Source organism: Patella vulgata, chromosome 5 (genome assembly GCF_932274485.2).
Source record: "Patella vulgata chromosome 5, xgPatVulg1.2, whole genome shotgun sequence".
NCBI classification, from domain to species: Eukaryota; Metazoa; Mollusca; class Gastropoda; family Patellidae; genus Patella; species Patella vulgata.
The window spans coordinates 52808452-53040973 of NC_065883.2; the positions used below are offsets into that span (position 1 = coordinate 52808452).

The 232522-nt window shown below is 35.3% G+C and overlaps 10 protein-coding genes and 1 long non-coding RNA gene across 22 annotated transcripts; 6 read left to right on the forward strand and 5 right to left on the reverse strand.

The window, feature by feature from the left end:
• Window positions 1-3990: 3990 nt before the first annotated feature.
• On the reverse strand, window positions 3991-23953 carry LOC126820864 (HSPB1-associated protein 1). 7 transcript variants are annotated; one of them, XM_050548996.2, is made up of 9 exons: window positions 23677-23805; window positions 21496-21580; window positions 20838-21168; window positions 18061-18242; window positions 16808-16944; window positions 15560-15692; window positions 13312-13431; window positions 12233-12346; window positions 3991-5565 (listed from the first exon to the last, which is right to left on the reverse strand). In XM_050548996.2, the coding sequence occupies exons 3-9, from the start codon at window positions 20989-20991 to the stop codon at window positions 5107-5109; spliced, it is 1299 nt and encodes a 432-aa protein (XP_050404953.1). In that variant the 5' UTR covers window positions 20992-21168; window positions 21496-21580; window positions 23677-23805; the 3' UTR covers window positions 3991-5106. The 7 variants fall into 7 exon arrangements, with proteins under 7 accessions (XP_050404953.1, XP_050404956.1, XP_050404952.1 ...); XM_050548999.2 differs by lacking the exons at window positions 21496-21580; window positions 23677-23805 and adding an exon at window positions 23833-23953 and having other exon boundaries at window positions 20838-21014; XM_050548995.2 differs by lacking the exons at window positions 21496-21580; window positions 23677-23805 and adding an exon at window positions 23833-23953 and having other exon boundaries at window positions 20838-21171.
• Window positions 23954-24118: 165 nt separating this feature from the next.
• LOC126820865 (cyclin-dependent kinase 2) lies at window positions 24119-38317 on the forward strand. The gene is made up of 8 exons (XM_050549000.1): window positions 24119-24487; window positions 25091-25168; window positions 26282-26402; window positions 27445-27615; window positions 29036-29137; window positions 31372-31441; window positions 32764-32897; window positions 35678-38317. Exons 1-8 carry the CDS (start codon window positions 24372-24374, stop codon window positions 35780-35782), a joined length of 897 nt encoding a protein of 298 aa, XP_050404957.1. The 5' UTR covers window positions 24119-24371; the 3' UTR covers window positions 35783-38317.
• A 3742-nt stretch (window positions 38318-42059) lies between these two features.
• On the reverse strand, window positions 42060-47616 carry LOC126820412 (uncharacterized). 2 transcript variants are annotated; one of them, XR_007679950.2, is made up of 5 exons: window positions 47362-47616; window positions 44026-44272; window positions 43709-43830; window positions 42674-42762; window positions 42060-42227 (listed from the first exon to the last, which is right to left on the reverse strand). It is a non-coding gene; the product is annotated as an uncharacterized LOC126820412 (long non-coding RNA). The 2 variants fall into 2 exon arrangements; XR_007679949.2 differs by having other exon boundaries at window positions 47318-47615.
• A 7480-nt stretch (window positions 47617-55096) lies between these two features.
• On the forward strand, window positions 55097-57818 carry LOC126820411 (uncharacterized). The gene is made up of 3 exons (XM_056100922.1): window positions 55097-55274; window positions 55738-55842; window positions 56794-57818. Exons 1-3 carry the CDS (start codon window positions 55242-55244, stop codon window positions 57025-57027), a joined length of 372 nt encoding a protein of 123 aa, XP_055956897.1. The 5' UTR covers window positions 55097-55241; the 3' UTR covers window positions 57028-57818.
• A 2446-nt stretch (window positions 57819-60264) lies between these two features.
• On the forward strand, window positions 60265-70224 carry LOC126820409 (fatty acyl-CoA hydrolase precursor, medium chain). Its single transcript, XM_050548321.2, has 4 exons — window positions 60265-62687; window positions 62959-63212; window positions 65707-65741; window positions 68080-70224. Exons 1-4 carry the CDS (start codon window positions 61273-61275, stop codon window positions 68329-68331), a joined length of 1956 nt encoding a protein of 651 aa, XP_050404278.1. The 5' UTR covers window positions 60265-61272; the 3' UTR covers window positions 68332-70224.
• A 4340-nt stretch (window positions 70225-74564) lies between these two features.
• LOC126820410 (poly(A) RNA polymerase, mitochondrial) lies at window positions 74565-84904 on the reverse strand. 2 transcript variants are annotated; one of them, XM_050548322.2, is made up of 9 exons: window positions 84780-84904; window positions 83942-84111; window positions 82651-82789; window positions 82195-82292; window positions 78384-78593; window positions 77766-77950; window positions 77347-77567; window positions 76363-76455; window positions 74565-75690 (listed from the first exon to the last, which is right to left on the reverse strand). In XM_050548322.2, exons 1-9 carry the CDS (start codon window positions 84889-84891, stop codon window positions 75212-75214), a joined length of 1707 nt encoding a protein of 568 aa, XP_050404279.1. In that variant the 5' UTR covers window positions 84892-84904; the 3' UTR covers window positions 74565-75211. The 2 variants fall into 2 exon arrangements, with proteins under 2 accessions (XP_050404279.1, XP_050404280.1); XM_050548323.2 differs by lacking the exons at window positions 82195-82292; window positions 82651-82789; window positions 83942-84111; window positions 84780-84904 and adding an exon at window positions 82108-82126.
• A 3175-nt stretch (window positions 84905-88079) lies between these two features.
• Window positions 88080-101463, forward strand: LOC126821545 (speckle targeted PIP5K1A-regulated poly(A) polymerase). Of its 2 annotated transcripts, none has more exons than XM_050549992.2 (11): window positions 88080-88272; window positions 91227-91308; window positions 91932-92122; window positions 92616-92891; window positions 93441-93555; window positions 93850-93962; window positions 94480-94724; window positions 95816-96045; window positions 96572-96658; window positions 97738-97880; window positions 98497-101463. In XM_050549992.2, the coding sequence occupies exons 2-11, from the start codon at window positions 91266-91268 to the stop codon at window positions 99754-99756; spliced, it is 2703 nt and encodes a 900-aa protein (XP_050405949.1). In that variant the 5' UTR covers window positions 88080-88272; window positions 91227-91265; the 3' UTR covers window positions 99757-101463. The 2 variants fall into 2 exon arrangements, with proteins under 2 accessions (XP_050405949.1, XP_050405950.1); XM_050549993.2 differs by having other exon boundaries at window positions 88080-88256.
• Window positions 101464-102407: 944 nt separating this feature from the next.
• Window positions 102408-122018, reverse strand: LOC126820361 (annexin A6). 2 transcript variants are annotated; one of them, XM_050548261.2, is made up of 26 exons: window positions 121933-122018; window positions 121136-121255; window positions 118844-118997; window positions 117912-118104; window positions 117421-117529; window positions 116909-117087; window positions 114879-115044; window positions 114368-114471; window positions 114185-114260; window positions 113459-113616; window positions 112951-113032; window positions 112623-112717; window positions 112278-112391; window positions 111939-112029; window positions 111088-111414; window positions 110169-110350; window positions 109533-109611; window positions 108332-108417; window positions 107421-107502; window positions 107200-107294; window positions 106503-106616; window positions 106097-106187; window positions 105264-105590; window positions 104829-105010; window positions 104129-104202; window positions 102408-103686 (listed from the first exon to the last, which is right to left on the reverse strand). In XM_050548261.2, coding segments are annotated over exons 2-26 (3273 nt in total). In that variant the 5' UTR covers window positions 121248-121255; window positions 121933-122018; the 3' UTR covers window positions 102408-103685. The 2 variants fall into 2 exon arrangements, with proteins under 2 accessions (XP_050404218.1, XP_050404217.1); XM_050548260.2 differs by lacking the exon at window positions 121933-122018 and adding an exon at window positions 119763-119931 and having other exon boundaries at window positions 121136-121257.
• LOC126820362 (nascent polypeptide-associated complex subunit alpha) lies at window positions 122007-132451 on the forward strand. The gene is made up of 7 exons (XM_050548262.2): window positions 122007-122093; window positions 125369-125513; window positions 125751-125844; window positions 126967-127097; window positions 127589-127717; window positions 128109-128231; window positions 132320-132451. Exons 2-7 carry the CDS (start codon window positions 125370-125372, stop codon window positions 132332-132334), a joined length of 636 nt encoding a protein of 211 aa, XP_050404219.1. The 5' UTR covers window positions 122007-122093; window position 125369; the 3' UTR covers window positions 132335-132451.
• Window positions 132452-140783: 8332 nt separating this feature from the next.
• Window positions 140784-203530, reverse strand: LOC126820731 (uncharacterized). Its single transcript, XM_050548823.2, has 57 exons — window positions 203187-203530; window positions 199795-199928; window positions 196822-197020; window positions 195356-195492; window positions 192897-193119; window positions 191413-191532; window positions 189392-189662; window positions 183940-188393; window positions 181948-182031; window positions 181446-181599; window positions 180609-180781; window positions 179361-179491; window positions 176430-176565; window positions 175282-175405; window positions 174895-174998; window positions 173865-173986; window positions 173385-173503; window positions 172873-172976; window positions 171864-172013; window positions 171455-171579; window positions 170821-170955; window positions 170241-170456; window positions 169780-169869; window positions 169404-169484; window positions 169119-169242; window positions 165961-166064; window positions 164778-164883; window positions 164362-164479; window positions 163408-163553; window positions 162842-162962; window positions 162455-162594; window positions 161930-162102; window positions 161339-161514; window positions 160865-160954; window positions 160334-160496; window positions 159999-160097; window positions 159529-159700; window positions 159062-159116; window positions 158621-158769; window positions 158034-158173; window positions 157107-157252; window positions 156555-156747; window positions 156024-156176; window positions 155046-155196; window positions 154680-154801; window positions 153676-153845; window positions 153105-153189; window positions 152411-152525; window positions 151949-152095; window positions 149284-149412; window positions 148562-148690; window positions 147961-148089; window positions 146474-146602; window positions 146074-146210; window positions 145091-145181; window positions 144631-144785; window positions 140784-140965 (listed from the first exon to the last, which is right to left on the reverse strand). The coding sequence occupies exons 8-57, from the start codon at window positions 184109-184111 to the stop codon at window positions 140813-140815; spliced, it is 6630 nt and encodes a 2209-aa protein (XP_050404780.1). The 5' UTR covers window positions 184112-188393; window positions 189392-189662; window positions 191413-191532; window positions 192897-193119; window positions 195356-195492; window positions 196822-197020; window positions 199795-199928; window positions 203187-203530; the 3' UTR covers window positions 140784-140812.
• An 11591-nt stretch (window positions 203531-215121) lies between these two features.
• LOC126821518 (uncharacterized) lies at window positions 215122-226340 on the forward strand. Of its 2 annotated transcripts, none has more exons than XM_050549964.2 (5): window positions 215122-215330; window positions 218375-218396; window positions 219301-219594; window positions 220297-220644; window positions 223674-226340. In XM_050549964.2, the coding sequence occupies exons 1-5, from the start codon at window positions 215241-215243 to the stop codon at window positions 224480-224482; spliced, it is 1563 nt and encodes a 520-aa protein (XP_050405921.1). In that variant the 5' UTR covers window positions 215122-215240; the 3' UTR covers window positions 224483-226340. The 2 variants fall into 2 exon arrangements, with proteins under 2 accessions (XP_050405921.1, XP_050405922.1); XM_050549965.2 differs by having other exon boundaries at window positions 219301-219438.
• The last annotated feature ends 6182 nt before the right edge of the window (window positions 226341-232522 follow it).

The following is a 232522-nucleotide window of genomic DNA, read 5'->3' on the forward strand; positions in this document are numbered from 1 at the left end:
AGTCGTTGAACGCTGAAAATCGATAGGGTTCGTCCTCTCATGACCACAATGTTTCACACCAATTCCGTCAAAAACTCTTAGCCTCTAAAACGTTCACAAGCCAATTGTTGACGGGCGGACCGATGGGCCGACGTCCAGAGGGCGTCCACCATATACATGTACGTCCAAATGAACATGTGGGCCTATAAAAATTGTTATTTAGATAAAGTTGCATGTAATTAAAAGATCACTGGGTAAAAGCCTTTTTTTATGCACCCATATTTAAGTGTGGGCATATTATGTCGTCACCCTGTCCGTCGGTCCGTCAACAATTGATTTGTTAACTCGAAAGAAGATAGAGTTCTTGACGGATTCTTTACAAATGAGGTGTGAATTACCATGATTATGAAAGAACGAACGCGATAGAGGCAATATCATTTTGACGGATTCTTTTCAAATTTTGTGTGAATTACTGTGGTCAGGCTAGGACGAATTCTAGCAATTTCTGTTCCAGAATACAGACACGCACGCACGCACGCACACACGCACACGTACACACAAACACGCCTTTGCCGAAAAACCTCATTGACAAAATAGAGGTTGTACGGATTTTTTTCAAATTTGGTGTGAAGTATTGTCGTCATAAGAGGATGAACCCAATCCATAGTATCGTTCTACGACTTACCATTCCGGAGTTATCCCCCTTTTGCCGAAAACCTGGTGAACGATAGAGGCTGTAGTTTTCGACAGATTCCTTTCCAATTTGGTGTTAAGTATTGGTCATTAGACGACGAACCATGTCGATATTAAAGCGAGAATTTCAAATTTTCTAAGAAAGTCAAAACATAATTATTTCTATGTCTTTTGCTCAATAGGTTATCAACTCACTATTATACGATCATGGGCATTCTTTCCCACCCTTAAAAATGTATGACACAGGAAATAACAACACAATTACCTCCCCTGTTTTGCTATTGACAACATGGGGCAGCCATTTTCCAACGTTGGAATTTGAAGTTAAAAATGATATTTTTGCCAATTTCTCAGCTGGCAATAGCGAATTATAGGATTAATAGGATTATTCTTTAACAAGGTAGGACTGTTTATGGATACCATCTATTTTAAGGCTTTATTTTAATACATTTTAAAAATATAACTTGAAAATTTGCAATTGCAACTTTAAGTGTTCTATGACTTTCCTTTCTAGAGTTACACACGCCCCCCCCCCCCCTTTGCCCATATACCTGAAGCAATGGCCCGAGAAATCCCTCTCTGCCCATTGCTGGATTGGCTTCTGATACTTGAGCTTTTGAGGGAGTGTGTCTATTCTTCCCGTTCATTAAAATCTATCATAAGTACAGCAACATGACAGCCCTTCGTTTAATCTGGGGTCTACCCTAAAACTTTGTAGAGTGATTTAAGGTATTAACAACGGTGAAAGTCTTGTTCGTCTCCATACAGTATTGTTTATATTGTATCAATGTTGATAGCCTTGTTTGTCACGCAATTAGTTTTTTCTGCAATATTCTGCTATGCACTGGTTAATTGTGCATAATAAAATCGTGAGTCATGACGTGGCGTTATGTAAACATATTTGGTCCAATGTGGAGCTATGTTTAAAGGGTAATCAAAATATGGTTACGCAGTTAGCTATTGGTTGTTAATCGGACTATTGACCAGTCATAAGTTGAAACAGAAATTTGTTTGCAGTGTTTAGTGAGATTAGCTCTAATCAAACGAAACACTACGGGGAGTATGCCCTTTGCCAAAACCTTGTGAACTTGATAGGGTTTTTTTTCCCCATATTACTGTAGACGTGAGGAACGGTGGCGTTGGCAAGGGCCGGGGGGGGGGGGGGGCATAAATCTAGTCTGCCCTCTGTTTGCCCCCCCCCCCACCAATAATTTTAGAAAATAAAACGAAGTATTTGTGATACGTTTCGGTAATCAATACCTTCTACGGTGATTAAATCCCACATCCCCACTCAGTCATAGACTTGCATGCAGGGGCGGATTGGGGCCAGGAACCAGCCCGGGCTCCCGTGTCGGAGCGGCCCCTTTTACTGACCGCGGAGCCCCGACGGGGTTTCCAGGGGTTCTCCCCCCGGGAAATGAACCCCAAATATGCGATTTGGTGGCATATCTGATTATAATCTCGGACAAATTCGGCCATCAGACCAGACCGTATTTGTTATACGTTTTGGTAATCAATACCTTCCATGGTGATTAAATCCCACATCTCCACTCAGTCATAGACTTGCATGCAGGGGCGGATTGGGCCGGGAACCGGCCCGGGCTCCCGTGTCGGAGCGGACCCTTTTCCTGACCGCGGAGCCCCGACGGGGTTTCCAGGGGTTCTCCACCGTGAAATGAACCCCAAATATGCGATTTGGTGACATATCTGATTATAATCTCTGTCAAATTCGGCCAGCAGACCAGCTATCATCAAATTTTGCCGAGGCCTTAAAATTGAATTTTTTGGGAGTTACGAGCCATCGGCAGACGTTTCTGGCGTATCCCAACAAACAGGGTGCAGGTGACTTAATAATTAGTAAATTTGCGGGCGACAGTGTCGAGTGAATCCGATGAAATTTTCGGATGAAATTCGGAATCCTCATTGCAGGATTCCGAATTCCGGCCCACACTCAGCCCAGAAAGTCTATTATACCAGCCCATTCCAGACTCCAGTGATGGCGTGGCGGCCCGTTAAAGCCACCGGCCACATACTGTACATGATCATCATCGCTCCAATACCCCCCCTCTCCTATAATGTTCAGCAGAAAAGGGTTTTTTAGACGATCGCCCGATCACCCAATCCGCCCCTGTTTGCATGTTATGGAGCCTGAGTGGTTTCTTACCAAGCCCATTCTGCAGTTAACCTACTATAAACATAATAACACGTGAACCACTTGAGAAGTTCTTTTTACGACCCTCAAAGGTTTTGAGTTTTGATTCAAAGCGGCGAGAATATGTATTCACTTGATACACTCACTTCGTTCGTTTGACACCTCCCTTTCTGTTCGGATTAGCTGGTGATTTGGCGATGAACAGTAGCTGCTTAGCTCTATTTATCTCGACGACAACCAGTGTCTGAAATACTGCCAGGCTGCATTTCCGGCAGTCTATTTCTTTCTCAAAATATCATGGCGAAAATATTCATTCACTTTGATTCACTCACTCCGTTCGTTTGACACTTTCCTCTCTGGGGTCGGATAAACTAGTGATCGGACGACAGACGGTATCTGATCAGCTCTATTTATCTCGACAATCAGTGCCTGAATACTGTCAGACAGCATTTCCGGCAGTCTATTTTTCAAAATTTTCTTGGGGAGGTCCCAACTACCCCCCGTAAGGACTCACTACTTTGGCGCCCATGAGGGAAGTCTGTTCGTTTGACACTTTGTTCTCTGGTCGGATAAACTAGTGATCAGGCGACGGATGGTATCTGGTCAGCTCTATTTACCTCCACGATCGGTGCCTGAATGAATACTGTCAGACAGCATTTCCGGCAGTCTATTTTTCAAAATTTTCTGGAGGAGGTCCCCCATACACTCCTACTTTTGCGCTCGTGAATGGCCTTCGTCGAGGTTCGCAAGTCCGTTCGTTTGACACTTTATCTCAATAATTAGTGCCTGAAATACTACCAGGCTGTATTTCCGGCAGCCTGTTTTTCAAAAATTTCTGGGGGAGGGCCCCTACCCCTAGTTGAAGCTTGTGCCTTTGCCCCCTTAATCTTGGACTTTGCCCCAGCTCTGCCCCTTCAACCACTGGCGGCAGTGAGGAATCGTGGTCATGAGAGGACAAACCCTTGACGTTGATGTTGCTGACTAACAGTGAAATTATGGGCTCTTGAACATTTTGAAACCATATTACTGATGACATTGGATTAAACAGGCGCAAAGACTGCCATTCAAATTGGACTGCTCACGTATTTACCAAACACAGCTGATCAGAAAATACAATAAATGTTTTTAAAAACTGGATGTAAATAAATAAATAAAAAATATGCACATTAAAAAAATAAACTACTTTTTACTTTGTTTGATAAATCATTAGCTATCTGTCTGCTCATTCTCAAGGGTTTCAGATATATAAATAAGTATATATCAACTATACATTTTTATACATACATATAATAATATATTAACATGAAAATGGATTATAAATAATATCAGGTAAAATAGAACAAAAGATTTTATGAATATATAATACATAATATGACATTAATTTACTGTCTTCCCGGTATAATCTGACAATAATACAAAACAGAAGTAATGAAATGAAATGAATGTCCATAGATCAATCATGTAATCTGGCTAACTATTGTTGGGTTTATAATACATAGATAGGGTATTGTAATCTATAACTATCAATCTTATTACCTAACTAGCAGGATACCCGGCTTCGCTCGGGGGTCATAACCCCGAAACCGGAAGTGGTAGACTAACGCCACCTGGCCTATGTTACTCCCCGGTCCGAGCTACCCCTATACCCCAAATTTCAGACTCGGGGCAGACCTAGTGTAACCGCGAACAGACAGACAAACAGACAAACGACAGTCACAAATATTAGTATAGATAGATAAACTGATAATAATAATATAAAGTAGAGGGTTTAAAATCGCTTTACAGTATCGAAATCGAAGTAAATGATATAAAGTATAATTTAACTTTAATTAAATCTAAGATGATTTTTAATACAGATTCATCCAATACACACCTCACTGCAAGGGACATATATCTGATTAAAATACAGAAGTAACGTCATCCTTTGATGTTGGCGTACATGTGGCAATGTGGCAAGCGTACATTATTTATACTAGTTGAAATATTGGACCCGTGTGACATATTTCATTGCAATGCACGTGCTGGATAGTGTCTGTATTTAAGTTGTTTAATGGTCTCGTGCAAGACATTGCATAATATATAGATATAGCACTCATGCTGGACGCACTCCTGCAATATCAATATATTACTTAATATCTCGCACTCGACCATTAAACTACACTTAATCATCATTATTAATTATAAATCATTTGGGATTATTAGATTTAGAAAATCAGCATATAAATGATTTGATGCCAGATTTTCCCTATTTGATCAAAATCAAATAAAAAAATTAACATTTTTTATTTAAAATCTAAAAATGATTTTGTCAAAATATTAATCACTTCAGGTTTCAAGATACTTTTCACCAAATGCTTAGTCAAGTCTGTTTCACTCTTTAAACAAAGATCAGCCTTTATTTCTTGTTGCTCATTCCCTGGGAGTTTCACTTGAGAATAACCTATAAATTCTAAATATTCCTTAAAACTATATGACTGAACCTGTTTAATATTCACAGAATTATTTGTTGTTTCAGAAGAATCAGTATTTTTTAAATACTCGGAGGACATCTTTGGTCTTTTTCTGTTTAAATCCAAAGACTCTGACATGTTATCTGATGATGGAGTGACCTGAAGAGATTTGAATTTATCACAGAAAAGTTTGAAATTATCCATTTCTTGATTACCATGTGTTGTGGATAGTTTGAGATCTGTTACAGCTTTATGTAAATAACCAATATTTACAGGACAATTTTTCACCTCCTACAAAAAGGAATTACTGAATGATATTACAACAAATTTTATTGTGCACAACAGAGATAGCAGGTGGCTTTAAAAGGGCATGTGATGTATTAACCAGTAGTTGTCAGGCAAGATATGCCCACATTTTACAAGCAGGGGCGTGCTGGCCCCAAAGGGGCCCGGGAGGATGGGCCCCTTTGGTGCCCGTCGGACGCCGAAGTCGACCCCCCCGCCGAAGGTGTGCCGCTGGTAGGGGGGCCTGGGAGGGTTCTCCCCCCAGAAAATTTTTGAAATTTGACAACGGGAAACACGTTTTGCAAGCACTTCTGGGAGAAATCTAGGTATCATATTTTCCAAATTTATGCTGCTATTTTGACTACAAGACATACTACTGTACTACACAAGACACTCATGACAGGTCTGCTTAATATAATGCTAATACAATGTATTTCTATCCAAATAATAAATTGCATCTTATACATATCGAGGCATGAATACATGTATCAAAGACCATTTCACCTTAAGATGACAGACATTTGCACGTCAGCATAATATATTTTACTAATCATTGTGTATGTATGATTTTTCGCGTGCGCACTCTCAATTTTTTGAGGGGATTCCGCGTGAAAATTAGAGCTCTCAGGGGGGCCCACTTATACGGGTGGACTTGTTGTTTAATGGGGGCCTGGGAGGACACCGTCCTCCTAAACTCCGTCATAGTCCAGATTTTTTTCCGTATGCAAATGACATACGTCGTACATCCCATATAAGGTATATGTTCTACTATGCAAGGTTCTATTATGCATTTGTCTATTATGCAAAATGCAGAGTGCAGAAGTGTAATGTGCAAAATAACTATTCTACTGTATTATTGAAAAGTGTATTCTGTATTTTAACACCGTGACATTGGTATTGTTGACCAATGGAAATTGTAAATTGTAAAACTAAAATACGTATTTTGAACTACTGACATTTTGCAGTTTGCACCGTGAACAATGAAATAATATTGGCAACGTTATCCTTCCATACACAACCTTGGTATGACATACTTTTACACTATTTGCATATAAGGAGCCAGCATTTTGTCAGGCAGTTTTGGTCTGTTTTTCACGAAATTTGAACTCAACCATCATTAGGGTGTAACAGTGATAAATTTCAAAGTTTTTTAAAATTGGATAAGAATTGTGACTTCTAGAGAGTCCACAAGCTAAAAATGTGACTTTTTCTACAAACAGGGACAAAATCCTGGAAGTTACGGTCCGATATGTGCAAGTATCAAAAGGAACCACGATCTTTGGATTATAAACATACATTTCAAGTTTCATCAAAATCGGGTATATATTGTGACTCCTAGAGTGTCCACAACCTTGATATACCATACTTTTACACTATTTGCATACAAGGAGCGGCCATTTTGTCTTGCAGTTTCGGTCAGAATTTTACAAAATTCGAACTCAACCTTCATTGATGTGTAACGGTGTTATATTTAAACGGTTTTTAAAATTGAATACAAATTGTGACTTCTAGCTGGTCCACAAGCTAAAACTGTGATTTTTCGAAAATCAGGGGCCATAATTCAGGAAATTACGTTCGGATATGGGCGATTATTGAAAGGAACAATGATTTTTGTGATATAAATATAAATGTAAAATTTCGTCAATATCGGATAAAAATTGTGGCCTGTAGAGGGTCCACCCACAACCTTGATATCCCATATTTTTACACTATTTGCGTATGAGTTGCGGCCATTTAGTCAGGCAGTTTTGGTCCGATTTTTCACGAAATTCAAACTCAACTGACATTACGGTGTAATGGTGATATATTCAAACGTTTTTTTAAATCGGATAAAAATGTGATTTTTCTTACAATCAGGGGCCATAATTCAGGAAGTTACGATATGATATGTGTGGCGTGCAAATATCGAAAGGAACCAAGATCTTTGGGTTCTAAACACAAATTTCAAGTTTCAACAAAATCGGATGAAAATTGTGACCTCTAGAGTGTCCACAAGCTAAAAACATGATTTTTGGTACAATCAGGGGCCATAATCCATAAAGTTATGGTCCGATACATGCCAATATCAAAAGGAACTGAGAACTTTGGATTATAGACCTTTATTTCAAGTTTCGTCAAAATGAGATAAAAATTGTGACCTGTAGAGTGTCCACTAACAAATTGTGGATGGATGGACAGGGGCAACGGCATAATAAGTCCACATGAAAATGTGGACGTATAAAAATAAAATTGTCCATTTTATTGGATATCTAAATTAGTTTGTTTGATAACAATCTAACTCCACTGAAAATTTTAAATCTACAGATAAAGCCAATTTTAATATATAACCAAATTTGTGTTCCCATATGGAAATGGCAAGCACAATTTAAATTAAATTAGTAAACAAGCTGACTTCCACTCAATCTATTGCCGCCTGACACAACATCAGATCAATCCCATTCTGTACTTTATTTATCACCCAAATCAGTTTAGCTCCCTTAAATTACATTTATTTCATATATACAATAGCACTTTTCTTTTTTTCAAATAAATCAGTTCTTGACTGACTGTAGTGACTGAGTATATTGTTGAAATAAGATATTTCAGCCTACAACCCATTTTACTTGAATTAAGTTTAAACTCATTTTCAACAAACCAACAGTGAGTCTGATGTCCCCCGCCAAAATCCCAAAATAAATATATGACACATATTGATTAATTGCACAGTTATCTTTTTCAAACGTATTGAGCAATCAAACTGATTATCTATACCAATGAAACTGCTGCTTAGCTCTGCTTGGCTTTAGTGGGAAATGTTAATCATTGAACTCAGTCACCTAATGAAAATCTACATCAAGTTTAAACATTCTACCTCAATTAAAAGCAGAGTTGTTATGTTCCAAAGTTTTGACCAATAAAATTGCTTATTGCTGCTTACCCTCAGCAGAAAATGCTCATTTTCGAACTAAGTCAAGGTACTGATGTAATGAAACTATACACCAAGTTTCATAACTCTCCATTAATTAGAACTATAGTTATTGTGTCCAAAAGCATCAACCAATCAAATTGCTTATCTTTGCTTACCCTAAGCAAAAAATTATCTTCTTCGAACTCCATCAAGGCATTCACCTAATAAATGCCTACACCAAGTTTGAACATTCTACCTCAATTAGGAGAGTTTTTGTGTTGCAAGGTCGCAACCAATCAAATTGCTTATTGCTCTGCTTACCCTGAGCAGAAAATGCTCATTATCGAACTCAGTCAAGGTATTAATGTAATGAAACTATAGAGCAAGTTTCATCACTCTCACTGAGGCTCACTTAATTAGAACTAAAGTTATCATGTCCCAAAGCATCAACCAAACAAATTGCTTATCTCTGCTTATACCCTAAGCAGAAAATGATCATCTTTGAACTCCATCAAGGCATTCACCTAATGAATGCCTACACCAGGTTTGAACATTCTACCTCAATTAGAAGGAGAGTTAGTGTGTTCCAAAGTCTCAACCAATCAAATTGCTTATCGCTCTGCTTACCCTAAACAGAAAATGCTCATTATTGAACTTAGTCAAGGTATTGATGTCATGACACTATACACCAAGTTTCATCACTCTCACTTAATTAGAACTAAAGTTATTGTGTCCCAAAGCATCAACCAATCAAATTGCTTATCTTTGCTTACCCTAAGCAGAAAATGCTCTTCTTTATACTCCATCAAGGCATTCACCTAATAAACACCTACACCAAGTTTGAACATTCTAGCTCAATTAGAAGGAGAGTTATTATGTCCCAAACAGATAGACGCACACACCCATTTTAATAATCTCCTGCTTTCTTGGAGGTTCTCAAGTATCAAAATGTAATTTCAATGTACTGGTAGTGGTAGTTAAATATATGCTTGTACGAGGTAAGTATGGAATGGCCTAAAGAGTAATAGTCTTATGCTATGGGCATAAAACATACATTTAGTGCACCAGATGGATAGACAACAGACAGCTACGACATAAGCCCTGACAGTTTCTGAGTACCAAAATTCAATCTTAATGTCAAGATAAATTCAAAGCTGTCTACAACACAATGTAACCAGCGGCTGCCAGGCAGGATACGCCCACATTTTCGAGAGATGGATAGAGAACAAGCTAACAAGAAAGTGATATCGAAAGGAACCGAGATCTCTGGGTTATAAACTTACATTTCAAGTTTCAACAAAATCGGATAAAAATTGTGACCTCTATAGGGTCCACAACCCACAACTCATTAGTCCTTAGGGTCTAACGGTGATATAATAATACAATTTTTTTTAAATCGGATAAAATTTATGACCTCTATGGGCTCCACAAGCTAAAATCGTGATTTTTCGTACAATCAGGGGCCATTATTCAGGAAGTTACGTTCCGATATGCGCGAATATCAAAAGACACCGAGATCTTTGGGTTATAAACTTACATTTCAAGTTTCAACAAAATCGGATAAAAATTGTGACCTCTATAGGGTCCACAACCTTGATATACCATATTTTTACGCTATTTGAGAACGAAAGGCGGCCATTTTGTCTCTCAGTTTTAGGCCGATTTTCACGAAATTCGAACTCAGTTGTCCTTAGGGTCTAACGGTGATATTATAATACGTTTTTCTAAATCGGATAAAAATTATGACCTTTATAGGCTCCACAAGCTAAAATCGCGATTTTTCGTACAATCAGGGGCCATAATTCAGGAAGTTACGTACCGATATGTGCGAATATTGAAAGGAACCGAGATCTTTGGGTTATAAACTTACATTTCAAGTTTCATCAAAATAGGATTAAAATTGTGACCTCTATAGGGTCCACAAGCTTGATATACCATATTTTTAAGCTATTTGAGAGCGGATGGCGGCCATTTTGTCTGTCAGTTTTGGGCCGATTTTCACAAAATTTGAACTCAGTTGTCCTTAGGGTTTAACGGTAATATAATAATATGTCTTTTTAAATCGGATAAAAATTCTGACCTCTATGGGCTCCACAATCTAAAATCGTGATTTTTCGTACAATCAGGGGCCATAATTCTGGAAGTTACGGTCCGATATGCACGAATATCGAAAGGAACCGAGATCTTTGGGTTTTAAACTTACATTTCAAGTTTCAACAAAATCGGATAAAAATTGTGACCTCTATAGGGTCCACAACCTTGATATACCATATTTTTACTCTATTTGAGAACGAACGGCGGCCATTTTGTCTGTCAATTTTGGGCCGATTTTTATGAAATTTGAACTCATTCATCCTTAGGGTGTAACGGTGATATAATAATACGGTTTTTTAAATCGGATAAAAATTATTACCTCTATAGGGTCCACAAGCTAAAAACATGATTTTTCGTACAATCAGGGGCCATAATTCAGGAAGTTACGGTCCAATATTCGCGAATATCGAAAGGAACTGAGATCTTTGGGTTATAAACTTACATTTCAAGTTTCAACAAAATCGGATAAAAATTGTGACCTCTATAGGGTCCACAACCTTGATATACCACATTTTTACCCTATTTGAGAACGAACGGCGGCCATTTTGTCTGTCAATTTTGGGCCGTTTTCACGAAATTCGAACTCGGCCATCCTTAGGGTGTAACGGTGATATAATAATACGGTTTTTTAAATTGTATAAAAATTATGACCTCTATAGGGTCCACAAGCTAAAAACGTGATTTTTTGTACAATCAGGGGCCATAATTCAGGAAGTTACAGTCCGATATGCGCGAATATCGAAAGGAACCGAGATCTTTGGGTTATCAACTTATATTTCAAGTTTCAACAAAATCGGATAAAAATTGTGACCTCTATAGTGTCCACAAGCTAAAAACGTGATTTTTCGTACAAACAGGGGGCCATAATCCATGAAGTTTCGATCCGATACATGCCAATATCGAAAGCAGCCGATATATTTTTGAGATAAACCTATATTTCAAGTTTCGTCAAAATCGGATAAGAATTGTGACCTGTAGAGTGTCCACAAACAATTGTGGACGGACGTCCAGACGTCCAGACGTCCGGACAGACAGGGGCGACGGCATAATACGTCCACATGAAAATGTGGGCGTATAAAAATTGTGACCCCTATAGGGTCCACAACCTTGATATACCATATTCTTACGATATTTGGGAACGAACGGCGGCCATTTTGTCTGTCAATTTTGGGCCAATTTTCACAAAATTCAACCTCAGTCATCCTTAGGGTGTAACGGTGATATAATAGTACGTTTTTTTAAATCAGATAAAAATTATGACTTCTATAGGGTCCACAAGCTAAAAACGTCATTTTTCGTACAATCAGGGGCCATAATTCAGGAAGTTACTTTCCGATATGCGCAAATATCGAAAGGAACTAAGATCTTTGGGTTATAAACTTATATTTCAAGTTTCAACAAAATCGGATAAAAATTGTGACCTCTATAGGGTCCACAAGCTAAAAACGTGATTTTTCGTACAAACAGGGGCCATAATCCATGAAGTTTCGATCCGATACATGCCAATATCGAAAGCAGCCGAGATCTTTTGGGGATAAACCTATATTTCAAGTTTCGTTGAAATCGGATAAGAATTGTGACCTGTAGAGAGTCCACAAACAATTGTGGACGGACGGACGGACAGGGGCGACGGCATAATACGGCCACATGAAAATGTGGGCGTATAAAAATATGTAATTAAGTAAATGGTACCTCATTGGGATTGATCCAGTGTTGTGTATCAAAACATTCCTGGAAGTCTGAAACTAAACTTGATATTAACACTCTTGTAATGGCTTCTTTTACTCTTGTTTCATTATCATCTTTCTGTAAATAAACATATTATAAACAAGCCAACAGTAAGACTGATGTACCCCGTAGCAATCCCAAAATATTAATTAATTGCACATTTATCTTTTGAAAAGTATCTAGCAATCATACTGATTATCTATACTTAATCTAAGCAAAAAATATTCATGATCGAACTCAGTCAAGGTTTTGAAGTACCTGGTAGTGAAACTATACACTAAGTTTCATCACTCTCCATCAGTTAGAATCAAAGTTATCTTGACCAAAAGCATTGATCAATGAAATTGCTGCTTAGCTCTGCTTATTTTTAGAGGAAAATGTACACCAAGTTTGAACATTCTTCCTCAATTAAAAGCAGAATTGTTACGTTTCAGATCTTGACCGATCAAATTGCTTATCACCACTTCGCCTAAGCAGAAAATTATCATCATCAAACTTAGTCAATGTATTGATATTACATAAGAAATGGAATGGCCCGAGAAATCCCTGTCTGGCCATTGCTGGATTAGCTTCTGATACTTGTGCTTTTGAGGGAGTGTGTCTATTCTTCCCGTTCAATCAAATCTATCCAAAAGCACCGCAACATGACAGCCCTTCGTTTAATCAGGGGTCTTCCCTAAAACTTTGGACAGTGATTTAAGGTATTAAAAACAATATTGTTTACATTATATCCACAGAGTAAAAATCATGTTGACAGTTGATAGCCTTGTTTGTCACACAATTAGTTTTTCTGCAATATTCTGCTATGCACTGGTTAATTGGGCATAATAAAATCGTGAGTCCTGACGTAACGTTATGTAAACATATTTGGTCCAATTTGGAGCTCTGTTTGGTATTGTTACGCAATTAACTATTGGTTGTTAATCGGACTATTGACCAGTCATAATTTAGAACAAGAATTTGCTTTGTTTACAGCAGTGAGTAGAGGGATTAGCTCTAATCAAAGAAACACTGCGAGGAGTATGTAAGAAATGATAACTTACCATTTCTACCCATGTATTAATACTAACTGTTGTATTTAAACATTCAACATAATGCCACCAATGTTTCGGAACATACAAAACTTGACCTGGCTCTAAAGTAACAATATATGGTTGACTTTTCTGAAATAAACCACAAATATTCCTGTCCTTGTCAAAATCATATAGAAGGGGCAGTCCCAGGACACCGTAAATAAAAGTGATTGAATCAAATGTCAAAATGAGACATTTCAAATCCAAGTATTGAGCCATATGAGTGGCTTGACAATAGCAACCATCACTTACCACTATACCTTTAGCATGTATATAGGTGCTTATCCAGCAATTATATAATCCCTTAAAGTGCTATACAATTACTACCCTGATGTTTAGGATACAGGTACAGTATGTTTAACTCCCTTTATCTCAAATCTTATTTAAAACTTAGGAAAAAAAAAGAACATATTCTGCCCAAAAGAGCACACAGCAGTTTTTTTGTGTAATTGCGTATAACACCTAAAGGTGCCCATTTAAAATTACAGCTACATGTAGGTAGATTGGAATGAAGTGTTTTATTCATTGACCTTATACAGCAAGAAATTTGTGCCCATCCCCAAATTTTTCTTCCGAAAAGAAACTTAAGAGGTTCATATAGTTGCATAGAACTAGGACCAAGATTTGCAAAAGTCTTGTATCCCAAACTAAATAGTATTATTTACTAATCAGCGGTTGCCAGGCAAAATATGCCTACATTTTACAAGAGATGGATTGAGAACAAGCTAAAAAAATAAGTGATTTTTCGTAAAGTCAGGGGATAATCCAGGAAGTTATGGTCTGAAATGCACGAATATCTAGAGTGACTGTGATATTTGGGATATAAAGATATATTTTAAGTTTTCATCAAAATCGGATATAAATTGTGACTTCTAGAGAGTCCACAACCTTGGTATTACATACTTTTACACTATTTGCGTATAAGGAGCAGCCATTTCGTCAGGCAGTTTGGGTCAGATTTTTACGAAATTCGAACTCAACTTTTATTGATGTGTAATTGTGTTATATTGAAATGTTTTTTTTAAAATTAAATACAAATTGTAACTTCTTGGGTCCACAAGTTAAAAATGAGATTTTTCGAACGGGCCATAATCCAGGAAGTTACAATCAGATATGTGTGAATTTCAAAAGGAACCAAGATCTTTGTGATATAAACATATATTTCAAGTTTCATCAAAATTGGATCAAAATTGTGGCCTCAACCTTAATATACCATATATTTGCATCATCTGCGTACGAGCGGCAGCCATTTTGTCTGGCAGTTTAGGTCCGATTTTCAAGAAATTTGCTCTCTAAAGATTGTTGCCATTTTGAGTGGTTCAAAACAAAAAAAAGTTTTTGAAAATTGGAATCAAAATGGCAGCTGAATATTTTTTGTTAAATCCAATATGGCAGCCAAATGGTTGAAAATGTTATCGAAAAAGATCTCTGAAAATGGAATATAATATCTGGGGCTACCACCACCATATGTCATTTTTGGTCTATTTTTAAAATGGAGAGAACTATTCATGTTCGGGAAAAATCGGAAGGCCTTGATAATTTCCAGAAGTTTCTGGAAGCAGTCACGAAATTTTTGAATATGCCATTTTTAAAAAATCGATGTGTTCCTTATTTCTATCAAGTTTCAACTTGATACCTCAAATAGTGACAGAGATACGCCATCTTGAATGTCGAGAAAATGATGAAGAAAACTTTTGCAAATCTTTCCCGAATTTCGAAAAAAACGTTAGACAGAGCCCATATGGGATTCGTCCCAAGAATCCAAAAATGAAAAGCTGAAGAAGATCCGTTGAGAAATAACCGAGATATAGGCAATCTGAGATTATTTTTTGTCCCATCCGTAAAACAGTTTCTGTTTGTCAAAAATAACCCAATTTATATTTAATAAATTTAATAAAGGAAAATAACAAGGTTTGAACTCGTAACAATAATAATTCAACAAGTGCTCATGCAAAACACCTTGGTCTAATTATAATTAATGTGGTCAGTGTTTGGTGTATTTCAAAATTATTTACATTTATTTTGCTGCTTAAAGTGATAAATGCTCTTTAAAAGTTCTCTGAAGAAGACAGATTTGAAATACTGGTTTTCCATATAAATCTTATCTGTAACTTTTTTTGCCAAATCAAGACATCAAACTTCATACCCATAAATAAATAGAAGAAAAGAGAACTACCAGTATTTATATTTTGTATAGAGTAACAAATAAAAAGTTTACCTGAAACTCTGTATAATATAGTATATCAGGTTGTTTAATATTAATTTCACTAAATACACTTGATTCTTCATATGGTATTCTAGTTGCATACATATATTTTGTGGCTGATGGTGGAAATAAATACCAGCGTTTGCTGAAAACATGAATTTTCCTCAACAAAATATATTAACATAAATAAATGCTTAAACACAATTTACATACATTTATCGTAGATCTTTGGAACATATACTATGTCTATTTGTCTATAGTTTTCATACAGCTATTTTATGGCATTTACCATGTTGAAAGTTATTGCATAATTTTTGTCACACTTTAATTGCTGGCCTTATCTTCAAAAACATCTAACAAGACCAACTCTAAAGCTGCATGATACGTCAACATTCCTACTTTGATTGATATGGTACTTGTTAAAATGAAGAGTATTAAGATACATCTAACTTTGTAACCAGGGATCATCTTTAGTACAATGATTAAATTAAATGTGGGTGTGGCATTGCCCCCTGGGGGATGGGAATGCATGATAATCAATTTGTGCAACTTTAGTGTACAGTAATCTACATGGCAAGTTTCAAGAATATATGTGAGGAACTGCAGCCCTTACAGTGTTTAAAATCAAAAATTTATCCCAAGGGTGGGCGTGGCACACACCCCTAGAAGGTGCAATTCCTTAGGATAGAGGCAATAAGTGTGACCATTTTCAAGACGATCGGTTAAGAGTTATGGACACAAAATATTAACAAAAAAGTGGGTGTGCCACTGCCCCTGGAGGTTGGATATATTATAGACCAATATAAATAAGCGCAATCCTGTTATTGAAATGACTGATCATGCCAAATTTGAACAAAATCTGTTTCAAGACGATCCGTTAAGAATTGCGGCCTGCAGGCAAAACAGGCCTACACACAACAATACGGATCATCCTTAGGGTATAGGGAACAAGTATGCAAAGTTTCAAGACAATCTGTTAAGAACTGCAGCCTGTAGGTGAAACACAGATACACAGGGCGAGGACATAATACATCCACATTAAGAATGTGGATGTATAAAAATTATTGCTTTAATTTAATCAAATCATAACACCATACTTTTCATTGTCTACAAGCTAAAATAAAACTTTAGCTATATTGGAATAGTCAAAATCAAACATGAATTTGAGAAAGCAATTGTGACGTATTTCTTAATATATTCATCTCCAAAATCTTTGCAAACCGGTTAGAATCCTGCAGCAGAGAAATATATAGAACACACCTGCCATATATCTGTGCTACCAAGTTAAAACCATATGTATCATAGTGACACGGTGTAAACGCTCCTTCTGAACCAATCCAAATGGTACAGTCTTTACCATTACGAGTACATAAACCAAAACTATCCCAGCTTACTGACTTTACATATAAAACAAAATATACAATTATAAATTGTTCAACCAGCGGTTGCCACGTATGAAGCGTGCACATTTTGCAAGAGATGGATAGAAAACAAGCTAAAGAAAAATGTGACTTTTTGTACAATCAGGGGCCATAATCCAGGAAGTTAGGGTCCAATATGCAAGAATATCGAAAGGAACCAAGATCTTTTGGATATAAACATAAATTTTATTTTCATCAAGATCAGATAAAAATTATGACTTCTAGATGGTCCATGACCTTGGTATTACATACTTTTACAATATATGCCATTTTTTCGAGCAGTTTCAGTCCGATTTTCACGAAATTCGAAATAAATCATCATTAAGGTGTAACGGTGATATATTCAAATGTTTTTTTAAATCAGATAGAAATTGTGTCCTCTAGTGGGACCAGAAGCTAAAAACACGATTTTTCGTACAATCAGGGGCCATAATCCAGGAAGTTACGATCTGATATGCACGCATATCGAAAGGAGCCAAGATCTTCGGGTTATAAACATACATTTGCAGTTTCATCAAAATCGGATGAAAACTGACCTCTAGAGTGTCCACAAGCTAAAAATGTGATTTTTCGTACAATCAGGGGCCATAATCCATGAAGTTACAGTACGATACATATTAATTCTGAAAGAAACCAAGATCTTTGGGAGATAGACTTATATTTTAAGTTTTGTCAAAATCAGATAAAAATTATGACCTGTAGAGTGTTCACAAACAGTTCACAAACAAATTGTCGACGGACGGACTGACAGGTACATCCAGACGGACTGGGACAACGACAGTATACGTCCACATGAAAATGTGGGTGTATAAAAATGCATGATTTACATCAATGATATTCTTAACTGCCCAGGTGTCAAAATAGGGAAAACATGCCTTATTTATTTCGATTATTCATTACTGAACTGTATAAATTTTTTTTACAAAATTATGGATTACAATTTGGACAAAAATGCTCTTACTAATCACAGACAGTGTATTTTTGTTAATTTCACTCATCCATAATTTTGTCGATTTTTCATGAAATCATTTAAATTTTGGATATGAAATGCTTTGATCATCATTAATTATAAATTAATATGATGTAAAATACCTCCAATAAATCAGGACTGTCTTCAAATAAATCAGGCATATATTTATAATCTACATAACAAAAGAACTTTTCCTTGTCAATTTCTGCTAAAGAGTTAGATTCTTTTACGTTTCCTTCACACCAGTCAATAAAATCTCTTAATGTTACATTTAAATATAAACAATCAGTTTCAAACACTGTATCTGTAAAATTCATAACAAATAAGATACACTAATTCCATATATGAAAAGGAAAACAACAGGTAGTTAATATGTAAAACAATTTCAGAATCTGTCCACCACTTTTTTCTCTACTATATTGCTTATCTGAACTCTTATATTTGTTCACTTCGCACACACATTAAACACACATTATGCAAGAGCTAAATTTGTCTATTACAGGTCTTTCTTTAGGCCTGAAATGTTATCTAAATTATTAATTAGACATTAATTAACTTATCCAGAACATAATCAACTGCGATCTTTAGTGGATTATGAGCCGATTTAATGTCTAATTAATAATTTAGATAACATTTCAGGCCTAAAGAAAGACCTGCAATAGACAGATTTAGCTCTTGCATAATGTATGTTTAATACAGGTGGTGGAGGTATTTATAATAAAAACTAACATTTATGAGGAATATTTTGAGAGAGCCAGAAATGATGGTCTAATGTCCACCAACAAAAAATGGTCATTTCAGGACTAACATATGGTACAATATTTTTTCAATAATTTGCTTGCATGTTGGGCTCTTTAGCAGTGGGAGGCAGCTGGGGGACACTGAGAAAACCAAGAAGGTTGGTCAGACGACCCTACTCCTTGTCACATACAAGCTTGGGCTCAAAATCATTACTTGATTCAGTGAAAGACCTTGTGATCTACAGTGCACGAGTTAGATCACTGACTGACCCCCAAAACCCCCAAAGAGGAACATTTTACTTTACCAATGAGAACCTCCAGAAAAGACCAATACCACACCAGAAGTTACAGTTCATTGCTTGGGGAAATCTATACTTTATTTAGAAGTTATAATATACACCCGCTCAAAAATTAAGCACCACCAACTTCAATAATAAATTTTGAAGCGAAAATTCAACATAGAAGAAAACGGTCAATGATGTTTAAAACTAGGTTACGTTATAGAGCGGTAACATGCAAAAACAACTTTGCATGACATGCACGTGCCCGATGAAAGTCACTGTAGCAAGGTGACCATACAACTGTAAAAATCGAAGTTTAGTCCTGTCATTGCTAAAAGGTTTCAGAGGCGTAAAGCGATTGAAAAACGCATTGGACCTATGCCTCGACGGCGTATTAATAACAATGAGAGGTGGCAAATCATCGGAATGCGAAATGCTGGCATGTCATGTAGGGAAATTGGACGGCAACATAACATAAACCACAGCGTCATCAGTCGTCCTGTAAGGAAGCACAGAGCTACGGGGGAAGTCAAAGATCGTCAACGAAGTGGAAGACCACGAAAAAACACACCTCGTGATGACCGACTCCTTGTAAGACATGCCAGACAGGACCCGAGATCGACAAGTCGGAGTCTCAGAGACAGGTGGCTAATCAACACCCGATTGTCTCTTAGTACGGTGAAACCACGACTAAAAGCAGGTGGACTGGCAGCACATAGACTTATCAGACGTCCTCTCCTTACTCAGAGACATATCCAAGAACGATTACAGTGGTGCAACGCAAGGAGTGGTTGGAACATCCGGTCTTGGAGATGTGTCCATTGGTCGGAGGAAAGTCGGTTTCTGTTACATGTAACTGACGGGGGATTCCGGATTTGGCGTCCACGAGGCACTGCTTACCAACAGCATAACATCCAGCCACAGATTCCATTCGGTGGTGGTTCTGTTATGGTCTGGGGATGCTGTTCATATGACTGCAAACTGGAGCTGATTCAAGTTCAAGGCAACCTCAATGGCGACAGATATCAAAATCAAATCCTCCAAAGGGAAATTGTGCCCCATTTCGACAACCACGCGTTGGCGAGTCGACCAATCTTTATGGACCATAATGCCCGGCCCCACCGAGCCAATGTGGTGAGGGAATATCTTCGACGTAACGCCATTGACACTCTCCCTTGGCCAGCAAGAAGCCCTGACCTCAATCCGTTTGAACATTTATGGGACATTTTGGATCGCAGGGTGCGAGCACGGGTCCCTGGTGTACAAAATCTTTCTGAACTTACACAGGCTCTTCGAGAGGAATGGAATAATATTCCACAAAATCAAATCAGACGACTCATTTCCAGCATGAGGAGGCGTGTGGAAAATTGCATCGGTGTCAGAGGAGGTTACACCCGATATTAACTGCAATTTGGGTGAAGTAAGAGAGACAATTAACAAGTTATTTCAAGACCTTTCGGATGAAAAACAGTTGACCGGTTTCTGTGGACAGGGATACTTTATTGGCTATCAAATTTGCTGAAATATTCATGTATTGAAATATTGTTCATTAAACATTTCTTTCTCAATTTATGTAGTCATTTATCATGTGTAATACAAGTTTGCTGTCATACAAACACAGAGATGGCATATTCAAGGAAAGTTTTGCAGCAGTTATTGATACACAGTGGGGGTTAGTTCAATCATATCAAAAAAATCTGGTGGTGCTTAATTTTTGAGCGGGTGTATATAAACCGGAGTATGTTGCTGCTCTGGCAACATTTTCAAATGGAAAAAGTAATATCAATATTGATGATTCATTGATTTCATGAACCAACTAACTGGTGGGGATATTATGACATACATGTATAAACTTCAAGTCGGGCATTTCATTTTTACCTTCAGGATTTTTTGGACCAATTTTACATTTCATCATCTTGTTGTTGAGAAGATCTGTTAACACTTGTGGAGTCCATTCAATAGCTGGGCAATTCAAGTTGTTGTTAAATATCAGAGGTCCATTACATTGTGAAATAAAATCTTTAAAATCCATGGTCCTCGTCAAATAGTTGTTTGCTTTAGACAAATTTAAAACATCCGTCTTCTAATTAAGATTTCAAGTAGCTAAGTCTCTAATTCAATATCATCCAAAATCTTCGACATTGAGCACACGATTTATTTGTCGCTTTAAATCAACATTGATGTTGTGATCTTACCAGGAAAAAATGGCCTTCTGATATCCAATATTTAAAACAAAATAAACATTTTACAATTGGTACACGAATCGTGTACCATAATGCGTTTCAGCGCTATTTGTAATAAGGGACTCGAAAAACGAGGCTAGGCATATTCCACAAGTCATGTCAAACGGTGACGCTATACTCTTATCTGGAGAGCATGCCCAATAAATACTATCGGCATAGACTGGAAAAACCAGATGCCAGAGATTGAAATTCGATTGAGAATACTGGCGTATTTCGCCGAACCTAACTGATTAGAAATTACAGTAAAAACATAAACGATTGAATGTAAATCAATTTATATACATTCATATTACATTATTGTATGCGTTGCGACCCATTTGTGTCAATTTCTAGGTCCCAAATATTAGCGACTTAGCTCCTTTAACAGTTTCACATTTACTGCAAACAAAAATTATATAAATCATTACTATTGACCATATTTACTTAAAATGTATATTTTACTTGAAAAAGGTATGATTATTGGGTCATTTCAAGTAAAATATACATTTTAAGTATGATTATTAAGTTTGTAAGAGAGACAATCAGATAATTTCAGTACTAACAGGTATATTTTTACTTCAATAATTCACTTATGCAGGGTTTATTTTGATAGTGGTACCTGGAGAAATTACATGTAGCCTAACTATATAGAAGTAGGCCTATAGGCCAGCGGCATGGTCTGGACAAAATTTCCCTCACAGCACAACAGTGTATACCGTCTTTATATTATACTCTTCAAAAAAAGTAGGGGATATTCAGAAACAATACAAAACTGCGGTAATGCACTGCTATTTTTATTAGAGGTAACCAGTGTATGTTAATAATAGGCCAACTGCCTACACATGAACATAAACAGTTCATATGGGCGACTTAACTGACGGCCCCATTTCACTCGCAAAGAGATACAGTGTCAAAAGTAAAAATGACGTTTTTGATTTCTGTCTTAATAATGAGTAATTGCTCCCACAATCCTCAGATATTCAGCAATTCGTTGTGGCATGCTCCTAATCAACCGTCCAATAACGATTTGGGGCAATCTGACCCACTCCTCTTGCAGTGCCACGGCCAATTCTTGCAGTGTTGTCGGTTGACGTTGACGTCGACGAACACGTCTCCCGATCATGTCAGGACTCATGGCTGGCCAAGGCATATGGACAATATGGTGACGCTGGAGGTAGTCATTCACGACACAAGTGCGGTGGGCACGAGCATTATCATCTTGAAAGATGAAACGTCAACCTGCACGTTGAGCAAAGGGCAGAACTATCGGTGCCAGGATGTGGTCACGGTAGTACACACAAGTGACCCTTCCTTGAACAATATGCAAGTCCGTTCTGCCAGTCATGGTGATTCCTCCCCACACCATAACAGACCAATGCCCGAATCTCTCATGCTGTCTGACAATAACGTTAGCAGGACGCTAACTTACACACCTCTAAACGTGAGCACGCCTATTGGGGAAATCCAGAGTAAATCTTGACTCATCTGAGAACATTACACGCACTCATCGACGATTATCCCAATTTCTACACTGCCTACACCATTGACGCCTGTTTTCCATGTGTTGGCGAGTAAATGGAGGCACAACACGCGGTCGTCGCGCATGCATATGGGCTGCATGTAGCCGATTTCTAATCGTTTGGGGTGTAACTCGAATTTCTGTAACTTGGTACAAGTTTACAGAAAGCTGATTGGCCGTTAGTTCTCGATTTCGCAGGACCTGTGTACGAAGGTATCGATCCAGGGCTTGTGTAAATGCTATAGGATGACCTGAACGAGGTCTATCATCGGCATTGTGTGTTTGTTGGTACCGGTTCCACAGTCTGCTGATCACAGACTGTGACACATTAAGCATGTTGGCTACTGCTCGCTGTGTAGAACCCATTTGAAGCATGCCAATTATAGCACGTAGACGTTCATCATGTTGAAGACGTCTCATTGCAAATTAAACGTAACATACTAAAGCAAAGATACGCTAGTGTAATGCAAGAACCGATAGGAAAGCAAACATGGATAGGATAAACCAACACACGGAAGTTTTCATCAACCCTTCCTTGAAGTGTCAAATTTGATAATGAACCCCTCCCACGTGTATGGCGCTGTTGCGTGTCGCATGTGCAGCTCAGTGGTTCTATTCCACAGGGGCGATAAGTTCTTCATCTGTGATTTGTGAACATTGGCCCTACTCTTAAAGCATATGACCATATGTCAAGTGTCCATGACTAGGCTATTTATCATATCACAACCTGCATAGGTATTTGCATTTCAATATCCCATACTTTTTTGGAAGAGTATATGATCATTTCAACTGATTTGACTATTCATGAGTCAGGAGATCATATTTGATCCCTTGTCTGTCAGGTGAGGTAAGGTTTATCATTTATATTATGCTTCATTTTAGTTGGGTGTTGCAGAATACTTTTAAAAGTAGGGACCAAAAATATGACACATTTTGCTGTGATGCTCAAGACGGCGTGTCTCGCGAAGAGGTGTACCTTTTCTGGGTAAAAGGTCAATTAAACATAGCCTAGTCTTGGACCTGCTGCCTCTTTTCTACTTTTTGTGGATTCGAGACGAAACTCATGAGACATTAAAATAAATAGAGTAGTCTCCCTTTAACCATTCCAACAGAGGTCTGCTAAGAGTTGTACCTGCAGATTTTGTCAGTCTCGAGATGTAAACAGGCAGCTAACCCTAATCCTAACCCTGGACCAAGCCTAACCCTAGCGCACAATCCACATTATATATGACGTCACATGCGCAGGACCGTCTCCGATCTAGCGTTCTCCGCTAAAATCGTCTGCTGTAATTTGTAAATTCTTATACTTCAAGACACGTTTCAAAATCGACGTAGAATATTACATTTCTTATTTAGCAACTAAAAAATCTTCAAAACTAGATTATATAACAAGAAGTTGTTCAAATAAATGCATCAAAGTTTGCCGGAAAGAAAGATGCGATACGGACGTAAACAAAAACATTGATTAGCCCCGCCCCTTGAACCTAAATTGACCCACGCTTTACCAAATGTGTCCAATGGAATGAATGAAAATATTCCCGCACAATAGGTAGCGCGGGAAACACCCAGGCGTGAAGAAAGGAGGGTTGTTATCGTCTGGAAATATCGGGACATCACTGATCATCAGGATCAAAATACTGAGATATATGGGGTAGGATTGTTCCACTAATCATGGAGAATTTCCAGAAGATAGAAAAGATCGGCGAAGGAACTTATGGAGTCGTCTATAAAGCCAGAGACAAGATCACCGGCCACTTAGTTGCACTCAAGAAAATACGCCTTGATTCGTAAGCAAATAAAATAAATAATTTGGTTTTAAACATGAAAACAAAAACTTTCATTTCTCTTGATGAGTAGGGTTGTGTTCATTTTAAATGTCAACTACTGAACCAAACATAGAAAGGCAGCAGGAATACAAACCCCTTCAGGAAAAGTCCTACCATTGTGATTATTAATATCATTTAGGCCTACTGGTAGGCTACATAGGGTAGGCTAGTGCTGTCAAAATTAAAACAGGAGACGATAGAGAAGGCTAACAATAGTAGATCTAGTCATCTACACCAGGCCTGTTGATTCTTACCCTACACAATGCAAGTGGTGGACAGGTTGTTAATTCTTGTTCAGGATTTGCCTGCAATGAAATAAGGTTACTAATACTGTAGTATGTACAGTATGGAGTATTTAATTTACCAGGTGAGGTGGTCAACACAATATGCGTAAGAAAATTTGGTACCGGTAATGACAGTGTTAGTGTAGGCGTACATACATGGAGATTTCAGATTTGATGGACTATCTGTAATGTAAATAAAAAGATAAATAACTGCATACTGCCTATAATAACAAACTAAATCTTAAGCTTCCAAGTATCTAAGCACCACTTTTTTTTTCAGTGAGTCTGAAGGTGTACCAAGCACAGCCATAAGAGAAATATCCCTTCTGAAAGAATTAGAACATCCTAATGTTGTCAGGTAATGATGTCTTTTGCACCTATAATCTGTGCATTGTTCTGACTTAATCATTACTATAATAATAGTCGTGACCACCATAGTAGAACAAACTGGTAAATAATCAGAGGCGGATTTAAGGGGGGGGGGGCGAGGGGCGCCCCCCCCCCCTAATTTTTGACAGTGCCCTTTTTTACTGCTGAAAGTGCACTTTCTCAGACCCAAATATGTCCGTTCCCAACCTGTTGCAGGGATCCCAAATGACTTAAACCATCGATTCAAACACACCAGTCTGGTCTAATTAATGCTTCCACTTTCAAACGAATTCTTGTTGTTTAGCTGACGGTGCCCTAATCCTATAGAGTGACTATAGACAGACATCTTGTGGAATCGGCGGCGTATACACTCATGCCCATCACCGACGCGCATGAGTGCAACTTGATGTAGCATTGTTTCATGTGTGGACAGTACAAAGTACAAGTTACAAGGCTTAAATAGTGAGGGGCTAGGGAATAGATTTGTCTTTTTTTTCCATCATAATGCCTCGCTCGCCTTGACAATTTTCGAGTCGCATGTTCAACTGACTTTTTTGCTCGATTTTAAGGCTCTTTTTCAACAATTTCTGAACGTTTACTAAGACGAAAACATCAGCCAAATAGCTCTTGGAATGGCTACAGATGCAAGGAAATGACAGATAATTTTCTTGGGGGACTCCCCCCCACCCCAAATGCCCTCATTTTGTGGCGCCCCCCCTTTTCAAAATTCCTAGATCTACCCCTGATAATATTCGATACACTGGTTCAATACTAATGTTCATTGCCATAATGTATATTCAATACTGTCAAGAAAGCATCTGGGCTAGTTGTTTTGGGTGGAACTAAAAACCAAGATCCCATGTACATGTTGGCATGGACATAAAAGAACCCTTAAAAGTTTGAATTTCCCTCATAGCCCACTGCATGGTGTGTTCATATTATAGCTTGGTTAGTTAACCGTTAAACCCCATTTCATGTCTGACCATCTTTGGGAATTAGTAGCAGCCAATGACGTCTAAAAATAAAAGTTGAGCTGTTTGTTGCTTGTTTCTGTTTTTTCTTACTAATTGTGATACATGTACATTATATTTATGTTTTTCAGATTACTGGATGTGATTCACAGTGAAATGAAATTGTATTTGGTGTTTGAATATTTAAATCAAGATTTGAAGAAATATATGGATATGGCACCACCTTCTGGTCTAGCATCACAGCTTGTGAAGGTATTACATGAACTGAAACATTTACTCTTTAGAATATACCTACGTACAATCATACCTATTTTTAAATGGCCTGTATGCATTTTCTAAGGCTTAGCTGATATAACAAAGATGGTGTGTAACTTCCATTAGATATTTAAGTTACCGCAACTGAAATAATTTATCACAGTCAGCAAGCAATACTGATTGCTTTAATAGATATTGAAATCAGTGTTGATATACAATCCTCATTTACATTTATAAGAAATGAAATATTGTTTAAAGATACATTATGGGAGATTCGGTAACGAGTTGAAAGTTCTTACTATAATAGTTAAAAACTAGATAATGTAAAGGCAATTTGGTGAAAATTTCATTCAAATTGATCCACTATGAACCGAGAACTGAGCGACTGAAATTCCCATAAGCCTCGGTCATCATTACTAAAGTCAGTACGATAAACAGCATAGTCTCGATTACCCATTTAATCGTTTAATAGAGAAGGGAAGTTATGCAGTAAATCGGCCTACAATCCACTAAAGATCGCAGGCTAGTGCTGCCATCTAGAGTTGATTATGGCCTGGATAGGTTAATTAATGTCTAATTAATAATTTAGATAACATTTCGGGCCTAAAGAAAGACCTGAAATAGGCAGATTTAGCTCTTGCATAATGTATGTTTAATGTCCTACTTTTATGCACCAGCCAGGCTAATGAAGGCAGGGATAGGGCATGTCAGGTAAAATGTTTCTGCATACTCTTCATCAAACCCCAAATTTCAGGCATTTTTTTAGCACTCTTTTTGTACTATTCCCACATCTAGATACTTTTCTTTGCCAGGCGATCGGTACCTTATTTTCAAAAATTTGAGATCCTAATATAATATATCAGCAGAAATACAATAGAGCCTGAGGGTACACTACGAAAGATTTACAATAGCCAAATAGTGACTTAACGTTCAAAAGATTACATTTGCAAATTCTTTTGTCCTCCATGATCTCATCTGATCCTAAGATTACCATATCCTAGGTTTATTTTTGTTATACCTTAGATTTATCTGTTTCCAGAGTTATATGTTTCAACTGTTACAAGGTATTGCTTTCTGTCATGCCCACAGAGTTTTACACCGAGACTTGAAACCACAAAATTTGTTAATCGATATGCAAGGCAATATAAAACTGGCAGATTTTGGTTTAGCAAGGGCATTTGGTGTTCCTGTAAGGACATATACTCATGAGGTAAGAAAATGATTCATAATAAAAGTCTGATGTAATATGTTTCAAAAGTAAGTTCTAATTGAAGTGTTTCACAATTAATAACAATTCTTGACCCTGTTTATACCTAACTATAGGTCTAGAGATTGTTTTAACAAAGCATTGTGAAAAGTATTTAAGGCAACACAAATAAAATAAGTTGTTTCTCGGGCACCGCCCGCACGCAAAATTGGTTGCGCGTGCGGCCTATTTATTAGTCTTGATGAAAAATAAAAAATATGTAACGCCCGCCCGAACATCGATAAGCAAGTCATAAAAAAAATATGCCGCATGTATCTACATGCCCCATACGTGAATATCCATTCAAATGTATTAAACTGATTCAGATGTAAACGCTCATTTACGGGTCTTTTTTTATTGATATCGAAAGAACCTCCATTTTTGTATCACGTGATTTTAATTACCTCCCCTTGTGAACTAGAATTTGATTCATGTTAAACATCGAAAGTCATTGACAACAATGCAATGTATTTCAATCATTCGATCTTAATCGGCTCATTATTGCTGGCTTCAGTCGGTCCATGTTTGAAAAAATCCTACTTATAAAACAATGAATCGTAGAACAGGTTAATTATTATAACTTGTGGCTACGAATACGATACGATGATAGTCACCATACCTTAGTCAGAATCTGGGTCATTAGCACATTTAACGATAGTTTTGATAATCCGGAAAATAATAATTGGATTACACATTTGATGGTTTTACTGACGAGTTGTTAGTTAAATTTAAATACTCATTCGATATAAACCCCAGATAGAACACCGAATATCCTGAGAAACACACCGAATAACCTGAGAAACAGTCATATACCGATGACACGTGACATTGGTTGGAATTAGGTCAATCATTATAAACCAGCGGTACTAGATTTAGATCGCAGTGTGGTTTACCGTGATGATTATTTTTGATACACATGCTGACAGAGGTTTACTCTTTAAAATATTGTCGTTACTATGGACGGCTATTAATAGTCGTACGGAATTTTATTTTAAACCAATTTCAATTATGGTTGTCACCATTACCATTAGTAAGCTACATTACGTGAATTAAATATGGAAAATTATTTTCCTTTCAGTCAGTGTTCAGTGTTTGAGTAGACTTGATTTTTGGGTTTATGTTCTAAGTATGTATAATATATAATTGAAAGCAAAACCGTAGACAAGTAATGACTTTCTCATTAAAAAAAAAAAAAAAATACAAGGCCGCCCTCCCGCCCAAACAATTTTCAACAATAGGCAAATTTTATTTTGCACCATCCTCTAGCCATAAATGAGATAAAAAAAAAAAATAAACCGCCCTCCCCCCCTACAGTTTCAGCTGTCAGTTGCCCGAGAAACAAGACATTTATTTTGTGTAGCCTAATGATGTTATTTTTTTTAAGGTTGTGACATTATGGTACAGAGCTCCAGAAATTCTTCTTGGTAGTCGATTTTATTCAACACCTGTAGATGTATGGAGCTTGGGATGTATCTTTGCCGAAATGGTTAGTTTCTATTACATTTAACAGAAAAGTCATTATCTGATATAGTGTCAAAAATGCAGAACCTGAAGTACAAATCGTTTGATTAACCAGTTAAACATACATTATACAGGAGCTAAATCTGCCTATTGCAGGTCTTTCTTTAGGCCTGAAATGTTACCTAAAATATTAATTAGACATTAATTAATTCATCCAGACCATAATCCACCTCAATGTAATCGCTAGCCTGCGATATTTACTGAATTAGGGTCGGATTTTCTGCTCAACTCTCATTCATGATTAAATCATGAAATGGATAATCGAGACTATGTTTTTTTTATCGTACCGACTTTAGTACAGTAATGATGATCGAGGCTAGCCCGAAAATTCAATCGCTAAATTCTCAGTTCAGAGTGGATCAATTTGACTGAAATTTTCAGCAAATACCCTTTACATTATCTAGTTTTTAACTATATATAGTGTGAGAACTGACAGCTCTTTATCTAATCTCCCATAATGTATCTTTAAGATGCTTGCTGTTTTGTTATCAGGGCAACCCTCGAAAGGCTTTTAAAATAATTAAATATGCCCATAACTTGTTTACAGTGAGTGAAAGCTGCAGCCGATATACATGTATTAACCTGTTTATAAAAAACGAAATAAATTTGTACTTGGGGCTGTGCACAGTTAAAACTATTTAGCTGGATTACTTTAAATGAGAAGTGGCTTGGGTTGTTATTTTGATCCCAGACTTGAATGTGACCAAGGAGTAGAGACACTACACTACCATTATGTATCCAGTTTCCTCCCACTATATACAAGAGAATTATTGTCTAGTTTGTGTTAAGTGGAAGCTGATCCCATATAAAGAACTGCATTGCAAGTAGATGTCTAGTGGTTTCTTACTGTTTGTATTAAACTTAACAGTGTCTCTCATCAGCCACGTGAACATTTAGTGTCTAGCAGGCAAACGTTTACAAAGTAAAATAAACTGACCAGTTGATTATCCCTTTAAGTCACACCAGGAACTGGCCTGCGGTTTGAAATCCATTTAAAGTATTGATTTAAAGTATATATATATATATATTAAAGTAAATGTACTTCTTTGTTTACGGTAGATAAATTCATAAATAAATTTTAAAAAAAACATCCAGGTAAAAAATTCTCCACTTTACTTCATTCTGACATACATTAAATCATATAAGCTAGCTGTCTGCCTTCTATGGGTGTCTTCAGATATTTTATATGACGTATATAACACGGTACAGTAATATGATTTTAATTTGTAGGTAATTGGTTTCAGGTACACCAGATATATATATATATATATATATATATATATATACACAGTGGACTCTGTCACATTCGATCTCTGATCACTCCGGATGTGACATCTGACACGATTTTCATGTCCCGATTTATTTCCTTATTACTTCAGCCAAAAAATCGCTGGTAATTCCGAATTCTGTATGTTCCAGATTCCGACATCAATCAGCCGTCCCGTCACATAATTTCCATTGAAACGACACCGTATAATCCGTACTTCAAACGGTGGGTGTGAAGCATCCAATTATCGGTGAGATTAAAACTCAATGGGTGTGGAGCCAGAAAAGATTAACAAGCAATCACCAATCAATTATCGGTGAGATTAAAACTCGCAAGCGCCGGTCTGTGTTGATTACTTTGATAATGTTATAAATTCTTTGTTGAATACTTTACCGCGACATTATATAAAAATTGCCGTGATTGAAGAATCATTATACATTATTGTATTCAAAATGTCTGAACGTCCTGCAAAGCGTGCCCGAACAGATTTGACATTAGATGTAAAGCGGCAACTTATAGCAGATTTCGAGAAAGTTCCATGACCTGCGCAGAAGGATTTAGCCGTTAATCTTAAGCAAACTACTTTAAACGATTACATGCATTGATATTTATAAATATATTGTAAGCATGCATTGATATTACATGTAAATGATTTTATGAATTATTGTACGCATGCATTGTTATTGTTAATTATTTAATGTAATAAAATTTTGAAAGTACAGAAAAGTTTATCATTTATAAAGGGAATAGCATTCTGGTGATTCGAAGCTACAATATAAAAATACTTCCGGTTTTCGAAGTTACAGTATTTCCGGTTTTGGAGAAAGCTCGGTATTCCGAAACGCTGTGTGATCCGAATTATTGTAACCGATCCCGTACGATGTCGGATGTGACAGAGTCCACTGTATATATATTCTTCGTAATTCTTTCAGATTACAAGAAGACCACTTTTCCCTGGAGATTCAGAAATTGACCAACTTTTCCGAATTTTTCGAACTTTGGGTAAGTATAGGATGGCTAAATAGTTAGGAATATTTCAATTTGCATGGAGTCAGATCATATTATCAGAGTTTCCGATAACCGGTATTTTTCAGTTTTATACTGGTAAATTTTAACGGGTACTGGTAAATTATCTTCCCGACGATCCATGGGACCGGTAAACAGTGATAATGGAAAATCGTAAACGTCAACAAAATTGACTACAACTTTATCTTTCCATTCATAACTTGTGTCAAAAATCTTGTGCTTTAAAATAAAATTTTGTTAACTATGTCATAGCCTTCAATAATAACGACAACATTTATAAAATAGAGCTTCTGTCAGCATGTGTATAAAGTATAAAATAAAAATCATGACGTTAAACAGTATTTAAAACTAAAGCTAACATCTCTGATTCATTGACCTAATTCCAGCAGTTTTATCGGTATTCGGCATTGGAGATTTTGTTGGGAAAATATATTATTAATGACTGTTTCTCGGAGCATTCGGTGTTCTATCAGTGGATCATATTCAATGAAGATTTAAATTTAACTAACAACTGGTCTGTGAAACCATCAAATGTATGATCCAATTATTATTTTAATATCTACCTGGAATTCATATGGAGCGTCAAGGACGTGCGATTCTCGCGATTCACAATACAATCCATGATGAGATTCAGCTGGCTTATTTTCACAATATGTTTCAGTGAAGTGTTTATTTATTTTAATACAGGGGGGTTGGATGGCTGAATGGTTAGCGCGTGCGCGCTGTATCATAAAGTCTGTCATTGAGTCGACTGGCGTGGTTTCGAATCCCCGGTTGTACGTGACAAGGAGTAGGTTCGCCTGTCCAACCTTGTGGGTTTTCTCCGGGTCCTCCGGTTTCCTCCCACTGCTAAAGACCCCTACGCGCAAGCGAATTATTGAAATAAAATTAAACCATATGTTAGTCCCGAAATGACCTAGTTTGTGTCGAGTGGACGTTAAACCCCATTTCTCTTTCTCCCTCTATTTGAATACATTTACAAGATTAATAAGTGGTAAAATTTGGTTTTCATCAGACTGGTAAAATTACGAGTGTACCAGTATTTTTAACCTTTACAGGTATGGTGTATCGGTAAATTTTGAAGGCTAGCGGAAACACTGATTATAGACTTGATTCACTGTTTTTGGGACTTATTATTCAAAATTTCTAATTAATGTTAAAAGATTAAGAATCCGTCTTCCAGTAGCTTTATAGGCTAATTCTCAAACTCTGGTTGCCCCGGGCCTAGTTCAAATTGGCAATGGACAAAATAACACCATACAGTAATATGATTTTAATTTGTATGTAATTGGATTCAGGTACACCAGATGAAACAACATGGCCTGGCATATCACAGTTACCTGATTTTAAAACAACATTTCCAAGATGGCCGTCACAACCAATAGCTAATGTAGTCACTGTCTTAGCTGAAGAAGGCAAAGATTTAATAACAGTGAGTGCATGTGTTCATTTTCTGAAATAAACAAAACTTTTCCTAAAAGAACTAAATGACAGAAAAAATGAATGCAATTGACATTATCATTGTTTCCATTAGGCTGCGGTTAATTAATTGTCTGTTTCTCATGACCCGCCCGCATGTCTGTTTTCATCCGTAATAATCAAGCACTTCTTTAATGATTCGGTCAAATTTAGTAAGGAGAAAATTCATTGATAATATTTGTAAAGCCACATTTTTTTTTTGCCTCAGCGATAATCTGTTTATTGTATCCATAAATATGTAACTGAATATAAAGCATATTATACTGTTCTATTAAACTGTTCTATTTATAACTCCACGGGTCTATGGCGTATAATTAAATCGGCAAAAATACGAAGTCTTTCCGTAAAACCGAAAGTTCTAATATGAAGCCATCACGATTACCCAGACACATTTTAGTCAGTGATTTTAACAAGACTGTCGTCTTGGAAGAAATTTTAATACATGGTGTCGTATATTATCGAATAAATTCCATAAACTCGGTTGTTAAACATTTTATACGCCCACATTTTCATGTCGCCCCTATCCGTCCGCACAATTTGGTTGTGGACACTCTACAGGTCACAATTCTTATCCGATTTTGACGAAACTTGAAATATAGGTTTATCTCCATAAGATCTTGGTTCCTTTTGATATTGGCATGTATCGGATCGAAACTTCATGGATTATGGCCCCTGTTTGTATGGAAAATCACGTTTTTAGCTTGTGGACACTATAGAGGTCACAATTATTATCCGATTTTGTTGAAACTTGAAATGTAAGTTTATAACCCAAAGATCTTGGTTCCTTTCGATATTCGCGCATATCGGACTGTAACTTCCTGAATTATGGCCCCTGATTGTACGAAAAATAGCGTTTTTTAGCTTGTGGACCCTATAGAAGTCATAATTTTTATCCGATTTAAAAAAAAGTATTATTATATCACCGTTACACCCTAAGGATGGCTGAGTTTGAATTTCATGAAAATCGGCCCAAAATTGACAGACAAAATGGCCGCCGTTCGTTCTCAAATAGCGTAAAAAAATATGGTATATCAAGGTTGTGGACCCTATAGAGGTTACAATTTTTATCCGATTTTGTTTAAACTTGAAATGTAAGTTTATAACCCAAAGATCTCAGTTCCTTTTGATATTCGCGCATATCGGACCGTAACTTCCTGAATTATGGCCCCTGACTGTACGAAAAATCACGTTTTTAGCTTGTGGACCCTATAGAGGTCATAATATTTATCCGATTTAAAAAAACGTATTATATCACCGTTACACCCTAAGGATGGCTGAGTTCGAATTTCATGTAAATCGGCCCAAAATTGACAGACAAAATGGCCGCTGTTCGTTCTCAAATAACGTAAAAATATGGTATATCAAGGTTGTGGACCCCATAGAGGTCACAATTTTTATCCGATTTTGTTGTTACTTGAAATGTAAGTTTATAACACAAAGATCTTGTTTCCTTTCGATATTTGCGCATATTGAATTGTAATTTCCTGAATTATGGCCCTTGATTGTAGGAAAAATCACTTTCTTTTTTAGCTTGTTCTCTATCCATCTCTCGAAAAAGTAGGCGTATCATGCCTGGCAGCCGCTGTTTGCATTAAGGATTTATGTTAATTTCTAATTATCGCTGAGACATATTTAAAAAGGAATGACAACAGTAATACAATGTAGATCCATGGAAGTATTAACCAGTCACGTTTTTCCTTTGATAAATTTTGTCTGCTTTGCACAACAAAATGGTTGTTTGCACATGTACTGTTGTCCTAACGAAAAATTCACTTATACTGTTAAAACCAACAGCAAAGATTTTCCCAGAGAAAGAGTCGATTACACAACCGTATGTGCCTCATTCATAGAGAAATTCGAGACATTGACTCGCACATGTTGATAGTGAAACTGAAAGTAGAAACAACGGTACGAGTGTCAATTTTTTAGACTTAGTGCTGACTCAAAATTCGTTCGAAGTTGACGAAGTTTTGGTCAGAAATGGAAACGACTGGATCGCTATTGACCAGACATCTTTGATATTATTACTCTAAAGTTGTTGGAAACTTTAAAATACCCTATAGATATTAATTGTGTTCAAAAATTTAAAAAATATATCTACTCAGAAATTAATGTGTTTGAGAGAGAAAAATGCCTTAATTCAAAGAACTTTCTTAGGAGTTGCTAAAGACTTTATCTTTAATCAAATAAATTTTTATATTTTAGAAACAGATCGCATACTCCTAAGAAATCTTATGAAATATACTAGCCCTGAGCCCAGAGTTTTCTTTAAAAAGATCTCTTCCTGTGTACTTATCAATGGACTGAAGAGCTTTATATTATAAACCACAGCATGCCCATACCTATAAGAGTTTATGTTGCTTTAGTTTTTTCGTCAAGTTTTGGATTTCATCTCAATAATTAATAATTACCTCATATAGCATGTTGTTTTCAAAATCTCAGGTCATGAGAAACATACAATTAATTAACTGCGGCCTTACATGGACTAGTATAAATAGTCATTGAATTTTTTAAATGAGGTGGTGCACCTCGGATACCATTCAGTAAGTTATACAGATCAGCCACAGAATCATACAAAACTTTAAAGTTGATATTGTGCTATTTCTCATCCCAAGTTAGAAAGATTGCTTGAGAATGCTTCGAAAATCCTACTGTATGTTTCTGAATGACTTGTTTGAAATCATCTGTGAGTTTATCTCGAGAAACTGTTAAAACCTATTCTTTCCATTTCAGAAAATGTTATATTACGAACCAAGCCGAAGAGTATCTGCAAAAGCTGCCTTATTACATCCTTATTTTAGTGATGTCAACATTCACCGACCTAATATGTCTATGTGAGAACTGGAATATATGTAGTGAAGTCACATATTTACTGATTATATGTTATATAACATGATTTAATCTAGTAATATTACTAATATTACATTTAGCGAGCTTATATTTAGAAAGACAATAGTATGCTATATATTGCATTGTTATTTAATCAGTAAATTTTATGTTCATGCCAATTTTTGAATTAGTGCACTTTTTTGTATATATGCTTTGGTTTAACCTGATTATGATTTCTTCGGAATTTTGGATTGACAGAACTACAATGAGTGACACGAGTCGTGTTTTGTCATTCCTAATAATTGGTATGGTGGAAGTACAATAGTGACTAATTGACTACAGTAATCAAAACCAAAGCAGACGGATTGTTTCAACTGTTGTGATTGGTGGAGATATTGACTTATTTTTAATGGTCACATGGTTTGTTGCTCGTTATAGTTTTATCCATGTTACTTCTCTTTCTTGGATCCTAAATCAATCAAGTTGCTTATTGGTTTGTTGTTAGGTAACTGAAAGTTGTAGCTACATGTATGTCAACTTTGTATTTGAGGCATATGGTTATAAATTTGAGTGCAGTTGTAACAAAAACAGTTCTTATTGCCATCGGTCCATCCGTCTGTTGTCCACAATTTCTTGTGAATGTTCTTAACGCCAAAAGTTATCACCCGATTGTTTTAAAATTTATATATGTTGTTTACATTAGTGCATTGAAGAAGCTTATTTAATTACTTCTAGAGTTATGTTCCTTGTTTCACTTTGTTAAACCTTGTGAAGCTTCTAACACCAAAAGTTATCATCCAAACTTTTTAAAATTTTATACGCATTATTTAAATTAGTGAAACAAAGAAGTCTATTTAATTTCAGCAATTTCGGTCAATTACTTCTAGATTTATGGTTCTTGTTTTACTTTGTAAATGTTCGAATGCCAAAAGTTATCATCCTATCTGTATGAAATTCATATGCATTATTTAAATTAGTAAGACGAAAAAGCCTGTCAAATTTCAACAATTTCTGTAAATTACTTCCAGAGTTAAAGCCCTTGTTGCAGTTTGTAGAACCTTGTGAACCCTCAAACGATAGAAATTATAATCTTATCCGTATAAAATTGTATTGTAAATGCCCCGAATTACCTACAAAAGAATAAATATGCGACCCTTGTTGACCGCTCGGACAATTTAGCTGCTGTGGGCATATGTTTCGTTGCCAGGGAACCTATCATTTTTTTCTCTGGCTCAAAATAAACTCAAGACATTTCCCAAAATGAGATTAATCTCCTAGTCAGTGTTAGTTTTTTTTATGTAACACAGTATCAGAATTTACTCTACACAACTTATTAATGTTTGCATTATGAGTAATTGGATCATTATAAGCCCTGTAATTATTAAAAAATAGTCAACAGTTTATGAGGAGGCCAACTTCTTCATGAAAGAACCATTAGTAATATGTGTATCCTTTATTTCATGGTTTGGTTGCAGGGGTAAGTGAAAATTTAGATTCTGTTTTATTTATGCTTGCTAGAGTAAAATATTTATATAAACTCAGCACTAGGTTTTGAAAGGGTAGATCCCCTGCTTAAATCATAAAGAGACTATTGTTTAAAAATATAATTGAATGGCATGAAGTGAAATGAATGATGCCCATTAGTAGCTGTATATATTTTAGATATATACATATATTTTGTTATTATGATACTTATTTAGTGCTAGATGATAGAATGGTGTCAGTAGTCGTAGAAATCCAATGTCTGCTGGCGATATTAGATTAAACTGTTCTAAATCCCTGGAGGAATCTAATATAGAGCATTCCTGATATTGATGCCATTATGATTTTAATGAAAATATACATGTATTTTGAACTTATTAGTGTATAATGTGTATAATTTTTAATGCCCTGTCAGATATTCCTTGTTGTAAATTTATTGCGTACTTGTTTATGATGTCGGATCAAAAATCTACTAACAGTCAGTTTGGCAGGGGCAAATACAAGAAATGGCTATTATAGACTTAATACATTCATCAACATGTCTAAAACATACCTGTTTTGAATGTGTTCCCTCGGGATAATAGGTATTAGGTTGGTATATATATATAATGCCCCCACCCCCCAATAGAAAAAAAGAATTGTAGACTTAAATAAACCATCAATGATATAAACAAGTTAATTATTACTAAGTGTGCATTGTTAACTTAATTTTACCTGGTATCACACTGTACAGTACATGTACCTACTTTGTTCATGATCAATCTTCAGTAAGTGAAAAGGTCTCAATAGAGAATAGTTTTAGGGATAAACTTTTCAAATTGTCCTTTGGCATGTCATTATATTAAATGTTTTATGATTTAAGAAAAAACCCTGGTTATAGTTAATGAACTGTTATTTTAACATAGTAGAAAACCAAGGAAAGGTTTTCTGATATTTGCCTGTTATATTTTTATGCTAGCTTTTTAATTTGTTAGCCTTACGATTCATCATTATTATGTTTATAAAATAGGTCACTTAAATTATGTAACCTACTGTGATTATTAATAAAATATCTTCCAGTTATTGCCTATTTCTTATGCTGTATAGGGTAATGGGGTAGAATTCTTGACAAATTTCAAATTTGCGGAGATTGAAAATAAAAGCTTGTCAAAATTTATACTTGTTGGAATGAATGAGAGGAACAAGCCTATGTAATTTTGCTTTTGACTTGACAGCCCACTCATCTAACTACATGTACAATCATTCAGAGCAGTGTGATCCCAATTGAGTATTCACTAGTGTCTGCTGAAAGTTCATAGCTGTGTTTTTCTGTCTACGGTTGTATTCCGTATTTCAAGGTGTGCCGTCGGCAAAATAAGGTTGAGAACCACTGAGGCACTGATTCAGAGGCTTGTCTCCTCCATGCGGCCACGTTGCATGAGGGGCGTCGTTGAGGTGGGTGGACACACGTTACTGACCATACAAAACTGATGCTGTCTACAATTAGCTCCACTTGAGAATATGTAGCACCATGGGCTTTTTGTCAGACGTGGAGAGCGGATGTTGATCAAACCGGTCGCCACATCCTACGCACGACCCATGCATCTTTTCTTACTACATAATTTAGTAGCCTTGTGATCGTCTAGAATTTGACTCCGGTTGTCTTTGCTCGCCCTTCACGTTTTCTTAAGACGTTTGTCTTCTCAGTAGTTATAACAATGCAACAGTTCGTTTTTATACGCCCACATTGAAATGTGGTCGTATATTGTCGTAGCCCCCGGCGATCCGGCGTCCACAGTTGATTGTGGGCGCTCTAGAGGCTAAAGTTAATATCCCATTGACTTTAAATTTATACACAGTGTTTAAGGTCATGAGACGAAGAAGCCTATTGATTTTCAGCGATTTCCGATAATTACTTCCAGAGTTATGGCCCTTGATCACTTCAAAAAATGTGGACGCCCTAGAGGTCAAAGTTAACATCCGATTGACTTTAAATTTATACAGTGTTGAAGGTCATGAGACGAAAAAAGTAAAAATATGTGACAACTCTTGTTGACTGCCCGGACGATTTAGTTGCTGTGGTCGTATGTTTCGTTGCCTGGCAACCTATCTTTACATTTTATATATATATATATATCATAGCCGGATACAAGCATAGTATAGATTACAATACTAAAGTCATTCTCAAACACTAGCCAGACAGACTCGATGGGCGAGTCTGCTGATAGAAATTGCTAGATCTTTTCCCTTCTGGAATCAAGCTGCTGTCTCACGATTGAATGTTTACCACATTAGGACTCTTTTATGCTAAATCAATGATTTTAGTCGAAAACACTAAGTATACTTCAAGAATTTTGAGAAGTATTTATTCCACTTATTTAAAGGGGAAGACCAACGATTTTCATCAAGGTTTGCATAAATCTTAAATATATATTGGTAAATAATCCCCTCTGTAACACAAGCAAAAAAGTTTTTGTATGCGAGAAATTAATTTTTATTAAACCGGAAGGGACACTATATGTGGTTCGACACGCTCACTGGGCTCTATAGTAAGCATACAGATTTGGCATTTTACTGCTGTATTGTGTACACGCGTCGTCCTTTGGCCAAAAATCTGATCAAATGGGTTGTTTATTAGGATATTATAAACACGAATTTATACATTGATTTTCAGTGATTTCCGATTACTGCCAGGGTTATGACCCTTGATCACTTTGAAAAATTTTGTGGGCGCTCTAGAGGCTAAAGTTAATATCCGATTGACTTTAAACTTATACACAGTGTTTAAGGTCATGAGACGAAGAAGCCTATTCATTTTCAACAATATCTGATAATTACTGCCAGAGTTATGGTCCTTGATCACTTTGAAAAAAACTTGTAGACGCTCTCGAGGCTAAAGTTAATATCCGATTGACTTTAAATTTATACACAGTGTTAAAAGGTCATGCGACGAAAAATCCTATTGTTTTTCAACGGTTTCCGATTATTACTGTGAAATATCTTGTGGACGCTCTAGGCACAGTGTTTAAGGTCATAAGATGAAGAAGCCTGTCAAATTTCAACGATTTCCGATGATTATGGAAATTTATATTAAATGTTTTGTATGCTAAATATTAGAATAGGGAAGAAATAGAAGCCAAATGGGTTGTTACTTGTAATCAGATTTTCGTGTGTTGTAATAAGCGACAACCCTTATTGACTCCCAGACGACTTAGTTGCTGTGGTCGTTTGTTTCGTTGCCTGGCAGCCTATCTTTCAATATGCCGTACATGAACGACCAATTAGTTCAGAGCAGGGGAGACCGGGCTCTAATCTAACCCATTCCAAGATGACGTTCTTAGACATTTGGGATCATAAAGACAGGCGTGGTCCAATCGAGTTTCGGAAGGGAGAGATAAACTAAATAAATATATGCCTTCAACCATGGACCGTGTATCGAACGTAATCCTCATTTCCAGAGACAACACCTTGACTGAAAGGGGAATATTCCAATTTTAATATTCTGCACCGACTGTGCTGGTGACGATGGGCATACGCCATATAGTGTACCATATTTTTTTCCCCCGGCCAGCGGCACTACGGTCATACTCATATTTCAAATTCCAACTGTCCAGTGTTTTGGGGTTTTTTTTTTTTTACACGAACGCCAGTTTGTACACGGGCTAATGAAGATGGGCATACGCCATGCAGTGTGCAATGAGGAAATTTTTCCGGACATCGGCGCCACTACCTACTCTTATTAAATCCAACTGTCAAGGGCTCTTTTACGGGACCTCTGTGTTTCGTTCCATGCAAACGATTAGACGCTGCTCCTTGCACGACGAAGGGAAACCACTCCAGTAAAAGTTTAGGAACGTTCTAGACCAACACCTGGATGGGACAGGGTCTAAAATCACGTGCCTTGGAGCACGAACGTGCTTCGAAATGAAAAACCCGTGCTTCGAAAATAAAAAAACGCGACTCTGAAAAAAAATGGTGTAAGGTAGCGATGCCTCCTGAGCCCATATGAGTGTTTCCTCTTGTCGTGGTCAGTTTCCCAGATCAGGTCAGCTGGCGCTCGATCAACTCCCTTGGATGAGGCGAGTAAGCGCTAGTCGCATCAGCTCACTAGTCAGGTTTTTCAATAGGCTTTATGTCCTATCCGCGGCGTCCTTGACCGTCATTTCACTTTCACTTTGAAAAAGTTTTCTTTTGACATAATTTTCATGAATTTTCGGTATCATCAGCGATTTTAAGTATTTAAATATGGATGGCAATCCGGAGCTTGATCCACCGCCGCCTAAACAATGTCGGCAAGCGACATTGGGGATTTTCCTGAAAGGGTAAAAGACCAAAGTGAAAGTGAAGAAGAGAAAGAAGACAATAATCCGATTTTTTTTGATTTTTTTTTGTTTTGTTTGTTTGTTTGTTTGTTTGTACCCTTGTTACTTCTAGAATTTGAGTGTTGATGTGATGATAGAATTTGAACTATAATTCAAAAATTATCGTAACAAAAGTGGTGTATTATCTTCCTAGTGCTGAGTTTTCATGCGAAAAAAGGCTGCGCATAGCCAAAAAAACTCCTATGTAAACTGCGCCAGAATAGTCCACAGGTGTCGTTTTTCAGCTCTGAACATCGCACCTAGGACCGGCGCACGCGGGCGGACACAGAATCCGTGCTACGAGAAAGTAACGTTATTTTAGGCCCTGAGATATGAGGGGACCTCCAGGTTAGCTATCCAGCGACTTATCCACTGAGCAACTACGGCTCCCTTATTCATTCAGTATCATTCCCAAAAAATACGAACAAAGAATGCGTGATTGAAAATATTTTAGTTATAGCTGTTTTATTTAAAAGTATAGGTCTGTATTAGGCCTATAGAGTTGTATCCAGATTGTTATTATCACCACCTGACATATCACGTACAATCTGTTTTACTTGCTTCTTGTCGTTAGATCGTCTACCTTTATGGGGTGTTGTGTTTTTCTTTTCTTTTAATTCAGTTCTGTTTATCTGCAAAATAAATTCAAAACGTTCAATTAAATGAGCTTTAATTCCAGTTAAAGATGAAGCTTGGACAAGAATAGTATAATATATAGTGAGAGTCTTATTGTCATTGCTACGATAATAAACGAGGTTTCGATTTACCATTTTAACGTTAACCGATTAAATGGAGTGGGTGGTCTAATTCGATGACTGGTTGTGGGCTTGCCATGTAAATAAATGTCTAAACAATAATATATACAATGGGCAGATTTAGCTCTTTATATAGGCCTACATAATGCATCTTAAATAAAATGAATAGAATCCGGTCGACATAACATAATTATCGCCGCTATAGAATGCGTATTGTTGTTAATAAATTGGTTTGATTTTTTATAGGAATTAGTATTAGTTGTGAGTGAAACTTCCACTTTTACTGGGATGACACCGCAAACAGTATTAGATATGTTGCTTACCCTCTGTTTTATATTTTCATAAGCACGAGAGAGTTTGTCAAACTCAGAATAAGATATAGACAAGTTCATTTCTAATCGATTAACACAATCTGTAAAAATAAAGGCATAAGATTTAGTACAAAATAAAAGTAAGAAATATGGTACTTTTCTGTAAAGATGGTTTTTTTTCTTATTATGAGCCGCGGAGGCTCAGTGAGTAAGACATAGTATTTTCCGATATGATTTCCCCTGGTCAGTGGCGTAGGACGAAGGGCTTGACCATGAACCGTGTCTAGTCGTTCGAAAGGTATGGAAAACCGAGGTCCCATGTACTAATTCATTGGGGGATGGGGGTTAACGTCCACTCGACACAAACTAGGTCATTTCGGGACTACTGGGTTAATGAAGACGGGCATACGCCGAACAGTGTGCTATGAGGAAAATTTTGCTCGGACAGCGGCGCTACGGCCTAATCTTATATCGAATTCCAACTGCCAAGGGATCTTTTACATGCACGCCAATGTGTAGGTCTACACGGGACCTCGGTTTTCCGTCCCATCCGAACGAGACAGCTGTCCTTGTCAGGACAACACCGGGATCAAACCAGCGACCACTAGGATAGCGAGCCAGCGTCTTACTCACTTAGCCACCGTGACTTCCCGCGCGCAAATTCATTTTCCATGTCGGTGCAAAAAAGTAGGTTGCTAAACCTCATTTTATTAGTTATTCTTATTTGATAAATAGGGTTTACATCTCTATATATAAATTAATAAACAAACCGACTTCTATTTTTGTCAAGGAAGCCGCGGTCGCTAACTTGGAGGTTCCTGGTTGCGCCGCTGCCCGGGCATTCCCCTCACGGCACTTGCATGATATGCCCGTCGTCAATAGTCCGGTTGGAGCAGAAAAAGTAGGACGTAAAAACCCATTTCAGAGCTTGTCCCAACACTAATTGATGTAACACATCAGATCAACAAAGTCCAATACTTTATCTTTAAAATCTAAATCAAAGAGATTGAGCTCCTTTAATTAAGTTAAGTACAGGGCCTTATTTACCTTTCCAGTAAATAGATTCTCTCATAGATTCCAGCTGTAATTCTTCTTGTCGTCTATACTGTAGATCATAGTAATCTTGTATCTGTTTCAATTTACTGTCAATCTCAGATTCTATCATCTTTCTAAAATAATGTAAAATGAGAAGAAGATGGCAAGAAACGGCGTTTAGTAATGGGACGAAAATTCAACGTCCCTCGTACACTAGCCTAAAGGCACCTAAAAAAACAACTTTACATTTGGAATTTGAAATGAGAGTAGGCCGTGGCAACGATGTGCTGGCAAGATTTCCATCAAATAGCACATAAGAATTGACTTACTTGTAAACTTCAAGTGGTACATGAACATAACTTTTTCCTTCCAATTGTTGTGTCGTTCCTTTCGGCATATCGTCAGATGTCCCTTTTACTCTCTCTGTTTTACCCCGTTTATTTTTCCTTGGTTCTTTTTTGCGATTGGGGTTTGATCTTTGTTGACTTTTATCGTATCGCTCTTGTGCTTTCTCTCCGTTCACTCGTGGCTTTCTCTTAAAATCGAATGGACCCAAATTCCCGTCATCGCAGTTAACTGAAATCATAGTTTGGAATAAATATTAGATCTACTTATTCTAAGTTCAAAAAAATATCATGGGACCGCATATTTTAGCTCGCTGTTTCTTCTTCCCACCGTCCTAGGAACAACTTTGTTCTTTTCTTTTATATTATTTGTATAGGTCTAGTATATACATACAGGGGCGGATTGGGCGATCGGGCCAGCCGGACAAAAAACTGAAAAAAATAATTTTGTCCAATTCGTCTAAAAAAAACTTTTTCTGCTGAACATTATATGGGGGGGGGGGGGGGTATTGGACCGGCCATGGAGCGATGATCATGTATGTGGCCGGTGGCTTTAACGGACCGCCACGCCATCACTAGACTTTCTGGGCCGGGTGTGCTGGGTGTGGGTCGGAATTCGGAATCCTGCATAATATGACGATATGATGATTTCACAGATTGATGGTTGTAAATTACTTGCACGTCGGGGTTTGGCCTAAATTAATCGATTTATGAGATATACTATTTGACAGAGATTATAATCAGATAGGGCCTATGCCACAAAATCGCATATTTGGGTTACATTTTTTAAAATTTTCCCGGCGGAAAGCCCCCGGACCCCCCGTCCGGGCTCCGCGGTCAGTAAAAGGGGCCGCTCCGACACGGTAGCCCGGGCCGGTTTCCGGCCCCAATCCGCCCCTGCATACATACCGATTCCGAATATATCTTCATCTTTATCATTCATGGAAGCTGACAGAATGATCCTGTGAATAAATTTATCCAATGCTTCGTCGCAAACATCGTTATCATCCTGTTCACAATCAAAGTGTGGAACTGGATAATAACCCCAAACAGAATTATCATTATTAACATCGGTATATGTAGATTTTTGCATCGAATACACTATGCTGCAAGATGGGACATCCATTTGGCTGGCTTTGTTCCTCCGAATCCAGCCGTGAACTGACGTAATTTGGTGATTGCAGTGCAACTATTATTTTTGTTATTATTATCAATGACGTCATAATTCTCTTGACGTCAAAGGATTGAGATAGATAAGATAAGATTTTATTGTATCAAAACATTGAGGACAACATACCATAAATGTGCATGATTGTCATAAATAACAAATGTGATATTTGGAAAAAAAAAACAAAAAAAACCGCAGGTGCATTTTCAAGAATGAAACATAAGTACGATGATGAATTAATGATGAAAAAGTTGATTGTTTGGAGATTTGATCAGACGATCAAACCACGGCAGTACGTAGTATGAAGAAGAGGAATAATTTTGTTGCAGCGGAACGTCCTTTGAATTCGACATACAATATACAAGTATTAAATACAAGTACAGAAATTTGGACGGGAACAAAAATATGGACGGGCATAAATTATACGAATCAATAATTATATATATCGAGGTTACAGAGTTTTGCTAGGAGAGACTGACTTTTCCTCTTAGCTTTGGATGGGCTGTAAAAACGAACAAATGAATATCTTTATTCTGCAAATTATACAGATTAAAACATCGGTTGACCCGTGTTCGACTGTATTATCTCGAGCGCTAGACTTAGTATCTCGAGCGCTCGACTTAGTATCTTGAGTCGAGTTAATTATCTCGAGCGCTCGACTTATATAATAATATTATATTTTTTTTTTTGCGTGTCCTAAATCAGCCACCGTAAAATACAAAACGTGCGCATGTAAAAGATAATAAAATATCATGCATATTTAACAGTTCATTTGTCTCTCCGCAAAAAAGAGAAGTAGACAAAGGCTGCGACACTTGTGGCTATAATTCTCGGTGGGTCGAATAGATCTTCAAATAAAAAGGTTAGACCAGTATTGTCAAGGGTTGGCTATATATATTATTTTCTTAAATCTTCATATTTTTAGCATTCCATACGAAAATGTTGGTCAGATTCAATTTGGTTTGCATTGCATTTTTTTTACAGAGACGATCCTGCGGTGGTATTTTAAAATATCTACCCCTTTCAATGGCAAGCTGGCGAGTACTTAATCGTAGGATAGACATCGCAATTTTAAACTTCTTATTATTAACAACCTCTAGATATTTTGGAGTGTTATTGGATTTCATTTTGAATAATCCGAAGGTTCTCAGTTTATGGTTAGGTCCATTAGAATGCATGTAAAAGATCCCTTGGCAGTTGGAATTCGATATAAGAGTATGCCCGTCTTCATTAGCCCAGTATAGGAGCAGAACAGTAGAACGTTAAACCCTATTTCATTTCATTTCTTTTATGGTTAGGTCCGCAAGATTCAGCAAGGAGATCGTTAAATTTACTTTCTATTGAACTTAACATTCTGTCTCGAAATTTTTGTTAGAGAGATGCCATATTTTTCAAAGATATGAGGTGAATTTTCCAATTTCCCCATTCTGTGAAGATCCCTGGGATTTTCATTTCGAACCCCTTCCTTTCTGAAACAATAAATCTAAAATATTCTAGGCGTAATTTGAATATAACATTCCGTGTGTCATTTACGCAATATCCGTGGGCTGAAAACTCAAATAGATCAAGCCTCTGACATGACCGAGATTAGCTAAGTATCGAAGTCGGTCAATTTGGACGCACACAAAATATAAATATTCTTTGTTGCACATAACATAATTAATCAAGAACACTTGTGACGCGTAAAATGTGTTCTGTTTTTATAACACTATACGTTTAACTTTTTCCCCTGGATCTGAAAACACATCGGACACTTAAAACGTGTTCTTTTTAGAATACGATAAGGTGTTTAACTGCATGAAAAAGATAATGAACACTAAAATGTGTTCGATGATCATATTTTGAACACCGTTCATTCTGACTTTCACACACACACACACAGGCAATCAAGCGTTAAATCTAAGCAGACACCGGACGTTCTCTTGTGATAGACATACTCCAATGATTTAATCATATCGCATAAAAAAAAGCATGACACAATTTAAAAACAAGTTAAACACTTTTTTTTATAAATTTATTGTAATTCCATAATTTTATAATACAACACGGGCAGCGATGCCGATAATGTGACCGACATTGTTTATTGCCCAAATAAAAAGATTCACATACCGGTATAATTATGTCATTGGCAAGTAAAATGTTATCTGTCTTACGGTACACTTGCACTGTCTTCTGCGTTTACTTTTCCTTCTTCTCTTTTCAGCTGCACAGCATCTTGTCGTTAGGATGGGCGAGCAACCGAAGACTCGTGTACACATTGGCGCGTACCTAACCATTGGCAAGAAGATAAGCGGAAAAAACACCGTCTGGATAAAATTTCCCCCATTACACACGTGATGATCGTGTTTCTTCATAAGCCTAGGATTATCAACTCCATTTCATTTCCCCTTGCAATAGAAATATTAGCATCATTTAAAACCCAGGAAACCGGTATAATAAGTTATATATTGCCCATTTAAAGTGCGAAAGTGTAAAATATATGTTAAGAAATTTGATATAATACCTAAGCATAAACTTAGCGTTTGAACGAATCTGCTTCAAAATTCTTTTGTAGAAGTATATTTTATGTTTTCTTCATTGTCTGTTACCATGCACTATTAGGGAAAGAAAGATGGCTAATTATCAAAATGGAGGGTTTTAACGTCCTACTGTTCTGCTCCGACTGGGCTAATGAAGACGATTAAAGGAGCTAAATCGCTAATATTTGGGACCTAGAAATTGACCCAAATGGGTCGCAACGCATATAATAATGTAATCTGATTGTATATAAACTGATTTACATTCAAGTGTTTCCGTTTTGACTCTAATTTCAAATCAGTTATGTCCAGCGAAATACGGCATATGTCTCTATCCTATAGCAATTTCTAGCGTCTTGTTATTCCAGTCTATTGAGCTGTGTCTCCAATTGATAATGTCTAGCCTCGTTCTTTCTGGTCACTTGTTGCAAATGACGCTAAAACGCGCTATGGTACACGATTCGTGTACCAATGGTAAAAAATGTTTTTTTGTCTTAAATATTGGATATCAGAAGTCTGCCTTTTCCTGGTAAGATCACAACATCAATGTTGATTTGAACTGACAAATAATTCGTATTTTCAACGTGTAAGATTTTAGATGATATTGAGTTAGAGACTTAGCTACTTTAAAATAGACCATTCTACTAGATATAAATATTCTACCGAAAAATGGCTGAAAACAGTAATACTTTTAGATCTATAGACATCAATATATTGAGAATCATAGATGTGGATAATCCATTGGGTCTTCTATACCTTATTTATCTGTTCCGTCTTGAATGGCCCGGGTTGCTGATGACGTTAAACCCATGCCAGATGATTATTCATTTTGCATACGATATTCTGTATATAACAGAATGTGTTCTGTAACAAAAGGAATAAGAAAATAATTTGTCAAATTCTATTGAACCAAAATCTCTAATACATGCGCTTTTTGACATAAGGGAATAATTTATTAACACAAATATGCATGACGAGAGTTAAATAGTTGATTTGGGCACCAAATTCGAATGAAATAAACCCAGGTCTAGGCCTAAGCATATAGGCTATTATACTATTAATCTAACCTCGTTTCCAGTCTACTTCCAAATTCACATATTTAATTTTCCCTGTTACTTTTGAAACAACTTGTCTACCTTATTTGAAAATTAAAACCAGCAGCTGTCAGGCAAGATACGCCCACATTTTGCAAGAAAGAGATGGATAGAGAACAAGCTAAAATCAAGGGCGATTTTCTTAAAATCAGGGTCCATAATCCAGAAAGTTATGGTCTGAAAGTTATGAGACTGAGATCATTGGGATATAAAGATATATTTTAAGTTTCATCAAAATCGGATAAAAATTGTGACCTCTAGAGGGTCCATAACCTTCGTATTACATACTTTTACACACTTTGCGTACAAAAAGCGGCCATTTTCTCGCGCAGTTAGTTTCGATTTTCCCCTTCATTAAGGTGGAATAGTGATATATTTAAACGGTTTTAAAATCGGATAAAAAAAATGTGACCTCCAGAGAATCCACAAACTAAAAACGCGATTTTTCGTACAATCAAGGGCCATAATTCAAGAAGTTACGCTCCGATATGCGCGAATATCGAAAGGAACCAGGATCTTTCAAGTTTCATCAAAATCAGATGACAATTGTGACCTCTTGAGTGTCCACAAGCTAAAAACGTGATTTTTCGTACGATCAGGAGCCATAACCCATGAAGTTATGGTCCGATAGCCAATATAGAAAGGAACAGAGATCTTTGGGGGATAGACCTATATTTTAAGTTTCGTCAAAATCGGATAAAATTTGTGACCTGTAGAGTGTCCACAAACAAATTATGGACGGACAGACAGACAGACGGACAGGTGTGACGACAATAATATACGTCCACATGAAAATGTTGGCGTATAAAAACCAATTCTTAATAAACAACAGTCAGCGCTTCACGTCAAACGAGCACAGTATTTTTACTCTGTGAAACCAGCGTCCTGCAAATGACGATTTTAAAAAATAACCTGCATCACGTGATACGCCGTGCGTATGTCCGATGTCAAATGACTACATGGTGTCCAAATTGATTTTGCGGTGTAAACCCTAAACACAACACTTATTGACGCCAAGCGTTCCTTACTGGTCTTTGAACACATGGCGTCCGGTCTGTTCTAAGTGTGACCTTTGAAAGCAAATGCACACAAGATGTCCAGATTTGAAAGGATTTTAAGGATATGCGTACATTTTAAAACTAGGGTGTTCATACCATCCTCGGTATCCCCAGTGGTTTCATTCCGTTCTACTCCACAAACCCCTGGGTTAATCTATGGGCGGACACGTTTTCAAGTTATCCGCCCTTGATGATTGACCAATTCCATAAATCGTTAATTGAAAAGGAAGTCGACAAAGGGAGTTACTTTCATCGGACAAGGTTAGGAGAGCCTAAATGAGAGAAGTCTAAATTATTCTAAATGCGTATTTGTTAACAACAAATTATATCGAGGGCTCAGAACCAGAAGTGAATATCTCCAAATTTTGCGATTTTAAGGTTTTGTTTATTTTTGACTAAATTTTGTGGTATCTTTATGTGACAGAAGTGTCTAAGGCCTGTGGCCAATCAAAATACATAAAATACACTGTCTGTTTTTGATTAGAGTCCACCAGAATAAAACTGTTTCAGCTAGAAGTGGATATCTGGGATATGGTCACTTCTGGCACAAAAATGCTTTGGTCAGAAATGGTTATGTGGCACATATTCAATTCTGGTTGAACTGTTTTGTGCTATTAAGAGGAGCTTCCCTTTAGCAAATTGGAGAACAATGACATGCCTAACAAAAACAAATTGCTGAAGAAGAAAAAGCGTCAAAAAGGTGAGATTTCTTTGAGAGTTTTCAGTCATTATCCCATTTTTAGTTCAAACTTATCATGCCTTTGTAATTAGTACCTCAATTATTGTTGTATGTCTATGGTTTTGATGTCAAACAAAACAGTGGTTTGTAATATATTTTTGGCGGCAAATTGTCAGAATACGCTGTTGGCATGCCCTAAAAACAATCATTCATTCCTAACAAGTAATGTTATTCCTCTCCCCTTCAACTGCTAAAGACCCCTACCCATTAATCATTGAAATAAAATTATAACATTTAGTGCCTAATTGGCTTGGTTTTCGTTAAGTGGACGTCCTCCAAACCCCACACACCTCCCATTCACGATCTCATTTTTCGCAATTATTGTCTCTATATTTTTTTCTAAATTCTGAAATAGTCAGTTGTTGTAGATATTGAGCTGTTTGTCTTTTCAGAATTGACTGCAACAGATGTCCTTAACATGTTAATGGAGACTGAGAGTGAATGTAGCAACAGTGATGAATGTCACGAAGAAGACGATATTGTGGGAGATCCAGATTTTCACCATTCTTCAGAATCTGAACTGTCTGACGATGTAGATAAACGCCAAATTGAAACACTCCGCGAAATATTGCCTGAAAATCCTTCTCTAGAGAATTTAGTGGCGCTCAATGATACCAATGTTTTGATCACAGATAAAGCTGTTATAGTTGGTGATAATGTTTTTGAAATCATTGAACCCGAAGTAGGCCCAATTGAAGATGAAGCCAATGCAGAAAATGGATTGGCGATCGATTGTAGTAGTAGTAGTGAACTTGTTGATGGTGATGAAGTTGCCACCAATAAAAAAAACACATACGCGGATGAGAAAGAGTGACCCAAGTAACTGGAAGAAGTCTGTCAGAAAGAAATTAAATTCTCTCGGTAAGGCACACATTGACAGTACGGGAAAACAGAAATCGGCCAGAGCACCTAGACAGAATAATTGTTTAAATTGTCGGTTCCAATGTGATACGAAATTTTCTGTAGAAGAAAGAAATGATATTTGTACAGTTTACTGGAACCTTGAAGATTATGCCAGGAAAAACGATTTTATTCTTTCTAGTATTAGAGTTTTGGGGACAGAGAGATGTCGGTTGAAAGGACGAGGAAGAAAGAGAAGTCAAAATCTATTCAGTATTATTTCAAAACAGGCAACACTGACATACGAGTATGTAAGAAGTTTTTTCAAAATACACTTGATATTAGCCATGGTCCTATTGATAAAGCTGTTAAACGGATGAGTACAGAAAGTGGTACACAAGTATTTATTGATGAAGATAAAAGAGGCTGCCACGTTCCTGTCAATAAAACCCCCCAGAATGCTCTAGACCAAGTTCGAAATCATATAAAGAGTTTCCCGTTTGTCGAGTCACATTACACTCGGAAAGATACCCACAGAAAATACCTAAACCAAACTTTGACGATTTCAAAAATGTATCAGCTTTATGTTGATCAGTGTAAGTTAGCTTATCCACAGTAATGCATCTTTAATGTATTACAGTAGGAAAATTTGTCTTTATAATCTTTGCATTTGGGAGGCTCGTAAACCAAATGATGCCTACTGTTACTGTTGGAATGAAGTTGAGGGAAACAGGGGCAGTAATGAGATTAGTACTTGTCTGTTCAGATGGCTTCGCAATTTACCTGGTACAACTAAAACTGTTTCTCTATACTCAGACACCTGTTCTGGTCAAAATCGGAATCAAAATGTAGCTGCTATGTTTATGTATGCTGTTAATAAACTAGAAATTGACACAATTAACCAAAACTTTCTAGAGAGCGGCCATTCGGAAATGGAAGTTGACTCTATGCATTCAGCAATAGAACATGAGAAGAAGTATGTGGATACTTTCACTATGATTGATTGGATAAACATCTTTAGAAAATCCAGGCGAAGGAACCCGTATATGGTGGTACAATTGCACCATGAAGAGTTTATCAACTTTCAAAATTTAGCAAAAAATATTATACATAATCGACGCAAAGACACAGATGGAAACATCATTAACTGGCTTCACGTCAAGTCCTTCAAATTCAGAAAGTCTTGCCCCGGAGTTCTGTTCTATCGATATAACTACAATGAAGAGTTCAAGGAAATTAAAGTTAATCGCCGTGGTCGACCTTTCATTATCCCAGATTCAATTTCATCATTATATTTTCATCAGCTCCCTATAAGTGAGGCCAAAAAAACAGATTTAGTAAAACTGCGTGATCAATTGATCATACCACAAGAAGTACAAGCCTGGTATAGAGCTCTCCCAACGTCCAACAGGATTACAGATACAGTACCTGAACCAGCTGTTGAGGACTCTGACGACGAAGCTGAAGTTGATACTTGAAGTTGATGTTTATCATAAAAAAAATTTGTGTAATTTTGTTATGTGAATAAAATTCAAGCTTTGTTACGCTTAGAACCCCATTTAATTGTTTCACAAATCACTATTATCCAATGTTCCAATTGAATATCAACCACGAAAAGTCAATAATTGTCTTGCCAGAAGTGAATATATACATTAAATATGGATATTTTATACTTTTGAGGACAAAATAGCTTAATTTTGTTACAATATTAAAGTATGAGCCCAAAACTGACAAATAGAAAAAAATCTAAATAGATATATCCGTATCTGTATTTAATATAAGCTTTGAAATATTCAAAGGCCATTATCTCAAAATCATCTTTTTGGAGATATTCACTTCTGGTTCTGAGCCCTCGATATAATATTATATTAATGAAGGCCGGACGTTTATGTAGGTTCAAGAGTTTTATTGAGAATCGTTATTTCGTTCGTTCGCGGAGTTTCACGTCCACGTGATATAGTAGACAACTCATTATGAATGTTTGTTAGTTAGTTGTAGGCCTATTTTACGTCCACTTCCACCGAGGTGATATCGCAAACAATATTGTGATATTGGGAATCAAATTGCCAAGTATAAGTTCAATAATAATAAACATAACAGAATGAAACCTTTCAGACAAAGAACGAATAGTAATAATAATAACAAAAGTCAAACATATAGATGTTATACATAATTTGAAATCAGCGAAACATACAACAGATGTTGATAATACATAAATGAATTAGAAATATATACATTATTTACATAAATCATTAAGTAAATGGACATGAATATGGTCATTTACCCTTATAAAAACGAAAGCGAAACGACAGGTTTGTAAACTGTTTTTTGATTGGTTCGTAGACTATAGCTACAATCAAGGCCAGGGCAGATAATTTGAAATCGTGGAAACCCTATGGATTAACCCAGGGTATAGTGGAGTAGGACGGAATGGGTACACTGGGGATACCGAGGATGTGTTCATACGTGAACAATCACGTGTTCACATTTCAACGCAAAATGTTCTAATAAGAACACATTGAGACGCGTCAGTTTACAGTACCGTATGCATGACGCAATGACCCGATAAATTTCTTGAGTGGGGAATCGGGAGGAGAGTAGGCAGACCAAAGTTAGAGGACTTTAAGGGGGGCACCGGGTAATTTTTGGTCCCGTTGCACATGCTAGAATCGATTTTACTTATATCTGAGCCATGACAAACCATACATTGACACTTGGTTTAGGGATTATGATTAAGTCCTGAAGATCTGAACACGAACATAGTTAGCAACAATCAAGAACTATACGACCTACGAGTAAAGAAAAGGGGACTGGTATTCCTTACAATCTACCTGTCAAGTATCATTCGATTTTGCATGACTCCACGAGGGAGGAGTAGGCATCCATCCATCATATCAAAAGAAATAACAGTGGCATATATATTTTACATTTTGTGTATTGCATTAGTTTATATTAGATAGGTGACGTGACATTACACGTAATTACGTAGCTTTTTTCTAGATCTCTCGAGTTTTGCGAATTTTGCAATGATGCCTCCAAAGTCTGTGCATCTGGTGAAGTCTGACTCAATTGTCAACAAAACTTCTCTTGTCCGACAATTGAACGAAACTGGTTCTTCACACAAATAGTGTTACATAAGTGCAACTACCTGTTATTGTTATTAGCACTGTACATGTACTGTAAATTCTACTTAAAAAAGGGAAACTATAAAACTTTCACTTAATTTACCAATAAAACCCATAAAATAAGTAATTTAGACTTTGCTCTGATATAAGCAAAATCGGATGATATAAGCATTTTCAAGTTGCTTATATCAGGGCTCTACACCAGCAGATTATTGAGGGGATTTATTGAACCATACTCAAAGAATGATTACGCGGGGCCCCTGGTTGGCCTGTACCTTAATCCAGCATTGATCTTACTCTTGTACGTCACAAGGCATGGAGTCTGGTGCTATTTTTACTGGAACTTATGGTATCATCCCCCATATTATACCAAATGACCTGGTTGGTGTAACAGTACTCTAGATTTAGAGAATACACATTTGCTGAAACAATTTGTCCAGTCAATTTTCATATTAATCTTAAAAAGAGTTGTCTCCCTGTTATTGATTTTTATTGACAGTCAAGTGCGCTTGACAACTATTGTAACTAACGACGCGGAACTGATAGTCGACATGAGACAGTTATAATTTAAAGGTTATAATGATATTAGCCAATAACAATGGGATAATCCACAATTACCTTATATCCGTTTATTTATTTGGATAATCATCGTGCCTTAATCATGTGTCGGTGGGGGTGCCCTGGAATCGACACCGTAAGTATAATAACTTTACTAATGAATACAACCATTATCAGTATATAACGTCTATATGGTGAGTGCTAGAGGGAGTAACTAAATCTAGAGTTATCTAGAGTTAAGCACGTAAGTCTATATGTCTAAGATATTAAGATCACTGTGTCACGAGTAGCCGACGCTAAAATGTGAAATAAAACCCTTTAAAAAATACTTCACCACAACACTTAAGCTTGGAAATAATTATGTCCCGGGCCATGACCACTTCCGGTAGTGGAGCTGAGCGGTTTTATGGGGGTGGGGCGACGGGTAGGCCTTGGAGGATAAATGTTAGAAACGTGATATTAAGGAATGTTAGCCATCGTAACGATATTATCGGGGGTGACAATTTACCAGGGCATCGGTATTGATTTTCTACGGTTTCATGAACTTTAAGTATATTTTTAAAACTGGAACCCTTTAATTTTGTCAATTTAATTTTTAGACGTTTATGTGTAAATGGTGTGGTACTAGATATTGTAGAGAATGTATGAAAGGTGATTATACAGGTCATATGTTTGAAGAGAGTAGGTGTAGAAAATGTAACCAGGTTTGTTACGAATTGTCTCATATTTAACATTATTATACAGTTCACTATAATAATTAAACGATCATTGTAATCTAATTGACACACGTTATAAATTAACTCAAAAATACAGAATTTTTAAAAGATATAGATGAACTCCAAAATAACCAGAAGTGGTGTGGGCTGCTCTAGACGTCGCACACGTCACTAGGTATGTTTAAATGGGATAAATTTGATTTGGGGTGAAAATATTGTTTTATGAAATATAACTTTTCAGCCCTTGAATATGCGTAGCGGAGCGAGTGCTAAATCTCACAGGAAAAGAGCATTGACCTGTTGACAGGTTATTAGTTTAGGGGGTGGAGTATTATTGGGTGAGGGGGGGGGGCTGCCTGATTTCCTGTCCTCACTCAGTATCCTTAATGGCTTTCTTTCTCGTTTACATAATATTGATTAATACGAACCAGATAAAAATTGATGAGATGTTAAACATACATTATGCAAGAGCTAAATCTGCCTATTTCAGGTCTTTCTTTAGACCTGAAATGTTATCTAAATTATTAATTAGACATTAATTAACCTATCCAGGCCATAATCAACTCTAGATGGCAGCGCTAGCCTGCGATCTTTAGTGGATTGTAAACCGATTTACTGCATAACTTTCCTTCTCGATTAAACGATTAAATGGATAATCGAGACTATTCTGTTTATCGTACTGACTTTAGTAATGATGACCGAGGCTTATGGGAAGATCAGTCGCTTAGCTCTCGGTTCATAGTGGATCAATTTGAATGAAATTTTCACCAAATTGCCTTTACATTATCTAGTTTTTAACTATTATAGTGAGAACTGCCAACTCGTTACCGAATCTCCCATAATGTATCTTTAAATGAGTTGAAAAATATATCAACTGTTCAGATTCCACATTTACCTCTGTTAGATAAAAAATAATTACTAAAAATAATTTTATTATAGAAAAACTGCCAAGGTCAGAAGGTTGAATTTGTCATAATTCAGATTGATCCAGACGACGCAAAAGCTAAAAAAGGAGGTAAAAAGGGTACCCTTAACCGTAGTCGCAGTCGCAGTCCAGGAAAAGGGGGCAGCAAGGGTGCAAAAAGTACCAAGACATCCAAGGGCAGCAAGAAATCTGGAAAGAAGTCCTCTGGTAAAAAGAAAGGTGGAAAAAAGAAGAAAAAGAAGAAATAAATTGTATTTTTAATCGCCTAGATATATTACTATATATGCAGTTTTTAAGTTAAGAGAAACATTATTTTAGATCCATTCTTGCGTAGAGCTCAGGTATGATTGTTAATACAGAATATATTTATAGTCTGATATGTCTGTCTCTTTGCCTCGGCTTTTTTTTAATAGCGATTTGGGGACCTACGACAAGGGGAGGAATTTTGTCAGTTTTCCCAACCTTCGAAGGTCATGGGGTTTTTTTGGGGTTTTTTTTGGGAGGGGGGGGGGGTGCGAATTTCCACACTGATCTCCTAAAGACATTCATCACAAGCTTAATTAATTACCTCTCGAAATATACATCGTATGTCTTTCATTGGCCTTTTTATCCTAAATAATACAGTATAGTGATGTATTAAGAAAGGTGAGGGGTCTATTGTTGTGGACAACTTTGACTATAGGCAAAGATATAGTACAGTAACTGACTGCTTAAAAACAGTTGGAAATCGTCCAAATGTGGATACATGTATAAAAATTGGAATAATACTCATTGAGGACTACTCTTTTGATAAAGCCCATAGCTATTCTAAAATCAAACATGGTGGCCAATTTTCAAGATGGTGGACTTTTAGGCAACGAAATATCATTGTTTGTGGTCGAGTCAAACCTAACTGCCTTACTTGATTGATTTTTTACAAATATATTTTAAGTTTCATCTAAATCGTACAAAAATTGAGGGCTCTAGATTATCTACAGACAATGTGAACGGACGTCCGGACGTCGAGGCGAGCGTTAGACGTTTCGGCGGACGGACATAGGCAACAACGTGATACGTCCACATAAAAATGTGGATGTTTAAAAATCCGCACAATCGGTCCAGTGTGTATATTTCTGTGAAAGAAAAGCCGAAATTTGCAGCCATCTTGGAGCATGGCTGTCTAAATATCTAGCGTTAGACCATGAGGAATAGATACTGATACTGCATATTTATTTCTATGGTTAGACCATTAGGCCACCCAGCCCCTCAAAAGTCCATAGCTGTCTGTTATTTGAAATACAATTGTTAGTAAAGTTTAAAATACAGTTAAACATTGGTTAAGATACGTTGTATGGTTCAAACTTCTTTGGTCAAAAAAGTATAACCTTTGAAACATCATACAAAGGCCTTTCTTGAGTGAAACAATGCAGGTGCGGCGATGACAATTGAAAGCAGATTTAATTTGATTAAAGCTTTGTTTATAACCACATAAATACATACAAATATAAGCTTTATCATGAAATCGGGCGCCTTTTTATACAAGAAAAACATTTTTTTTTTGTTATTCAATTAATTGTGTTAAAAATGTTCTTTTTCTGAGATATGTATATTATTATTTATTTACCATTTTATCCGCTCTGCACTTATGTACATATTTAGCCTGTCTGTTTTAGTTCATGTAACATTTATTTCTACATGTATATTATGTATTGATAATTGGTATGTACATTTGTTTATGCTCATTTCCTTCTAATAACATGTATAATATTTGTAAAATAAATGGCAAATAAAAAAACCCCAGCTGTTTAACTGTTAAATCTCTGCGTCAATTTCCGTATGTCCGCCTTTCCCAGATTTTATAAAATGAAATGAAATGAAATGGGGTTAACGTCCTTCTTTTCTGCACCGATACGGCCTACTCTTCGAATTCCAATTTTGTGAAGGGCGGGGTGTTAGGTAAAGTACAGTATCTTATCGTTCCGGTGGGATGGAAATGGGACAGAATCTCGAGGACTGCATGTTAATTCCGTCTATGTTTTGTGAGAGTTTATAGAACATTTGTACAGTCTGTCGCCACACGACCCACTCACTAGTGATATACTAAGTGGGCGATTCACTATAACCGTGAATATGATAGTGATATAAGACCACAGATCAAGAGTGGAAGAATGGTGATATAATGGAATGGAGCACCGCAGGCGCGAAAGATTTCAGATAGCTACGTATAATATTTATGTAACCGAGCTTTTAGTGCTACTATAGGCGCAAAAAAAAATCCAGGTAATAAGTAATTTGGGACTGGGTCTGAGGGGACTTGTGTCTCACGAGGGCGCTTACTTGGTCTTAAAAACAGTAGACTTTGTCGCGTTCACAAGTCGATTACTGAAGGACGGACCAAAATTATTATCTATTTTGATTAAACGGGGTATAATAATATGCAGATTATAATAAATGGTTACTTTAAAAGCCTTGCGGTTCAACGTCCTACTTAAAGAGCGTTATTTGGAAGTGTTTCTGGATAACAGGGCAGCGACAATCTTGTTAGTACACTAAATGAATTTAAAATCACTTTGTTTATCCCCATAACTAGCTTTGGTGATGTTTTCGAGAATAATACTTTTCGCTGTCAAAATGTCACATAATCTGGGGAAATGCAGGCGGTTGAAATCTTGAAAGTCTATGCAACCGTAAAACAGAGCCACACACTTCAATGCAATGGTACAACAATCTAACATTTGTTGTATCTTGAATTAACTGTTAATTTTCATTTGGAAAAAAAATGTTTTTCGATTTTGTTTTAAATTCATTTTCAAAGGGCATTTACATTTAGTTAATATGGTTTCTTATTTAAATATGCTAAAAAAAAAATCAAATATCACTAATTCTAAATACATTTTGTTATAAATAAGTCAAATATCTTAAATGGAAACCGTAATTTAAACAGGTTATGTTTAGAACCACACATTCCTCAAACAGTTTTGACTGACCAACTATGTTCGTTAATGAGAGACAGTCAATATTTAAAACAGGTTTCAAAATCTCTTTTACTATTTAAACTATACTCCTAAAACAAACACCTAACATTACAAATATTACCAATCGTGTATAAGACAGACCATATTAGCGTGCACATTGCACATTCAGCACAATGCGTATACATATTGTGGTGCACGTAAAAAAAACACTTGACAGTTTGAATTCGAAATAAGTTACATGCATGGAAGTCAACATAAACAATAGCTTGCGCAATTATTAATTTAAGAGATAGAATTTCGCTCCATAGATCACCGGCACCTTTAAAGTTATAAATTGGGCAGACATGTGTCGTTATCGTGTCATTTAAACAATGCGCACTAATAAAAAAAACAATTACAAGCACGTGGCTACAATACAAATACACATAGACCGTATACTTGTTTGATGACACTATGGCACACATTGCATGAATCTCGTCTATTAGTTCTAATTCAATAAGAATTTTTTATCGGACTGGAGCTTCCACAAGTGGGCTAATACCATATCCTGCGACGGACGGGGAGAGCATGGTAATCGTTTTGTAAATTTAAATTATCAAATTTTTCGTTCTTTTCACAGTATGCGCAGTGGAGGAATTTCGCTTATTATTATATTAGTTTCTAATACGGATTTGTTTATGTGGATATTTCCGACCTGAACTTATCTTGTTTTAGTTTGATTCATTCTACGCATTTGGTATGCTCCTGTTTAAACAACTGTTGCAACCGGTGTCTAAAAGCAGACAGTCTCCTTAGTAATACAGGGCTTACCTAATGATTTTCCGACTGTCAATAAGGTACGATACGCAAAAATAAATTACAAAACCAAAACTACGGACACACTTCTTATCAACCTATAGAATTTTTATTATGTCCGCTGGAGTTTTTATAGATTAACCCTACCTATAAAATCAGTACACAATCACGTCTAACTTGTTGCCATATCCGCAGTAAATTTATAAAGCCTATCACTATCTATGTCTCTAATTTGGGTAAAAAGAAATTATCCCTACAATCACTAATTACCCTAACACAAACTAACCTTAACCCACCCGCAGTGCATACTCTTCTTAAGACGTTGATTTGAAAAAGTCATGGTAGTTTTTCCGGGTTGACCCCATCAATTGATAGACCCACGTGTCACAGTAACTCGTTCATTAAGTTTGCAACCCGACATCATTTATTCTATGTGCACATTGTTTAGGATGTATAGCCGTGAATGAGAAACTAGGTCTCCATATTTTAACATTTTGTTTTCGGTGGACAGCTAAATAGGGCAAAGATATCATACGTATATGTAAGGCGATAATGATACACGTATTTGTATTGTCACCGTTATCCTATTTCGGCCTAACAGTTTGACATTTGGAGTGGTAGAGCCGAATGAATTGTAAAATGTTGCAAACCATGAATTTAAAACCAAGGAAGGGATAACAGCACTCGTTCAGAACGTTGAAGTTATGCAAAGACTCTGCTTATTTTTTTTAAAAAAAACTGACCATGGATAATCTACGGCTACTATTTGTTTTAGTTTTATATTTTGTGAACTCGTACCGGTGCGACAGTTTAACAGTAAGAACAAGCAATGGAAATATCACTGGATATGTGGAAAAGATTGGATCAAATAGTGTTACCGTTTTCTTGGGAATTCCATATGCTCAACCTCCAATCGGACAATTAAGATTCAACCCACCCCAGTCACTCAACCTGAAACCAAGTAAAAATATTCATGCTAAAAAATTTAAACCTTCATGTCTGCAAGATATATCTAAAATTATTATACCGAATGCGGCTTTCTTAGAAAGCAATGCCATTTCTGAAGACTGTCTATATTTGAATATCTATGTTCCCTTGACGAACAATCAGAATGGTTTCAGACGCAAGGTAATGGTCTGGATACACGGTGGACAGTTTCAGTACGGTTCTGGAAATACGTTTGATGCGTTGCATTTAGCCCAGCAGGGAGATGTAATAGTGGTGACGATCAATTATCGCCTGGGTGTATTTGGTTTCATGGGCACGGATTCAGGGACTTCCGGTAACTGGGGTCTTTTGGATCAGCGAATGGCTTTATTGTGGGTGAATCAGAATATTGGATATTTTGGTGGAGATGTTTACGATGTTACAATATTTGGTGAAGAAGCTGGTGGATCATCTGTTGGGCTACATGTTATCAGCCCAATATCTCAAACCTTGTTCACCAAAGCTGTTTCACATGGAGGACTAAATTTCAACGATGTTGTGACGAAAATCCCTCGAAAGTATACGCATATTTTAATGGCTGTCACTTCTTGTATTGAAAGTGGTCCAACTATGCTAGTTCGAATAAACTGTCTTAGAAATATTGATGCCGAAATATTGCTGAGAATATCTTTGAATAAAGATATGTTTGGACCATTCCTTCCAACTATTGATGGTTTGTTCTTACCTTCCCCTCCTTATAAACTATATTCTTCCCAAATTCATAACAGAGTACCATATCTTGTGGGAATCAATACTGGTACGAGGTCTATTACTACGACTACAGCAAGTGCGTTTTTGGGAGACATCATACGAACTTTGCCCCCAAGACAAACACTTTCAGATAAGCAATATCAACTTTTTAGGGACACCATTCTAGCGCTAGTTCTTTTTCACTATCAATCAGACCAAACAATATCAGACGGAAATGCCAACATTTTTCACAAGGCAAAAGAGGATTTTGAATTAAGTGAAATTTTAAATATTTTAAAGAAACACGCCATGTCATCTTCAACGTTTCTTTATTCTTTTAATACGGGAGCGACTACTTGGAGTAACTCTACTGCCGGGCATTTACCTTTAATGTTGGATAATGATATCAACTATCGGCCTTCAAGACACTCAGTAGTCCATCAACTTATAATGAGCGCCTGGATTTCGTTTTCAAAAACAGGGTAATTGTATTTCCATATATTTAAGTTATTGTTTACAGATTTGGTAACATTTGTTTTACTGACAAATTGACATGTGACTAAACATGTCATTTCTAAAATAAAATAAACAATGTTTTCGATGTTAGAACAAAGCAAAATATTCAGTTAATTTATAGTCTTATGCCATGGCAGCACCAAGTATTTTATCCTTAGATCCCAGGTTTCCCCACAAGGGACTATAGAAGATACTACGTGGAGAACTAAATTCAATTCCATGTTATTATTTTTTTAGATATCCTATGTATGATAATGGAAACATCACATGGCAACCGTTTAACAAATCACAGACTTACCTGGTAATTTCACCAAATTCATCGCTGAAGGTTCAGAGTATAAAAAACCTACTACCAAACAGGGAAGCTATTTTATGGGCTAAAGTTGTTCCAGGAGTATTAAGTTTAGTTGGGACAAATACTGTGTCCGAAGACATAGCCTTGGTGGATGAGCATGACTCTATTGATAATAGGATAATTCAACCCCAGAATGGTAAGATTTGTTTTATTCATTATATAAAACGGAAGATAGTGCTGTTAGTGTAAAAGGGCAGTCTGTCCTGCGATTTGACGACCATATCCGAACCGTGGACTTTATTGGCCGACAGTTGTGACACATGGTAATCCTTGGGGGCTTGCAGAGGCGTTTTATCTGGACGCCTGGACCCACATGGCGAGTAACCATAGTCGCGCAGCGACCCATTTCAAATTCCGGGCACTACTAGAAAAATAGAATTACGCGGATCAATCGGGTATGGGATGCATATTTCTGTCCACGATTTTTGTAATAGAATTCGAGTTACTCCGCTGCGCACTGATGATGTCATTCGACGTTTTACACGATCGAGCCACCCCTACGCATGATACATGAAAATTTGATTGTATTTGTTGAAGTGAACATCGAAGTTTGTTCTAGTTATCTTACTTATAGGCCAGAAGCTTGGCCATATTTTTATGACATTTTCTTCTACCCATCGGTCTTGTGGCTAAAATTATTTTTTAAAATTCAATAAAGTATCCAAGTCGCCGAAACGAGCTCATACGCGCAAAAAACCTGCAAAACAGATATCCAAAATTATATTTTTAATTTAAGATTTTATTTTGTCACGGATTCAGCGATGACAATTGGCAAATAACCGCTGACCGACTTTTCCGCCATGGAAATTGCTGCAATTTTCTGTGATCTTTGAAGCTGAACAAAACGTCGCAAAGTTACCTAACATACTGGATTTGTCTATTTAATTGTACACGTCAGCCACAACGTTTTTATGTAGGACACACTATAAATATTCGAAACCGATTAACTCGCATAATCGAGGCGATGGATCTGTAGATACGCGAGACCCCTTCTTGCGCCCGTGGGCAGTATAGTATACGCCCTGATCACCGACTTTCCTGGCAACGGTTATGACCATTGACCAGGATAATAAAGATGCACGACGCCAAACGGAAAGACAGTGACATCTCAGGAATACCATTCGCCCTATTCCGCCAGATACGCGTCAGATGTATGATATTGGCAGGACAGTATATTACAATTCGCTCAGACAATATCGTTATCTAATATGGCATTAATTTTTATCGATTGCACTGGAACATTAGCACCTTTTGAATTCTTCTTTGAAAAGTGGTATGTTTTTGACATTATATAATGATTGTCAGAATAAAGTAATCATTATGGTTTATAAGAATTAGTTTGTATGAAACCGAAAAGTCTTAAATGTGGCCATCCTTGTCCTTTGAGTTATGTTATTAGCAAGTGGCATACTATTTGGGAAATTGCAGGTAAAGGTAAAGTTTCACTAAACGACATCATTGATTATAATTAGGACTTTTGACTAGGAACGTCTGACTGTGCCATCGCCTGATTGGTCCATGTGCGGATGCATTTGCGCGTGGATCAAGCAAACGATGGCTCAATTCGTCGCCCCACTAATAACATATTGACAAAGCAAAACGGTTAGTGCTATATGATAAGGCCAGCTCAATTTTTCATCATAGGTCACGAGACGTAAACAGGTCTAGTGCTAATCCCAACCCTAACCTTATTTACATCTCAGTGACCTTGACAAAAAATTGAACTGGCCTTAACAAATAAATTTAGCCATGCAAAACAATAGTACGCCATTTTTTCTGGATAGCAAGAACGATCTTATGGGGGATCATGATAACATGTGGTCATCCACTGTGTAAGATTATACATGTTACTTGGTAAATAGTAATGAATAATAATATTATTATAGCCAATGTGAACAACGTCAGTAAAACAAATATTCAAAATTGATGCTACATGTTATTTTGACATATATCTGTCGAGAAAAATAAATAGCTGATGATTATTTTGAATAATGAAGATGAGGATACGCCGTGCAGTGTGCTTTAAATATGGGAAATTTGCCCTGATAGCGGCGTTTCAGTCTAACCTTCAACGAATTCAAACTACCAATGGTTCTTCTACGTGCACACGAACGTGTACACCACGGGACCTCGGTTTTTGGTCCCACCCGAACGACTAGACGTTGTTGCTTACCAAGCCTCCCATTCTGCTCTACTAACAAGGGAATCCAAACCGGAAAATCCCAAGGAACGGCAACATCAGCCTATATTTCCTGAAAGGGATCCCTTTCTTTTCTAAATGGCCAGCGTTGAAATGTCAAACTATAAACAACCCCCATCATTTGTATTTAGTCCAGTTTTCGTTTGTTTATCTACTAAAATAGCCGGTCAGTCCAAGGGCCGATTCTTCTATAAAATGGACCAGAAAAAAGTAGAAAAGCTAAAAAATAAATAGGAATTCCATTGCAACACCTAATATTTTGTCTTTCAAAGGCTTTGTTTTACAACTAGACCGTTACTTTGTAACAACATACATTAGGTGACATTAAATAACCAATAACCATTTCATTTTATACCAAGGTTTTTAAGGTCAATCTTGACTGATCCACCAGGCTAAAATTTGTTAATTTATTCTGTGGTTGTCATTTCAGATTTTGAAAAGACATGGGGAATGACCCAAGGTCAGGTTAGTTTTATAATTTATAATGCAATGTATGGAGTCGAATCGTTGTCATATTAAGAGGAAATATCATGTAAATATTACATAACACAAACTCACTATATACATTAGTATCAAAACAAAAGTTGCTCGACAAAATTTAACAATGTAAAAATGTTTTTCACTTTCTACGGTGACTTTTTCATCTTTGCATTTTCATCTATAAGAATATACCACTGTATTTTCAACCACCAAAATTTCTCCAATCGAAAGGATAGAGGGCGTGGTTCCAGGTTCAGCCGAAGTTGATGTCATAGGACGTCAATATTAAAATTTAACGTTTCGGCTAAAATCAATGTTCCATTGGGTTATTCATGACTCTTAAGATTGTCCGATTTTACTGATTATTGTTTTAGAAAAACTCAAATACATTGGTTGTCATGTCAGACAACTTTTTGTTTAATGGGTTATATCATCGAATTTGGTTCATTGTCTTAAAAAGACCGGACGAATCTTTGACAGAACATCGGCATGAATATGAGTGGATTGCTGGCATTATATCTGAAATAAGTGCAGGCTAACTACTGAAGAGATGTCTGGCTGCCTTAATCAATTAAAAGAATTAGACGATGAAATAAATTTACGTTGAATGCCCCCCCCCCCCCTCAACTTTTAAAAATTAAATAAAATATCTCTGAAAAGAGGTGTGCATTATTGTTCTCCTGGGTCGGCATACCAGAATATTTTAATTTACCTTTGCAATCGATGATGATAATGTACTCCGAATGCATTAGCGTTGATTTACGATGTCGCGTGTCCGTGCTAAAGGGGCCTTTAATGATTTACGATATTGTATTAAGTGAATAGGTTAGGATGAAATGAAATGAGGTTTAACGTCCTATACTGGGCATTTGAAGGCGGGCATACGCCATACAGTGTGCTATGAGGTAAATTTTGCCCTGGTAGCGGCACTATGGCCTACTCTTATATTGAATTCCAACTGCCAAGGGATTTTTTACGTGCATGCCAATGTATACACGGGACCTCGGTTTTTCGTCTCATTTGAAGGACTAAACAACTGTCTTTGTCAGGCACTCCGTCCTGCACCAATGACAAGGGGAAACCACGTCTGAAAATCCCGATGAATTTTCTCGGCCATTGCAGAGATCAAACACACCGACCTCCAGGCTAGCGAGCTGGCGTTTTACCCACTTAGCCACCGTGGCTCCAGGTTAGGACAAACAAGTTTTATATTAAAAATACATGTATGCGTTAATCTAAGAACTTCTACAATAATAATGTTTGAATATCTCACAAAATTTGAATACATTTGTAAAACCAGAATATTGTATTTGAAATACTCCCTTACTATTTAGAATAATCGTCCCTTTGAGGGAGCATTAATTTTAGTCCAGACGACAAAAACCGATCAGTTATGACGTCAACTGCGGCCGAACTCCGAAATACGCCCCTTCCCTCGTATAGTGAGTTAAGTTGGAGATATTGTAATAGATGAAAACGCAATGGAGAAAATCTGATAGTTGAAAATGCAAAGATGAAAAAGTCACAGTGAATCTGCAAATGCCACATCGGAGCTTATTGGGAGTCAATGGGGGAGGGGGGGGGGGTCCAATAGAAAGTCCCTGATGCAGAAAATAGCTCCCTTTTACTGGCTAGAATGGTGTGGTAAAGGTGGTAGGTAAAACTTGCGTTGTTCGGGGCCGTCAGATAATTAAGCCGTCCATATGAACTGTTTATGTTCATGTGTAGGCAACTGGCCTGTTATTAACATACACTGGTTACCTCTAATAAAAACAGCAGTGCATTTCCGCAGTTTTGTGTTGTTTCTGAATATTCCCTACTTTTTTTGAAGAGTATATATTGATACTTCCCGAGGCGTTAACTGAGTGTTGTTTCAATATATTACGCAATGTCTTTAGCTCAAGACCATTAAACAACTTAAAATGCAGACACTATCCTGCACGTGCTTTTCAATGAAATACATCACGCGAGTCCAATATTTCATCTAGTATAGATAATGTACGATTGGCAAGTTGCTTGTACATCATTGGAAATAATGGTGCGCCAACATCAAAGGATGACGTCATATCTGTATTTTAAGGACCCGGAGAAAACCCATGAGGTTCGACAGGCGACTCTACTCCTTGTCACGTACAACCGATTTCCAAAGCAAGATAAGAACATCATCAATAATAGCTGAAATAGACCAATATTGAATTCTAATTCGTGTTTTTAATTTCGAATACCGTATTTTAGAAAATATTGAGTTTAATAAATAGGTGAGATAGTATTGATAAAAATACATTCTTCTTTAATTTGTGGTATATTTTATTTATTGATTTAGCTGGAAGCTCTGTTAATAAGTGTGGTATTAGCTCTACTGTTCTTATCTGTAATATGTATCGGATTGGTGAGGATGATAATACAGCCACCTATATTCAAGTCAAGTACAACAGGTCACCACCAATTTGGCCATTCTAACAGACAACAAAATTACGACAATGAAGTGTTTAACCTACATCATAATTCTAATGGACAATCAGTGACATCTATAGAACTTAGTGAAAATAAGAGAAACTATTTTACTTCTATGTAGATTTATGAATAATTGCCAGAATTTCTGTAAAAATAATATGTAAATCTATGAAAGGTGTAAGTAAATTCCATGTAACTTTCCATTCCACCGAAAAATGCATAAGAAATCTGAAAACCCCTCAATACCGTAAAACCACTTAATAACGAATAAACAACACTTATTGCCGAAAAAAATGAAAAATTAGGGACCTAGAGCAGGAGCCGAGGGCGGGGGGGGGGGTCAGCCTATCTGGAAAGTTTACCAATTTTCACCTATATGGTATCATTGCATGTATATCTGGTATCATCAGAAGAATGTAAGTCTGCCGGGTATCTGGTGGTGGGTGTGGCTGTGAAGGCTGTGATTCTGGTTATGAATTCTTAAGCTAGATTAGCTCAAACGTGTATCACATGAAAATGGTACAGCAGTGTACCTTACTTTTTTAGTGGTGGGAAACCCCTGACAGAGCTCTGTAATTGCTAGGCTAGACTAGAAGTTGTTCAGCACCACCACAGGGATCATGAATTACCACTGCCGCCCCCGCAACTAGGCTAGATTAGCAGAAGCCTGTACCACCTGAAACTGCTTGGGACAGTGAACGACTACTACAAGACAGTTTGTGCGGTGGTGTACCTATGACAGACACGCCCAAAATGCCACGCCCCGCAACTAGGCTAGATTAACTGAAGTGTGAACCACCTTAGACATCTTGGAAATTGTTTACAGCACCAAGAGATAACACTACCCATTGCTAGGGAGTGTGTGTGGTGGGGTTCACCCAACAGACACAACACCCAAGCCCCCCCCCCCCTGCAAAATTAGAATTGGATTTATCAACTGGTTCAGACGTATTACATATTTTCAAGAATATGTAATATCTATTAAAGATTAAGTAATCGTATGAAGAAGAATAAGTAGTGGTTCAACTCAGTGACCACAGACATACGGCTCATCGGTGTTTATTATATGCAGCAACATCGATTAGGAGAATGCCCGGTTGCCAAACCCTATTTTAAGCTTTGACATGGAAATATAGTCCAGATTCTGAATCTACACATAGTGAAGTTATATAATCCATCAAAAAACATTAGGTAGACTATATTCTTGATTCCTGTGATGGTGCTGAACACCTTCCAAGCAGTTTTAGCTGGTACCGACTGCAGCTAATCTAGATTGGTTGCGGGGCGTGGAATTTTGGACTGTCTATCAAGGGTGCCCCAACGCACAAACTGTCTGGCAGTGGTAATTCATGATCCATGTGGTGTTGCAGAACAACGTCCAAGCAATTGTCAGGTGTAACCCACCACACAAACTCTGTCTGGCAGTGGTTATTCTTGATTTACGTGGTGGTGCTGAACAACTTCCAAGCAGTTTTAGGTGCAATCTGATTAAAATACAGATATATTTTTCGTTTCGTTTTGTTTTTTTATATATTAGGAAGATCTGATCAGTTGTAGAGGTCATACGAGCGACTTTTGACCTTATGACGTTAGGCATTTGATTAACCAATCAGCGTTCATGTTTCTAGTGGGTTACCCACAGTTCCATGCAACACACGCCAAAAAACTCGCCGTAACAGGCCGTTTCATTGGCTTATCCCTCACATCAATAGGAACGCGGGTTATAGAACAACTCTTCCAGGCCCTAATGTAGTAACGACAAGGAAAACGAAATTTTGAACTATAAAAACGAAACGAAATATGATCTGTGTTTTAATCAGATTGTTTTAGGTGATACAGATTTCAGCTAATCTAATCCAGTTGGGCACGTGATATTTTGGGCGTGTCTGTCAAGGGTAACCCACCACACAATGTCTGGCAGTGGTCATACTTGATTCATGTCATGTCGTGATGCTGAACAGCTTCCAAACAGTTTTAAGTGGTACAGATTTCAGCTAATCTAGCCTAGTTGGGGGGGGGGGGGAGTGTGGTATTTTGGGGTGTGTCTGTCGGGGACAACCCACCACACAAACTGTCTGGCAGTGATCATTCATGTGGTGGTGCTGAACAACTTCCAAGCAGTTTTAGGGTAGTACAGATTTCAGCCAATCTAGCCTAGCTTTGATCTGGCAATTAAATAACTCTGTCAGGGGCACCCCACCACTAAAAATGTCTGTCGGGGTGTTTTTGTAATACTTGAGGATGTAAGGTACACTGCTGTGCGATTTTCATGTGGTACACTGTTGAGCTAAATCTAGCTCAAGAATTCATGTCCAGAATCTCAGCCCTCACAACCACACCCACCACCATATACCCTGCAGACTTACATTCTGATGATACAAGATATGTATTTTTGATACCATATACATTTCCCGGGGCCCGATCCGAGTCCTCATATTGTGCTCATGGGCTGCCTGGGCTCGTAATACGGATGGTCACTCACGTGGATCCCAGGGTGAGCCCAATGACAAACTGAACACCTGTCGGGACCCATTAACTCCACTGGGATCCGGGGAAGTGGTTCTGGGACAGTTACCCCCGCAATATTACCCCCTGACAATTACACTCCGCCCCATCCTTACCCCCGCGTCCACGCGTGAGAGTTCTGGGCACTCTAGGGTCACGCATAAGAAATTGTAGGGGGCTCTAGGTGGGTCATGGGTCACGCATAAAAATGGTGGTTACTCTAGGTGGCTAATGGGTCACGCTAGGCCACGCATAAATATAGTGGGACATTCCAGGTTGGTCATGCATCACGCTAGGTCACGCATAGGGCTTGTGCGGCACTGTAGGTCAGTCATCGATCACGCATAAAAATTGTCAGACACTCTAGGTGGGTCATGGATAAGACTAGGACACGCATAAATATTGTGGGACACTCAATGTGTCATGGGTAAGGCTATGTCACGCATAAAAAGTGTTAGGTGGGTCATGGGTCAGGCTAGGCCACGCATAAAAATAGTGGGTAACTAGGTCACGCATAAAAATGGTGGCCACTCTAGGTGGGTAATAGGTCACGCTGGGCCACGCATAAATATAGTGAGACACTCTAGGTTGCCCATGGCCTAGTCTGAACCATGACCCACTTAACAATTTGTATGTGTAACCTAGGTTGGTTTTTTTTTTTCGGTAATCAGTGTTGTTTTTCTTGGTATTTAGTGATCTTTCGGTATTTAGGATTTTTTATGTAAATAATATTTAAAAAAAAATAGGTGTTTCGGGATTTTTCTGATTTTTTCGGTATACAATGCAGTCGATTTTCAGCGTTCCGGGATTAACCCCATTTTTTAAAAGTTTTTAACAGATTGTTTACTATTTGATGTGAAGCATTAGCGTGATGAAAGAACGAACCATAACATTGTGAACGTGAAAAAGACTACAGTTTTTAATGGATTTTTTTTTTTTCGAATTTTGTGGGAAGCATTAGGACTCAGTAGATGAGAAGTGCTGTATTTTTAGCCGGGGGATGAAACATATTTATTTTCAAATTTGATGTGAAGTATCTGGATCAAAGATTATGAACCCTGGAGTTTTTCAGGATTCTCGAACTTTTTGTTTCAGGGGTATATTACGTATTTGGAGAAGCCTGTGAGGACGACAGAGATCAAACTTCTTGAAGGCATCCTTATCAAATTTGACCAACCTCCGAAATATACTTTTGTATAAGCTGCTGTTTATTATCTCCTTTCTTTTTTTTTAGACATAGCTGCTGTGTAGGCGTTATTATTACGTTATGCATGGCTATTCTTTTGTTAGTAGGTATGGGCAAAAACCTTTGTTTTATTTGTATGTAATTTATTTGTATATTTATATAACCCACCATATAAAATATTATGTCAATACTGCGAACTAATAGTAGGCTAATAGTTATTTGCCGATAACTGAAGATGTGTTTAGTCTTTCAGATGGGGAAAAAACATAGATCTGGTATATATATTGGCAAAGGAAGCTAAACCTGTGTGAATGTCATTTATTATGGGTAGCCTGACCCGCCCCATCTTTAGTCCTGTTACCAACAGAAATAATATGTAATTTGTTATATTTTCATGGGTTAGTTCCGTATCCGATTTGGTTCGGTACATTCTTTTATAATAAATAGAAGAGGTTGTTGAGTTAACAGTTACCCAGTCGAACCGCAACAAGGTTCCTTAGGGTTTTTTTTGTCCCATCCAAAGGACAAGTACATTTCTCTTCAGCTCTGACACACATCGAGATCCAAGAGAAACTAGGTTATTTTGAGAGATTTGGTACATTTAGTATTTCAATAATTGGTTGCGTTTCACAGAGAATTACGAGTCTCGTATAATATCTCTGTCATAGATGACTGCCTTAACACGTGCTGTCACAGCACGCGGTGTGAATCATTGGCTGAATGGCGCGTGCATTGTTTACATAAGACATAACTGCTTCGGAGAGAATGCTGCATTTTAGTCATTTTAATACCCATTTACACTGAATCGGAAATAATTTTTACCTACAAATACGTCAAACGCCTTTATTTATTTTTCCAATATATACAAAAAATGTTTTAAAATTTAATTTGTCGCAGGAAAAAAGTTAATATTTCTAGCTCATTAAGCCGCATCAATGTCATCCTTATCAGTGATTGTCGCGGCCAAGCAAATATTCACTGCGGATCAGTGTGATAAAAGGGGTCTTTAGAAGCGGAAGGTAGTTCAGGCGAACCTGCGCCTTGTCACATACAAGCTTGGGTCTTGACTCATTGACAGAACTTACAATCTAAAGCACATGCATTAGAACTGGTTTAGACCACTCTGCCACCCAATCCCCTGCCTATCAAAACGCAGAAAATTCAAGTAGCCTAACCACATGACTTCCATGCCCTCTCGAATCTAAAGTAGAAAACTCGTGAAACGCGTGAAATTACTAGAGATGGAAACGGGATAATTTTTTACGATATGGAATAATGTAAGTAGTTAATTGTTTTACACGATTCAGCAGATGATGTCACTTGCTCTGTATTGTGAAGCGACGGTTACTGCCAAAAATAATTTCGGGATGTCAATGTTTTTTTTTTTTACGTGAAATGGGGTTTAACGTCCTACTGTTCTGCTCTGAACTAGGCTAATGAAGACAGGCATACGCCATAAAGTGTGCTATGAGGGAAATTTTGCCCTGACAGCAGCACTATGGCCTACTCTTATGGCGAATTCCAACTGTCAAGGGATCTTTTACATGCATGCCAATGCCATCCGTATATAAGTCAAAACGGACTATAAGACGAATGCCAGACTTCTACTGAAACCAGCGGCTGCCAGGCAGGATACGCCCACATTTTGCAGAGATGGATGAGAATAAACTAAAAACAAAAACGATTTTTTGTACAATCAGGGGCCACAATCCAACTGTCAGGGGACAAAATGGCTCGCGCACACACAGATAGTGTAAAAGTATATAATACCAAGGTAGTGGACCCTCTAGAAATCACATGGCAATTTTCAATGAAACTTGAAATGTAAGTTTATAACCCAAAGATCTTGGTTCCTTTCGATATTCACACATATCAGACGGTAACTTCATGGATTATGGCCCCTGATTGTACGAAAATTTGTGATTTTTAGCTTGTGGATTCTCTAAAGGTCACAATTTTTATCCTGATTTTTTAAAAACTGTTGAAATATATCACCATTCCACCAAAATGAAGGTTGAATTCGAATTTCGGGAAAATCGAAACGAAACTGTCATTATAATACGAAGGTTGTGGACCATCTTGAGGTCACAATTTTTATCCGATTTTGATAAAACTTAAAATATATCTTTATATCCCAAATATCTCAGTCCCTTTCGATATTTGAGTATTTCAGACCATAACTTTTTGGATTATGGCCCCTGATCGTACAAAAAATTGATTTTGTTTCAGCTTGTTCTCTATCCATCTCTTGCGAAATGTGGGCGTATATTGCCTGGCAACAACTGGTTGGAATAAATATAGAAAGAACGGAAAGCATAATGTTTCTTTAAATGTTATTCAAAAACTTTTGTGTTCACTGTGACATTCTGAAAATTATATAACAACCAAAAAATAACTTGAAAAAAAAAATATTATTTTTATTTTAACAAATTCCCTAAGATTATTTCTCCAAAAGGGGTGTGGTCTTTGGTCAAATCCTTCCCAGGAATGAATTCAGCACTTATATGTAGGTGTCAATCAATAGGATGTTTTCCCCTACTCACATTATGTATTTCAATTGACGACTGCTGCCTTGCCTAAATAATTAAGTACATGTAATAATCAAGTCGATAGACACTAAAAGGTTGAAAAATGTAACCATTTCACATGAATAACAAATAAAATAGTTGTCCAGTATTTCCATTTTCTTTAATCAAACAAATTCAAATTCATATGGCACTAAAAAATGTTTTTGAAATACTTCTTGTGCTATTTCAAATATGTCCTGCAGCTTACATGTGTTTTGTGAAATTGGAACCTGATTTGTATAATAATGGGGATATATTGTGAAATAAAGCATGTAGAGTATAAAATATAATAGTAATTGGCATTATTGTACAGATCCGAGTTCTCTGACTATAGATGAAATAAAGCATGTAGAGTATAAAATATAATATTTATTGGCATTATTTTATTGTTCATTGACTATATGTAACTGGTTATTGGAAAATGAGACATGGGTCGAGAAATCAAGAGTACAGATATGCAATACTTCTGTATCCAAAGACCTTTAAATTTGTATGTGACATATCTTAAAACATGGTTTAATTTTAATTCAATAATTCACCTTAAGGCGTAGGGTTCTTTAGATGTGGGCGGAAACTGGAGGACCTGGAGACCCTATTCCTTGTAATGTACAAGTGGAAAATTGAAACCACGCCACTAGACTCAATGATAGACCTTTTGGTCTAACAAACACACCTTAAATCATTCGGCCTCCCTACCCTCTGATTAGTTAAAAACTTTACAATTTTGTATATAATAAGTCACCCTACACACTATTCCTTTCAAGCAGCTTGTCTTTTGTAAGATTAGATTCAGTTGTTGATGTATTAATATCACTTGCATTTGTATCAAAGTTTGTCACTTTATCTGTACACATTTCATCTGTTAAGTTACTAGAATCACTATTCTCACTTTCTGTTTCGGATACTGTTGTATATAAGGATGCCACATTCAACACATTTTCCTTTACCCTATTTTTAACATTCATTTCACCACACACAAGTGGAATGATTCCCATATCTAAACTTTCCAAATCTTTCAACGAAGATTCCATTCTGTCCTTCATTATCATTAAATTCCTTAATTTCACATTTGTGGCTATGTTATGACCAATTACAAAAGGATTTTCAATATACATAGCTGAATTGTTCACATTATCAACCTGTTCCCCTGTTATCAGAGAAAATCCTTTTAATTTAAAGTCAAATTTTAAATAAAACTGAAAAAATTCAACAAGAAGTTCCTCTGAAAAAAATAAAACAAGGTTTAATAGCAAACAATATTTATTTTCATATGCTTTGATTGACCTACTTGATATTGTCTGTGTGTTTCTATATTCTGACAATGAATATGACCACAACTAGAATTTACTATTAAAAACTTTCTAGACCTGTTCATTTAAACATATCACTAAATTAAAGATTGCATTTATAAATTGCAACATATTTGAATTTAAACTCAGGCATCATGCCAGCGGAAGGGTTTACCCAGAAGTGGGAGAGGTATTTCCCATTAAGATGGCATATCAGTTTTGGGGGTAGAAAACTAACAAGTGGTTGCCACATTTTACAAGAGATGAACGGAGAACAAGCTAAAAAAGCATACAATCATGGGGCCATAATCCAGGAATTTACAATTCGATATGTGCCAATATCAAAAGGAACCGAGATCTTTAGGTCATAAAACTGCGATTTTTCATACAATCAGGAGCTATAATCCATGAATTTAACATACGATATATGCCAATATCAAAAGGATCTGAGATCTTTGGGATAAAAACCCATATTTCAAGTTTTGTCAAAATCAGATAAAAATTGTGACCTGTATAGTCCACAAACAAAATGTGAACGGACGGTCAGGGCCGACGACAATATACGTCCACGTGAAAATGTGGGAGTATAAAAATGATTTCCTTACCTAAAGTTTGATGTCTGTTATCATTAGAAACAAATCTTTCTATGTTAGTCAAAGAAAATGACAGATCAACTGGGGATACATTGTTCTTCTTGCCTGAAATATAATCAAATTATTTAGTGAGTAACAGTCAGTGAAATTTTTCTAGTTCGCCTGCTCTTTTAACATACATAATGGCTAAATAGAAAATAATGTAAGTCCGCCAGAGCCTCCATTACATCGGGTGGGAATGAAAAAGCTCATTTATAAAGATCAGCAGACCTCTTCGATTTGGGTCAAAATAAAACAATCAATTTCATTGGATTTGATATGTTGATTTGTTTTGTTGGATGATAATTTTTAAAATTTTACTTAGATAAAGAAAATATCAGTGTTGATATATAACTGAGTTTGTGGTTTTCTGTCCACATTGTAAGCCGAAATATGCATTCAAATTTTAATTTTTTTAATTTAAAATTTAATAGAACAGCTTATCCTATCATTAATCAAAACATCAGATCAACATAATTCAATACTTTATTTTGACCCAAATCAAAGAGGTTTAGTTCCTTTAAGCAGGCCAGTGTCAGCTTTTCTATAAGATATATTTCCTGATTACCAGTTAAAGAAAACTGTTTTCACATTTGCTGCCTTTCAAAACTCTATTTTTTAAACCATAAATTCTTTGGCCAGTGGTAATATATTGTTAGTTTATGTTCACTTGCGACTTGTCACATAAAGAAACAAAATAATTTATCAAAGTTAGAAAGTTTGTGTTTCAGCATCTACAATTGGCATAAATTTTGTTTCCACAGGACAGCTTTTAAATACTGACAAATGCTCATTAAATTTTTGTCACTTTTCCATATACTATACACAATTAACCCAATAGGAACCAAATTGCCGAGACTAAGGTAATCTGACAAAGTTTACAGTTTTTGAGTCATACCATAATGGTAAACAAAAGTTTCTTGTTTCAAATGCTGTATAATAACAATCTGGACATACCTAATGCTGAAGCCATAGTAGATATTGATGGTAAGGTTGATTTACTCTGTAGAAAGAATATGACCATCATAAGTAGCATAAAATTACTTGGCCATGATCCAGGTCCAGACTTTGTGACACCCTGATGACTGGCCCATACTTTAATTATAGATGCTAAAGGTGGGGCTCTTGGGTCGAGTTGACTGTATAGATATAATAATTCAGACATCTTGGACCCTGACCTATAATAAGAGGTAAAAAAATTGCCAACATTTCTAATCAAAATAGCATTGCCAGAGTTTCAAGTTTTCAACAATTGATGAGCTAGTCTGAATTTATTTTATCACATTCAGTAGAGAATAAACAGGATGTTTCTTCAATATAGCCTAATTTACATTTTGAGAGTAAACTAATCATTCAATATCCAGAAAAGTACTCACAAATTAGAATCACTGAGGTCACAGGTTACATCCAGTAATCCCAGATTACATTTTATAATAGGAACTCGAGCATGACGAACATAATATAAATTAGATAGAAACGGTAAAAATTCCCTCAACAATTTGTGAATTCTACCTAAATTATATTCATTGCTATGCATAAATTCTACATTGAATCCTGATTTCTGAAATATACAAAGTTTAAATTTGTACGTGTTAGTTTTATTAACTTAGCATAGAACATTTATTAAAGGGTCAAAATCTGTGCTTAGTCCATAGACTGAGACCACATTTAGTGACTGCTTGTAAATATACCAGTTTTTAGCTTGTCTTACAGTAAGGTTTAGATATGTTACACAAGAATTAATAGTTATATAAATGAATTCCTGTCTAATTAACAGCATGAATAAACAGATGAGAAAAATGTAGAACCTTGTGAGAAGTCTTTAGCCACATAATCTAATTGATAAAATTAAAACTTCCTCCCACATTAGATTTTTTTTGAAGGATTAGGACTGTCTGACAATTAAAATATTTTAGGTATAATAGTACAATCTTCAGTAAGACTCTTTGTACAAAACCAACACAAGAAAATTATAATATTTGTCGCATATTTACCTTCTTTCTAGAAACAGTATTTATACCTAAATCTAAATCTGATGTTTGTGAACCAAATCCATTTACACAAGAACCAAATGGTTCAATTTTACACCTATAGAATGTTGGTGATAAAAACTCCTCTATTACAGAACTGGCAAAAAATCTGTACCTCAAGCCAAATTCTGACAATTTTTGTGTTGAATGCAGAAATTCCACCTGTTCAGAAACCTAAAAATATATATATATATGATGAAAGTCAAGGATGCATACTGAAAACATTACAAGCCGGTACCAGCAGGAAATTTCTGATAAGGGAGTTACGAGAAATTTTTTTGCACTTGTATAATATAAATATGTGAATTCAGAGTATGTATTTGATTTCTTGACTCCTTTTGTAAATTCTGGATAAATTGTGTTATATAGTAAATTTTTCATCTTATAGTTCAGGGTTATACATTTATTGATATATGGTGCAGCTTTAGAGATGGATTTAATATTTGACCAAAAGTAAATAAACAGTAGATTCCGATTCATTTCTATCCCATCTGCTAAAACAATATGTTGCCAGGCAACGAAACATACACCCACAGCAGCTAAGTCGTCCAGGCATTCAACAAGGGTTGTCGCATATTTTTTCTTTTGTCAGTAATGAAAACATTTACAACACAAATCTGTTTACGAGTAATAACCCATTAAGTAGTTATCAGAAATCATTAGAATTTGTTTTGATATACATATTATTATTTACTTTTATAATAATTATGATTTATCACTTATTCCCATTTAAATAAAAATTGGTGACCTGGTGCAGCTGTACACCTTAAGGACCATGGCCACAAGTACCTGGGACCAACTCTACACTTTCTGGAATGTCAATAAAAGCTTTAGAATGATTTCAATTTCAAAAAATAAACAATAAGTAAATCTATTTTTATTTATATGCTACATGTATTTGTTACAGAAAATATATATTTTTATTAGTCCAATCCAAATTTAAAAATAAGCAATATTTTTTTCTGGAAAGAAATGTCGAAATTTAGTGTATCTTATAAGATACAATGGGTCTGAGCAATAGTTTATTGATATATAGAATTTAATGCAGTGTTCTTATTATGTGTTAAAAGAGTGCCAGAAATGCCCTGAAATTCAGTCATTTGTTTATTTTGTATAATATCAATTATATATGTGTATTACAGAGCACTGATTCGTGTACACCCCCACACCCTTCCCTGGTATCAATACTATGGACATATTAATTCTGCTGCCAACCCGCCCACGTGAACATGACTAAATTATGAAACATTGTCTTATTGTTTGTATGTTACGACAAACTGAGGTCAGCGTGGCTCATTTGTGCAGGACAGAAGGCCTTGCAAGGAAGAATGTCTAGTCATTTGGATGGTACAAAAAACCGAGGTTCCCTCGTCCGTGGCATGGAACGTTGTCTTGTGCAGAATCCAAAGTCTGGCAAAGATCAGTGTCTAGTTGTTTGGATGGGACATAAAACCGAGGTCCCTGTTGTCTCCCCTCGTCCATGGTTTTGGACCAAAGGCCTGGCAATTAACATTGTGCAGTCATTTGGGAGGACTAAAAACCGAAATCCTGCAGACATATTGCCATGCATGTAGAATAACCCTTTGCATTTGGAATTCGAAAAAGAGTAATGTCATTAACTTTATTTCTGTTTTATGCACCCACTCCATCCTCTAACCACACTAAAGCGTAACATTATGTTTTCACTACCTTCATTATAAAATTTGTTTGATTTCAGATGACTAAGCCCTGGTTTTTCACAGTGAAAGATTTTCTTGAACAATTAAATGCAGACAACAGTGATGTTAGTGACCAATCAGATGAAACCGAAGATGAATAATTCCAAATACATGACTGCCATGCTCAATCGAATGAGGTTGATCATACTTCAGACAGGCGAACCAGATGAAGAACTTGTAGCATTTACAATAAATGTTGATATGGAGTTTAACATCCACTCGACACAAACTAGGTCATTTCGGGACTAACATATGGTTCAATTTTATTTCAATAATTCGCTTGCACGTAAGGGTCTTTAGTAGTGGGAGGAAACCGGAGGACTCTAAGAAAACCCATGAGGGTGGACAGGCGACCCCACTCCTTGTCACGTACAACCAGGGAATCAAAACCACGCCAGTTGACTCAATGACCTTATGATACAGCGCCCTCACGATAACCATTCGGCCATCCAACCCCCCGATAGCATGTTAGACTCTTTGACCTTTGAAACTAACTTATATAGTACACAAACAAATTACGTTTCTGTTAACACGTCTAAAACCAAAATAGAGCAATTTCTGGGGGTTTACCTATACATGGGCTTAGTTCAAATGGACAACATTCGTTGCTATTGGCAACAAAATTTTGCTATGCTCCTATTGCAGATGTTATGTCCCATTCTAGATTTTAAACCCTCATGACAAAGTTACATTTTGTAGATAGAATTAAAACGTCATAGACAACACAATCCACTTCCTTGCAAAGACACAAGAAGGGATGGTTAAGATCATTAGCCAGTATGAGAGTTATCACGTCTCAGATGTGTTTTATGCAAGGGTTCGTCCATGTTCTCCTATATAAGATGCCCTAAATGTAAAATTACCCTTTGTCTAAAGAAAGACCGAAACTATTTCAGACAGTTTCATTGTTAAACCTCCTTTAGACCACAACCAATGAAATTAATTTTTTGTCAAAATTTGACTTTTTGGGGTGTTTTTTTTGTTCTTGCAATTTTTCTTTTTATCCTATGCATTTGTTTTAAAATGATCAAATACTGAAATGAAATAAAATACAATTTGATAAATTCAAGGTTAATTTAAATAAACATTGTTTTAATATGATTTTGCATATTAGTTTAGAATATTTTTTGTTACACATTGAAAATTAAGGTCAAGGTCATCCAATCCTAAATTTTACACTGGAATATTTTTTACTGCATGCAAGCCTTCACCAATCCAAACTATAATAATTTTCCAAAACTTGGTTCATGGTGTGGGCATTACAATTTATATCAACTTTAGCCTCTAGAGTGTCCACAAGATATTTCAAATTCATCAAGGGCCATAACTCTGACAGTAGTTAGTGGAAATTGCTGAAAATGACTAGAATCCTTAAACACTGTGTATAAATTTAAAGTCAATCAGATATTAACTTTGCCCTCCTGAGCATCCACAAGATTTTTCAAAGTTTTTATTGGAAATCGATGAAAATGCCTTGGGTCCATCGTTTCGTGACCTTAAACACTGGGTGTAAATTTAAAGTCAATCGGATATCAACTTTGCCCTCCAGAGCGTCCACAAGTTATTTCAAAGTGATCAAGGGCCATACTCTGGCAGTAATTATCGGAAAGCGTTGAAAATCAATAGGCGCCTTCATCTCATGACCTTAAACACTGTGTATAATTTAAAGTCAATCGGATATTAATTTTAGCCTCTAGAGCAATAAGAGCATCCACAGTGATCAAGGGCCATAACTCTGGCAGTTATTATTGGAAATCGCTGAAAATGCCTAGATTCTTCATCTCAAGACCTTAAACATTGTGTGTAAATTTAAAGTCAATCAGATATCAACTTTGCCCACCAGAGTATCCACGAGTTATTTCAAAGTGATCAAAGGCCATAACTCTGTGGGCGCCGGACGGATGGATGGGGGGCTAAGACAATATACGACCACATTTAAAAAATATGTGAATTGGTTAACCATTAGGTACCTCCATTTATTAATTAGTTTTAAATTTGATCATGTACTTATTCATTACTTGGTACTTCTCAAACCAAAATTCAAATATTTTGCTCACTGATTTCAACTCATTCAGTTTCTGTGCATCCAATTTTTGATGGTTAGGTTCATTCTGTATATTCACTCCTTTCTTCATGTAAAGTTTACTGTTAGAATCTACAAATAAAGTGATACTATACAATGTAAAAATAAAACTCTACATTTGTGTGGAAACATTATGAGTCAAAACAGAGTTACTTCCTCTTAACTCCACTAGTAAAACCCTCTTTTTCAAAACCTGACTCCTGTAGGTGAAATCATATTGTTGAGTTCATTTATATGCAGGACCCATAAATCCTTGGGGCCTAAATAACTTTATGTATGTGATAAATATTTTATAACCTTTTAAGAGGATATCTAACAAACAAGTGAGCATCAGACATTTAAGAAGCAAAAGAGATAAATAAGGAAGATTATAAAAATGTCATTGTTACTACTAAATGCAACTTAATTAGTATACAGTCATTATATTTACCTTGATCAGCAGACATTAATAGTCGTGATTCTAAAGGTAAAGTAGTTAGGTTAGGCCTACTTGGTGGTGGGGCTATACCTAGGTTAGATAAAACCTTTTTCACACTATCCTGCTTTTCAAATTCTACTAACAATATATTCTGAAATTAAATATAATGCATTAATCAAAACTAAATTGATGATTACATTTGTTCAAAGATGAATTTTCTTTGGCACACATAGCTCTTTTTTGCTACAATTCATAAAGAGGTCCCAGGTTTGATTCTGGGGTAGGCAAACTTCCTTGGGATTTTCCAGCCTTGTTTCCAACTGTTAGTAGTGCAGAATAGATTGCATGGAAAATGCCTCATTTGGATGGGACAAAATACCATTGACAGCATGTTAAAGATCCCCTGACAAAAATCGAAATAAGAGTAGGTTGCAGTTATATCACAAGAAGGAAATAATGTTGAATCATTTACTAGATAAGTAATAACATCATTTTAGCCATGTTATCGGTGTGATACATATTGTAGGAAATGCGCACAAAAAACCATTGTACTGTATATTTAAAATACCTGGTGGATATTTTCAGGCACTTTCATATAATATGCCCACCAGCAGCAAAATTGTATTGTCTAGTAAACAAGCTTTAAAGTCAAAATATGACTGATTACAGAACTTCCAAAAACATATTTGAAATTTTGAAAATCAATACGGTTCTGATCTGTATCATGTTTACTAGATTTCATACAATTATTTTATTAAAAGTAGTACGGTGAAAATGAATAGAATCAGATGGTTTGGCTGGAGAATTGGGTCTACTTGTACTTACGTAAAACTTGTACAAATTTAATAGAAAGTTTCTGAAGAAAACCCAACAGAGTTGTCGGGCAACTGTACAATCATAGCTTAATACTACCAATCAGATTCGAAACAAACATAACATAGGATTAGATTGACAGTTGCCACAGGATTGGTTGAGAATCAGCTAATTACATAATTTATGCATGTGGAAAACAGGGGCGGCACTTATGAATTTTGTTGAAAGCTTTTAGTGTTATCACTATGTATAACAGCTTACACGTATATACCATAGTTTCTTTTGTCATGGTTAATAATAAAAAGCCTCTAAATTACAAGCCTGGAAATAAACCACCCATCACTGAAAATGTCAAGCACAACTTCTGACTTTCCACAATTCCTCTATAAAAACTAAAATCTTTCTTTATCAAGACTGAATATAGATAAGTTGGCTACAGACATTTTGGTCTAACTTATAAAACCAAGCATAAGTATATCAATGTACAAACCTTATAAAGGAGAGCATTAGAAACAGCTCCCACATCTTTAAGCTGTCTACATACTGTTTCAACATTATGTTTGTTGTTTATCTTAACTAAAACAGATCTGGATGCTTCATTCTGCCTTTTATTCATGAACATTCTATATGATATGACTTTTGTGGGCCATTTGTTATGATCTATATAAAAAAAAAAGAGTAACAGATTAATTAGTGAAGTAGCAACAAGGATATGTAGATCTATTTCGAAATTCTGACTCCTTTCCTGAATTTTGTTATGGCTCTTTTAGTGGTTGACAACCAGTAGAGTAATGATGATATTTTGATATTCATCTTTGTACGAGTAACTATATATTGAACAACATGTATATTATACATGTAGGCCTATTTTTATGATATATATATATCAAAAACTAATTCACATACTGTATTCGCACCTCTACCAGTTCCCATGATCATAGAGACTTGAAATTTTCATGGGGTATTCATGGGGCCTAGCCATGACCGATTCGGCTGAAATTTGGTGTGAGGTCATTGCTAGCCCACCTGAAAATCCCCTGAAAATTTCAAGTCTCTACGACCCCGGGAACTGGTAGAGGTGCGATACTGAAATAGAGCCGACATTCCATTACCACAACCTCCTGTTAGAACCTGAACCAATCATTACAGTTGTTTCTAAGAACAAAGTCAACAACAGCACATCAATCCATAGAACTATCATGTCTTAGTCTCATGGTCAATCTGACATTGAATGATTGGTGAGGTAGGTCGCCCAACTTGTACGTTACACTAATCTATAAAGATATACTGAATGCAACGGGAAATCACGTTTGTAGGGAGAAAATCACCTAGTTTACTGTCCCAAATATGTTCAGCACTTGAAACATATCTACTGTGGTTATTTATTGCACTTGTATTGATAATTCTTCTCCTCAACACTTTCACCATGGGCGCTGCCATTTTTCAAATACTCTCTAAGAAAAGGACTAAATTCTAAAAATTGCTTTTCTCTTAAAGCTTTCATAAATGAGAGATAGGTCTCAAATATTGATCATCAATTATCAATATTTGTCAACGCTTTTGTTATATTTATTGATATAATCATTTAAAAGCGATTGTTTAAGCCTGTTGCAATCATAGATGTTTGTCTTTGAGGGTTAGGTCCCGATCAATACATGGTATACATTTTACGCCAAAAATCACTTTCGTTCAGATAATACCCTGCGTAAAAAGCATCAGACGGTCTGCGGCAGTCAGGATATTTTTTTATCGCCCCGTCTCTGTGCGTGGGTATATGTGTCTATATATCGCCTACATGCCGCAATTCTTAACGGATCGTCTTGACACTTGGCATAATTATTATTCCTTATTACCCAAGGATGATACCTGTGTTTTCGGTGCATATCCGACACCCAGGGGGAATTTAAGAGCCACGCCAAATTTACAGGCCACAATTCTGAATGGATCATCTTCGAATTTGGTATACGAATTATTCCTTATACGTACCCTAGTTATAGCACCTATTGATTTTGGTGCATGCCGCGACCCCCAAAAGCGGTAACGTGCCACGCCCAACTTAATGTAGGCCTATCACATAGAGGCCGCGATTCTGAATGGATCATCTTTTCCCTTGACATACTTTGTCCTTAGACAGAACGAAAATTGTTGATTTTGGTGCATGCCCGACCTCCAGGGGCAGTGTCGCGCCCACATTTTCGTTAATACTAATTTTGTCTGTAACTATATTATACAGGTGGCAATTATTGACATACTTGGTTCAAAATGGATGAGCATGATCAATCATCTCAATAACCGGATTGTACCTATAATTATTAATAGATTTTGTTCACATTTGGCATGGTCATTACAACGAGGGGATCGCGCCTATAAGTAATAATAATAATAATAATAATAATCATTTTGTATAGCGCTGAGTGCTCCAGCTAACAGCTGCTCCGCGGCGCTTTTCACAATTAAAATATTACATATAATATAAAACAAATAGTTCTAAAACATTAAAATGTCGACATGTTCATAGTTTAAAAGCACGTTTAAAAAGTTCGGTTTTAAGATTTTTTTTAAAAACAGCAACGTTAGTAGAGTCTTTTACATGTCTAGGTAATTCATTCTACACGTTAGCAGAGGCGTAAACAAAAGCCCGTTTACCAGTTTTAGTTTTTACTGTAGGAACATGAAGTAAGTTTTTATCAGCAGAGCGTAGGTTCCTGCTTGGTTTATACGGGGTTAAAAGTTCATTAAGATATTGTGGGGAACAGTTATTATTTAGACAATTAAAAGTTAAAAGACCGATCTTAAAATTAATTCGTTGATAAACTGGTAGCCAATGAAGATTTTGGAGTACTGGAGTAATGTGTTCAGATTGTTTAGTTAGAGAAACGATACGTGCAGCTTTGTTCTGAATTTTCTGGAGTCTGTTTATATCTGATGCTGGTAATTGGTATAGAAGCGAATTGCAGTAATCTAGTTTGGAGAGAACGAAAGCGTTAGTTAACATTTTAGCGATATTTGACGTTATAAATGGTCGAAGTTTACCAATGTTGTAAAGATGAAGATTTAATGATTTGCAGGTAGTAGAGATGTGACTTTTCATTTTAAGATCGTGATCAAAGTAAACTCCAAGATTTTTAACTGATTGAGAGGATGTTATTGTTGAATCACCGATTTTAACGGATTGAGAAAGAGATTTTCTGCCGATTAAGATGACCTCTGTCTTATCATCATTTAATTTTAGGAAATTAAGATTCATCCAATTTTTTATGTCATCTATACAAGCCTCAAGTCAATTGGTGTTGTGTAGGCAGTGAATAAAAGGGGACCAAGAACCGACCCCTTCGGAACTCCAAAGCGTAGGGTTTTGGGAGACGATGTTGCTTTCTCAATGACTACATACTGTGACCTGTCAGTTAGATAAGAGCGTATCCATTTTAGACATAGTTCATCGACGCCAAAACGTGTTTGTAACCGGTTTAATGGTCTTTTACATTTTAACATAAACAAAGTCTAAAGGAGATAACTAGTCCTAAAACCAAGGTGTCGATGCCAATGAAATTAATTTAAACATACCATTTCAAAAAATCCATTTGATTGCATTGCCAGTTCAATTTCAATATCCAACACTCTTAAATTTTTTTATTGTAAAATTTCTCTCTCCATGGGCCATATCTCTATGTTTTTAAATTAATCCTAATTCGTCGTCACGATTCATGTTTGTTTATAAATTTAATGTAAGAATTTTTAGTCTCTATCATCCCAAAAAATATTCTACGAATATTCGTAATTGAAGACTTGGAGGTTCTGCGTGACCGAGACTACTAGTTACTAAGTTTGTAGTTGACGTTTGTCGCCCGTTCGCCACGTGGTTATGATTGACATTCAATTTCAAGGTAATGGTTAATCAAGATATATATATATATACGATTAAAATTTTTAAAGATTTTTACCTCGAAGTAACCCAAAACATTATCGCCAAAATCAAATTTTAATCACCACTTCTATTTTTTTTTTTTTTTTTTTTTTCATCGCAAATCGCCACTTTGGCGATCGACGCGTACAGCCTATATATCTGAGCCCCGCTTGCCATGTTATTAAAATCGAATAGCCGATGACATTACCGGCTTTCACAGAATGGGTAGTGTTACTATTTTAACGCAAAGAAACCTTTCCCAGACGTATAGAACAAACTTTATTGGAATGGATAAATTAGATAGAGAGATTTTTAGCCAGATTTTTATAGATATTATATTCTGGCTATGATTTCTAGAGTGTACACAAGCTAAATCCGTGATTTTTCGTACAATCAGGGGCCATAATCCACGAAGTTACGGTCCGATACCTGCCTAGTAATTTCGAAAGGAACCGAGATCTTTGGGAGTTAGACCTATATTTCAAGTTTCGTCAAAATTGGATAAAAAATTGTGACCTGTAGAGCAGGGGCGACGACAATATTGTGACCTGTAGAGCGTCCCGGACAGGGGCGACGACAATACGTGCACATGAAAATGTGGGGGTATAAAAATGGGAATAGAAAATATTTGGTTAAACTGTCGCTCCATAATGCTAAACAACAACTATTAGACTGGTTGATCAAAACTAGAACCAATTGACTAGAGTTACCTTTTCGTGGAAAATGGAAAGTTGGGACTATTATTATTGACGAAACTGTTACGAACTATATACTATTATCTTAACCATAACTTATAATTTAAAATTCTGTCTAAAAAAAGCCAACCGTTGAATTTTAAACTAGTAGAAGCAGATGTCACACGTCACAGTAATCACACGCCTTCGTAGTTGGGATGAAAAGTGTAAGACAATGTTTATGTAAGAACCGAGACATTATTCTTAAAATTTCATGTACTGTAGGCCTGATATAGAACCATTTGGATTTAGTTCCGGAGAAACAAAAAAAAAAAAAAAAAAAAGTCTGGAACTCAGACCACCTAATAACCATTTTTATGAAATATTGTACCAAAATTTTAGTTTGGTATTTCACGGTAGCTAGAACAAAAATAAAATGATAAGGAGGAAGTTCAATGCAATTTTTTTTTTCGATATAATTATACTGAAGTTATTTAAATTAAGTTGATATTTTATTTGTTATCACCAAAATACCTGGCACCAAAGTTGTTGGTCATTTTTAAAAAATAGTTATGATTTAGCAGCCTAAATTTAATTCGCTCAGTTGTAATAAAATAGGGGTAGAAAATGATGATGGTGGCATATTTGTATCATATAAACTTGTAATAAACTGTGCAGTGTATATAATTCCTTTGATGGTAAGTTAAAGTATCTTTCAAGCTCAAAATCTTGACAATAGATTAGTGTCTCGTCTGTCACAGAATACACTAAAAAGTTTCTGTATTAACAGAACTAGGTAATATTTAAAAGTTTAACTATACCGGTAATACTAATAATAGCTATCTCCCTCTTTATATGGCTGATTCAGAACATATAATTAATTAGATCCAACATGAATCAACAAAGTGAAAATTGTATTTGAAATGTGTCCCATCTTGTCACTATTGTCCTGTCTGTCACAAGAGTCATAATGCTGTTTTCCTGGTTTAATCTGCTTTTTTTAACCTTCAAATAGTTTCAAGAAGCTTGTAATAACATTGTTGAATTTTAATAGATCATTTGTCATTGATCTCTTTTTATTATTTGATAGTTCAGCTGTAATTATCAACAAACTACAGTAATACTTCCACAAAAGTTGGCTAACTTAATGAATTTCTGGGTAACCCCAGTCAAAGTTGCTCCCATTTGAAATTTTTGAAATGTTGATTTAGGATTGCAGATTAGGTATCTGAAGCCCCCATATCCAAATATACCAAATTAAAAATATTTATATTCGTTCAGGACATATGACAAATTACTTCAAGATTATCCATCTATAAATGTTATTATAAATGTATTCTGCTATTTTTTTAAAGTAAATGTACCAGATTTTTTTTTTATCATGTGAAATAAACAGCAATCTTCATTCTATTATGAATTGTCTAATCAGTGTTATATTTGTCATGCATGTAGTTTGTTTTAAAAAATAAATGAATTGACATGTAAACAAATTCTGAATGATACGAAATGGTTCCAAAAATTGAGAGATAACAGTTAAACATCTCCATTAGAATCATAGAATGGATTTCAAACATCAGAAGACAAGTTTTCATCGCTCATCATTAACTCCCAATTACTTAATCATTTCAAATAAGTTCTCTTATCCAAAATTGTCCCATTTGTCACACATACAAACTCACCCCTAAAAGTATATTTTTAACATGATTGCTCTCATCTTTGCCACAGATATGATGCTTAATTTATGGGAAACTTGACATCACTATAACAATGTACTTTAATTTTGATTTGCGAAAGAAATTTTGTTTTGAATAAATCTTTTGAAAAATGGATGCAAATTAATGTCCCGTCTGTCACAGTCATGGTTTAGGTGATGACATCTAGAGATTGTTTTACTGAGTTAAGTTTCATATTTTATATGATACTTTTGACCCTATGATGTCAGACATTTTATTAACCAATTAGCGTTGATGTTTCTAGTGGGTTACCCACAGAACGTGTGTTATATAACAAGTCTTCCAGATCCTAGTGTAGTAAAGACCAGTAAAACAAAATTTTGAACTATAAAAAACAAAACGAAATTGGATCATCAGCTTGATTGAACTTCAAGCGGCTAAAGCCGACACAAAAACAGCTAATTAAGATCCCTGTATATACATGTAGGCTAGTCCACTACTAAAATTTCTTTTGTGTTCTCAAACTATATAAAGAGATACATGTTTTGTACTTCTTCGAAAAGTCAAACTAAAAATCAAGCAAATCTGGCATTAGATGCCAAAATCACAAGAGGGTGGAAGTGAATATGGATATAAACTTTTGGTTACTCTCTCCAGTGTCCTCCAACGACCAACATTTTTTAAACAAGATACCTTACCTGAGTATGAGTAGGTTTAATACTGACTTCCAATTTTTCAAAGAATAATTTCACAAATACACCTCTCTTCATTGTGACTTTGCTTCATTTTATTTAAAGGAACTTTTAATCAGTTACTGACATTCCCATCAGTTAAGATCATCTGATAAAAAGCATAAAGAAATTTAAGGGCCTGATATTTTTTATTTTTCTAAGTGTTTGCTTTTCCAAGAAACACATCAATCAAATTGATCAAAAGCTTTAATATTTTATTTTATAATGACTATTGTTTATATTGAAAATTCTGTCCAAAACAATAATACCAGTACATAAAATCAAATATCACCTGTGGCAGTGAGAACTGCCAACTCGTTATCTAATCTCCCATAATGTATCTTTAAGGAAGTTATTTGTATATACATAATCAATCAAATATTAACAGTTGTGTAATTAATTAATTAACTAATATTTTCTTGTAGATTTGAAAGAAATCTATCATACCAAATAGAGTAGCATACTAATTAGCATACAAAGATATGTTCCACCTGAAAATGCTAAACTGGAAATCATGTTTTAAAATAAGTTTGATTCGATTATGAATAGGAAGAAACGCTGGTGTCTGTGCAAAACTCTCCTCCCTAAAATTGTGTATGTGACTGAAGAGAAAATAACTGTCTGTTAGTCTCAAAATAGTTCCCGCTGTTTATCCTTTGTTTCAAATCAAGTTATGAATGAAATTCAATTTTGAATATCAACACACACACACTTTAAATCAGTAATTTCAATCAATCATATTTTAAAAGATGTATACAGATCTATTACCTTTAATTATCTTTTTTCTCCTCAGGCTATATTGATATATAAGTAATAGATTTATATAGTAGAGATGGTTGTTTACTGTGAAATATGCCAAACATCTGTACCATCAGGTAAATGCTTGTAGTTTCTTACATTAAAGAAATTGATTTAACCAGTATGTATGTATGATAGTTTAGATTTGCAAGAAAAACATCAGTCTTTTAATAGTTAAAGTCTCTTTGGTTAATAGATAATGTAAATGTACATTTGTTCTTGAAGCTAGATACTAAGAACAAGAGTTGCAAAAGGATTTTCACAAGTGAATATTTATTTCAGAGCATCCTCTCATTTGTGTCATGATTTTCAGCATCTTGCATCCTTTCATTGGGAGTTACGTCATCTTTTCCAAAAAATGTGTGAATTTGATGGAGTCACTATTTTTAACAGATTGGTATCAAATTTGGTGGGGAAACGATTGATTCATGAAAGTATGAATCCTATCAATAAGCATTCTACAACCATCCATTCTGGAATTTCTGTTCCATATATATATTACAAGTCTTGAAAACTATGCTTCCAGAAAAATTTGTGAACACGATGGATATCAGATTTTTTCAAGGCATAACAGATCCTTATCAACAGCCAAGCTGTCTATGGCTATCTTTATTTCCGAGACATAGCTGATGTATGGGCATATTTCCATTTGCCTATTTTATAATTTATGGAATAACAGGTTCTAAATATCATTTTGCAGATGCTGCAATGCTACAACATCTAAAGGGAAAGAAACATATTAAAAATGCTAAAACTGTAGATTTAAGAGATCGCCAAATCCGGTGCAGTGTTTTTGTCCGAGGGTTTCCTCCTTGTGCTCGTGAATTTGATATACAAAATTACTTCTCAGAGTATGGAAAAATCTTGAGCTTCTATTTTGATAGTAACAGGGTGAGTATTCTGTTAGTTTTTGTTGTCCCAGGATGTATAAATTTACAGATTTCATGAAAGGATTAATATGAAAATTGTTATAATTATCACATTTCAGGGGGATTACTAGTAGGAAGTATGCATTAATTTTTTTTATTTTAGACATCCTTTATTTACATTCAAAATGTTTCATGTAAGATCTCAAAATAGTTCCAACAGGTCTAAGAGTGTTGTTATTTTTCATCTATCTATAGTGCAGCCTCGTGGTTTGGATTTCAAATTTGACAGCCTAACAAAAGTTTTGCAATTCTTTGCCCACTTGCTGGAAATTCATAGCAGCAAGATTTGGGGATTGGAAAATCATTATGAATATTTATTAGTAAACAAAATATTATGTTTTTATTATTGTTGATCACCATAAGAATATATTTTCTATCACAGAAAGACAAAACTATCGCATTTATGCCCATGTCCTCACTTCAATTATTGAATTCATTCATGTGTGTACTTTCAGAAACATTTTGCAATAATTGAATATGAACATGTGGAAAGTGCACAACAGGTTATCAAAGGCAGACACCATAGTTTAAATGGTTATACAATGGTTGCTAAGGAACGTGAAAATAAACCAGTACATAATAAACCAATGGCATCCACATCACAAATCAGATCTAAACCAAACACCAAACCCAACAAGAAGAAAAAATTATTAGCAAAATGTACAAGAGAAGAGGAAACTGTAGAAAAGGGGGACAGTGCTATTATACATATGTTTAAAAATGCTAAAAGTGTAAGTATGATTTGAATCACTTTTTTTTTTCAAAGCATTTGATTGATCTAAGTAGTATCTCATTGTTCATGGCTTGATCAACACTTACATGTACCAGTACTCAAATTAAACATTTGATTTAGAAAACAAAAGCAAACAGTAGATTATCTCCTAGCTTAGATTCAGTCAGATAAAAAGTGACTCATCCATCAAAAGATTTTACCTTATAGGTGGCACTGACTTAATTATATCTTCTGCAGAGGAATTGAACCATTTTTGGACCGTTATTACATTTTAGAGATTTCAATTTTCACAATATTGTAGTTTGCTAGGAATTCAAAATCCTTCAAATGATGATCAGGATCTTTTAGAGTTTCATCTATAAAATATAATAATATGCTGATCTTAAGAAAGAAAGCTTAGTTGATCCTCCGGGGGATGTTTAACCGTCAATGTACAATGCATGTATGTAGAATCTGGTTGCACTGTAGTAGAAAGATTCTGTTTTAGTCAATCCTAATGTGTTTATGGTAAGAATAATTGTGATTTGAATCTTTTTATAATTTACAGATTAATGAACAAATGGCTATGTTAAAAGATTCTATGGCTCTAACAGAAGAGGATTTTAAACAACGAAATAGTATTTGTAAAATGTTGCTAGAGGTATTGAAGCCATATTTTCCTGGTAAGTATTAAGAAAGCCCTAGTTTTTGTGGCCTTTTACAACACCCGTAACTAGGCTCGAAATAAAATCAAACTGTGTGAAGGCACTTAGAAGAACCCTTTATTCTTGTCCTGTAGAACTATCCAGTTGCTGTACTTTCCAGTGGGTAATGAAATTTTACAGGTTATTGCCGCGTTTACAAACAGGTTCGAGGAGTTGCATTTATCAGGTCAACCAATGCAAAATTGGAGGCAAATGCTCTGAAAGAGTTACCCCAATAAACTGTTTACACAATTGCTTTTCTAATGATTTCAGAAAGTACATTACATCAGTTTGGATCATCAGTGAATGGTTTTGGTGTAAAGGGATGTGATTTAGATTTATTTCTAGATTTTAATGATGATAAACAGGAATCAAAACAAAAACAGGTTTGTGTTTATAATGTACAAATCGCTTCTAGAATATGATTTAAATTATTGACTTGATTGGCAATCACGAAGACTGTAATTTTATTTTAAACTTGTTTGAAATCAAGCTTGGACTAATTTGACTGAAAGAAATACACTCTAATAATACATTTATAAACAAAACTTTTGTACATAGGTTTTACCCAATTAACATAACAATTTAGTCTCCAAATTGTTTGCACCAATTTTGGTCCCAAAAATGCCAAAGATTTGAAAAATGATGTGTTGATAAAAAAATGGATAAATAATCACAACAGTATCGTAAGAAGTTTGTTATTTGTGCCAACTGCTATGGCAATCCATTATTCTGTACTGCATTGTGTCACATTGTTGTGATTTTTAAGGATGAAACTGGTATTATTTCTATAGAAATAGTTGAATATATCTGCATGTATTTTATCTTTTGCTAAGCTTTCTTTCAAGCTTATCCTGAGTTTTTAGCACAATATAATATTGAAAAATATTTTGACAATTCCAGCACACCCCTGTACAATTGCCATATGTTCGTGATATTACAACGTTAAAGAAGAGTTGTGGACCTTTATATTCCCACGATCTCCAACAGATGTCTCTGTATGATAAAGTAAAACTAGTATCACGGATATTGTGTGAGAAAGGACCAGGATGTAATGATATATTTTGCATACCAAGTACAAGATGTCCTGTTGTAAGATTTGTTCATGAACCGTCTGGTCTCAAGTGTGATCTATCTGTTAATAACAGGTATAGTTATTATTTTATTTTTATTCAAGAAGCTGTCAAATTTGAAACAATATATGAAGCGACAGTAAACGGAATTTAGCTATCAATAAAATTCTCTTCGAAAAGAAAATTATTGGCTATTTTGTTTATTCGATTTAAGGCCTATAAATTATTTTCTAACAGACAAGACGAGATATCAAATAATCACTGCTTTGATTAATTATTCAGAATATATAATGAGTTGTCGACGGCCTTATCATTGTTAATTATCAATCAACTAATCATTAATCCATGAGAAGTGATTACAGATTAATATTACTCAATCACACGAACAGCTTGTTTATTAATTTACAAAGTTTTGATTAACACTCAATGGCTATCTATATATGATCAGAATTAAGTTTTTTTTCTGCCACTTCCCAGAATGAGTCGCATGTAGATACCCTATAACATTATTGCCAAAATCAAATTTCTATCGTCCGTTTGAGCCTCGATGCGGCCACATAACCACAATGCTTTGCATGCAGTGTCTGGGCCAATCAGCAAACGAGTCGTGTTGGCAGCATAGCAACAAGCAGAGTTTGTTTACATTTTTAGGGATTTTAAAACTCATTTGTATTCCTTCAAAATGAATTCATTGGCAATACTTTGGTCATATTTATAAACTAGAGATTCTCCGCTTTACAGCGATGCCAAGTATTATGCAAGAGGATTGACCGCTGCGAACGGAGAAAATTATCTATTTTCGTTAAGAATATTCAGAAAAAGACAGATTTAAGAATATGGTACTCTTACAAAACGTCCAAATAAAGGTGTTTTAAAATGTTTTATTGCTATTTTGATCTTTTGGGTCGAGAGATAGTATATTTATAGACTCATTCTTGTGAAAATTTCAATTTCGATCAAAATCAATATTTTCACTTATTTTGTCATTATCTCATAATTAGATTGTGCGCATTCCGACTCATTTTGCTGTAATGGGTCACAAATTGTCCAATCATTGTCATTTGTTAATATATTATTCACTATCTAAATATTAAAATGTTTTCAAAATTAGAATTGTGTCAACTTGCTTAAAATGCTTCTATGTTCTCATGCAATTTCTTTTGTAGATTAGCTTTGAGGAATACCCAACTTTTAGCCTTGTATAGTAGTCTAGATGAGAGAGTTAAACTATTAGTGTTTACAATACGTTACTGGGCAAAATTACGCAAGATAGCCGGAAATGAAAATGCTGGACCAAGGCTGACCAACTATGCTTTGACTTTACTTGTAGTGTACTATCTTCAAAATACTTCACCACCTGTATTACCGTCTGTTAAAACTCTAGCAGAATTATCAGGTACGTATGTTACTTTAGTTTGCAAATCAGTGTTCCATTATGCCCAACCAACCATCTTTTTTTTTTCTCCATGATCTTTACTACAAAGAATGACTTCAGAGGTCACTATTGTGTTAAAAACCTCCATCCATATTTCAATATTTCATGCTAGAAAAGCAGTAAGACACAATGAAACAATTTATTATAGGTAGATTCAACAGTTTGCTGTCCTAATCCAGACTTTTTGAATGTATCCATATTTCTCTTATTCGTCAAGCATATTAAGACACATTTAGGTGGATAAGGCTCTCCATCCTTTTATTACAAACCTAAATAACAAATCTACTCACCTTGAACGAATCTTCAAAAATTTATATCACAGCAAAAGATTGGCTGATTTTATACAGACAGGTGAAATCTGTGGACCGCTAATGTTTTTGAAAAGAGTTTACAGAAACATGTTACACAGATGTACTGTATGGAGTTGACCATACAGGAGTTTGAACCTATCTACATTTATATTTTATATTACTTCTGTTTGTTACAGATAGTACAACTATGATAGATGGCTGGGATTGTTCATTTGTTAAAGATATTAATCTTATACCAGAAACACAAAATACAACTTCAGAAGGTAAGAAAATTAATACTTGACTTTAATTTCAAATGTAAAATAAACACTGTGTGTGTAGATACTTGAGTGTCAATTTTGAACAATCTAAATTGATGGAATTACAATCAAGATTTGGTGTATATATTAAGTTGGCACATGTCTGAAATTCTGATGTTTTGGATCAATACCTTTCCGGATTAGGAGAATTCAATTTCGGAACATTCAATCAAGTATTGTCTATAAAACAGGAAATTAATGAGTTAAATTTAACCCATTATTAGTCACATTATTATCAGTATATGCATTTCTTTTCCATAACACAAACAATTATGGAGCAGTTACCCCATTATTAATCATCAAACTTAACTCCCCTAATAATAACCAAATATACAAAAATGATAGGCAGGTTATAGCTAATCAATCAATCAGTATTCCTCAATAAAATCTGGTAATTTCCAGCGTATTTTAATTTATACTCAGACATCATGCTGGTGGAAGGTTTGTGTTTCACCATGATAGCATGAGAGGTTGTTATTTCCCTCTAAGATTTAAGACTGGAAAATTGTTGCGTCATGAGACCCTAACTAGTGCAAATCATGTTATGAGGAGGAAATGTTTGAAGAAATATTATTATTTTCTAAACTATTTAATTAAGTTAGATATAAAGCATTGATTGAAGTAAAAAAGGGCTATATGTATTCACTGATCAGAGGTTTATCTATAGGACGATTAATTTTTATAGTCAGATAATCAATGTTGTAGTTATTAAACCTCATTTTATTTTGTCAGAAAAGGTCAGCAGACGATTTGAATTATTTATCTATATGTTTTATGGCTTGTAATAAAAGATTACATAACTAAGCTTTGGTTCCCGATGACAGAATGCTTATAAGGTCACATTTACTTCTGCTGAACATAGGATAATCCTTTACTCAGTTAAAGTTACAAGAAGTCTCTTACCGGTAGCTGTTATTATAGAAAAGAGTAAGATATGGCATGTCACAGCACGTATTTCATGATTCATTAAGTTCAAAATGTCTTTTTTTTTTACACAGTAGCCAGTAACAACATGGTCAAATTGAATATATTATATATTTCAGCGCAATTATTAGAGAAGTTTTTTCAGTTTTACAGTCAAACAGAATTTAGTGCTGCTGTATTACAATGTCAGTATGGTAAACCTAAATTGTTGACAGCTTTTGCTGAAGAAATGAGTCAATCATCTCAACTTATTAATTTTAAGGTAATTTTTATAGAAATATAATTTATTTGCGGTTTCATGTTGGTGACATCTCGCAGGATGCCAATTTATTTGCGGTTTCATGGTTTTAAGAGAATTAGACTATTAATTTGTGCCAACTGTTTGTTATATTCTTCATAATTAATCTTTTCTAGTCTGCTTGAATAGGAATGTTTAGTAGGTTTAGATTAAGATCATACAGTAGTACAACAAAAATTGTTAATTCAAGTTTGTGAACTTCTTAAAGAATAAGGAAGTGTTATTCAGTGTTGTAGAAAAGGTGGAAGCCACAGTGACTTGATGAGTATGGCACCGGCTCACTAACTAGGAGGTCTCTGATTCCGCTGGATTTTCCACTCTGGTTTGCCCTTTTCAGTGGTGCAGGAAAGGTGGCCTGGAAACGACAAGTATTTATTCATTTCGATGAGACGAAAAACCAAGTTTCTTTGTATGACACTAAAGAACACTAAAGATTCCCTGACAGTTTGAAATGAAAATTTCCATCTACCGTAGATAACGGTCAGCAGATGACTTGAATTATTTATCTATATTTTTTAGTTTATTGCACAACAAGTAAACATGTACAAATAATTGTAAATATAAGGCTTTTTCTTTCCAGTTTGGTCCAATCAGTGTTCAAGATCCTTTTGTTTTGGAGCACAACATAACATTGAATGTCAATGAAAAAACAAAACATAAAATAGTTGATCAATTTCGTATATCATCACTTATGTCTTGTAATTGGTCTTCTGACGACCAATCAAAATTAGTACAAGACGACCAATGGGGTTTGATGATGTTATTATCGGAAGAATTACCACATGAATTTACAGAATCCCATCAATCTGAACACGAAGATATAAGATGTGATGACGTATACAGTTTTCCAATTGTTTTTAAAATGTCCATGTTATCAGAAATCGCTTTTAAACAACTCCAAACGAAAGGAGATTACCGCTATCATTGGTGTTTACATGTGTGTTCGTTTCTACAGAAACTCTTGTCGCACATTTTGTTAATTAACGTACAATTAGAATATACTAGTCTAAAATCTACAGATGAATTTGCGAAACCCATATCGGATTCAATTGACGAGAAATCTCAGAACGAGATGCCACCCTCTTCCACAGACTGTGACATATCAGATTCAGTATCAGAGAATTATTGTAACGAAAAAACATTAGACGACACAGAAGAGTTGAATTGTGAGGCGTCTGCTAAATATGTAGCAGGACTGATAATCGACGTCAACAGAAGTAAACGATTGTCGTCTGATTCTCTAAACAACGAAAGTGAGTCAAAAAGATGTAGAACTTGTTTAGATGCAGACATTAATGATGTGCCTGCTGAAGATGAAAATTCTTCTTTGCTTGAAATTAAAGATCTGGAACATTCCCCAGATTCATGCAAAGGAGAAAATGGTTCCACAGACTCTAGTGCAAATGGTAATCATCAGGAAAATATGGAATCGTCTGTAGCAGTAGATGCAATAATGGATTCAGAAACAAGTAGTAGATCTAATTTAACAGATCATGTTGTGGAAGCAACAAACAATGATTTTGGAACGTTAATTTGGATGTGTACATCTGAATGTGCCACTTTTAATGGAAGGAAAACTGTTCGGAAGGAAACATTATTAGAAGGGTTCCCAGAGAATCTAGACTTGGAAAGGGAGGTCTCGAAGCGTATCCTTGAGAAAAGTGAAAAAATCAAATTTAAATTAGGTTTCCGATGTGTCTTAAAACCGCTTGTAGAATCTGGAAGTACGGCAGTTCTACTTCATTTTGAACCTGTGGAAAATAAAAAACAGTTTTCTTGTTTCTACCAATTTTTAAAAACATTTGTAATTAAAATGGTGGATCGTTATTTGTTCAGTTAATGATATTTGTTTTTATGTTTTGTAGGGATTGGCAGGGCTGTGTTTGATTGTGTCAACAACAAATAATTTTTAAACATATTGGTTGAGATATTTTCTGTATGGTATAAAAAAAATATTATGAAATCTGTGATTATGTCAAATATATCTCAACCATGTCAGTAAAGTATCATTGCCATAAAAATTCATGTAAAATCACACACATTTTGCCCTGGGTAGTCCTTCCGAACTAGGTGGGGGTGTTATTCAAGGGAAAATGTTTTTAAACTTGTGCATAAAAGACCGATGTCTTTGTTGCAACACGTTCCGTATAGTGGATTGCATGTCACTAGCTATTTGACATTAATACAACTCATTTACAGATTATAAATATGACAGATGTCTCATTACAGGTACCAAAATCCACAAAAATATTACTCCAACTTTATTTTGCACATGAGGGAGAAAATGGATAACAATTGTACATGTGCTCTGGTGTCAGTTGTTAGACAATTTCAGAGGCTTAAATCAAACTGTCATTATCTAGTGCAACTAATTACAAAAGAAATTTAACCACGAACAAATCAACAAGAGACCGTGGATTAACAGACTTATGGAATGTGCCTTATATATCTTTAAGTTATGTAAGGTGGACAATTGAAATTATATCATTTCTACAGGCCAATGTTCTGTCCAGTAAATTTTACCTGTGTGTTGTACTCATATCAGTTTTTGTTGGATTTGTGAATCAAAATAGAAGTGCATGTTATACATGGCAGAGTATTATACATGTGTTTTTAGTCCTACCACTCCTACCCATAACTTAACATAAATAAACAACATGTGTTTTTAATCCTACCACTTCTACCCATAGCTAAACACAAATAAACAATATGTGTTTTTACAGTACTGCCCATAACTAAACACAAATAAACATGTTTTTTTATGGGGTTTTTTACTCAAAGGCATGATTTGATGTAAAGGACTGATCTTATACTTTTGTCCAGTTTCATTTTATAGTACATTTGGTTCAATACAGTTTATATCTTGGATCTACTTGTCATTTCTGGTTGGATACAAATTAGTCTTAAATAGATTGGTGTCATTATTTATTTCATATGAATTAAAAATAGAAAGTGAGTGATTTTCTTCTGGAATTATAAGAAAATGGTTATTATGTTACAAGATAAGTTTCCAAAATATTCTGTTTTCCTTTAAAGATCCAAACAATTTAAAAGCTCATCCATTTAACTATTTTCTTGTTCACAGTTAAATTATTTACTAGTATATTTACATAATCTGTGATATATGTTTAATTTTTACAAGCCCACATTTTGATGTGGTTGTATATTGACATCACCCCTGTATGTCCCTTATCCGTCTGTCTGTCATTTTTATATTTCTTGTTAGCACAACATATCTTTTTGAAACTTTGTTAGAACTTTATATGCTGTAATTATTAACCTAATCTTGTTAGCATTTTAGAGGCTTCAATTTTGAGTTTAGCTCATTATTGCTCTGATGACTGCTCTGCTGGTGGGTATATGTTTTGCTGCCTGGAAACTTATGTTTTAATCATGATCCGGTTAATTTATTGATTTTAACAGATATTTTATATTTTTGGTCAGCTTTTTTGACTGTTGTTTGCTAGAATTGTTATTAGCAATTACGCCTACTTATTCTGGCTTATTTACTTTTCAAACACTTGAATAAAGTACTGAAAACATGGACTATAAATAATTTTTCTTTTTAATACTCAGTGTATACTTCAGTGAGAGCAGGATTTAATGATAGCCATCATATCTGAGTTAAACAAATGTGCCAAGTCCCAGCAGTCAGTCTGTAGTACTGCAACAACTTGTGCAGCTTAGTACAGTGGCTTCTCATTAATATACTAATTGCTTGCTCATATTGCTCAGCAGTGAAGTTTTCATTTTAATACTTTTGGTTCATAGATTTGTACTGATTATATCCATGCAAAGGAAGAAGGCAATATCTACACTTTTGGCCAAATTACTTCTGATCAGCAGTATCAGCACTTGTAAAAATTGAATTCCTGTATCTCAATTAGGTAAAGAGGTATACAGTGTCGATTTGGGCAGTAAATGTAAATCGCCCTGGTATAATTAAGGAGAAAAGCAGTAAGTGTAGATGAGCAGAACAGTAGGACGTTGAACCCCATTTCATTTCATTTCATTTCATTTCAGTAAGTGTAGATACTGTCGTTCTCCTTGGTACATGTATGACAATCTAAGTCGAGGTGTTTGCAGTAAATGTATGTAATTATGGCAGTAATTATATCAATGGATTCAACTGAATGTGGAAATGTCTAGCACAATATTTATGCTTAAATATGCAGTTTGTAAACAGTTCGTTCATCACAGAAACAATTAGAAAGTATATATTATATTTAGATACTGCTTTTCACTTTGGACCATTTCAAGTGCCTATTGTAAAACCAGAGTCATAAAATGGGCATTATCTCAGTCCCACAGAGAAATAAATCGACAAGTTATATCGAAAGACAACCAAAATATTTCCTTACGTTCAACAAATTGCATTATTTTATTGAAAACTATGAATGCAGGAAAGTGACAACTTTAATGTCGATTTTCTCAAAATGACTATTTTGAAGATAGTGCCTTTCTCTTTTGTAGAGCAGCATAGATGTCATGTGGCACCTTATCAATTACTAACACTCACATTTTAATGTGGTCATTTATCATCCTGTCAATCCACAATTACTTATTCTTGTTAGATTTTTAGGGGGTCATAAGGAAGAACTCAATCTTAATTGACAGTTGGAATTCGAAATAAGACAAAGTAGTAGAACATCAGTCTGGGGAAATTCCCCTCGTAGCACACGACATGCCCATCTTCATTAGCCCAGTCAGTGCAGAAAAGTAGGATGTTGAACCTCCATTTCAAAACTGACAAGGACACTAATACGGTATTTTCCGGTGTATTAGGCACACTTATTTTTACCAAATATTTTATTGAAGTTGAACATTTTATTTCTAAGATATATAGGATCTTATATAACAATACCATATAAACTTTATATAGAAGTACATATAGTTTCTAACAAAATTATAATTGACAGTATAAACTAATAATCATGTCATGGATTAAGGGTAAAATCTAGATATACAATATGTAGATTATAGATTTAATATAAGTAATATATTTTCTAAAAATTTTGGATGGAATTATTGAAATAAATTACAAAGTTAATATAAATCAAATACAAATATTAAAATATTTATCACAGACAAAATTATACATATAAATGTAAATGATACATGTATAAAACATAACACTAGGGGTTAAGGCTGTTTTGTGTGCTTTTTTCATAGCGAGACCATTGTTATACCAGAAATAACGGTTTTGTTCACAGAGTATAGGAAGGATGTAAAATGTTTTCCTAAATTTTATAAATAATTACCGAAAATAGTACAGTACCTTAGCAAGAAATATCTATGATTATCCTCTGAAAATAACCTAATTTTGCCTTAAAATGCTTTTTATTCGCTGGGACCACTATGGTATTTCGCCAGTCTCTTCAATCTTTTTAAGTCATGATTATGGTAGAATAAAGTTTGAATGAGAACAGAAACAAAAAAAAAAAAATAATATCTATAGGTTATCAACTAACACTTTTGCTGTTTCATGATAATAAATGGAAGTAAAGTGAGACATCCAGTAAATATACATTAATATTTGCAACAACAAAAATATCAATAGCATTCTAGACCATTAGACAAATACAAGGCACAAGAAGAGTCTGATTACATAAACGTTGTGATCTATTTAATAATTATAAATAAGAAGAAATGTGATAAAATTTAGACCATTTAATAATATAGTTCATATATGCAATATATATACTAGCTTGCTGCTACATGGTAAAATTACAAAATATTTCTTTTAAATATCAAATAATTACATCTCATTCTGAAATAAAAAATATATAGTATGAGTATAACCCCTCAAATTTGATGAATGAGCATTTAGTTAACAATTCTTCCATAGTAACCCTGCAAATTTGATGAATGGGCTTTTAGTTATCAATTCTTTCTTATTAAACACCCAAATTTGAAGAATTAGCATTTAATTATCAATTGTTCTTCCAAATTTGAAAATTGTCTATAAATGCCTAAGGACCTCAGAGAAGAATTTAAGATGTGAGCAATAGGTCAGCAAATTTATAATGGACAACTGAGCCTTTCCGGATATATTTTGATGACTTAAACTAAATTCTGTGTGGAATCCTTTAAGAAACCTTTATGTAAGTCCTATGCAATTATCTGAATCTAGATGGACTTTCACCTATAAATGGTTGACAAATAATTTGCAAATTCCCTGCTACCCCAATATTCATCATGAAGATACTTACTATTTCTTTTTGATCATTTTTTCTTCACCAATAAGAATTAGCAACGCTTTTCTATAATCTCCTGATGTATCATCCTATCAAAAAACATATGATTTTAATACATGTCTAACATTGTTACACAATATATCCTTTTAACACCACAAGGCAGGGTATGGTCATACTTTGTACTTCTTGATACCAGTTCTCTAATTACAATTTGTTTTAATGTACCGGCCAGTAGCTATTTATTAAATCTTTTTATGCTGCTCATTTTAAAATATATTTAATTATTGTACCTAAATTAAAATATCAAACTTTAAAAGAAATAAATAATAAAATGAAAAGGGTTTAACATAGTGCTTTACTGCACCGCATGGGTTAATGAAAATGGGCATATGCCATACAGTGTACAATCAGGAAAATTGTGCCTGGACAGCGGCACTACGACCTACTCTTATTTCGAATCCCAACTGTCAAGGGTTACGTGCATGCCAATGTGTACATGGGACCTCGTTTTTTTGTCCCATCCAAATGACTAGACACTGTTCCATGCCTTATCAGGCCCTCCATTCTGCACCACTGACAAGGGGAAACCACGCTGAAAAATCCTGAGAAACTTTCATGGCCAACATCGGGAACCAACCCAGTCTCAAAATTAGCGAGCCAGCTTCTTACTCACTGGGCCACCACGGCTCCCTTAAAGGAAATAGGGGGTACTTACTTGTATAAACATTCCTAACGTTTGTTTATAGTTCTTTTGAAATTCTTCTTTAATTTGTACCATGTCTACTTCACATCGTGACACCACAATTCTAACCAATGTATCATCATCAGTACCTAGACCTTTCATAGATCGATATAACTCACTCGCAAAATATGCTGCTTTATTACGTATACATCTTACTGAAATTGAATAGTGAATATAATTATGGATAACCATTTCATATTCTGATATTCTTACATCACATACCACAATATAAGTAATATAAACAAAGACTCTAAGGGCAATTCTTTGTATTGATACATTTTTAAGATCAGGTTTTCAAACTTGTCTTGGCTTGCTTTTAATCCAATTTTTTTTTATCTTAGAACTATGTTGACAGGATTCAATATTTCTATCATCATGTGTCCATAACATAACCCCTATTAAACTTACCAATAGCTAACATGCTTTCTTTTAGATCACCAGACATTTCACTCTTGATGACATCATCAATATCATTATTGGCTAGCTTAGCGTATTCTTGGAATGTTGCTCGTAATTGTGCATAACTTCGAGATGCTATTATAACATTAAACCGTGATTCATCAGTTCCCCATTTCTTCTCTCCTGCATCATGAAGGGCTTGAGCATCTTGTTTAGCCTTGTTTCTATCAAAGGTGGTACTTTCATCTCTATTAGCTTGTAATATTGACACTAATATACGTTTAAAATTACCGGAAGTATCACCTACTACATCCTTTTCTAAGTCTTTCGAAAACACTAAGATTAGAAAATAAAAATGAAACACTGTGATTAAGTTTGTGTTAGTTTATATATGAATAACAAACTACAAGTTGAAATGTAATGTAATCTTTAAAGAAAACCAGGATGTTTCCAATATCAAAGAAAAGATCTTGACTCCAATTACAAAAGTAGTGGATAACCTAGAGGAATACCAGTATAAAATTGTACTTATTATTCTATTTCTATGAAAGTGTAAATTTTTTTTTTTTTTTTTTTTTTTGATTAAGGTAATCACTACTGACTGCCCAATTTTTCAAAATTTTCTTGGGGGAGGAAACCCAAGCCAGATCCTTTCCATATTCCAAATATCCAGCATCCACATTTCATTGTATTACACAAAACTACATCCAGGCAAGATGGAAGGGTTCCCCAGTGAGTGATCTTATCTATTTACTGTATTTGACATACGCTTCCTGGACAAAATGGAAAGGCACAACACAAGCCTAATTTCCTTCAAAATTCTGGAGATTATTATATCTTACATGTTTTATAACTGTCTTTAATAGCTTTAAGTTGTTCGTTAGTTCTGGTACATATAATCTCTACTAAAACCTTCTCATCTGTTCCTAGACCCTGAAAATATCAATAGTATTCAACATGGACAAAACAAAAATTGAAGTATACAATATAAACATTTTGAAACAAAAAATTCTTGTTTTCTATAATTATTAATATAATGCATGAACAGTAATTGCTTAATTCTTATGGTCTTTGTGAAAGTAGCACCCAACTTTCTCGACACATCCAAATATCTAAGGAATTGTTATTATAATCATTAGCATACACAAAGCAATAAAACATTTTACAATACACTGTTATTGTATGCTTCTACTGACAATAACCAAATATATAACAGAAATATAATTAGAAATATAAACAGACTATTACCTTAATAGCTTTATTAAGTTGTTTAGCATCAAAGTCTGCACTACCATATAATAAACCTGTACAAATAGTTTTAAAATTTCCACTTAATTCACTCTTTAACTCAGCTTCTAAATCCTGAAAAACAAAAAATATCCTGTCTAGTAAAATCTTAATGCCTGGCTTTGGATTCAATCACGTTAACAAGTTAAGCGTGACGTTTTTAAAACGTTAACTACCCCCTATTGTGTAATTAATTTGACGAAGTGACGAAGAACTATGTACTATGTTCTAAGAATAGGTTGGGGAAAATACCTCCAAGGCGTTATATTACGCCCTACACACAGTGAGTGGCAGTTGTCCAGGATGTTATATAACGATCTACGCACTTAACAGGTTAAAAAGAGTACCATCAAAAGACTTTACCTAACTCTTATAAGTGGTGCTGGGCTATCTATATTGTCTACAGCAGGATGCCAAATGTTACCAAAATTTAAATTCATCATATCTTTGTAAATTTCGAACAGAATTTAATATTCTGGCCTTGGGATATAATGTATTTGTGTTGGTGCTAGATGTGACAGATGTTATGTACCAGACATAGTATTCATACTGTTGAAGAAAAAACACCTGATACCACGTTTAACTCAATGATCAGTTCATAACAATGGCTTTAATTTATAAAATGTAAGAGTTTAACTAATACAATGTAATTAGCTACCTTGCCAAACATAGTTTTAAATGTTTTGGCTATTTCTGCTCTTTGTTCAAATGATCTTTTAGGTAAAACATCTAAAATAGCCTTTTCATCAGTTCCTGAAATGTACACAAAAATATGATTATTATACGTTTTCTATCCCATCTATCAATAAATGCACACAATCTTTAATAAATTTAATTTGGATACACATTAATCTGAAAAATAAGACTATAATAACTTACCAAATCCTTTCATTGCTTTCCTTAAAACTTCACAATCAGTTTCAGCATTAAAACCATCAAAAGGTTTAAGAGTTGGATCTTCCTAAAATATGCAAAAAAATCATAAAAATAGTACCACTGTTGCAGTGTAGATAGCCATTTATTTGACCTTTACATTTTCCATATAACAATGAAGATCGGTATTTCTAATTGCCAGATATCCAGAAACTCTGACTTTTGGACAACAATTACTGCCTCGGAAATTGAACCGATTCTATGAAAATTATCTCATAGACCAGACCGTTTACTAAGGAACCCAAAGGACCAAACTGACATATTCAAGGTCAGATATAATAAAATATCAATTCTATCCAACTAAATATTGATTGTATCCAAGTCAGATTTTAACTAAGTATTCTACCCAAGTCAGATTTAACGAATTAATATACATGTAAGCTTCAGACTGTATATATTTTTTTCTATTTGTAAACAATATTTTATTCAGATTTGTATCTGGATAGGGATTGGGAAACAGGTATAGCCTATATACAATATTTTATTTCGTGTACGACATAAGTATACTATATACTAATGTCGTACATGAAATAAAATATTTTCTAAACAAGATTTAACTAAATATTAATTCTATCCATGTCAGATTTAACTAAATATTAATTCTATCCAAGTCAGATATCACTAAACATTGTTTCTATCCAAGTCAGATTTAACTAAATATTGATTTTATCGAAGTCAGATTTTAACTAAATATTATTTCTATCGAAATCTATTACGTTTCACAACTAACTTTTCAAGATTAATTTTTCGGAAACATTGGTTTTGAACCTACTCAGCATGTGAAAATTGGAAATTGGACACTATTACGTGTATTTAAATTGATTTAAATATAATTCAAAATTCTATTAATATTTTACCTGTTTAGGTTCTGTCTCCAGTCGAACTTCTTCATCTAATTGTTCATCTGTTTTATTTTTTACAGCTTCAACAAAACCTTTACCCGCTAAAATATAACATGACCTTTCTTTAATTTTCGGTTTTCATCTGTTAAATTTCATTGATTTTGATGATGAACATAAAATTAAAAAACTAAAACTAATTGAGTAAAATGTTTATTAAATTGTATTAGTATTAACAAAGAAAGACATTAGAGAACTGTTAGTGTTAGTATAGTATTAAGAATACATACATAGCATAAAACACAATGAATAATACTGATGAAAAATAAAAGCCACATGATATGAAAGAAAAAATAAAATGAGTTTTAACATCCTTCTTTTCTGTTCAAACCAGGCTTATGAAGATGGGCATACACAATACATGTGCTATGAGGGAAATTGGCCAGACAGCAATTGAATTCCAATTGTCATGGTTTTTTTTACATGCACGCTGCAGTGTCCCATACAACTAGACGCTATTCTTTTCCAGCCCCTTACAGAGCCAACGCGACTACCAAGGAACATTCAACAAAAACATAATGCATACAATTATTAATAACAGAACAAAGAATTATAGTAAGAAGAGAGACCTACATAAGTTTAACAATTAACTACAAAAATGAAGAAGTCCACTTCTCCTGTTAAAAAGGCATATCAAAATACTATTATTATCAAAGCATTTTCACAAAATTAAAAATACAAAAGGAACAAAACACACACAAAAAACAAGAAATTAATGTACATTTTAAATTTCAACTATTTCCATATCTGGAATTTACAAAATTCACTTTTTGTGAATTTTTATCTAGTTGCAGTATTTCTGAATAAAAAAATATAATATTGAGAGTGAAAATTTTGTAGATTCTTGAAAAAATGTTTTCATGAAATTGAAAGTAGCCATTATTGTTTTTGGCAAGTAGTGTCTTTTGAAATTATTGTTGGTCCTCTTATTGTAAGATATCTAAGCATGATAATCAATTTGAGCACATTTTAGTGTGGATTAAGCAGTAAAAAGTTAGATATTGTCTGAAAAATGCAAATAGTGATCATCAGTTTAAGTCCCTTTAACACATATAATACAATAAGAAGTACATTACATTATTAGACATTACACATAATTTTAAGGAAATGCTGTACAAGAGATATATACAATAATTATGGTTTATATATTATATCTTACATTTACTAGCAGTATCAGGTGGATCTCCTCCAGTAACTAAAGATAATATGGCCTTCTGATAATCTCCTGATATATCATCCTACAAAAACAAAATAACAATATATCTGTATCGAGTCTGATAATAACAATATATCTGTATCAAGTTTGATAATAACAATATATATGTATATGTATCAAGTCTGAAATGACCCTGAGAAGGGGGCATTTATTTTAAGGATTGAAGTTAAAACATATACCATAGTTTAAAGGCAAAACGTTTACATACATCTCCTAGTTCAAAATACTGGTATGTAAAGGCTCTTGTTATTATATAATGGAGCACCTCTGAGTAATGAAAAACTTTCATTCAAAAAATGTGATAGCTTGTCTCGTACAAAAAAGATCAGAATTATCATTACGTGTATAATTGTTTAAGACAGCGATGTAAAAATAATGTAAACCTATAAATGGCAATATATTAACTTAGAATTGCTCTAATTGAATAATGTTTGAATGAAATTTATTTGATTTAAATTCTATTCTAGCATGTTTGGGCTTTAACTGTTGTTCTTTAGAAAATTAATTCTGAATATATAAATCACAAAACTAACTGACCAATTTAGCTAGGGTAATTCTGAGTTACTAGATTCTACCTACTGTAATATACTGTTCTAAAGTCTGTCCTGTCAATTTTTCAAATTCTTCTTTAATTTGAACCATATCTGTCTCACATCTAGATACCACAACACGAACTAATGTTTCATCATCAGTACCTAGACCTTTCATTGTCTTCTGTATTTGACGAGCAAAATGACTCGTTCTATTCTTTATACATCTAACTATATAAAAAAAAAAGGAAATAGTTCTACTCAATTATAAATTTGTCTATTTCTAGTTAGACTATACTGATTCTTTATGTTCTGATATCCAAGTCAATATAATGTTCAGAATAGGACAATTAGTGAGATATTGTAAGAGGTGGGGTGGCTCCTCAAGATACGCTAATCAAATGACAATATTATGACAGCTTTTAAATAGACTCTCTGTATAAGCTATCAATCAAGATGACAACCTTGCAATTAACAATTAAACCTTTTGATCCATGCATAGAAAACATGTAATGTTTGTAAAATTATTCATAAATCCTTAGTTGTTTGAAACAGCAGTATTATTGCTATAATTATTACTGAATACATCTTAATATTCCTGTGACTTGAAATCAGTCTTAGTTCCAATGTACAATGGATTATTTAGTTAGTGTGAGCATAGAACTGTACTATCATAATACGATCTATGGTATGAGGAATGACACTGAAGGGAGGTAACTGTGTATATATTTCCTTACACTCATATTATCTCCCCTTAGACCACACTTTACATTTTAAACCAAAAATAGTTGAAGATGAGGATGAACATTTAGCCGAAAATATTTTCAGTGAATCATTATTATTATAGTATTCTTAGACTTCGTCAAAATAATTCAACTATGTATTGATTAAAAAATGAAAAGATCTAATTATAAAAGATATTCAAGCTGCTATTTAAAGATAAATTAATTTAATCTTCATTTATTTACCTATTGTCAGCAACCCTTTTAAAATATCTCCTGACATCTCACTCTTTAATACTTGTTCAATATCTTTCTTAGAGATCTTTTTATATTCCTCAAAGGTAGCTCGTAATTGTGGAAAGCTACGAGATCCTAGAATGACATTGAATCTAGATTCGTCTGTTCCCCATTTCTTCTCTCCAGCTTGATATAAAGCCTGGGCATCTTGATGAGCTTTATTTCTATCAACTTCCTTACTATCACTACGATTAGCCTGTACTAATGTTACTAGCAGACGTTTAAAATGTCCAGATGTGTCTCCTATTATATCTTTTTCTAGATCTTTATTGTACTCTGCAAAAAATACATAAACATAATCTTCTTAAGTATTAATTTCCTGATGAAAGTGTAAAGGGACCAGTCTGATTATCCACCTTTTTTTGTTTTAATGCACTAGGAAAATATCTTCACATGCTGATCATCAGCTACAACACCTGACCTACTGATCCATTTTTATAATATTTTATTTATTACCTATGGGCTAATCATCTTATTCAGTACATAATTATGTCCAAAAAATATGTCAAAATTAAGTTTTGAGGAGGTAATACAAAGCTTATTACAAGAAATAGTCATGTATATTCAAAAACAATGGGCCTTCAGTGAGTTACTAGGCTTGATTATTCAGCCTCAGAAGTGCATGTAATTGATGAAAATCACAAACCATGCAGAGTTATCTTGTCTATCACACGATTTCAAATCCTACATAATGAAATGCTGTGTTATTGAAATATAACAGTCATATTCAAGAAGGGTGGAGACCCAGGGGCAAAACACTGTCTAAGCACTGGTTTTTACATCAGATATTTCATACTTACTTTCCTTGTATGTTTTTTTGATGATTTGAATTTGAGCATTGGATCTCGTACATAATATCTCAATCAAAACATCTTCATCTGTACCCAAACCCTAAATAACACCAAAAAAAAATAGAAAATATTAATCAAAGTTTATTGCTTAAAAATTCACTGCAACAGAAAGCCGACGACCATTTAAAATCTTACAAAAATAAGGCTTACAATCCTGACCTCGATGTTCAAGAATAAAATAGAAATACAGATGGCTAAAAGTTTATAGTTGTAGTTTATTCTTGAATACTGGGCCTTTAATATATCAGAATAAATCAAAGAAGAGTAATACACTAAGATAGTATTTACCTTAATAGCTTTACGTAATTGATATGCATCAAATTCATCTGGAGCCATACATAAACATTTTATTGTATCTGAAAAGTTTCCACTTAATTCACTCTTCAACTCATCTATTAAATCCTACAAATATAACAAAAAATTTAAAAGTACAACAAGTCTGGTCAAAAGACGTTGTTTTAGTTTTAAAGAAAAGCATTGATTTCCAAGTTTACTGTCAAGATTTACCTGCAATGTTTTAATAAATAAGTGTTTAGATAAAACACAGCTTACTATCCAGAATTTAATTGCCATGTGCAAAGTAGTAGGCTAAATGAATTCCCCAAACTTTATCTAAAAGGTATCATAAATTACCTTTCCAAACATAGTTTTAAATGTTTTAACTATTTCTTGTCTTTGTGGAATAGATCTGTAGCATAATACATTAATAATGGCATCTTCATCAGTACCTAATATAAATAAAATACAGATATTAAGACTGACAGCATGTGCAACACCACAATAATGGAAGAAAAAAGCATTAAAGGGACATAACTGTCCATAGTTCCCTAAGTCCATATTATCTCCCCTTAGACCACAACCCTCAATGGAAGAAATAACCAAAAGGGCAATTGCTGTAAATACATACAAATACTATTTCCAAACAGTTGATAGCAAATGGACTTTTAAAAGTTTGATTTACCTAATCCCTTCATGGCTTTTCTCAATACTTCAGCATCTTGTTCCGCATTAAAGTTGGCATACTCTTTAACTGTACCTTCAGTCTGTAGAAACAATGGATAACATAAAAATAAGTTTTTACATCTAACTCCATGTTTCTGATACTTGCTACGGTGATACATAACTTAACTTTAGGACTAATTAGTTATAAGATCTGACAGGAATTGCATATAAAGTCAGGTATGTTGATAGTTGTGCCGAATTAACAATACTTTCCATGCTTGAAAGCTAACAATTTTGTCACTATACTGCCTTCAACTTTTATGAACAACTGGGTGTTTAAGTTAAATTTCAAAGCCTTTCAAAGTAATGATTGGCCAATGTATGACAGTTACCCATTTTCATGCAAGGCTGTGGGAAAATGTCACATTTAAGGCTAATTTCAAAAGGTACATTTTGTACATTTACAAAACTAATTCACATCAAAAGGCAATAAGCAAAAACAGATACTGTGATAAAAAATAAATTACATTTAAATTTTCCGTCTCCATATCAAAATATGGATTTGATTTCTTTTTAACGGGAGCTGGAGGTGGTTTGACCGGCTGTGTTTTAGTTTTTGTTGAAGAATCAGACGAGCTTCCTGTTGTTTTCTTCTTATTAACAACAGGTTTCTTTGCTGAACCGGCTAAAAGCAAAATTACATCAATAAATAAATAACATAAGTTCAAACTTAAGAAATACAATAATTTCAAATAGGTAACCAAATTGGGAGAAGCGCATACAATCAAACCTCATTCTTTGTCTCATGTAATAAAGGGATTGAATTCATTCCTAAATTCAGCCACAATAGCCTGCTGAGTGTGGGGACTGGCTAAATAATCAAGAATTCCAAATTTTGCATTGGATTTTCCAGCCCAGCTTCCGCTTGTCAGTTGTGCCAGACAAAGCATCTGGCCAAGAAAATCATCTGGTCATTTGAATGGTGTAAAAGACTGAGGTCTTGTGTATAATATAAACAACAGCAGAAAATTGAAATAAGAGACCATAGGATAAAATTTACTTCATTGTACACTGTATGGAAATAACTAAGATGAACAGTAACTCATCAAGGTCATTTGACACCACAAGAAATGGTTAATATTTCAATACGGTACTGATTTCAATCTTTCAGAAATAATTACCCTACTCATTCTGTCTTAATTGACATATCTGATTAATATTGTAAATGAGATATCTAATAAATAACTACTAACGCTTTACACCAGGTTTAGTTAAAACAACCATTAACTTGAAACTATCTCCTTCATCTTTAAATTCTGCATCGTGTACCTAAAATAAATCACAGAATCATGAAATATATTCACAGAAATACAATAGTATCTGTTGTTATACGAGTAACAAGATTAAATAATTATTGTTAGATGCTTTTAATTTACCTTCCCAATTTTTGGTTCTGCTATAGCTAATCTGAAGTCAGAATTTTTCTTAGCTCTCTCCAGTAAATGAGCATAGATGTGTAATATATTATCTTTAAAATCCCCTGAAATATAAAGTGATATCTTTTAAATGAAATTTACTGGGACTTAAAACATTGTGCAGTTATTGACCTAACTGTTCCAAAAATATGGAAGAAATCAACTGCTTTGATTCCATATCCAAAAGACAAATATTTCCTATTTACACTTCCACATATCTTTTAGTTTCGAGCCATCTACGATACATACTACAGAACATATACACAATTACCTTTCACGTAATTACTATTAGTGATCATATTACCAAAATCTACTGTGCACTGATGCATTACCAATGCATGATGAATGAGAACAGCACAAATTGCTATCCGAAGCAGTTACCACGGATGACAGCAAGGAGAGGTTTTCTTTAAAGGCTTGACTATGACTTATACTTAAAAGTTCAATGTTGTTGTTAGAATATGAAACTAACCATTTCCTGGACTAACAGCATTAAGTGGAGGATCTTTATAAATAGGCTGATATTCTATGGCAGGTTTAGCTGGTGGAGGGGCAACTGTAACTTGTTTTGAATTCTGCTCACTGAGAAGTTTCCTTAAATCTCCAACTGTAACACTAGGATCATGTGGTTTCATATTCTGAGAAACAAAAAAAAATTCAACTTAAAATCATATTTCTAAAGAATAAAAAAGAGACATTGTCAGCTATATATAAATGTATACTATTCAAAAAAAGTAGGGGATATTTGATTTTGGGGGCATAATACTAAAATATGCAAATGACTACGAAAAAAGTCACTATAGAACCTAACAGAAGAAACATTTCCAGTTACATGTGACGCCCAAACGCACCAATAGCTACCGCATGGAATGCAGGTGATGCTTGGGATCATCATGGGGGTCCAACCCAAGATTTGCACGACTCTGACTTTGAATGTTACAGTCATTGTGGCATTGAATTCCAGGGTGGAAACATCAGTTTAATTGTTTTAGTGACCAGAAAACAAATTTTGATATGCGTCGGCTTACCCAAAATGAAAGGTTACGTGCCCTTGGCATGCTACAGATCGGCACAACACAGGCGGTTGTGGCATGGACGATGAATGTTTCTCAGTCTGTCATAAGCAGGCTATGGTCCAGATACCGTGATACACAATCTGTACAGGACAGACCACGCTCAGGTCGACCAAGGGCGACAATTCAAGCCCAGGATCGATTTATCCGTAACTGGGCCTTGAGAAATCGTGTCATCACAGCAAATCAGATCAGCGCTCGTCTTCAAACAGACACTGGTGTGAGAGTGAGTGGCCAGACGATTCGGAATCGACTGCATAGGGGTCACCTTCGCGCCCGACGTCCTCGCGTGATCCCTTGTTTGAGAGATCATCACATTCAGGCAAGACGTCGTTGGTGTAGGGATCGTCAACACTGGGATAATCGACACTGGAGCAATGTGATGTTTTCAGATGAGTCAAGGTTCACTGTTGATTTTTTGGACAGACGTAGGAGGGTGTGGCGTCGTCGAAACGAGCGCTTCCAAGACGTTAACGTCATCAGACATGATCGATTTGGGGGTGGTTCTGTTATGGTGTGGGGAGGCATCACTGTTGCTGGAAGAACGGCTTTACATGTTGTTGCAGGGCGTGTTACAGGCCAGTACTACCGGGACAACATCTTGGCAGTCCATGTTGTGCCGTTCGCACGACGTCATGGCCGCCGTTTCATCTTCCAGGATGACAACGCAAGATGTCACAGGGCCAGGATAGTTACAGGTTACCTCCAACAACAGAACATCACCACATTACCTTGGCCAGCACTGAGTCCCGACCTCTCCCCCATCGAGCATGTCTGGGACAGAGGTTACGTCAACGTCAACAACGTCCTGCCAATGTCCAAGAACTTGCTGCTGCGTTGCAACAGGAATGGGACAATCTGGACCAAAATGACCTTAGACGTCTCATTAGGAGTATGCCACGTCGGATCAATGCTTGTTTGGCAAACAGAGGAGGATTTACCCGTTACTGACTTGGTTGTGATGCTGTGGTAACTTTGCTGTTTGACCCCGGGTATCATTTTACCCTTATAATGGTCAGTCTGTGCCTTACTTAGTCTAACGATCATTTGGAGTAAATCGATGAATGTGAACTTCATTTCATTTTGTCATTTGTTTCTTCGTCAGTTTCATTAGGTGACTTTAATAACACTTAAAAATCAAATATCCCCTACTTTTTTTGAATAGTATATAAGAATATAACAATCAGAAATACTTCTCTCTCTCTCTTTCTAAGGGTCCATGCCTTGATGTCAGCCACTAAAGATCTACTTCACTGACATTTGAAATCTTCAATACTATATCTTTGATTTCAAAATACAGGAAAACACTAATGATATTTAGGGCATCAAAAAATATTCCTATTAAATGGGGAAAACATAATCATGGTGTTTGAATGAAATTAATGAGCATTACATCTGAAGTTTTGGTACTTATATTAAGAAAATATACCTGTATCATCTGTTCTGTGAGGTAGCCATATTGAACCGGATACGGCTGTTTTGGTTGATTTGCTAGATTTACTAAACCGTTAGTACCATCTAAACCTTGTAATGAGCCAGGATGGGCACCCCATACATTTATCTGTGTACCAGCATAGTTTGTAGGATTGAAGGGTCCATCTGGTATAGCTTTAAAGAAATAAAATTTACATTAAATTAACTTTTTTTTTAAAAAAAAGCATTAATTAGGACATTCTTTGTCATTAGTTTAAAAAATAGTAGATATTCTTTTATCACTGTTCCCACTCTCAAAATTTTTAATCAAAATTTTAGCAATTTTGTCTAAATATGCCTGAGATTTGTTGCTTACTTTTATAATTAGCACCCCTCATACCAATCGCGCCAATCTCTTTCTACGACATTTCATACCACTTTAATATTATTTGAGATATTTACATAGCTAACAATTTTTGTAGTATTTTTGGTTTACAAACTCTCTTGATGAATCAATAAAATACTTACACACTTCATTATAATCATTAAATGCACCAGATTCTCTTTCAGAATCACCATTACTCGCCCATGCTTCTTTAGGTCCATTCTTAGACTTCCTTAATGAACTGGATCTTGACTATTAAAAATCATATGCATATATATGCCATTCAATTTATGCATTTTCTCTCAGATAACGTCAATAGAAAGATTCTATATCGATGAAATTTTCTAGACTTTATGATTATATATTTTGAATGGGAGTTATGACTTTAAAAAAAAATTTAACAAGCATTTGGAATAGTATAAATAATTTTATACAATGGGGAAAGGCTAATAAACGTGGTTTGATTTTGCTATGCAAGTATTTAAGTTGAGCGACAGTTTCGGTAAAATATACTTTCTGGATGTCAAATTTTTTATTTTAATACATATAAAAGTCGATAAGGGGTATATTTGTCAAGTGTAGCCGGGTATCTACAGTAAAATATATCTAATTAATCAAATGTTGAAATATTTACCAGAGGTTTCCCTCTTTTAGATTTACTGCGACTACGAGATCTGGTTGGTGTATTATCTGTGTCAGATGTATCGAAGAAACTACTGGTACTATGACTAGTGTAACCATAGCCATCACTTTCTGTAGCTGTTGTAGAATTAATGTCTTCTACATTAAATGTCCTAGTAACAACAACACTCTCTTGCAGCCCATCTCTAGTAAATAAAAATATGATATATTTAAGTACATATCCTTATTTGAGAATAATGACAAAGATTTGATTCATCAAATTTCCCATTTAAAATCAATTGATGAATTTTCAACTCCTTCAGTATACTGACTTCTAGGTACAATAAACCATTAAATATTTATTCCCCAATCGAAGATTTGTTATGCTCAAGGGAGATGGAAGTAAGATTCATAATAAACCAGTAGCCCCAGAGTGTATAATGACAATTAAACTGGACTGCAGTGGAATTTCAATTGGTCGTTGCCAACACTAGCAGGGTCAAATTGATCAGCTCAAAATATAAACCTATGTCAGCAATTTCTTTACATCTTTAGAGTTTATTCTCTAGGATTTGTGCCTCCTACACCACTGACAAAGGGAAATCCTGAGGAACTTCCTCGGCCAACACTGAAAATGAACCCACTCACTTAGTCACACTACAGGCAAAAAGTGACCTATCAAATAAGGGGCAATCTCCACTGCCTTTTTCAACGGTGTTACATTGAAGGTATCATTAATATTCTCTTCAGAGAAATTTGGATGACAATGTGTAATTGTAAGCTCTTTGTATGTGGAATGAGTACTCACTGAACATAAGTCTGCAGGACCTTTTAGTATCACACTTAATCAATATGAGACATCATAAACTGTATTTTCAGAGACTTACAGTAACAAGGTAATACAAGCAAAATACAATTAAAGAAATTTGTTGACTTTATATATACCTGCTAACACAAACTGCTTTTAATACCCTCTTTCCTGGTTTTAAAGTAAATGGAGCAATATATTTGAATGTTAATTCTTTGCCTGATATTTTACGTTGAAATGGACATGGTTTACTTCCATCAGTTGTGAAAAATATTTTACAACTTGGTGAATCTAAAAAGATGAATAAATTACTTAAAATGAAGATTTTATAAATTTTAATCGTAATGAGTAGAAAGTCTAGTTTTAAAGATTATATGGTTTACAAGATCAGTAATTTATTCTCAAACGTTTTACTTGTTCACTTATACAACGTCTGACAAAAACATATTAATGGGTTTAATAATATATACCTTCAAGGTGTAAAATGAAACCTTATTGTTAAATAAAAGTTTATTTCTTATTACCAAGACAACCAATATTATAGACTGAAAGTGATTAGTTAAAGCTCACATTAAATAAAGTAAGAAATAAATCTTTCTTTTCGATAACCCCATCTTTTACAAACTGATTAAAATCAGATATCAATTATTTTTTATTTTTATTTCTTGTTGTACTACATTGATATCTGAATTTTTTTTAAGACAGAGATTTTAAATTTTCTATATTGATAAGTATATATATTATATAGGATTTTGTGTTGTGGTGAATTATGATAATTTTAGAAAACCTATGTTCAAATAAGTGTGATTCTGGTGGACTTGAGGTTATAGTATGACTGGTGATCTATCACATAGAACAGAGTTTTAATTAGATTTGAAATGAGCAATATGAGTCCTGTACATTTTAGCAATGACTATGCTGTGAAAAACTAGACATTGTCCAAACAATACAAATCACGATCAGAGGTTTTAAGTAAACAGAAGAAATAGATATTTAAATAACAGGTTTTTTAGTATTTAATTAATAAAAGATCTAAATAATTGACATTGCACTTGCCTATGCTCAATTCTATATAAGTATAATTATCAACATAAGAACTTGGTCTGTCTGGGGTTGGTGGTTTTAAAGGGGTAATGGTTGGGGGATCGAGTCCTCCTCTAACTGTAGGCATGTTAATCTTTTAACTTTTTATCACCATAAAAAAAAACTTAAACAACAACACAATCTGAAAGATCAGAAAGAAAAAGGTCAGCTAGATTAAACAATCACTACTGTCTTACAAAATTAATTTCAAATCGCACATTTATTTACAGCTGAATAACAAATTAGTCAATCTTCAGAAAGATGCATACATAGTAAGCTTAACCCGTGAAATTTAATAAAATACACTAAAAGATTCATGTAGTGTCATTGATTATCGGGTCCCCCTCTAGGGTCATGGTGATGAGCCGTTTTCTGTATCATTTGGCTCTTTTTACACCTGTCCTAGCCGAGTGCTCATTATTGGACATCATTTTCAACTAGTTTTGTACATATCGTCGGTGAAGTTTCAAAAGGGTGTATCTCTGGAAATTAGTCAAATACACTTTTTTGCATTTTTAAAATCTCCCAATTAATATGCACATTTCTGTCTAAGCTGTGTATCTCTACGCTAATTAGAACTGTTCTGGGTATCATGTGTCCAAATGTTGTATCTTGATTTGTTGAAATTTTGAAATGCAAAAGGTTCTATTTTCTTAATCTTTAGAAATTCTTAGATACACCCTTTTGACACTTCACCGAAGATATGCAGTGGTTGTTGTTTGTATTTTAGAGGAGAGCCGAAAAAAGCTCTCCTTAACCAACAAATTGAAAAAATCACTCCCACAAAAAAGCTATCCCAGTTTCAATAAGAAGAGTGATTTAGGAATTAAGGAGTGTGATCTTATATAAAGGTGAATGATTAGTTGTGTGTATGGGAAATGGTTCTGAACTGAAGATCAATAACTGCATGTTTGGGAGGAATCATTCCTGGTTTCATACCTGATAATAAACCCCTGATGACTTTTTAAAAAAGAGCGATTATCAATTTTAAGGGGAGGTGAAAAAACCTTCTCTCGGTCGACATTCAGGTGAGCGGCAGGCGCTCGAGGGCGATTGCTCGCCTTAAAAAACAATGACTGCATATGATCCATTTTCTTGTAAACATCTGTCTGCGATATCACCCTATAGAGGTGTCAGCGGACGTAAATACCTAGTAAGTTAGTAGTAGAGTTCATCAGGTGTAATAAGATACACGAAATAATTAAACAGAAAAAAAGAAACATTAAATTAAAAAAATTATGTAGGCCTATGTTAGAGGAGGTTACCAAATCACAAGTCATAATAAATGTCAGACTTCTTAATGTAAAACAAATATTTTTAAAATTTAAAAGAAATAAGCATCCCACCTGTAGAACAAGCTATGTGAGTAGACGAATTAATATGACTAGCTGGAAGTTGAATTGATGGATCACGTAATGGAGTTATTACTGGTGCACAAAGGGCACCGGCACTGGGCATCTTCTAATCTGTTAAGATATAATACAACAGTAATGACAAACAGGGTTGTGTTAAAAATATCAATAACAGTATCATGTCAATGAACACCAAAGGTGCAATAGCTATCATATGGATATGACTTTTCATCATTGAGATTCTGGAGTTTCTACTAGGAGTAATTTCAATACCATGGGCATGGCTGGTTCACAAATTGAAATTTTGTTAGTGCTCTTAAACTATAACATTTTTGGTCAAAAAAAAACAAGCAAGGAAGAAAAACATGACTTTCACTTTGTCTGGCAGCAAGCAGACCACTACCAGTGTATAAATAATACCAAGGTTTGTTTTTCTAAATTATTTTCAATTTCTTTGTTTTAAGCTAATTAAAAGTTAAAAGGCTTCACACGTACGACGGTAGAGCATTCTTCACTTAGAAAATCTAAAAATACATAGCACAAAGACAGGTAAGAGTAAGGCAAACAATAAACAGCTGAAAAAAATATAGGATGCTACAGTACATAATTATTTAGTTTTTAGTTACATGCAGTAACTTGCTATTTTCTCGTCAGCACGAACTGTTGTTACATAACTATTCCTAATGCTTCTTCCATTTTCCAAATCAGTTATTCAAAAATGTATCTAATATTTTACTTATAACAGATTAAATAAATCGTTTAGACCTAGTAACGTGGTTTTAAAATCATACCTTATTAAATGTAAAGTCTGTTTTTGTGAAATGTTTATTTGTTGTTAGGCCGCCATGACAGTAAACTGAAACCGGTTAGCAAGCGCACTTGCCGGAAATTACGTCAAATATCTACCCTTTTCCGCCATACCTTATTCCGGCGAGACAAGTTTATCATCCATGTGAGTTTTAATCTAGCGAAATCCACGATCTATGAGGTCGATCTTTGCGAATTATGCGTTGAATTGATGTTGTTAGGCTAAGTCCCTACAATTAAATTTGTAATTTGAGGAGAAATTAATTGTAAAATGGTAATAAATAAGCGTGATAAATAATATACGTAGGCTACTGTCCATATTTTGTTATGTTGATGTTTATCAATCTGCATGTTTGATCAGCTTGTTATTGACTATAGTCAAATAGCTAGCCGATACAAAAATCTACCGCGCTCTTGTCTTTGGCATTTGATTTATTGAAAAAATGAAAAATGTCTGTTTCAGCGCGGAGCCACGGTGGCTAAGTGGGTAAGAGGCTGGCTCGCTAGTCTGGAGGTGGCGTATACGAACCATGGATTGGCTGAGAAAGTTCATCAGGATTTTCCGACATGGTTTCCCCTTGTCAGTGGTGCAGGACGGAGGGCCTGACAAGGACAACTGTCTAGGCATTCAGATGAGACGGAAAACTGAGGTCCTGGTATACATTGGGCTATTGGCGTGCACGTAAAAGATCCCTTGGCTATTGGAATTCAATATGAGTAAGCCATAGTGCCACTGCCCAGGCAAAATTTCCCTCGTAGCACACTGTATGTCGTATTAGGCCAGTCTGAGATGCTCACAGGGAAATACCACTCGACTCTGACGTCAGACGGGCAGGGATTTTCCATCAGAATTTTTACGGCTCACTTCATTGGTGAATCTGCACCTTAGTTTCACGGGGATTGTAATATAGAACCAATAAAACAATGGATAACATTTTTGTGATTATTATGGTGTGTAATACCCCGAGCTACGACAATTACAATCGTAGAAAACAGGATTTATCTTTTCTTTGCGGTATCATCCAGATTTTAAATATTTGACATTATCATTCAAATTATTACGATTTTAATAAATCTTAGCTGACTATAATGGTCGGATTTCACTTTTGAAATTCATACTAGCGATTCTGAAGGGAAAATACTGCTTGTGACGTCACTCGGATATTTTGGTGCCATGCCACGCATTGACTGGTATAGAGCATTTTGACTACACTATTGACGTCGATCTTAGATTTTAAAATTCCATAACTTAGGATCTAATTAGAATATTTTGATGAAAAAAAATTTATGTATATTCACATTTTAAAAAAAAAAAAAAAAAAATGTTATTTAAAACTTTGACCTGAAACCCCTACTCAATGTCATCTTATGTGTCAGATTTTCATTGGATTTGAATCTGATCTGGTTGCTCACCGCTCATTGATGATTAAATCCAAAAATGGATAATCAAGACTGTTTTTATGGTACCAACTTTAGTACAGTAATGATCGAGGCTAGGCTTAAAGTTCAAAAGCTAATATCTCGGCAATTTGAAATTTTCAACATATTCTATTTATGTTCTCTATTTTTTGTCCCCCGCCTTTCAAAGAAAGCAGGGGACCTATTTAAATTGGGTCGTCCGTCTGTCCGTCACACTTTTTGGGACACAATAACTCTTTCTATTTGAGCTAGAATGTTCAAACTTGGTATAGGTGTTGATCAGGTCAATGCCTTGATGGAATTCGAAGATGAGCATTTTCTGCTTCGGGTAAGCAGAGATAAACAATTTGATTGGTTGATGCTTTTGGGCACGATAACTTGGTGTATAGTTTCATTACATCAATACCTTGACTTAAGTTCAATAATGAGCGTTTTCTGCTCAGGGTAAGCAGAGCGATAAGCAATTTGATTGTCCGAGACTTAGGAACACAATAACTCTCCTAATTGAGCTAGAATGTTGAAACTTGGTGTAGGCGTTCATTAGGTGAATGCATTGATGGAGTTCTTTGATGAACATTGTCTGCTTACAGTAAGCAGAGATAAGCAATATGATTGGTTGATGCTTTGGGGCACGATAATTTTAGTTTTAATTAAGTGAGATTGATGAAACGCAGAGTATAGACTCATTATATCATGACCTTGACTAAGTTTGATGAGAATTTTCTGCGTGGACTAGGAGCGATAAGCAATTTGATTGGTAAAAACTTTGGAACATAACTCTGCTTTTAATTGAGGTAGAATGTTTAAACTTGATGTAGATGTTCATTAGGTGAATATCTTGACCGAGTTCAACGATTAACATTTGAGGTAAAGCTAAGCAGAGCTAAGAAATTTCATTGGTCGATGCTTTGGGACAACATAACTTTGATTATATAATCCGATATTGATGAAACATAGTGTATAGTTGATAATCAGTTTGATTGCTTGATACTTTTGAAAAAAAATAAATGTGCTATTAATTAATGTGTCATCTATTTATTTTGGGATTTCGGCGGGGGACATCAGCCTCACTGTTGGCTTGTTTAACTATTATAGCGAGAACAGTCAACTCTTATCTAATGTTCCATACAGAGGTCGCACATTTTTTTTCAAAATAAAGGCAGAAAATTTCCCTGGCGTGAGAATAATTAGATTATTCTATTTCGTAGTTTGTACACTACATCATCAATTTCTGTGCATCACGCGGCATTTACACACCGCTACTGTAAGTAGTCTCCGTAGGTTTTTATATTTCCTCTTATTTCATTCTATTTTAAGTTCATGGCAGTAATCCTTCTATGTGTAGCTATTCTGAGACCCCCTATTTTGCCGCACTGGAAGCATTAAAGCACATTTCATAGAAGGCTTTGGATTGGCTAGAACACGATTAAATGTTTACATTCAGCCCAATCAAATTTTGGCTTTCATGGCAATAGTTAGCGCTTTACTTCCTGTCAACGTCCAGTCATTAGAGTAAATACAGTATCAATGAAATAACGACGCTTAAAATAGGTTTTACTTGCTTCTCTTGAGTATTTTGAGAGGCTCTAAATCAGAGATGTAGAGAGCAAACACACAAAATTTTTACGCAACTCGAAATTGATCGGCTGCAACCTATCGTCCCATAATGCTTCTTTAATAGTTACAAAAGAGATAATGGAAACAGGATATGCTGAAAATTTCAGTCAGCTCGTTTCCTCTGAACCAAGATATTAGCGATTTAATTTTAGGCTAGCCTCGAAGACCTGCAATAAGCAGATTTAGCTTCTGCATAATGCATGTTTAAATTTATAATTTGCTATGATGACAACTTTCCCCAACATATAGATTTATGAAGAAATCTTTGCTGCATATCATGCCAAACTCGTCTGAGCAAATTTTTGTTAATCCTATTCTATTTATTACCAGTATCCAACTGTTAATTATCTGATAGGCAATACATCATTGACTTTGTGTTTTCAGCATGCCTATCGAAGCAGTGGAGAAGCCTTTAGATGAGGAGACAAAGGCTGAAGAACTTTCTGGTTCTGATGATTCAGATGGTGACGATGATTCTCCACCAGAATTAGAAGAACAAGATGCCGCTGCTATGGCCAGACAGAGTCAGGTAAATAATATTAAATTGTCATTTTGTCCCTTGATCATATCAGAATAGTTTTGACACTGTCATAAACTTGCAGATGATGAATACTTTCCCCAACTAAACGATATATGGTGATAAAGTGCTGCTTTTATTAGCCAAACATATCTGATGCAAGAAAACCATTACTTAAAAACTACTATTTATGTTTTCACAAATTTCGTTAATTGAATGTTGTATTATTTTTTTTTTTATTTTTTATAGATGGCCCAGGCTGCTGGTCTCCCAGAAGAATTAGTTAGCCGACAGAAACAAAGTCGAAGTGAAAAAAAAGCCAGAAAGGCAATGGCTAAATTAGGCGAGTGAAAATTAACATGTGCTTTACCCAATTAAGTATTTTTTATTTGCATAATATCCAAAAAGTCCACCTCAAAGAAATTAACTTGCAGATGATGAATACTTTCCCCAACTTAACGATGTATGGTGATAAAGTGCTGCTTTTATTAGCCAAACATATCTGATGCAAGTAATAAAAACTTTTTTATATACTCTTCAAAGAAACGCATAGTGGCATTTCGTCATCAGTAAACCCTCGCCTCGGTGGAACAGGAACCGCGACTAGTTGCTAAAACAAACTGTTCTGCAGCGTGCTGTGGCTCTGAACCCACTAAAGTCGGATAATATGATGTTGGTGTGTTTCAAAACAACAACTCTAATGTCTGGCCCATAATCCGGTTTTACGTAGGCGTTTATGGACTGTCTGGTCTGAGATCCTACACCGTCCAGGAATTGCTGCTGCAGTAAAATTCGTTGTTGTGAACTGTTTCCGCAAATGACGTAACCAGATATGACGATCCAGGGCAGGTAAGGTCACACTTATTTGGCCTGAGCTTGGACGGTCATGTGTTGAACTTCGCTGTCGGTACCTATCCCAAAGGCGAGAAATGGTACTGTGGAAAACTCTCAGCAGCCTGGCTACATCTGTCTGGGATTCACCTGCTTGTAACCGACCGTTTGTGTTGTTGCATTAGTCTTTGTTTAGATGTGGCATGTTGAGTGTTTACATGTGCAACTGATTTTGAAACCGAGAACCCCAGAATTTTAAAGGCCTTAGATTTGGGTTTTATGCGAGAAGCTTGCAAAGTTGTTAAAGTATGACCAGTCACAATTAGTCAGTGACCGTACATTTAAAACCAATAATGAATTTCTTTTAGCCTTACGTAATAACATTAAAAACAAGTAAGTTTTATGGAAACAACGACCCCGTTCGAATAAAAAAAAAAAATGATAAAAAATGGGCTGTGTGTTTCTTTTTTTTGAAGAGTATATATAATCACATTTCATATGGGAATTTGTCACTCCTACTGGGTGCATCCACAGTTGTTGTAAATTTCTGGGGTGGTTCTATGTTCAGTCTTGCCGATCAATTTTCAGCATAGTGGCAAGTGGTTGTTACTTATATTTTATTTTCTATTTTTAGGTCTAAAGCCTGTTTCTGGAGTTACACGAGTCACGATAAGAAAATCTAAAAATATATTATTTGTTATAAATAGACCCGATGTTTTTAAAAGTCCTGCTTCAGATACATACATAGTATTTGGTGAAGCAAAGGTAAGTGTATGAAAAACTACACTTCACACATTTAATAATGTGGACATATATTGATGTCTTGTCCCGGTCATCATTAAGTCTACAAATTTTGTGATGGATTGCCAGTTAGAATTCTTAACAGATTGTTTTCAGGTTTTCAATGATTGTTCATAATTCATGGTATTGTTGCCCTGTAAGTGCATGTATGTATTTTATTCCTTCATTTAAATTATCCAGTGTTGTAGTTCTACAAATTAAAGAAAACTTTTATGCTAAAGTGTTCTGGCCAAATCTACAAAACCCTAACTTGTTTCTTGAAATGTACAGGTCCTAAATGTAGATTTTACTTTGCTGTGATGACAACTTTCCCCAACATATCGATGTATGAAGAAATCATCGCTGCATTTAATGCCAAACTTGTCTGAGCAAAGAATTTTTTTTCTACACACTCTTGCCTTTTTGAATTTAATGATCCTACCAATTTTCTAGAATATTTTTTTTTCTTTTGTTAGATTGAAGATTTGAATCAAGCAGCCCAAATATCTGCAGCTGAAAAATTCAAATCAACAGACAGTGCAGGTGGATTAGACACTGGAACTGTTTCACAACCTATACAAGAAGAATCTGAAGATGACGAAGAGGTAATTAATAATTTAATTAATGAAACAAACTTGTGTAATAATTGTGTAAAAGAGTAATTTACTCCCTAAATTTTCCAGTTGGCTCATTAAATCCTTCCCAGACATGATTTTAAAATTTATCTAGTTATACACAAATTTGTTACAAGATTACTGTTGTTTATTAGTCAATAGCCTTTATTAAAACTGTTAAAGCCAAATATATTGGCACCCCATTCAATTTATTGCAACTTGCAGATGATGAATACTTTCCCCAACTAAACGATGTATGGTGATAAAGTGCTGCTTTTATTAGCCAAACATATCTGATGCAAGTTGCTTCTATTATGAAAATGTATGTTTTAACATTAGATGTATTCTAGATTTACAAGATGTACCTTGCATGTATTTTCAGGTTGATGACACTGGTGTTGAAGCAAAAGATATTGAACTCGTTATGTCTCAAGCCAATGTTTCTAGATCAAAAGCTATTAAAGCCCTTAAAAATAATAGCAATGATATTGTTAATGCCATTATGGTAAGTATATTAAGATTTGACAGTTGTCAAATAAAATATAAATATAATACACAGAGATATTGACCAATAAAATTTGATCTTGTGAATGATGAATACTTTCCCCAACTAAACGATGTATGGTGATAAAGTGCTGCTTTTATTAGCCAAACATATCTGACACAAGATTATTTGATCACTGCTCTTTAAGTTTAATAAGCTTGATTTTAAAAAAAAATACAAGACCAAGTGTCTTGTATTTTATTTGATTGACTGCAAGGTTAGGCCACACAAAAAAAATTATCCTTTTAAAAGTAATTGATGTGGGTTGGGGGGGATTCAAAATAAAGTTCGGTTTTCATTTTTAAGAAACGCACAAAATTAGTATAAATTTAATATTTTAACTCTTAAGAAAAAAAAGAGTAAAGAACTTGAAATAACATCCGAATAATTCTGTGACTTCATCTATCTACATTGACTCTTTGGAAAATGTTTTCAAATCTGGCGGTTTTTATTTTGGCAACAATTAGGTATGTGTTATCGATACCGTACTCATTGTTAAAGCTTGGATTTCACTGGCAATTTCAAATTGTAGTCTGGGTCTTCGATCTACCCATGTAGAATATTTTTTGTTCATGTCATATTTCTCGGGAAATGTATTGATAGTAAAAATGACAGATGACTGTAAAATTGTCGCCATCTTTGCAAATGATAATTAACATTCGATACCTTGTTTCTTCTCGCCCGCGCACTTAGGAATTGGGAGACGAAAATCGCCCGCACAGCTTCTCAACACAAAATAAAAATATTTAAAAAATGCGAATTTTTAACCAAATAAGCGATCTCCGAATGTTTACAATTTCATAGTATGCCGGTTCAGGTCTATAGCCATCGATTATACATAGTTAAGGCTTCAGTATACCGTAGATAATGTACCATTGCCTTTCATTAGCCAGAGACGTGTGTTTTCGATTAATATCGTCCAATGAAAATATGGATCTTAAATCAATGCTGGCGTGCTAACGTCTAAATTTAAGTAAGAATACTTTTTATTGGATGAAAATGACAGGAAACGTCTAATCTTATCGATATTAACCAATGAAAAAGCGACTCGGGCTAGTCCTGGCTTATGAAAATCAGCATGGCAGGCACTCGGCAAACCTCGGCAGATTCCATTACTCTACATCTAGGTGTATGTAAATCTGCTGAGGTTTGCCGAGGGCAGGGTCTGGCAGAGGGTACGGACTGATAGTTTCGCTCAAAATCTGTCAGAAAGCAACAATATTTCTTGACTGGACAGTCTTTGGTGTGCCGTATAATTTTACTTTTGACATTGGCGAGTCGGCGTACAGTGTGAATGGTATAGTACCCCAAAACCTGTTTAAAAGGGATTTGCCAGCAGCTCATTATTGCCATAAATTTTTCATAGGAAAAACAAAGGAAAACATCACTCAAACTGCGTCAAATTTAAATGTTGGCCAGGTCACCGACACATTTGATAAATATATTCAAATTGAGGTAGTAAACGACGACGCTGAATCCCGAGTCATTACTATAAATGAACAGTCTGTGGATGCAAGTCAAATTAAGATATAAATCCAGATGTGTTTGGTATTTCTGCGAGGGATATCGGTCTCATTATTGGCTTGTTTTTTTAAATAAAATGGTGGCCATTTTTGATGACGATTCGGTATCTGAGAACCAGTATTTTATTTTTGGTTGGCCTTATAGATGTATAACCATGCTATTATTGTTCAGAAGCAAAATATTTATTTGCAGGGTTATTTGTTGATGATACACTAAGTTTATCATAAATTCCCCAACCACCATCAGTATCAATATATTACTTAATGTCTCACTAGACTATAAAGGTATAGTCTTGATATAGATTAAATTGTAAGGAAAAAAGCGACTATCCGAAAAAGAAAATACTTTCACATTGTAAATTAAAATAACCTATTTTGATATTAAAATACCCAACATAAAACATCAGCAATACGTTAAAACAAATTCTGTAATGTGTACTTTTGGAAATGAAATCTTGTGAATGATGAATACTTTCCCCAACTAAACGAAGTATGGTGATAAAGTGCTGCTTTTATTAGCCAAACATATGACACAAGATTAGTTAATCTAAAATAAGTACAGTATACAATTTCTTTGCCTTTATTTGTAGAAGTCTTCCAGTGTCTAAAATATATTTTAAATCTTTCTAGGATATCAACAAACGGTGGGGAATCACAATATATTTAAATAGACAAACTTAACCCAGATATTAATTAAATTTTATCTGAGATTGTTTAAATTTACTGAATGTTTGTGACACTGCATAGGCATGGTGTATCCCCGTTTTCATTAGCATGATTGGTATAAGGTTGCCACGATACCCTGGGGATGGCGATATATCGGATAATTAGGTCGGGCGATAAAATTGTCTGAAATCTCAAATATTGCTTTATCATGATGTATCGCGGTAATTCAAAAAAATATCGATATTTTCATTTTTAATCAGAATTCACATTAAATCCTTTCAAAATACTCCAAAAATGAAGAAGAAATCAAATTGTAACAATTGCCAATACTAGATCTATTCCAAATTCCACAACAGAGACAGTCGTTTTTAGGACCAACTGACCAACATTATTCTTGTGTATCAAGTACATTTCACTGAATAATATTAATCGTTATCATACACGTGTTGGCTACGCTTTGATATAGTCTGGTCCTATACCCCCACGAAGAAAGCATCCACAATATTTATTACGATTGATATACGGTAAGGATACCCCTACTTGGAATGATATAGTTAACTGCACGCAACAATATACGTCGCCATAGTAAAGGAAGAGGTGGTTTATCGTTGGATTACCCAGTCCGTTGAAAATTACACTGATATTTTACGTTGAAAAATCGTCTGGATAATATTTCTTTTATTCTTTGAATAAAATGGCTTCCGAGCTTGAAACTGTCAATACCAATCAGAATATTTTTGACGACATTCCGTTGAAAATTACATTGATATTTTACGTTGATATAGTCAACGCTTTGATATAGTCTGGTCCCATACCCCCACGAAGAAAGCATCCACAATATTTATTACGATTGATATAACGGTAAGGATACCCCTACTTGGAATGATACAGTTAACTGCACGCAACAATATACGTCGCCATAGTAAAGGAAGAGGTGGTTTATCGTTGGATTACCCAGTCCGTTGAAAATTACACTGATATTTTACGTTGAAAAATCGTCTGGATAATATTTCTTTTATTCTTTGAATAAAATGGTTTCGGAGCTTGAAACTGTCAATGCCAATCGGAATATTTTTGATGACGGTTCGACAGACTGCGTAAACACACTGCTGCTGACAGGAAAAAGGGCATTTCTTCTGTCAATCATATGGGGATATTTTAGTTTAAATAGAACACCCAACAAGTCTGTTAACCAGATATTGAGTTAATGAATATTCGGTATTCCGGGCATTCCAGCTGATCAGAATAAAATGATCTGAGGTGACACGATACCTACAGGAATAATCTTACCCCAGCATATATATACGTCTCACTTCATCAGTACATCTCACATACATTGCTAAATACCAAATACACTGCACTAGATACATTAATCAATTTATACACTTCAATTTTATATCAGTAATTATCACGATATTGAATTTTTGAAGCACATTGAATTTTTGAAGCACGCTAATTGCGCGATAATTTACTCCAGACGATAATCCATGATATCGGGATAATTTATTTTACCAATATTGCGAGATATCACGATATTTTTTTTCTGTATGTTGCATAGGTGTAGTAAAGTTGAAGTTAAATCAAGTTTCATAATGTAAGATAATGAATATATTGAAAATTTCAGTTAAATTACTTTATTCTTTGCGAAGTTATGCGTGTTTTTGACAATGTAGAGTAGATTACCATAAACTTGCATATGATGAATACTTTCCCCAACTAAACGATGTATGGTGATAAAGTGCTGCTTTTATTAGCCAAACATATCTGATGCAAGTTTAAATATATAAAGTTATTATATGCCTATATAGATTTTTGAATTGAATGAATTATATAACTATTTTTTTTTTTTTTCATTTTCAGGAATTAACAATGTAACATTGGTTTGTGAAATTTCTACTGCCTGTTCTGTCCTGTTTGTTTTATGTAAATTATTAGCCTGTGTATATTAACCCTCATCTTGTGGGTGAATTAAAAAAAACTTTTGATATAAAATTTGTTTTTTTAAATTTAAATTGAGGATCTATTTCCCTTTGTGTAGGATTGATTGTCCTTTCAAGGAAAGCAGGGTGGTATTAAAATGGGGTTTGTCGTTCTGTCGCACCTTTTGCCAGAGATATTAATTAATACAATATAATGCTATCCTTAATTTAAAGAGCAAAAGTCTTACATTCGTCCCTTTTAGATTTTTTACTCGGTATTAGGTAAAAGATCCCTTGAATCATTTACAATAATCATACTAACATCTGTAGAATTATGAGTATTCATACGTGTAGCAGAAATCTCGGAAATCAATATATACTCTTCAAAAAAAGTAGGGGATATTGAAATGCAAATACCTATGCCGGTTGTGATATGATAAATAGTCATGGACATGCTTTGAGAGTATGTTCACAGATGAAGAACTTGTCGCCCCAACAGAACCACTGAGCTGCACGTGTGACACGCAATATCACCATACACGTCGGAGGGGTTCATTGTCAAATTTGAAACTTCAAGGACCGGTTGATGAAAACTGCCGTGTGCTTTTTTTATCCTATCCATGGTTGCTTTCCTATCGGTTCTTGCATAAGATTTACTGTTTAGCGTATCTTTGCTTTAGTGTATTACGTTTAATTTGCAATGAGACGTCTTAGACATGATGAACCTCTACTTGCTATTGGGATGCTTAAAATGGGTTCTACACAGTGAGCAGTAGACAACATGCTTAATGTCACAGTTTGTGATCAGCAACAAACACAATGTTGATGATAGACCTCGTTCAGGTCGTCCTAGAGCCACTACACAAGCCCAGGATCGATACATTCGTACAGAGGTCCTGCGAAATCTAGGACAAACGACCAATCAGCTTTCTGTAAACTTGTACCAAGTTAAAGGAATTCGAGTTACACCCCAAACAATTAGAAATCGGCTACATGCAGCCCATTTGCATGCGCAACGACCGTGTGTTGTGCCTCCGTTAACTCGCCAGCACATGGCAAACAGGCATCAATGGTGTAGGCAGCGTAGAAATTGGGGTAATCATCGATGGGCGCGTGTAATGTTCTCAGATGAGTCCAGATTTACTCTGGATTTCACCGATAGGCGTGCGCGCATATTGGAGGCGTGTAAATGAGCGTCATGCTAACGTCAGACAGCATGACAGATTCGGGTGTGGGGAGGAATCACATTGACTGGCAGAACGGACTTGCATATTGTTCAAGGAAGGGTCACTGGTGTGTACTACCGTGACCACATCCTGACACCGATAGTTCTGCCCTTTGCTCAACGTGATAATGCCCGTGCCCACCGCGCACGTGTCGTGGATGACTACCCCCAGCGTCACCATATTGTCCATATGCCTTGGCCAGCCAGGAGTCCCGACCTTTCCCCTATAGAGCATTAAGACATGATCGGTAGACGTGTTCGTCAACCGGCAAGAATTGACCGTGGAAGAGGAGTGGGTCAGATTGCCTCAAATCGTGATTGGACGGTTAACTGGTGGAACAATTACTCATTAACACAAAAATCAAAAACGTCCATTTTTACTTTTGACAGTGTATTTCTTTGCGAGTGAAATGGGGCCGTCAGATAAGCCACCCATATGAACTGTTTATGTTCATGTATAGGCAATTGGCCTGTTATTAAAGTTGCAATTTCATATTTTTAAGTTATATTTTTAAAATTTATTAAAATAAAGCCGTAAAATAGATGGTATCTATAAACAGTCCTACCTTGTTAAAGAATAATCCTATAATTCACTATTGCCAGTTGAGAAATTGGCAAAAATATCATTTTCAAATTCAAACGTTTGAAGATAAGTACTCCATGGTGGAGAATAGAAAACAAGGGAGGTAATTGTGTTATTATTTCCGGTGTAAATGAGTTTTAAGTGTGGGAATGACACCTATGATCGTATAATAGTGAGTTGACATCCTATTGAGCAAAAGACATAGAAATAATTATGTTTTGACTTTCTTAGAAAATATGAAATTGTAACTTTAATATACACTGGTTTCCGCAGTTTTGTATTGTTTCTGAATACCCCCTACTTTTTTTTGAAGAGTATATACCACCTCCCCTACTTGTAAGATTTATGCGAAATGAACAAGTAGGAGACTCTTAAAAACCTCCATGTGCTATGCTTAACCCTGTAATTATTCATGCAACATGCACATATTATATGATTAACATACAAATTACATATGATCACAATCTGTTCTAAAATATAAGTATCAATGAAAACACAAATAAAAATCAAAAGTCGCACGTAAAAGCTCTCTAATAGTTCATCAATGTACTTCAAAGTCCTATGAAAATTCACTAAGCCTAAACACAGAAAACACAATTTGTCTTTCTTTAAATCTTCATGTGTCCTAATTTCAAAACACTATAACACCCAGCTACAATATGTAGCTTTAAAGGAGCTAACATTTGGGACCTAGAAATTGACAAAAGTGGGTGGCAACGCATATAATACTGTAATATGAATGTATATAAACTGATTTACATTCAATGGTTTCCGTTTTTACTCTAATTTCAAATCAGTTATGTTCGGCGAAATAAGCCAGCAGTCTCAAGCGAGTGCAAATTTCTAGCGTCTGGTTATTCCAGTCTACACACCCGTTTGATTTGGTGCAATGTGTCTAGCCTCGTGCCTCGAGTCTCTTGATACAACTGGGGCTGAAGCGCATTATGGTACACGATTCGTGTACCAATGGTAAAATGTTTATTTTGTCTTCCATATGGATATCAAAAGCCCATCTTTTTCCGGTAAGATCACAATATGAATGTTGATTTAATTTGACAAATAAATCGTGTTTTCAATGTTGAAGATTTTGGATGATATTGAGTTAGAGACTTAGCTACTTTAAGCTGGAGTAAGGCGGAAGACATCAGTAGTGGTACCATTTCTATATAACACCGCACTTCTAATTTATAAAGTTCAGGTTTAACCTCAAATTCTGTCTCAGGAAATCTCAATTTGGTAAACTGGTAAACCATTTCTCCTTCTTGGATTTCCATTGGTCTGTTTCAGCTACCATAGTCTCAAGTTGTAAACTTTTTTTTTCGCCTAAGATCATTGGTTTGAGACCAAATACAAATTTTCTCCGTCAATCAAACATGTCATTGCCATCAGACCAAGAACTAACTATTCCTAAATCTTATTATCAACTCTTACTTTTAATTAAAATTAAACTTCATTTAATTATTAATAAACTTGATGTGTCTCTTTAATTATAAATCTTCAAACTAACTTTGACCTCTTTGACCGTATCTCACTCAGCTAAAACAATTTCATTATTATTTTATATTTCCCCATCAGTTATGTGACCTTTTTGACCTAATCATTTACAATTTTAACTTCTATTTTTTAAATGACAACCATACATTGTTATCGTCAGGCCCGTAGCCAGAGGGGGGCACCCCTCCGAAAAAAAAATTGCCGACCACAGTTGTAAAATACCTACTGTAGACTGTGCCGGGTGTGCCCCCCTAAAAACTTCACTGGCCCTCCGAAGCTAGCAAGCTGGCTATGGACCTGGTTATCGTACACCGCTGAATGTCTAAAAAAGCAGGATTCTTAGCCTATTCCAACATTAGTGTAATATAACATTGGCCCAGCTTGATTTATCCATACCGGCGCATACCGGCTGACCACAGTTCGGCAGTTTCCCCGGCGAGGTCACTTGATTTAACCGGACGTCGACAAAAATTCGGCCGCGGCGTACGCCGAATGCGTCGCTTTGAACGAGATAAAATTCACGTTAGTTAGGAATGTCATTAAACACGAATATTAAAGCGTTAAAATTAAACCAAATGCTTTAAAGTTGAATTAAGGCTTCGTAAAACCAGATGTTCATATCGTCGGTGGGGAGTTAAAAGGTCGTATCTGGATTTTGCGAAATTGTCCGGGAGAGCCAAAAAACACACAGAGGTTAAGAATCAAAATGTCTAATAAAACCGTCACGTCAAAATGTCGTATGTAAAATGTCGTATTTCTGAAGCTTTTCTTAAATATTTCTGTACAAAGTGTATGTGTAGCCATTAAAACAATATGTAACTATCCATACGTATCAAGCTCAACATTTAGTGCAGAAATAAAGAGTGAAAGCTAGTTATTTGCAATTTTATACAGCAAAGACGTATGTCAGGAAAATATTCACCTTTACCTGCTTCAATTTCATAGAATTCACACAGTAGACGCTCAACAATAATTTCTATAATACATATTTAACTATAAAAACAATACTGGCTACATTTCGTTTGATTATAATACTTTGGTTAGACACAAAGTTGATTTTTTAAAAAAAAATACATTTTCACTCTTAATATTTTTTTTTTTTTGGAACACCCCATATACGACATTTTGAAACAATATCTATAAAACCTCTTTTTATTGGCCTAGAAATACCACAACTAGATGAAAAGATGCGCAAGAAAATCCTCATTCTAAAGAAGCAAAAAAGTGAATTTCGCAAAATATGCCAGATACGACCTTTTGACTCCCCACCGACGATATGTCATTTATTTATTTATTTTTTTCGGTAATACTACAAATCATTTTCTGTATTATTTTGCGGTCACTTACTTACAGTAATGCTTTCATGAATACTGTTTTTACACGCCCACATTGAAATGTGGTCGTATATTGTCGTCGCCCCCGTCCGTCCGTCCATCCATCGGTCCGACTTCTACAATTGCTTGTGGACGCTCTAGAGGCCAAAGCTAACATCCGATTGACTTTAAATTTATATACAGTGTTTAAGGTCATGAGACGAAGAAGCCTATTGATTTTCAGCGATAATTACCGCCAGCGTTATGGCCAAATTTATCATCCGATTGACTTCAGATTGATACACAGAGTTTAAGGTCTTGAGACGAACAAGTATATTTTTCAATGAATTTTGATAACTGAACAGCTAAATCCATGATATTAAATGTTTCGTATTCTAAACGTTAGCATGTGACAGAACATGATAATTACTTAATGAGTTGTTACTTTTAATCAGATTTTATTGTATTATAAATGTTTCACGACCGAAAAAAGTAAAAATATGCGACATCTCTTGTTGACTGCACGGATGCTTTAGCTGCTGTGGGCGTATGTTTCGTTGCCTGGCAACCTATCGTTATTAACACATGTCATGTTACCGGTTTAATATTATAATATTATCCGACGCCAAATTTATTATCAGCCGAGTCTCTTGATTTGCTCTGATACGGTAACCTGACCGGCGTACGCCTTGTACAAATCAAGCAGGCCCATTATTACATAGAATAATATCCCAAGCAAACGACTGTAGTTCATTCACCGGGAACACAGTCTATATTTATATCAACATGACATGCCTAGCTTTTCATTACCACATAATTTCATTCAACGCGCCACTGAAATCACGTGACTTCACACACATCAAATTTAACACAGTGTGAAAACTATTGTTTATAATAACCAGACGAAATGAAATGAAATGAAATGGGTTTTAACGTCCCACTGTTCTGCTCCTATGCTGGGCTAATGAAGACGGGCATACGCCATACAGTGTGCTATGAGGGAAATTTTGCCCGGGCAGCGGCACTATCGCCTACTCTTATATCGAATTCCAACTGCCAAGGGATCTTTTACGTGCATTCTAATGTATACACGGGACCTCGGATTTTCGTCTCATCCGAAGGACTAGACAGCTGTCCTTGTCAGGCCCTCCGATAACCAGACGAAACAGTACAATGTGACATGTCAAATTACACATTCTTAATCACCTCGCGTGAACAATTTAAAGCAAAATTTAATTAATGATACAAAATAGCATTTAGCAAATATATATTTAACGTTTATATTACGTTTCTAAAGCAAAATTTAATTACAGAAAATTATATATATACGGATAAAATTTACCGTATAATCTCCCACTATTCTAAAAAGTGTCTTATTCTTACCTTAACCTCGTATTAATGACTGCGATAATCTCACAATTTAACGAGCCGTTAATTTTAGTTTGTTTTTTTTTCTCCAGGAAAAACTATACCTACACCCCTAGATTTACATAACTGGGATTTTAACACAACCCACCTTTTTATTCAAAAGTTAAATTACCATAATTTTAAAACTTAGTTCTACTTAACTAACCACATATGGACGACACAAAACACAAATAATAGCAATCCAACCTTTAATCAAAAGCTAAATTACCCAATTTAGTCTTTAATGGACTAAAACCATAAATTTGAAACTTGAACTAAGAGTCTCAAAATTATACTAGCTGTACTTATCTAGACACTACACGAACCAACACAAAACACGTATTTTTAGCATCTAAACTTTTATTCAAAAGTTAAACTACCGATACCTAATTTAGTCTAACTCGACTAAAACCATTATTTTGAAACTTGGACTAGAGCCTCAAAATTATATTAGCTTTACTTAGCTGAACATATCGAAACAACGGATTCAGTACAAAAAAAACCCAGTCACAACAGATTATGAGTTAAGCACGCATACTTCTATTTTGATCTATGCCATTCCACTGAACCTGGAGACAACATTAATTCCTTATTTTATTCCCTATTCCGTTCCTTATTATTATTCCTTAGTTATAACAAATTTTTTTAACCTACCCCTTATAACCTCTTTAATTTCAATTTATTACTGCAGGTCATGTTAACCTGATAATACGCATACCTAACTAATGATATTATATTGTTTATAAATTATGACTATATTTTATTCTCTATACAGTTGCATTTCCCGAAAAAAATGTATTTACCCAATTCTGGGAATATTTCCACAAAAAAAAAATGTTCTTCCACCAATATTTTTTTCCACCAGATTTTTTCCTGTTGCTGGTTTGTACGGGTTTTCTACTTCCAAATTTGCTGCTTACCCTAAAAGTCGAAACTGAGGTACGGCACTGGTACGGCACCAATTTTAAATAGAATATGTATTCTTCTTCCAAATTTCTTCCATGGTACTCGATCTTTTAGTCACGTGCACCAAATAGAATAAAGTCAGTCTAACAAACCTCATCCAGTCAGACTCGTTTGGCGAGTCTGCTGATAGAAATTGCTACCTCTTTTCCCTTCTGGAATCAAGCTGCTGTCTAGCGAATTCTCACAAGTATGATAGTTTTGTATCATAGCTGCTTACATATGGTACAATGCATAATAGAATAAGGTCATTCTCTCAAACCTCATCCAGCCAGAAAGCGAGTCTGCTAATAGAAATTGCTTTTTCCCTTCTGGAATCAAGTAGCTTTGGGTTTTGGAACTTCAATTATCTAATTGGTCAATTATGATGTAAATAGGTATAGAGATTGGTTAAACAAGCTGAATGATGCAATCGTAAATTTCCTATCACGTGTAATACATGATATTTTTATTCCCACAAAACCAGCAAATGTTTACCAAATTATAACTCTTTTTTATGTAACCATCTGTCACTCATTCGCTAACTTGATTTAAGTACAAATATACTAACTTGCCAGAGATATTAATTAATACAATATAATGCTATCCTTAATTTAAAGAGCAAAAATTCTAGCAAAAGTCTAACAGCGGGACAATTGTGTTATGACTACTTTTGACCAGTGATAAAGTTATAACATTCAGTAAGGTTGTTTTGATTTAACTGAAGTAGGTTGTCCATCTTTATTGGCTAGTGGTATTGCTAAGGAAATATACAGGAAGCAGAATTTGATTTCTACTGAAAGACAAATCGTGAAGAGTGATCAACAAGTATGATCCGTCAGAGGGCACCTATATTTGACTGAAGAGAAACAAGCAGTTTTGGGGTTGAAACAGTAGAGTGCATCCTTGTTTCATTCCTTGCATGGGCTTAAATTCTTTGGAAAACACAAGGTCTGGTGTCTAAAATCTTTAAATAGTGCACCATTAGTTCTTGGTATGGGTTTTATGCTCTTGTGTTCCAATTCATCATAACCCATGAAGTTGATACACCAAACTCATCAGAATATATATTTTATATGGCCAGTATTAAGGCAAAGGTGCCGTTATGCAAAGGCCCATTATATTTGATAAAGGCTGTGGCTACACATAGTTCTTGCTTTTGGAAGATATTGATCCCAAAGCAAGTTGGAAAAAAACTGATGTAAAATGTCTGTCACAGGAATTTAGTGCAGTGTTTGAATGGAGGTCTAGAGATTTGATTATTATGATACTGGTCATCCAGTACCTACCTATAAGTGGATGATACCTGTCAGTACCTATCTATAAGTGGATGATACCTGTCAGTACCTATCTATAGGTAGACATCTTTAATTTTCTATTACGACAACCAAAATTATGATAAATTTATTAAATAACTATACATAAATTATTATAATGGTAATATATAGGTAAATATTATAAAGACATGTATTATGAATCACTGGAGTTAAATACTGGTTTGCTTGCTAGTTCAGTGTAACTAGCAACTTCGTCATCCACAGTTAAAGGGTTAACAAAACCCCTGCCACTCCTATAATCTTCACTATTTCTTGATTGTACAGGTAAACCAGAATCTATCTCCACCTAAGATAATGCAATTGAAAAAGAGTTTAGTTATCTAGCATGGATCAAAATTATTCTTGGCAAAGTCAACATAGTTGCTAATGCCGTGGTGGTAACATGATAAATAAACATCTAAAACAGTTCTGTTAGTGCAAAACAGCCTGGAATTTCTTTTCCGTTAAAGGAAATGAAATGAAATGAAATGGGGTTTAACATCCTACTGTTTTGCTCCGAACTGGGCTAATGAAGACGGGCATACGCTATGAGGGAAATTTTGCCCGGACAGCGGCACTACGGCCTACTCTTATATCGAATTCCAACTGTCAAGGGATCTTTTACGTGTACGCCAATTTGTACACGTGACCTCGGTTTTTCGTCTCATCCGAATGACTAGACAGCTGCCCTTGTCAGTCCCTCCGTTCCGTTAAAGGAGGGGGGGGGGTGATCAGCAGTTAATTTACGCTAGGCCGCTACAATCACTGATAAGGATGACATCGATGCGACTTAATGAGCCAGAAATATTAACTTTTTTCCTGTGACAAATTAAATTCTAAAACATGTTTTTTAAGTATTTGTTGGTAAAAATTATTTCCTATTTAATTAGTGTAAATGGGTATTAAAATGACTAAAAGGCAGCATTCTGTCCGAAGCAGTAACGTCTTATGTAAACAATGCACACGCAATTCAGCCAATGACTGACGCCGCGTGCTGTGACGGCACGTGTTAAGGCAGTCATCTTTGACAGAGATATTACTAGACCCGTAATTCTCTGTGAAACAGATTGCCAAGTCATAATGAACTTGATGTGATGACACCGGTAGTAGGAGTGGTTAAAACAAAGTCATGGGTATCACAAAACCATCTTTTAGTTGTTTTCTGAGGAAGTATGTTTTTACACTTATGAAACTTAATAGATGCCATAAAAGATGGTTTTGTGATACTATGACTTTGTTTTGCCGTCACCCCTGTCCATCGTCCACAATTTCTTGTTAACACTCTACAGGCTACATTTATCATCTGGTTGTTTTGAAATTGATATAAATTATATTGTTTACATTAGTGAGGTAAAGAAGTGTGTCAAAATTAGTTTCATTTTGTTAGTATTGTTTTATGTATAGCTTGTAGACGCCTAAATAATCGAGACTAATAAAAGCTATATTTAGATTTAGGTCACTAGTTATATAGTGAGGTACTGGATATTTGGTAACTGTATAAAGAGTATGTTCTTGACAGACTCATTCTAAAGAGGTTTCTTCGAAAGGCGGGGGACAAATATGCGACAACCCAAGTCAATTGCCCTGGCAATTTAACTGCTGTGGGCGTATGTTTTGTTGCCTGGCAACCTATCTTTTTATATCAATTTTATTATTATCATTATTACATTCTTCTGTGAATCGACAAATATACATATCCAAATAACCGTGGAGGGACCTAGCCAAGAAAATTTGAGAGCTGTGCTATTACGGCCCATCAGTGAATATAGCAACTTCAAAGTGGTCTAATAGTAATATGGCCTACTAAGGTGGCTGATTTAACCCATCGGAATGAAACAATGTCAAACAACCGACATACCAAATAATTGTTCCAGTCCAATCCGATACCATGCAAAACAGAGAGAGAGAGAAATGGGGTTTAACGTCCACTCGACACAAACTAGGTCATTTCGGGGCTAACATATGGTTCAATTTTATTTAACAATTTGCTTGCGCTTCTTTAGCAGGGGGAGGAAACTGGAGTAAACCCACCATTTTGGACAGGCGACCCTACTCCTTGTCACGTACAACCGGGGAATCGAAACCACGTACGCCAGTTGACTCAATGACAGACCTTATTATACAGCGAGCACATGGCTAACCATTCAGTTTTCCATCCCCCGCCCCCAATGCAAATCAAAATATAAAAAATAACTGACACCATGCAAAACAACCCCCATACCAAATAACCTATACCATGCGAATTAACCGGTAATATACAAAACAAGCCAACAGTGACAAATATTGATGAATTGTACATTTATCTTTTCCAAAAGTATTGAGCAATCAAAATGATTATCCATACTTAGTCACAGGCACTTGAAGGGATTAAAATAAAACTTCTTGCTACTGCTTATAGTCAAGCGGTGGTAAGAAGTTTTATTTTAATCCCTTCAAGTGCCTGTGTACTTAGTCTTAGCATAAAATATTCACAATCAAACTCAGTTAGGCTTTTGAAGTACCTGGTATTGAAACTATACACTCTCATCACTCTCCATCAAAGTTATCTTGTCCCAAAGCATCGACCAATGAAATTGTTTAGTAATGCCCATAACTAGGCGTGGGGTGGACGGGCTTCTTTGCAAAAATTTTCGCCCCCCCCGTGAAAAGATTTTCAGCCATAAAAAAAATAGATATACATTGTCCGTCAATATTACAGCACCCCTGAGAAAACTTCCCGCCCCCCTTGTTGCTCTGTCTGAGCTAGTTACAGCCCTGTGTTTAGCTCTGCTTAGCTTTAGAGGGAAATGTTAATCATTGAACTCTGTCAAGACATACACCTATACTAATGAACATCTACTTCAAGTTTCAACATTCTACCTCAATTAGAAGGAGAGTTATTGCTTTGCAAAGTCTTAGCCAATCAAATTGTTTATATCTCTGGCCCAGTGTCTGCCCTCTGTTTGCCCCCCCCCCCCCAATAATTTTAGAAAAAAAAAAAAAGTATTTGGGATACGTTTCGGTAATCAATACCTTCTACGGTGAATAAATCCCACATCCCCACTCAGTCATAAACTTGCATGTTGTAGAGCATTTCGGACAGTCTATTTTTCACAATTTTCTTGGCGAGGTCCCCAATGGACTCGCTACTTTGGCGCTCACAAGGGGAATTCGTTGAGGTTCGCAAGTCCGTTCGTTTGACATTTTGTTCTCTAGTCGGATAAACTAGTAATCAGGCGACGGACGGTATCTGGTCAGATCTATTTCTCTCGACGATCGGTGCCTGACAGAATACTGTAAGACAGCATTTCCGGCAGTCTATTTTTCAAAATTTTCTGGGGAAGGACTCCCTACTTTGACGCTCTTGAGTGGGCTTCGTCGGGATTCGCAAGTCTGTTCGTTTGACACTTTACCTCATCGAGCAATGCCTGAAATACTGCCAGACTGCATTTCCGGCAACCTGTTTTTCAAAACTTTCTGGGGGAGGCCCCCTACCCCTAGTTAAAGCTCATGTCTTTGCCCCCTTAACCTTGGACTTTGCCCCAGCTTTGCCCCTCCAATCACCGACGGCTGGCGCCGCCACTGATCTCTGCTAACCCTGAGCAGAAAATGCTCATAATCAAACTTATAGTCAAGGTACTGATTGAAACTATACACCAAGTTTCATCACTCTCACTGAATTAGAACTAAAGTTATCATGTCCCAAAGTATCAACCAATCAAATTGCTAATCTCTGCTTACACTAAGCAGAAATGCCAATCTTCGAACTCCATCAAGTTTGAACATTCTAGCTCAATTAGGAGGAGAGTTAAAATTATTGTGTCCCAAAAAGAATGACAGACGGACAGACCCATTTTAATAATCTCATGCTTTCTTCGAATAAGCAATAACATGGGAAATAATCAATACCATACCAAAAAGATTATTTTTTTGCAAACATCAGAACATATAAATATAAAATATTAAGGAGAAGCCAATAAAAAAAAGATGTACCTGATGTGTTCCGTCATATTTCACTTGCTGTCCAGCACCAGCTGTGGCCATGAATTTCCTTTTCATTATAAAAGCTGTCAAAACCACTACTAATACAATAGCCACAACAATACCAATAGATATACCTGCTATCGCACCACCACTCAAAGAAAAGCCTACAAATAAACATTAGCCATATATGTATTAATATCCCCTTAGCCTGTTCAATTTAGTGAGTTTTGGTAAATACAGTTGTACAATGTTTCTATGGAGATGGACTAAAAAAACTTTGACTTGTACGTTAGCAAAAATTGATACAGGAAGTAATAGAAACAACCAGGCCCACTGACCTGATCTGGTTTTCAAAAGGTTAGAAAGCAATATTTATTGAACAGGGCTAATTAAGATAATATAAAATAATTATCGTGAACTGAATTATTTATGAGTTGATACTTATTCTAAATTTAAAACATGTACTTACTAAAATCATTTGATGTACTTTGTATATCTCTACCACTAACGGGTGTAGAACAATACATATCTTTAAATCTATCTACACACTGACATCGTCCCTACGAATACAATCAACCATAAAAAATATTTGAAATCTAGAAGAAGCGAATAAATATATCCCTCAAGTACAATGGTTCATTATATCCATCAACTATTACAATACAAGAAACAGACTTTACAGTTGCCACACTATTTTGGAAGTTTGTGCTTTCAACCACTGATTCTGTTCCGTCTAATATGCTGCATATGTCTGCCTGGATTTGTAAATGAATTGAAATGTGGTTTAACGTCCTACTTTTCTGCACTAAAGTCTGGCTTCAAATATGCCGAATCAGTCAATCAGATATGGTGAATCAACCTAGAAATTCCAAATACATTTATCTTGAGTTTTCCAGAGAACTGTACCCATAGTTGTACTGACCCTAGCTGTTAAAGGTCACATTCTATACCCCAAGCCTGCACCATAAAATCATTATTTAAAACAATCTCATTCTATCCAATTCATTTCTTGTGTTTTGAGATAATTAATCTGTGGTGCTTTAACATAATCATGACAACATCATTCTCACATTATAGTCAACATCAGATGTTTTTACATTTAAAATTGAAAGATTTAAGTGCATCTCTCATTTACATTCATTTGCGTGGAAATATATATAAGTTACATAGTTGAAACAGAAGAATGTGGAATAATAAATTGTTACACCGTCAGCAAAGCAATGATCACAGCAAAAATGTTAAGTGACAAAGTTTATTTGTCCCATTATGTAGAAAAACTGTTTGAAATTTCTTTGTATCATTAATTAGATTTGAAGGGGAGGGTTAGCTATAGTTTATTAATTATTACAACTTTTTACTTTTTTTGCAATTATGCGCCCCCTACGAACTTTCCGTCACAACAAGCACACCGGAGTCTCCCCCCACGCCATGCCACTGGTTTGCTTAACTTACATCTTGACCACAAGTACCACCATTTAAACATGACCAGACCTGACATTTACAATCACCAGTATCAGATAAACAACCAACTGGGCATGATGATGAACATCTGCTTGCACAATTCTCACCCCATCGCCCATTACTACAACCTATAGAAATATAAAAGAAATGATATAATCATTCCATGTATGTCTAGAGTAAGAAATATTCCATGGGAAACAGAGAAAAATAGTGTCAAATAACACTTCCATTCAAACAACTATATCCACTCACTTGAAGTAAAGTTATTGGGTTTAGTAGGCTAATTAAATATGCACAGATTATTGTTATTTGAATTTAGGCAAGAATCTTGATAATGAAGGTCAAATAATGATACCATGATAATGCAAAGTGAAACTACATTATTACTTACTTATATTACAAAAGGTGCCCATAAAACCAGCAGTACATGAACATGCTCCGGTCGCCTGATTACAAGCTGCTCCATTTGCACAACTACAGGTTAATTTACAGCCTTCACCATACCTACCAGTAGGACATGCTACACCCATCAATAAAAAAACTTGTATTATTTTGGTGGTTGGTCATATTAAACATACATTATGCAAGAGCTAAATCTGCCTATTGCAGGTCTTTCTTAATTAGGCCTGAAATGTTATCTAAATTATTAGACGTTAATTAACTTATCCAGACCATAATCAACTCTCGATGTCATCGCTAGCCTACGATATTTACTGGATTACAATCCTATCTGCAGCCCAACGCTCATTCAATGGCTAAATTCTCGATTCAATGTGGATCAATTTGACTGTAAATTTCAGCAAATTCCCATTACATTATCTAGCTTTTAACTATTATAGTGAGAACTACCAGCTCTTTATCTAATCTTCCATAATGTATCTTTAGTAAAATAGATTAACATATTTATTTGACAGTCTGATTTTATATTTGGCATTTGTGTGCACTTGCTGCTTTTTTCTTTCACCCCGTCCCCCCTTTTTTATCAAATTTGTTTTCATGGTAACAAACATTATTCAACCAAAAAATGTATAATTAGCAAAAAGCAATACTGCTATAATAGGTTGATGTGTATATAGTGTCAACTGTAATAAAGACCTCTTGAACAAGTTTCGAATCTTGTCCTGGAACAATAATACACCAAAATATATGCCCACTAGCTGCATTTTGAGGAGTGGCTTACATGTTTTCAGGGTCAGTGACTGCGGGATTAAGACTTCTAGAGGCCCTGAGCATGGAAAGGATCATGGTCTGCCATATATTTCAAATTAAAGATAGTCATGCAAAGCGTGGAAATACGCCCACACAGTGCAGCTATGTCTCAACACCATTTCACTCAAAAGTAATACTTCAAGAAATCTAATTTCTAGTATTCGCAAGCTTTTCCAGATACATAATATATTTCTGGAACAGAAAATCCCAAAAATGCTAACAGTCAACAAAGTTTCACACAAGATTTGAAAACCAATAGTGGTATTCTCACAGTCCTAATGCTTAAAAATTTTTTAAAAAGATTGTCCAAATCTGTTATTTTGGCAAAGGGAGGTAATGAAAAGTTGTAGAATGTTGAAGAACACTGGAGTTTGATATGGTTTGTCCTCTCATGACAATAATCACACCAAATTTGAAAAGAATCTTCTAAAAACTCTTGCTTCTAAGGGGACATAATTCCGGCACCGAAGGTCATGGAGTCTGACTATTGATAGGTTTTGTTATCTCATGAACACATTGCTTCAAACCAAATTTGAAAAGAATCTGTAAACACTATCACCTCTAAAAGATTTTTGGAAAAAGAGATACAGGGACTGTAAATAGTCTACATATTTGTAAGAATGAACCTATATATTCATCCATCTGAAAATGTGTTGGTTATGAACTTACCTTGATCACAAATTTTGCCAGTAACTCCATTAGGACATTCACATTCACCAGATTTAGCATCACATTTAGCACCATTCTTACACTGACATACTTGTGAACACTGGAAACCAAAATAATTAGATTCACAATCTGAAATAAAAAATTGAATAAATTATATTAGTGACATTGTTTAAAGAGGCATTTTCCACTAAGAAAATGTCCAGAAAGTACTCACAAAAATGTACATGGCCTACTGGTTGGATTGACAAATATATAAATATGAATGCAAATGAATAGGGCATTATCAATAGGGAAATTATAATTGTCCTATTTATAAGTCGATTTCATTAAGTTTACCTTTATACAACTATACAGTAGAACAACATCTAGGTCTGTGTTTAACTGACTTCAGATGACCTCTCATTTAGCCAATCAAGAGACACAGAGTCTTGGACAAATATGTTTTAAACCAATCATACTGGCTTTAGCTAGACTTCAAAGATAACACAGAGTCGTTAAAGTGTGGAGTGTGGACCACACATAATTGAATCATACTGAAATAAAGGTCTAATTATTTTAATAAGATTGCTAGTTTATTATAAAATTTCACACTATTACTGACCTTGTTCACAATGATTTCCTTTCTTTCCTGCTGGACATTCACAGAGACCATTTCTATGATCACAATGGTGACCATTACAATTACATGGGTTGAGACAATTCTTACCCCACAAAACATCCTGATCACATTCTAATATACCAAAAAATTAAAACAATTGTAAGAAAATATACAAAAATCAGTAACTATGTGAAATCTTTGTATGAGAGGTGGTATCAGCTGTTTTAGAATGATAAGAATATCCTGCCTCATGCATGATATCTATAACTACTGGACTATAATTTGGAATTGGATTCCAGAAGCTGAAACTACTGGGATCAATGGTCACCAGCAGAGTCACCATGGGTGTATCAAATGAGCTGGATTATAGTGCAAGTTAAAAATATAGATCATTTTTATATCTTGTATTTATTTTTACAGAATATGCTCAGTACATCTCTTATAGCTTCTATATCTGTCCATCTATTTCTCCAATTTGTATCACATGTTGTGTTAGTATAAACCGGTAAACTATGTAAAACTTAGGTGTATCACATTTTGTATTAGTATAACCTGGTAAACTATGTAAAACTTAGGTGTATCACATGCTGTATTAGCATAACTTGGTAAACTATGTAAACCTTAGGTGTATCACATGTTGTATTAGTATAATCTGATAAACTATGTAAAACTTAGGTGTATCACATGTTGTATTAGTATAATCTGGTAAACTATGTAATACTTACGTGTATCACATGTTGTATTTGTATAACCTGGTAGACAATCACATCTACCAGTCACATGATCACAGATACCTTTATTATTACATGAACATGTCTGTGTACAGTCTTTACCCCAGCTTCCTACAGGACATGCTGAAAAACACATTATCAGATAGTTGATCATTATAATTCTCTAATGTGATTTTCTGTGAATGTCTGATGCTGATAGTAATCATGCTTATTTCTTCAAATAATTTCTGAAACTCCTAATTGAAAGAAGATGTGGTATACATTGTCATAGTGTTAAGAAATTCAAAATTGTGACTTGGTTTTGAACCTCGGTCTCACCCCTGCAACTCGATTGGTATTTAAAAGAAATCTGAAAACAAAAATAGGTTATTCACTCTGTCTAATATAAATTAATGTCAACTGTTTTATTACTGATATTGTAATACAGGGTAAGTAGCCTTAATTGACTATTGTTCTGCTGGATTACGCTATCAATATATACTCAACCAAATTAAAAACTTGACACTGATGAATTTCAACAAAATTTTTTTTTCTGGTAAGTCAAATAAATTTTAAAGTGTTTCTAACGATAGTAAGTAGTAAGAAGCCTTTAATTTCATAAAATTGTAAAGTCACGTGGATCACGTGACTTTTGAGCATATAAAGATGAAAAACCTGAAAAACACGTGCAAACACAAACTCGTGAGGTCAATCGATGCAAGTTTGCTTAAACTGAACATGCACACGTAACTTGAACTGGAAAAACAAATTAAAATTGTTATTTTCATCTTTGTTAGAAAATGCTGCACCTTTCAAATGTAGAACGTCTACGTGCTATAGGTAGGCTCTATGCAGGTCAGTCTGTGGTCACTGTTGCAAGAGCCTTTAATTGTTCACACCAGACAATAATTAATCTTAGAATGAGAGTGCTTCAAACTGGAACTATTGCCGACCGCCCAAAGGCGGGAGCGCCACGTGTGACGTCACTCCAGGTAGATCAAGCAATATGATTACGTCATCTTAGAAACAGATTTGTCACTGCAACCTCCACAAGTAGAGAGATGTTTGGTGGAAGGGTAACTGCACAAACTGTTCGAAATGGACCAATATTGACACGTCTTCATCGCCGTAACCGACTTGTGTGGGCCACAAGACACATAAGATTTACTCAAAACCAGTGGAATTCGGTTGTCTTTAGTGACGAATCTCGATTCACTTTGAGATTTGCCGATGGCAGGGTCCGAGTGTACCGCAGACGAGGTGAACGTTACGCTCAAGTATGCGTCAGAGAAGTTGACCGATTTGGAGGCGGCAGCATCATGGTTTGGGGTTCTTTTTGTGCACATGCACGTTCTCCTCTTGTTGTTGTCCAAGGGAACTTAAATGCTGTCCAGTACAGGGATCAGATTTTGCAACCTTTTTTTTCTTCCGTTTATGCAGAGACATGGGCCTGGACTAACGTTTCAACAAGACAATGCTTGACCCCATACAGCAATTGCTACCCAGAATTTTTAAAGAAATGCCGGTGTCCAAGTCCTGGATTGGCCGTCGCTTAGCCCCGACCTTAATCCTATTGAACACATCTGGGACGAACTGGGTCGACCTGTTCGTCAGCAAGTGAATCCACCACTGACGTTGCAGGACCTTCAACATGCTCTTGCTGAGCAGTGGCGACGTCTTCCTCGGGTAGTGTTTACTAATGTTCTGAGATCCATGAGGAGACGTTGTGTGGCAGTACGAGACGCTAGAGGAGGCCACAACCGTTACTAAACACTTTATTCCCATTGTTCTCCAAGTCTGTGAATTTCATTTTGGGGGTACTGTGACATCACGAACGTTATCAATGTCAAGGACCTTCGGCGAGACGTATTCTTGCTTTCTGTTGATGTCAAGGTCGTCTGTGCACAACATAACACTAAAATAGTTGCCTTAAACCAAATATTAAAAATCTAGTCCCAAAAATCCTGAGTGTCAAGTTTTTAATTCGGCTGAGTATATTAATAATATGACAGTCTAAATTTTCCAAATCTTGAGTACCGTCCAAGCAGCATACCTACCAAATTTGATTACAATCCTTTGTTGTGATTGACAGTTTCATTGATTGAAAGTGGATAAAACATGGAATAGTTTGATAGAAAGATGGTAAAACATGGAATAGTTTGATAGAAAGATGGTAAAACATGGAATAGTTTTATAGAAAGATGGTAAAACATGGAATAGTTTGATAGAAAGATGGTAAAACATGGAATAGTTTGATAGAAAGATGGTAAAACATGGAATAGTTTGATTGGAAGATGGTAAAACATGGAATAGTTTGATAGAAAGATGGTAAAACATGGAATAGTTTGATAGAAAGATGGTAAAACATGGAATAGTTTGATTGGAAGATGGTAAAACATGGAATAGTTTGATAGAAAGATGGTAAAACATGGAATAATTTGATTGGAAGATGGTAAAACATGGAATAGTTTGATAGAAAGTTGGTAAAACATGGAATAGTTTGATAGAAAGGTGGTAAAACATAGAATTGGTTTATTGAAAGTTTGTAGAACATGAAATTGATTGTGGCCTTGTATTCAAGAGTTTTGTGTTATTACTTAAAGTTTTGTTATTGTTGAGTTGTTAAAAACTAACACCTTTTCATCAAAGAATGAACAATAAGAACTGTTTAATAACCTACGTTGATCACATGTAGGTCCTACATATCCAGGTGAACATTGACAAGCACCATCTAATGGACTACATAGACTAGTTGTACCATTACATTTACATGTATTACTACAATCTGTACCCCATAAACCTTGGACACAACTCTGACGACATTTTACTGAAAAATAAAAACATGGGCTTATTGATGCTATTGGGGTTGTGAATTCAGTAGAAACTAATGAAATATAAACTTAAAGGATGAAGTCATTTAACTTAAAATTGGTCAATTTGAATAATTTTTGGAGTAATTTATTAAATTTAGTAATAATAATGCATATTTATAGTGTACTCCAATCTATCTATTTAGTGCTAAAAGCACTACATTTAATGAGTCTATCTACAATTAAAACACTTTCAAAACAGTCAGTTTCTAATTTGATGTAGATAAAAAATAAAATGATGTTTATGATTTTGAAAATGTATTGATATTTACCTCCAGTAAAACCTGGGTTACAGACACATAATCCTGTAGATTTATCACATGTAATAGAATGAGTAGGACAATCACATTGATTTATACAACCAGGTCCCCAATTACCATCAGCACACTTTTAACAGAAATTTAAAAAATATTTGATTATACTTATTTTTATTTTTACAAAGAAATGAAATGAAATGAACGACTGTGATGCTGTAAGTTTAATATTGGCAAGGTTCAATGGCTTATATCATCAAATGATTATTGTGGGAACAATAATCAAAATATATCACCAGCGAGATAGTAGTCTAGAAGGTTATGATTGTCATTACTTTCTTTACTTTCCACATACAAAACACCCACAGTGCAATCACTGAAATGGTTGATGACTTGATGGTCAACTCAACACACAAACATTATGGTCATTGACTCATTGACATGGTAAGCTTCAATGGACAACACACCCATATAGTTTAAGAATTGTTATGGTGAGGTTTCCGAACACACACACACAGACACACAGTATGACAAACCATGTAAAATTAATGCATTCAGTTCAGGACCAACAACAATTTGATGCACAAAGGGGTTTATAAAATTGGGATGAATCCATGCTGCTTAAGCAAGCAAACCCTATTCCCATTCAATCAGTACCAGTTCAATTTGATCTACAGCACACACACATTAAACTACTATAGCTACTACTTACAGTAGTATTACATTGTGGTCCACTAAAACCGGGTTTACAATAACATGTACCATTTACACTATTACAATATCCATTAGTTGAACACCTGTAATATATAATCTTCATACAGTAAAATGTTCTAAAAACTTTTTATATCACACATCCGCTTCAATAAAGTCACCAAAGAAAATGTCCTACGTTTTTTAACCAACTGGGATAATGAAAATGGGCATATGTCATACAGGGTGCTATGAGGCAAATCTTGCCCAGACAGCAATTGAATTCAAACTGTAAAGGGATCTTTTACTTGCACGCCAAGGTGTACAGGGACCTCAGGACATCAAAACAAATCCTAATTGAATGGGTCTTATGAAGAAATTACAATGTCATATAACCAACAAAATTCATATACTGTTGCATAAAAATATTACGCATTTTGTTATTTGTTTCTGATGGACCAGATAATTCATACATGAATTTATCTATTGATGTGGCATTTAGAGGTTTTCTTGTACCAAAAGTGTCAACTCTATGTATATAATTGTTGATATCTGCATTGTGGGAAAACCAAAACTTGAAAAGCGTATCTTACTTGCATTTTTGTTTACATCCATCACCATAGAAACCAGGCTGACATGGCTCATCACATTGTTTGCCTAGGTAACCAGCTGAACAGATACATGTTCCATTCACAGGACTACAACCTGTGGCATGAACACAAGCGGGACATGGTGTTTGACAGTCTACACCATATGTTGAACCCTGAAAATAAATACTTACTATTAACAATGGGAATGGTAAGTAGTATAATTATTATAAGTTGTTTTAAAATATCAAGCATACCCTACCCTCTAAAGGACACTCATAAATACACCGAAAGGCAATAATCACTATCCATATTTAAAATTAAGGGCTGAATACTGTTTATTAGCTAGTAATTTTGACGATTAAATGAAACACCTACATAACATACTATTGTGAGCATTTTGTACATGGTATAGATGAATTACCTGTAAACTTTTATTGTGTATTGTCTAATATCTATAGCTATTTTTAGTTTGGAGTATGACTTGGTAGTCAAATCAATTTTCCGATTTAGAAAACCTCAATGGTTAATCTGAACCTACTTCATATGAATACACTGCCAGGACCAATATCTATCCTCTAAACAATGTACAGATAGATCATATATACTTTAATATAAACTGATATATTTACCCAATTTGATTAAAATACAGATCTATATTTCGTTTCGTTTTTTTATACTTTTGATGGCCTACACTACATGAAGATCTGACCGGTTATAGTGATAGGTTGCATCAGAGGTCATACGAGCAGTTTTTTACCCTATGACGTCAGACATTTCATTAACCAATCAGCATTGATGTTACTAGTGGATTACAGTTATGTGCAAAACATGCCTAAAGCTCGCCGTAACAGACCGTTTTATTGGTTAATCCCTCACACCATTCAGAAGAACACGTCAATGATAACAACTCTTCCAGATCATAGTGTAGTAAAGGCAAGTAAAACGAAATTTTGAACTATAAAAACGAAATGAACTAGGATCTGTGTTTTAATTGGATTGATATTTACCCCACATGTTATGGTGCACTGATCTCCAGTAAATCCTGAATTACACATACACGATCCATCAACAAAATCACATTTACCAGTATTACACTTACACTGTCCTGAACAATCCTTACCATATTTATCTGTAGAAATAATTGTATTCATTAAGTAAATATTCACACAGTGTAAGCCAAGAAGAGCAGAAAGATGCGTAGTTGTTTGTAGAAGAGAGAAACTTAAGGTTTATCAATGTGCATGTAAAAAACATTGACAGTTGGTAAGGAGAATGTACACTGACAATTAATACACATTAAAAGTAAAACAAAACATCCCAATCCTTGTTATAGTTTCATATTTAAAGCGGAAAATAAAATACTCTTCTCTTACTTGCTTGACATTTCTGATCACAAACCGTTCCAATCCATCCAGGTAAACAGTTACATTGTCCACTGACCTGATCACAGCTACCATGGAGACATTTGCACACATTTTTACAATTCGGACCATAAAAACCTGGCGGACATTGACAATTTCCACCCTGAAAATAAAAGGTGTATAGAAGTTTATGGGACAGCAGCCAGAACAGAAAACAAATATACAAGATTATACACTTCCAAAAATACCCCCTTACAAAAATTTAATCGAATCGACGCACTCATCCAAACTGCATTTACATTTGATAATACTAATAATTTCATGGCAACATCGCCATGTTTCAGTAACCTCCATTTATTACTTGAATCGTGGTAGTAGTTGACCTCTTTGTTTTTTCTCTAAATTGCCTAGTTAAAGGACAATATTGGTGTCAGTCATTATAAAATATGTGATAGAGCTCGTTAAATACATCCCAAATATAATTTTAACACAGAGATCATTGCTACGGGAGATTTCTAACAAGCACGTGAAGAAACGGGAAGTGACGTCAAACATGACAGCCAATTCTATTTTTGAATTGTGAGATACCCTCTCATCGTCCCATATAATAACTTTTCAACTTCAACGGAATTATCAGTGAAATGACATTCGATCGTTTGTCTGTTACCGCTCGTTACTTCAGTCTGTTATATAGAAAGACAACTCGTGTTTGTCATGTTTGGCGTCACTTCCCGTTTCTTCACGTGCTTGTTACAAGTCTCCCGTAGCAATGATCTATGTGTTAAAATTATATTTGGAATGTATTTAACCAGTTCTATCACATATGTAATAATGACTGACACCAATATTGTCCTTTAAGTTTACACCTTATTCCAATTGACCTCATCCTAATTCAGAATTCTTCTGTTGTAAACATACACTTAAAAATATCTTTAATAACAGATTTAACAATAAACATTGTCTGTGATGGTAAGTATAATGTAGACATACCTTACAAATACAAGTTCCATCTCTCTTACTACAGACTGTGCCATCTTGACAGTTACAGTTCTTAGTACAGCTGACGCCATATTTTCCGTCGGGACACGGCTGTTCACATTTAGATCCTAAAAACCCAGGTAAACATTTACATTTACCGCTTACCTGAAATAATAATGTTGATAACCAGACATCTCTTCCAGTTAAAAATAATAAAAGGTGTGGCATTATTAGTTAAAGACCCGAACTGCCAGAATAATGGTTCCAAAAATAGTTTAAGTCATACACAATCAAAAGCATATTATACAAAAGAATTTTGGTATCAAAAATATTTAAATCGATGAATTCTAACATAATTTATGTTCAATTATACTTTACATTGGTTTTTATTTTGATTACACAATGCCATATGTTTATGTGTTTTAGACAATAATTATTAATTGAATTATTGTTTAATAAATGCCTGAAGAGCCGCCGCTATCGCGGTGAAAGCGTTAGCATATGAATGTAGTTTTGTTTGTGATCAATTCAAAATAAACTTACGGGATCACATGGTGATTTGTTCAAACAGGAACATATTAGACCACAATTGGGTCCATATAATCCAACAGAACATGGCTTCTCACAATGGTTACCTTGGAAACCTGCTTTACATAAACATGTTCCCAATACATTATCACACCCAGTTGACTGATTGGCCACACAAGGGCATTGCTGGATACAATCCTGACCATAACTGATGGGAAACAAACATGAATATTTTGAAAAATATCTTTGACCACGGTATGTTGAAATTCAGAAGCTGAGAAAATGGGAGACATGCTCCTATCCTGCATTCTGGCATGCCTTTGATACATTGACTATTTTTATTTAGATTGGCAAGGCATGACATCCCCACAAAATAATTTTAAAGTATATTGGTTTTGTGGGCAACAAAGATAGAAGCAATTGTCATAGAGATATATATTGTGTGATTTCATGTGCTGTAAATTGAAGGAACTAACTTCATTTTCCCCCTGTCACTGTTCTGTCTGAGAAATATGGCTACCCTACTACCAGGACAATAAATATGGTCATAAATACTGCATATCTCACCTTCCAGTAGAACACTTTGAATCACAAGCCTCACCAACATACCCTGGTGGACAGGAACATTCACCTGTGACCCCATCACAACCAGCATCATTATCACATTTACAGGTCTTACTACATCCATCACCCCATGTACCATGAGGACAGTTCTTAAAAATAAAAATACAAACTAATTGATATATTACACACATCACCACACATTTTAACAGCTCTATAAAATATAAATTTTACCTCTCATCATTTCAGGTTCCCTTTGGGCAGCTGTAAAAATTATACACAATACCGTACTTAAAATCAATGATTGTCATTTGCATTTTTTAGGACAATATCTAATTTTTCACAGCCTAACCGCAGACTAGATCGCACTCAAATGGATTATTTCACATTTAATCAAGAAAACAGTATATGTAATCTCCCTGCTTGGATTCTTTCAGATTGAAAGATTTAAGTTGACACTGCTTTTGACCATATCCTGTTTATATTCTATGACGATGGTGCCGAACTTCGACAAAGTTTCAGTTCATCTTTTTACATACTGATATGATCGGAAGTGAACCATGCAACTTTTACAAAATTATAGTTTGCGTGGGATTAAAGATCCCTCAACTTACGATTAGACACTTAAAGTAGATTGTCCACCTACTTCTATTTTCTAATAATAGATAAATAAAAGCCGCTAGAAACAACTTTCTACATAAATGAGTGATTGGGATAATGAAGGCACACTCCAAAGTTTTATCAACCCAATTATATGGACACTCTTCTGCTTCTGATTGCATTTAGATGATTTAAAAAACCTGCTTGTTCAGAAAAAGCCAGATATTAACAGGAAATATTACAATGAGGGCATAAATTTCTTACTCTGAATTAGACTTCACTCCCCCATAACAGGAATGGTTTTACTTCAAACTGTGTTTATATTTTTCTTACCTGTTCACATCTACTGCCAGTTAATCCCGCTCCACAATTACATACACCAGTTAATCTGTTACATCCTTGGTTAGAACAATCACAATCAGACATACAGTTAGGACCATAATTATACGGATCACACATCTCGGCACAAAACGCTGAAAAATATATTTTCTCTGGTAGTGATTTACGTTAATCCATTTGGTACATAGAACATATTAAAATGATTAACAAATTTATAATCCTGATGTTCAAATTGATTAACAAATTTACAATCCTGATATTTGAAATGATTACCAAATTTACAATCCTGATTTTCAAAATGATTAACAAATTTACTATCCTGATGTTCAAAAAGATTAACAAATTTATAATTCTGGTGTTCAAAACGATTAACAAATTTACGATCCAAATGTTCCAAATGATTAACAAATTTATGTTTTAAAATGTGTGTACTAAATTATTAAAATATCGTTGATATGACCATTTTAAAACTATACCAGCTCTACACAGCTCTGGTCAATTTAGTAAGAAGAACAAAATGAAATCTTTTTCTCAAAACAGTTGTACAAATTAAGAAATCGTCACAAATGTTAAAATCTTACGTAGTTTATATCCTGGAAAACAATCACATGTTCCATCTTCTGGTGAACACGACCCCTGATTGCAATTACACTTTTGACTACAGTTCCTTCCAAAAAACGTTGGAGGACATGGTATTTTACATGCTGTGCCAGTCCAACCATCTTTACACCTGAAACAGACAGTCTCTTTACTTGAATGATGATAATAATAATTGGGATCTGCGTTGTGCAGGAGAATGTATTGTCAGCAATATTAAAACCTTATTTTGGTTGCCTACAAATTAAGAATTAGAGTTTTTAAATGTAATATTTGAGAAAAAGAGAGAGAGAGAGAGAAATGGGTTTTAACGTCCACTCGACACAAACTATTATTTTTAAACTACCAACATATGTAGCAAGTAAGTTATATATAAGCTCCTTTTATCAATAATTCAACATAAATACTTATATCTTATATCTTACCTACAGGTACCACTAACTGGATCACATTCTTCTGTTTCTTTACAATTACATTGAGCTGATGTAAAACCAAAGACAGTCATATAAGTAAGCAAACTTAGTTTTAATAACAAAACACAAATATTGACCTCTTCTTTTGATTTATCTAAAATACTGAAAATCTATACTACTTATTAATTATTTAAAAGAAAATAATAATATGTCACTTTATGAAGTGTTAAATCCCTGCACATGGCGCACATATACTCAAACTCATTACACAAGATGTGACAGGACTTTTCTTGTCACCTTACAAAACATTTTGAAAGTTTAAAAAATATGTTAATTTTACAGCATGTAAATTGTCTGATTGGTCCCAAGACATTTTTGTCAAATTTTAACACAAGCTGTCATGACCGACATATATAGCCAAGTAGAAAAATGGAACCAAGGTGTATATCACCAGCACTTTTGATAACAAAATTACTTACTTTTGCAGTTTTGTCCAAAGAATCCTGGTTGACATGTATTTTGACATGTATCACCAGTAAATCCTGGTTTACAATGACAGGAACCATCAATAGCATTACACTCGGCTGTAGTAGTCATATTACAACTACATCTATTTCTACAACTTAAACCCCATGTTGAATTCTGACAAAACTGAAATTGGAAATAAAAAGAAAGGATAATAAAACAAATAGCCATTTTGAAACTGAAAAATGAAGTTTATCTATTCATATTTATTTTAGTCACGAATAGCCAAATACCGGTATAGCCTGATCAACACTGTTGCAATCATGTAAATGTTGACAAAGTTTTCTACATCATTTTAAAGACATTTTGAAAATTGATTTGAACATCTGGCTTATACATATTATAAAACCAAATGGAGGAAACTGTGAATAAATTATTTTACTGATTGAAATTTGCCAAGAAGAAAAATTATATAAGGATTTACCTGATTACATGCTGGACCCATCTTTCCTGCTGGACATTGACAATGTATTTTATATGATGATGTCTTCTGACTAGTCAAATCACATTGGCCCCATTTAGGCTGAAATAATATGTAAACACCTTCTATATTTCGGTTTATTCCACATCAAGGAGATATCTATATGTAAGTTTTTAACCCTCTGGTTGCATGAAAAGCATAATTATATGTACCTATTCAGTTAGTTGGAATTGCACAAAGGTTCATATGTCATGGTGATAAAATCTTTATTTTTACGAGTGTGCTACTATTTCTAAGAGGCAACTAAGATTCTAAACTATGATTTTAATATATCTTACGTCTGAGGTATCGGCATCTGCTGTTACACACCATGGCTGACATTTCTGTACAACTCCATTATGTCCTGGAGTTTGTGTTTGAGGATGAGGTCCATATATAGCCATCCTAATTGCTGCCCCACAATACTGAAGTTTATCTCCAGTACATGGCATATTACAGTCACTTTAAAAGAAAAACACTAAGTATTGAATGTAATACTGTAATAAATATGGTACTCATTTACATCCTGTCTAAAAAAAGAGCTTTATATAATATTTTCGCCAATAATTGATTACTACATAAAAGATTATAATCCAGTGTCTTTTCTTCTTTATTTCTTTTTAATCTGCCAGAACCAAATTTTAAAATTGGTTCATGACTCACCAAGAAAACTAAGTGCAATTTTCAAAATTACTCTAAACAATAATACAATAACATAATGTTTCTATGTGTGTTTAATAAATATTTATTAGCACAAAGAAAAAAATTATTAGTGTGATCTATTTAATAATTACTGGAAAGATAATGGACTTCATTATTGGCTTACTTACGCATCTGGTTTCTTTAACGACCAATCAAATCCATTATCACAAAAACATTCTCTTCCATATTCAACAGCAGCAAATTTAAAATTAGCATTTCTGTAATTAGATACGGTATTTGATAATTTAATGAAGTGTTAAATGGTCAGGTAATGGCGAATGCTGAATCATCAAAAACCACTTCAATTAATTTATAATAATTCCTGTGTAAATCAAATACTAAACAAGTACTATAGACCTGGAACTGAGCATGGTGTCATCACTGCCATCTTTGAATTGTGACCTCATATCGAAAATCGAAGTTTATAAATTGATGCACAAGTTTTGTCTCCATCACACTTGAATTGGCCGTACCTTACTCTGTAGGCTTTTTTCGAAGAGTAACGCCCCCAAGAAAAAGAAGAAGAAGAATAACAAGATGAGTAGGGTTTGGGCCAGTTCCTTGTCCAAAAACTTAAGAAATGAAGGATTGCATAAACTTACCTGCAAAGCTTTATGCAACTCTGGGGTGTCATTTTTTTAGCATCAGCAGCAGCTGTACCGACTTGCTTATAAAAATGTCGGTTTTTGGAATCATCCTGAAAACAGCCTCTATAGACCTCGTTGCCCCAAAGAGCTGTTTGTGGATATATTAATTTTTGACCCGGTATTGATAAATCCTAATAAATATATGGTTAAAGAAATTATAATATCTTAACGAATCACAAGATGAAAGGGTATTCATCGCCAAAAGCTTTCTAAGGAATGGACAATCATAAAAAAGATAAATTTTCCACTGTTGTGTTGAAATTTTAAGAATCTGCTATATCACTATATAACCAACATTTACAGATAAACATCTACTCTATTCTCTAGAAAATCTATTTAACCCACACAAAACAGTTATAAAATCAGTTTGTGCATTTATATTTCCTACTATGAAAGGAGAGGGGATATGCTTTTTTAGTAATTCATGAGTGATTATTATCAAAGATCTTGACAAATAATAATGTGTTTTCTTTTCACTTGCAGCAAACCAACAAAAATCAATATTTCTTTACTACTGATCATGAAAAAAAATTTGAAAACACTCACTGTATAATGTGACTGAGTTAGAGTAGTGTGTAAGAAACCATTTAGATTTTGGGCGATGTATCCCTTAAATGTTTGAGCATCAACATGTATGCGACCTATAGAACCATCTCCACCACAACCAGCAGCTCCACCATAACCACCTTTACCACCAACAGCCCATACACGATTATGACCTGCTCAAACATGGATAAATTATAGTATTCCAACACATGACAGTTTAAAAATGACTAAAGTATCAATATTGCATTTATCAGGCCTCAATACAAACAATTTTGCATATATTGTTATAATAGGACCCAATTAATTTATCCAAGTTGCCTTGGGTATTTGCCGGACCCAGTCAGCACCCTTAATCCACTCAAGTTTCCTAAGGAACCTCAAAGGACCCATTAATCTCCTCACTTTTTATATGAAAAACTAACCTATACCAATCTCTCTAAGATGCAGAGAGAACTTTTTAAATTTCTATAAAATCTGAATCTATTCAGCAGATTGACCAATTAGCAGACTGAACGAATATCTTACCAATATCTACAAGTTGACCTGCGATATAAATACTACCACCACTACCACCTCCTCCTGCTCCAGACAGATCCCAGCATGCTTTATTGTTACTTGCTGTACAATGAGTTTGATCTTGACAAATTAGAGGACATCTTTGACAACTACAACATAAATATGTTAAAAATTAGATCTTTAATCATTAAATATCTAATCACAAGAGTAAGAATATAATTGAATGCTTTTGAATACAATACATTCAAGTGGCAATTAGTTTTCGTTTCCTGAAAAGAAATGTTATTTAGGTAAAACTCTTGTTATCAGTAATTCCACATAGTTAATGTTTGTTTGCTTTCTTAAGTTATGAGTGTTTAAAGAAGGGGAATGCAAACTGACATGCATGGTTCTTACCCTGGGCTGGACACAATGTCACCATGACCATCTTCTCCATTTACAGAAACAATTCCTGTTATTTTAACATTACGACTAGCATACAGTCCAATAATACCTCCACCATTCCCTCCTCTACCACCTAAGATAGGCAATACAAACAACAAATTATCAATTTACTTTTCCAATCGATATCAAAAAATAGCTTTGACATTATACATGCCTGATGGTATCAGCACCGTTTTGACATTAGTTTACATGACTGATGGTATTAACATCAACTTACACGTCTGATGGTATAAATACTAGATTTGACATTAGCTTACACGTAATATGATGTTATTAATACTAGATTTGACATAAGCTTACACATCTGATGGTATTAATACTAAATTTGACATTAAGACATATGTCTGAAGGTACAAGTACTAGTTGTTTAAAATTACCTTAATAAGATGCCTGATGGTATTAATACTGGAATGGACCTAACTTTTATGCCTGATAGTATTAGTACTATAGCTAGCTTTGACATTATATATTTTGACTGATGGTATTAATACTTGCTTTGACATTAGCAATTAGCATACCTGGGGGTGTTGCCGTTAAAACTTTTGCATTTCCACCACTTCCTCCTCCAGAGCCCAAATACAAAATAGCTAGTGCATTATTACCATATGGGGCCCCTGGAGATGGCCACCCAGACCCTCCCTTAGCTCTTGGTACTGGCTTCTGCCTGAAATAAAATCAAAGTTAGGTTGTGTTACACAACTGTGTTAGGCCATTGTCTTTCATGGACCATAACTGACACACTTAAAGTAGCTAAGTCTCTAATTCAATATCATCAAAAATCTTCGACATTGAAAACACAAATTATTTGTCAATTCAAATCAACATTGGTCTTGTGATCTTACAAGAAAAAGATGGGCTTCTGATATCCAATATTCAAGACAAAATAAACATTTTACCATTGGTACACGAATCGTGTACCATAATGTGTTTCAGCGCCATTTGGAACAAGGGACTCAAAGAACAGGGCTAGACATATTCCACAAGTCATGTCAAATGGTGACGCTATATTCTTATCTGGAGAGCATGTGCAATAAATACCAACGGTGTAGACTGGAAAAACCAGAGGCTAAAGATTGCCATTCACATGAGACTTCTGGCGTATTTCGTCGAACATAACTGATTAGAAATTACAGTAAAAACAGAAACGATTGAATATAAATTAGTTAATATACATTCATATTACATTATTATATGCGTTGCGACCCATTTTTGTCAATTTCTAGGCCCCAAATATTAGCGATTTAGCTCCTTTAATCCTTGGTCTGCTGTTCCAATTTATTTTCTTCAACACATGACGACAAGATTTTAAATGGAGTTTCTTCAGTTTTTTTAAAAACTGACTAACAATCCCTAAAAAGCAATAAGGAGTCAGATTGTTGGGTTTCAAACTAAAGATCTGCCGACTGTGTTATATTATCAATATTAAGTTTACAAAAAACACAAGTTAATACTAAAATAAAAGAAATGAGTACCCTGTTACAGCATAACCACCTCCAGCACCTGGTCTAGCCATACCCTTGGTATTTGTGTGGCCTCCTGTACCGCCACCACCACCACCTCTATTTGCAGTTGTTAAAGGACTTCCCAGTCCTAAAGAATAATGTAATGTATTAACATATACAATATCAAATTAAAATTTTGGTACATTCTTAAAACATTCTGTGGAGTTAAGTTATAAATGAAATAATACAAATTAGTATCTTACGGACTACACTGAAACCTTGATTTAATGTATGCGGCAATTTCTGCATTACCAATTTTCAGATCATCAAATCTTTTATCATAAAATTGCAAAACTGAATAGGTTTTATAACGAATATGCAAAATTGGTAAAACAGGTATAAATGGATTGGGTTCTTTTAAATGACGGAAGCATTACTTTCCTTACCACTGTAAGATTCCCCCTGTATTCCATCTTGACCAGATGTTTTTGGTGATGCTCCACCTTTATAACCTGCAGCATTAGCATCTAATGCACCATCTATCTGAATATCCTATAAGATTAATAATCAGTTCTCATTTTAAATATTGTTATTTAACCAACTTGTAACCTGTACATAAGAGGAAATTCAACAAGCTACAATACTCCACTTTAGAGAACATCTCATAAATAAAACCCAAGCCGATAGCTATAATCTGTATTATTCCATTTAGATTAATTAGTCAATGAAATATGCGACAAAGTGCTCAATAACTTTTATAAAATTGTCTATCATATAAAATAAGAACTATTATTTAAATGCAGTGAACTTATTGATACTAGCTGGTTTTGATAATATATGATATTGGCTTTTCACTATACATTTTGTTCTAAACAGCTATGCACTAATTAAAGACTATCAATTCCATATATATTTATAACAGCCAGCTAATGAAGATAACGTGTAAACGGCATATATAGTAATGATCTCATGCGTGTAGATCCAGTTGAAAGGTATATAATCATCAGTTTGCTGACAGTTAGAAGGATGCAGATGAGAGACGAGGGGAGACGGCGGGACCAGAGGAATGGAGGAGCAGAGCAGGGCCTAAAATGATGTGCCTTGGAGCACGAATGTGCGTTGAAATGAAAATTTTGTGCTTCGAAAATAAGAAAAACCTTGTGCTGAAAAAAATGGTGTACCCTTGTTACTGAAAGAATTTGAGTTCTGATGTTGATCATTGATGTGATGTTAGAATTTGAACTATAATTCAAACATTATCGTAACAAAAGTGGTGTATTATCTTCCTAGTGCGGAGTTTTCATGCAAAAAAGGCTGCGCATAGCCAAATAAACTCCTATGTAAATTGCGCCAGAATAGTCCACATATTCCGTTTTTAGCTCTGAATTTTTAAATTTAATAGAGGAGGCCCCAATATAATTCCCAACTAAAGCCTCTAGGTTGCGACCTTTTAAAATTACCTAAAACAGGATGCAGCTTCTCTTTATATCTTAGATACGTTAAATTCTTTTGATTACTTTGTCTTGAGAGACAGGTCCCAAACAGTTGGTGGCCCTTTAAAATAACTGTAATTGTATAAATTATACTCCCCATTGTAACTTATATCCACAACAACAAAGAAGAACCTACCAAAGCATAAACCTCAAAGCTTCCTTTGGTTGATCCATCATACGGTTTTACATAGGCTGTCACTCCTTGAGGTACGTAGAATCTCGTCACATTGCAGTGGATACCTTTTCACAATAAAGAAAACAGAACAAGCCAACAGTGAGGCTGATGTCCCCCGCCGAAATAGGAAAATAATTAGAGGACACATATAAATTTATCACAAATTATCTTTTACAAAGTATTGAACAATCAAACAGTATATCTTTACTTATAGTCTAAGCATACAATGTTTTTGATGGAATAATTATAGCATATTAAGGGGAAAACATGCTCTATGCCTACAGATCTAGAGTTTGGTTGTATCAACGGGTCTATTTTCCATCTTGCTGCAAGTTGTGCAAAGTTCACTGTTTTCTTTCTGTCATTAAATGTCAATTCATTATTGCATACTACATATTTAATTAATTTATAATAGTTTCTTTTTCAATTTGTTTTTTCCATTTATTTGTTTATTTACCTTGCCTATATTCATTGTATTGGATTGTATTGGAATTGCTCAATTGATGCTTTTATCAATACCTGGTTATAATATTATGACTTGTAATGTGGCAAGTTGAGTCGGTGTCGGGACATGTAGGCTATAATGTAACCTAAATGTATACATAAGTGGATTTCGTTTCATTTTTTTCGAAAATATTGTACAGATAAAAGAGGAGGAATTACAGGGGTAATACATTGGAAAGCTTCTTCAAGAACTAAAGCATAAACTATATAAACGAGCTTATAAAAAGGAAAAGTTTGTATAAAGACGTTTCGTTTGCACAACTGGGTGATGATAAATCACGTTTTGTCTTTCTAGCAGACGACACCGTTTTACGGCGAAAGCACGCGCTCTATTTGTGACGCTTAATTTATTTTATTATTCACTCGACGTCATCACTTAGTAGACTTACTATTTTTAATATGTTGTCTTCGGTATAAAGCTGTTTATGCACAAAACCAAATACTATGACATAGAATATTTTGTTTCATGGTTTATCGGCATTCTATTTGTCACTCATTCTATCGCTATTTATAGAATAGGCTACCTTGGTTACACAACTACGGTACCAAATGTATCTATTAATAAACTGCTCCCACTCCCAGGCTACAATTTGTACATGCTGTGTCTGCTAACAGGTATTTCCTAGATATCAACGGTCAAATTTCCCCGAATATTATTTTACATTTCTGTGATATGTGAAAAGGTTTGTTAAAATTAAATATTGAATACGATTTTATTGGAATGTACGATTTATGGGGAAGAAAAGATTTTACAACAGTGAACCGATATCGTAACCGAACAAAGCACGTGGTTTATTTAATGAGCCATTGATTGGCATTGTAATTGAATAGCGGTAAACGTGCGATATAAGCAAACTGACATGAACTCGCGATTTGTATTTTTCACAGATTATAATTTTTAAGAAGTAAACGAGAAAATATTTGTTACATTAAAGGTCTGTTGTAATATGCGAAGTCCGTGATTTTTCACAATCACAAACAATTACCCCTCCGATAATAATTGAAATTGTCGTGTCTAGACGAGTAGTTCAGTATTATTCAAAAATAAAGAAAACGAAATTCTTGGTGTAAATCATGTTGACCAAGTGTTGAAAAACTGATGCATATTTCTTTTTTTATTCAGGTAAAAAAAAAGTATGGCAAGCAACACGGACGAACCTATTTTAATAGTTCCCTGCTTTCTTCGAAAGGCGGGGGACAATAAGCATGAACATTTACTCAATTCGAAGATCAACCAATCAAATTGTTTATCTCTGCTTACCATAAGCGGAACGGACAGACAGACAAACAGACAGACGGACGAACCCATTTTAATAGTTCCCTGCTTTCTTCGAAAGGCGGGGGACAATCAAAGTAGGAGAGTTATTGTTTTCCAAAGTCTCGACCAATCAAATTGCGTATCGCTCTGCTTACCCTGAGCAGAAAATGCTCATTATCAAACTTAGTCAAGGTATTACTGTAATGAAACTATACACCAAGTTTCATCAATCTCACTTAATTAGAACTAAAGTTATCGTGTCCCAAAGCATCAACCAATCAAATTGCTTATCTCTGCTTACCCTAAGCGGAAAATGCTCAACTTCGAACTCCATCAAGGCATTGACCTAATCAACACATACACCAAGTTTGAACATTCTAGCTCAATTAGGAAGAGAGTTATCGTGCCCCAAAGTATCAACCAATCAAATTGCTTATCTCTGCTTACCCTAAGCGGAAAATGCTCATCTTCGAACTCCATCAAGGCATTGACCTAATAAACACATACACCAAGTTTGAACATTCTAGCTCAATTAAAAGTTATCGTGTCCCAAAGCATCAACCAATCAAATTGCTTATCTCTGCTTACCCTAAGCGGAAAATGCTCATCTTCGAACTCCATCAAGGCATTGACCTAATCAACACATACACCAAGTTTGAACATTCTAGCCCAATTAGGAAGAGAGTTATCGTGTCCCAAAGCATCAACCAATCAAATTGCTTATCTCTGCTTACCCTAAGCGAAAAATGCTCATCTTCGAACTCCATCAAGGCATTGACCTAATAAACACATACACCAAGTTTGAACATTCTAGCTCAATTAGGAAGAGAGTTATTGTGTCCCAAAAAGTGTGACGGACAGACAGACGGACGGACAGACAGACAGACGGACGAACCCATTTTAATAGTCCCCTGCTTTCTTCGAAAGGCGGGGGACAATTAGAAAAAATTTTATTCTTGTTTGTGAGAAAGGACCAAAATGAACTTTCACATTCATGCAACACAATAATATACTAGCCACTAGGGCTGCACCAGTAGAGCTGCCAGATAATCTATCAGAAGCTGAGATTGAAACCACATCCTGAGCATATCGCTTTAAACGTCACCAAATCCTTCATTCTTGTTGGACTTTTAATCCAAATTAAGTTGGTAGATTATTTAATTGATGATTATTCCCCTAGGGTCACCTTATAAAATATAAGTCCAAACGATCTTCCATGTAGCAATCAGTTGTAACAGAATGATTGACAAGGAAGAGTATGATCACTCTTTATAGAACACCCCATTTCACATTTTATTTAACTTGTACTTTTCTATAATAAATATAAGACAAGAATATACAAAAATAGCATCATTACCAGATAATTCTTGAGAGTTTTTAATCTTCCAGTCATCACCACCATGATCTATACCATGACATGGTAGATTGACATCATGACCTAGTTCATAATGTGCTACTAATCCACCATACAATGCTTCCAACTGATAAGAAAATAATATACAAAAAACAAAATAAGAATAATACAATTAATAGAAATAGTAAATATATAAGACTGAAATATATCAATTGCATGCGTCTGATTATAAATAACACAGGAAATACTCACCTATGAAGAAATGTATTGAGTATTGAACGGACTTACCGTTGAATTAACAGCATTTAGAGGACTCATACTATATGTCATTTCCATCATATATAAAGGTCTATTCCATATCTTAACAGCCTGAAAGACAAATGTCATATTCTCACTGCACTCTACTTCCAAGTACCAAGTATTTTTCCTGGAGGTGAAATAAGTCACATATTTGACCCTAAAACTACATACATGATGTTTTTAAACACCAGGAAAAATAAAATCATATAACTAGGATGTTTATTATAAAGCGGGTATTAATTGAAATAACACTTATATATTCTTCTGCTGTATTCTTCATTGTCAGATATCCGGACATGGACTTTTAGCAGAAACAGATATCTTAAAAAGCTTTTCAAATATCTCTTATAGCTGCATTTCTTACCTTTATGTAGCCTTGAAAAGTTTCTTTAGGGCAGCAAACTGAATTTCCAATTCTAAAACCAGTAGAGGAAGTAACTCGATAATGTTGAACCTATTAAAAAAAAGACAGAGAATGTGTTTCTCTAAAAATAGATTGTGTTGTGACCCTTTTACATAATTTCCCCATTTGAACTTAGAACTGTATAAGACAGACAATAGGGTTATTATATATATTGATATATTACATGTCATCATCTGGTCACTTTAAATTGAAATTATATGCATTTCTCTTTTTAAAAAGAAAAGAAAATGTTGTGAACAGTTGTACATCAGTTGTATAAATGGTCAAGTAGGCAGAAAAAGTAAAGAAAGGTGAAAAGCTTATTTTTTCCAAGGTCATACATTTCTCAAATTAATTTAGCTTATATTCTTATATATCTTTAATCTGTTGGAATATGGCTTAACAATTGTTCAAATACTTACATGGTCAGTATTGACGAGTTTCCCATTGACAAATACTGATATATCAGTACCATTATTACTGACACCAACCAGGTACCATTGTCCAATAGAATAAGCTCCACCACTTAAAGCTTGACTGCAGGTAGTGTTATAAGCCGAATTATAGAACGCCATAAATTTACCATTTTGAATATAAATACCAAAATCACGACAACTTTTAACACCTCCAACTATAGTCTAGATTATATATCAGAAATAAAAACATGGAGACATTATTGATTTTTAAAACAACAAATGTAACTGGAGCCAGTTTTAAACAAAGTTTATAATAAATTCTCTGACAAACATAAATCAAAATTCAAGCCAGGGCTGTATTCTCAAAGAAATCTGCTTGTTACAGACAGAACAAAAACAGAACAAAAACCATATAAAAATGGTTGATAAACTTTGTCTTAATAATTAATTAAATGAGAGCATCTATCTGTATATCAAATTAACATTGATATGAATTGATGTCTAAAAGACATTATATTACAAACAAATACAACTTTCCTCAGCTACAAGCATCATACATAAATATTAAACAAAATTACTAACTGACCCGTCTTGTTGAATCTTTAACATCAGGTTTAACCCATGCAGCTATAGAATAAGCTGACCCTGGACTCCAGTATCCTAAATCTATATAATCATCTTTACCATCAAAATAACTAGAACATGCAAATGGTGGACCCACCTTGTAAAACAGAAATAGTACAAGAATAAGAAAGTAAACAGTGGTCTAAGACCGGGGGGGGGGGGGGTGACTGGCTGAGCAATGGTACATTGTCTAGTCATTCGAACGGTATGAATAGCCAAGATCCTGTGTACTTGTCGGCGTGTACCTAAAATAACCCTTGGCAGAGCAGCACAGTGTATACTCATCTTCAGAAAAGTATGACATTTAACCATATTATTTCCTTTAATCTCCTTATAACCAAATAAAGAATTCCTGCAAACTCTTATAAATTGTGGACGTACCACGTACAGTGGCTGGTAGTGACGACAATAAACCATAGTTCTCTATCATATCATTTTCAAATAATATCTAAACATGCACATTAATAAATCAATCAACTTCAAAATAAAAAGAAATGTGATAACTATATGGTGTTTATTTATACTAGCTTTATCATCTTCAACACATTTACTAAACATAATATCATTATTAATAACAGATTTATAGAATTACTTACTTCATTATCTTCAACACATTTACTAAACATTACATCATTGTAAGTAAAGGGGAATATACAATGATCTCCAGCAGTATCTCCACCAAAAGCTTTAATATCACTAGATGGTACTGCCTGACAATCACCTTATAAAATACAATACAATACAATGCATTTGACCACTGATTAGGATCAGTTGTTTTATTTCCTCCTTATCATTTTAAACAGCAAAAAATATTTTATAAATCATGGTATCGTCCTTTGGTTACTTGTGAGTGTTATTTTAGTACAAAATTTGTAATAAACAGCAAAAACTCCCATTTGTACGCCCCAACACAATGCATTTCAACAAGAGCAATTTTTGGATGCTTGTAGAGGAAGTAGAATAAATTAGCGTTCACAAGCTAATAGTCAATAATAATAACCTTACCAGCTCGACAAGCAGTTTTGTTGTATTTATCTTCATAAAAACTACAATAGTCAAATATATCACATGTTCCACCATCATAACCATCTGGACATGCACATCTTCCTGTTATTTTACTACATAAACCATTATTCTCACAACCACAATCATATCCTTTAATATACAATCATATCCTTTAATATACAATCATATCCTTTAATATACAATCATAGAACTTAATTTATAGTTTTCTATAAATATAATAATGATTCATGTATCACATTGCTGAAGATGACAACAATAATAATAATAATTATTTTAGATGAGAACTAATCGTCAACTACAATAACTTCAGTTGACAACCTCTAGACTACCAGTATTCACAGAGAACAATAACTCCAACTGATAACATCTAGACTACCAGTATTCACAGAAAACAATAACTCCAGCTGATAATGTCTAGACTACCAGTATTCACAGAGAACAATAACTCCAGCTGATATTGTCTAGACTACCAGCATTCACAGAGAACAATAACTCCAGCTGATAACTCTAGACTACCAGTATTCACAGAGAACAATAACTGCAGCTGATAACGTCTAGACTACCAGTATTCACAGAGAACAATAACTCCAGCTGATAACGTCTAGACTACCAGTATTCACAGAGAACAATAACTCCAGCTGATAACGTCTAGACTACCAGTATTCACAGAGAACAATAACTCCAGCTGATAATGTCTAGACTACCAGTATTCACAGAGAACAATAACTCCAGCTGATAATGTCTAGACTACCAGCATTCACAGAGAACAATAACTTCAGCTGAAAACCTCTAGACTAACGGTATTAACAGAGAACAATAACTTCAGTTGATAACCTCTAGACTACCGGTATTTAAAGCTATAAAATAACTAACGTTAAAGCTATAATCTAACCAACTTTAAAGCTATAAAATAACTAGCTTTAAAGCTATCAAATAACTAACTATAAAGCTATTAAATAACTAACTATAAAGCTATTAAATAACTAACTTTTACATCTAGCTGTAACTGTACAAGTTGTACAAGATTTTATAGAACAATGTCTGCTGTCAGTATCCATAACACCCATACCATTTCCTTTCTTCTTATTTTTACTATAAAAGAATAATGATAACCAAGCCTACCACGCTCATCAAGAAAATAAATATAATCATTTTTATATAACATCATATTCTAAACAAACCTACACGCACTTATTTTTTCACCTGTTTTAGAGCGAATAATTTCTGAACACCCCAAAAAGTAAGTATTAGTCAAATCCTAACAAATTAAAAATTATTTCTAAACCAACCTGCGAAGACATCCAAGTAGATGATGTCTCAAACAAGCAGACAAACAAAGTAAAAACAAAATAAATACCTCCCTCCCGATCCCACCCAAAAAAAATAAGAAATACATAATTTTCGAACATTAAAGTCCAAAATGCAGATTAATTACGTGGATTGCTCTTTTTCGGCCTTTATTTTGAGAACAATAAATAGAAAAGAAGTGATGTGACATACCTGTCCCAGTAACTACAGCCTACTATTTCTGTTTCTGGTGGACAATAAGCGTCTGTTTTACCAAGTATATTAAACAGCGTTACATGTCCTGGATCATCATATCGACATGTTGTTTTTGGCTAAAATATAATTTATGTACTAATGCATTTATAGGTCAATTAAAATCCAAAGTTCAGACAACTCCAAGGGGTTTTTTCACTTTAGCTCACCAAATTATCGGAAATCCCAGCATTGGTTTACCAAGCATGAGATATTTTGCAGGAGCATTCAATTAATTCCTTAAAAACCACTATAAATAATGTACAACCCTATTTACAAAGCTATGATAAACTGAAAATTTGTCAACATTTGGCATGTAGTATTGTAGTGCGGAGGAGGCTTCTAAAGATAAAAAAAGATGAAAAAAGTTGAGACACTGGAAAGATTTTTTAAAATGTTGCTAATGATTTGAAAATAATCTGAAGATGATGCTGTGTGTACCTTTCCTGTTGAAACAACACATAGATCTCCATCAAACCTAGCACCAGTACATTGACCATTACAAGAACATTGTTCAGCTTGTAAACCAGTAGGACAGTCAGACCCACTTGTAGTTACAACAGCTGATAAGAAAACAAATTCATTAATATACAATATAAATATCAAAATCATTAATATACAATAGAAAATATTAAAATCATTAATATAAATCATTAATATAAATCATTAATATAAATCATATAAATATTAAAATCTTTGATCTATAAAACTGATTTATCAAAATCATATTCCCAGTTCCAATTAAAGTTATAGCTATGGTATCTTAAGACCCAGGGCCTATGAGAGGGAAGGACAGCAGGGACACTTGTCCAGGGTCCTGGAGTCTAGAGGGGCACAGACGTATGCTGAGTAATGTTTTAAAAAATTTTGGTAAAAAGTAGATGAAAACCAGTTACTTTTCTGAATGTGGGTACCTTGTGATGTGGATAGGATTCGAATCAGATTTTGAGGCTCTAGTCTCCGTAAGGGTATGCGAGGAGGGTATCGGTTCTTGATGATCGTATTGAAGCGTATCTGAACATATCTGCAAGTACCAGATCAATGACTCAATAGTGACAATCATATCGGAACTTATCTGTTCATGTCTGAACAAGAGACCAGATGGTGACAGATCGTGTCACCTGAAATTGACCACGTGTGACTATATCCCATCCAAGTGACCTCCAGTTACCCCAGATATACGCCCATATGATGCTAGAGACCATGTAGCTTTGAAAAATATTCGAGACCATGGTGTTTCCTCACCGAGTTGCTTATTCCAGGGCCAAACCGAAAGGTGTGTACCAAAACAACTGTGTCATACAATGACTGAATTTGTGCCTGGGATTGTCAGTATCTGATAGCTTTATTAGGATAGGATTCTGTAGAACTTGTGCTTGATACAGTTGAATTATGGATGCTAATTAATAACCTTAATATCTGATTTCTTGCAGCTTATCTTTAAAAACATTAAGATATCTTGCTTACTTACTCTGTAACTGATCACATAATGGACCAACATAACCAGACTGACAGGCACATTTATATTTATCTTCTGTTAAAGCAATACATATTGCTTCATTCTTACAAACATTACTATAATAAAAAATACAACTAATCTTTAATGAGAATGTCTTCTGTCTTACTTAAAACATTTAGCCGCCAATATCATGCCTAATTGATGAAAATAGCTCTGAGATTTAACTATACATCAACATTAACATACTCAGCACAAGATAATAGATTTAAAGAACACTAAATTCATACCAAAGAATCTTTAAATAGAATTGAAATAAATTAAAGATATCAGCAAATCAAATAGTAATTAATAGCTGTTTTAAATCAAAAGAAAAAAAATTAAGAGTTTCTGATAACTTACGTTAAACATGGTTGAGAATTAGAAATAGTTAATTGGAAAGTCTTTTGTTGGGATTTGGATTTAAAAGCAGGAAAACAATAGCCTGGGTATCCACCACACGTTCCTTCCACAACCTGATCGGTTCCTGAAATATTCATATAAACAATATAAATGGCATCTAATTTGATAGTAGCCAACAGTCATACTAAGTATTATATAGTAGCTCACAGTTGTTTTTTTTTTTGTTCCGTTTAATTATATGGGCACTCCTTTTAATATCTAATGACATGTTTAAGTCAAATGTGTTTTGTACAAATGAAATGAAATGGGGGTTTAATGTCCTACTGTTCTGCACCAACTGGGCTAATGAAGATAGCCATACACCATACAGTGTGCTATGAGAGAAATTTTAGATGGACAGTTTCACTACATCCTACTCTTTTTTATCAAATTCTAACTGTCAAGGTTTTTTTAAGTGCACGCCAATGTATACACAGGACCTCGGTTTTTGTCCAATCCGAATAACTATATGCTGTTCTTTGCCAGAATCTCCATCCTGCCAAGTGTGTTTTGTGTCTTTGACCATGACTAGACAGACAGTCAATCAAATGGTGTTATGACAAAATGTCCAATGAAAAAGTTCCAATAACCACTAGGTCCTAAAACAAATGGTTCAGGCAGATATTGTCCATTCCAAATGGTGTAAAGCCAAAATGCCCAACATGCAAAATACAGTCCAATATAGAAGATGTCCATTCAAAATAAGTCAATATCCAAAAGGTTCATATAGATGGACATAAGGCAAGGCCCCCAACATGTCCAATCACAATTCATTATTTTGGTGTATGGTTTGTTCTATGACACACATCATTGTTTCTCATCAAAATTTGGAATGTCTTTCAATGTAATATAAGATATTTTTACAACATCCATAGACAAAATAATCAAGTAAAAACAATCAAAATTTAGATTTGTATTGTAAGTGTATGTGTCAGTGATAATTAATAAATTAAACACAATGCCAAAACAATTCCTTCTCTTGTGACTGGCAAGCACACACTGACGCTTGCTGACATGATGCAATCTCCTAATGTTAATATTGGATGATGAAAAAGAAGGCTTTCGGGAGAATCACATGGTATCATCTAGCTAGACATTATGAATCTTACTAGTAGAATAAACTGAGATTTTCCAATTTCCACCACATCTATGACCAGGATCTTTCGAACATTTCATATTACAAGCAGCTTCTTTAGTTATAGGATATTTATTATGACTGTTACCACACATACATTCAGATCCATACTATTGAAGAAATAGAAAAATAGAAAATTACTAGTAGTTCAGATACTATATAAGATAATGCTCTGAGATATATCATAAGAACATGGGAACACATAGTTAAAGGAGCTAATTAAAATCGCTAATATTTGGCACCTAGAAATTGACACAAATGGGTCGCAACGCATATAATATGAATGTATATAAACTGATTTACATTCAAACATTTCTGTTTTTACTCTAATTTCAAATCAGTTATGTTCGGCGAAATACAGCAGAAGTCTCAATCGAATGGCACTCTCGGGCATCTGGTTATTCCAGTCTACATCGATAGTATTTATTGCGCGTGCTCTCAAGATAAGAATATGGCGTCACCGTTTGACATGAAATGTTGAATATGTCTAGCCTTGTTCTTCGAGTCCCTGTTACAAATGGCGCTGAAACGCATTATGGTACACAATTCGTGTACCAATGGTAAAATGTTTATTTTGTCTTAAATAGTGGATATCAGAAGCCCATATTTTCCCGGTAAGATCAAAACATCAGTGTTGATTTAAATTGACAAATAATTTGTGTTTTTTAATGTCGAAGACTTTGGATGATAATGAGTTAGAGACTTATAATAGCTACTTTTTAAGTCTGCATCACACACTATGATTTTTCCAGCGATATAAAAATCTGTCCATCTTAGCTATTTGTTGCATATTATCTGTGCTGGCTGCATTAACACACAATTGCACTTTATTTTAGGAGATAAGAATCTTTCCTGTTATGTCAAAATGGTCATAATAGTGTTCTTACTTAAGGCTTAACATCTGCTTCCACCTTGGGTGCTATCACAAACAAGCGTGATAGTTCTTCTATTAGTGTGATATCGCAGACAAGTTGTCTTATTTTCTTATACTTAGCGCACACGCAGGGGTCTTTCCCGTGGGAGGAAACCAGAGTACCCGGAGTAACCCCACAAGGTTGAGAAGACCTCCCTATAAGAGGCCACATATGCTCACACCTGGGATCGAAACCACAACCACAAGCCAGAGATGACCCGCCAGCTAGAGTTTGAAGTGCGACACTCGCGACCAATAGGCCATCCCAACCGCCAAAGCATGATAGTGGTGTGGTGTATCAATTTATACCTCCCCCAGAAGGAAGCCACATTCCGCAATTAGTCATAATCAGCTATAAAACAATTTGAAATTTTTGAGCATGTTCAAATGTCTAGAATATGCTACAATGGATAATGAAATTCTTAAATATTGCATCATTGCAAAAATCTATGGTACCGGTTCATCATATGAATTAGAATTGGATACATTTACAATTGATTACATTAAAGTACATTTCATATATAAAAAAGTAAATGGGTTGTAAAAAATGTAACATCTTTTTGCTTTACAAAGACAGCTAATGTCGAGATACAGCTGATTTTATGCTTCAATGTTGAACGTTCAAAAGAGTTTCATCAAAATTGGATAACCAGTGGTTGCCAGGCAAGATAAGCCCACATTTTGCAAGAGATGGAAAGAGAACAAGCTACAAAAAAAAGCGATTTTTTGTACAATCAGGAGCCATAATCCAGGAAGTTATTGTCTGATAAGTGTGAATATTGAAAGTAACCAATATCTTTGGGTTATAAACATACCTTTCAAGTTTCATCAAAATGAGATCAAAATTGTGACCTTTAGAGGGTCTAAAACCTTGGTATTACATACTTTTACACTATTTGCGTACGAGGGGCATTATGGTGTAACGGTGATATATTTGAACATTTTTTTAATCAGATAAAAATTGTGACCTCTAGATAGGGACCATAAGCTAAAAAAGGGGCCATAATTCAGGAAGCTAAGAACTGATATGCCTAAATATCAAAAGTAACCAAGATCTGTGGGTTATAAACATGCATTTCAAGTTTCATCAAAATTGAATGAAAATTGTGACCTCCAAAGTGCTCACAAGCTAAAAATGAGATTTTTCGTACAATCAGGGTCCATAATCCATGAAGTTACAGTTTGATACATGCCAATTTCGAAAGGAACCAAGATCTTTGGGAGATAGACCTATAATCGCGATTTTTGATATAATTTGGCACTCGGCTGCATATCGTCGGTGAAGTGTCAAAAAGGGTGTATCACGGGAAATTAGTCAAATACACTTTTTTGCATTTTCAAACACAGCTGTAAAGGAAGCAAATTTCTGTTTCAAACGATGACTGGTCAATAGTTTGATTAACAACCAACTGCGTAACAATATCATTACGCTTTAAAAAGAGCTCAAAATTGGACCAAATATGTTTACATAACGTTACATCATGGCTCACGATTTTATTATGCCTAATTAACCCGTGCATAGCAGAATATTGCAGAAAAACTAACTGCGTGACACACGAGGCTATCAACACGGATACAATGTAAACAATACTGTTTGGAGACGAACAATAATTTCACTGTTTTTGATACCTTAAATCACTGTCAAAAGTTTTAGGGAAGACCCCAGATAAAACGAAGGGCTTTCATGTTGCTGTACTTGGGATAGATTTGATTGAACGGGAAGAATAGATACACTCCCTCAAAAGCTCAATTATCAGAAGCCAATCCAGCAATGGCCAGAGAGGGATTTCTCAGGTCATTGCTTCAGGAATATGGATAAAAATTGGATACAAATGAAACTAAAATGAATAAATAAGACTTCAGCTTAACCCTAAAACCCAAAGATCTCATCGCAGTAACTCATCATATCAAACCTTTATCATTTTGAGACTAACAAGAAAGACAGACCAAAGTGGAATTCATCACATAGTTGCATTTGAAGGAAGAACATACCTCAACTCCAGCGTATCCAAAGCCATTAGTTGCACAATGTTGTATACACTTATTAACAGTCATACCACTATCCCTAAAATATTTAACTGGTAATAATCTATCAGCATGGTCTTGAAAACATCCAATATATGCTACAATAAATATAAATTACACTGTTGTATCAAAACATCCAATATTTGCTGTAGTAGATATAAACAATCCATGTAACAGCGAGGCTGATGTTCCCACTAAAATCTTCAAAAGGTGGGGGACAAATTACACTTTATACCAGTGATTCTCAACCATGTGCCGTGGCACACCTGTGCAAGAGATCTTCCTAAGTGTGCTGCAAAATTTTGAACGGCACACTAAGAAGATTTCTACAATAAAGTAAGTTCATAGCTGTTTTTCTTTATTTAGTTTGAGTCATTCTATGTCTCTATGACTAGTCTGTGTACTTGTTATGTTTTATTTTGCAAAATTCAAAACATCCAATATGTAATAGATACATTATAAATTACTCTATTATATCAAAACATCCAATACATGCTGCTGTAATAATCTAAATTACACTGTTATATCAAAACATTCAATACATATGCTGCATTAAATACATGTTACGCCTAATACAAAAACATCCAATATATCCTGCTGCAATAAATATAAATTACAATGTCGTATCAAAACATCCAATATGGAATAAATACAAATATTACAATATTTTATACTTTAACATTTATATTATTCAGCTAAGGGATTAGGGAACCATTTCAGATTTCAAAAATGGGGTTAAGTGAATAGATGATGATAATTTACGACTATAACCTTGGTCGTTCTATTTCAACTAATTTTTTGTACAAATCATAAACATTATTCAGAACACCATATGTTACATAACATTAGAAATATTTCTAGTTGATGTCCATTAAAGTGAATGGAAGCTTATTGACCTTATTTCCTGAAGCCTACAACCACTTCTGGTGACCTAATTCTGGACTCTAGCTGTTAACCCCAACTAAAATGTACAAAATTTTGAAATAGCATCCCTGATTTCAAATATACCCTAAACTAGTAAAGCAAATACTGGTAATCGACATTTCATCGAAATATTCCACACACATGGAAACATAAACTTTAAAGTATCGCAGAGCCTCAGATATTTGCACAGGACAAAGACAAAAGTTTCAAAGAGTCTTTCAAACATAATTAACCAGTTTTATTTACTCAGATATATTTCAGATTGCTTCCTTAAGAACTAAATAATCTTACATGTATTTTGTATATTTGGTTGACCATTTGACGATCCATCAGCAAATGTTCCACCCCATGTCCACTGTATGGACTCGCTTACAGCAAATGGTGTTCCACCGAAACTCATTTTAAACCTTCCCTTTGGTGGACATTTTGGCATGGCAGAGAACTTATCACCTGCACATCCAAAACTGTTAATAAATAGACAGCATTACTATATAATGGAAAGACAGTACTCAAAGTAAGTTTTTGTATTTTTTACATCGTCTTTGATAATTCCTGCTCACAGACTAATATTTTATTAGCATACCGTAAGCTTATGTATTTTACCCGCTGGAAACTAATACCTACATTTCATTTCAAGACTGTTAAATTGACCAAAGTGTGTGTCATTTTAGCCCCAATCTAATTGTCTACAGCATTACTGGGTGGCTGGGTTGCCGAATGGTCAAATGCATGCACTTTAGATCATAAGGTCTGTCAGTGACTGAAGTGGTGTGGGGTCACCTGCCTACCTCTTGGGTTTTCTCTGAGTCCCACAGCTAAAGACCCTATGTAGTTCCAAAATGACCTAGTTTGTATTAAGTGGATGTTACAACCCCACCCCTCTCTCTCTCTCTCTCTCTCTCTCTCTCTCTGTCTCTCTCTAAATTACTTGCTGACATTTGAAGCCTATTTCAGCTTTTTACTGTGCAATTGGATCACTATAATTTATACACTATTGAAACAGATAATGTGTGATAACCTATCATGATTTGGGGACTAGTGTACCTCTATTGTATTTATTATAACAGTTTGTTAACCCTGTGTTAAAAAGCAGGAATCTATAAAGTACAAGTGAGTTTAAATACTGACCATACTCTATTTGGACCAAATTGACGAGTAAATCTGTAGTCTGTTAAATCTACAGTGAATGTGGTTGGGTCAATTCGAAGCCTAATAAACTCTGTCCTACCCCAAGCTGTGTAATTCTGCTTAGGTAGGGAATCTCCACAATCTTTTGCATTACCTACAAAATATAACATTTTTATCATTATATCATTTGTGCATTTGATTAACCGATAATGACTGTTTGGTATATAATAAACAATACAATTCATTTTGAAGTCCATAACTAGAAACAGAGGAAAGCTAAATTAAATAGATGCCACTCTCTGAGTTAGAATCAAAGTTATATCATGATCCAAAGCATCAACCAATCAAATTATCTGTCTCTCTAACCACAAATATTGGTTTTAGTTAATGAATGAAATGGTTCATTATAGAGAGGATTAAATTTACTCTGTAGGATGCACATTCTGATGTTACAATTTATGTTTCCTGAAGCAATGAAAGACAAATCAGATAACATACTCACCTACATACTGGTAATACATTGCATAATTATTCAGTCTTCCAGCTTTTAATGTGACATAGGTTTGAGGTCTCCCTGTTTTAATACCTGTATGGGAAAACAAAACACAATTGAAATATTTATTTTGTTGGCAAAACAAAGCACAAACATAATCTTCCAATTTTACATTAGAATGGTTTTTCACATTGAGTCTAGATTGAGCCCATACACATTCAGTCTAGATTGAGCCCATACACATTCAGTCTAGATTGAGCCCATACACATTCAGTCTAGATTGAGCCCATACGCAGTCAAAAACATGTTTAAACACAGAATAAATGTTTTTGCATTTTTTATTTTTATTTTCCATGCTTAAAAGTGGGTGTGGTTTCTTTTTGTTTTCAGAACACAATAATATAGATCCATCAGGCAATCAAAATCCACAAAATAACAAATAGGGGGAACAGTGTGTGCTAGTGGTTCCCAAAACACAATATCCACCATCACTGTGGAACATACTGTGTCAGAGAAATTGGGAAAATTAAAATCATCAATGGTATTTGTTTGTCATATCTTTATTAACTCATCAGGATAAACAATATTTATTAATTCACTAAATAGAGAGAATTATTTATTGATAGGACATATAGTCTATATCTACCGGTATATCTATATGGGGTATAACAGCAGAAACATTATCATTCCCACTATCAGATATACAAAAACACACAGATGTAGTGGATGGGGGATGTTATCTTTGTCGAGCAAGGTTATCTAACTTGTATGTAGAACATTCTGTCCATAAAAAATTTAAAGGAAAATAAATTGAATTTAATTAATTCTACAAAAGTACACATCCAACACAGAGAGAGAGAGAGAGAGAGAGAGAGAGAGAGAGAGAGAGAGAGACACACACACACACACACACAAACTAGGTCATTTCGGGACTAACATATGGTTTAATTTTATTTCAATAATTTGCTTGCACGTAGGGGTCTTTAGCAGTAGGAGGAAACCAGAGCACCCGGAGAAAACCCACGAGGTTGGACAGTGACCCTACTCCTTGTCAGGTACAACTGGGGATTCGAAACCACGCCAGTTGACTCAATGACAGGCTTTATGATACAACGCGCACGTGCTGACCATTCGGCCATCCACCCCCCCCCCCACCCAACAGAATAGGCTAAATGAATGAGAGTATGGATGGAAACTTTTAATACATTTCTTTTTTGTTCAATAAAGTATTAAAGGAACAACAAGCCATATCTTGTATGATTTTATTATGGTTTCTTATTTAGAACATCCAAGTATAAAAAACCTTGATGAAGAATATAGACCCGAAGCTAATGAGACCCTATTTATTATTACTATTAACATGTAAACTTTAAACAGCCATAAGTCAAATATAATCAATTTGAATAACTTTACTTAGTAGTATGCTCTTAAAATCTACTATTTAACCTTTATTATGTAGGAATCAGTATGCTCTTATCAAAATCTATTATCTAACCTTTATTATGTAGGATCAGTATTCTCTTACTAAAATCTATTATTTAACGTGTATTATGCAAGAATATCACATTCTATATTAACTTGTTCAATAGAGAAAATGAGAGAAAAAGTTGTGTTGAAATTCACATTAACATGTCTTCAAAGCGAAGTGTCAATAGCATTTACAATTACGACTGCTATTTGGATGACTCTTATAACCTCTCAAATATTTTGCGATGGTTCATTGAGATTAATCAACTTCTATCTATGCAGATCCCTAATGATTGACAAATTCAAAGTTTTTGTTGGGTTTATTCTGCAATTGCATGAAAGATTAGACAATATATTTTAACTATACTTTGCTCAACCCAAAATGCTTTGAATGCTTGTTTTGCCAGTCAGATTGTGACTGACGAGAACTTGGGATGTCAGTGGCAAATATATCTTTGGTGTCAATATGCCTTTAAAGTAATTAGCGGCATTTGATTTGAGACATTTGTAAAATATCTAAACTAATATTCTTACCGTAACAGTAGAAACTAACAGCTTTACCAATACCCACAGATATAACATACTCCCCATCAGGTGTTGTGGCACCCTCTGTGTTGTATACATCATTACAAGAACTATATAACTGGGCTGTACACAAAGTTAACAAATAGATAAAACCCAGGCAGATAATCCAAGAATAGGTCATTTTGACAAAAATATTATCCAAATTCACATATTAATCGCAACAAATTACGTTTCAGATGTGAAAATTAAAAATGTTCCAGTTGTATGGTTGGTGGATAATATTCTTTATTGCAAAATATTTAAATCATGAAGATAAATTAATTGATAAAGCCAATTGGCGATTTCCCCGTCTATCACTTGACTTTGTCCGCAGCAGAATGCTAAAGTTAATACAGATAAAAAAAACTCTGGTATATCATATTGATAACATTTTATTGTTATCAGTTCATATAAAGATATCATAAATGAGCCACAACTGATTCATGTTTAAAACTGTTTTAATTTTGAGCAATTAATGAATTTTGAGTAATTAATGAATTTTGAGCAATTAATGTTGTTCCCAAAAAATATCTGAATGTAATAAATAACCTGAACAATACATGAGAATAATAATTCATTTTTGGTGAACAGATTCACATTTTTTTGTGTGTGTGCGTGTGCGTGTGTGTGTGTGTGGGGGGGGGCTGTATAAGGGAAATTTTCAAAATTTCTAGTGAATACGTAAGTTTGAGTATGTCCTGGATACTCCATAAAGATGAAGATAATATGGATTGTCCCAGTATCATATTGAAGGGATGCTACCAGATACTACCAATACTGTTGTTTAAGGAACTATGCTTAATGATGAAATTTACCATGGAGATATAAACTAGGTTATTTCGGGACTAACATATGGTGAAAACCCAAGAAGTAGGACAGGCAACCCTATTCCTTGGCAGGTACAAGACTGGGATCCAAATATAGCAAACTGAACATCGTATTTGTAGATTATTCATCTTTATTCCTACCATAGCTTATTTCTAAGAGAGATTGGTAGCTGTACATTATGCCCATGCAGTGTTTGTTTAATCAAGTTAAATTTAAGTTAATAACTGCACCTTGATATGCAAAAATATAACCCAGGTAATAATGCATTTTTCAAACTTTGTAGGGTAATTGTGAATTAGTGTTAAAATCAATAATTAAATCTTTTGACAGGGACATAGGAAATATTTTGAAACCAAATTTACAGTGCAAGTAAGTGTACATATTATTTTCACACAAGACTCTAAAATTTATAGTAAAATATTTTTAGCATATGCCCCAATTTGACTTCATAAGAGATTATAATTTGCAAAATATGATAACATTAAAAGGAAGCGATTTGCCCATTTATATATTTAAAAGAGAAAGTCCATATGTAAATTCTAATGAAAGATAAATACTCTAGGTGCCCTGTTTCAAGAATCTGTTAGTGAAATCATCAACACTACCAGATCTTTCAATATGGGTTCTTGATTTTTTCAAATGAGTTTTTTTTAGTTAATTGGTTTGTTTTACATTAGTCATTTTATTCACTTCCAATTGACAAAAGTGGATGGAAGCTGTCATCTTTAATCTATCTATTGTTAAAATAACTAAATAGTGGATTAACTCCATGCTTTCCCCTGGGATATACTTTATAACTGAATATGCAATGCCTGATTGTGGTTACCATTTCACATAGACAAAGACAATAGATCACATTAAAACATATATTTATTTGATGATTTTGATCATCAAGTAACATTAAGTATTTTCAAAGATAAAAATATATAAAAAGCATGTATATTAAAAAAACCCAATAATGCACAGAGTATAAGCAACAGTTGATTATTATATATATATAAAAAAATAAATGTACAGTATCAGCAGAATCATTGACTGAATTAGAACGTAGTTAAACACTTGAACAAAGCATAAAGATCAGACATGGTTGTGTACATGGCAATGCATAGGCATTCATCTGATACTAACTAAATAAGGTAATTCATTAACTTTTATTCAATAATAAACTAGTTTGAGATAACTTTCCTCACCGATGCTAAAATTGGTCTCACCATTAAAATTATGTTATAATTTCATTTATTTTTCTATGTTTTTGTTATCCTACATTAACATAGTTTCTATCACAGCCAATTAGGCACTGTTATATATTACCAGCTGGTTTTAAAACTCTTACAGTCGCCACCAGAAAACTACGCATACAATTTAAATGATCCATAAATTCATGTGAATTTAAATGGTCCATAAATTCATGTGAATTTAAATGGTCCATAAATTCATGTAAATATGAATGGTTCAAAAATTTGTGTAAATATAAATTATCCATGTGTGTTCTGCACACCAGCTTCAAAGAAACTATGCCAGATGTCAATACAATAGTACAACATCAAAAATAAAATGAAAAGTAATTGCCATGTGAGTTTAATCAGATTCAGTCCCAGATATTTTGGAAAGGTCAGATATTTCAAACTAATAAATTAAAAGTTAAAACATCCATGCAACTGTACATTTTTAATATTTATGCACTTTCCATTTCTAACTGCCTTATAGATGAAGACTATATCAAAGAAAAAATTTACTGTAATTCCATCAAGGTACAAGAAAAATATAAATGTGATAACATGTTTCACAAAAAAAAAATAATACTTAACATAACTTAGAAAAAAAAATATAAATTAAATTAACTGGCAGTCAATAAAATGAATTATTAAAAATGGACAGGAAATCTTTGATTATTGTAAAACTAAAATGCTTATTTAAACATGCATTATGCAAGAGCTAAATCTGCCTATTGCAGGTCTTTCTTTATACCTTAAATGTTATCTAAATTATTAATTAGACATTAATTAAATTATCAAGATCATAATCAACTCTCTATGCCATCGTTAGCATGTGGATTTGAATACGTTTTGTGATGGATAATTTAACATAAAAAGGGATAATGAAGACTTTGTTTATTATGGTACGAATGGCAGTGATGATGATCGAGGTTAGCCGAAAATTGAATAGCTAATATCTTGGTTCAGAGAGGGGCAATTTGACTGACATTTTCCACATATTCTGTTTTCATTATTTATTTTTAACTATCATAGCAAGAATTTCCCGCTTTTTGCCTCATCTTAAGTAATGCCCCTTTAAACGCAACTTAACAGTGAGATCTCCATTTTCCATTCAAAAACATTATTTGGAATCGGTCTTTTTTAGTACCGGTAAGTTTTACTAGTTTAAACAGGAAACAGTGTTGAAGCTGTCTTCATCAATTGGCCCCCCTCCCCCTGATTTTTCATGATATTTGTTCTGTATTATGGTTACATCTGGGTTGTTCAAATTAGATTGAATTAAAAATTTTAGATTGTCAAACCATATACAGCCATTTTAACTCAATTTACGCATAGAAACATACATGTATATATATATTTTTTTTCAGGAAATAGGTCAGTCCTTGGATTTTTCAATAACGTTTTTTTGAATTATTTAAGCATTTCTAAAAAGTAAATTGGATCTTCATTGTAGAGAAGTGAGCTGTGTTGCTATCTTTTACCATGGACCGTTTTATACTAAACGTAAAAGAGACCCTGTTCTTATAAATTCAGCGAGAACAACATAATGTTTGAAAATATTCAACATTCATATATGAAGATGTATGATTGGCATAAGTAAAATAATGCTTAGCTATATTTATTTTCAATGATTAAATATAAAAAATGAAATGACAAAAAGTCCTAATGCAAATCATAAAATTTAAAATACCTCTTAAATACAAAAAATCAAATGACTGTAATTAATGGATTTAATTACCTAGTAAAAAAGGTATATACATTCATTACATATTATCACATTTGAGAAGTGGTATTGGTTGCTACAGAATATGTATGCATTTACAGCACCTTGATAATCTCAGAGTAACCTCTTCACCGATTTTTAATCATTAGCAGGACACTTTAAGGGGGGGGGGGGGATTCAAGTGTACAGTCTCCCATATCCACAATGAACTGAGCCAATCTGTGATACCCTGCCAAATCAAATAATAATAAGCGAAGCTGTATCAACCACCAGAATACCAGATATAAAATTTCATAAATAATAAATGAAATTTAACGAAGACTATGTACAATTAAAGCATATATATCACTCATTTGTAACAAATATAAAACTTGTTAAATAACAACAAAAATCTTTCTTTTTATCACAAAATTATTTTCAAGTCTCAGTAGAGCCACAGATGTCCAAAAATAAACAAAATACAGTACTATTCTAAACTCTGATTACTTGTTTTCTGAAATATGTCAGGAATTCACTCTCTCCAATGATTTTGTTTTCAAAATGCCTAGGATCATTTGAATTATATCATTAGTCCTTCTCAAATGAATTTTATCTTACTTTCTAGAAATATTACCTTGATGATTCACAGCTGGAAGATTTGGCCTTTTCAACAGTTTCTAAATCAAATATATAATAGTAGAATGTAAACATAAACATTGGAGATTATTCAAATTATTTGGATTATCAATCATCAGCCAAACAGTTACAATAATTTGAAGACTTATATGTGTTGATACTGAGACATGACTATTAATATCTACTAACAAATTAAAAAAGGTTCACCATTATATACAGATCTATCTTTATAAATACATAAATATTTGATCAGACACTGTGATAAATTAAATAATATCATTTATAGCATTGTCAGAAAACAAATACACGCATCAGCAGCATTTTCGAGGAAGGCTTTCAAATTTATAAGGGCAATAACTACGCCCAAACTTTATGGGCAAGTCTGAATTTCAGTGAAAAGGGTTGTCATTGCACTTTTTTAAATTTTGAGAGGGTTCCTCCTTCGGACTAGCTGAACAATTGCAGCAAGATTTCCAAACAAGTACAAAAGTCTTTGATCAGTAGAATGCTTACAAGGTTTCGGCAAAAAAGGATTCCTCGATAGACCTAGCAAGTTTGGAAAAATTCTCAAATTTTTTTGACATGTAGAGTGTTAATAAGAATTATGGATGTATAAAAATATAGATGCATAAAAATTAACTTTTTGATCACATAATATATTTACAATATTGTATAGCTTCGGATCACCAATTTTGTGTTCTTTACACTTTGTCATTTAATTTTTTTACAAACTCTATTTCTTTGGAGAATTCATAGTAACACCATTTTAATTACTACCCTAATGGCCAGATGAATTTATGTAATTGAATTGGTCTAAATGAAGCTAAAACATGCTGAAGCATCCCAATTTTATACTTAAAAAAATTTGGAAAACAAGATTCTATAATCTATGAAATCATTGATGTAAGTGACAATGTGTACATCAATCGGTGACCCTCTACATAAGTACAATTGAATGCCGAACTACTAGAGTATATTAGGTGTTATTATGACAAATAAGCAAAATCTAAAATCCTATGTATGCAGGAGGCTTCCTTACCACTCCATGTTATAAGATTTACTTTCATCCTTGCCATCGTTCCCAACTGTACCATTTTTAGTACTAGAAGCATTCCCATTATCTGGAACTAATGGTGACGCTGAATCTAATGGTGTCTCTTTTGACTTTACTTTACTTTCATCCATGCCATCGCTCCCAAATGTACCATTTTTAGTACTAGAAGCATTCCCATTCTCTGGAACTAATGGTAACGCTGAATCTATTGGTGTCTCTTTTGACTTTAGTGCTACTGCAATACCATGAATTAAACCTTCAATACAAAAAGTAATACCACTTGATTACCCAACCTCTCAAACCACCCTTAAATCACAACAAAAGCTTCTGAACTGATAAGATTGACCGATGTTCGTAACATGATCGACTTTTGACTAAAGGTATTTCATTTAGCCTTTTAATAGCGACAGATTAGCTGGGATTCGTACCTTTATGTTTTAAATTTATGTTCTAATACCCAAAAAATATTCAATAGCTCTACTTTATTTAACTTGAGTTACACACCCTGATTATACCTCAGAATGCACTAAATCAAATCTTTCTGGACTTGTTCCGGGGCCCCCACAAGGTTATAATTCGAACCTGAGCATGATCTTCACTAGGATAGGATCCTTATAGTTCTGACCAAGGTAATTTCTTGACTGATTGACACAAAGTAACTGCAGGTTCAGAACACATAGTGGTGGATGCAGAATATTTGGTTTAGGGAGGCACTCAGAGAAATTTTGAAAAACTTTCAATTTCATCAGCTAAATCAGCCCAACCAACAAAAAACCCCACATTTCATAGAAACGTAATAAAAAGAGAATTTTTTAATAGTGTTTACTTTATCACCCAAAATAGTTCACTATCATTAACTACAATTCACAACTTAATGCAAAAATATTGAGTCTCAATTTCACAACATTATATAACCGGCTTGGAATGATATTCCACTTTTGGGGGATGATATTTTCAAAACCCCACAAATTAAAATCGGCAGCTTTAAAATTGTCGACACGCAGAAGAGTGTACTAGCGTGTTGTTCATAGCAGTAATTCCATCTGAACAAGCCAAAATAAATAGGTAAATAGGTGACACATATTGATTAATTTCACATTTATCATTTTCAAAAGTATTGAGCAATCAAACTGATTATCTATACTCAATCAAGGTTTTGAGGTACCTGGTAGTGAAACTATACACTAAGTTTCATCACTCTCCATCAGTCAGAATCAAAGTTATCGTGTCCCAAAGCATCCAACAATGAAACTGCTGCTTAACTCTGCTTAGCTTTTAGTGGGAAACTCAGTCACCTAATAAACATCTACATCAAGTTTAAACATTCTACCTCAATTAAAAGGTGAGTTTCATCATTCTCCATCAGATAGAATCAAAGTTATCTTGTCCCAAAGCTTTAGTGGAAAATGTTAATAAGTTAATCAGTCAAGACAATCACCTAATGAACATCTACATCAAGTTTAAACATTCTACCTCAAAGTCTTGATCAATCAATTTGCTTATCGCTACTTAGCCTAAGCAGAAAATGCTCATTATCGAACTTAGTCAAGGTATTGATGTAATGAAACTATAGACCAAGTTTTATCACTCTCACTTAATTATCTCTGCTTACCCTATGCAGAAAATGCTCATCATCGAACTCCATCAATGCATTCTAGCTCAATTAGAAGGAGTGTTTGTATGTCCCAAAAAGACGTACAGATGGACGGCGGACAGACAGACAGAGACAGATTTTAAGAGTCCGCTTGCTTTCTTCGAAAGGCGGGGGACAATAATGAATTTCCAATTATGAAGGATAGTTCAGATGACAAGCATCATTTTACATTGCACAACTCTCTTGCACATGGTCTTTTGATCGTCACTCCATATATGTATGGAACAAACATCATTTGTCGAGCAGAAGATGATATAGAAGATATAGATAATGCCTCCTATCATCTCCAACCTAACACACATATACATTCCTCATACATATTGTTATTTTATAATCTTTTAGTATAACTTACGTCTTCGTAATATACATAAGAAAATGATTATCATAATTAGAGCCAGTAGGAGTAGAACAACAAAAATTATCAACACATTTCTTACTGTCATCGAACACTCAGGCACAGCCTCACATTTTTCTACAATAAAAAACATTAATTTCGTTTCTATAGCAATCTGATTAAAATTAGATGTTTTTCCATTAGTTCTTCCTTTTCTTTAAGTTTTTATTCCATTTCCTTTGTTGTACCAGATACAATTGGATTAGCAACAACATCTGCCAAATTTGCTTTAAAGCTGTCAAGTATTTCAGAAGTAGAAGTCCAAAAAGTAAAGATAGTTTGGTAGTGTATTCAAAAGATGCTATACCTTTTTTTCCATACAGCCTTTACAAGCTTCTTCAAAGTGAGCAAGAGCCATCACTTTAGAAGTATATAAATGTTATGTGTTGAAATGTGATAGGATTCTTTGTTTCCCTAATATAAACAATCCACATAAATTTCTAAGATTATTGAAATTCGATGGCCATCTTTGTTTCACAAATCTCTCAACAGGACATATAAATTGCAAGCAGAGGGATGACAACTTTTGTCTGTAGGGTGTACACAAAATTCTACAAGGGCCATATCATAGGAAGTTATTATCAGAAATAACTAGGCTTCTTCAACGCACTAATGTAACCGACATATAAATAGGTTGCCAGGCAACAAAACATACACTCACAGCAGCTAAGTCATCCGAGCAGTCAACAAGTGTTGTCACATATTTTGTATATTGTCAGTAATGAAACATTTATAATACACTTAAATCTGCTAAAGAGTAACACCGCATTAAGTAATTATCCGAAAATCATTAGAAATTGTTTGGCTTTTAGTTCTGACACATGCTAACGTTTAGTATATGAAACATTTAATATCATTGATTTTGCTGTTCAAGTTATCAAAATTCAATGAAAATCAATATACTTGTTCGTCTCAAGACCTTAAACTCTGTTTATCAATCTAAAAGCAATCGGATGATAACTTTGGTCTCTAGAGTATCCACAAGATTTTTCAAAATGATCAAGGGCCATCTTAAACACTGTGTATATATCTAAAGTCAATCGGATATTAACTTTAGCCTGAAAGGTATTTCAAAATGATTAAGGGCAATAGCTATACCAGTAATTAACCGAAATCGTTGAAAATCAATAGATGTCTTCATCTCATGACCTTAACCACTTTGTATAAATCTGAAGTCAATCGGATATTAACTTTAGCCTCTAGAGCATCCACAAGATTTTTCAAAGTGATCAAGGGCCATAACTCTAGAGTGTCCACAAGCAATTGTGGATGCCGGACCGTCGGACGGACGGACGGATGGGGGGGGGGGGGGCGACGACAATATAAGACCACATTTCAATGTGGGCGTATAAAAAGATCGGATGACATGTGTAGTCTCTAGAGTGTCTTATTTCAATTTCAGCGTGGATGACAAAGTTTCTGGTGGGTGTATGTTACCTTACCAGGTATTAATTCTATTGGTTCAGAATATTTCTGACACTTTCCAAATTCCAATAATAGTTGATATTGGTAAGAAAGATCATCTCTGGTTACATCTTTCAATACCATTGATGTTCTCTTATTGCCAGTAGCAGTTGTTGTAAAATTGGCCACTTCTAATCTACTTCTCAGTTGATCATTAACTTGAACAAGAAAACTGTTTTCCCAACGTGCCAACGGTTCTGCCTGAAGAATAAGAATACAACATGCAATTGAAAAAGAGAGAGAGAGAGAGATAAATGGGACACAAACTAGGCCATGTCAGGAATTACATATGGGTCTTTTGGATGAAACTGGAGCACCCGGAGAAAACCCACGAGGTTGAACAGGTGACCCTATTCGTTGTCACGTACAAGCAGGGAATCAAAACCTTGCCACTTGACTAAATGACAGACCTTCTAATGAACTGATCCAACGCACATGTTAACCATTCGCCCCCAACCCCCAATTGAAAAAGACAATAGTGAGAGGGACTGCACATCAGTAGTGCTAGGTAAATTCAATATTACAGAGATATGGCCTCCTGATATTACATGTATATGTCTTTGTAGCTTAGGAGGGACTTATGTGAGATTAGTTTTTTTTTGCAAACTAAATAAGTTGCCTCATTAAATAAATTTTTTATTTTTATTATTATTATTATACCTGCCCCTTCTCCCAGAAATATGACTCCACCTGTTTAGGAAGATGGTTAAGGGCGTGAAATGAAATGAAATGGGGTTTAACATCCTATTGTTCTGCTCCTATACTGGGCTAATGAAGTTGGGCATACACCATACAGTGGGCTATGAGGGAAATTTTGCCCGGGCAGCGGCACAATAGCCTACTCATATTGAATTCCAACTGCCAAGCGATCTTTTACGTGCATGCCAATGTATACACAGGCCTCAATTTTTCGTACCATCTGAACGATTAGACAGCTGTCCTTGTCAAGCCCTCCGTACTGCACCACTGACAAGGGGTAAACCATGTCGGAAAACCCTGGTGATATTTGAGGGCATTGAGCAGTCTAAAATGCATTTTAAAACTAGCACTGTAATTTTTGCTCATAAGATATGACATTTTTTGTTATATGGGGTGATAAACTACATATTTTAATCACCAAAAATATACCAATTTTATTTACTTATTATGTTTTAAGCTTGACCCAAAAGCAGGATAATAAAGAGTAGGGCCTACGGATGGCAACAAAAGTCAAATTTTCTCAGTTATGCCTGGATGAACAATAATGCTAATTGCAATTCCAAAAAAGCCACAGAATAACTTTTGGCTATAGGCTGTGGTTTGTCTGGTATCCATGTTCTATCAGTACATGCTAAAAAGGAGAAATCGATAATCCCTTCAGTGCACTACTCCACCGCTCTCAAATCATTTTATACATTCAAAAATAGTAGTCTTCGACCATCAAAAAATGAAATTCCAGTTGCGATAGATAGTAGACCTAGATAATAATAATCAATTTGTATAGCGCTGAGTGCTCCAGCTAACAAGCTGCTCCAGAGGGAATTCTTTCTGATGTCATATATAGATAGACGTCAATGATCCGGTATGAAACTACAGCTTGGGGCGTCCATGATAGTTTATTGTGAATGACGTGTACGGTGTTTACGACGTCATAATTCATTCAAGAAGTGATCTGGGTTGGGGAAACCTTCTTGTTTGCTATAAATAGTTTTTTCTTTACGTTAGTATCTCCATTATTACACAACAAATGGTCGGACTGTTATGTGTCCTCTCGGTTATTTTACACATAGAACAAGTGGGCAAAGTCTTAATAAGATTGGTGTTGAAACATTAGTGTGCATCTAAGACTACTCAACGCCCTTAAAGCGATAATTTCATATTTTCTAAGAAAGTCAAAACATAATTATTTCTATGTCTTTTGCTCAATAGGTTGTCAACTCACTATTATACGATTATAGGTATTATTCTCCCTCTTAAAAATCCTTTGACCCCGGAAATAATAACACAATTACCTCCCTTGTTTTTCTTTTCCCTCCCATGGAATAACTATCTTCAAACGTTTGAATTTAAAGTTGAAAATGATATTTTTGCCAATTTCTCAACTGGCAATAGTGAATTATAGGATTAATGGGATTATTCTTTAACAAGGTAGGACTGTTTATAGATACCATCTATTTTAAGGCTTTATTTTAATAAATTTTAAAAATATAACTTAAAAATATGAAATTGCAGCTCTAAAGGAGATAGTTCACTCACATTTTTCTATAAGTTGACTCCAATAGAATTCTTGCTCACAGACTAAATTACGGCACTGCATCTCAGAAAATATACATCTCTGTACGTTGGTACATGGTGTTACAAAAGATTTGAGGGACCTATGAGGCTACCATGCTTAATGTTAAAGCTGAGACTAGTAAAATACAGTCCACGAGTCTGTATGTAAAAGATATTAAATTACCCAATCTGAATTTCCTGGCATTCTTCTTACTGCAGTAACCATACCAGTACCTGAGGAATCTATATACTCCCAACTCATCGGAACTGGTGTCCAGGGGTTTACAGCTTTTATTTCTTTTCCTGTTTTCCACTTCAATTCTGAAATAACAATAAAAGTTGATATGCCAATCAAAATGCAGGATATTATCAGAAACTGGTGAAATCTAGATAGCTTCTTCGTTTTACTAATGTAAGCAATGCCTTTTAATCATTAGCAGTGGCCTTTAGACAGCTCCGTCAATTATTTAATTGGACAAATATTATGAAATTAATTATGATGATATGATGATTGGTTACTAAACCACCCTTATATGGGCAGTGGAAACTTTCCACCAGGAGTGTCAGATGTGATATTTTGTTTATAACCCAGAATTAAATATTTAGCAAATTAAAGATGATTTTATGGATGAATTTATCAATCATTTCAGTTTGTCTAAGTGAGATATGCCTTGTCTATGAATATGAAACCAATAATTAGTCAAGGCCATAGTTAAACTAAAATTCTCATATTAGCCTCACATTATATATATATTTCATGTATAGCACAAATTTTCACCATCAATATTACTACATTGTACATCACAGATAGGGCACATTGTATTACAAGCAGATTTAAATGTAGGCTTGTACCAATTTACATACCAAAAATACTGTGTGACCTTTTGAATTTGTTGAATGGCAATGTATGTGACAAGCTCTGGCTAGATGAGACATAAGTTCTTGGCCTGCTACATATCTTGGCCATTTTCTATGTAAAATGCATATATGTCACATATCAATTTAAAGGTCTATGAATACAGAAATTAAATTGCTGCATAGTGTGTTGACCGTGTATTATTTAGAAAGAGCTAGTCACATAGTATTTACACACATACTGACATGTGTGAGAATGATGTTTTCGTCCTAGTTCAAGCTCAAAGGCACCATAGATCAAAATTCTCAAACACAAACACATTCGATCAAAAGGGACAATGATTTATTTAAAAGCATTTGTTCAAAGGGGACAATGTTTTGTTTCAAAGCATTCACTCATAGGCAATCTGATTATAATACAGATCTATATTTCGTTTCGTTTTTTTTATACTTTCAATGGCCTACACTACATGAAGATATGACCGGTTGTAGCAATAGGTCGCGTCAGAGGTCATACGAGCGGCTTTTGACCTATGACGTCAGACATTTGATTAACCAATCACCATTGACGCTACTAGTGGATTACCCACAGTTCCATACAAAACACACAGACCGTTTCATTGGCTAATCCCTCACACCATTCAGAATACGTCAATGATAACAGCTCTTTCAGATCCTAGTGTAGTAAAGACAAGTAAAACGAAATTGTGTAACTATAAAAACGGAACGATATGGGATCTGTGTTTTAATAAGATGGACTCATAGGGGACAATAATATACACCAAAAAGACTGACCTGTTACTTTGAGTGTAACATTTTTAGCTTGGTTAGATGGTAAAAGTTTACATGTATAAATTCCGTTATCATTGGTTTCAACATTGTTTATAGTTAGAGTAATTAATTCTCCATTTCTGCGTTTTAGCTGATTAATCCTTAATCTCTCATTTCCAATACGCTTGTGTGACACACCAGATTCAAAGGACAATATGTGCTCCTGTAATAAATTGATATTTTTAAGAAAATCATAAAAGTTATGGTAGAACAAAGAGGTATCTATGCAGATTTTAAAGATACATTCCTGTGCACAAACTGTGTGATTTGATGATATATTTGGACTAAAAACATATTCAAACTAATTAATTTATCATAATTTTGCTTCAAATCCTTCTCAAAACATTGTAATTCCCAAGGAATACCCAGCTATAAAAATCGATCAAAAGAGGTCATGTTTGTGTCATGTAGGGTGACCATCTTTGCTTGATCATATTGCGGGACATCATCTTTTTTTAAAAAAAAAACTGAGGCAGTATGCATAACAATGTTGATATAGTCACTTCACTTTTCGTCATAGCAACAATAGAAAATCAAACTATGAAATATTCACACAAGCCTGGTTTGTATTCGTGTGTCATATGATATTTACCACAAATCTTTTAGGATAATAATAGATAGCAACAATATAAATTCAAGTCATATAATATTCATATCTTTCATTTCAAACAAAATATATAAATTATTAATTTGTGCGACAGAACCGTTTGAAAGGGTGCGTTGGCGTTGAATTAAATTTTTAAGTTACAATCAAATGACTGCCGAATTGTCATCCATGTACATTAATCGTTTATCGCTAAAATTAAATCATGCCGAAGGCAGTGAAACGTTTTGAGATTTTATCGCTTAAGTTTAATTATGCTAAATGTTGTGAAACTGATTGAGATTTTATAATAACTTAGTATAAAGGATGTTATGCTGGTTAAAGATGCATGGTTTAAGAGCTGGGGGGCTGGATGGCTGAATGGTTAGCACGTGCGAGCTGTATCATAAGGTCTGTCAGTGAGTCAACTGGCGTGGTTTCGATTCCCCGGTTGTACGTGACAAGGAGTGTCGCGGTCGTCTGTCCAACCTCGTGGGTTTTCTCTGGGTCTTCTGGTTTCCTCCCACTGCTAAAGACCCGTACGCGCAAGCGAATGATTGAAATAAAATTAAATCATGTGTTAGTCCCAAAATGACCTAGTTTGTGTCGAGTGGACTTAAAACCCATCTCTCCTTCTCTCTGGTATATTCGAGACTAAGCCTCGCTTTCCCATTTTTAAATTAAATTTTTAAATGGCGAACCGTTCTAATCTAGTTCAAGCTCGAGTATCCTATGCCATCGAGAGTTGATTATGGTCTTGTTTTGTTAATAATGTCTAATGGTTTATATAACATTTCAAGCCTAAAGGAAGACCTGCAAAAGGCAGATTTAGCTCTTGCATAATGTATGTTTAAACTATTATTGCAAGAACTGTCAGCTCTTTATCTAAATCTTACGTAATTCATCTTTTACTGTCCCTGGTTGATCATCACATACAAGATACCTTTACACAATCATTAGTTATGCATCAATGGACATATTTGAATTTTACTAATTCAGAGACTACAAAGCGAAAGCGAATGTAATTGATACTCCATTAAACCAAGTATACATATCAAAATAAAGGAACAAACAATTCGATACATCCGTTGTCTTCCAGTTTTTTTGTTTGTTTTATATATATATATATATATATATATATAAAATAGAAATACATAGCCTTCGGTCACGGCAAATGCCCCAGTAGTCAGCTAATGTTTTTTTGTTTATGTGATTCATAATGTAACAACTACATTATATTCATTTAATTTAATTTAATTTAATTTTCTTTGAGTATGGTGATGGTCGTGGTGTTGTCGGTTGCGCTGCTGATAGGGGTTGTAGTTGTAGTGTGAGGTGTCAATGTTATATAAATTGAATTTTGTCAATATTTTTCATTTCTTAAGTTTATTACATTAAAATATCGAAATTGAAATGGGATTTAACACCCGACTGGGCTAATGAAGACGGGCATACGCCATATTGTGTCCTATGATCGAAATTGTGCCCGGGACCGGTGCTACGGCCTTTACTCTTATATCGAATTCCAACTGCCAAGGATGTTTTTGCGTCTCATCCGAATGAGTATACGTTGACCAAGGCCCTCTGTCCTGCACCAGTGACAGGGGGGGGGGGGGCACACCGGTGGATTTCGGTGAATTTTCAGAATGATGTACAGGGAAAGGTGATCTACATGTTGGTACAAAAGAGCTTCTAAAGGAATTTGTGGTGGGTCTTTCGTCTTTCAGTATTTTGACTAGACTAATACTCAAATAGACTATAGCGAGACTAGATTCAGGCATATTACTGTATAGAAATCTTCCATGTGAGCAATTGCTGGACAGTTTGGTTGGTTTTCGGGACGCGGGACTTGGAAACATTTTGCGGGACTGTCCCGCTAAATGCGGGACAGGTGGTCACCCTAGTGTCATGTGACTTACCTCTCATGGTACCTATAGCAACGGGGGCAAAGTCGGAGAATTCATTGTATACACAAAACGATGTTGTCTTTAATCGCTGACTATTTATTACAAATATTGAATCCTATTAAATTCTCAGATTATCCACTGCCCACATCTTTTTTCCGTGATTTTTATCTCAGAAAGTGTTTGTACGTCTAACTCTTCATAAAGTTTATCAAAATGTACACCAAGCGCTCAATCTTCGCATGCTGTCGATTAGGGGAACCCTTACATTTTTGTTCTGTATACGATCCATGAGTGTTTTTCAGGGAATCCAGTATTTTTCTAGTAAGATTGGATATCTCTACTTTCCATATACACCAAAATTGCCATATACTTTTATTGGAAATAACCACCCGATAAATATTTTTCTGGGAACCTATCTTTAAATCATAATTTAGAGAAATCACTTACCTGGTTTTTATAAATTGCGAATTCATCAACAGGACCTGCATTAACCCATTCCATTTCTACCTTGCAACCAACAACTGTTGATATCTCTGTACTTGTTGTAGTGGACCATTTGCCATTGTCTTGTCCATTTGTTACTGTAGAGAAATATTTATTTTATATATTCAAAAGAGACAATAAGGTGAAATCTTCCAGTCCTAAAGTATGATATGGTTCTCATTTATCAGACCATTTTCATGTAGGAAAGATAGATCTATATGCAAAGTGGGAATAATGCCCACATAGCAGCTATGCCTCAAAAAAATATAGCTTAGACAGCAGCATATCTGAAAGAAAACGTGGATGTTGACCAAATTTGATAAGGATGCCTTCAAGAAAACTAACCTCTATAGTGCTCACAAGCTTTTCCAGACATAATAGATTAATGGAACAGAAATGGTAACAATCAATAATCGGTCCCAATGTTTCACACCAAATTTTAAAAATAAAAGGGTTATTAATCCTCTCGTAGTGCTAATCCAGGCAGATTTTAACCAATCAGACTGTTGCAGCTGCATTCACCAGACAGCATCTTAAAACTGGAGCCAAAATCGATTTTTTCTTTTTATATTTTTGTTATCAATTGAACTTTCTCGTCTATTTTAGAGTTTGCCCGAAAAAAAACAATTTTGGCCAGATTATGCAGCTACCCTGTGGTTACATCTTATAAACGGATAGATGTTGTAAAACTCGTTGTCGTTGCTTTGGGAACATGTACATCATGTAGCTACCATCCTCAGTATCCCCAGTGTTTCATTCCTTACGAGAACGTCGCTATAAATTGTTGCGATAATAAATGACAGGGTCTACTAGAATAGAGATTAAGTACCAGTAGCCTACAGTTATGGTCTTCAACAATAGCTAATAATGATAGATATTGTTAGCACAGGTGAAAATTTATTTGAGAACGAAGGGCGGCCATTTTGCCTGTTAGTTTTGGGCCGATTTTCATGAAATTGGAACTCAGCCGTCCTTAGGGTGTAACAGTGATATAATAATACGTTTTTTTAAATCGGATAAAAAATTATGACTTCTATAGGGTCCACAAGCTAAAAACGTGATTTTTCGTACAATCAGGGGCCATAATTCAGGAAGTTACGGTCCAATAGGCGCGAATATCGACAGGAACCACGATCTTTGGGTTATAAACTTACATTTCAAGTTTCAACAAAATCGGATAAAAATTGTGACCTCTATTGGGTCCACAAGCTAAAAACATGATTTTTCATACAATCAGGGGCCATTGTTACAGTCCGATACATGCCAATATCGAAAGGAACAGAGATCTTAGGGTGATAAACCTATGGCGTTTTTGTGAGTCGATTAGATTAGGTTTTGATTTGCTAGTACGATTTGGTATGATTTCGATTTGATTAGCTATGGTGTACAAATGTGAAATTAGATAATTACGATTTGGTAAGATGGCTGCCATCACGGACACCGATCAGAAAAAAAAAAATTGTCTCTGCTAATTATTGATGACTTGTTAAAGACAAATGAAGGTTATCTACGCAAAAAAGGAAAAATGGTTGCCGTTAGAAACAATCTCCTATGTCCAACAAGTTCAAGTATTTTTTTGAAAACTGAAGTGACAAAACATGTAAAAAGTGTCCTGAGAAAACCTAGGATCGAGGAATATATTGAAAAAACTGTAAATGAATAAAATTGCTTAGAGGTGATCTAACATTCTTGTGGACTATAAAGTTAACATAAAACACGTGAAATGCGTTTTAAAAAAACATTTTTTATGGAAAAAAACAACAATAAGCATTAAAAATTACTTACGACGTCGAACATTCCGCCATTTTGAAAACGTCAAATCTAATCGCCTAAACACCTCCTGGGACGATTAGGTCGATTTGCCTAATCAGTTGAGTTTAATCGTCTCACAAATGTAACGATTAGCATAATCAACTTGGTTCACAAATGCGTATAGTAGCTAATCGGTCTAATCTAATCGGTTCACAAAAACGCCTCTATATTTCAAGTTTCATTGAAATCGGATAAAAATTGTGACCTGTAGACTGTTCACAAACAATTGTGGACGGACGGATGGGTGGACGGACAGGGGCGACGACAATATACGTCCACATGAAAATGTGGGCATATAAAAAGGCGATTTTTTGTATAATCAGGGGCCATAATTCAGGAAGTTATGATCCGAGATGCGACAATATCGAAAGGAACCAAGATCTTTAGGTTATAAACATGCATTTCAAGTTTCATCAAAATCAAATTAAAATTGTGACCTCTACAGGGTCCACAACCTTGATATACCATATCTGAGAGCTATGAAAATTTGAATTTCAGAAGATAATGCACTGGAGCGATTTCTTTGTCTTTTTAAATGATCTTTAATAAGATTATGAATAAAATTAACCCCTTTGTGTGCCTTTCCTTTCTACTTCCTGTCAAGGGCCCTTAACATCATTGACAAAAACTCAAAATCATTGATTAACTAATCTTTGATTAGGGATAGTCTCTCGTTTATGGTACATTGGCCAAGGAAGATTATGTCGAGTGTTAATCATTGATTAACAATTATTTTAGTCAGAGATTAGCTGATCAGAGCTTCAAGAATACCAACTAAAATGAACTTCTAATCTCTGATGAGCTAATCTGTGATTAAGTCTAATCAATGACTAATTTAGACAGTGTTCGAGAATATGGGCCTAAGTCTCTAACTCAATATCATCCAAAGCCTTCAACACTGAACACGCGAATTATTTGTCAATTTAAATCAACATTGGGGTTGTGATCTTACAGGGAAAATATGGGCTTCTGATATCCAATATTTAAGACAAAATAAACATTTTATCATTGATAGACGAATCGTGTACCATAATGCGTTACAGCGCCATTTGTAACAAGGGACTCGAAGAACGAGGTTAGACATATTCCACAAGTCATGTCAAACTGGAATAACCAGCGCCATTCAATTGAGACTTCTGGCGTATCTCGCCGAACATAATTGATTTGAAATTAGAGTCAAAAGGGGAATGGTTGAATGTAAATCAGTTTATATACATTCATATTACATTATTAGATGCGTTGCGATCCATTTGTGTCAATTTCTAGGTCCCAAATATTATAATAGTGACTTAATCCTTTAAATAAAACTGCTTTTTGGGGAGAGAACAAACTATAATATAGGCAATACGATCTGTGTTCTACTGCCCTGGGGCCTCAGGCAGTGTTATAATCAGTATTTTGTTGACATTCATTGTGAGGTGGGATTGTGGGTGGATGCCTAGATTTGACTCTCTCCCCACCCCTGTCCCCCTATTCACAGCTTCTAGATCTGCTACTGTGTTTTAACAGCCCACAGGAATATTGAATCTGTTAAAATAACCTACCTTTAAGAAGGAGAAATAACAGAAGTAAGAGAAAAGGTGGTTTCAGATCCAGCATATTATTATTCTCCGCGAAGAACTATTTTCCTGGAGCTCTCTTTAGAAATGATTCAGTTTATAATTAGCCTACATGTATTTGGTTTAAGCTATAAGGTTTACACCAGGCGATATCATTTCGGTGGAAGTAGACGTTAAATAAAGCTATTTCACACACACACACCAGCAATTACAGTGAATCTTTACAGTTTTTGAGTTCTAAGAATAGAGAAACTGGAATGCAAATACATAAAATTCAAATTACGCCATGTAACGACGTAAGCACTATTTATAACTTGTGGGTTTTCCCATATGAGTATGGTAAGGCAAGCCTACATGGACAACAAGCTAAAAACGTGATTTTTTGTACATTCAAGGGCCATAATTCAGGAAGTTACGATCCGATATGCGCGAATATCGAAAGGAGCCAAGATCTTTGGGTTATAAACATGCATTTCAACTCATATCAAAATCGGATAAAAATTGTGACCTCTAGAGGGTCCACAAGCTTGATATACCAGATGCTATACACTATTTGCGTACGAGGGGCGGCCATTTTGTCTGGCAGTTTTGGCCCGATTTTCACAAATATATTCGAACGTTTTTTTTTTAAATCGGATAAAAATTATGGCCGCTATAGGGTCCACAAGCTAAAAACGCGATTTTTCGTATAGTCCGGGGCCATAATTCAGGAAGTTACGGTCCGATATGCACGAATATCGACCTCTATGGGGTCCACAAGCTAAAAACGTGATTTTTCGTACAATCGGGGGCCATAATTCAGGAAGTTACGGTCCGATATGTGTGAATATCGAAAGGAACCAAGATCTTTGAGTTATAAACTTACATTTCAAGTTTCATCAAAATCAGAAGAAAATTGTGACCTCTAGAGGTTCCACAACCTTGATATACCACATTTTTACACTACCAGGGGCAGCCAGTTTGTCCGGCAGTTTTGGTCCGATTTTCACGAAATTCGAACTCATCCAAAATTACGGTGTAACAGTGATATATTTGAACGTTTTTTTTCTTTAAATCGGATAATAATTGTGACATCTAGAGGGACCTCAAGCTAAAAACGCGATTTTTGGTACAATCAGGGGCCATAATTCAGGACGTTACGGTCCGATATGCGCGAATATCGAAAGGGACCGAGATCTTTGGGTTATAAACTTACATTTTAAATTTCAACAAAATCGGATAAAAATTGTGACATCTATAGGGTCCACAAGCTAAAAACGCGATTTTTCATACAATCAGGGGCCATAATCCATGAAGTTACGGTCCGATACATGCCAATATCGAAAGGAACCGAGATCTTAAGGAGATAAACCCATATTTCAGAAGATTCTGGAAAATAGGGCTTGCACCCGAGGAGAGGAACTATGAAAATGACGGAAAATTTAAATTTTGAGACTGAATTTGCGATATTGGCGTATTATGATATTTTGATATGAACATTATCAAAATTTGAAGGAAGGAATACGAAAAGTTCGGAATCGGGTTAGAGTGCGACTTGTTTGAACTTTGAAGATTAACCAATCTCATTTGGCATTATATGCGCCCCTCCGGGATGAGGCACCCCATTGATCAAGCCGTGGGCGCCCAATAAATCTCACCCTGCATTATTATGCATTATGTACAGTGGACGGCCCACCACTCTTGGCATTATGGGCGCCCCTCCGGTATGAGGCACCCCATCGATCAAATCGTGGGCGCCCAACCAATCTAAGTCGGCACTATGCATTATGTACAGCCCGACAATCATTATATTTTATATTGTCATTATAAGGCGCCCCGCCAATCATGTCATTATGCGCACCCCTCCGGATCAGTGAAGTTGTGGTGTTAATCGTGTGATTCGTTATGATGCGCCTTACCGTTGGGGGGGTGGGGGGCTCATATATAACGACATGTTTGGCGAGGCGCCCATAAAACCAATCTCGTCGTGGGCGCCCAACCAATGTCACTCGGATTTATGGGGCGCCCATACTGATATGGGCACGTTGGTCGTTGGCTTCGTATTGCGTCATTCCTCCTCAGACAGATGTGAGTAATTTGAATATTTCTTCGTCCGGTCTGGATGCTTGCGGGTTCCTAAGAAGTGCTTTCCTAACTGCTTCCATACCCGTGTTATTATCGATGTTCGTGTACATGCTCTAGCTGTACGTCGATGGTGTGCTAAGGGACTCTTAACCGTTTGGTTTAGTTAATAAAATCGTTGGTGTCTTTAAGGTAGGGTAATAAGAAATGGTTTATATTGTGATATGTTGTATGACTCGCTGCCATGACGGCCTGGTATTATTGGGCGTCCCTTGGGTAATTTATTAGGTTTGAACCATTCTGTTTCCGGATTTGTATGTATTTTTGGTAGCGTATAGAAATGTCGTTGTCGGCAGTCAGATTTAGCGGATAGATAATCATATTGTTTTGTATTCCTTGTCTTGCAATTCATGCTGTTTATTAAGGTTGCGATGTCCTTAAAGTGGGATGATCTAATTTAGTGTAATTTTTGTGATTGTGGTTGAAGGAATAATATTCCTGTGTTCATTTGGTCGAAAGTGTTTATATGTGCGTTTTTGAGAACATTTCTTGGGTCAAATTCTGTGTTTGGGAAGGAGCCTTATTGCTCAGGTGAAGTTGGAGATGTGGTCACAAATATACAATAAAAACATTTGGCAAGTGTTATGCAATGCGTCCATTCAGAGTAACATACCAACCTGACGTTTCTTTTGCTGCTTAGTATAGTTGACATTTTTAAATAATTTTGCGAAGTGCAATGTAGCCTACGTGTTTCTGAATTCTGTACTGTCATTTAAAAGATAAGTATCCCAAGTTTAAAGACGATCCATTAAAATTGTGGACTGTATCCTACTCAAATACAAACACCCAAGTTCTCTCACACGTTTCTTTCCGTATCGTCTTTCTCGTACTTGTACCAGTATAATGACGGTCATAAATTCATTATAAAACGAACAAAACTAACGCAGTGATCCATGGTGAATACCGAGTAGGATTAGGCAGATTATCGTGTGTGAAATAGCTTTATTTTACAGTCGCTTCGACATCGCGATAATCCATTTAAGACTTAACTCCGCGCGCGCAGATTATAGTCAACGGAGAGTAGACAGAGATTCGCGCATTTCCCGGAGGTAATATGTCCGCGAAGTGAAATCTGCGCTCAACATTTACAAATATTTAACTACTTGTTTATTATAAAATATATCGAGTGACCCAATCACATGTGGTACGATATAGATGTTTGACAACTTTATTTCATATTGTAAGTTAATCGCTAAAATTGTTTTAAAAAAAGAACGTCACATAAACAAATGGTCAATATGAAGTAAGGTTATTTCTACCCATTTTACCTAAGTTATTGTATATTATTCAGTCCATTTTCCGTAAGTTGTTTCGTGCTTCCTTCCATAAACCAATTCCGAGAAACATATCTGTCTGCAATATATTAGTTTCCCTTGAAAAAGGAACACTATTTAGCCCACATTTGAAGTCCTAAATCGACGATTTTAGTCGAAAACATTAAAGATACATTATGGGAGATTTTTATAGAGAGTTGGCCATTCTTGCTATAACAGTTCAAAAGTAGATGATGAAAGAAGAATATATTGAAAAATTCAGTCAAATTACTTTATTCTGAACATAGTTATCATCGTTGTAATATTTGCCTAGAAATGGTAGCGAATTGTGTCTTCACCTTCGCTGATCGTTTGATTGACAGGCGTTAACTCCACCTACATATCTCGATTATCAAGTAAAGTTTTGAATGGCATACCGAAACGCTTTACAGCGGCCTCGCTAAGTACACTCTATCATTTAGCCTCGATCTAACTGACGTATTTTCATCAGGTTACCCCTTATTTGATTTAATCAATTAGTGAAATCCTATTTAAATCCGAGCTGTAGCCGAGCCATCCGTGGGTCTACAGAGTTGATTTTGTTCTTGTTGTTTAAATAAAGATCTAATTTATAATTTCTATAACATCTGAAGCCTAAATTGAGACTTGCAATAATCAGATTTAGCTCTTGCATAATGCATGTTTAAGATACATTATGGGAGATTTGTATAGAGAGTTGGCCATTCTTGCTATAACAGTTCAAAAGTAGATGATGAAAGAAGAATATATTGAAAAATTCAGTCAAATTACTTTATTCTGAACCTAGTTATCATCGTTGTAATATTTGCCTAGAAATGGTAGCGAATTGTGTCTTCACCTTCGCTGATCGTTTGATTGACAGGCGTTAACTCCACCTACATATCTCGATTATCAAGTAAAGTTTTGAATGGCATACCGAAACGCTTTACAGCGGCCTCGCTAAGTACACTTTATCATTTAGCCTCGATCTAACTGACGTATTTTCATCAGGTTACCCCTTATTTGATTTAATCAATTAGTGAAATCCTATTTAAATCTGAGCTGTAGCCGAGCCATCCGTGGGTCTACAGAGTTGATTTTGGTCTTGTTGTTTAAATAAAGATCTAATTTATAATTTCTATAACATCTGAAGCCTAAATTAAAACTTGCAGATTTAGCTCTTGCATAATGCATGTTTAACTGATCGTCTTGGGACTCTACATACTTATTTCTAAGGATGATCCCTATTGGTTTGGTCTCACATAACAGCTTTTGGTCTTCGAAGGAATTGTTAGTGTACAGAAATTGGCCCGTGTATCTGTTATGACTCGACACTTCAGTCAGTTATATAGAAGGCTAACTCGTGTTTTCCTTTTGTGTTCGTCAGTTCCTTTTGTAGAAACCTTCATTACGCATCTATCGTAGCAATGATCTCTGTGTTAAAATTATATTTGGAACGTGTTAAAGAGTTCCATCACATATGTGATAATGACTGACACCAATATTGTCCTTTAACGGATCCACTTCAAACTTTGCCTACTTATTCCTAGCTACAATATTATCGCGCTAATGGATATAGTCTAAGAGGCCTTACGCAAGTACAAATAGCTTCAAACGCATAATTGTCAACACATATCATTACAGTTTGTATTGAAATAAGTAATTCTATCACAAGTAGTGAAGACTGGACCACTAAAATAGTTACCGGACAGTTTTTCTTTGTGGTAATGAGTTCTACATTTTCGAAGCAATGACACCACCCAGGTGAAATCTCGCCAAATATCGCACGCGTTAACCCCGCCAAGCGCTTCCCTTCTAAGACAGTTTTACTACGTTACTACGGTTTATTATATGTTAAGCTATGTGCAGTACAGTTTGGGGTCAATTTATGGGGAAATTAAGGGAGCTATATAGAACGATCCACTACTGTGGCTGGAGTAAGACGGAAAACATCCGTAGTGGAACCATTTCTAACTTATTCCTTATACCCAAAGGATCATCATTATTTTCGTGCATGCCAGACCCCCAGGGGCAGAGCCACGCCCATTTTCATTTTGTGTGTCGCCTACAGACCGCAATTCTTAATCGATCGTTTTAAAAACTTTTCATGCTTATTCCTTATATCCTAAGGATAACCTCTATTAATTTTGGTGCATGCACGACGCCCTAGGAGGCCACGCCCATTTTTTGTGTGTCTGTGTTTCGCCTACAAGCCGCAATTCTTAACAGATCCTTTTGAAACTTTGCATACCTATTTCTTACACCCTAAAGATGATCCTTATTGTTTTTGGGTAAATTCCCGACCCCCAGGGGCAGAGCCACACCCATTTTTCTTTGTGTGTCTTTGTGTTGCCTACAGGCCACAATGCTTGATGCATCGTCTCGGAACTTTGCATATGGATTCCTTATATGTATTCCAGGTACAGAGCCACGCCCAATTTTTGTTAATATCGTATACAGGCCGCAGTTCTGAATAGATCAGTTTGGAACTTGGCATATGTATCCCTTATAGCCTAAAGGTGGGAACTATTGATTTCGGTGCATGTCCCGACCCCAGGGGCAGATTCAGGCCCAATGTGTTTAGCGTCTGAAGGCCATAATTCTGAATGGATTATCTTGAAACTTGGTATACTTATTCTTTATACCCTAAGGGCGGCAACTATTGATTGCCCCAGCTCTTTCTGTGTTTATTGTCTACAGGCTGCAATTCTGAATGGATCATCTTGAAACTTTGCATATTTATTCCTTATACCGTAAAGACAGCAACTATTTATTTTGGTGCATGCCCCGATCCGCTAGGGCGGTGTCACATCCACTTTTTGTTAACAGTTAATCTGTAAATTTGGCAAAACAAACACAGGAATGTGGACGTATATTGCAGCGTTAGCGATGCTCTTGTTTCCTAATATTTTTTTTGTAGTCACTTCGATAAATTATGACTGTTTCGATTCCTCGAAATCCATTGTAGGGAAGCACAATTCAGATTTTAAAAAGCGCGTGACTTTCATTTTCTACCCCGGATATGAACAAATATTTCCTGTTTTGAGACATTGTTACGAAGTAGTACGAGTTGTTTTATTTTACCCATATATATCGTAGCAAAAACATTTTAAAATCTTCCTCATATGGAGATCTATCGGTTTTCTGTGACTCAGCTTGGGGTTTCTATACTTGAGAAAGTAAATGATTGTAATAGGAGAGAAAGACAAATTTACGAACAATACAATTACTGCGAAACAAGAATATTAATTTATTTCATACTCCTCGCATGGGTGTTTCGTATGATTAAACAACAGGGATTTCTCGGGCCATTGCTTCAGGAATATGCTTTATTCGCGCACAGCTAAACCCCTGTCATATTAGAGTTGCATCCCCTTTTCCGAAAACCATGTGAACGCGACAGTTTTCGAATTTGGTGAAAAGCATTGTGGCCATGAGAGGACAAACCCTATCGATATTCAGCGTTCTGCGACTTTTCGTTTCAAAGTTACCCACCCTTTGTCGAAAATCTTGTGGACGCGATAGAGACTAAATTTCTTCCCGGATTTGTTTCAAATTAGGTGGGAAGTATTGGGGCCACGATAGGATGAACCCTGTCGATATTAAGCGTTCTGTGACTTTCCGTTCCGGGTCATCGAATTTGCTGTGGGAAGCATTGGGGTCACGAGAGGATGAACCTACGGTGTTTTTAAATATATGAATTAACTCTGACCTCCACGTTGTGTATAAAACTTCAAGGACCAATTGACTCTGGAATACTTTGTTGGTTAACTATGTTTTTATATCTTTATAACATCCATAATACAATGGTTATATACAGGAAACTACACACACAGGTATGACATTAAATATAAGCTAAATATAAGTTCTCTATTCCCTAGCTTGGATTTTGCGGCGTCACGCTCTTCTTTCTAAGTCTACACGATGATCTCCCTCGGTCTGTAAGCTGAGGAGGCTGTGGGTATGATGTTCCTATAGGAACTCCGAATGATGTCTCTCTTAGAATCTTTAAATGATCTGTTTCCAAGCCTTTCAGCCGAGGAGAATGTGGGAACGTCTTTCTGAGATCTGTAGGGAAATTTAACCCAGCTCTTCCTTCCTTGTATAGAAAGTATAGATGTGTCAGCTATTAGGGCAGGAAAATTACCATTTTTGGGCAGGTGTTTCGTATGGGGGCCGTTTTACGTCAACATTATTTGGACTAAGCTGTGCACGGAGACGTCTGGGCGATAGTAACCTACTTTCAGCAATTGATGGTGGCCGAAAATGTCTGTAAGTCTGAGAAACTTGAATCTTGCAAAATACCTACTCAGTCTATTTCTCGTTGTCACCCATTTGTTTAACCGCTTCAATATATTAAACAGGGCACCGTTCATAGAACTAAAATTAATCCTATAGGATTACACGACTATCCGTTCCGGAGTCATCAAATTTGCCCAACATCCAAGTTTTCCTTTCCATTAAGCTTCCGTTAAGATAGGGCTGCTGCGTGGGTGTATTTCCGCGCTTTGCGTGACTATCTTTATCACACTGAACCCATTATTTGGTAAATCAAATTCTTCACTATCATTTTATTAGAAATGATTCCATTGTTGATGTTTTCCGTCTTGCTCCAGCCAAATGTAGTGGATCGTTCTATGACCCATACTCCTCGCAGTGTTTTGTTTGATTAGACCTAATCCCACTTAACACTGTTCTAATGGAAGCAAATTTCTGTTCTAAATTACGACTGGCCAATAGTCCGATTAACAATCAATAGCTAACCGCGTAACAATTTCATTAGGCTTTAAACAGATCTCCAAATTGGACCACATATGTTTACATACTTACGAAATTTACGCCCAATTAACCAGTGCATATTAGAATATTGCAGAAAACGTAATTGCGCGAGAAACGAGGCTATCAAAATGGATACAATGTAAATAATACTGTTTGGAGACGAACAATACCTTAAATCACTGTCCAAAGTTTCAGGGAAGACTCCAGATTAAACGAAGGGCTGCCATGTTGCTGTACTTATGATAGATTTGATTGAACGGGAAGAATATACACACTCCCTCAAAAACTCAAGTATCAGAAGTCAATCCAGAAATGGTCAGAGAGGGATTTCCCGGGCCATTACTTCATCAATATGTCTATGGCCCTGCTTTGAGCAAGTTTTGTATAGTCATTTGTATATTGACTACAAAAATGTTACTTGCCTATAACTCACTTAATTCCAATTACACTGACCCCAAACTGTACTGCACATAGCTTAACAATTGCCATTGATATAAAGGTGAAACCTTACCGCATAATTACATGATTTGATAAAACCCGACTACTTTCGCGAAATTTCGGTTCATTTTAAAATGGCCGCCAAACCAGAATTAGAACACGCGCGTTATTTCACGTCGCCTCGAAAAAACAGAAAAACTGTTCGGTAAGTTAAGATTAAAATTTCAGCGTTCCACTCTTCACTATATTTGTAACATAATTACTTATTTCCATTCAGGGCCGGCGGAAGCAATTCTTGATTTGGGGGGGGGGCTACCATCGTAGATCCTTAGGCGAGGGTCCAGCAGGGGCCGCCTAGGCCCCGGAAGCTCTTGGAGATCTAGATCATCGGAGACGCTTTCTAAGCGATTTCTGGCTTCAAAAAAATCTCAGCAATGAAGTGAAATTTTATTTCATTTTTAACTCCCTTAAAGCTACAATTTCTTATTTTTAAGTTATATTTTTAAAATTTATTAAAATAAAGCCTTAAAATAGATGGTATCCATAAACCGTCCTACCTTGTTAAAGAATAATCCTATTAATCCTATAATTCAATATTGCCAGCTGAGAAATTGGCAAAAATATCATTTTCAACTTCAAATTCCAACGTTTGAGGGTAGCTAATGCATGGAGGCAATAGGAAAACAAGGGAGGTAATTGTTATTATTTCCTGTGTCAATGATTTTTAAGGGTGGGAAATAATGCCCAGGGTCGTATAATAGTGAGTTGATAACCTATTGAGCAAAAGACATAGAAATAATTATGTTTTGACATTCTTAGAAAATATGAAATTCCTGCTTTAAAGGAGGTTTATACAGAGCGCGAACGCCGCTTTTCGTCCTGGAATGCTCTAGTCATTTTTAGAGGGCTCCGTTCATACAGAGCGCGAACCTGGACCCGAACAAATATTGGTTTGCGCGAACGACCGCCTTGATTGCCTCCCGAGCGAATTTTTCAGAAGTTTTTCCCAATGAACCAATCAGCGGGCACTTCCCATGACATCATTTCCACGAATAGAAACCGCTAGGCCTGATCGTTCCCACTAGTGTGCAATATTCACAGTCTACTTGTAAAAGCAGAATGGAGAGAGAGAGAAATTGGGTTTAACGTCCACTCGACACAGACTAGGTCATTTCGGGACTAATATATGGTTTTAATTTTATTTCAATAATTCGCTTGCGCCTAGGGGTCTTTAGCAGTGAGAGGAAACCGGAGGACCCGGAGAAAACCCAAGAGGTTGGACAGCCAACCCTACTCCTTGTCACGTACAACCGAGGATTCGAAACCACGCCAGTTGACTGAATGACAGGCCTCATGATACAGCGCGTGCGTGCTAACCATTCGGCCATCCAACCCCGCAAAAGCAGAATGGACAAGACCGAAGAAATGATCATTGAAATCGAAAGGAATGTGATTCGTCTCTGATGTTCGCCTCTTTCTCTCCCTTTGTTGTTTTATGTACAAATACAGTGCCAAGATCTCGTCTGTGTCTGATTCCACCTGTGCCATGATGGCAAATGACAAAATTTATCTCTCACAGCTAGAAAAAGACAAGCCATCACGAAAGCCGTCGACGGTTTTCCGCGTTCGGGTTCCAACTGCTCAAAAGTCGCACTCTGTATAAACAGGGCTTTATCATAAAAACACAATCTATGGTGGTTTAATCCTGTGATGCTGAACTTGAGAAATATATGCATAATGCATGATGAAACTTACAATGTACGTTTATTACCGAAAAATCTCCGTTCCTTTCGATATTGGCGTATATAGGACCGTCACTTCCTGGATTATGGCCCCTGATTTTACGAACCGTGGACCCTGTAGAAGTAACAGTTTTTTTTTTGATTGTAAAAAAAACATTCAATTATAGCAGGTCAAATTTTTTTATCCGAAATTGACGAGACTTGAAATATAGGTCTAGCACCCAAAGATCTCGTTTTCTTTTGAAATTGGCATGTATTGGACCATAACGTTATGGGTTATGACCTCTGGTTGTACGAAAAATGACATTTTTAGCTTATCGACACTCTAGAGGTCACAATTTTCATCCATTTTGGATGAAACTTGAAATGTATGTTTGGTTCCTTTCGCATATTCGCGCATATCTGATTGTAACTTTCTGGATTATAGCCCCTGATTGTACGAAAAATCGCGTTTTTAGCTTGTGGTCCCTGTAGAGGTTACAATTGTTATCCGATTTAAAAGGCATTCGAATATATCACCGTTACACCATAATTAGGGTTGAGTTCACATTTCCTGAAAATGAGACCGAACTGCCCGACAAAATGGCCGCTCCCCTAAAAGCATATAATATTCAGTTTAGATCTAAATATTAAGGCCACCTGCAGATTTCGCCAATGTCACGAGATGTCAACAGGCCTAGCGCAAACCCTAACCCTGGGAACAGTATAGAGCATAGCTGCGGTTTCTTCTCCTGAAAGTCTACGTTCTAGAAGTCTCACTTCTACCCACTTCTATGTTAAAGTAGCTAAGTCTCTAACTCAATATCATCCAAAATCTTCAACATTGAAAACACGATTTATTTGTCAAATTAAATCAACATTCATGTTGTGATCTTACCGGAAAAAGATGGGCTTTTGATATCCAATATTTAAGACAAAATAAACATTTTACCACTGGTACACGAATCGTGTACCGTAATGCGCTTCAGTCCCAGTTGTATCAAGAGACTCGAGGGACGAGGCTAGACACATTGCACCAAATCAAACGGCGTATGTAGACTGGAATAACCAGGCGCTAGAAATTTGCACTCACTTGAGACTGCTGGCTTATTTCGCCGAACATAACTGATTTGAAATTGGAGTAAAAACGGAAACCATTGAATGTAAATCAGTTTATATACATTCATACTACAGTATTATAGGCGTTGCGACCCACTTTTGTCAATTTCTAGGTCCCAAATGATAGCGATTTAGCTCCTTTAAATTCAAGCCTTTTTGTTTTTAATAGAATAGTTACTTGCGTGCAACAAACTGGAGAAAAGGGTACTTGCGGCCAAAATATTGGGGGGGGGGGGGGGCTAAAGCCCCCCCTACTCCGCTTGGCCTGTCCATGCAAACTGTGATGATGTGTTGAAAATAGTGTACCATGTGTAGCCGTAAATAAGACATTATCACGGCGTTTAAATGGGGATGAGTAACACGGAAATTTTTACTCTCGGTGACAAGATCTAGGAGACCGGATGTTCTTTATTATTTGTCATAAGAATTAAAATGTTAAAACAGGAAACAAATTAAGACATATTTATTATTGTAGATCAAGTGGAAATTTTTGTCTTCGCGTTATTTCAAGTATATCAATTTGTAGATTTGCGTATGGATGTGAAACGAGTATATTATTGATGTACTATTACAACCTACTCATGGATTGAATGACATATTTATTATTGGAGACTAAAATGGAGTTATTACTCTTCGCTTTACTTCAACTATCAATTTTGAGAATTTCTTATGGATGTGAAGTGAGTACATCATTATGTATTATTAATGAAAATTAAAAGCGGTAAACCCATTTTGTTCTGGGTCTAAATCAGTGCATTTCAATGGGGTATACTATAAACCATATATTATGTAACTTGTTTTCCCAATGGAATAGTCCATACTGGTAGGACAAATTGCTGGACTGAAACATGATCTAAATAAAGCGTGGAATTAATAGAAGTTGTTTTATTTATTTATTTCTGTAACGTTTGGAGCTAGAAAAAAGACTTGCTATAGGCAGAGTTAGCTCTTACATTGGGGGGTTGGATGGCTGAATGGTTAGCGTGCGCGCGCTGTATCATAAAGTCTGTCATTGAGTCGACTGGCGTGGTTTCGAATCCCCGGTTGTACGTGGCAAGGAGTAGGGTCGCCTGTCCAACCTCGTGGGTTTTCTCCGGGTCCTCCGGTTTCCTCCCACTGCTAAAGACCCCTACGCGCAAGCGAAATATTTAAATAAAATTAAATCATATGTTAGTCCCGAAATGACCTAGTTTGTGTCGAGTGGACGTTAAACCCCATTTCTCTCTCTCTCAGCTCTTACATAATGCATCTTTCAATTTTGGGTTTCGAAATATATAGCGAAAGCCGGTTTGAAAGAACTGTCGACTTTCTTTTGCCCTAGATAAAGAATGATGTCTAGATATTTTGAGGATAGGCTACATCATTATCGTCATAAAAATGTCAATGACATTTAGTTTGAAATGAAAATGCACATGACACAATTCTCTGCAATTATGTAAGACTGTTGTAGATTTTTTGCCTTTAAATTAATAATATCATTATATGTATTAGTTATATACCTTGTTTTCAAGGTGTGTGGGTTGATACACCGTCTCTTTTTTGAGTGGGGCTTCGAGATACACCGAGAAAACAAGGTATATAACTGACTTATACTAAATACTTTTTCGAGAAATAGAGATTTTTTCTATTTTTCCCAATTTCAAAAGCATTTTTCATTTCACAAATTTATCAAAGTTTCCCATTTAGAGCCCCCCAATTATCTCATCGCAAACGCTTATTTCTACTCAGGTAAATGATGTCAGTACACCGCACGTGCATTTCACGGTTTAAATCAGGTCAGGGAAAATGTTCATAACAGGGATATTGATTGGTTGAGAAACGCAAACGTCATCCAATCATTTTGTACAATACATGTAGCCATTCCTTGTTGTTTTGCCAACATCCTGGCAGAAATGAATGCGGGAATTCGTCGAAGAATCCTACTTTATAATGTCACAGATATATATTTCTAAGACCGAGAATATCAGTTCTGCAAGAGATTTCAATGATCGCTAAGATTTAGAAGCCCGATCCTTCACAGAACAAGAAATTAAAGCCACGCAGATGAGTCGAATGCTGCCAGACACGAGGAAAAATACCAATTGCATAGGAATATGGTGACACTTCGAGATCAGTACAAAAGATTGGATTTTAACTTTTTTGATAAGCAAGGTACATTTGCTAATTTCCGCACAGATCAATTCATTAACTTCGCGAGGTATTGACATCCACTGACAGACAAAAACAAGAACAGCCATTAAATGAAGACGAGTTGGAATTGTAGAGTTCTCAAGTTTGTAGTGTAGAAAATGCCAATGGATTAATTTATACTAGTAATATATTTGGATTACGTGCTGCGGATGAGCATAAATCGCGACAAAATGTGAAAGTTTTTAGTGTTGAAAATGCCAAGAGATTAATTTATAATAGTAAAATATTTGGATTATGTGCTGCGGATGTGCAGAAGCTGCGACAAAATGTGAAAGTGCGACAAAATGTGAAAGTGCGACTAGATATCAAAATGTAAAGAAATGTGAGACAAAATGTAAGAATCTGATTGAGAGTGACGCACATTCGAAAAGTGCTGAGACAGTTGAAAATGATGACTCTTTTACCATAACATGTTCAAAACGGGTTGTAGATGTTCAAATAAATATGTAAATCATGATTTTGTTATTTTTGTCCCTTTTCAACTGATACACGGCCACTTTTCAAAAGTGGCCGTCAAAAGTGGTCGTGTATCGGTGTATACCCTCCCATTTTCATCAAAGAGTCGAGAAAAAGTATGGGTATAATATATTATATCTAATTATTAGGTTCACATACATTATAGAGAAGTTATATCTCACGTACTCAATATTAAAAGATTTATGAAACCAAAACATAGCCGATTCTGGGTGAAACCAATATTAATATCATGTTTTTCTCTAATAGTTGGTTCCCTCTGTGTACGTATACTCACCACTACATCATAAATCTACCTATTTTAGCTGTCCTTATATTGTATTTTTTCTTTGTATATACATGTAGTTGATTACTAACCAACCCTTATGGCTTCTCAACCCCTTTGATCGTTTCTAAATGATTATCTCTCATTGTGCATTAATGTTTTCATAGTTCCATATTATTTGTCTACTGTACTATAGCAGCAGGGGATTGAATGGCCAAATGATTAGCGCGTGCTTTGTATCATACGGTCTGTCATTGAGTCAACTGGCGTGGGTTTTCTCCGGGTCCTCCCACTGCAAAGACCCCTACGCGCAAGCGAATTATTGAAATAGAATTAAAGCATTTGTTAGTCCCGAAATGACCTAGTTTGTGTCGAGTGCAGTTGGTAGAGTTCCTGTTTTAGTTTGTGTATTGAACTGCCAACATCCAAGAGGTCAAACACAACAATAATTTCATTTTATTAATTTTATTAATTTTATCGGGTCTTTTACGAAAATTAATCTTATATTATCCCCAGATTTTGATATTAATAGATTTTATGAAGTTTTCATTACATATTAAAACTTCTACCATACCGTATGCAAAGTATTCTAAGAGCAGCTTGGCGCAAATTTGCAAGCAGGTTTTTAAATTTGTGTCACATTTTTAACGTCCGATATACCGAGCACCCAATTTTCCGATTGTCACTGCAAAGTTGGTTTCCGTCCATTGATGATGCTATCATCAAATCAGATTTGTGCATCTGCCCATCGTAATTATATAATTATAACGCAATATGTACAATTTTATTTTTCAGTGTGAAAGCCACATATTAGAAGGTAATATGTTTAGTACTCGTATAACATTTTAGGATGAATATATTCAAAGGGGGATTTATATTGACAATATTATATATATATCTAAATATGCCCCCATATACATGTATACATAATGATAGGGGCGGAGGAATGAAGGGCAAAACGACTGTACACCATACGCGAGAGAAATATTTTATGAAGTTTGATGAAAGTGAATAGACAATCTTATAAATATAGATCGTCTGACATGTTGTCTCACAAAATATGTAAACATTTAATGGCATACTATCCTCCAATTGTGGGGTCGCGGTAGTCGCATGGGCAGTGAACTGGCCTCCCAACTATAATGTACATGTAGTTCGGATCCTGGCTCGGACAGAGCAGAACCATAGGGATTTTCAAAGCTCATTCCTACTGGTTAGTGGTGGTGCATGTAGATTGACAAGAGAAGTTCACGAATGGGGCGAAAAACCCAGATCCGCCCGTGTACACATGTGTGCACGTAAAAGAACCCATGGAAGGGAATTATTAGTGAGCAGAAATTCGCCCGTATATCCGTTATCACTCGTCACATCAGTCAGTTATATAGAGAGATGGCTCGTTTTTTCCTTTGGCGTTCGTCACTTCCGATTCAGGAAACCTGTTTTACTCAGCTATCGTAGCAATGATCTCTATGTTAAAATTATATTTGGAATGTGTTTAACCATCTCTATCACATATGTGATAATGACTGGCACCAATATTGTCCTTTAGTTTTCTATAACAATTGATACCACGTCGGATTTAAGTTCTCATATAGCTGGTTAATTTATATTGATTTATTTTAGGATTCTAGGAATTAAGTTACATTCAAACGAAGATTTCACAAATTTTAGTTGTAGGCATATTATTTTTATGTATTCTCAATTTATTTCTTTTCGAACAGCCGGAAGAGTTCAACTCAACATCACGCCACCCAACGTTGTGGTTGGTGGAGAAACTTGTCTTTGCTGTGACCATGGTGACGCAGACGGGACAGTTAAATTCTTTTTGGGAGACACACAGATTTGTAAAATAGTCAACGGTAATAAATTGTTATGGAAAAGAGATAAATCTGTGTGTTATGTGACAGCAAATGGCGGTATATTACATATTAAAAATGTTGATATGGCATATCAAGGTATATGGACATGTGGTAGTTTTAGACACACTAGCACACAGTCTAGATTAGTTGTCACAGGTTAGTTGGGAAATATATATATTATATCACTTACTATCTGACTTTTATTTTTCGCTTTTGAATTTCTTGCCGTCAGACCATCCCGCTAAGAAGGTCGGTTTTGCTGTCCAAAGCCGGGCGAATTTTTATCTCCCAAATATTCGTCTGTCGAGCTTGAACGAACACAATAAGCAACCTATTCGTCTAGCTGCAGATTCGACCGATCAGCTGGCAACCTATTCAGAATAAAGATCAGAAACATATAAAAGGGGCGCGCTCTAAACCTGAACACTGCCAATTTTTCAATATTCTATAGGGAAAGACCGTAATTCATATTCCGTGTCAAAGTTCGGATCATCGTACAAAATTCTGATGATCCAACTAAATATATCCTGAAAGGTATAATTAATGTGCTTTCCAAATATTTTTCGTAAAGATTGGCACAATCATATCAAAGGGGCACGCTCTCAACCTGAATATAGTCAATTTTTCAATATTTGAAATGTAAAGATAGACTTTTCGAAGTTCAAATTCGGATCATCGCACAAAATTCTGAGCATCCAACTATATATGATATCTAAAAGGTAATTAAATAGGTTTTCCAAATAGTATTAGTAAAGGTTGGCAATATCATATTAAAGAGGTGCGCTCTCATCCTAAACATAGCCATTTTTTAATATATTTATTTTGAAAATAATATATTTATTCTGAAAATACTTGTAGATACCACAGTGCCAGCAAGTACAAACGCAACGAAGAGATTCATAACCCCAAATACAACCACAGTGCCATTAACAACGCTATCAAAAACTACTACAAAACAAACAACTACTACTACAGAACGAACAACAACCATACAACGAACAATAAAATCCTCACCAAAACCAGTAACATCAAAATCAACGCATAATGATGAATTGTATAAAACAACCATGGCTGTTCCAGACAGTTCAACAACAGAAGCCAATAATAATCATTGGCTACAACAACCACTGAAAGAATTAATTCCCTATATAATGGCAGTTATAGTTATCCTGTTGGTCACACTGATTATAATAAAATTGGTTTCTAGTAAGTATTTATATTCTAGCATTTATCTTTCTGCATTGTGGGACCCGGTAGGCGGTCGGTTTGGTTACTGACTTCAGGAGGGGAATCACATAAGTCAGTAATGAATCTGTGGGATTTGTAAAGCTCGATTTTCATTTTTCAATGGCAACGCCTGTTGAGGTAGGATGAAAAATCGGGACTCCTTGTGCAAATTAAACAACCTATTGCAGAAGTGGATAGAGATGGAAAAACCGTACTTAGTCTAAAAATTACAGAAGTGTTTTTTAACGAAACTTAAGACACTATTCCTTTGCTAACTTTTGTTTTCAAGAAACGTGTTTTCTTTCAAACAGTTTTGCGGTATTTATTATCGTTATCTGAGATGGGGACCTAGTAGTATAGAGAGATGTGCTGTGGATTTTATGCATGTCTTCTTTGCGGTCGTAGGTTCAGTACCGTGATAGTCAGGGCTGCCGACAACCAGTATCGCAGCGCAATTTGCGATACATATTTTGTCCGTTGCTAATCAAAAATTAAAATCTAACGTTTTTGATTCGCAGTAACTGCGAATCATTAATATGCCTGTCATTTTGGATATTGAAACAAAGATTTATCCACATTTCTCAACACTTTCAACGCGTATAAAATATCAAATAAATTTTATAAACAAAACGGAATTCTCCGTGTGACATTTTCTTCTCGAACTACCCAGACTCAATTCATGATACTATATAATAAAGGGACATAACTCTATGAATCGGGACTATTAAACCGGAAATAGGGAATCAAGTAGTACCACTCACGTTGCGAGACATGTCAATTTCGAGTAATTATATCAGTATTCAATTTGAAAAAAAATAAATTCAGTGTATCCCCCACGTATTGTAAATAAAATATAAAAAATAAATACGTGTAAACGTATTGTAAAGTGAGAAATCAAAGTAAGAATTCCCGTAAACTATTATTGTTTATATCGCGTGCGTCTAGTTAATCGAGATTATTCGTAAAATACCGCGTGCTTCCGATTGAACAAAAATAATAACACACGATAAAAAGCAGACGAAATTGTTTTCTAACGAAGAAATAAGCAGCCACTGCCAAGAATTGGCTTCAGACATAAGGCCTAACAAAAGTCTACATTCATTCAGAAATGTTCACAGCTAGCTGTAGAAGTGCTAACATTCTAAAAAAATCTTAAGAATGAAATCTAATCATTTGCTATCAATTAAAATTAAAATAATCTTGTTATTTAGGTGTTTTATGTTGATTTGAAACTGAAAAACTGCTAATCAATTTTTAAATTTGCTAATCAAATTTGGCAAAATTGGACTTTTTGATTAGCAGTGCTGCTAATCATCTGTGAAAAATTACCGAAAGCCCTGGTGATAGTGTGTCACAAGTCTCCCTAGCCGTTTATCAGGGATCTGTGCTCCCGCGGCTGAATATCGATATATCATTGTAGGAAAATTCTTGGAACCACTCTGTAATTCTCTGGGGCACCTACACTGATGATTTAAGCAAGTTCAAAAATTGATTTGATCGACATAATGCATTCCACAGATTTTATCACCCGTTTGGTAACAACCATATCTATATATATAGTGATATCACCTAAGAGATATTGCTTGAAATTTCAATTTTATGTTTTAAATTAAATGTCCGACTGCTTTCTATTTATATTTCTTTTTTTTTCTCTAAGATTTCCTTTACGAATCTCCATCTATATTAGATCTATTTGGTTCTCACTTTCAAATAGAAACTATTTTATAACGACCGAGAATTGATCTCGTTAGTTTATTTTTATTATTTGTTTGAAAGACTCTGCTAAAGAGCTTTTCGGCAAACCAACTGTTCATTATTGGTAAAAATCATTTATTGATGTTTTATTTCATATTTATTTATATATATTTTACTCTTTTTCAATTGTTATTTTTATTATTAAATCCACTTACGCGCAAACATTCCAAGGCTAATATACATGTAGCTCTTTCGTAACTAATATTCTAATTATTTGAGCATGGTTAAATGGTTAAATTGACAATAAACCCACTCTAAATTCGAAACTTACGCGGATACATACCAATAGAGACTTTTGGCAAGCGGAATTGTCCCATCCGTATCACGTATCCGTATCGTATACGTGATACGTTGCGTCATTGTAGTTTAAGAGTTTTGGCAGATTTTCGTGTCGCGTACGTGTGCGTCGATCAGCTGAGCTTAGTTCTATTACAGCATGATGGCAGATATCTACCAAGATCACCATCAGTACTAGTCAAGTGCCTATTAGAGCCGAGCTATTAAAAAAAATTAATGTTGAATCTTATTTAAAATCTTCGACTTCGACTCGACTGCAATTTTTGGTTTCACTAATGTATCATTTCAGAAAGTTTATACCCCTTTACCACAGAATAAAATCATTTACAGATTTACAAGGTTCCGCCTCCCTAAATTTAGCACGTAGTTCAACCATCATGGTTAAAATCACATCAAATATACACCTTCGTGTTCTAGAATACACAAATATTCATAAAAAAAACACTACGATACAACAATTCAGCGTCTAAAAGTAGCAAAAAAGACGGTAAAAGGACACGACAATGTTATACGGACCTTTCCGTATAAAAGCTGTTCGATACGTGCTGCCGTATCCGTGTGTCGTATCACGTATGAGAAATATACACACATCGATGACGTCATACGCAAAATCCACACGGATACGCGATACGGACCAGAAATTTACGCTTGCCAAAAGTCTCTAATGATAATGTAGCTCTTACGTAAATAAATCCCCCCCCCCCCTCCCAAAAAAAAAAAAAAAAAAAAAAATAAGATACCGAGCCAAACCTGGTACAGACTCAAACCGCGATACGGGTATTAAAGAGAAACCTGTTTATATAATAATACACTCATGTGTTTTTTTTTAAAGTTGCCATCAAACACTATCCATTTGATCTTATCCTGGGTGATGATATCTTCATAAAGTAAATCAAAGTCACGATTTGCATCATTTGCTATCATCGTTCAATATGATGTATTTTATTTCTCTTCAGTGTCCAACAAAAGAAAGTTTGATAAATATGGTAATAAGAAATCCCTGAACGCAAGACATCACATATACGATAACATTGATGACCGGAATATACCACCTATACTGCCCCCTCCCAGGAATGACCTTCAAGGTGCCATCGATGATATCAGTGCCACAGAGAAAACATATTATCTAACCCCAGTAAGGCCGGTTAATCTGGAACACAAAAACGTAACGCCCGAGACAACAGAGATGGGGGAAGTACCACTTGTAGAAACTTCATACACAAAACCTATTCCGTTAGAAAACAATACATCCTATTTAACGCTAAGTACAATTGTAAATAAGCCTACTATGTTGTCTGATGGGGAAAATAAACAATCTGAGATATGCAGAAAAGAAAATGTTTCGGGAAATACGACCTCCATGAAACTGGACGAAACAGATTTCAAACCCTCTGTATATACAAATATGAATGCCGTGGATATTAAAAATGGTATTAGATTGAACGACATTGCCAAAACAGAAACGCCACCTACTACAGAAAACAAATACACACTATTTCCTGAAGAAACTTCTACTTATTTAACACCTGTACATGCAAGTTCGGGCATAACAGCAGGCGAGAACATCAAAACTGAAAATACTTTGGTAACAGAAAATGAATATGCGACCACTGAGAATCCCGATGAAAAGTCCACTAAACGAACACCCATTATTTACACAAAGAATAAATTCTCAATCCCCGTCGTAGCAAAAATACAGGACGAAATACCAAAGGGAAACGTATACACAGTAAATCGGGATACTCGAATGTCGGCGGTATTCTGAAATTTACGAATGAACATTTTGGTAATTCTTTGGGTTAGCCAATACTGACGATATGTGAATGCAAGTTGCATTTGAAGCAGCGTACTGACTGTATGGGTGTCAGCTAGTAAATGAGGACATTTTTTTTATATAATTGATTTTTCTTTCCATTAACAGGTTTACAATTGATATAATCTCGAATAAAGATGACGTATAGAGGTCCTTGAGGTTTAACTATACAACATGTATATGAAATTTAATATTTTCCCTGTAAGGAGAAATATTGTCCTACTTCTATTTTTGTTATAGACAATGCTTACTGCTTCAAGAATTTAATTTTTTCCCCCAAAATATATTTAATTTTGTTCTTGTTATCGTTATTTGAATCGTATGTACAGGTGTAAAGAATAATTCACGGACTGATTTTATGTTACTGCTGTATTGCTATATATTGATTTATTTCAGATTATTATTTTGAAATATTATTCTTCTCTATTCACTTATACTTTATACGCCCACATTTTCATGTGGACGTATATTTTCGTCGCCCCTGTCCGTTTGGACGTGCACAATTGTTTGTGGACACCCTACATGTCACAATTCTTATCCGATTTTGACGAAACTTGAAATATAGGTTTATCTCCAAAAGATCTCGGTTGCTGTCGATATTGGAATGTATCGGATCGAAACTTCACGGATTATGGCCCATGATTGCACGAAAAATCACGTTTTTAGCCTGTCGACCCTATAGGTCACAATTTTAAACCGATTTTGATGAAACTTGAAATGCAAGTTTATAACCCAAACATCTTGGATCCTTTCGATACTTGCGCATATCTGATCCTAACTTCTTGAATTGTGGCCCCTGATTGTACGACAAATCACCTTTTTTTTTAGCTTGTGGTCTCTCTGGAGGTCACAATTATTATCCAATCTAAAAAACCGTTTGATTATATCACCGTTACACCACCGTAATGCAGGTCGAGTTCGAATTTTGTGAAAATCGGACCAAAACTGCCGGACAAAATGGCCGCCCCTTGTACGCAAATAGTGTAAAATATGGTATATCAAGGTTGTGGACCCTCTGGAGGTCACAATTTTCATCCGATTTGGAATGTATGTTTATATCCCACAGATCTTGGTTCCTGTCGATATTCGCGCATTTCGGATTGTAACTTCCTGAATTATGGCCCCTGATTTTACGAAAAATCACTCTTTTAGCTTGTGGATTCTCTAGAGGTTACAATATTTTTCGGATTTTAAAAACCGTTTAGACATATCACCATTCCATCATAATGAAGGTTGAATTGGAATTTCGGGAAATTCGAAATGAAACTGCTCGACAAAATGGCCGCTCTTTGTATGCAAATTGTGCATTAAGTATGTAATACAAAGGTTATGGACCCTCTAGAGGTCACAATGTTTATCCAAATCATATCTTTATATTCCAAAAATCTCAGATACTTTTTGATATTTGCGCATTTCAGGCCATAACTTTCTGGATTATGGCCCCTGATTGTACAAAAAATCGTTTTTGTTTTTAGCTTGTTTTCTATCCATCTCTTGCAAAATGTGGGTGTATCCTGCCTGACAGCCGCTGGTTAAAACTGCTTGCTTGTTTTGTGAAAAGTTTTATCAGTCACTATACATAATTTTATAAAAAAATTTAATGTTGGTTTCTGTTTCACTTGATAATGTGACGATGTAGATAGGTTGCTGTTAAATATTGTGCTGATTTATATTCAATATTCTGGTAAATAACCACCCTCTTCAATGTCTGTATATACTTATTGCATCGCTATTATTTTAAGACAGTGTTTTGAAACTGTTTATTGGTCGTAATATAAATACCCCTTTAATAAAATTATTAGTAATACCATTATTGTCTTTTGTAATGCCAGCTCAGACTAAATGTCCATTCTGTGTTTGATGGGAATTTTTAAGGAAAAAAATCGATAATGCAAAAATTACAAGTGAAACGCCTCTTCGGGTGATTGGGTGCCACAGTGGCTCAGTGAATAAGACGTTGACTCGCTAATCTGGAGTTCATCGGGATTTTCCGGCGTGGTTCCTCCTTGTCAGTGGTGTAGGATCAAGGGCCTGGCAAGGTACAATGTATAGTAGTTCGGATGGGACGAAAAACCTAGATCCCGTGTACACATTGGCGTACATGTAAACGACCCTTTCGCAGTTGCAATTCGATATAAGAGTAGGCTGTAGCTCCGCTGCCTGGCAAAATTTCCCTCATGGCATACTGTATGGTGTTTGCCCGTCTTCATTAGCCCAGTTCGTACTTATTTCTTATACCCAAAGGATGACCTCTAGTATTTTTAATGCATGCCCAATTCCCAGGGACAGAACCCCGCCCAAATGTGTCTGTCGCATTTCTTGACGGATCGTCTTGAAACATTTCATACTTATTCCTTAAACCCTAAGGGTCATCCCTGTTGTTTTTGGTGCCTAGTCTTCGTTAGTCCAGTCCGAGCAGAACAGTAGGACGGTAAATCCCATTTCATTTTTATACGTCCGCATTCATAATATGTATGCCGGGTTGGATAGCTGAATGTTAGCGCGTGCGCTTTGTATCATAAGGTCTGTTATTGAGTCAACTGGTGTGGTTTCGATTCCCCGGTTGTACGCGACAAGGAGTAGGGTCGCCTAGCCAAGCTCGTGGATTTTCTCCGGGTCCTCCACTGCTAAGACACCTATTCGCAAGCGAATTATTGAAATGATCTAGTTTGTGTCGAGTGGACGTTAAACCCCATTTCTCTCTCTCATAATGTGTCTCGCCTACAATCCACAATTCTTAACGGATTGTCTTAAAACTGTTCATACTTATTCCCTATTGTTTTGGTGCATGCCCGGCCCCCAGGGACAGAACCACGCCCAATTTTTGTATTTGTATGTTTGTCGGCTACAGACTGCAATTATTAACAGATATTCTTAAACTTTGTATACCTATTTCTTATACCCTAAGGATGATCCCTATTGTTTTTGGTGCATTTGTTTGTCGCCTACAGGTCGCAATTCATAATGGATGGTTTCGAAACTGTTCGTACTTATCCATTATACCCTAAGGGTGACCTCTATTAGTTTTGATTTTGGTGCATCTCCCAACCCCAAGGTTCAGAACCATCCCCAATTTATCTGTTTAACGCATACAGGCCGCAATTCTGAATATGGATCATCTTGAAACTTGACATATGCATTCATTGCAGCCTAGGGACGCCAACTATTGATTTTGGTGCATGATCCGACCCACTTGGTCGGAGGGCCTGACGACAGCTGTCTAGTCGTTCAGATGGGACGAAAAACCGAGGTCCCGTGTACAGGTGGAATTCGATTTGGTAAATAACACTGCGTTATTGCAGTTATCCAATAATGACTTGTGGTTTTTGTGGCCATTTTGGACGCTGAACACGAATTTTTGACCATGGATAATTCAATTTATTCAAAATGGCGGCCACATTTCACGTTTCTGGTCAAATATACTCTTAAAAAAAAAGTAGGGGATATTGAAATGCAGGTTGTGATATGATAAATAGTCATGGACATTTGACATGCTTTGAGAGTATGTTCTTAGATGAAGAACTTATCGCCCCAACAGAACCACTGAGCTGCATGTACAACGCCTTTACAATTGGACAGGATCAAAAAGGCAAACCGTGAATTAGGGGCACATGCTGCAGCTACCATTGTTTTTGTAAGTAATATTGATGATACGTCATTGTTGGAAATAAATGCATATTAATGATAAAAATATTAATAATAGTTCTGGTACGATGGGGTTTATTTAAATGTTTTTACAATCGTTCATCAAAAGTCTTTTGGAACCCTCTGCATATTTCAGGTGCAATTTAGATTTGAATTGTATGTGTTTTGTATATGGGAAGAGTTGTGTTGCTTTGTCAGGGTGCACATCAACAGACCTAATGTGCTTTCCTTTTGAATTACAGAGCCAGTGAGAAGATCCAATGTTTTGAAAAACCACAAACAAGGAAATCAATGATGCGGTTAGTCGTTTCCTGACAAATTCAAGGGATGGGATGGTGGGGGATCCCAACGAATTTCAGCCGTCCTAATTGAGAAAGCATAATAATAAAAAATGAAACCAAATGTAAATAGTTTTGTACTTATTTGGTACTTGTTGTTTACCATGCTTAAATAACTAGAGAATCCATCAAAGTTACATAGAGCAGGGTAGCACACTTGATATTTATTAAAATAGTGTCACCTAGCATGATCATACATCTGAAGATACTTGTATTAAATTAGTCTTAGTTCAGCTATAATTTCTAAGAAACTTTCTTCGAATTGCTTTGTGCTTTAATTATCATTTAAATGAGAGAACCAGAGAAGACCCATATGGATCCCATAGAGGGCCCATAATATATATATATTATGGCATATCCACAAAGATCCCATATGAGTCCCATATTATGACCATATTACATTTATTTGCACCTTACACGAGTCCCATATAGTAGCATTACATTTCTTAACATGGCCATATAGGCCCCATGCAAGCCCCATATTACATTTATAGTACACATATTACATTTCTTAACATTGCTATATAGGTCCCATGTAAGCCCCATATAATACCCATATTATTTTAAATGACTTACCCATATAGACCCCACACAAACCCCATTTAGTACCCATATGGTTGCCCATATGGATCCCATATGAATGTTGGGTGCAAAAATGTTGGGGTCCCATATGGGCTCCCCATAATTACATCACACATAGTACCCATATGGTACCCATCAGTGAATGTTATCAGGGCCATGTCATCATGTCATAGATGACCAATTATACTTGTGAGGTCGTAAAAAAACTCATAATAAAATGTCAAGAGGGTAAAAATGAAAGCATAACGGGCAAGTTACTTTTTATTTCACGTTTTTACATTTATTCATTTTGGAAGAGCCTTTAATTTTGACAGTTGGGCACGAAACCGGGTCTTAACTTTGAAAAAAAGCCAAAAGTTCATTTCACCGGAAGAATTTGCCATCTACGACGTATATAATAGCCCGCACATTGCTCCACTCGGTATCTATTCCGTTGCAATGATTCATTTTCAGAAATAGTGAGTAAAATCCAACCCAAAAAACCTAACAAACACACTCACAACATAACAAAACCAATCAATCGTCCTGTACGCCGAGCGGAATTGTTTTTGCTTTCTGGCTATAGGCCAACATCCTCTAATCAAGTTTTAAATAAATATATATGTTCGTTTATAGTATTTAAAGGGGAGTGGATAAAAATAGACCCTTGGAGTTTTTTTCGGGTGAACACGTATGTTAGATTCAAAATTCTAACGTGCTTTCGTCTAACTTCTAATTTCTGTTCATATAATTTTTAACTTCTATTCATGTAATTTCTAACTTCTATTCATGTAATTTTTATATTAAGGCAATGTATAGGCCTAATCCAACTTCTTTATTTGTTCAGTGTACATTTTAATTCTATTCCATCTTATTTCTATAATTTGCACGAAAAACGTCTTCTTAATCGATGATTTATACGTTTAGCATCAACATCAACGAATTTAGAATTTTTACACTTCTGCATATATAGCAACCATCATTATGAAGTCGTTTGGTGTCGCCACTGCTTGCTCATTTGGTGATTGCGCACCTGGTCGGGACCATTATGTTGATAGAATAGAACGGGAGCCCAGGGGGTTAACCTAGCTGAAAAATGTACTAATTTTCTCCTATATGATATCAATGCATGTATATCTGGTTTCATCAGAATGTAAGTCTGCCGGGTTACTGGTGGTGGGTGTGGTATTCCACGCCCAAAATGCCATGCCCACCAACTAGGCTAGGTTAGCTTAAAAGTGTACTACATGAAAATCGTACGCAATGTACCGTACATCTTCAGGTGTTACAAAAACACTCTAACAGACATTTCTAGTGGTGGGTTACCCCTGGGTTCGATCCCTGCATTGGCCGAGAAAGTTCATCCAGATTTTCCGGCGGATTCCCCCTTGTCAGTGATGCAGGACGTGGAGGTCAGGTGTTCGATCCCTGCATTGGCCGAGAAAGTTTATCCAGATTTTCAGGCTAGCGAGCCAGCGTCTTACCCACTTAGACACCATAAAATCACAAAATAACTCTTAGTTTGTGTCGAGTGGACGTTACCCCCCCCCCCCTACAGAACAATATATATTCAGCCTCTACACGCCAGTCTCATCCAGGGATTTCCCTTTTTAACGTTTTGCATGTACAATAGGCCTATTCTTAATTACAGGTACCGTAATGACCCAGAATCTGAATCCTCATAGAAATTTCAATATTATTTGTAAGACATGCTTACAATCATTAGAGAATTTTGGCGGCGGTACTAAAACGTCACTATTCGACTCGTTCTTACATTTCCTACCCATGGTGATAATATAATTTGAAATAAAATAATAATATACAATCGGGAAAACCTGTATATTTTATATACGGCATGAAACCACAGTAGGCCTAAATGAAATTCAATTATCAATGCGCGTATTCTAATGTGACCTTGAAAGTGACTACAACCACTTCCGAGGCGAAACTCGAAAAGTCGCCAGTACGGCAGCAAGCCAAAATGATAGGTCGCTAATAGCGTGTGTGTTTATATCCTAATTTCTACTTTTCGACTTGCATTTTGGCTTGGTATGCGACAGTTGTCCTTGTCAGCCCCCCCCCCCCCCACCCTGCATCCTTGACATAGGGAAATCCGCCAGAAAATCTGCATGAACTTTCTTGGCCAATGCAGGGATCGAACACCCGACCTCCACGTCCTGCATCACTGACAAGGGGGAAAATCTGGATGCACTTTCTCGACCAATGCAGGGATCGAACACCCGACCTCCAGGCTGGCTTAACATCCACTCGTTGCAAACTAAATCATCTCAATAATTCGTTTGCACGTAGGGGTCTTTAGCAGTGGATAGAAACTGGTGTATCCGGAGAAAACCCACAAGGTTGGACAAGCGATCCTACTCCCTTGTCATGTTTAAGCGGGGAATCGAAATCACACCACTTGAATCAATGTCAGACCTTGTGATTTCACGCGCACGTGTTAAACCACTAGACCACCCAATCCCCATGTATGTTGTTGTATAATATCGGTACGGGAAATTTGTTTTATAATAGGCCTATATAATAAATTAAATTGTTGAAGGTGACATTTTTGGCAGATAAAATATCCCAGTTGGCGGGGAAAAATATGAACATTTTTTTTTATATAAAAATTATTATCCATTTTGACGGAAAAGAATGAAATACAGTGTGAACCCTGATTGCACGCATTCAAATGCGACCTGGAAAACTGAGACTACAACAACTTCCGAGGCGAAAAGTCGAAAAGTCGCTAATACCGTGGTGTGTTAATTTCCTAATTTATACTTTTCTAGTTGCATTTTGGCTTGGTATGCGTGTTGGCGCCTTCTTACTGACATCAATAAATACAAAAATATGACTAAGTCGAAAGTCGACAAGACGGTATACAAGCCAAAATGCAAGTCGAAAATAAGAAATTAGGAAAAAACGAGGGGCGCTATTATCGCTGTGTGTTATTTCTTAATAATTTCCTACTTTCGAGTTGATTTTGGCTTGTATACCGTGTTGTCGCCTCACATTTTGTCGTAACTTCTACTTTTCGACTTTGGTGTTTTGAAGAGGCGAAAAGTAGAAATTATGAATGGTAGTTATAGGCTTCCATACATAGGCACGACTACCGCCTGCAGAGACCCGCCCGTGTGCATATGGATCTTTATTATGTTTTAACCGTCTGAAATTCATCAGTCAAATCCATACCCACAAGCACCGGCCCTTTTTTTAATTAGGTCTTACCACAACGACCGTGTTCCCGCAGGTGTACGTATGATTTTTTTGAACTGGGTAATTTTATATGATTTTGATTGTAATGTACAATTTATCATTCTAAGCGACCATTTTTATCTGGGTTTTAATTTTGGCGCGTCACCGGCGACCTACACGCGCTATGACGTCACGCTTCTGCTAAAGAAACTAAGCGCGCCAAATACGAATTTTCGAGGCCTTTCTTTTG

Bases quoted from the DNA above. Each gene is read 5' to 3' on its own strand.
- LOC126821545 (XM_050549992.2), top strand. From the start codon at position 91,266: ATGGTTGTTTACTGTGAAATATGCCAAACATCTGTACCATCAG. The intron at 94,725-95,815 runs GTATAGTTATTA...TTTCTTTTGTAG, and splicing joins GATCTATCTGTTAATAACAG to ATTAGCTTTGAGGAATACCC. The intron at 97,881-98,496 runs GTAATTTTTATA...TTTTCTTTCCAG, and splicing joins CTCAACTTATTAATTTTAAG to TTTGGTCCAATCAGTGTTCA.
- LOC126821518 (XM_050549964.2), top strand. From the start codon at position 215,241: ATGACATATTTATTATTGGAGACTAAAATGGAGTTATTACTCTTCGCT. The intron at 218,397-219,300 runs GTAATATGTTTA...CTTTTCGAACAG, and splicing joins TGAAAGCCACATATTAGAAG to CCGGAAGAGTTCAACTCAAC. The intron at 219,595-220,296 runs GTTAGTTGGGAA...AAATACTTGTAG, and splicing joins GTCTAGATTAGTTGTCACAG to ATACCACAGTGCCAGCAAGT.
- LOC126820410 (XM_050548322.2), bottom strand. From the start codon at position 84,891: ATGGCAGCGCCCATGGTGAAAGTGTTGAGGAGAAGAATTATCAATACA. The intron at 82,790-83,941 runs GTTTGTACATTG...ATTTAATTTCAG, and splicing joins CTAATGCTCTCCTTTATAAG to AATATATTGTTAGTAGAATT. The intron at 76,456-77,346 runs GTATGTCCAGAT...ATTATATTTCAG, and splicing joins TACTATGGCTTCAGCATTAG to GCAAGAAGAACAATGTATCC.
- LOC126820731 (XM_050548823.2), bottom strand. From the start codon at position 184,111: ATGACCTATTCTTGGATTATCTGCCTGGGTTTTATCTATTTGTTAACT. The intron at 158,174-158,620 runs GTAAGATTTTAA...TATATTTTTCAG, and splicing joins TTTTCCAGGATATAAACTAC to CGTTTTGTGCCGAGATGTGT. The intron at 148,691-149,283 runs GTAAGTATTACA...TTGGTATATTAG, and splicing joins AAATACAACATGTGATACAC to AATGTGATCAGGATGTTTTG.
- LOC126820864 (XM_050548999.2), bottom strand. From the start codon at position 20,991: ATGGATTTTAAAGATTTTATTTCACAATGTAATGGACCTCTGATATTT. The intron at 16,945-18,060 runs GTATTTTACATC...TTATATGTAAAG, and splicing joins ACAGTCCTGATTTATTGGAG to TCAGTAAGCTGGGATAGTTT. The intron at 5,566-12,232 runs GTACCATTTACT...TCCTTTTTGTAG, and splicing joins ACTGGATCAATCCCAATGAG to GAGGTGAAAAATTGTCCTGT.
- LOC126820865 (XM_050549000.1), top strand. From the start codon at position 24,372: ATGGAGAATTTCCAGAAGATAGAAAAGATCGGCGAAGGAACTTATGGA. The intron at 29,138-31,371 runs GTTAGTTTCTAT...TAATTCTTTCAG, and splicing joins GATGTATCTTTGCCGAAATG to ATTACAAGAAGACCACTTTT. The intron at 31,442-32,763 runs GTAAGTATAGGA...AATTGGATTCAG, and splicing joins CCGAATTTTTCGAACTTTGG to GTACACCAGATGAAACAACA.
- LOC126820362 (XM_050548262.2), top strand. From the start codon at position 125,370: ATGCCTATCGAAGCAGTGGAGAAGCCTTTAGATGAGGAGACAAAGGCT. The intron at 125,845-126,966 runs GCGAGTGAAAAT...TTCTATTTTTAG, and splicing joins AAAGGCAATGGCTAAATTAG to GTCTAAAGCCTGTTTCTGGA. The intron at 127,098-127,588 runs GTAAGTGTATGA...TTCTTTTGTTAG, and splicing joins TAGTATTTGGTGAAGCAAAG to ATTGAAGATTTGAATCAAGC.
- LOC126820361 (XM_050548260.2), bottom strand. From the start codon at position 119,877: ATGCCTACAGTTAGAGGAGGACTCGATCCCCCAACCATTACCCCTTTA. The intron at 111,415-111,938 runs GTAAGTATGAAA...TATTTTTTGCAG, and splicing joins CAAAAAAACATACAAGGAAA to AGTACAATAAAGATCTAGAA. The intron at 109,612-110,168 runs GTAGGTAGAATC...TTGTTTTTGTAG, and splicing joins CTTTAGAACAGTATATTACA to GATGATATATCAGGAGATTA.
- LOC126820409 (XM_050548321.2), top strand. From the start codon at position 61,273: ATGGATAATCTACGGCTACTATTTGTTTTAGTTTTATATTTTGTGAAC. The intron at 62,688-62,958 runs GTAATTGTATTT...TTATTTTTTTAG, and splicing joins ATTTCGTTTTCAAAAACAGG to ATATCCTATGTATGATAATG. The intron at 65,742-68,079 runs GTTAGTTTTATA...TTATTGATTTAG, and splicing joins GGGGAATGACCCAAGGTCAG to CTGGAAGCTCTGTTAATAAG.
- LOC126820411 (XM_056100922.1), top strand. From the start codon at position 55,242: ATGTGTCGGTGGGGGTGCCCTGGAATCGACACC. The intron at 55,275-55,737 runs GTAAGTATAATA...TTTAATTTTTAG, and splicing joins GGTGCCCTGGAATCGACACC to ACGTTTATGTGTAAATGGTG. The intron at 55,843-56,793 runs GTTTGTTACGAA...ATTTTATTATAG, and splicing joins GGTGTAGAAAATGTAACCAG to AAAAACTGCCAAGGTCAGAA.